This window comes from Hyaena hyaena, unplaced genomic scaffold (genome assembly GCF_003009895.1).
Source record: "Hyaena hyaena isolate Hyena2069 unplaced genomic scaffold, ASM300989v1 scaffold_72, whole genome shotgun sequence".
Taxonomy (NCBI): Eukaryota; Metazoa; Chordata; class Mammalia; order Carnivora; family Hyaenidae; genus Hyaena; species Hyaena hyaena.
Window position 1 is genome coordinate 570,641 of NW_024080703.1, and position 288,358 is coordinate 858,998.

The 288,358-nt window shown below is 41.5% G+C and overlaps 2 protein-coding genes and 1 non-coding gene across 18 annotated transcripts in view; 1 reads left to right on the top strand and 2 right to left on the bottom strand.

Annotated features, from left to right (window-relative positions):
- Positions 1 to 63,570: 63,570 nt before the first annotated feature.
- TRNAP-UGG lies at positions 63,571 to 63,655 on the bottom strand. Its single transcript has one exon. It is a non-coding gene; the product is annotated as a tRNA-Pro (tRNA).
- Positions 63,656 to 84,405: 20,750 nt separating this feature from the next.
- Positions 84,406 to 221,223, top strand: ARHGAP21 (Rho GTPase activating protein 21). Of its 2 annotated transcripts, XM_039233045.1 has the most exons (26): positions 84,406 to 84,480; positions 85,865 to 86,358; positions 144,228 to 144,407; positions 144,668 to 144,692; positions 170,294 to 170,386; positions 171,472 to 171,550; positions 174,056 to 174,110; positions 181,727 to 181,756; positions 183,111 to 185,007; positions 197,675 to 197,851; positions 197,993 to 198,095; positions 201,143 to 201,179; positions 203,499 to 203,624; positions 204,930 to 205,214; positions 207,579 to 207,643; positions 207,724 to 207,860; positions 208,720 to 208,862; positions 209,651 to 209,806; positions 209,914 to 209,992; positions 210,685 to 210,758; positions 210,833 to 210,922; positions 213,894 to 214,019; positions 214,216 to 214,257; positions 214,575 to 214,680; positions 216,608 to 216,639; positions 219,469 to 221,223. In XM_039233045.1, the coding sequence occupies exons 2-26, from the start codon at positions 86,281 to 86,283 to the stop codon at positions 221,110 to 221,112; spliced, it is 5,859 nt and encodes a 1,952-aa protein (XP_039088976.1). In that variant the 5' UTR covers positions 84,406 to 84,480; positions 85,865 to 86,280; the 3' UTR covers positions 221,113 to 221,223. The 2 variants fall into 2 exon arrangements, with proteins under 2 accessions (XP_039088976.1, XP_039088977.1); XM_039233046.1 differs by lacking the exon at positions 181,727 to 181,756.
- Positions 221,224 to 250,432: 29,209 nt separating this feature from the next.
- Positions 250,433 to 288,358, bottom strand: part of KIAA1217 (KIAA1217 ortholog) — a 300,278-nt gene continuing 262,352 nt past the window's right edge. For 7 of the 15 annotated variants that reach the window (XM_039233023.1, XM_039233019.1, XM_039233026.1 and 4 more), the window contains 12 exons: positions 279,455 to 279,630; positions 274,227 to 274,357; positions 273,544 to 273,694; positions 271,100 to 271,547; positions 267,957 to 268,140; positions 263,854 to 264,017; positions 262,983 to 263,144; positions 259,257 to 259,376; positions 255,515 to 255,592; positions 253,805 to 255,403; positions 253,160 to 253,282; positions 250,433 to 252,453 (listed from right to left, as the gene is read on the bottom strand). In XM_039233023.1, the coding sequence (XP_039088954.1) occupies positions 251,953 to 252,453; positions 253,160 to 253,282; positions 253,805 to 255,403; positions 255,515 to 255,592; positions 259,257 to 259,376; positions 262,983 to 263,144; positions 263,854 to 264,017; positions 267,957 to 268,140; positions 271,100 to 271,547; positions 273,544 to 273,694; positions 274,227 to 274,357; positions 279,455 to 279,630 (3,837 nt within the window). In that variant the 3' untranslated portion in view covers positions 250,433 to 251,952. Of the gene's footprint in view, positions 252,454 to 252,948; positions 253,283 to 253,804; positions 255,404 to 255,514; positions 255,593 to 259,256; positions 259,377 to 262,982; positions 263,145 to 263,853; positions 264,018 to 267,956; positions 268,141 to 271,099; positions 271,548 to 273,543; positions 273,695 to 274,226; positions 274,358 to 279,454; positions 279,631 to 288,358 lie in introns of those variants that run through there. The other 8 variants (XM_039233024.1, XM_039233020.1, XM_039233021.1 and 5 more) reach the window with 7 other exon arrangements.

The window sequence follows — 288,358 nt, forward strand, 5'->3', positions numbered from 1 at the left end:
TCCACTAAAGAGCTTAGTGAAGAAGCTGATTATTTAGTGGTGATTATGCATAACTGAAAACATGCCCGCTTGCAAAGATTTTTAAGAATGACAGAATACTACTACCTAGCCATATGAGGAAAATAGAAGATGATTAAAAGAACACCGGAGAGTAGCCCACCTTGATTACAAGTAGAAATACATGTTTTCCCACTGATCATGTTTGGAACAGATTAAGAAGCCTTTGAAAGAACAGTTTTATTTCTATTAGGGTGCCTATAGTTGAAATATAAAAACCATAGCAAAATAGTTCTTGTTTGCAAAGGTAAATGCAAGTCCATGCTGAAACTTTAGAAGTAGTTCCATTTTTATATGAAGAAATTGCTATATAATTTGGCCAAGAAACTAATATACATATAACATCATGCTGGAAATAGTACTCATGAAATCAATTAAAAAACAGTTTTAAAATAGCAAATTACTGGGTGCTAACCAACAGGGCTCTACAATGAAGAATGCTCTGTCTGATTTATCTAATCTCCTAATATTGAAAGACAGGGCTGGTTGACTGGAAAAGGGAAGCGATGTAATTTGTCTTATCTTTATTTTAACAAGGCTTTTGGTTGCACCATGTGAAGAATATTCATCAGTAGCCTGAGACAATGACTTACACTATGGAGCTGCTGAATCTTTAGAGCTGTATTTAAAAGAGATCTATCATGAGCATAACAAGAGGCATCATGAAAGCCTGGAGTCCAGGCGGTGTGTTGACATTTCACGAAAGATCTGGCTGCAACTACTCATGGACCAGGTGCTGTACAAAAACTTGACAATAATTCCATTTAATATTTAGCACGAAACTCAGAGGTGTGAATTTGGCATCTCCATTTTAGAGTAAGGAAATGAATATTAAAGAGATTAAATCACTTGTCCAAGGTCACAGAGCTTTGATCAAAACACGAAGTTGAACCAGTGCTATTAGACTGCCGAGTCAGTACCCAGTACAAAAGTGTGTCTATAGACTTTGAGGTGACAGTCAGATGAGGAAAAGAAAGAATGGTGTGCTAGAATAAGAAATATGCATGAGTTTCGTCCCTGGTTTCTGGTACAGAGCTCCTAAAACCCTTGGAATTTCCAAAGTGGGGACAGAACATTTTGTTCCTCTTAACAAACCTCTTTTACCATACCTGACTGTATGCTAAAGAGGTAACTTAAAGTAGGAACCTCCAGAGAGCCTCAGGATGGGGGCTGGTTACCAGAATGACCAGTAATTGTAGAGATGGAACTTCTAGCTCCACGTACCGACCTCTGGGTAATTATGCAACTGAGTTTCATTAGCCATTATTTTTATGCATCTACATTCAAATATGAAATAGCCCAATAATTTTCTTCTATTACTTTTTTTTTGTGGTTTCAGAATCAGGATTATTTTAGCTTCAAAAAACTTCATTAGCTTTTACTTTTCTTCCATTTTCTTCATCAGCTTTTACTTTTCTTCCATTTTCTCAAACAACTTGCATAAAATAGGGGTTCTCTGTGTATTGAAATTGTTACTGCTTTAAAGTAGTAACTTGTAAATAGTATATATATATATAGTATATATATCTTGTATATAGTCACTTCTTCTTGTTCCATATTTTATTTGCTTCTAATATGTTCCTCCCCCCTGCCCCCCACCAAAGAAACCACTTTAATTTTCTTAGTGTTCTTCTGGTGGATTTTCTTTTCCAGGCTGGTGTACCCATCCTCCAGATTCCATGAGTATTGGCTGCTACTGCCCCCAGGGCCCCCTTCCCTGTCTCCTGGAAGCATGCACCCTCCCTCAGGTAATCCACCCAATGAATGACTTGCAGACGTGTGAGCACCACGAAAGCCCAAGTGCAACTCTGGTGTAAGTCATGCTCTAGAAGTCCTTGTGGGATCAGGCTGAAGTCCTCCACATCCTTGCTTCGCTTCCTCTGGCCTGCCCTGGTTTCTTCTCTCTCTTCCTCCTCAGAGCATCTCCTCAATGCAGCATCCAAGAACAGGTGTGCCTGAATCATTTTCTCCAGCTCTGCTTCTAAGACAGGGTGGGCAAAGTGCAAACCACAGGTCAAATGCAGCCCACGGTCTTTGTCATGTGGCCTGCAAGCTAAGAGTGTTTTTTCATTTGTGTGGGATTGTAGAAAGAAGAAAGAGAAGGAAGGAAGGAAGGAGGGGAGGAAGGAAGGAAGGAAGGAAGGAAGGAAGGAAGGAAGGAAGGAAGGAACTAACGAATGAACGAACGAACAAACAAAGGAAGGAACCAAGGAGCAAAGGAAGGGAAAAAAAGAAAAAAATTCAATAAACATCCTTATGTGACCAGCCAAACCAAAAATATTTACTAGCTAGCCTTTTACAAAAAAAGTTTGCATACTTTTATTCTAGGAAATCTGAGTTAAGATACTCTTCTATTCTGTTATGTTCTACTTTATTTATTTCTTTTTTTTTTTAATGTTTTATTTATTTCTAGGAGAGAGAGAGAGCGTGAGCAGGGGAGGGCCAGAGAGAGAGGGAGTCACAGACTGAAACAGGCTCCAGGCTCTGAGCTGACAGTCAGCACAGAGCCCAACGCGGGGCTCGAACCCACGAACCGCGAGATCATGACCTAAGCAAAAGTCGGACGCTTAACCGTCTCAGCCACCCAGGCGCCCCTACTTTATTTATTTCTGTTCTTAGATTATTGTTAAAAAAAAAAAAAAAAAGAACTGAGCTGAATTATTTGAGCTGAATTATTAGAATTTTCAGTTTGTTGAGTTTTTAAATTTTTTTAATGTTTATTTTTTATTTTTGAGAGAGAGGGCACAAGCAAGGAGGGGCAGAGAGAGGGACACACAGAATCCAAAGCAGGCTTCATGCTCTAGGCTGTGAACACAGCATTCATGCAGGGCTCAAACCCACGAACTGCAGAGATCATGACCTGACCCAAAGTTGGATGCTTAACTGACTGAGCTACCCAGGCACCACACCCCGAGAATTTTCTGTTTTTAACCTTTTTGTTTCCTGATAAATATCTTTAAAAGTATAGATTTCACTCTAAGTAGAGTTATTGTAAATACTGGTATATTCTAACTTACCTTCTGTCATTTTATATCCTATTTTTCATGTGCAGTGCTTTTTGTTTCTTTTTTCTCTTTTTCTTGAATTTCTTGAAATGTCATTGGATAGATTTCTTCCTTATGTTGGTTTGAAAGTTATAGCTCCTATTTTTGTTATCATGGTAATTGACCTTAGGTTACTAAGACTCATGCTCATGTTCATGATTTTTAAAATCTTGTATCTATTCTCCTGCAAGAAAATAAATACGATAGCATACAACCATGCTGCTCAGGGTCAGAGTTTAAGTTCTAAGTCCCTGTCTTTTATTCTTTAGGTCTAGCTATATTTTAAGACAACATAAATTTTGCCAAGGCACTGGACCACCTTTATTGCTTCCTGGTTTTTTTTCTCTTCTTATTAAGATACTACTTTCAGGCATGTTTTCAATGCGTTTCTTTAACTGATAAGCCTTTGTATGTCTGTGAATAATTTTTTTATTGTATTCTCATATTTGAATGAAAATTTGGCTGGATATAAAAGTATAGATTTCAGATGATTTCCTTTCATGACGTAGCACACACTATTTGTTGATCTTACATCCTTTATTGCCCTGGGAGCGGATGTCCATCTGGTTATTATGTCTTTAAAGAGAGTCTGCTTTTGCTCTCTGGAAACTTTAAGAAACTTGTCACTTTCTCTTCTGTTGGGCACTGGGGAACATTTTAATCTGAGGGCTTTCATCTCTTCCTTCAGTTCTAAGAAATTCCTTGTCATTATTTCTTCAACTATTTCCTCTTCTTTTTTACTCTCTCAGAGGTTCTAACCTTGAGACATAAGCACTTTTACCTCAATCTTAGCCACTCCTTGACTTGTATATTTTAACTCTGTTGTTTCCTGCTACATTCTGGGAAAGTGGTTCAGTATGATCTTGCAACTCACTGATGCATGTGACAGTCATATCCATCTGGCTGCCCTTCTGATTTATTGTGGTTTTTATACAACTATTATATTTTTCCTATGTAATATTTTCACTTGGTCTTTACTAATGGCTTCTTGTTATTGAATTCATGTTACTCATTATCTTTCCTCACCTCCTAAGGTAAATTTTTCATGTTTATTTTAGGAGTGCCTGGGTGGAACAGTTTGTTGAGCATCTGACTCCTGATTTTGGCTTAGGTCATGATCTCATGGTTCATGGGTTTGAGGCTTGCCTCAGCTCTGTACTGCTGGTATAGAGCCTGCCTGGGCTCTCTCTCTCTCTCTCTCTCTCTCTCTCTCTCCTCTTCTCTCTGCCCCTCCCTTCTCTCTCTCTAAAAATAAATAAATAAAACTTAAAAAAAATTGGGGTGCCTTGGTGTCTCAGTCAGTTAAGCAACCAGCTTCGGCTCAGGTCATGATCTACGCAGTTCATGGGCTCAAGCCCTGCGTCGGGCTCTGTGTTGACAGCTAGCTCAGAGCCTGGAGCCTGTTTTGGATTCTGTGTCTCCCTCTTTCTCTGACCCTCCCCTGCTCGCGCTCTCTCTCTCTCTCAGAAATAAATTTTAAAAATTAAATTTAATTAAAAAAATTAAAGTTCAGGTGCATGTAGTTCAGTAATTCTCCTTCAGATGGTAACTGTTGTTCGGCATTATTTTCCCTTTACGATCATTGTATTCTTTGGGTATCTAGTTATTTTGGCTTGTGACTTCACATCTCCCTGGATAGATCAACAACTATGGCTGGTAATATGTACTGCAGAAGGTCAAAGCCTAGTCTGTGCTCAACCAAGTGAGCTGAAGGTAAAGGAAAAAGATCATCCCAGATACCACAAAACCACTGTTGGGAACTCCTGTTTACCACCAATCCAGCAGGTGTGCCCTTGGTTTTGCAAGAGTTTTCCATTTCAGCTCTTAGGAAGAGGCAGCACTGACAGAAAGCAGTGTCCTTAGGTTACAACCCACCAGTCTTAGAGGTTTACAGGGAAAAGTTCCCTCACTTCCCAGAGTGAATGCGTGAGGCTGGCTGCACAATTCTTGTTTGTTTTCATCCAGTCCCCAGCGCTATGGCTTTGTGTGAGCTGGCTATTGCCATTGTTCTGTGGTGGAGGGCCAGGACAGTGGTAACAGAACAACCTCTCTTATCCACCAATTGAATTCAGCCCCCTATTCCTCCAGTTACCTCAGTGGCTGTCGTTATTAATTGATAGAACCTGTACTACTTTTCTCACTCTCTCCTTTCTCTAGGGCTTATTTGAGGGGAGGGGTCGAGCAGGCCACGTTTGCTTCTCACCTTTTGGTCCCTGATTAGGACTTTATGTATAAATTTACAATGATAATACATTAATTATAAATATATATACATAGTTAGGGTGCCTGGTCAGTCGGTTAAGCATCCGACTTCGACTCAGGTCATGATCTCACGGTTCGTGCGTTCGAGACCGGGCTCTGTGCTGACAGCTCAGAGCCTGGAGCCTGCTTCAGATTCTGTTTCCCTCTCTCTGCTCCTCCCCTGCTCATGCTCTGTCTCTCCCTCAAAAATAAATAAACATTTAAAAACATTTTAAATACATATATGTATATATGAAAGTAGATATTATGAAATAATGAGTGAGATAATTCAGTGTCTAGAAGTGTAGATACCCTCACTGACAACAATAAAAACAATAAAAATTGCAGGGTAAAAATTTTTAAGTCATTTTGAATGCATTCATGAACTGTCATTAAAAAAATACAAAATACTCAGAAGTCAAAACTTGAGTGAAAGCAGAAACCCAGACAGGTAAGTTTGCTAAAGCCAGCTTTCATCTTAAGACCATATTGGCCATGGGAATGAGCCTCAGACCTCCCACAGCAGGGAGCCTGGGCTTCAAGGACTGGGGGCATCAGCTGCTCTATCTTGCAATCCCTCACTGCACCTGCCCTCCAGCCACTCTTCCCACTCACCGCTCCAGGTCAGTGACTGGGCATAGCAGGCTTACTAAGCCAGGTCTGTTCCTAAAGATCATGGGAGTCCTTTGTCAGGTATCTTTGTCCTCAGGACACCCTGACGGTCTTGTGGGATTTCCTTAGAACCAGACAACAGTCTAAGATGCTTCCACTGTCTCCCAGCTCCCTCCCCACATTTTTCATGGAAATGTGTATTATAAATGTCTTGCACATTTAATCTCATCTTGGCATCTGCTTTTCAGACAACCCAAACCAATACAGAGATATTCACCAAAGTCGCTGAACCTGAGATTTTATTTTTATTGACTTGTGAGGTGTAGGGAAGGAGAGAAAGCCCAGGACCAGGGACAGGTGGGAGTTTGGTCATAGAAATATTCATGACAAAGTGAGGCCAAGCAACAATGACAACAGCAACAACTTGATAGCTTCAAACCTAACTATGTCAATGATCACATTAAATCGAAAGAGCCTAAGGAAGGGGTAAAGTTTTTTTTTCTATTAATGTCCAGATAGTAAATATTTTATTCTTTTTGGCTCTATGGACTTGAGAGTATTGAGTCATCTCTGCCTTTGAATGCGAAATCAACCACTGACAACATCTAAATGAGTAATTGTATCTGCGTTCCGATAAACTTTCGTTTGCAAAAATAGCATGTAGTCCAGGATGTGTAGTTCACCACCCCTTGGCTTACACACCCCAATTTAAAGGAAGAGATTACCAGATTGGATAAAAATCCCAGGCCCAACTGCCTATCAGAAACAAACTTTAAATGTAAGGACACAGGTAAGTTAAAGGTGTAAATACGAACAAAGAGGCAGCACACTGATACTGATCAAGAGACAGCTGGAATGATTACATTGATATCAAACAAAGTAGACTTCAGAACAAAGAATATTACCAGAGATAAAAAAATATATTTGGTGATGATGAGAAAGCCCTCAGTTTATCAAGGGAGCATGACAAGCTAAAATGCTTCTGTCTATAATAACAAAACTTCAAAATATGTACATCAAAAACTGAGAACTTCAGGGAGAACCAGACAAATCCATAGTTTAAGACAACAGTTTCAGCCCCCTCTTTAAATACCTGCTAAGACAAGTAGGGTTAAAATCAGTAAGGATAGGGGCGCCTGGGTGGCTTAGTCGGTTAAGCCTCCGACTTTCGCTTAGGTCATGATCTCGCGGTTTGTGGGTTCGGGCCCCATGTCGGGCTCTGTGCTGACTGCCAGCTCAGAGCCTGGAGCCTGTTTCAGTCTGTGACTCAATCTCTCTCTGACCCTCCCCTGCTCACGCTGTCTCTCTCTCTCTCTCTCTCTCTCTCTCCTAGAAATAAATAAAACATTAAAAAAAATCAGTAAGGATATAGTAGAGTTGAATAACACTATTGATCAATCAACACTATTGACTGACACTTAAATTTATTTTTTTATTTTAGAAAGAGAGCAGACACATGAGCAGGGGAGAGAGGCAGAAGGAGGGAGAGAGAGAATCACAAGCAGGCTCCACATTCAGTGCAAAGCCCATTGCAGGGCTCCATCCCACAACCCTGGGATCATGACCTGAACTGAAACCAAGAGCCGACACTCAACTAACTGAACCACCCAGGTGTCCCAACCTGATAGTATAGAGCACACAATCCAACAACAGAATACACATTTTTTTCAAGGGTAGTTAGACCGTTTCCCAAAATATACCATATTCTATGACATAAAATAAGTCACAAAAATTTCAAAGGATTCAAACTATACAAAATGTGTTCTCTGACTTCAAGGGAGTAAAATTAGAACTCTTTAATAACAGAATGACTTGTCTCTTGAAAATCCCAAAATATTTAGAAACTAACAGAGTTCTAAATAAACTCTGGGTCGAATAAGAGACCAGGAGAAAAATAGTAAAATATTTTCAACAGAATGAAAATGGAACCACAATATATCAAAGTTTGTGGAATGCAGCTACAGCAATGTGTAGGAAAATTTTGTAGCACTGAATACATATTAAAAAAGGAGCGCCTGGGTGGCTCAGTCAGTTAAGCATCCGACTCTTGATTTCAGCTCAGGTCATGATCCCATGGTCGTGAGATCAAGCCCCGTGTCTAGCTCCACACTGGGTGAGATTCTCTCTGCCTCTCTCTCTGCCCTTCCCCTGCTCTCATGAGCAGATGCTCTCTCTCTGTCTCTCAAAAAATCTAATAATTTAAAAAAGAAAGAACGGTTTTAAATCAGCAACTTCAGCTTTTACCTTTAGGAACTGGAAAAGGGGGATCACATTTACTGTCATGGATTTGGAAAAATTATTCTCATGCACTGCAGGTGGGAATCCACAATGATACAACCATTGTGAAGGGTTGGAAGCGAGTGCTACTCAACAACAAAGGAGAATGAACTACTGATAGACATTGAAGCGTGGATGAGTCTCAAAATAATTATGCTGAGTGAAAAATGCCAGACAAGAGAGGAGAGGAGAGGAGAGGAGAGGAGAGGAGAGGAGAGGAGAGGAGAGGAGAGGAAAGGAAAGGAGGTATTGTGTGATACTTTTACTCAAAATTCAAAGAAATGTCAAGCAATGTATAGTGACAGAAAGTATATCAGTAGTTGTGTGGGCAGAAATGACTAGGGAACAAGGTCAAGGAGGGTGAGAGGAGGTCACAAATGTGCAGCAGGAAACTTTTATCAGAGTTGTATTGTCTTGATGGCGATAATGATTTCACAGGTATATACACATGTTAACAACGAGCAAATTGTATGCTTTTAAGTGTGGGCAGTCTATCGCATATCAGTTATACTTGAATAAAGCTGAAAGAGAAAATCAAACTAGGTACTACAATCTCAAATCAATCCCGTCAGAAATATACTATGTGTGGCAGGCACACTGCATTGTCAACCCTTTAACTTTATAAGCTCAGGCTATTTTAAATACTGTACCTGCAATGTGACATCTGACATATAGGCCATGTGAGGGTTCCCATGACAATGCATATGGTTAACACTAGTAGGGTTTAGTTTCTTAGTTTTAGATTGAATATAAGAAATAAATAGAAGTTTTAGTGTTTCTTGCCCACTTAATGAATCATGTGTATCCACCTGGAGGTAGGAACACACAACTCTGGAGACATCTGCATGGAAAGAGCAAGAACTGTGTCATCGAATCTTTGTCACCAGCGCCAAACAGTAGGTGCACAACAGGCAGTTGACAAATATCTGTTGATTGCATGAAGCAGGGCTAATAAAGCTACTTCGTCTTGTTGACCGAAGAACCAACTGGACTTTTTCTAGAGTGCCAGCACCGGTTCTGGGAATGAAGTGAATGTAGAAGATAAGGAGGCAGCAAAAAATTGCAAAGAAGAAAGGTGGGTTGGGTTTCTAAAGACAGAATAAAGAAGCTTGCAAGGGCTCCTGGTTGGCTCAGTCGGTTAAGCGTCTGGCTTTTGGTTTCTGCTCATGATCTCACAGCTTCATGCGTTTGAGATCTGAGTTGGGCGCTGTGCTGGCAGCACAGAATCTGCTTAGAATTCTTTCTCTCTCTCTCTCTGCTCCTCCCACACATGTACTCTCTCTGTCTCTTAACAAATACATAAACTCTAAAAAAAAGAAAAGAAAAAGAAAGAAAAGAAAGAAAGAAAGAAAGAAAGAAAGAAAGAAAGAAAGAAAAAGAAAGAGAGAAAGAGAGAAAGAGAGAAAGAGAGAAAGAGAGAAAGAGAGAAAGAGAGAAAGAGAGAAAGAGAGAAAGAGAGAAAGAGAGAAAGAAAGAAAGAAAGAAAGAAAGAAAGAAAGAAAGAAAGAAAGAAAGAAAGAAAGAAAGGAAGAAATAGGGGAAGCTTGGAGAAAAATCTAGGGCTAGGGTGGGAGCTTGGGACTGTTAGCTTTTAATTCAGATGTTCTGGAGGTAAAGAGCTAACCCCTATAATCTCCACTGGGATGAAAGAAAAGATGTGGTCTAGCATGGCACTTGAATTGATTCTGATATAAAGAGAGTGTTTTTCTCAATTTTTTCTCTCATCAGACACTAAATACTAACCTTTGACATTAAAAAAGAAAGATTCTCTGCAATGCGCTTTTGGGGGTACAGAGGGGAAGTGGAGGGTCATAGAAGCGATTGCTCGGAACTCTCAATATAGTCTTGTGACTACATGAAGCTACTAAGATTTTCTAAATGGACAAGTGTAAAAGATATTTTGAATGCAGTGCCTAAATTTAAATCTCCACTGGGTACAGAACCAACATTTCCTCATTCTGCAGCATTATTACACATACCACAACATGCTTTAATTAAAAGAGCTGTTCAATTTTGCTTAGCTGTGGTTGCACCCTATGACTCATCAGCTTTTTACTCTTTTCTTTTCAAAATTCAATACAACAACATCTGGTAGCTTATATAAGGAGAGAGGATGTTCTTTACAATCAGTGATTTTTCTGGACAACATGTTTCTGCAATTGGCAGACTTCCATTTTCCTCTGAGTTGCACTCTCCATGTAGTCTAACCTTGGCATCTTAATTTTTTCCTGAAGATTAACACATGCAGGAGGTTGATCTGACATTGCACAATACATTTTTGTAGCGATTGGTTTCTAAATCTCTTCCATTAATTTGTTCTGAGTTGGTCCAAAAGACCAAATAAAACTAGGGATCGTCGTGAACAAATTAGAGGAAAATGAAAATTATCAGCCTTTTACATTTCACAGGCAGAACAATATTTCTTGTAGGGGAATATATATTCAGAAATCCTTTTAGTCTCTTTGATAACCACTAAAAGAGAAGATAAGGATCAAAAATTACAAAGCAAATCCCTAGATACACACTATTTTTTCTACCCAGATGTTTTTAACATCCTTTCTGACTCAGTCCTTCAGACAGAGATAAACTATTCGTGATATTCATGCTATTAAATGTTCTTGAAACATGTCCATGGATTTTAAAATGTTCCTGCTTCAGTATAGCCTTTTTATTAACCTTTGAAATGGGAGTGGAGAGCAAGGCTTGCTGTCTGCAACAGGGATTACATTCACTTAATAAGATCCTTTAAAAATGTTCTACTATTGTTTCTTTAGGCAGAAAAAGAATGTTAGCTCAAGCCACCTACTCCTTCTGTTTGCATTTCCATTTTGCCAGGGGTTGCGTGGGGGTTAATACCCCAGGAGTGAAAAACTGCATTGTAATCAAATTGAGTGGGCAGAGAGGTAATTATTGACTCCAGAGACTTAAGAGCATCAAAAAGAATTTTAGTAAAAAAAGTTGACATCCCATATAGGTTAATATTGATTATAGATAAGATGTTAGTCAACAAAAACTATTTTATGTTTATCTTTGCATGGAACTATTTTGTTCCCTAACAATTGAATGGTTCACTTGAATATTTGATTATTTGGATGTTTTTAATAAATGTAGTATTTCTATTTTTTAAGCTGCATTCCTCAATATTCCATTAAAGACTAAATACTGTCATCAAGCCTAAGAAGGAAACAACTTGGTTTAAAATAATTTGTTTTGGGGGCACATGGGTGGTTCAATCTGTTAAATGTCTGACTCTTGATCTCAGTTCAAGTATTTTTATTTAAAAATTTTTAAAATGCTTATTTATTTTTGAGAGAGAGACAGAGTGCGAGTGGGGAAGGGGCAGAGAGAGAGAGAGGGAGACACAGAATCTGAAACAGGCTCCAGGCTCTGAGCTGTCAGCACAGAGCCTGATATGGGGCTCTAACTCATAATGGCAAGATCATGACTTTGGTTGAAGTCAGATGCTTACTTAACCAACTGAGCCACCCAGGTGCCCTGATCTCAGTTCAAGTCTTGATCTCAGGGTCATGAGTTCAAGCCCCACATTGGGCTCCTTAAAAAAATATTATAAAATAAAATAATTTGTGTTGAAGAGAAACTAATACACTTGTTTGAATATACTTACTGCAGAATTGTTTGAAGTCTTGGCATAGTTTCAAGCGTTGCTGACCTTTCAAAGGGTCACCAGTACCTCCCCTTCCCTATCTCCACCTTTAATGAGACCTTAAATCCACTCATTCTTCTCTGAACAACATAGAATCCAGGTCAAGAAATTAATATTTCCCTACCCATTCATGTTAATAGCACCACTATTCACAATAGCCAAGGGGCAGAAGCAATGCATCTGAACACTGACTAAGGAATAGAGTTTAAAATGTGGTATGTACTAAGAGTGGACTATTACTGAGCCTTCAAAAGGAAGGAAATCCCATTATATACTACAGGGCTGAATCGTGAGGACATTGTGCTATGTAAAATGAACCAATCACAAAAAGACAAATACGGTTGACTCTTGGACAACACGGGTTTGAACTCTGCAGGTCCACTTATACATGGACATTTTTCTATAAAAACAGGACAGTACTGAAAATGTATTTTCTCTTTCTTACGATTTTTCTCAGTTAAGTTTTCTCACCTTATTGTAAGAATACAGTATATAATAAATATAGCATACAAAGCAGACGTTAATTGACTGTTTATGTTCTTAGTAAGTCTTCCAGACAACGGTAGGCTATTAGTAGTTAAGTTTTGGAGGAATCAAAAGTTAGTACAGAGTTCTGACTGTGTGAGGGAGGGGTTCCTATACCTCCCACCCCGTGTTGTCAAGGGTCAGCAGCACTGTCTGATTCTGTTTACGAGAGTTGCCTAGAGTAGTCAAAGTCATAGAGATAAAAAGTGGAATGGTGGTTACTAGGGGCTGGGAGGGAGTGGATGTTGCAGGATTTTTTCACCACAATGCCCGAGATTCATTGTCTCACCACTTTGAAGAATGAAGAGGCAGACACAGGCTAAAGTTTATTGGAGCATAAGATCAGAAAGGAAGGATAGTAGGAAAGCTCTCTTTATAGAGAGGGGCCACCCAAAAGTGAATGCCCAAGGACTATAGGCAAGGGTCCTTGTTTTATAAAGTTCTGGTCAGCCCTCCCCCTCCCCTTCCTCCTTGTTCCTTCTCAGGTCCGACCCTTATTGGCTGGATAACTCTAGGTGCTGGGTTGTCCATTCCTGATCAGCTCCATTCCATTATATGACAGGTGGTCTATGGCCACACTGTTCCTTGCGGGTCATAGGTTTTATGGTCCACTTATTTTTAGTCAGGTCTTTTGTCAAATTCCTGAGGGGAACCTGAGGAGGAGGAGGAGGTGCCTGTTACATTCTTAAAAGGAACCCAAAGCCCGAAGTGGTTTTCTGTGGTGAAACGCTCCCAGCATTGTTCCAAAATATGTCTTTCCCCACCCAGGAACCTCAGCTCCTAATCCTTTCCTTCTCTGCCTATTTTATCCTATTTTTTTCCCTATCATATAATAGGGAGTAGTTATTTGATGGGTATAGAGTTTCCATTTTCAAACATGGAGAAAGTTCTGGATATGACAGGTGGGGACAGTTGTACAACAGTGTGAATATATTTGATGCCACTGAACCATACACGTAAAATGGTTAAGATAATAAATTTTAAGTTATATATTTCTTACTGCAAGAACAAATGAGTGAATGAGAAATTGCTCTTTCTTCAGAAAGCTTTTTCATTCCCGAAGTTTATTTTACCTTAAAGTTTCCCATTGTGGTGGGAGAGGAATGGAAACCTTCTATCTCCAAGGGTCCTAAAAATAACAGGTGCGCTTCTTCCTTCTGCACTTGCTCCAAAGATGTTAAATAATTCATCCCACCAAAATCTGATGGGGCTGTAGAAGTGCCCAGATTTCAGGCAGGAAGATGTCTAGGATTGTAATTTGATAGGAATTGTGCACGGTGTTGTTTTCAGAGGCACCGGAACCTGCAATCAGTTCATACCTTCACTTCCCTGGAGAAGTCTTAATTCTCACCAAGTGGCATGGGACGTTTGTTTTTAGGTGAAAAGGGAACAGGACTTGGAACAGAGAGAATGTGTAACAAACACTGGAGTGTCTGCTAGTATCTCCGCTTATCTCCTTTGCTCAAGCCAATGCACAAGTCCATTTCTGTTGTGTGGGCATGGAAGGCAGAGTCAAAGTGACTAAAATCCTGGCTGCAGATGTTCCTGCATGCAACACTTAATAACGTGGCATTTCATTCATTGCCTACCCTGCTGCTGGTGTGCATAGGCTCCAGGTAGCTGAATAAACCCCTTTCTGCACTGAAGTCTGTAAGAGCCTAAGAGGCAGGAAGGCTGATCATGAACTTCATGGAAGGTCTTCTACCCTCACTCCATTTGCTACTCTCATCCAAGATCTCTTTCCTAAGTCTTAAATTTCACTTTTGTGGGGAGCGGGATGGTTTCTCCACTTTCCAAATGCACGAAGTATTTCACCTGTGCATTTGGTTCCTAGTTTCTCTGGGTTTATGCACACCTCCCTTTAGTGTCCCCCAAATGTAGGCCTTCTTTTTGTGTCAGTGCAGGTTCATTCCTTTATTTAACAAGTACTTTTTACTTAACACATCCTAGGCATTTGTTCTTTTTTTTTTTTAATGTACCATCTCCAAGTAAATATGTTTTTTAATTTTTAAAAATTCTTTTAGGGGCACCTGGGTTGCTCAGTCGGTTGAGCGTCCGACTTTGGCTCAGGTCATGATCTTGCCGTCCATGGGTTCGAGCCCCGTGTCGGGCTCTGATGGCTCAGAGCCTGGAGCCTGCTTCAGATTCTGTGTCTCCTTCTCTCTACCCCTCCCCTGCTCATGCTCTGTCTCTCTTTGTCTCTCAAGAATAAATAAACATTAACATTTTTTAAATTTTTTAAAAAAATTTATTTATTATTGAGAGAGAGAGCAGAGGAAGGGCAGAGAGAGAGGGACAGAGAGAGACTCCCAAGCAGGATCTGCACTGCCAGTGCAGAGCCCCATGCAGGGCTTGAGCTCACAAACCGTGAGATCGTGACCTGAACAAAAACCAAGAGCCAGACACTTAACCGACTGAGCCACCCAGATGCCTCTATGCATTTGTTCTTAACAATGCATGTCCATTTAATATGTCCCTTTAATATTTTATATTTGGGCCCTTTAAAAATCACTGGAGTATCTTGAGAATAACTCTCATGTTTAAACAATGATTTTGACAACCAACACAATGCTAGATATATACGAGGCATATTTTTTAAAAATTACACAGAATCTTGCTTCATTTCTAGAAATAAACCAGTCATATTTCAATGGTAATACTTTCTGAAATGCATATGGAGGGGCTGACACAGCTCACTCACGAGGATCTACCCTGGCCTTAAACATGGACACCTGTGGGGAGCCTGGGTGGCTCAGTCGGTTGAGCATCTGACTTCAGCTCAGGTCATGATCTCACGGTTCATGGGTTCGAGCTCCTCATCAGGCTCTGTGCTGACAACTCAGAGCCTGGAGCCTGCTTCGGATTTTGTGTGTGTGTGTGTCTCTCTCTCCCTCTCTCTGCTCCTCCCCCATTCAGGCTCTGCCTCTCTCTGCCTCTCAAAAATAAACAAACATTGAAAAAAATTAATAAATAAATAAACATTAAAAATTTTAAAAAGAAAAAAACCACAGATACCGGTGACCTAGCTCTAGGCTGGGGCCAGGTTCTGAATCAGGAGCTGGGTGCTGATTTCTGGCCCCTGTTCCTTGGCCTGCAGAGACCCCGTCTTCTTACATGCCTTCTGTGAGCTCACCCCATGGCCGCAGGCCCCCCGGCTTCTTGGCATTCCCAGCCTGCTCCTGGCTCCTGGCTCCATTATCCCCTGGCGCTCAAGCCTGAGCTTGACAGTTGTGACTAATAGGGGGCAGGTCATCCTTTCAGCTACCAAATGATAGTCCATCTCTCTCTTCTGAGCCTGTCTCACTCGAACAAAGGCATTCTCTTCCCAGCTTAGCAGCCTCAAAGCTACACTAGATTGTGCATGTGCTTCCTAAAGTATGAAAGCTAAAGAGAGAGAAGTTTCCTCCAGAATCCTTAGAAATAAATGGTAGCAAGAATTTACTAAAAATCACTATGCAGTTTGACCTGCCTGTTACCCTCTCTGGGAGCAACACATCATTTTACTTTTCTAGAACTCACACTTAAAATGCGGGAGCTGGATTAGCCCTCTCCTCTGCCTCTGAATATAACACTAGAACAGAGGGTGAAGTCCCAGGCATTGGAGATAGGCAGGCCTGTGTTTGATTTCCCCTGTACTGATGCTGAGCCACGGACAAGTGGCATAACCCTTCTGAGTGTCAGTTAAATGGAGGTAATACATGTTTTGTAGTGTTGTTGTGAGGATTCAGTGAGATAATATATGTAAAATGCTCAGCACTTTGCATTAACCCCACTCTATACAGCATACAAAAACATGGTCATATGTAAATACTTAATGCTGATATTTTTCTTGTTGTTCATCTCTGAGCATATCTTTCATCTCAATGTATTTTAAATAATGACTGAATATTTCCCGGGCAAGTAGTATTTGCTTGAACCTTGATTTCATTACCAAGGTACAAAATTTTAGGTTTTAAACTTACCCTAATCAAAGCTATGGTTAAAATAATTGCAGTGCTGATATAACTTGAACAGATGGCTTTTTTTCCTTAAGTACAAATTATTTTAGCGACCATCTTTGAATTGAGTATAGTTAAAACTTTTTAAGGAAGCTCCAATTTTTAATTAGGAAGCCAGAATGATTGGGCAGACCACCGGAGAGGTCCCATGGCCCTGTTAATTTAGTGTCACAAGTTCATAAATGCAAGAGTACAGAGACATTTAAATCAGGCACCAAAACGAGGAAGTGTGCCAAGGGACCGTGGAGCAAAGAGAGATTTGATCTCACCGTCAATCTCAGGTCACTTCACCAGTTAAGACCAAACGGGTTTCACTCTCAGTTAAAGGCAGAGAAGTGGAATCTTGAAGCCAAAACTCAGAATCCGAGTAACTCTTACCTTTACAACATGGAGCTATAATTCTGGGCCCCACCAGGTCCTCTCTAAGACTCATGTTATCATCTATAAAGCCAGGAGAGATAAACAGCCCTCCTCATTATGTAGCTATGAGGAATAATGAGTTAATAAAAGAAAGGTAAACTTATCGGTGATAGCAAACATCAAGATGCTTGCAATTAACTTGGGAAAAAGAGATAGGCTGAGATGCTTGCCTTCATTGTGAACTACCCTTCTCTCTGACACAAGGCGGCTGAAGTGTTAGCATTTGGAAAGGCTCACTGTGAAGTCAAATGCCCTTGAATTTATATAAAATCCAGGGCAGAGTTGTTTCAGCATAAGACAAGTTGAGCAAGGCTACATGGTGAGCAGAGGCTCTAGAAGAAACTGCTAATGTGCAACACACTGTTCATTCATTCCTACTGAGGTCAGCAGGATAATGACCCCCCAGGGACATCCATGCCATCATCTCTAAAGCAGGTGACTATGTTGCCATACATGGCAAAGAGACTTCATGGGTGTGATTAAATTAAGGGTCTTGACTTGGAAAGGTCATCCTGGGTTGTCTGGGTGGCCCCATGATTTCACGAGGGTCCTTATTAAGAGAGTGGCAGGAGGGTCAGACCCACGGAAGGAGAGGCAATGACACAAATAGGGAGTCAGAATGAGAGAGATTTGAGATGCTTCACTTCCGGCTCTGAAGACAAGAGAGCAAGGGTAAGAGACGAGACGTGCCAGCGGTCTCTAGAAATAGAAGGCAAGGAAACAGATTCTGCCCTGGAGCCTCTGAAAGGAACACAAGCGTGCCAGCACCTTGATTTTAGCCTCAGGAAAGCTGTTTTGGACTTCTGCCTTCCAGAACTATATGGTAATTAAATTGTATTATTTTATGTCACTAAATGGGTGACAATTTGTTACAGCAGCAATAGGAAACCAATCCACCTACCACATACCACTGCTAGCTGACAGAGATTCGGCACCCAAGCTCTGAACCCACCGCTGTGCCAGACTGAGCAGAGAGGAAGAAAGAGGGAGATGGGAAAGCTCAGTGCTCCACTGCCTTCAACACCCTCTGTTTGACAATATCCTGAATGTTCCCTGGATTGTATTCTTGTGGGTGGCCCCACAATAGGTCAAAGAGCCTGTCCCCCCACCCAAACTCTTTGGCTTTCCATGGTTTAGCCAAGCTGACATTGGGAGGAAACAGCGTTAATGAAAACCTAAAGCGTGACAGGAAGGAAGGAAGGAAGGAAGGAAGGAAGGAAGGAAGGAAGGAAGGAAGGAAGGAAAGAAAGAAAGAAAGAAAGAAAGAAAGAAAGAAAGAAAGAAAGAAAGAAAGAAAGAAAGAAAGAAAGAAAAGAAAGAAAGAAGGAAAGAGAGAGAGAGAACAAATTAAAAACATATACTGTTTCTAAATATATCATATCTGAACTTCAAGTGTCTGGTGGTAAGAAATGCATTTTTAGAAAACATTAAGGTGCTCCAGACTCACTGGTTCAGACACATACCAGTACCCTAGACATATTCTTGAACTGGTTTACTTGACATAAACTGATTTGATGGTCTGGCCTATTTGAATCTAGACACACTCCTTCCCCCTCACCCCCAAAACAAGACGAGGTCCTGTCCATTCTGTCTCTCAGCAAAGACAAGAATAGCTTCCTTATGGGGCACCTGGGTGGCTCAGTCCATTAAGCATCTGACTTCGGCTCAGGTCATGATCTCACGGTTCGGGGGTTCGAGCCCCGCATCAGGCTCTGCGCTGACAGCGAGCTCAGAGCCTGGAGCCTGTTTCAGATTCTGTGTCTCCCTCTCTCTCTGACCCTCCCCTGCTCACGCTGTCTCTCTCTCTCAGAAATAAATAAAACATTAAAAAAATTTTTTGAAAAAGAATGGCTTCCTTATGAAAATCCAATCCCTCTCCTTATTCAGCCTGCCCCCACCTTCCAGCTACCTCAGCTCCTTCCAGTCTGTTCTAGTTTAGAGCTGGAGGGAAATGCCTAGTCCCTGGTGGATCAAAAGGAGAGCGAGCAAATGGAGAATGGAGAACTAAGGCTTTCTTCCCAGGGCTTATCAAGTCCTTCTGCTTCAGGAGCCCTTGGCTGGGGCTACTCCCGATGAGTCCGGGTGGAGTTCACCCCCGATGTGGTCTTACAGAGCGCTACCCAGTGGCCTCCACAGTAGGAACAGCCCCATCGTCAGAGAATAACCTCGCATCTCTCCCTGGGGAGAGAGCGTGCCCAGAGAACGGCTCATGCTGCACTCACTCCGGGGCAGAAGAGCCAAATTTCTCTCCTCGAGTACATGGCAGGGTACCAGGAACCCCATGACTTCGTTCGTTTAAACCTCTATGAAATGGATCGATTATTTAGTACTACTCAGAGAATTGCCAGGCTTCCTTTGTTTTGAAAGGCGTAAGGAGAGCTGATTTCCTGCTGGAAATGTTATCGCAAAAACCCGCCTATGAAGACCTCCCAGGGCAGGTCTGAGTCTGTCTCCGTCGTTGTATCCCTGGAGCCCAGCGTCATACCTAGAATACAGGAAGAAGCCCCATCGCCGCTCCCAAGTCATTTATGGAGCTCGGTCATAACCGCCTTCTGATCACTTAACGGCCGTGAACGTGGAGCGCTGGGAAACAACGCGTGTAATTTCATTGTTTCGCCTACAACTCATTTTGTTCCTTAGCCATCAGATCAAGGGCAGAGTCTTTGGGGTCTCAAATGTCAGAGACCTCGCTGCCTCAAGGTATGACAGGAATGTTTTTAAAGTTGGTTTCTCTTCATGACCTCATTTCTCATTGCTCGTGGATACACACTCTCTCTGGGCCAAACAAACTGGTTGGCTGCCTATTCTTGGAGCTCTCACTCCCCGCTCCCTTGTCTTTTGGTGCAAGTGGGATTTATTTCTAGATTGAATGCTTTTTACTTTCCCCCTGCCGATTCACACTCTTCCAGAACCCCTTCCTGAGTTATCAGCACCTTGTTTATCCCTTGAAGCCCTGTCTCCTCTGTTCTCACATGTGAGCTGAGTTCACGTGGGAAGTGGCAAGACTTGTCCTCTGGTGCCTCCGTTTATGCATCGTGCGAATCCCCAGGGGGACTGTATGCCTCAGGAGGGGAGGAATCCTACCTCCTATTTCTTCTTGTCACATCCCTGCCAAGACCATTCATTCGTAGAGACCTCAGTTTTCAGTACATGTTTGACAAATGGCCGTAACGGAGTTTGTTCTTTAATATAGGTGGACAGAGCAGACCTCGGTTTTACTCCTGGCTGTGTCTTGAGCCATGTGAGCGGCAGTAGCTGGGACTCCTCACCTCCCTGCTTCGGGGCTTCTCAGTGATGAAGCGAGAATGCAGCTGAATGATCGATCTCTAAAGGGTCTTTCAGTTCCAAAGTTCTATGTACTCATTTCTGTCTTGGCGATATTTCCTCCAGCCTGCCCTGTCCTTTTCCACTAACACCATCTGACACCCCAGCCCCCACCCCCACTGAGACTCTCCCAACATCTTAAACAATCTGGAGGCCCATTCGATGCCGAGCGACAGCCCAGCAAGCCTGAAACTCAGAAGCGTTCTGTGTGTGACACACGGCTATGTGAGCAGATCCGTGGAGAAGCTCCCAGTGCTTGATTGGTTGCTGGTCATGGAAGTAAGCAGGCTGTTAAAGTGGATTCTAATCTCCTCAAAACATTTTCTACCCCAGAAGCCCTCTCCCTGTCCCCCCAAGGGATGCCTACCTCGTGACGGACCTGTAGATCCATTTCATCACAAACGTGGGGTGAAGCCATCACCTGCACAAGTGGAACCTCCCCCAGCAAAGTGGGCCCATAGGAGTCCCTGGTATGTATTTGAAAAGACAGACTATGAGCGTAGACAAGTGGCTTACTGTCTCTATGCCCCAGTTTCCTCATCTGTAAAACGGGACTAATAATGGTACCTGCCTCATAGGGTTTTCATAAGGATTTAAGCGTAGTGAGTGCCCAGTAGATGTTGGCTGCTATATTATCATTATCATTGTTAAGAAACCTATCTTAAACCAGCTCCCGATAGGGTTTTATAGAAGCTCAGGCAGGGCCGAGAGGTGAGCTCACGTTAGAGCAGCTTAGTTTGCTGGAGCGCAGAGAATCCGGGGTGCCTCACGCCAGTATTTTTAGCAGTGATAGTGAATCACTCGCATTTAATGTCAAAAAGACTTAAAATTGAAATAGCTTCTAACACCTCGCCAGTATTTTTACCACACTGTTTTATCTGGGCATTAAAAAAATAGTTTTAATTATATCTTCCTCTGCGGGGGAAAAGAAACAAAGGCTCGCCATCTCTTTTCTTTTTCTGTGTTCTTCATTCTGGAGGAACAGCGGGCCTCTAAGATGATGGCCTCCAGTGGGATGTCTCTCGGTCAGGTGGAACAGCCTACTGGGCCTTGCTTGCTTAGCCTGATGTCATTACAGGAAATGAATGCATTGTACTGAAGGCTGTTTGTGGGCCCATTGTTTCTCAGGCCCAGGCCTGTGTGGGACTGTTTGTACTCTAGCACACACAGCAGCCATTATGTCCACCGCAACATCCTTCATGCAGCTGTGAACATTTGTGCCCAAGCCAGTTTGCTGGCGGCGCTGTTCACTCAGAAACGCATTGCGAACAACATCCCAAGTCAGGGCTTTACTTCTCTTGGGAATGTTCTGGACACTCCGGTTCTTCCTCCCACTTGGCCAAGAAAATCAAGCAAACAGAGGCCCACTTGGACGTAATGTACATACCTCCCCTATGCAGAGCTGGGGCTTTGGGGATCAGAAGTTCCAATCTCCACATGGACTTTCCATTCACAGCTTGTCACCCAGAGCAGGGAACAGTGATGCCTGGGTCTGCAAGGGATGGCGTTGCCCAAAGGCAACAAAGGCTCATGACTACGAAGCACTGTGTCCCCACTGTCAACAAAGTGGAGGGCTGTCCAGCCTGGTCTTGGACACCGCCATCGCCATGACCCTAACTTGAGATGGGACTCTGTGAGCACTGTGTGGTTCCCCCAGGTTTCTTTTGGCTCATCTCCCAGAGACTACATATCCCAATCATCAGAACCTGAAATCTTAGCTCACAGGCTAGAAATGGGTGTCCAGGAAGATGGAGGCAGGGAGTTCACGGACAACCACTTCCTCCTGGGCTCAGTCACCTCTGCACATTTGGATGTGACAGCACATTTGCTTTCACCTTGAGACTCACTCGGTTGCAAGGGCAGCCCTAGAAACTGTTCATTTCCTCTTCGGCATTATTCCTGCAATTTTGGTTGATAAGCGACGGTGTTTGAAGACTTGGTTGTATAAAGTGAACCAACCATCTGGGCTTTTCCTAGGATCGCAGTGCTGATCTGATGGAACGTTCCGCAAGAAGAACCAGAAGTTAAACATTTCCCATAAAACATATATGTGTATGGATATGTCTGTGTACATATAGATACAAAACTGTGTGCATATACTTATCAGTGCAAATCTCTAACACACACAACTTATCGATGTTTGCCTACAGATTTCAGAGTGGATATAATTTCGAATATGACTTGAATACATACAAAAGAATTGATGTAATTTAAGCTCCTTACTGGCTACGTTTCCAGTTTCCACCGCTAAATGCGACTCTGATGTTCATTACCAGGACAAAGGATGAACTGAACTCCCTCTAGACGTTTTCTTCAGAGTCTGGAGCCTTCTGGGGCTTATGCTCAGCTTCTGCACAACAGCTTTGGCATGAAAACGCATCCACTCTCCCTGCTGCTGGCATCAGTTGACCTCCCGCTGACTCTCACTGCCCCAGCAAAAGAATGTTGTCTTTGACGGCCAATCCCAAGGACCCCAGTGCCCTGCAATTCCCTTGCTCAAGGAAATCCCTGTCTCTCTGCCCACAATGAAAGCAGTTGGCAGAGGTCTCTCCCCGTTTCCAGCCCCTGAATGCTGTCTCTCTTGTAAGCAACGGAGTAGAAAGATATTCATGGAAAGGGCTCTCTATGAGCCAGTTTTTCCTGGGACAGTTACTCTTTTTCCAATCAGGAAAGAGTTCTCTTGATAATCAAGTTACTGATTTATTCTCAACTCTTCCATCCCCGCTGATATTTGAGGCTTGGAGTGGCAATAAAAATAACTTCACATAGAAAACTAAGGATTACTCACTAATTATGTTCCCTTCCCACTCATCTTCCTTGCCAGGCAATCTCGAGTTCCGCCACTTGTTTTTTTTTTTCTTGAGCATTAAAAAGCAGAAAGAGGCAGCAGAAAATGAGAACAGATGAGGCTTGTATCGTGATTCCCTGCAAGGTGCGTTCCTTGTCAAGTGATCATTGATCTGAGGTCTTTTGCTTCTGGCAAGTGTCTGAATGGTAGTAGATTGAAAAGCGTGTTAAAAATGGAGGGTAAGCCAATCAAGTAACTGTCTAACATGATTATTGTTCTTCAGGGTCTCCAATGAAAAACGAAGTTAAACAAACATATTTCAATCAAAAAGCAATCTGTGGAATAAAATTCGTAGGAATCAACCAGTTGATCAGAGCATATTTGCAAAGCACTTTAAATTGCAGGTTCTCAATCATGTCTGCTCACAGCACCCCCTCCAAAAAAATAATTTTGAAGCACTATGCGCTTTCTCACCTGTTTTAAAGATAACAGCTAAAATTGTTCAATGTAAGTTTAAACCATTGCCAAGGACATAATTTCCAGCAGGCTGTAATGTTAATCTTTTAAACTAAAAGTACACATCCCTTTTAAATGTGTCTGATGGAGTCGAAATATCTGGACAATTTAATTCCTCATTTTCTTCCACTAAAAAATACATGAAGATTCTTATTTAATATTTGGAAATGGCATAGCCTTCATTTTTCTCCTTGAACTTATAACGTTCCACATCTCCACATATTTTTAGGCTAATAATATTGATTTTTATCCTTGAAAGCCTTTTATTAATCATGCCATCGTGCTTCTCTGCGACAAAATAGATTTGCAAACTGTGTTCCTGGCTGGAATGCGGACGGAGGGTCGGAGACAGATTTATGTTCTGAGGGACTGGAGTACCCGTAGAAAGCACTCAGTAGCTTGATTCAACATAATGCTGGTGGGGGGAGCCAACAGCCTGTGCCTGGGACCTGGATGTTTCCACAGGTCCACCCTCATGAGCAAGCAACAGAGTCTTAATGGATGAATGGAGGGAGGCAAGTAAAAATTGCAAGTGGGTTATCATGCAAAACTCTCTGTAAGACTCCGGGAGCACAAAGGGGCTCTACTTTGGCCTGGAGCGTGAGAGTGTGTCCTGAAGGTGGGCGGAAAGTGTTAGCCCTCTTCTATAACATCATTTCTGCACAGGATACTGCTGGCACAGCATGGCTGCCCCCCGAGGAAGTGGCACATGGCGCCAGCATTTGCGGCCCGGGCCAGCACCCACTTTGCTGGCAGCTGCCCCACAAAGGGTGGGAAAGCCCACTCAGGAACCAGCACTCGGGCAATATCAGTGGGCAGCAGCCTATTGGCAGTCCCATGACAATGACATTGGCTGTCTCATCATGGTGCAACCAACACATCCCAGATCAGGCACAGCACCCCCAGAGCGGCAGTGACTTTGGCGGTTGTGGTGACTCCGCCAGCATCCCTGACCAGGTGTCGGTACTTTTGTTCAGAGGAAGGGTTTGCTGTGACTTCCTGAGCAGTGTCCCCTGAGGGAGCCACAAGGGAAGTCAAACCCATGTGAGATAGCAATTGGTCACCCCTCAAAACACAACTGGGGTGAACTTTCAAGATTCCCAGAGGCACTAAAGGGAAGCCTGAAGCAGGAAAGGATTGCTTCTCACTCAAGGCCACCCTGTTTTTTGTCTCAGCCCCTTCTTTGTGTGACCTGAGCAAAGTTGAGGTTGGAACAGAATCTCTCTGAAGCTTCCACCAGTCCAGTCCACCAGGAAGAGGTAAACAGCAGCTGGAACCCAGAAGATTCTGAGATTGAAGGCGCCAAGACGGCTTGTGAACATAACCCAAAGCACACTCTGGGCTATGGGGGTCCTCCCTTACTTATTCGAAAACCAGGAATTTTCCAATGCGGGAGAGCTCCCAATCAAATTAAGGGGGAAACAGCATTACTTTAAGTCAAATCAGGGTGAAGGGTACAAATAATAAAGAAAAGCAGCAGTTAGCATGGGGAGGCTTACCTTCCAATTCTTATACAAGAGCGGGGGGGGGGGGCGGGAAGGGGGAAAGAGGCTTTTGCTGATAATCAATCTCTAGTTCCTACCTAGAAAATGTTGACCACCTAAACCATGACCCTAACTGAAGGGCACCGAGTAGCTGATTTTAGGTGTTTTCAGAGCCTCTGGAGTTTTATGAATGAGAAATAATATAGATGTGCCAAGTATTTTACTGACACCTAAGACAAGAGTGTCTCCATCCTCGTTGAGCAAAATGGAGAGGGGAGGACAGGCAGGGAGAGACCTGTCCTCTAGAAAAGACTATGTATAAAACTGAGACCTTGCTCCTAGCAAATCAACAAAAATTAAAAATCAGTAGGCAGCCAAAGTCTGGCTAGAACATGTTCTGAAAATAATTTTCTGTATCCATTTACTCTCTCCCTTTGGTTGTTTTCCCAAGAAGCTGAGAAAACAGCCCTGAACTGAAACAGCTCGAAGCTAGGAAAGCGTTTTGGCGCCTGAAAAAAATCAGCAGATGCACGTGTTCCCAGAACCTCCCAGACCCCAACCCATATTGGCATGTAACTCCCTAAAACCCCCTTTGCTTGGATGAGGTGAGGACATCTCTACCCAACACCTGACTCTATTGCATAAGCATCAGTGAATAAGGTGTCAAAGCCAAGTGTGTTCCACTGTGAACTTCAGTGAGTCACAGACTTTGTCCACAGTCCATTACTTGGGTTAGTTCTATATTACGTATCTAGTTGTTTGGCTGGATCCATGAAACTGTAAGCTCCTTTCTTCTTCCTTTCTGCCCTCTGTAGTACCTAGAGCACAGGACAGGGCTTATACTGTTAAATTGATTGGCTCCACATGATTCAATTGCTGAGAGGAAACAAGCCATTATCAGAGATAATTTAGGATAGCCTTGAAAATCAGACCTCCACAGACCCTTTAAGCTAATGTCCTAGAGGATAATCACCAGGGCCCTGAGCATCCTGGTGTTGCCTGGACAGATCCTGTCTTGCAGTGGAAATGTGGGAGACACATTTTGGAGTGCTAATCCGTGTCGAGGAGTAGAGGCAGTTCTACATAGGTGAACTGACTCATTTCCTCCATGTTACAAGTATTCCTCTTACAGATGAGGAGATCATCGTTCATAAAGCCGTAAGAAATTGCATCAGGGGTAAAACTGGAAGTTGGATCTGACAGATTCTGGACCCTGGGCTTTTTCCAGCACACAAGTCCTCCTTAGGTAGAGAAGGCTCCCTGGGTCACTCAGGCCGCTCACCTCTGGCCCCTGTGTGCAGACTCTCACCTCCCTCTGCACTGAGCAAGGGCTCAATGCTGCAGATAAGCCGGAGCAAAGTATCTCACTGCTCACAAACCTTCCTCTCCAAATCCCAAGCTAGTCATGGCCTTCCAAACATATTGCATCTATTTATAGAAAAAGAATCAGATAAGAAAGGGGATTTCCTGAAGCGAAGGAAAGAGGAAATCTAGGGATGTCACGTGGGCACATGGGCCCTTGACCCATTCTATTCACATCCGGAGTACTTGCTTTATGAGGCAGACTCGAACTTTCTCACCTTGGAAAACAACTAATATAGAAAAGGAACACGATGGGTCTTCAAAAACGAGTCTCCTGAATGTCATTTGAGGGTTGGTTGCTAAGGAATTAGCTCCATATCTTGTATTTGATCAACAGCTGCTACTCCAGACCCTTTGGTTTTGTTCTTCCTCTAATGAGTTTCTTTAAAAGCCAAAGTAACAACCTCAACATCCTGTCTTTTGAAATAACAACAGCAATCATCATAGCAAACACTTCCATAATACTTAAGATGCCTGAGACGTTATCTGAATTTGATTCTCACAGCCATCCAATGAGTTTGCTATTATTGCGTTTTCATTTCACAGATGAGGAAACTGAGGCATGAGAGACTATATGTATTTTGCCCAAGAGGCCATTAATATCCTCTCCCCAGCCAAAAGAAGGAGAAGCAGCATCAGGCTCCTATGTGTTTTCGGCCAGGGGCTTGACCTGGGAGGAGGGGCATATTGCACCCCCCTACCCCACCCCCCACCCCCACAGTGCTTCCTTCCATGGCTGACCTGGCTGGGTCGGAGAGGGCCTGACAGGGATGGTGACAAGGAGCCGGGGGTCAGAGATGGCAGGCCGGCGGGCCCAGAAGACAGCACAAACAGAGGGAACAAATACCAACAGGCCAGGCACCAGGCTCCAGGCCTGCAGGTCCAGGTGGGGTGGGTAAGGCTCCGCCTCTGGCAGGGTCTCCTGGGGCCCCGGGCTCTGGAGCTGCCTGCTGGGACAGAGAAAGCAGAGGCGTGAGGACACCCGGCAGCCCAGATGGGAGTGGAGGCGACTTGGCAGTTGGGCTTTCCCAAGTCCCTGCAGTCAGCCCCACATCCCTAGTCGGGGGAGGGAGAGGAGGGCTGGTCAGGCCCAGGCAGGGGGGCAGCAGCACCTCCCACACACCTCCTGGCCACGGGAACTGTGGACGGGGCAGGGACCTCGGGGTTGTGGACAGGGCAGGGACCTCAGACCACATGCTCATGCAGAGAGGGGGTAGAGGGAAGCGATGGCCCCACAGACACGTTCCACGTGTTAAGGCACCCTGGTCAGACGGCTACTGAACTGAACTGGAACAGGTGAAAGCTGGAGGGTGGCCCGCCCCCGTGAGGCCTCTCATCCTGCACCCCACCCCACCCCCACCCCCACCCCAGAGCCGGCAGGTGGAGGGAGGGCGGTGATGAGAGCCAGAGCAACCGCAAAGGACCAGGGGACCCCGGGCACCTAACTCCCTTGAAAAAGTCAGGGCCTCAGGTCGGCTTAGGACAGGTGGGAGTACTTGGGGGAATGTAGAGGGAGGCGGAGGCCTGGGCTGGGCCTCCACTCACCACGGCATGGGCAGGAGCAGCTATAGGACACCACCCATGAGGCTGGAGTCCCTGGCTGGGGCCGGGCAGTGTTCAGGAGGCAGACTAGTCAGTGCTTTGCTGTGGGGTCTGGAGTGGTAGGAGGGAGCACATCTGTCTGTCTGACCATCAGCCCTGCCCAGCTCTCAAGCCAGGGCTCAGTATAACTCCAGGAACATTGTTTCAATTCGAGTAAGAAAAGATGGGAGCACCTAGAGGGAATGTCATACTGCTATTCTACTTAGCTCGGCCAAAAAAAAAAAAAAAAATTACGTAGTCATAATACTGTAAACTCTGAATACTGATTGACTCAAAAATTATGATATACATTAGGAAGAATGGGAATTACTATTAGATTTCTAAAACTATGTTCATGAGTTACAGTAATTAAAATCAATTAACCTTAGAAGACAGTGTGGACGTGCCATTCCAGGCATGCAGGATGGCGGATGCCATAGTTTCGAATTTGCTAAATGTTTCAGAGGTGGCTACTCATAGTAAAGGAAACAAAAATGTCTAAGAAACAAGCCTCTTGTGGTTAGCCAGTGAAAGGGTAACATTTAATTACAAGGCAAAATGCAGAGAAAAAAGGGAAAAACCAAAATGAGTTCAAAGAGAAAAGGTAATCAGATGTTTATATGTGGCTTTATTACTGAAATAATCACATAACAGTTTATGATGGAATTCAAGAGACAGGTAAGGTGATTGGGAGAGGCAGCTCTCGTTTTATACATCCATGTAATAAAAGCATATTATACACATATTTATTGTAAGTCATATGTATATGTATATTCTACATATATTCTGAAGTATTAGCAGTGACTGGTATTATGATAGTTAAATTTGGTATTGTAAATGATCTTGGATTTCATCCCTATGCTGTTACTGTTATAATTAGAAAAAAACACTTTAAAATGAGCTCTTTTTATAATTACTGTGTGTTTTCTGTTTACCTTCCCTTTTGAATTTATAAAATTATAACATTTAGAATTGGAAGGGACAGGAGATTGAATTAAGATGCTTAACTGAGCACAGATGCCTAAAACTGACAGAAAGCAGTTACATGTTTAAAATAATAAACCCACAATGTAACTGGAAAACAAGAAGAGATATTCTCGGTGGACCAGAAATAAAAAGGAATTCCTAAATAAGAGACGACAGATAGGATTGGCATTATAGAGGAAGGTGTTTAAAAAAAAAAAAAAAAAACCAAAGGCCTGTTTCAGAAGGAAGAAATTGTTCTGGAATGTTCCAAGACACCAACCCCAAGCTTGGAGGTAGCAGTGACAAAGAGTAACAGAAGAGCTGGGGGAAACCGAGGGCCGACTGCTAGAAGCAGTCAGATGGGACAACGTCTGACTCCTCCTCGCCAAATAAAGGTGCTGCCTTCAGGCAGGAGCAATGAACTTGAGCTTTGGAAGAATGCTGGCACATCTTGCTGAAGTAGGTATCCCACTTCTCCTTGAGAATGCTAGGAAACAGAGAAAACTTCTGCACCCAGGCTACAAAGAGATTTCACCTACAACAATGAGCTCACAGCTAAGAATGGTCAATCATTTGAGAAAAGCTAATATTCCAAAAAAGAGCACCAAACTCAGTAACTGTAAGATTTTTTTTCCTGAGGACACAGGGGTAATATCCTCAGAGAGATAAGAGATGATAATTGCATTTCTGAAACTGAATAAGACTTTTTTTTTTTTAAGGAAATTATTGGAGGCTTGGAAATAAAAGCTATGGTGGTCAAAAGAATCTTCAGGATCTAGTCTGTATTTCCCTTTCTATTGCATTTCTGACTATCTCTGTGTTAACAGGAAACTCACTATCTTATCCATCATCCCATTCCATCATTGGAGAACTCAAATATAAAAGTTTAACATTTCTCTCCTAGATTGAATCTTATCTTCTTGCTCTCAAATCCATTGGTTCTGGATCTTTCTCTGGAACAAAACTTAGCTTTCTCTTCTGCAAGAAAACCTTTCAAATATTTACAAATACTTATTATGTCTCTCTCTTTAGTTGTCCTATCTCCAAATGAAACAGTCAATTCAACTATTTCTTACCTGACAGCTTCTAGAGTCTTTATGCTTCTGCTTGCCCTTCCCTCTGAGCTCTGTCTAGAGTATCCCCAGTACCTAAGAGAGAGACTCCTTAAGGCAGGCTTGAACTTGTACCTGGTATTTCAGATGTCGCCTAATTTTCCCACAGTGACATTATTACTTCCTCTGGTTTCTCAACTGCTATTAATAACATCGAAGCTGATATGAGTGTGGTGCTTTCCTTGAAGAATTCCAGGAAATGAGTAAGGAGGTCTGTTTCTGTAAAGTTGAATATTAGGTTCAGCTATCTAGTAAATATTTATTAACCAAATCTATGCCCCCAGAGACTGTACTAGGTGCTATTGGGGCTTCTAAGATGTGCAAAGCCTAGTTGCTGCCTTCAGGAAGCTTATATTTAGTAGGGAATTTAGGGTACACGTATAAATAAAAATGTAGCGGTGGGCGACTAGATGCATAATTTAAAAGCATAAATCCTTCCTAATGAACAATATTTCTGGGAGCTGAGGCTAGAGTCCCACTGCCCAGGTTCTTTGACGGGACTTGCCAAGTTGTCTCTTCCCAATATGTCCTGAGTTTTGATGCTTGGTGTGTGTCCCTGTTTGTTCTTATTGTACCCTCCTGGATTTAAGAGGCCTGGCTTTTACAAACCAAACCTTCCAGTCGAGGAAATGGTCAGAAATATTGAAAGCAGAAATTTGGATACATGTATGTATACCCATGTTCATAGCAGCATTAGTCACAATAGCCAAGAGGCAGAAGCAATGCATATGTCCATTGATGATTAAGGGGTAATAAACAACGTGTGGTATATACATACAATGGAATGTTTTTCAGCTTTAAAAAAAAAAGGAAATTCTGACACATGCTTTACAACAGGAGGAAAACTTGAAGGCACTATGCTAAGTGAAATAAACAGCAACAAAAAGACAAGTGTTGTATGATTCCATTTATATGAGGTACCTAGAGTAGTCAAATTCATTGAAATGGAAAGTAGAACGGTGCTTGCCAGCTGATGGAGGATGGAGGGAAGCGAGAGTTAGTGTTTCATGGGTACAGAGCTTCAGTGTCACAAGATAAAAAGAGCTCTGGAGATGGAGGGCAGAGATGATTATACAAAGTGTGAATATACTTGTTGCTACTGAACTGCACACTTAAAATGGTTAAAATGAGGGGCCCCCCGGGTGGCTCAGTCCGTTAAGTGTCTGATTCTGTGTTTCAGCAGCTCAGGTCATGATCTCTTGCCTCATGAGATCAAGCCCTGCATCAGGCTCTGCACTGTCATCACAGAGCCTGCTTGGGATTCTCTCTTTCCATCTCTCTCTGTCCCTCCCCTGCTCACACTCAAACTCTCTCTCAAAATAAATAAATAAATATATTAAAATGGTTAAAATGATTATATATATATATATATTACTACAGTAAAAAAGAATCAGCCTATCCTTGGCCCTTAAATATTAAAGAATTCAATTCTTAACCCTTTTCCTGGATCTGACCCACAATTTTAGCCTTTCTTCTAAGTATTGTGTTGACTTAGAGACACTGCTAACTAACATAGTGCTGTCTCCTGGCTGCTGTTGGCCAAAGGAAATGTCAGCCAAGGGAAAACTATGTTCCCAGAGCTTCCAGAGCAGGGACTTGTCTTCAGGGACCACAGCCAATAAACGGAAGCTAGAATCTTCTAGGACAAGACTCGAATGCCACTCAGAGGCTCATCTGCTTATATAAACCTGTATGGAGGCGGCCCATTAATTAACCAAGAGCTTGTTTGGCTCTAGTCTGGCCTGAGCTCTATCTGCCTTCCAGCCAATCTGGCATTTTCCGCAGAATCTCACTTTGAAGGGGGCTTTGCCCAACATTTCTCCTCCATTCCCAGGAGAGGACCCCATTTTCATGATGGGAAGCCTCAGCACCTGGTGATGGAGTTTTTGAGTTAGTGAACAAGCCAACAGATTTGAAAAAACTGAAGTGACTGTGTCATAAAAAGCACTCTATTAATTTTTTTTGTTGAAGGTTGTTTAATTTGAATTATTTATGACGCTCTATAGTCCACTGGAGACTGCCCGTGACTCATTCAATAGGAGGCAACGGACAGTGTAACCTGGGACCTTGACCTATTTCTCAACTGTCACATCCTTCTTACAAGGGAAGATGGCTCTTTTCAAGAGAGAAGGGTTATTCACTTATTCAGTAAATATTTACTGATATTGATATGACAGTTATACAGGGCGTGATAATAAGCAGGTTATGATAACAAATGGGTCCGTAACTGATTAAATGGAAGTCCACTGGTTATAGGTCCATAAGCCTTCTATTTCATCAGAATCTTACAAACCTCAAAGTAATTGTGTCTCCTGGGCATTCAGGGAGAACACTAGTGGCATGTTATGGGCCAAACTATGCCCCCAACCATCACCACCCAGATTCATATGTTGAAGTCTTAACCCCAGTACCTAAGATTGTATTTGGAGATAATGTTTTAAAGAAGTAATTAAGGTCAAATGAGGTCCTTAAGATGGGCCCCGATCCAGTATTTCTGATGTCTTTATAAGAAGAGGAAAGGCCAGGGGCGCCTGGGTGGCTGTCGGTTGAGCGTCTGACTTCAGCTCAGGTCACGGTCTCACAGTTCATGAGTTCGAGCCCTGCCTTGGGCTGTGCACTGACAGCTCAGAGCCTGGAACCTACTTTGGATTCTGTGTCTCCCTCTCTCTCTGACCCTCTCTTGCTCTCTCTCTCTTTCTCTCTCTCAAAAATAAATAAACATTAAAAATTATAAAAAGAAAAAAAGAAGATGAAAGGCCATGTGAAAAACACAAGAAGACGGCCCCCTACAAGCCAAAGGAAGACCCTATCAACACCTTGATCTTAGACCTCTAGCTTCTAGAATTGCGAAAAACTACATTTCTGTCACTTATGCTACCCAGTCCATGGTATGTTGTTTATGGCAGCCCTAGCCAATTAATATATTCTACCCTTGCCAGTCCACGTCTCTGCCCACTTAATAATCCCATTCCCTCCATGACATCATTTCCAAGACATCAGGACTGAACTGTTTGGATTCACGAAGGAGCCGAAGGAACACACAGCTAATAAATCTTCCTAGCAACACAGTGTGCTTTAGGAAGAGAAAAACATGGTGGGAGGGAGCGGGGAATGTACCATGTTACAGCTCAGCAAGCTGTTGATCTACTGAAACAACATATTTGTTATTACTCCCGTTTCCTCCTAGAGTAGGACTCTTCCAGCTCAGGAAGCCTCCCCGGGGGTGCTGGGCATGGCTGCATTAATAGCTCAGCACCCAGGCATCTATTCACCACAGTTCACTCAAACTGTGCCGCCCCTAAATGAGGACCGCGCTTTGATCACGATTTACGTGAATATGAAAATTCCCAACTTCAATCCCCAAAGGATGCCATTTCCAGCAGTCAGAGGATGTAGGTGGTTAGCTCCTTACACTTGTGCTCCCGAAGTGTCTGCCTTTCGCTCCTCCCTCCCCACCACCGCCAACACACAGAAGCCATATGGCCACACGGCCAACTCAGCCTGGCCATGCCAGCAGCCACTTTTGCTTCTTGCAGGGAATATTCCAGACTCCAGGCAGGGACACCTCTGGCTCAAGCATCTTTCTGCTGCTGTGGATTCTACCTGTTACTCAAATTTCTTGCCAGGATGTGAACTGTTTTCCCAGCTTTTCCCCTAATTTCCTGAGCCCTGTGCCCAGTGTGCCTCTGAATCTGTTACCACCCCTCTAGTTTCACGTTTGTCCCCGGCTGGCTTGTGAACTCAGCAGCAACGCTGACCTCACCTGCTCACCCGGCCGGGGCCCATGGGTCTCCCGACTTGAGGTTATAAGCCCATCCCCGACATCTGTCTAATATGAACATTACCTTTCCACACCTTGTGAGAACTCCCAGGCCAAACGATCTCTGCGTTTGTCACCTCTTTGCTCTTTTTTTGCCTTTTATTACCTGCAGTCTGGGCAACACTTGCCTACTTCTCCTTTCTTCTCTTATGGAAGGAATCTTTGCACCTAGCTCAATGACAACACAAACCTGGTATTTATTAAAAGTCAGGCAAAGGGCTATTCCCTAATGCTCTCTTCTCCCGCCATTACTGACAGCATATCTCTGCAGCAAACCCAATGAGCAGCCTACGTTCACGCTGGAATGTCTGGGAGATGTATCAAAACGATCATTCACAAAATAGAAACTAAGACAAATAGTGTCGCTCCTGACACTATGATGAGAACTCTCATCACAATCACCCTTTTCTGTTTGGGGGGTGGGGGGGAGTTCATCAGCTGAGCCAGCTTTCTTTGAAATCAACACTCATGTAAACCATCCCCAGCTCTTAGGCTAGATGGCAGGTTTGTTTCTGTCATTTTGTCACATTGCACCCCATTTCCTCCTTCCTCTTCTAGTTAGCCACATACAAGCGCTGTGTCACCTAGAAGCCTGGAATGTCTTTCTTTGCTCTTCCATTTTTCCTTACACTGTTACTGCACTGTTTCTGCTTGTTCAAAACCAGAAAGAAGATCATGTATGTGGAACCTTGTATGCCCAAGGCTGTGCATTGTACTCTGTGAACGGGGTGGGCTCCACACAGCATATCATTGGCGTAAGGAACACTACTTGCCATTCTGATAAATTGAGGAAGAAAAATGCCTCGAAAACCACGCCAGACCCACTTTAGAATAGAAAGCCTTAAAGCACATCTCCAGAAACACCAGTCATTTAGAGAAAGCAATCCTTTTCTCTCCCCCAAATTGTTACTTCTTTTGGCTTCATCCTCCTCTCCTAGGCCATTCTAGGATTGTTCTCTGCGGGGCCTGAACAAGGCCTGTGAAGCCGAAAAACACAAGGTCTTTGCTGTTGTCAAGTTCAGGAGGAGCTGGAAAAACCCTGCCTTTCTGGTCTCGTCCCCCTATCATGAAACGCCATTTTCCCAACACATTCTTGTAATCTATAGTCATTCGCCAATCAGAGAGCCCAGTGGGGTGATATTTAATTCATGTATGTCAATCACAACACAAAGAAAGGCCTTCAGCTGGCCACCGAGAATCCTCTGCCGACTGAACAAAGAGTCGGCGGGGATCTGTGGTCCCAGCGGCGCGCTGCGCTCGGGGGCCGGCTCCTCGCCGCTGCGGCCCTTGCGTGGCTTCAGATTAATTGTGGCTTTGGAAGCAGCAAGACAGATTAAAGAGATTAAATCAACAGTGCATCCCTGCGACATAGCCGGGAGAGAATAAGGCTGGCACTTTCATGCTTTAGCTCTTCAATCGCAGATGAGCTGGTCCGAGCCATCAGACCTCTGCGTCAAATCCAAATATTTGAATTTTAGAGTAACTGCTATCCTTAACCCTCTCGACTAGCGATTGTCTTTTCCCCCGTAATTTTGAAATGGATGTACCAGCAAAACAAAGTGGTTGCGGTATAAACTAGAGTATGAAAATGTAAAAGCTTCCCTTCCATGTCTTGCGTTTATCTTTGGAAGTTGGAGGGATATGAATAATAAATAAATGAAGTGAAACACTTCCGTGGCGATTGTCCCTAACACAAACACAGGATTCTAAGGCAGCCGCTGGACAATAAAGGACCAGTTCCTCAAGTTTACTCTTAGGGCACCAAGGATTTTATTTTTCCCTAAAAATCAGTCCTTGGGAAATACAGTGCATCTGCCCGCCCCTCTCTGCTGACCTACACAATTTTAGTTCTGGAATTAAAAGGGTTTTGTATGTTGACTGTAAGCATGGGGATTTCCACCAACACAACTTAATGCAAAACTTAATCCACTTGTCCTTTTACTACAAGATATATACATATCTTTGCATGCATATATTCATATGTATATAAATGCATGTATTTACATATGGTTTGCATCTCTTTCAAAATACTTTCACATCTGTTCACTTAATTCTCATCCAGGTGAGGAACATTTTACTGGCCCTTTTCTAACCTTATCCTTGTACAAATGGAGAAACAGTAAGGGAGGGTGGTATGGAGACGAATGAGGGCTGGGTGGGGGAGCAAAAACAAAAGCAAATGGGATTTGGGGGTTGGAAGACTGGCTTTGCATCTCGGCCCTTCTGAGATTAAATCAGATAACACAGGTAAAGAACCTAGCACACGGTAGGCTCTTAAAATCAGTAGTGTCTTCCTTAAGCCAGGCACAGGCAGACAGCGGAGTTGAAACTTGCGCCTCTAACCAGGATGGGCATTGTTCAATAGGCTGGATGCCCGTGCTCGTGTGTTCCCTCCCTGCCCCAGCTGCAGCGGCCGCAGCATCTCTTCCAGAAGTTTCTCTCTCCTCTTTCCTCATATTTGCTGCCTCTGTCTTAGAAACTGGTAACAGAAGTTTCAGGAAGAAGTTATCGCTGTTAGACCCAAGGGCTTTTTTTTTAAGTTTATTTATTTATTTTGAGAGAGAGGTTGAGCGAGAGAGAAAGAGAGAGAAAGTACACGAGCATGAGAGGGGAAGAGAGGGACAGAGAGAGAGGGGGAGAGAGAGAGAATCCCAAGCAGGCTCCACGCTATCAGTGAGGACCCAACCCAGGACTCAAACCCACAACCCAACCCGTGAACTCATGCCCTGAGGCAAAACCAAGAGTCGGTGCTTAACAGACTGAGCCACCCAGGCGACCCAGACCCCTAGGGCTTTTATGCTCTACAACGTATACCTATCATCCTAGGCTATAATTAACATTTCCAAAAGTAGAACTTCTCCATGAAATTTGACTTTCAGATGTACCTGCCTGATCAAGGGGAAACAATAGCAGTAGTGTTAAGGGTTAAAAAAAAAAAAAAGCAAATTGGTATAACTCATCTTTTCTCCAGGCTTGGTTTGTAAACTTCAAGACCCACTTTGCTTTTCCAAAACCTCCATTACCTCAGTTGCAAAATGAAGTGTCTAAATGAGAGTATGTCTTTTTATTTTCTCACTCTTTTTATGTAACCTCCATTTTAATTACTGGAAAATGGGCATAAGAATACCTCACACATAAGGGTATTGTGAGGCTTAAACGACATGGTATTTGTAGGAGGTATAAATCCCAAACTGCAAATTCTGATGTATGTGTGTTTGTGTGTGTGAGAGGGATTTTTTTAAATCACATATTCTCTGAGCCCTAACCCCTTAGGTTACTGCAAATTTAACTTTAGAAGCTTTCATATGAGCACTCCCCAGGCTGTTCCCAAGCCTCACACTGTACCAGGATGTAGTCAGAGGGGAGGGGTAAGGGATTCTAGTCAATCTTCCTGATGCCTATTGCCTTCCAGTCAACTTTCCTGCTGTGCCTGGGATGAGGGAATGTGTGATGAGGCCCAGCGCCTGTGGTCTCTTTCCCTGTGTGAAGTCTTGTCCCCTCCCCGGGGGACAAGCTCTTCTCCCCCACAGCCCAGGAACCCATTTCTTCTGGCCACTGCAGCAAATTCCCTACGGCTATGAATGGAGAGAATGTTTCTCCCCATTTGGCCTCTGGATTTCTCCTACATGTCTGCCATCATCTTTCCATATATATCCTCTATGCCAGCGACGCCCAGGAACGTGCATCTAACCATGTCTACCATGTCCTCTCACCTCATTGCCCTGTATTTTCTGTCCCCTGTACCTGAAATGTCTTTCCCTGGTCTCCTCCCAACCTAAATCAGCCATTATTCATTCTTAAGCTATAGCTCCCTTGTCACCTCATTCAAGGAATCTTCTCTCAGACTGTCTCCAGGCACTCCTCCTCATTGCACAGTACAGACATAGCATGGCGCCCATTGCACGGGATTATAATGGCCAGGGTGCAGGTCAGTTTTCATTACTTGTCGAAAAGAGATCTGAGTTTCATCTCTGTGTCTCCAGCCCCTGTCTGAAACAGAGAAAGTGCCCAGGATAGATTTGTTAAGTCGGTTTTCTCCTTAACAGCAGCCCCAACTCTTAGCTGCTTCTTCCTTCTGTTTCCTTCTTATAACCCTTGCCCTCTGCACATGAATCCATGGCAGCACCATCCATACCTGAGCCATTTAGGTGCTAGCGTGACCACCACGTGACCATGGATTTGAATGAATCACGTGTTTCCTCTCCCAGCCTCCTAATTCCAGAGCCAGGAAAGGATCTCAGTGACTAGCCAGTCCAACCTCCCATCTAGGGCAGGACTCCCTTTATGGATGGTCACTCCATCTCCGCTGAAATAATTCCTAAGGCTTTTAGAGTAAGTGGACATGATGGAAGCATCATGGAGGACACCGGCGTGTGAGGTAAATGTTACCAAGACGACCTCCTGGCACACAGGAGCTGATTTGCTCTGCCGGTGAGGATGGGGCAGCCCAGAACAGACAGCTGCTGAGGAAAACGGGGTAGTCTGTTTTCGGCAGAGTTTATTTTTCTTTCGGATTACAGTCCAGGTGAAAAGGATGCTTGATTACCCCAATCTTGTGGGCTGTGTCCTGTGGGCTGGTTTTGGCTGGGATTCTACAGGTGAATGACTGCAGCCTTCTCCTCAGTCTGCGAGGAGCCTTTGTTATCTCCACAGCATGTTTTGGACTCTTAATAGTTTTTGAAGAAGAAAAAAAGAGGCAAGGACAGTGGCTCTTTGTGCCTCTCAAAGGCGGCCCTGTTTCCTTGGGCTGGCATGGCCCACAGACAACGTGCTGCCCCTCATGTGAGATTGTTTTACTGCCCTGACACACGGACTGCCTGGTGCCAGCCCTCATGCGGGAGAGCAGGGGGGGGAAATGCTGGTGGCCCCCGCGATATGAGGCACTTTCCAAAGCAGCCAATGGAGAGCACCTTGGAATGTTGACTTTCTTCTTTGGGTGTCTCAGGGAAGCAGGTTTGAGGAAGGGCTTCCTGGCATCTGACTGATTTGTGACTCCTGTTGCTTAGCCGTCATTAGCGGTCTTGGAATTAGAAGTCAGTCTCTAGGGATCTCTGTTCCTTTACTGAGAGTCATTTTCAAAAGTTGGAAGCCAATAAACAGCTTACTCTCTGTACTTCTCTGTTGCGGCAGCCTGAGCTACAGAGCGATCCTGCACCCGCCATTCACTGATATGTTTAACAGGTATTCGTCAAGGACCAGCTCTGTGCCCCTTGCTGTGTCTGGTGCTGAGGTACTGGCAGGAAGCATTCCTGTCTTCATAGAGGTTATCGGTAAGTGATAGTTCACTAGAACAAGTAACAAAGGGGGACCATGCGTGTGCCACGGGAGCCCCGAGGAAGGGTCAGTAAGAGTCATGGAGGATTCCCAAGAAAGATAGTGACTGAGTTGTCATGGTGGACAAAGAGAAGTCAGTCAGGGGCTGAGGATGATGAAGGGCACACAGTGTTGCGAAGGTAGTGAGAAAGCACAGTACATTCAGAACGCTGGAATTAATTCAGAAAGGCGGGAGTGTGGGATATAGGTATACCGTGGGAGTGGCAGGCCATAGTGGTGAAAACATATAGAGATTTTGAAAAAAAGCCTTGGGTGCCATTTGGTTGTTGGATTTTATTCTAAAGGTAACCAAGAGGTTTTGAAAGACTTTTGCTGGATGGTGACATGGTCAGGTTCAATGAGCCTGACAATAAAACAGGCCCACATAGAAGGTAGCACACGGCCAGGGGCCACACCAGCCCACGGAAGCAGATACAAAATTTCAGAAACCTGGAACATGTCCTTCTTCCCCGCTAGCCTGTGTCTGCCTTGAGGGCAGGCAGAATTACTTTTCCTCCTGTACTTCTAAATTCTTCCTTAGTAAATATTGGTAAATGTTCAAGAGGTGTTTGTTGAATAAATGAATGAATGGATGAAGGAACACATGAATTGTTCTGCTCTCTTGGAGAAGGGGGAACAAGCACAAGGTTTCTTTCATGGGATTTGGTATCAGACTTTCAGATACTTGAAGACCACTATTCCATTAGTCTTGTATTTTTACACTGCATGTCCTTAGATCCTTGAACTACCCCTCATGTGATGTGATTCTCCTACCACTCTACGTATTGAATTTGTTCTCATTTGCCATTGGCCATCTGATGAGAACGTGGTCCCGAAAACTACACACAAAGCTCCAGGTAGCCTATGGCCTCAGAAAAGGCTCTCGGCGGGTCTTCATTTGACTGCTATTCAACTTGGCTTCACCTGATTATTTTGGCCATCACCTAACACTGATGACTCATATTGTGCTTATAGTAAATTAAAATCTTGAAATATTTTCCATATGTTCTACTTTTAAGCCACATCTCCTACAAGACTAAAATAAAGTTTAATACACTTCTCCTGCTTGGTATATAGGGTTTACATCTTTTAGACTCAAGTGTAGGACACTACAGTAACTCTTTGAAACCTCACCTTATTTTCTTGGACCTGTTGTTACAACCTGCTAAAGCCATATTACCTATGTCTTCCAGTCTAATATCATCTGCAAACATGAGCAGTGCTCAATCAATGTCCTAATTCAAACCACCAGGAGAAGTGTTTAGCAGACGAGATTCTTGTGGCACTCCAATGAGAAACCTCCTTCAGGCCAGTGTTTTCAAAAGATGGTGATGACCCTTTAGTGGATCGTGAAACAGTTTAGGGCATTGATATTGACATTAAAAAAAAAAAAAGCATAGAATAAAATATACCAGAGTTTATTGCATGTAGTAAAGGCAAGTTGTATTTTGTGAAACCTTTGTCTCAGTCACACACACACACACACACACACACACACTCCCGGGCAGACACATGGTAGAATTGCAATTCACACTATTGAAGTTAGTCATGGCCATGTGACTTGCTTTAAAGAGAAATTGGAAGTGTGTGTCACTTCTAGGTGGAAGAATTTAATTTCCAGTGCTAAGATTTTTTTTCTTTTAATGTTTATTTATTTTTGAAAGACAGAGAGACAGAGCATGGGGGGCGGGGGAAGGGGAGAGAGTGAGGGAGACACAGAATCTGAACCCGGCTCCAGGTTCTGAGTGGTCATCACAAAGCCCGACGTGGAGCTTGAACTCATGAGCTTCAAGATCATGACCTGAGCTAAAGTCTGATGCTTAACCACGTGAGCCACCCAGGTGCCCCGCCAGTGCTAAGTTCTTGAGTGCTGCAATCTCCTTCTCGTGTTGAGCGGGGAAATACTAGTGACAAGGATGGCCAAGGCCTCCTCGCGGAGTCATGCCACACGTGAAGCTTGGAGACAAATAAACCTTTAGTGTCTTCAGCACCTGAGATTTGGGGTCTATTTGTAACTAAAACATAAAATGGCCTATCCTAATATGCATTTTATCGTACACATTTTTTTCCTATACTTCAAGTCATTTTATTCTTTGTTTTAACTCATGTCTTTGTTTCTATAGTGATAAATCTTAATTCTTTTTATGTCTCTGTACGGTTTATTGAGTTGTCATAATTCTCTCTTCTGAATTTCCAGTGTTTTGGGTTGTGTGTGTGTGTGCATGCGTGTGTGTGTGTGTGTGTGAGAGAGAGAGAGAGAGAGAGAGAGAGAGTCACATTGCAAGAATCCTTCTTGAATGAATATCAATAGTGGGGCAGTTGGAAATCATACTTTCTTCATTATATTTGGCAAAGAAAAATATACTTCTTTTTAAAGGATCTCCACCCTTCAGCTGCAACTCATTACTGTCTACCTAAATGCACTAAACTAGCCAGAAAGCAAATGTTTCCCATTACAAATGACATTTATCAGCTCATCTCAGGACTAGGTCTCCTTCAAAATTGATCTAGTTTGGAAGTAACAGTTATGACTCACTACTGGATCTCTCAATGCTTTCAAAGTGCAAAAATGCAATGGATGATATGATTAACATTGACTTATTGCATCTTTTGTATGTACATATCAACCGTAACACTTATTTTTCAAGTAAGGCATTTTTCTGAATTAGAATGAATTTTTTGAATGCCATCCTGAATATGGTAGTCTTCCATTTGCATTAGTGCTTTACATTTTGAAGCTTTTTGTAGAACATATTCACCATTATGTTTTCACAATCTGTTATTTTATTTTGTACTGTTACCCATAAATTGAACTATATTGTTAAAATGTTTGAGTTAATATCACTCAGACTTTATACCTGATAGAAATAGTCCCCAATGTCCACATGGGTTATCTTCTAAAAATTTACAGTCTGCTTTTTTGGAACTTGGGGTGACATTTCCCAGAAATAATTCTGAAATCCATAATTAGTTCCTAGGGTAGGCACTTAGAGCCAACTTAATCCCTAAAGTAGCAGAAAGATATTTTTGAGGGTTTATGTGTGGATCATCTTAGAAGTCTAAACGTAACGTATAACAATGTTTGGGAGAGCCAAGTCTTTGGCATCGAAAACGGCACACATTTGGAGAAAATATTTGTTTCCTTAAACTTTCTTATGAGATGGGAAGAAATGTGGCAGCTCTGGTAACACATTTTTCTCCTCCCTACAGCCATGGAAACAATAATCAGCTGACTTTTTTTTTTTAAGAGTATGGAAGTATAGGAATCTTTCTTCCTCTTCAGGTAGTTTAGGTGAGCCTCTTAGAACATTTGGTATAGCCTGAAATGGATGGTAAGACAAAAAAAGTATTTGTAAATCAGATATTTCTTTCAAGTTCTTCATACTTAATTTCATACAGTATCTTAACATAGATCCACGTAGAAGCAATATAATGCAAAATTAACTCAAACAGCATCTTATTTTCTCATTCTGATTTCCCTATCATAAATTATATATCACAACCTAATAGAAATATTAATCTAATAGTAATATTTAAAGAAGTAATACAGCTACAAAACTCACACACCGACCAGTGTGCCACAGAGATCATTGGAATGACTTTGAGACCCCTAAATTTGGAGATGTGGAACAAATATTATCTGTTTATTTAATGATAGATTAGGTGGCCTGTGTCCTACCACCTTGACCCAAAGATGAGCTTACTCAATATTGAATCAACAGAGATTTTGTTTTGAGGCATTGTTTGCTCAGTTTTGAAGACAATAATATGGCAGTGCATGAGCAAGAAAGTGAAATGAAGAGGAAACTCTCTGACTCAATAAGGAATGATTCCGCTTTAAAAAAAATTTTTTAACCTTTTATTTTTTTTTGAGAGGGAGAGAGAGACAGCATAAGCAGGGGAGGGTCAGAGAGAGACAGAGACACAGAATCCAAAGACAGTCTCCAGGCTCTGAGCGAGCTGTCAGCACAGAGCCCAATGTGGGGCTCGAACCCACGAACCGTGAGATCATGACCTGAGCCGAAGCCAGACACTTAACCAAGTGAGCCGCCCAGGTGCCCCGGGAATGATTCTGCCTTTGACCCTATCAATACAGTGCTATAAACTCAAGAAAAAGATTTTTTTCCCCTAAGGGAAAAAAAAAAAGGAAATGGAGAAAGAGATCAAAACAGGTGTTTGCATGTTTGAAATCTTTTAAACAGCTATGTTTCAAGCATTCAATAACACCAACAACAAGAGCCTTCCCATTACTTCTTGAAGAGGGAAACTAGAGTCAACCATGAAGCTAAGTGGTCTTGAGAAGATTGCCCCATTGTAAAATTGCCTAAGAGACAACTGGAATTTTCCAAAAGTCGCCAGGATTAACCTGTTTGCTAAATGGAATAGAGAATGGCGGGCAGTTTGAAAAATCTGGTAAAAGGGAAAACGAGATGAGACGCAGTGTAGGAGAATATTCAAGACCCTGAATTTTGAGCCCAGAGACCCTGGTTTTAATTTCTCTCTTATACTAACGTGCTGGCCATTTGGATGATTGAGACTTAGCTTAACCTTCTGCAACTGTATCTTACTAGATTACTTGCTCCCCAAGTGTTGTCCAACTTCAGTCTGTCCATATGTCAGTGACCTATTGTGGGTCTACTCAGTCAGACACTGGTCTTTCTAGACACTAGGGAGTGGCAGCATTCAGTCATTTAGGTCAATCTTAAGTAGCAGTGGCAGCCAGAGGCGCAGCTGCTGTTCACTGAAAATTTACTGTGGGCAAGATTCTATGCTGGGTCCTTTCCATGCATTTTCTTGCTTACCCCTCAAGATATCATTAGAGATTTTATGTAATTTGCCTGAGTCCTCCCAGCTATAAAATGCTTAATGTGGAAAGAAATAGTGAATATTGATTTTTTTATCATCTGCTATTAAATTAACTGCCATAGCAACTTTGAATGAAAACATAAATCTAATATATTCATTCTTACTGGAAATCAGTTGTCTTGTGTGTATTGGCAACACACAAAGGCTTTAGTTTAGGTCACATTTGGGTCCATTCGTGGGTGTTAGGTATACAAAATTATGCATGAAATCGTACAACATTCAAACAATTAGGGGTCTTAAAGACCATCTAATGATAGGTTGTCCAATATAGTAGCCACCAGCCATATGTGACTCTTTAAATTTTAATCAATTAGATTAAAAACTTACTTCCTCAGACACATGTGGCTATCATAGTGGTCATAACAATTATAGAACACTTCTGTCATCACAGAAATTTCTATTGGACAGTGTGGCTCTACTGACTACATTCTAATTCGACCCCTTTGTAGCAATTAGGATGTCTCTGGTCACAAGTAGGAGGAAACCCAACCCAAAGTGACTTAACCAAAGAATAAAAGAGTAGAGAATTTATTGTCTCACATAATTGGATAGCCCAGGTTCTTGGGCCATAAAGGCTCCTCGTCCTGTTAATCTGCTTATCTATCATGTCTACTCTTTCCTCACTTCCTCCCCATCCCCTAATGCTTCAGCTTTGTCGTAAGGCCAGTGTCATTCATGGTGACAATAGTTCTAGTAGTTCCAGACTTTCCCACCCCATCCAGAGGAGGAACTTTCCTTCAGGGTAGTAAGAAGAGTGAGGGAAATAACTTCGCAGAAACCTCAGCATGTATATATAGTATTGTCTTATTGACCCAAACTTGAGAACTCAGGCTATCTCTGAGTAACCCTTATGGCAAGAAAGATAGGACGTTTAAGATAGGCTTAAATCAATCAAGCCCAAGCCTGCGTCAATCCCGCTGCAATTACTGACATTTCATGACTAACATACAACAGATTGGCAAAGATATTCCTCTCAGAAAAACTCCTAGTACTTTAAGCAAAAGAAGAGAATAGATTATGGTGAGTCATCCCCAAAATATCCACTACACCCTTCATTTTTACAATTTCTCCAAAATAATGTCTAAGGATGCCATACAGAGGTCACAGAACTCAGGCAATAGTGTAGCCTGCATTAGGTTTCTCTATTCCCAGGCAGCTTTCTTTCCACTATACTATGGTAGCACACCATCATGATAGATATATAAAAGATACATATCTTTTAGTAAGTATCATGGAAGGTATAAAATTATTAGATGCACCACAATAGTAGAATTCAATTTCAGGAGCTTTGCCTAGACCTAAGGAGAGACTTCAGTGAACGGGTAACCCACCAACTATGCTACTGTATAAACTTGGATAATTCAGTTAAACTACTAGCTAAGCTTTAACCACATTTCTCTTGCATTCCCTATCATATAAGTCAGTACAATAGCCACCACACACAGTCAAAGTCTCTAAGTCTAAATTAATGTTTTCTAAAGCTTTTTGACAGACTAGACTGAAGGATATTATTTAGGTGAAGGATATTGTCATCCAGTTTCACTTAGAAGGGAAGAAAACTGTACCAATAGTCATTAAAACATTTGTTTCAAGACTTCACTCTAAGTTTTTAATAAATATAATAAATATGGGGGCACCTGGGTGGCTCAGTAGGTTAAGCGTCTGACTTCGTCCTGACAGCTCAGAGCCTGGAGCCTGCTTCAGATTCTGTATCTCCCTCTCTCTCCAACCCACCCCTGCTCACGCTGTCTCTCTCTCTCTCTCTCTCTCTCTCAGAAATAAATAAAAACATTTTTAAAATTAAAAAATAAATATAATAAATATGAAATCCGGGTCTTATTATTTTAAATTTCTAAAGGTTATGTAAATGTAGGAAAAAAGCATAGCCCAACCTCCTCCCTCTACAAATATAAATATACAAAAGAAGTATCCACACAAGTCTGTTTACAATTTAAAACAACAACAACAAAAAAGATTGAGAGTCATGGTGATGAGTCCAGAATGTCCAAGCCAGTTTTAAGCAGCTGGGCTTTGAATTGCTAAGTATGTTTATTTCTTCCATTCTCTTCTGAAACCATAGTTGCTACAAAATCCCAGAAACAGAACTGCACTGAATCTACAGGACTCCCTTATTCCACCAAGCCCCAGTCACCAAACTGTGATTAAATGGGTGTGAAGAGTAAAACAGCCCAAGATTTCTAAAATGTCACATATTTGCAATTTGACCAAAATGGAACCAAGCCTGTAGGCTTGTCTCATTACTTTCTGGCAAGGGAAAAGTGAATATCCATGGAAATGTTCTTAAAATTGTCTTTTTTTCTTCTGAAAAATGGTACCAATTTATACTATAGATTTTCATCCTCATCAAAGGGGTCTACATACCCACTGAATAGTGACTCTCAAAGAACAATCAACCTACCCCAAACTTTGGTGTTGGCATTATGCTCTGAGGCAGTAGTTAAGACAACTAAGCCTACACTTGAGAACATGCTCTCACCTTTATTAGCTGCATAATAAAGAGATCTCTTTCCTTCAGAGCGACTCCTCTGTTTTTGTGAAGCCCAGACATCAGGCTTTCCAGGACAATAGTTGCAATTCTTCTCTGAACAAATGAACCAGCCTCTTTGGTCTAGAAGAAAGTATTTTAATGACCACTGGTATAAACGCCCATCCTAGAAATCCGCAAACCCAATAATCTAGTCACAGATTCCAACATTAGCTTCTACAGGTAGGGCAGTGATTTTCTTGTTTGTTTGTCTGTTTTTTTTTGTCTTCAGTGTTCCTGAAGACAGCCTCAACACATATTATTGTCTCACATTAACTCATTTCAGATAGCAATTGAGCCCATAGCTCCAATATCTTGCTATTTTCTTGAGGTAAGAAAAAGCAAAGTAGTAAGTTGAAATCTTCTGAGCCTTTTCTGTACCCTTCACCACACGTCTGTGTGTAGCAAGGGAAATATTTTGGGGTGAATATTTGACAACATTGGGACAGGAGGCTGTTCTGGGCTTTATAGTACTATAGTATACTCAAAGTACTATAAATATTAAATATTTTTATGTGGCTTTCAGATAATAACAGTAAGGCACTCATTAGATGAAGTAAGTGAATACACATATGAGTCTTTAATTAAGTTTAAACCTAAATAAATATGGAGCATATTTAATTTACTTATAGAATTGATGAGGAAAACTTGACATTCTCCTGAGTTGATCTCACTGCTCTGATAGATAGATAACCCCTTTAATAATATTTACCTATTTCACTTCAACAAGCAACATCTTATGATAGCAAACAACCATTCAGAGTCTTTACTCTTTCTACATTATTGACAAGAGCTACTAGTATCAGTCTTTACACTACCAGCATCCAAGCCAAGTATTTTTACAGGTTTCTTAGGGAAATAGACAGTCAGGAGATGCGTAAAAACAGAGTATAGTTCTGAGAACAGATACATTGTTCTGAAGAATGTTAGAAAGAATAGGGGCAGGGTGGTATTAGGGGACAATGTCAAAGATGACATTGGGGTGAAGAGCTACTTCTCACATTTCATGTTTGTGTGGCCTTGAGACTTGTGTGGTCCAGAGACAGTGAACTCTCTGAGACTTGGTTTTTTCATCTACAGAGTGAGGATAATAATGTCCCTCTTCTCTTTAATGGTTATTCCAAGAATCAAATGAAGTAATTCAAGTTATGTTGAAGTTTGTTCGTTGTCAAAAAATCAAAGTCAAAAAATCAAAGTCAATGGGCTTTTCTGTCATTGTGCCACTCATACAGTCTAAATATTCAGTTAAGTAACCTCAAACTCTTTCCTTTTATGACATAGCATGGTTTAACTTCCAACTTCCAGTGCAGAAGATTTTTTTTATCCATATCCTTGTTGACTTCTTCCTGCCTCCTACAATTAATGCCCTCTGAAATTGTCTCTTCAGGCTTCTTCTCTGTTGGGTGTACATCTCTCTCTCTCTCTCTCTGTCTCTCTGTCTCTCTCTCTCTCTCTTTAGGTGGATGATTTTCACTTTCATGCCCCTAATACACAACTCTGTTCTGAGATCCACACTGTTTCCAACAGCCTGATCAATCAATAGATCCACCTAGAGAGCTCACAGGTAATTGACACTCAAGGCAGACAGCTACCTCCACAATGCAGGTCTTGCTCTTAGATTCCTACTTCTATGAATAGCACCATTTTCCTCCTCGTTTCCCACTATCAAAATTGTCATGAAATTAAATTCAGACTTCTTATCCTGGTTCAGTTTACTAATTCAGTGAATGTTTATTGCTAAATACCGGAAATATAGCAGTGAGCAAAAACAGGCATGGTTCCTACCCTCACTGAATTTGCAGTCTAGTGTGGAAGACAAGCATTACATGAGTAGGTAAAATAAATAGTTAACTAGAATTGTAAGCACTTTATGAAAGGGAAGTAATGTTCATTTCAAATAACTTTACCTGGTCTGGAGGATGAAGAAAACACTCTCCTATAAAAGGTTTATGTTTATGTATCATATGGAAAGAGATTTTAGTTTTCTCAAGTTCTCTACTCATAATCAATCTTTCATTCAAATCAAACTACTTGCAATCCCTGCCTATGCCTTCTTCCGAGCTTTGTTCATGCTTTAGTTTTTATTTATAACATATTCTATCTATCTTTCAAATTCCACCTCCTCTATGCAGCCTTTCTAGTAATTTCCCCAGCCAGCTGCAAGTTCTTGCTCCCTTAATCCACCGTACCCCTTTATCTTTAGAGGTGTGTGAGAATGACCCAATGATCTTGTTAAAACCATACTTGCTTGGAGGATACCAAAGTCAGTTGTATCTCTAGATACTAGCAAAAAGCGATTAGAAAATAAACATTTAAAAATCCATTTAAAATACCATCCAAAAATATAGAGACGTCTGCTTCCAGCCCAGATTTCCGCTTCCACCTAAACCTACCAAGAGAGAACAATAACAACAAAAACAAACAAACCAAAATCCCAGACAGAATATGAACGAATACTCTGAAGAGAGGGGGCATCAAGCAGTGAAAGACAGTGATCCCTGAGAAACAGGAAATGAACAAGGTAAGTACTACAGTTGCCAAAGTGTTTGACCTTGAGAAACTTTGAGAGCTTCTGGGTTTCTGTAAATAGAGAGAAAACCACTCAAAACCCGGTAGGCTCCTTGAATTGAGGAGATGGAAGTGATGGCCCAGAGAGATTGTGAGAGCCATAGTACTCTGCACAGAGTAGTAGAGAGGAGAATTTTGCACAGAGAGAGATATCCAGATATCTAAAGAAGGTGCCCCTCAAATACGCTGCAGAATTCGTAGCAATGGATGTATGTAAGGAAACTACTTGATGCTAGGGAAAGATTCATCCAAAAAGGTTAACAGAACAGACCTCCTTGCATGCACATGACCAGGAGTAGTGACTGTTTCCACTAGACATACTGGAAAACGCCATAATGCAGCAGGCATTGGGTAGAATAGAGAGAGAGAGAAGGCTCTGGCCTCCATAGTGAGGAATAACAGACCACGCACAACACTGGTTCTGTCTAACAAACTTAAAAGTAAGACCCAAATGAATCACACTGTTTCCAAGGACATTAACTGTGCCTCACCCAGAACAAGGTTCAAGAAGTACTTATAATAATATAAAATATCCAGCACCCAACAACTTATTATGTCTAGCATCCAGTCAAATATTTCCAGGTCAAAGAAGCAGAAGAAATAGAACCATTTTAATGAGAAGAAATATCCCTCAAATCAAACTGACCCCAAACAAACATAGATGTGAGGATTGGCAGTCATGAACATTAAAACCGTCATTATTACTGCGCTTCATATATTCAAAAAGTTACACAGGGACATGGAAGGTTTTTTGATTTTTGACATGGAAGATATTTTTAAAGGACCCAGCTGAACTTGTAGAGATAAACATACAATGTATGAAATGAAAACATTCGGGATGGGATTAATAGCAGATTAGACATTGCAGAAGAAAAAATTAAGGAACTTGAAGATATAGCAATAGAAATTATCCAAAATGAAAGACAAAGAAGAAAAAAAGGAAACAAAGAAAAAATCCTGAAAGATGCCAGTGGGGAAAAGTGCTTTAATTATAGAAAAGCAAAGATGAGAATAACATTTGACTTATCCTCAGAAGCCACACAAACAAGAAGAGAGTGGAGGGAAATCTTTGAAATACTGAGAGAAAAACAAAGCATTAACTTAAAATTCTGTACTCTGCAAAATTATCTTTCAAAAGTGAAGGAGAAAAAAAATTGAGAGAACTTAGGACCTGTAGACCTGCCTTGCAAGAAAAGTTAAAGGAAGTTCTTCAAAGAGAAGGAAATGCTACAGGTCAGAAACTTGGATCTACATAAAGAAAGGAAGCGCATCAAAGAATAAATAAGTGAAGGTAAGATAAAAATATTTTCCTTATTCTTGATTGATCTGACTGTTAATAGTTTACTGAAAATAATAATAGCAACAATGTATTCATTTATGTATACTTATATATACACACAGATACACACACACACACATGCACGCATACACACACACACACACACACACACATATATACACCCTGTGTGCTTATATACAAGTGAAATGAATGATAGCAATGATACAGAGGACAGGAGAAAGAAGAATTGGAATAATTGTTTTATTATAAGGCACTCGCATTACTCACAACATAGTATAACATTGTTTGAAAGTCAACTTGGATTAGTTATAAATGTGTATTATTAATAATTGAAAACAGGACATAACCCAAATATCCATCAATAGTTGAATGGACAAATTGTGGTAGATTCATATAATAGAATATATTTATACTCAGAAAGAAATGAAAGTCCAAATATACACAACAATGTTGATGAATCTCAAAAACAGTATGTTGAGTGAAAGAAGATAGTCACAAATGTGTAAAAACTATGTCTTTTATACATGAAGTTAAAGCACAGGCAAAAATAATCCATGGTGGTAAGAACCAGAACAATGGTTGACCTGGATATTGAAGATTAATTGGGAAAAGATCTGAAAGAAATTTCTTGGGTGATGGAAATGTTTGCTGTCTTGATTGGGATGGCAGTTTCATGGATGTATACGTTTATCAAAATGTATCGAAATGCATGTCAGATTTCTGTATTTTATTCTACATGAATCTTGTTTTAAATAAATAAATATTAACTTTATCACATAACATATGAATGATGAGTGACAGTTTATAAAACTTATTTGTGTTTCTGAATGTTTATTTAATTTTCTAAAGTAACCTTCCAATTTCTAGTCTCATGAAACCCATGTCATCTACTCAGACTTGAAATGCATGTGTTTATAAAGATTGTATGTATTTCTGAGCCATTCTTTTACCAAAGAGTTAAAAGTTTGAAGAAATGCAAAACTGCTGAACCATGTGTAAAAACCCCAAGAACCTATAAAACAAATGCTCTGGGAACATTAGAGATGAGCTCAGATGGGCTTCAAGACAGAAGCGAAACTCCACAATAACAAAGACAGAGAACGATGAAGAAAGGGAAGAACAATAAAAAATTAGACGAATAATTAAACACTCTGGGAGGAATCTGGCAGAAGGAATGGATGTGAATAGCCAACAAGCAATGATCCGTGTGGAGGAGCGTAACTCAGGAAATATGTGTTACAACTGTGAGCTCTGCAATGACCTTGGGTCCTGTTCTCATACCACGCATACCTCTCATTCCACGGGACACAAATATGCCTTTCATATTAGAAAGAAGACTATTTCCTATATGCTGTGCCTTTCCAGTGACCATCAACAACACAGGGACAGACATTTGGACAGAAGCTACTCACATTTTCTAAAACCTTTCATTTCTTCCCAGACAACTATATAGTATTCTCTGAAGCTTTATTCATTGGATTCATTACGGGCTATATATGAAAATACAAATCTTACATGACTTGATAATAAAATGTGTTAATATAATGGATAATTATTAAGATCGTCTAGAATGGGTGAAATTATGTTGGCTGTAACCATTTGATTATGGTTTGCTTTTAGGTTAGAATTGTTTGCTAGCTCTCTTTTTTCTGCTCAGCTATAAGCAATGGGAGGAGAGGGATTGTGTTTTACTCACCTATGTAACTGTTTCAGAACCTTGACCTCAGTGACCACAGATTAACATTCACTCTATTAAAAGTAATGGAATTAATTGCCTTTCATTCTTCCTCTGCATTTTCAGGAGCTCCATATCTCTCTGGCACAGGATCCTCTAATCTGGATCCTTCATGACTCTTTTCAGTGTGTTTTGAAGGTGAATATATTTTAATTATTCGTGCATCTCTTACATCTTTGCTCCGCTTTCCCGAAGAGTTCAACAGCTAACTAGATCAAGTGTTTCTGTTTGTGGTATGAGTCCTAGTTTCTCTGATTTCCTCCAAAAGAAAGAGCAATAAATAAAACAGGGCAAACATGAGCTGTGTCAACATAGCAAACACCTGGAGGACAGCGACTCCGATGCTGACAAAGACTTACACAACTTTGTAACGGTTTGTCCTGGATCCAACAGTAAGATTTTCCTGACAGTAACTCTCTCCCTGCCAAAGAGATCAGAACCCTTGAATCTGGTAGAGAAATTGAGTATGATACTGTACTGTTGCTGGAAATGACAGAATAAAATATGTGGTTGGAATCTGTACATAGACTAGCATGCGACTAAAATATATAGAGGATTCACGGTTTGCAAAGTAGTTTTACATATATTATAGTCCTCCCTCCCCCAGACACCCCCCCACACACCCCCACACACACACATACACAAACACACCCCCCAAACCGAAGGGGTGACTGCAATTTTCTTCATGTTCCAAGTTCCAAAGGTAGAAGGCCACAATTGGAGAACCCCAGTAGAAGTATTATATTAGTCAGGTTCCCCAGAGAAACCGAACCAGTAGGCTGTATACAGAAAGAGATGTGTGACAAGAAATTGACTCACCCAGGTCTGGAGGCTGAGAAGTCCCAAGATCTGCAGTTGGCAAGCTGGAGACTCACGGGAACTGATGGTGCAGTTGCAGCTCTCAGGCTGGTAGGCTTGAGGACTCAGCACTTCAGATTGAGTCCAAAGGCAGGGAAAAAACAAAAAAACAAAAAAGCAACCAGGGCCCTAGGTCAAAGGCGTTCATGCAGAAGTAGTTCCCTCTTCCTCAGCTGTTTTGTTCTATTCAGCCCTTCAACTGATTGGATGAGGCCCACCCACATAAGGAAGAGTAATCTGCTTCATTTAGTCTACCCATTCAAATATTAATTTTATCCAGAAGTACCCTCATAGACACATCTATAATAATGTTTGACCAAATGCCTGGGCATCCCATGGGTCCAGTCAAATTGATACATAAAATTAACCACTATTGGTACTTAGTGGGGATATTAATTTTTCAAATGTTCCATAGTTTCATAGGTGCAAGCGATGAGATAAAATGAATAGGATCACAAAAAGTGAAAATACTCTAAAAACTGGCAACTGAACAAGCTGCACTTTACTCTCTAGCAGTAGTTCTAAGAAGGGGACACGATCTCCCCATAAATGTGCAGAGAGAGAGGACAGTGCAGTCCCCACTTCTAATATGTTAACATAAACATATGACCAGATCTTAACTTATTCAAGAGTAAACAACCGAAGAAAAATGAGGGTCTATGAAGATACAGTATAAAACTAGGGGGAAAAGGTAATCTCCACAATGTTTTGAAGAATTTTAGGAATCTCTTTGACTTCCTCAATAAAGTGCAGAAGGAGGTGGGCGGTCTCAATGAATGGGAGCCGAGAAGACAGAAGAGGAACGAGAGGGGCATAACAGTGACAGAATGGGATAAAAAGCCCAAGGCAAACAAATGTATAAAATAAAAAGAACTTCAAAGAAGTAAAAATAAATAGCACGGGTCAAATAAAATTGTGTTTCATTTATGAGGATAACATAATGACCTCCCTAGAAATGCAAGGGTTAAGAAGATATCTAAGGTTTCTCCCCTTTGTCATTGCTATGATTTAGGATTGCCTGGGCAGAGTCTAGTCATGACATAAGACAAGAAAAATAAACACATGTAGATATAAGAAAGGAGGGAAAACAGAAGCTATTAAAGCTAATGAGAGAGTTGAATAAGTTGTCCAGCTGTAAAATCAACTTGCACTGATTGATCATTTTCCCATATACCATACGGTGTTTCAAAGCATAGCACACAGACATCCTGATCACAAATCACTATAAATTATAAAATACCTAAGAATAAACTGAATAAGAAGTAGGCAAGGGACACCTGGGTGGCTCAGTCAGTTAAGCATCCAACTCTTGACTTGGGCTCAGGTCATGATCTTGTGTTCATGAGTTCAAGCCCCATATTGGACTCTGTGCTGATAGGGTACAGCCTGCTTAGGATTCTCTGTCTCCTTTCTCTCTGTCTCTCTCTGTCTCTCTCTCTCTCTGTCCTTCCCCTGTTCTCTCTCTAGATCTCATAAAAAAGAAATAAACTTTAATAAAAGGAAAAAGGCAGGAGTAACATAAAAAATTAGAATAAATACAGTCGAAACTGTTTAGACTATATTAGCAGAAGTCCTGTACTTTTTAGCCCCTAACTGTCTTCTCGGTCTTTTTTTTTAAGTTTTGATTTACTTGTTTTGAGAGACAGAGAGAGAGAGAGAGAGAGAGCACATGAGCTGGGGAGAGGCAGAGAAAGAGGGAGAGAGAGATAATGCCAAGCAGGCTCTACCCTGTCAGCTCAGCGCCCAATGTGCAGCTCAAACTCATGAACACAAGATCATGACCGTGAGATCATGACCTGAGCTGAAATCAAGAGTCGGAGTCCTTACCCACTGAATCACTCAGGCACCACTGTCATCTTGGCTTTATCTTTCATTAAACTCCTATGTCAACCTGTGGCCCAGTCTGAGCTACTCATTGAGCACTGATGATGCATTCCACTTTGCTACATTTGTGATTTTACTAATTCTAGAATGCTCTTTCCTCCCATGTCTGCATGTCCAAATCTATCCCACCTTTTAATCTCATCTCACTCTGCCTGATTCGCTAGACCCACAGGTTTTCTTTCTGTCAGTCCTTTGGTACCTCACATCCTGCCTCAAAGCATGATCATTTAAGAGACAAATTTTAGTCTATTTTACCAGCATATAAATTCCCTGTAGGGCATTGCTTCTTCACTTTTGTGTGTCCCAGAGTTTTTATCAAAGTACCTGACCAAAAGTAGATAACTGTTTTATATGTTGAACAAATTAATTAATAGACATTCATACAATTAATTCATCTGAAAGCTTAACAAATATTTTAGTTTGAGCAAAGTGAGTGACATATTACTGAGCTATAAAGTCAAAAAGACTAGAAATAGGATTTGCAAGCACTAGTAGCATTTCATTAGAAAACTTTATTTTGTGGCTTTTCAAAAATGTTTTAATTTGTACAGTGTATTAACCTTTCTTTACATATTTTCAACCTTAACTCTCCAATTTTTTCATTTACAGATATTCTTTAGTTTTCAGAATTAACAGAAGGAAACTTATTTTTTCTCATTTAGACATGTCAATTAGTACAGACAAGAGGAGATAATTCAAGAAATATTTCATCTAAGACTTTTCACTGTCCCTTACTCTCCATATCTGGTACATTTTGCCTTTTAAGTATTTCTCAACATCCCTTCCTTGATTTTTGACCAAGATGAAGTATTTCTCATCTATCCATTGGACTACTGCAATGTCCTCATAGCTGCTTCCAGCCTCTCCTCAGATATGTCTTCCCCAATATCACCAAAGTGGTCCATCTAAAATATGGATCTATGTTAGTTGAATATGAAATTCCACTTCTTAGAAATGAATCTAGATTTGATAACAGAAGCTGTGAACTTAGATGAAGTCAACCAAGGGGAGTAGGTAGACGGAGAAAAGAAAAGGGCTGAAGCAGATCAGTGAGGAACATGTGCATTCATGGGGATACAGAAGAAGATGGACCTATGTTAAGGAATTAAGAACAATAGTCATGGAAGGAGGAAGAAAACCATATGATAGTAGTGCTATAAAAACCAGCAGAGCAGACTCAAGAAAGGAGTCATCAACCGTACCATATGGTGTACAAACTTAAGTAAGACAAAAATCAAAATACCCACTGAAGGTGGTCAAAAGATACAAGTTTTCAGCTATAAAATACATAAGTCCTGGAATGTAATGTATAGCACAACAACTATAGTTAATAATACTGTATTGTATACTTGAAAGTTGTTAAGACAGAAAATATTAAAGGTTCTTATCACACACAAAAAATCCTAACTATGTGTGGGGATGAATGTTAACTGGACTTATTGGGGTGATCATTTCCCAATATACACAAATAAATCATTACATTGTTTGCCTGAAACTGGGGTAACATTGCATCTCAGTTATATCTCAGTTACAGAAAATAATCACCCATCTGGATCCAAAAAATTATAAGAAAGTAAATTACTTAAGTATTAAAATAGGATTTTAATGGATATATGATAGCAAATCCAATTACAGTTTTCAATGAGACCAGATACCGTGACCTGAAAAGCTACATATTCAAAAAAGAAAAAAAAGAAATTGTCCACTGGGCTTAACAGTTAAGACATCTGGACTCCTTCACAAGAGCAGTTTTAAAATCGTCAAGGAATGACTGAAAAGAAAGGAAATGGAGACATAGATAGACTATTCTTTTAAGAAGCTAAGGGAGGGGCGCCTGGGTGGCTCAGCCAGTTAAGCATCTGACTTCGGCTCTGGTCGTGTTCTTGCGGTTTGTGGGTTCAAGCCCCGCTTTGGGCTCTGTGCTGACAGCTAGCTCAGAGCCTGGAGCCTGTTTCAGATTCTGTATCTCCCTCTTGCTCTGACCCTCCCCTTTGCATGCTGTGTGTGTGTGTGTATCTCTCTCTCTCTCAGAAATAAATAAAACATTAAAATTTTTTTAAAAAGTAGCTAAAGGAGAACATTAAGAGTAAAGAAACAGTTGAAGGAGATAGAAAACTTGAAGGTATTTACTTTGCACATCAGTTAGCTATTGCTATGTAACAAACTATCCCAGAACTTAGTAATAATACAAAAAGTTCACAAGGCTGCAGGTTTTCTGGGTGGTTTTTCTGATCTAAATCATGCTCAGGAGATCTTGGCTGCACTAGCCCATGCATCAACTGTCAGCTTGTAGGGAGGCTGAGGATTGGCTGGTCTAGGATGAGACAACTCATCTCTGCTCCATGTGCCTGGTCATCCTGCTGCCGTAGAGGAGCTGGTCTCGTTCATATGGTGATGGCAGGGTTCCTGGGAAGACAGTACACAAAATTCTTGAGGCCTAGACTCAGAACTGGCACACTCTCACTTTACCTACATTCTATTGACAGAACAAGTCACAAAGTCAGTTCGGATTCACTGGATGGAGAAACCAACACGGCCTCTTGCCAGTGAGAATCGCGAAGTCATACTGCAAAGGACATGAACAGAGGGGAGGGTAGAAAATTGGCACCATTGTTCGAAGTTAGTTGGCAATATATACCCTGTATCATGTTCCCCAGGGAAGGCAGGAACTTGCCCTGCAGTAAGGGTGGGTGTTTTGGTCAGCCACTCTGCTGCTATTCTGCGATTTGAAAGGATCTCCCTTGTCTACTAATATCAACAGTCACATTTGAGAGGGGGTGTTGTGGAGGCTTTACCTTCTAAGGAGAAGTGTAAAGATTCAAGCCTGACACGAATCTTCACATTTTGAGAAATGGTTCAATGTTCTATCATAACAATTCTATAACTCCATAATTTTCAAAAATAACTTTGCTCAAAAACATGAGTTTCTTCCTATTGTCCATGATCTTGTAGAAACTATGAAAATCATACTCTATGAAATATATCCCTCTAGTTATTCTCAAGGTGCTCTATTGATCCTTTTTATAGAGACTGAGGAACCACATCTCAAACATTTTTATGTTAATATCTTCAAACATAATTGTTCATCTAGGAGAGAAGCAATTTTCAAATGGTTTTATTCCTTAGAATCAGCTGCCATTGATCTGCCATTGCTTCTAGTTTATTCGTATGCATTGTGATAGTATTTGTATTAATGCATGTACTCTTTAAAATATTATTTGTTTTGGGATGCCTGCATGGCTCAGTTGGTTGGATGGCCACTTTCAGCTCAGGTCATGATCTCACAGTCTGTAGGTTCGAGTCCTGCGACGGGCTCCATGCTGACAGTTCAGAGCCTGAAGCCTCTTTGGATTCTCTCTCCCTGTCTCTCTGCCCCTCTCCTACTCACATTCTTTCTCTCTCTCTCAAAAATGAATAAACATTAAAAAAAATTTTTTAATAAAGTATTATTTGTTTTTAAAGGCTGGAACACTTTCATTGTAAAATGTCAGACTTAAGAATTGTAACTTGAAAAAGGTTTTATAGACATAAATATAATGTTATACTTTCATGTAGTATTTCAGTTTATGCTTAAAAGTTATTATGATAAGTGTATATCCGTAAGGACTGATTTATTATATTCGATACCATCTGAATGTCACCCACTACTCTAAATAGCTTACAAAAGCAAAGACTTGCCAAAATTTAAGATCACGTAAGTTCTTCCCCTAAAGACTATAACTTATTAAATTGTGTTTTCGGTTCATTTGATACGTAATTGGAGTTGTGCCCCAGAGCTATGATATTACATGACATTTCATACTGAATATTAAATGAAAGCTAACGTCCGTACATTTTTGATTGACAGGTTAGTACTTGTGAATATAAATTCAAAAAGCCTCAAGGACATGTTAGCTCAAAGATAAAATACAAAATGTATGACCACTTCAGAAAAGGCCTCATCTGCTGCCCTGATAGGTTTCGTCATGGTTTATATGGTGGCTTTCCAATAGTGAAAAATCACCAGGAGTCCTCGCTGGAGTCTAGTGGTACTAAAGGTAGCACCATTATCTCTTTCCCGTTCATTAATTGATTCTCAAGCACTTCCTCTTTCTCATCAAAGAAGCCTACGATTCTTTTAAACTCGGTCAGCAAATAAGAATTTCAAGCCTACCGATGTAAATATGTTAAAGATCCTGTGGGCTCAGGGTACAGTTACAATAACAACCAACATTGCTCATTGTTTTCCTCCTTATTCACCTGCACTGACCTTCCTGTTAAGAGATACAAAGAAAAATGGCATCTTAAGTAAATACAAAATTTGGCACTATGGCTTATTTAGATAGTCAGGTAGATCCTGACATCCGTATCTCTATTTTTTTCTCCTTATTTAACAGGAATGGTGTCCTTTGTCCATGAACATCCAAACATCCAGTATTCTTTGTGGTGATGCATCAATTTCTGAAAAAAAATAATTGTTTCTGTAATGGGCAATGTTAAAAAATTTCAAATAATAAGGAAGGATGTAAAATAAATCTTCTTGCTACCTAGTCCCACTGTGCAGTTTGTTTATAGCCTTCTTCCAATAAATGTTTTCCATAAATGTTTTGATATGTAAATTATACACACACACACACACACACACACACACACAATCTATTTTCCTCCTATGAGATAATTCTGGATCTACTATCTTACACAGCTGTGCACATATATTTGTCTAACTCATCTTAACCACCACATAATATTCTATTTTAGAGATGTACTGTAATTTACTTAATCAATCTCATAGTTAGAGCCATTTAGCCAAATGTCCCTAAATAGAAGATAGCTCTGTACATTTAATCAAACTTACTTTAGAATCCTGTATTCTATTATAAATCTGAAAAAATATGAAGATGCCTCTTACATTATTTGTAGATATCCTTTGAGGGTTAGTCAACGATTGGGAAGTGCTATGAAAATATTATTATATTGGCAATGATTTGATGGCCCCTTCTTTGTGACTCACAAGACAACATTTTGCATCTTTACACTTTAAAGGTACATTTTTAACTTTTAAAAGTACTGTATACAAATTTTCAGAATAGTATAGTATTACCAAAAATCTGGAAAGAAGAGTAAATACTAGTAAATATGATTTATATCTTGGGTTTTGAATAGAATAATCAGTCTGGTTTCAAAATGTTCTCCCTTCCTATATAGCCCTCTTTTCTTAATTTTGAAAATGATTGTAGAAATTTAATATTAAGTAAAGAAAAGTGTATCTTACACATGCTTAGAAGTTCAGAGACTCTGGACCAGATTTCCCAATAACCGTGAGTTGCTGAGACCCTTATAGTTTCAGACTGGAAGAGCTTATCAAGTATTTATCAAGCACTAAGAGAAGCTCTCCTACACACAGACTAAGGACAGCTGGGAATTTCAAGGGAAAATAAAATCCCCCAAGCAGTACTGAAATGCCCAGGAAAGGTTACTTTAAAAAGGAAAAATGGGGGAGGGAGGGCATCTGGGTGGCTCAGTCAGCTGAGAGTCTGACTTCCACTCAGGTCACAATCTCACCTCTGTGGATTCCAGCCCCACATTGGGCTCTGTGCTGACAGCTCAGAGTCCGGAGCCTGCTTCGGATTCTGTGTCTCCCTCTCTCTCTGCCCCTGCCCTGCTTGTGCTCTGTCTGTCTGTCTCTCTCTCTCACACAAATGAACCTTAGAAAAAGTTAAAAAAAAAAAAAAAGAAAGAAAGAAAAATGAGTTGGCATCAAAATAGTTTTCAGTAATATTAAATACCAGAAGAGAGTTGAGCAAATATTACAATTTTTGAAATTATGTTTTTTAATATCATTAATTTTATGAAATGCATTATGAATTCCACATAACTAAAAATAACCAAACATGTCATTTGAAGTGCTTTGCATTAACTCACTAAACCATCAAAACAAGGTAGGTATTATCCCTATTTAACAGATTGGAAAATGGAGGAAAGAGGCATTGGCCAAGGTTGTAAAGCCACGATGTGGTTAAGGCAGGTTGTGAACCTTGGCCATGTGAGAACAGAACCTTATCTCTTAACCACTACTCTATCTTGACCCATCATAAAAGATAATGTTGAACTTCCCTCTTGCTGGTGCTATATAAAACGCTATACATTATATATACAGCAAACAGAAGAAGAACGCATAAAAAGATTTCTGTATAAATAGCTGTTAGGAAAACGCAAATTAAAACCACAATGAGCTCTTACTACACCCATACCAGAGTGGCTACAATTTTGAAAAATGATGGTGCCAAGTGCTGGCAGGGATGGTTGATTTCATACTTTGCTAAAGGGAATGTAAAGTGGCAGAGCCACTCTGGAAAATACAGTGGTAATTTCTTTAAAAACATGCGACTATCATACGACCCAACAATAGCATTCTTGGGTATTTACCCCAAGGAAATAAAAACTTGCATTCATGCAAAACCCTATACGCAAATGTTTTTATGGCAGTTTTATTGGCAACAGCTAAAAACTGGAGACAACTCAGGTGTCTTTCATCAGGTAAACAGTAAAACAAAGTGTGAAATATCTACACCATGGAATACTGCTCAGCAATAAAAAGGAACAAATTATTGACACATGCAATAATTTGGCTGAATCTCCAGAGAATTATGCTGAGTGAAAAAAAAAAAATGATCCCCAAAGGTTATAGACCATGTGATTCCATTTGTACAACAGTCTTTTTTTTCTCTCTCTCTTTTTTTTATTTTTTAGAGAGAGAGAGCACTGGGGAGGGGCAGAGGGAGAGAGAGAATCCCAAGCAGACTCCATGTCCAGTGTGGAACCCAATTCGAGGCATGAACTCATGAACTACCAGATCATGACCTGAGCTGAAATCAAGAATTAGATGCTCAACTGAATGAGTCAGCTAGACGCCCCTATATAACATTTTTGAAATGACAGAATTGCCAGGAATTACAGAAGGATTGGGAGTAGGAGAGAAATGGAGTTTCGCTAAACGAGGGCAGCCTAAGAGGCTCTTCCAGTAATAGAATTGTCCTTGATCTTGGCTGAAACAATGTTAATATATTGGCTGTATTTCTGTACTGAAGGATGTTTCCTTTTTGGGGATCTGGGTCAAGATGGAATCTCTCTGCATCATTTCTTACAATCGTATGTGAATCTACTATTTTCCCCAAATAAAAAATTTAAATAAGAAAGAGGTAACGTGTTCTGCTTATAGGATGAGTAAGTCACAGGGATGAAAGGCACAATGTAAGGAATATAGTCAATGGTACTGTGATAGTGTTGTGTGGTGAGCACCGCATAACCTACAGACTTGATGAATCATTGTGCTGTACACCTGGAATTAATGTGACGTTGTTGACTATCCTTCAATAATTAAAAAAAAGGAATTTTGATAACATGCCAACATCTAGAAAACCATGTTCATATTCAAAGGCAATAAAAAGAAGGGCCCAGATTTACCACTCTAATATCCTTTATGACTGAGGGGATAGGATGGGGTGGGATGATGGCAAGGCTTGAAGAAATTCTTCAAATTGGAGTTGAAAAAACTAGAACTCATAAAAACAAATAAAAAACCTATTAAAATGAAAAACAACATAATAAAATAAAGCAGTGTTAAGATGAAACAGTGGATATTATGATGATTACCTCGAAAGACCACATGTAAGCGATGGTAAAAGCATCTTATAGATAACATTCTCCCCCTCACCTCACTACCTGGATTGATGTTTCATGCTCCCAATGGAGTCCTGTTCCAGTCAAGTCCTTCTTCCATTTTAAAGTTATTTTTGTTTTAATAGTGCTCCCATATACACTTAAAATTCCCATTAATTGGATTTATGCATTCTTCTCCATGAGAAGATGTTGAGTTGAGCTTTATGTTTTTAGCAAAGGCTTTGAAGCCCCAGAGTTTATTTTATTTTTTAATATAATCAGCACAGTTAAATTAAGTCGAATCTTAACTTTAGAAATATTAAAAATCCCTTTGGAAAGGTTGCATACCCTTCTGTACCACTCAGAAAATCAAAGCTATTTTGATAAGGTCTAACTGCTCCTCACCCCTCCTGTTCACTTTATTCAAAATGAGAATAACTTCCTGTTGCATTGCCAGATGGCCTAAGTGATTTCATCGCGACATCGCCCACATGTGCTTTAATGAAGTCTAAACAGAACAGTTCACATTTCTGGACTGAATACGCACTCCTAAAATGCCTTCTGCTCTGGAATAAAAGCCTTCCACAACATTTCCCAGTGTCAGGTTCCTGAAGGCTTCTGTGAGATAGCCATTCCCTTTTCCTTTTCCCTTTCCTTGCATCTGGCTCCCTGATTCCCAGCAGTGACTGCAGGATGGGACCACTCAAGGAGCTTTCCAAAATGCTGAGACCTGGGCCCACTCCCCACGGAGCTGAATGATCAGCTCCAGTGTAGTCTGAGCCTCAGGAGTTTTTAAAGCTCTCAGAAGTTTCGAATGCAGCCTGGGTGGAGAAGCACAAAGTTTCGTGCATATGATCAAATCTAAGGGCAACTTAATTTGCCATTTTTTATCAGTTCAATTCCTTGCTTAATGAGACTGCGTATTTCTTTTCTTTTTTAAAAATTTTTTAAATGTTTTATTTATTTCTGAGAGAGAGAGAGAGAGAGACAGCATGAGCAGGGGAGGGTCAGAGAGAGAGGGAGATACAGAAACTGAAACAGGCTCCAGGCTCTGAGCTGGCTGTCAGCACAGAGCCCGACGTGGGGCTTGAACCCACAAACTGTGAGATCACGACCTGAGTCCAAGTCAGACACTTAACCAACTGAGCCACCCAGGCACCCCAGAGACTGTGTGTTTCAAAAATGTCATTGGAGGGGCGCCTGGGTGGCTCAGTCAGTTAAGCGTCCGACTTTAGCTTAGGTCATGATCTCGCGGTTCGTGGGTTCGAGCCCCGCATCAGGCTCTGTGCTGACTGCCAGTTCAGAGCCTGGAGCCTGTTTCAGAGTCTGTGACTCCCTCTCTCTCTGACCCTTCCCTGCTCATGCTGTCTCTCTCTCTCTCTCCTAGAAATAAATAAAATATTAAAAAAAAAAAAAAGAAAGAAACAGTCACTTGGATACTGAAGAATACTTTACTTCCCTTGTTTTAAAAAAAAATGTCATTGGAATTCTAAATCACACTTTGCATTCAGATTCTGTGTTCTCTCTTCAGTGATCAGACAGCTCAGATTTTAAATGCGTAAAATAGTTGTCTTGGTCTTGGTAATCATTCCCTGATGTATACGTATATTAAATCATCACATTGTGTGCTTTAGATATACACAGTTTATACTTGTCAATTATTCCTCAGTAAAGTTAAAAAATGCTCCTAAATTTTTCTAGTTAAAAAAAATTGGGAAATTGGATTTTGTAGCTTGGGCATTCATGCACAAACTGGAAATCTCTGACATGTAGCAAGTTATAATTAGGCTGAAGCAAATTGGGAATGAGATGGGCTTCTAGGCTAGAGAGCAGGAATATCAATGTCTCAATTCAGTAGGGTGATACTCTGCTTGTTGGGGGTGGGCTCAGGGCGTGACTCCTTTGTCTTCCAGATAAAAATGGCCTCCAAGGGGTGCCTGAGTGTTTCAGTTGGTTGGGTGTCTGACTCTTGACTTCGGCCCAGGTCATGGTCCCAGGGTTGTGGGATGGAGCTCTGTGTCAGGCTCCATGCTCAGTGTGGAGCCTGCTTGGGATTCTCTCTCTCTCTCTCTCTCTCTCTCCCTCCTGGACTCACACTTGTGTGCACCTGCTCTCTCTCTCTCTCTCTCAAAATGAATAAACTTTAAAAACAAGTTTTTAAAAAATGACGTCCATGTGAGAAAGAAAATGTTGGTGACAGTGAAAAGAGCAGTTCACTTTTGGTATGAAGACATACATCAAAACGTTGGATTATAAAACATTCCCATGTTTATGTAACTCAGGCATTTATCTCCCTCCAACACACACACACACACACACACACACACACGCATACACACACACACGCTTTCACCTTCATATTCTCCACCATTCTCAAGAGCCAGTCATGTTTCTGCATATATTTGGAGGAAAAGAAACAGCTAGTTTATCTCATGTTTGTCCTCAAATCCTGCAAGAAGGGAGCTACAGCTCCTATACCCCCTCTTCCCTTCCAAGGCTCCCAGCTTTTGTACTAAGCCTCTGTTCAGTTTGTGGTGAATCGCTGCTGAAAACCTTGGTACCACCGACATTTCTCAATAAAACGTTCTATGATCATGCTGGGCTGAGGGGTGACTGCGGGAGAGAACAAATGTCCAGTTACTGTCCCAACCTTCGCTTCCCCACACCACCCCAGCTTGAGTGCATGAGAAGTTTTACGGCAGGTTTGCAACTAACTGGACAGAATTACAACGCTGGCAAAGGAACGTCAAAGAGGAGGCACATATGGCTGTCCTCAGTCGAAGGCAAGAGAAAACAAAATGAAACGATGTTCCTAAAGTCCTCTTCTTGCAAATTCTAGTTCTTGGCCTAGTAGTCATGTCTCAAGATCTACCTTCCCATCTCTTTCCAGAAAGGCCTTTCTCCCATTCTTCACCGTACTGGAAAAATCTTTTCCTCCGTCTGAAATAACTGTCTCCCCCAACCAGGGCAATCCATAGCACCCCAAATCCTCAGAGTACATTTCCCGAAGTGGAGTTGTATCATGCGTCCATTTAATTTACTCCTTTTAAACACTGCAAGCAGTGACAGTTTGTATCATAGAGGTGACACTACCTATTTTCTGCTTTTTAAATTTTTTATAATGTTCGTTTTATTTTCGAGAGAGAGAGACAGAGAGACAGAGCATGAGGCCGGGAAAGGCAGAGAGGAGATAGGATATGAAGCAGGCTCCAGGCTCCGTGATGACAGCGGACAGCCTGATGTGGGGCTTGAACTCAGGAACCATGAGATCATGACTTGAGTCAAGGTCGGCGCTTAACCGACTGAGCCACCCAGGTGCCCCTGCCTACTTCTTAAAAAGCTTTTGACCAAATGTGAAAATGAGATGGGAAACATGAATCTGTACACCCTTGGTGGGTAGCACTTCTCCAAGCTTCTCATTTCGCTGCGCTAAGGGTAATTCTGCTCTTAGATACATGCGTTTTTTGCACATCGTGGTTTCTACACATATTCCAATCGTTTATTTGGTATTCGGTTGAAGAAACGCTATTCCTCTATTGTAGGAGGAAACACTTGATAGGGGCTTATTGGGTGACAAAATATCTGTCTTCACTTCCTAACAGATTTTCAAGGGTAATGTTGTTTATACGCAACCTTCTCTTCGGAAGTGCTGATTTTAGACCAGGGATCAACAGGCTTTTTATGCAAAATGCAAAAAACCAGATAGTAAATATTTTAGGTGTAGGGGGCAATATGGTCTCGGTCACAATTACTCATCTGCTGTTATAATGCGAAAGCAGCCATAGACAAAATGTAACTAAATGAGTATGGCTATGTTCCAATAAAACTTTATTTGCAAAACCAGACAGTGGGCCAGATTTTGTCCTTGGGCGCCGGTTTGCCAACTCCTATTTAGACAATAACCTCACTTAAAAGGCCCATTGACAGGCATCTGCAGAATCATCCAGGTGAGCTTTGACAGGGGTTGGTTTTAGCACTCTAAGGCTCCCTGTCTCTGAGATCTCTGTATCAAGTGAAGTGAAAGCCCTCATTCTCCCTGAGGCTAGCAGTCTTTGTGAGTAACTGCAGAAACATGCTCAAACATACTCCTACACAGATACTCCACGTACATCCCCTCACACACATTCACACCTTCTCCCAACGACAAATAATTCTCAGAGACAGACAATCGTGGACATCTACATTAAGGAAAGAAACAGTTTCTTAGAGGCAACAAAATGTGCGCAACTGTCCCCACTACAATGGAGAGCACATTCCAAATTACACCCCAGAGTGATTTTCATCCGTTTCTTCTCATTTTCTTCCTCTGGGTCATGCAAGGGGCTAGGTGGGCACAGGAAATATAGTCCCTTATGATGCCTTTCCAATGATACAAGCCCTCAACCCCTTGGCTAACTGAACAACTACCTGGGTTTTGAAATTATGGTGTTTTTTTTTTTCTTTACTGTGTACAAAGCTGTGCTCCCTGCTAATTGTGCCTGGAGAAGAGAAACCATAGACAAATTTATTTTGCTACCCTCATCTCCTTCCATGATGAGTCCCTAGAGGTCACAGCAGCAAGTGCATGTGGTTTTTCCAGGTACACCTAAGAATTTGGGGGTTGGTGAAGCTATTAATAGATCGTTTAGAGGAATGCCAAGGGCTTGCTGTGTTGATGTTACAGAAGAATAAGGAGGATCCCAGTCTCTGGGACCGGTGTCTATAATTCCTTCCGGAAGGTTTTCTGCATGAGGTTTACATTGTATATCACCCAGGAAGAACACTCTATCCTCTGTACAGTCGTCCATCACTTTGACGGAAATCTGCTAAAAATCCCTCTTTTCCCTCAGCCACAGACAACCTCATCACCACTCCGTCTTTCTATTAATTTCTCTCTCATCCCCCATCCGCCCCCTCCGCGACCCCAGCCACCATGTCACCCAGCCTCCCTACTGAAAATGGTCACTGGGACTTCCACTCTCGCCTAATGGCAAAACCAAGCCACTCATTGGCCAGAACACCTGACAGCTCTGTGTCACCGCCAGATTTGTGTTTTCTTTCTCCACATGAGGGAAAGTCCACAAAACCCCTCAGGAAATACTATCGTTCTTTCTTTGCTTTTGGCTCTGGTGGATGGCATTCTGCAATGTATTGCTTGCACAGTTATGCTGTGCGGCTGTTTAACGTACGGCGTGTGATATTTTCTGTTCTGACCATATTTGAATGTTCTTGGAGCCTGATGCAGCACACACAACCTCTGAATCAATTGTGTGTTTGCTTGAAACAAGAATAGTTTTTTTAAACTACCAATTTATTTACTAAATGCTTCTAAGCATGAGCCTGTGGATGACCACGTGTGTTTTCCATGTCCACTACTGACAACGGGGAAAGGCCTGAGGTTCAAATAAAGTGGAAGAGACTAAGATCAGATTTTCTGTTTTCACTTTTTCAATCAAATACTATTACTTTATTCTACAATTAATACGTATCTCTCACAAAATCCTATAACATTACAAAAATATAAAAAGCAGAAAGTAGAAGCCCGGTTGCCCCTGAATCCTACCCACCCTACCAGAAAAAGTCAATACTGATGGTGAATATTCTTTCCAACTGTAACTTGTCTTATTTGGTTTTTACTTGATAACATTTCATGGGTTCTATGGTAGATGATATTAAGTTCAAGCACATGTGATGCTCCTTTCTAAGGTGGTGTTCCCTATGCAAAGATAATACTTTTTTTTAATGTTTTCACTTATTTTTTAGAGAGAGAGAGACAGCATGAGAAGGGGAGGGACAACAGAGTAGGAGACACAAAATCAGAAGCAGCTCCAGGCTCTGAGCTGTCAGCACAGAACCCAACGCGGGGCTCGAACTCACGAACCATGAGATCATGACCTTAGCTGAAGTCAGATGCTTAACTGACTGAGCCACCCAGGTGCCCCAGAGATAATAAATTTTGTTTTCGTTCTTCTCAGGCAGAGCCATTGACTAACTTTGGCCAATGAAATGAGAGCATATAGGATATGTATCATTTTCAAGCAAAGCTTTAAAAGGTGGCATGTATTTTTGTCGAGTTTCTCTTTACTCTCTTCTCTGAGATCAGAACGTTGTATATAGAGGCCGTTCCATCATGCTGAGTTCTAGAGTTAAGATGATATGGAGGAAATGACGTAGAGCTGATTCACAGTGGATATAGGATGTGAGCAAGAAAAACTCCTTTGAGATTTGGGAGTCATTTGCTACCGTAGCTTAAACCTGGCTTCCCCTGACTGACAGAAACATATTTACACTTAAACACATATACATTTTTTGTAAGCAGGTGCATGCCTGGTTTTGCATTCTTTGACCCAACCATATTGTATTTAATCTCTCTCTGCTTATATACATGCAACCTATTTCCATTTTGACAATCGCAAATGAGAACTTTTAAAAAATGTTTTATTTATTTTTGAGAGAGAGAGAGAGACAGCGCGAGCAGGAGAGGGACAGAAAGAGAGGGAGGCATAGAAACCGAAGGCAGGCTCCAGGCTCTGAGCTAGCTATCAGCACAGAGCCCAATGCAGGGCTTGAACCCACAAACCATGAGATCATGACCTGAACTGAAGCCAGATGCTTAACTGACTGAGCCACCCAGGTGCCCCAGACTAAGAGAATTTTTTTTAAGTTTATTCATTTATTTTGAGAGAGACTGAGAATGCACGGAATGGGGAGGGGTAGAGAGACAGGGAGGGAGAGAGAGAATCCCAAGCAGGCTCTGCACTGCCAGTTCTGAGCCTGACCTGGGGCTCAAAATCACAAACCATGAGATCATGACCTGAGCCAAAATCAAGAGTCAGACACTTAACCTGTTGAGCTACCCAGGTGGCTAAGAGATTTTTTGAGAGTTCATTCAATTGAATTGTTATTTTGAGAGAACTAGGAATCCTACATGCAGTTATAAGAAATTATACAGATATGGGGCGCCTGGGTGGCTTAGTCGGTTAAGCGTCCAACTTTCGCTTAGGTCATGATCTCGCGGTTAGTGGGTTCGAGCCCCACGTCGGGCTCCGTGCTGACTGCCAGCTTAGAGCCTGGAGCCTGTTTCAGTCTGTGACTCCCTCTCTCTCTGGCCCTCCCCTGCTCACGCTCTCTCTCTCTCTCTCCTAGAAAGAAATAAAACATTTTAAAAAATATTTATAATAAAAAAAAGAGAAATTATACAGATATACCTTTACCCTGTAAACTGTACCCTTTTCCCAGTCTCCCCATTAAATAATAACATTTTGCAACACTAGCACAAGGTCACGACCAGGCTCTGTGCATTGATGCAGTTAAGAGCATGTGGCACTTACTCTTGTAGCCACATCCACTTTTCTTTTGATGTCTATAGGATCTATAGTGATACCGTCTGTTTCATTCCTGATATATGTGATTTGTATCTTCTCACTTCTTTTTCTTTGTCAGCTTTGCTGGAGGTTTGCTAATTACACTGATCTTTCAAAGAAACCACTAATTTGTTTCATTGATTTTTCTCTTTGGTTTTTCTGTTTCAATTTCATCGATTTCTCCTGCCTTTATTAGTTCCTTCCTTCTGCTTGGTTGTGTTTATTTTGATCTCCTGTTTCTAGATTTTTGAGGTAGGAGCTTAGATTATTGATTTGAGAATTTTTCTCTGCTGTAATATGTACATTTTTAGTGCTATACTTCTTCCTTTTCAGCATGGCTTTAGCTGTGTCCTGCAAATTTTGGTATATTGTATAGCTGATTCCTGAACCACACTGGGATGGGACGCCCCCCCACTACATGGTCAAAAATCCTTGTATAACTTTTGACTCCTCTGAAGCTTAACTAATAGCCCATTGTTGACTGGAATAACATAAAACATTGATTAACACACATTCAGTATGTTAGATGTATCATATACTGTATTTTTATAATAAAGTAAGCTAGAGAAAGGAAAATGTTATTAAGGAAATCATAAAAAAGAACATATATTTACAATATTATTCTGTATTTATTAAAAAATCTGCATATAAGTGGACCCATCCATGTTGTTTGGGGATCGAGTGTATTTCCATTTTTCTCCATTTAAATGTATTTTTAAATTTCCTTCAAGACTTTTTCCTGGATTCATGCATTATGTATAAATGTGCTGTTTGCTTTCCAAGTGTTTGGGTTTTCTTGTGATGTTTCTATTATTGGTTTCTAGTTTGATTCCATTATGATCAACATGCTCTGTGTAATTTTAATTTTTTATAATTTGTTGAGGTTTGTTTTGTGGCCCAGGATGCGTTCTGTTTTGATGTATATTCTGTGAGCACTTGCACAGAATGTTTGTTTGCTGTGTTTTCATGAAGTTTTTTCCACACATTGATTCAAACCTGTTGGTTGATGGTGTGGTTCTCTATATCCTTGCTGATTAGTGTAGTTGTTGTTAACAAGTGTTGAGTGTGTGTTGATGTCTCCAACAAAAATTGTGTGTTTATTTCTCCCTTCATTTCTATCCATTTTTCCTTCACATATGTTGCAGCTCTGTTCTTTGGTCCACATGTTTTAGGCCTATGCTGATACCTCCGGGCTGGAACTGGTAGAAGAATTCCTTATTACTCTTCCCTACATGCTCACCATTGGCACCATGTCGTAATGGCTTCCTTACCAGAGGGAAAAGCTTCGTCCTTACTGCAGAGAGAGGATGGAATTCCAGTCTCCCCAAGTTTTCCCCACGGACATTGTGGGCAGTGGTGGGGAGGGTACTCATATAGCCTGGTGAGGGTGGAGTTCCAGGCTCTCTACACAACCTTCGCTGTTTTGGGTGGAGATGTCATGGGGCCACAGTGCTTTCTGTGGTGTTTCTCTGGAGCATTGATTGTTTAGAAACTTTCTTTGTTGCTAGGCTACCCATTTCCTGGTCCTCTGGATAGAGGGAGAGGCTCCTCATGGAATCTTTCTTTCTTTCTTTCTTTCTTTCTTTCTTTCTTTCTTTCTTTCTTTCTTTCTTTCTTTCTTTCTCTTCCTTCCTTCCTTCCTTCCTTTCTTCTTTTCTTTTTTTTTGTCTACATCTGTTGGCTGTTCTGGGTTGCCAGCTTCTTCTGCTCCACTTGGGGGAAATATGAAGCAAAAAGAAATCCAGATGATTCATCATTGTGTAATTCCTAGCTAGGCTTCGTCCTTCTCCCCATCTTTCTGATACTCCTCACAGTTTATATCTTTTTTTAAAATTTTTTAATGTTTATTTATTTTTGAAAGAGAGAGAAACAGAGACAGAGTGCATGCAAAGGAGGGGCAGAGAGAGGGAGACACAGAATCCTAGCGGGTTCCAAGCTCTGAGCTGTCAGCACAGAGCTGAACGTGGGGCTTAATCTCAAGAACTCAGGAACCATGAGATCATGACCTGAGCCACACAGGCGCCCCTAATATATTTGTTTTCTGGCTTTTTTTTTTTTTTATTATTGTACTTAGTGACAGGAATAGGGAAAAGTACACTTACTCCATCTTCCCAGAAACAAAACTCCAAGGAATTTTATTAGGAGTAACTACTGAATGGTTCAGCAACTGTCTTCATGTACTAAAATGAAGAAATCTCTTAATTTTGAATGATAGTTCCATTTATGTGATAAACTCTTCCATATTCATGAAATAATATGTAATATTTTGCTTATGGTCAATAGTCATATTTTATTTAGGATTTTATTTAGGATTTAAATATTTAGGAGTCACAGGAAATTGGCTCATAGTTTTCTTCTTCTATCGTATTTATCATTCAGGCTTTAGAAGATTGTTTGTGGAAATATTTCTCCTTCATTTTTGCCCTAGAATCATCTAAATGCCTTAAGAATTATCTATTCCTTAAAGAGCTATAGAAACAATTTCTATCTCCATGAATCCTCTTTCTTGGTTAGGGCACTTTCTTAAAAGAAAATTCTTCAAGAACTTTTGTAATTTCTTCCATTATTGTTGGCCTCTTTTAGCACGATCTGTCTTAAGTCAACATTTGAAATTTTTATTCTCTGGGTTTTCAGATATATTATCAAGTTCTTACTTTTTCCTCCATATCTTTGGTTATTTTCTTTATTATTCCTATTTCCATGTTTTCATCTTTCCTCCCTTTTTTCTTATTAAACAATCAAATAATTTATGTGATTGCTTGTATTACAAAAAGGTTACTTGAAATTTCCACTGATTTTTGCTTTCCATTAATTTGATTCCATATTTTAGTTTTGTTAATTCCCTTCTTCTGCCTTCTTTAGGTTTAACTTTTTCTTCTAACTTCTTAACTTTAGAAAATAATTATTTTCAGTTTTTCTTTCTCAATAACAAAACGAGATGAGGCTACAGATTTTCTTATAACTATAGTTCTGAGAATATTCCTCCAGCTTTGATGAACTACTGTTCTCATTATCTTTCTTTTGTTGATATTCTGACAATATGGCTTCTATCACCTGCATGGTACAAGAGCTGTTTAGGGGAGCATATGAACATTTCCAAAGGGTTGGAGGCTTTGCTTGAGTTTAAAAAAAACAAAAACGAAAACTAACTGCAGTTGTACCTGCTAAAAATATCTTACGCTCTTTATACCTTATAGAATGTGTTGAAATCTTCTCTGTGGTTTAATGTATGGCCAATTTTTACTACTATTTCATGGGAACCCGAGCAGAAGGTAGTCTTTTATTTTCAGAAGGAGAATTTACCAGATGTTTTTTATTTCAAGCTTGTTAACTCTATTATTCAGGTCCTCAGTGTTTCTATTTTTCTGTCTGCTTGATTTGACAGGGACTGAAGAGAGACATTTTAAACTTGTCATTTAAAAAATAAAAGTAAAAAAAATAAATAAAAGTACTGCTTTCTCATAAATAATTTTTAAACTTCAAATGGTAACCAAGATACTTCTTTCCTTCTCTCCCCCATTCTCAGTTCCACACCCCAACACAAAAGCTGTTAACAGTTTCTGGTTTTAGTAGGTGTTGTAGAAATAGATAAATAAATTGTATGCTGCTTTATGTATAAAATATATATGTTATAAAATATGCATATTATATGTCTTCAGATCTGTCTTTTCATTTTATTTTTTTATTTTTAAATTATTTTTATTTTACGTTTATTTATTTTTAAGAGACACAGACACAGAGTGTGAGCAGGGGAAGGGGAGAGAGAGAGGGAGACACAGAATCCAAAGCAGGCTCCAGGGTATCACCACAGAGCCCGACCTGGGTGTCGAACTCACAAACCGCAAGATCATGACCTGAGGCGAAGTCGGACGCTCAACCAGCTGAGCCACCCAGGTTCCCCTATCTTTTCATTTTAAAGAGCTGAAATTTTACAGTCAAGGTCTCATTCTATCTCTCTTTTCTTTCCTCCCTCCTCCTGAAAGTGATGTATATCACTCCATGCTTTTTATGCTTTTTCAAAAGTTTATTTATTTTAAGAGTGCGCGCGCGAGAGAGAGAGATGGGGAGGAGCAGAGAGAGAGAGGAAGACTGCTAAGCAGCTGATACCATGGAGCCTGATGCGGGGCTGGAACCCACAAACCATGAGATCATGACCTGAGCTGAAACCAAAACCAAGAGCCAGCTGCTTAACTAACTGAGCCACCCAAGTGCCCCTGATTTTTGTACTTTTAATTCATATCTATATATTTATAAGCAATATATGTTACATGTATGGGTACATATATACACTATATCCCCATGAAATTGCTCACCATTTGACAATTTGCTTTTTCACCCAACATCATTCTTTTCATATAAATTCACATACGTTGATGTAGTCATTCATTTGAGCTGCTAAACAAATTTGTATTGCCTACATAAAACTGACTTTACCCATTCACCTACTAAAGAACAGGTTATTTCTGCTTTCCTAGAAAGGTGTACCTCATACATGCCTGCTTATTTACAAGAAAGACTGCTTTCTTAGAATATGGGCATCCTCAATTTTCTAAGCTAGAGTCCTAAAAAATGTGCTTTCCAAAGTGGTTTTTCAAAGTTACTCTTCAGGACACATTTTTCAAGATTAAAAAAATTTTTTTTAATTTATTTATTTTGAGAGAAACAAAGACAACATGAGTAGAAGAGGAGCAGGCAGAGAAAGACAGAGAGAGAGAGAGAGAGAGAGAGAGAGAATCTTAAGCAGGCTCTGCACTGTCAGCACACAGCCTGACGCAGGGCTCGAACCCACAGAACCGTGAGATCATGACCTGAGCCGAAACCAAGAGTCAGATGCTTAACCAGCCATCCAGGCGCCCTTCTTCAGGGCCCATTTTATTGGGTGTTTAGTATATTCTAAGCACTAGGGATATAGCAATAAAACAGAAGACTTACTTCCTATTCTTCTGAGGTTTACATTCTAAACTGAAAAGATAGATAATAAATAAAAATATAAAACACCAGACGGCAATTAGGGCTTTGGAAAATTAAATAAAGTATAAAGGGTGGACAGAGAGCAGTTGGTCTGGGGTAGGGTAGGTAAATATGGCTCTATTTTAGGCAGGGTAGTCAGGGAAGACCTGTCCCATAAAGTGAAGTTTAAGCAAGAACCTGAATGAAATGAGGGAGAGCCCGAGTGGGTGTTTGGAGCACGCATAGTCTAGGCTGGGAGAATAGCAGGTATAGACACTGGAGGAGCAGCAAGAACAGTGAGAACCAGCCTGGTGTGTTTGAGGAACAGCAGGGAAATTGGTGTGGAAGCACAGGAGCAAAGAGCCCACAGGTGGATCCAGTAAGGCCAGTGTCACCTATGGTAAGGACTTGGATTTTTTTTTTTTTAATTAGGGGAATGAGAAGCTAGTAGAAGGTTGTAGGCAAAAAAGTGGTATGTTCTGACTTAGGTCCTCAAAAGGCGACCTTGGCTCTTGTGTTGAGCAGCAGCCAGAACTGGTTAAAGACTGTCCTCATAATCCAGGTGACAGATGAATGTGAATGACAGTTGCGGAAGTGGTCAGATCCTGGGTATAATTTGATGTGAGAGCTGCCAGGGTTTATTGATGACCGGATGTCGGGGGGAAAGAGAAAGAGGCCTCGGGGCTGCCTTGGATGTTTTAGTCTGGATCTGTAGAAGGAACAGAATTACCACTTAATGTGGGAAGAGCGGATTAGGGTCTTAAATCTGAGAAGTCTACTGGATATTGAGAGGAAGATAACAGTCCTTTTTGATCTTACAGGCAATCCGGGGTTTGGGGCCTGAGCAAGCAGTGTTGCCATTGATTGGTTTTATGAATTTATGTTTCCCACCTGCAGGGTGTAAGAGCTTCTGTGTTTATCAACACTTCAACCCTTGATGTTATCAGACTTGTTTTTGCCAGTCCGATGGGTTTGAAATGGTCTCATTATCATTTTAATTTGCATTATCCAGATTCCAGTGATAGAGCATCTTTCATTAGGGTTAGTCGCCACCTGTGTTTCCTCTTTTGTGAATTGTCTGCTTATCTTTTCTATTTTATTCATTGGTTTATAGGCACTCTTTATAAACTCTCAATATAAATCAAATGCATATATCTTCTGTGAGTCTGTGGCTTGTCTTTTCATTTTATTTCTTTTTTTTTTTTTAATTTTTAACGTTTATTCGAGAGACAGAGAGAACAGAGCATGAGCCGGGGGTGGGGGGAGGCAGAAAGAGAGGGAGACACAGAATCTGAAGCAGGCTCCAGGCTCTGAGCTGTCAGCACAGAGCCTAACTAGGGGCTCGAACTCACTGACCGTGAGATCATGACCTGAGCCGAAGTCAGACACTCAACCAACTGAGCCACCCAGGCACCCCATGTTTTCATTTTATTTCTAATTAGTCACTCAAGCCTTCTGTCTTAAAGAACCTAAGAATCTTATTTCTATAACCCCCATAACCAATGAAGGAACTAAATAAAGTAATGAATACTTTCGTCCATTTCTCCCTTTCCATCTCTCAAATGTTTCCATAGGTTCATTTTTGCCCTGGTATATTATAGTTGTTGTATTATTACTTTTCACTGTAAAATTTTTTTTCAAGGTTTATGACATGTAAATTTTGTACCATACCAATAATTCCTTCAGTTGACTCTTGGCCCTTCCATATTTATTTGGTTATCATCCTTTAGTTGGTTATGCTATTATATCATAAAATTGCTTTGGTGACAGGCAATATATTTCCCAGATCTCTACAGATTTGAGAGTGTCTTTCTGCTGCTTTTGAATGTGGATGACTACATGGTTGTGATCCTTAAGTCACATTCTTTTTTTTTTTTTTCTTCCAAACTCTTCTCAAGTCAATTAACGCTGACAAGAGTTCTGAGGTCAGTAGTGTTTTTCCTTTGGGTCAGAGGTCAGCAAACTCTTTCTGCAAAGGGCCAGATAGAAATTATTGTAGGCTTTGCAGGGCCACATGGTCTCTATTGTGATTACTCAACTCTGCTAGTACAGTGTTGGAGCGGCAATAGACATGTAAACAAAAGAGTGTGAATGTATTCGCATAAAACTTTATTTACAAAAACAGGCAGCAGACTGGATTCTGTCTTTGTGCCTTGGTTTGCCGAACCCCTGCTTTTAGATGATTCACTTCGACTTGTTCATAGGTTCTTCTTATACTCAAAGTTTCATGACTTTCCCCAAGTAACTACTCTCTTTTAACAGTTCTGGAAACATGGTAAGTCCTTTTAATTGTTGGAATTGCAAAAAAGGTTTTCACACATCATTTAGAACAAAGACTAAGTTCCAAAGATCTTAAGAACACCACGGTCCTTATGTAAAGAAGTGGTGACATAGAGAATTATGTCTTTTTCAGGTAACAAACCGGAAGTAGGCAATTCAGGCCTGCTGCAATATCTCTGTCATCATCCACAGGTGACTTCCCTCTCTAGGTCAAAGGCACATGCACCACTTTTCACAGTCTCCAGGAGTGTTCTCAGATAAAATATAGGACACTCAGTTCAATTGGAATTTCAGATCAACAATGAATACATTTTTAGTATAAGTATATCTCAATGGCTACATGAGGCTTTTTTATACTAAAAAAGTATTCATTGTTGGTCTGAAATTCCAGTTGAACTCAGTGCTCTATTTTTATTTGCTACATCTAGCAATCGTTACCTCCAACCACCAGGAAAGGGAAGAAGGACTAAGAAGGCACAGGTTCAAACCTTCAAAGAGAAGACCTCCAGAGTAGCTGACACTCATTCCTGCCCACATTTCATTGCCTAGAGTTTAGAAATATGGCCACACATACTTAGAAGGAAGGCTGGGAAATACAGTCTAGTTTGTTGATCATGTGCTCAGCTACAATGGTATTCTTTTTTTAAAATGTTTTTATTATTTATTTTTGAGAGAGAGAGAGAGAGAGAGAGAGAGAGGCAGAACCTGAGGGGGAGAGGAGCAGAGAGAGGGAGACACAGAATCCGAAGTAGGCTCCAGGCTCTGAGCTGTCAGCACAGAGCCCTACGTGGGACTTGAGCCACAGACTGTGAGATCATGACCTGAGCTGAAGTCTGACACTTAACTGACTGAGCCACCCAGGCACCCCTAAAATGCTATTCTTACAGAAGAACGTGAGAATAGGTATTAGGGGACATTTAGTAGTCTGCCACATTATATCTCTGAATACTTATTGTTTCATTAGTTGTAAACTCTTTGTTAGAGACATCAATTTCTCTGAATTTGATATTTGTTATTTGCCCTCCATATTTTTTATTGTCTGTTGAATCATTTTAACCCTGTTGTCCTTTTCCTTTGTATTTATTGTGCTTTTAAATAGTCTGCCATCAGTCTTACTATTTTCTACCAGGTATCCCTTCTTTTTCTCTCTTATTTCTAATTCATTGCTTCTGTAGTGGTGTGATTTTTTTTCCTCCTCGATGTCTTTCCTTAGTTCTTCCAACTCTTTTTACATCTCATTTATTCTCTTGTCATTTCACTTTTAAAATATTTTGTTTCCTTCAGAGTATAAACATTTGTCTCCATTTTTTCTCTTTATTGGGGTAAGTTGTCTTCTGTGATATATCTTTTTTTTCATTTGATTAATATGCTCCTTTATTTCATCTTCTTGACACCCCTCTCCCATTTAAAAATGTTTACATCAGTCTTTTGATTTGTTTCTAATCCATCTTTAATCAGGATTTGCTATTTAGATTTCTGTTTATAAAAAAGAAAGGCAAGCAATTATTTTTTAGTACCTTGGTCTTCCTGTTAGATCCAACCAATGAGGAGCTTGGAAGAAAGCAAAAAGATGGGTTTGCAAAATGGGATACAAGCCCTGGTGCTCTCGTGGTTGCAAAGTCTATTTTTCTCCTTTTATGTTGCAATTTTTAAAAATTTAAATTTAATTGAAAAAATCTTTCAGAAGAAAAGTTATGCAAGCCTGCATCTTTCCTCCTTAAGCCCAGATGTGAATTGCCACATAGTACCCTGTAATCCTTTCCTATCTGAAGGAAGAACCCTTGGTTAGTTGACTTTTGGATTAGTAGGGAATGCAGGCAATTACAGGCATAGAGGAATGGAATCTACAGTGCTAGGGAATATTAAAAGACACCTAGAGTTTTAGTGAATCAAGTGACACCTAGAGTTTTAGTGAATCAAGTAGTGGGGAGGTTTTAAGATGTCTCTCCCACTTCTGCTCCAGGAAGATGAAATGGAAAGCTAGCCAAATTTTTGCATTCTGTTGAAAAAGATTTAGTTACTCTGGATTAGGTCTGTAATCTCAAAGTCAATTGCTAGCATGGTTTCTTAGTTACAGTGGTTAGGACTTAGTATTCCATTCCAAGATTAAAAAACACATAAAACACATATTTCAATTTTCCAGTAATATGGGTTTCTATCCAGATTGCACGGTATTTTCACACCATGTTCTAGCTCATGTGTATTTGGGTGGGTGGAAACATTTAAAAAACTTGTCTCATATTTTAAGGAAAATTGGAATGCTTATAAATGGAAATCACGATTCTCAGGGTAACCTAAAAACTTTTAGATTTTCATGCTTATTTTTTTAAAATACAGAAGTACAATCTTAATAATGCTGATGAATATGACTACCACGCCACTCAATTTTAAGTGAGGAGATGCTGGTACTGAAAAAATAATTTGAATCTAGAAGAAAATGTCTGATATATGATTATGGATAAACTCTGGGCTAATAGTTAATAACTGACAAAACGCAAGTGGTATTCATTTTTGGCATGGTCTTGTGGCCAAAAAACATCTCAGTCACCAGAGGTGAAGTAAAGAGAGAAGATGTGGCATTTCTGAAAGCCGAGGGCCACACCTAGAGCTCTCTTAGTAGACCCTGCTTGTGATTTATACTATTTTAAGCATATGCACACAGACATATATACACATATCTTTCCCCACTCTGGAGAGCTGTTGTCAGCCAGGAATTTCGTGAGGTATAAATATTTATGAATAACAGTGAAACAATCATCATTCCATTCTTGAATAATTTTGAAGTGATTTCTATGTGCAAAAGCTGTAGTAGGTATTATGGGGGTCTGAACAGAAGTAAAAGCCCTAGGACTCTTCCCTACAGAAGTTCATAATGCAGGTAGAAAAGGAGACAATATTCAGTTACAGTTAAATAATAATATAAGATCGTTTAACAGCAACAAGCAAACCAAAAAGAAAAACCCAAGGAGAGTACCAGTTTAGAGGAAAGAGAGACCACAGTAAGCTGAGCGCAGAGAAATTATTCAAAAATGTCTATTGTGTGTGACACTTGGCTGGGCACTGTACACATTGAATTAGAGTCACTACCCTTAAGATTTGAAATAATTCATGATGGTAGTCATGGGGCCAGAAGTAATGTCTTATATCTAAGCCAATGAAGAACATTAAATTAGTAAATCATTTACATTATTAACGTAAAAGAGGTGGTAAAGGAAGAAGAAGCTTAGAAATTATTTATTGTGGAAAATCATTCCCTCCTTTTGATTACAGTAGTGAATGCTTTGCTAGAGAGGTGGGTTTTCTGGAGCTGTTCAACACAAAAGTCTTTTTCAACGAAATATTAGCAGGTCATGTATCTTTTTAGTATTGTATGAAAAAGAAATCTACAGCATTGACCTAAAACCAAAAAAATACTTACTCTTCTGAGAGCCATTGGTCTTAACTGCTTCAGACACATAGTTTTGCAAATGCTTCATCCCAAATTACACATTTCGTCTGTGGAATCCACTGGCAAACACTTGTGCCTCTTAGAATTGCCAACTTCTATATTCAGAGTAGAACTCGTCCATAGTTTATAGCAGAATGCCATTAGACCAGAGGTTAAAACACTTGGCTCTATTTCTGACTTCGACATTCTTCCTTGATTGCGGATCACCAAAACAATATTATTATGTCATTTACAAAGTCAATGGTTACATTTTAAGGATATAGTTCCCATCTCCAAAAATGCCTACCTTGTCTTGCCTACATTGTCAAAATGATGGCATACAAGACTGTCTGGGAGTTATTATTAATATAGCTGTAGCAATTTCTAAGAAGCTAGATTATTAATTAGCTTTGCTCAAAAGAGGAAAACATTAGCCTTCAAGAGTAAAACAAAGGTGGAATTACTGTTAGCTCTTGCTTATCTATGATATTTAGGATAACGAAAACTATCAAGATATCAACTGTGAAATCCACAGTTAATCCAAATCTCTTTTCAGTTACAGTGATCCTCAAACTCATTGTTTCACCAAATCTCTCACTGGAGCAGTTAACAAGTAGCCACACGATTGAAGTTTGGCTCGTTTTCCTTTCTCTTGCCCTCCCTCTGGTGGAGGTGTTAATGAGTGAAATGCCCAAGATGGGCAGCTGAAGAACTCCAAGGGTTTGCATTCTCCACCAATTACACCATCAGCCTTTGGAATGGTGAGTGACTGACTGGCTGACGGCTGCCACTTTATAGATGCCCAGTGTCTGCTTTAGAATGCATCTAAATGAGAGCGCAAAAATTAATAAAATATTATTGCTCATGCTTTCAGAAAAGAAATGACCTAATTTTTAACTGGGTTAAAATGTTGCTAATATATAACAACAAAAGGTTATGAAGAGTAGGGTTCCTGGTTGGGGAAACAGGATAAACACTTGCTTTATAATAAGACACACAATGCAATCAGAATAATATTTTTACATTTTGAAAGTCCCTTCACACGTATAATGTCATCTGACGCTCTCAACAGCCCAGCTAGCTAGGGAAGGTGCTGTCCTTCCTACTCGAAGATCCCAGGAAAGGACCAGGACCCAGGTTTCCCAAATCTTTGTTCTACACTACTGTCCCTGTCCATCCAGATAGGCTAACACACATAGATACATATGATAGCAATCTATCATAATGGCTGTTAAAAACATTCCCCAAAATGAAACATCATAATCATGCCAAACCCAGAGGGAAGATTAAATTAGTTACCCGCAAAGCACAATAATCAGCACATAATAAGCTAAGTTAAATGTTAATTAATATTGTTGTTATTATTATTAAAAACCATGTTGGGTAGTATAGTGTTGTGAAGAAAAGCACGAATTCTGGAGCTGATCTCCTGGGCTTAATCCTGGCTCTGTCACACAGCTTCTCATTACGTGTGTGTAAAGCTCTTGAAGGAATGCCTAGCACAGAGGGAGTGCTTTATAGATGGCAGCCACTCTTATTACTGATAGCTCTAGTACTTGGACACATAAGTAATAATTTGCCTTAAGTCACAAGGTAAATGATGGAGTAAGACTGTAATCTTGATTGCTTCCATTCACATCTTACAGAAATGTCTTTCTAGGTTATGTTATTTTCCCACACTTCCTAAAATGTGTTAACCTCTTTTTCATGCTCCTTCCATGGCCAATATTTACTCTCCTGTACCAAACTGAAAATCTTTTTAAAAATCAACATTTATAAAAATTTCCATTGCAAAAATCTTAACCCTAGATGTCCTCAGTGGTGAAGTGCTCCATGCATGCTCATTTGCATTTGAAAAGAGCTATTTTGTGCTTGAAATTGTTTTCCCTTTCTGGACATATTCTATAAGCCCACTAGAGGTACGCTACTTGAACCCTGCATTTCTATTCACTTCTTGTTAATTTACTCAACAGTATCTAGAACTGGATACTGCTATAGCCCAGTAGGCTATTCAGTAAATTACCAAGTGACTGGCAGGCATTCCCTCTATTTTATTCTTTTTTTTTCCCCTTTGTTATTGGCTGACTAGTTTTGTCAGGGGGCTGTCACGAACATGCAAATTTCACGGCCATATAAAGATGATCCAGTCAAAGCCTTTCCTCTAATTGAGGCTGAGGATTTGGTTGTATATTCTAAATGTTTGGCACCTTCCACCCTGAGGAATATTAAACACTGAGACACAGGTATTCGGGCTCCAGGGAATGGTGTCCCCGGCCCCGCCTCAATCGAGAAACAGGACCAAAGGCGGTCGGCAGGGAGCAGGGAATGGGGGAGAGGTCTTAAAAATCTCAGGGGATAGAGCGGTTAAGAAAGAGAAGGAAAAGGGAAGCAGATCCCATAGCTTCTTGGTTTTGTTCCTTTTTTTCCCTCAGGATGATGGTGGCAGCTGATCAGACACAATAGCTGGTGGTCCCCCGCCGGAGTGAGGATCCAAATGACCCTCAACAGCACCTACAGGAGGACTGGGAAAGGGAGCAGGGTGTGTCTGGGAGGGGGTGAGGATGAGGGTGACAAGGTGACAAACGCCGCCACCTCAGCGGGCTGCCCCACTCCAGCCCGACGAGGACCGGAGCGGGTGAGCCACCTCCCCGGGGGCTCGGGGGGGGGGGGGGGGGAAGCGGAGACAGAGGGGCGGTGGCTTTTCCTACCGGGGGAGGGGCCAAGGGTGGAGGGAAGCCTGAGTCAGCAGCGCCTGATTGGCTCTTCTTCTCTCGCCGCGTCTCCCGATTGGGCCATTTGCAGCGGGAGATGTTGTGAGGCGCGGTGGGGCGGAGCCAGCCGCCCGCGGTCTGAGGCAGGCCCCGGAACTGGGTGGGGAGGGGCGGCGGCGGGGCTCTGTCCCCCGAGCGGCTCTGACCTGTAGAGTGGAGCGGCGCAGCCACCTCTCCCTCAGTTCCGCTAGCCGCGCCGGCTCCGTTCAGCAGTCTGCAGATTTAAGAAGGGAAAAATAATTGAATGAATCACGCCTCGCTGCGACCCCCTTCCCCCAACAGGAGAAGCTATTCCGCTGTTGGGCGTGAAAAGGACACTCCCGTATTATCTTCAAGTCACACGTCGCATCTCTGCTTCTTTCCCCTCCCGTAGCAAAAGGAAAAAAGGGGGGGGGGAGCAAAAATTCGCCAAGATATGGTCTCCGCAGTCTGGGTGGGACCTGTAACCCCTCACATTCGCGAATCCAGCCATAGAATTGTCCCCCTCTCCGCCCCTGACGCCAAGCACCGAGTCTTCCCCAGTAGAAACCTCGGCTCCTGGCCTCTCCCGCTCTGCGCTCGGGAGACCGGAGAAGGCCGGGGAGGGTTTGTAGTGAGCCCGGCTTCTGGGAGGGGTGCTGGGGCGGGGGGCGGGGGGCGGACAGTGAGGGCTTGCAGGTCGGAGACGCCTTGGGAGGGGGTTGGCGTAAGTACCCCCTGCCCCGGCTAATCCCCCTTCTCCAGCGTCGGTTCCCGGGACCGTATTATTCAAGACAGAAAATATTCAGCCTCAGAGCCTCCCCTGGGGAGGGGAGGGGAAGGAGGTGGAGTGGGAGGAGGTGGATCCAGGGAGGAAGAAGCGAGAAATCCGCCCCCGGGAAACAGCTCGGCGCGGCTGCGGAGCGAGGCACTTCTGTCACTTGGCGATCGCGGGCGCCCGAGCGCGGCCCCGGCCCGGCCCGGCGAGGCGAGGGGAGAGTCCGGCGGCCGCCGCCCCGCCCCACGCCCTCCCGCGGCGGCCGAGAGCCCGGGGCCGGCCGGGGCAGGTCGCGGCGGTGCCTGGGAGCGGCCGGCCGGGGGCGGCGGCCTCGGAGCGCGGCGGCGGCGGCGGCGGCGGCGGGCGGGCAGCGGCCGGATCGTCTTCCCGCGCCGTCCGGCTCGCGCCGGGCGTGCGGGGCGCGCTGCCTGGGGCCGGCCAGCCCCGAGCGGATCCTCTCGGCCGGCTTTCTCCGGTGCGTGTCCGTTTTACTTTCGGCCGTAGCCGACAGGGCGCAGCGCCCGCGGGCGGGTGTGGAGAGCCCGGCCCGCCGCGGGCTCCCTCCCTTCCCGCCACCTCAGGCCACCCCGCCCGGCGCTGGCGCGGGGCCGGAGGGAGTCCGCGGCGGGCGCCCGGCGGGGGCGGAGGGGCCGCGCCCGCGTGTGCGGAGCGAGGGAGGGCCGGAGGAAGGAGGGAAGGGCACAAAGGCCGGCGGCGGGCGCCGGGGTCCGGCCGGCCGGCCGTGGAGGAGGGGCGCCTCGCGTCCGCTCATGAATATTAACCGAGCCTGCGGCCTAGCGCGTCCCGGCCGGGCCCGGCGCCCGGCCCGCGTCCCCGCTCCTGCTCGCGGCCGCGCCGCGCCAGCTGGGCCGGGCGGGCTGGGAAGGGTAAGCGCTCCGTGTTTGGTTGTGTGTGTGTGGTTTTTTTTTTTTTTTTTTTGGTCTTTCCCCGGGGTCTCCCGACACCTTTTGAAAAGTACATATTTGGGCCGCCCTTCCCGGGAGAACGAGATCACCGACCCGCCTCTGGAAGGGGCGGAAGAAATAGTGGTAGGTGGGTGGTGGTGGTTTTCTTTTTCCTCTTTTTTTTTTTTTTTTTTCTTCCCTAGGTGGCCCCAGGGAAAGGGAAAGGTGGCGACGAATGGTAGTTTGGGGAGCAGCAAGTAAATAAAAGTTGCTCGGGGTGCGGCTTCATTTCTGTCGCTCCGGAATAATGTCCCCGAGTCCCACCCGTGGCCGCGCACACCTCCCCACCCAGCCCCGCCGCGGGCCAAGCAAAACAGCCGCCTCCTCTGGGGCAGCCTCGGGGCGCGGGGGCGGGCGCCCGACTCCCCCTGCTCGCCTGCGAACGCTGCCGGCCTCCGAGGCTGGCTTTTTGTTTTTATTTTGGGGGGTGGGTGGTGGTGGTGGTGGGGAGCGAGCAGCGTTTTTGGAAAGCAGAATTCCATTTTCATCTCGCGGGGAGAAAACTTCCGCTGAGCCCAAGTGTCTGGGTGATGCCAAAGAGCGTAGACACTCTCTCTTCTGCCCAGAAAAGACACTGATGAAAATGCACTTGGAGAAAAGGGAAATTCTTTCTTGAAGGCTGCACACCAAGCAGGCGTGTTTGACGCTAGCACCGTGCAGTTCTGATGCGTCCGTCTCTCTCCCTCTCCCCCCCCCTCTTTTTTTCCCCTGGTTTATAGGAAATCAGGAAAATTCTCTCTTGGGAGGATTCTTTCCTCTTTCGTGCGTGAGGTTCATCAGCGTGGCCCGAATAATCTTGCCAAGTGTCGGAAAGGCGAACTTGGTGTAGACATGTGGCAAGGCTAAGGTCAGCGTCTGCAGAAAGTTCATGCCCTTGTAACCATTCCGTTCTAGGAGAGATCTCTCTGGAAGCTGACGCTCCAGCCTTCGCGACCCACTCGGATTCTTCTTGGTCTCGGAGTCGCGCCGAGGAGGAGGAGGAGGAGGAGGAGGAGGAGGGGGACCGCCTGCTGCACTTGGCCTCATTAGCTGCCGAGAAGACCCATCTTCTTTGTTTTTTTTTTTTTTTTTTTTTTAAGTCTCGAGAAATGGACGAAGACGGTGAAGTCAGTTGAAGTCCGCAGAAATCATCAGGGCGTTTGGAAGGCGCTTCGTAAAAACATTTCATTCCCTGGCACATTACTTGTTTCACGAGTCCCGCACCTCCTGGGAGCCCGGCGTGGAATTCTTCCCTTTCTGGTGTGTGGTAGCATTCCTCCCCCCAATGTGGACTCCAAAGGGTTGGTCCCTTCTTTGTCGTTTGAAATGAAATGATGGCCACACGTCGGACTGGTCTACCGGAGGGAGATGGTGACAAGCTCAAGGCCTGTGGGTCCCCCACCTGTGAGGTAAGCGCAGAGACGGCGTGTTGGGCCCCTGGCTGCAGGGTGTCCTGCCGGTGGGGGCAGGAGAGGCTCTGGGTCCTTCTGGACCGGTTTGTGGGAATGCCCGGGCTTGACCTTTGGGCGGTGCAGCCTTCCCCATTTTTGTTTCCAGGAACTTCAGTGATTCTTCTGCGAGAAGGGTTTCCTCACTTTGCAATGCCCCATCATGCGCTGTCACCTCAGAGCTGGGGCTTCTCCCACTGCAGGTGGCCGGGAATATTTCCAAGCGGCTCTTTTTCCTTCAGTCCCCGTCGGCCAGGAGTTTTGGAGTTGGGCTGCTGACGGGGTGCCTTGGTGCATTTTTGTGTGTCTGTATCCAAGATTGGCTCTCGGAGGTGGAGAGAGGGCAGCTGGTATTGCACCGGGGACTTAGTCCCACTCTGGCTTTGATGGGTGTTCTGGCTTGCGGTTGGTGTGGGTCTCTGCCTCCGGTAGGAAAGCAAGTCTTTTCCCATGGACAGTTTAAGCATGGCCTTGGAAAAAAACGAAAAAGATTTATAGAGTTGTAATTCCAACTGCCTGAAAAATCTGCCTTTGCTGTTCTTTTATTTATGCCCTGCCTTTCACTGCTCAGAAGTTCAGAAGTTCCGGGAGCGCCACCCCCCCCACCCGGGGGGGGGGGTCAGGTGGCTTGCATTGGCCTTAGCCCATCATCTTTGGGAGGGCTCAGAAGATTCTATGCCAGGCTTCCTGAAATTTTTTTGAGTAGGCAGGAAATCAGAAAATCCATTGATTTATTACACCCGTGTGCCTCGTTGCCTCTCCTATTCTTTTTTTTTCCTCTTCATATTTGGAATTCTGTAGTGACTATATTGCGTTTACTTCATCGTTGGGGATTTCTGTAATTTGCTTGCTAAATGTACTGAATATTGTTATCCTTTAAACTTTTGAGCCAGTTCTAGCGGCTGTTATTTTTATTGACAGATTGGATAGATAACAGTAACATCCCCCAAAGAGCCTATACTCTCATGTCTTTTGTGCCCAGAAGTGTTACATTTTAACTCTACGGGCCACCAGGTCTAGTTCTGAGGGTGTGAGTTTCGGTATTTTAGTAAAAATGAATCAGGTTAAATTTTTGTTTTTAAAGCATGTAGAAAAACTTGCTTCGTGTGTCTTACTTCATATTGGATTAGAGAGTCTATGTAGAAAATACAGGGAGGTAGATACAGTATACCATTACTGTACATGCTATTAGAACCATAGGTTTACAGTTAGAACAAGTGTTTTACTTTTTGACACCTGTAAACACCTGCTTGCAGGTAAAATGTGATTAAGTATAACACCACAATCCTCTGATCATGGTAAACCATAATAACTCCTTTTGGGAGGCCTACCTACAACTTGGCGATTGCTTAATGTGTATTGTAGTTACATAATAATATGTACTGTGGTCCCAGAGCCTTATTTGTCATTGTCTTGTGAATACTTTAATTAGCATGCTATTTGCATTATATTTGCAAAAACTAATGTTATTTGGGTTTTTTGGGGGGTTGTTTTGGGGGGTCATTTAAGGGATGTCCTGAAACTAAGAATTTATAATAGACACATCTTGTCCTTGGCTACAAAGCAATGTTTCCAGTTGCAAACTGGGCTTATATTAACACTGACAGTTAAGTTTTTTTTTTTTTTAAGGGCTGTGAAATTTGTTTTCATTTGGATGTTACTGCTGGCATGGCCACATTATTTCTAGTTTGGGGAACAAGAAACCATTATATTGCCCGTATTTTGCTCATTTAAGGATTATACATACAACTTGAGTTTGGTGTGAAGCTATAACATTGCTTGGGTTTTTAAAGAATAGGTAGATAGCTTACGTTCTATGCAGAAATAGAAAGAAAGAGGCTATGTGCCGTCAGACAACATTTTAAAATCTCAGGGTAAGGAGTAATTATTGCCTGTTTCATTGTCGTGTATTTAGCTCTCATTGATACTTCTGAAGCCTGTGAAACCTTGTGAATATTTATTAGTAATAAAAAGAGGCTTGCCCCTGGAATGGTTTGGGTTGATAGATATTTAAGTCTTTGAACACTGCAATTAATTTTTGTGTTTAATTTTATTAGAAGTATTACATTCTAAAGTAGTATTGTCATTCTTTAAAAGATTCTAGAAACCGATAGCTATGTTCCTAAATGTGCGTTTGAATAGTAGATTGATACGTATTTTTATCTAACAAAGAGATGATCATATGTGTCTTAATATTAATGCTGTTAATCAGCCAAGAAACTTAACTGTGCAGGACAGAAGAAATTGATGCAGTGAATTAATAGAAATCTCTGATTCAGGATTTATCTAATTAGCTAACTCCGCTTTTTATGGATCAGGTCTGTTGCTTTGTTGGAAAACATTCAGAAACTTCTCGTTCATCTGTATTAGAATCTAATTGTGTTGATACAGGAATAAATGTAAACACCCCCTCCCCCAAGAATATATTGGAAGGTTAAAAACCAGACATAATAGACAGTCCTCTTCAAATAATGAATTGTGACAATTCAGTAGAATGTATTTGGGGATTGGAACGTAAGGATGGCACAGTTCAGTTCATACAGAATTATACACTTTACATGTCTGAAAACATGGTTTTCTACACTCTGGCTGGCTAAGAGTGTGTGTGTGTGTGTGTGTGTGTGTGTGTGTGTGTGTGTGTACAGCCTGATCTGTGAAGTGTTCCGACAACCAGCCTTGAGGAGCTTTGCTTATAGAATCACTTAGTTTAGGCCCTGTGATCTGATCACCTCTTTGATATCCTCTAGAGCTCATCCTTGAAGGTTCAACTTGATTTTTGTTGTTTTTTTTTAACCAAAGATGAAAACTTTTCCCTCAGCTTTTTAGACCAGGTTATTTCTCCTATTTCTGATATTTATTTCGCTTTTTGTCGCTTTTTGTAGGCCCTCGTATTGCCCAGTAATAGAATTTTTAGCACTTTCACTGTCTGTTGTCAAGACAGACTTATTTACGAATGCTAATTAATTTCTTTGATCTTATGGCGGACCTCTTCATCCAGGCTAAGATTATCCTATGACTACAATGTACCATAGCGGATGAAAGTCCATTGTGGGTTGATTTTGGGAGTGTAAATAATACAGGAAGGCATTTTCCTGTGTGTGAACTCCTTTTGCTCTTCTCTCTGGAATATCTGGGCCCTTTGCTCTGATCCCAGACCCCCTTGTTGCTTCGCACGCGCTATCCTGTTCTCTCTCTCTCCCCCTTCCGCCCTCCCTCGGGTTCTTCTTCCTCCACTGCCCCTTTCATGTTGGCTCTACCTCGAGCCAGACTCTTGCCATTCCTCTACTCTTCTCTTTTCTCCCTGGGTTTCGTTTTACACTCTCCCATGGCTTTAATCTGCATGCTGCTGATTCTAAATTTATAGCTCAATCCCAGGTTTTATAGTTGCTCTTCAGACCAGTGGAGCCTTTTGCCTATTTACCAAACAGTTTTTTTTTCCCCTACAAAAATGCCCAAAGGCATTTCAAACTTAACAAATTGGACTCCTCTTGCTGAGTTCCTTTTTTCCGTGAGTAGCACCGCCACCTCTTTATCTGTCCCCATCAAAACCCAGGTTATCACCCTTGACCCCTCTCTCTCCACGTTCCTCCCATCCCAAGTCCTGTCTGCATTCCAAATCCCACCGCCGCTACCTGAGCTCGGGTCAGCGGCATCTCCCGTCCCAACTCCTCCCCCAGTTGCCCAGCCCTGTCACCAGCCAACGCTCTGCCCGTGCAGGGGTCAGAGTGCCCGGCCTCCACGTTCCCCTGTGGAAAACAGTTCTCTGGCCTCCCATTGCCTTCGGAAGAAAGGCACCTGGCCTGCCCTTCTCCTGTTATGTGTCACCGCTTCCCACGCTTCCAGTCCTGAACTGCTGTCAGGGCCACCGGGGCGTCACATGTTTCCGCCTCGGGCCCTCACAAATGCTGTTTTCTTTCACCCTTCCCTCCAGCCACCCCTCCGTGCCTGATTTTGACTCATCATTCTGGTCTTTCCTTCAACATCACTTCCTCAGGAAAGCTTTTCTTGACCCTCCGAGACTAGATTAGTGGCCCCCGGTGGGTTATCCCCCAAATACCCTGTACTTTCTCAGTAATAGCGTTCACACGTTTCTTTTTCTATATTCCCCCTTCACTGCAACCCCCATAGGATCAGGTGCCATGTTTGTTTCTACTTTGTCATAGTAGGTGTTTAATAAATATTGGCGAATGAACGAGTGCCTACATAGGAAAGGCTTTAATTTTTATTCAGAGTTCACTTAGATTCCGATACACTGTACTGTCTTGATCGATCCCTCCTTCTCAGTCCCTGAAGTTTCCTCAACATTCTGGCCTGCTAAATCTTCATATATAGCAGGGCTCAGTTGGACCTTCTTTTCTTCTTTCTGTGCTCAATTTTATTTATTTATTTATTTAAAAAGGGTTTTTTTTTTTTAAGTTTATATATTTATTTTGAGAGAGACAGAGATAGCGCAAGTGGGGGAGGGGCACAGAGAGAGGGAGAGAGAATCCTAAGCCAGGCTCTGTGCTATCAGTATCTGGGACTCGAACCCACCAAACTGTGAGATCATGACCTGAGCCAAAACCAAGAGTCAGACGCTTAACTGACTGAGTCACTCAGGCACCTCCGTTTTATGATTTTAAATATCAAGTGGAGTTCCACAGTGTAGTGGTTAGCACTCTGGTTTCAAATATCAAGTATATACACCTATGAGTGTGTGTGTGTGTGTGTGTGTGTGTGTGTGTGTGTCCACCCCTGTTTGAGTTCAGATTCCTGCATCCACCCGCCCGCTCAGCCTCCATGTGGATAGTAAAGAGGCATACGCGGGCACCTGGGTGGCTCAGTTGGTTAAGCTTCCAACTTCGGCTCAGGTCATGATCTCACGGTTCGTAGGTTTGAGCCCCGCTTGGGCTCTGTGCTGACAGCTAGCTCAGAGCCTGGAGCCTGCTTCGGATTCTGTGTCTCCCTCTCGCTCTGACCCTCACCTGCTCATGCTGTCTCTCTCTCACTCAGAAATAAAAAAAAAAAAAAAAAAAAAGAGGCCTACAGAAAACCACCTGTGCCCACCTTCCAAGTTTTCTTCTCCCCTCAAGCACCAGTACCCCTGCCTTCCAGCTCCAGTTCGGGCTTCTGGAGTGATCTTTGATCTCCCTCATGCATACCATGCAAATTGGGTTGACTGTCTCTCAGCCTCGGTACTTGCCAGCTTGGAGTTTGTTCTCCACACAGTAACCAGAGCGGACCTCCTGTAAATCAGAGCCTGTCACTCCTCTGCTCACATTCCTCTGATGGCCTCTCATTTCCCTCAGGGGTAAAAGCTGAAGTTCTTACATGCACAGTCCGCCCTCCCACCTCCTTGACCTGACCTCCTGCTGCTCTCAGTCTCCTCCCTCTGTACTCGCCATTCTGGACTCTTGGGTGTGCTCCCTGGGCATGGCGTTCCCCAGAGCCTTCCCACTAGCAGTGCCCGCCACGGGGACACTCTCCCTGCCCGGCCTCTGCACGGCTCGTTTCCTTGTCCTCTTCAGGTTGTGCTTTGAAGTCACCTGAGGGAAGCCTTTGCTGCCCATTAGGTTTTGTTGAAGGCCTCTCCCCTGTTCCCGCGACACGACCTGCCCCCCTTCCTTGCTGTATTTTTCTCCCCTGTCACTTCATCTCCATCTGACACAGCTTATCCATCTGATTTTGCGTTTTTATTTGGACAGATCATATATCTAGAATGTGTTCAGTGCACTTTGTTTTGTTGACGTTGTATTTTCTGTGCCTAGAAGAATTAACGCCTTGCGCATCATAGGCCCGCAAGTATTCTTTTTTTCCAATGAGTGAATGAATAAGTGAATCAAGACTAAAAAATTCCAGGGTATTATTGAGTTTCTCTATGGGTACATAACATATGAATGCTGACTTTAGATGATACAGAAGCGTGTGGTTGATTTTGTCTTTGAGACCTCCATATCGTTAGGACTAACCGCTGTTCGCATGTTTGGTGCCTTTTTTCTTTGCGTCTTTCTTCCCTTTGGGAAGCTGGTAACCAGGTAACAGTAACCCGGACAGTGTGTAGCACAAATGAATGAAATAATTTGCACTACGAGGTGAGATAATGGTAATTAATAGACCAGTGGATGGGGAATCAGGCTGGCGGGGAAACTATAAAAAGATAGTATGTCTGTATTAGTGATCTTTTTGTTCTTAAAATGAATGGCCGATATATTAGTGCCCTTTACTAAATATTGTTAATATCATAAACTTTTCATTGTAAGTTAAAATTGATCACAACATTGACTGTGACAGAATGTTAGCAGTTGTTAGTTCTAGATGATAATAATTTGGAATGATACTATTTTTGTATTTTCTCTTTTTTGCTTAATTCCAAAACTATCATAAAAAGACACCATTTACAGATTTTAAAAAATAGGCAATATGTTACTAGTCTTGTGAAGATCTGGTTTCTAGGAAACCTAGACTGCTTAAGATGATACCTAAATACCTTTTGAAAAGGATCCACACTACTCAAAACAATACTTAAGTATATTTTTTTTAAAGCATGTCTTTTTTGTCAGTAGAGGCCTAGGATTCATTCTAGGCTAGCCGTAGGACCTTGTAATCTAACACTGGTATTTAAATACGTGTTCCTTTGTATACTTGAGTCTAGCTGTCAGAATACCATTGCATGTCAAAAGCTTTATGCTGCAGGTTGGGATTAAAGGCAAAGCCTGTCAGAATTAAGGGTGGCAGCAGTAGCAAGAACGGGTATGGACGGACATCTCAGCAGAAGTCTGGATTTGACCCCATTGAGTGGGACGCATCACTAGCTAGCTACAGGCCATCAACAAATGAGTACCCGGTCAAAAGAAGATTTCTCCACACATTGTTAGTGTTCCTTAGCATTCATTTCTTCCAAGCGAAACATTTTATGAAGTCCTTATTTCTTGATTACACAATCTCTGATCCTTTCTTCATTTCTGTACTTTTTACTGGCTCAAATAATCTAGTATGAAAGTGATACTCACTTTCTTTTGTTCTTTGCTTTGTGAAGGGACCTGTCGTCTTCTGACATGGTGATTTAAGTATGAGCAATGCTCACGTTGCAAAAGACGCACAGATGCTGTTATTGAATGTAGCTATCTTCTATCACAGAAAGACCATATGGTAGGCACTTGTTTTTCTTTCTGGTTGATGTGATTAGATTAGGAAAATGAAAGGTTATTGGGCTTAAAGATTGTCCTATTATTTATCTAATTTCAATTGGTCATAAAGAGTTAAATATGTTAAATCTTAGGAGCCTTCTGTATGTTCGTTGGTGTGGGATAGGAGCACATCTCCATTTAAAAGCTTGATTCTGGATCGCTTCCACCAAAATAGTTTTTTTAGTTGAAATTGTCTTATTAAAAATACGAGTATTGTGCAAGTAGCTTATTACATAATAGGATACAGAAGGTGGCCTCTTGAACTTCTAACATAATCTGAAAGACAACTGGATACATCGTGCTTAGGTTAAAGAAACTAAATGTGATGGAAATTGTTTTTTGTCTGGTTATCTATGAATATGCAAGGAATCCTGCTGTGTAGATTTGTGAATAAGAGACTAGATCTAGAACCCAAATTGGATATTTCTGAATATTCATCTATTTTTGGGAAAGTTTTTAGGCAGCCCAGAGCTAATGATTACCATCAAGAGATGGCAAGTGAAAGACTGCGTTTCCTTTTCCTTAGTCACACTAGCTGCTGTGAAGTCTTTTATTTGATATTGGGCATGTTTCGGATTCAGAATTGGTTTTTTTATGGCCTTTCCCTCCTGTTGCGTATCTCTGTTCTGGATCCACATCTGGCATGGTTATGGGTAGTGCTACCTGCTTCCCATCCCGCAACTTCTTTTACCTTCTTACAACGTAGGGAGGACATAGTCTCTTGATCTACGCTCTCATTCACTGCATTCATCTTTAATACAGTTTGACAGAACTTACATCACTAGGAACATGTTTTCTCTTTCCTTGCAGTGTGGAGAGTATCCTTAAATGCCAATAGATGGAAAGCAGGACCAATGATTACATTTCTTTTGGATATGTCTTAGCTATTATGATCTTGAGGATTAAGAGGCGTCATTTTTCTTTTACCTCAAGATATCTAGACATCGGCAATACCCAGCATTTTGCTAATAAATAAAGATTCTGTATTTAAAAAAATTTGTGTTAGCTTGGTCAAAGAGACCTACTTTCTTCTCTGGGTTCTGCATATTGGCTTCTGGAAACATAGTACCTACCTAGTGAATGTGAAGAGAAGGAAATGCTCTGGGCACCCGGTATAAATCAGATCTCTGTTTTAAATCTTTTAGAAAATATTTTCAATTTACTTTATTCCATTTAATAATATATTACTGACACCCTTCCCTGCCCATAGGGAAGATATATACAGTTGACCCTTGAGCAATGCACGTTTGAACTGTGTGGGTCTGTGTAAATGTGGATATTTTTTGACAAAGACAAAATTTTGACTCTAAGTCTATTTTTTCTTTCTTGTGATTTTGTTAATAGCATTTTTTCCCTCTAGCGTATTTTATTATAAGAATACAGTACATAATACATATAATATACAAAATATGTGTTAGTTGACTATTTCTGTCATCCGTAAGGCTTCCAGTCAATAGGAGGCTATTAGTAGCTAAGTTCTGGGGAGTTGAAAGTTACACAGTTTTTGACATGTGTGTGGGTCAGCACCCTTTCTGTGTATGTGTGTCTCTTTAGATGGATGTGTGTGTGTCTCTAAATAGATAGACAGACATATACCTAGACACACACATACATATATCTTACCAATTTTGTAAGTGGAGGAAAGGAAATGTACAAAGCACTGTACCAAGTTATTTCCAATGATTGTAAGATGGAAAAGAGAGATTTCTTTTGTATGCCTATGAAGGGCAGAACGAGGATCAGTGGATAGAGAGATGAGGCAGTTTATTCAGCTCAGTATTCAGAAGACATTTTTTTTTTTTAATAGAAGATAATGGAAATTGAATGTGTTCTTTGCAAACAGGATGACCTTCACTTGGGGAGTAACAGAATTCCTGCTTTGGTAGGAATTTAAGTGAGGCAAATCTGGGTGATCATTAGAATCACTTGGACAACTTATAAAACTGTAGATTCTTCTTCCCACCATTAAGCTAATGAATTAGAATCCCTGGAAGTGAGACTGAAAAGCCTTAACTTTACAAAAGGACCCTGGTGACCTTCCAAGTTTGAGAACAACGCGCCTAAATGACATTCATAGCCCCTTCTGAAGTCTGACATCTTACGGTACCCTGATTTTGGATTTTTTCTGACCAAATTGAAATTAGTATAAAGAGAACAGGCAAAAATACAGAGACAGAATTTAAGTGATTAAACCAGTGAACATTTCAAGATTAAAAATCACAAATATTTTCTTTTATTTGTAATCATATATATTTCTACATGTCATTAGTATACCAAAGTAATATTCTTTTCAGATAAAATAAACTTTAAGTCAAAAGAGTACTTTAAAATTCGGAGCACCTGTGTGGCTCAGTCGGTTAAAGTGTCCGACTTCGGCTCAGGTGCATGATCTCACGGTTGGTGGGTTCGAGCCCCGCGTCAGGCTCTGTGCTGACAGCTAGCTCAAAGCCTGGAACCTGTCTTCAGATTCTGTGTCTCCCTCTTTCTCTGACCCTCCCCTGCTCATGCTGTCTCTATCTCCCAAAAATAAACAAAAACATTAAAAAATTAAAAAAAAAATTCAGCAGTGAGACATGTCCTACTCTTTTGTGGGTATGTTATACGTTAATCAGAAGTTACCGTTTTAAAACTGATAGAACTCAGACTCTGGTCATATTGAAGCTATTGCTACCATTAACTGTATTATAAAAGTAATTTGTGGGACCCCTGGGTGGCTCAGTCAGTTAGGCGTCCGACTTCCGCTCAGGTCATGATCTCACGGTTCCTGGGTTCGAGCCCTGGGTCAGGCTCTGTGCTGACAGGTAGCTCAGAGCCTGGAGGCTGCTTCAGATTCTGTGTCTCCCTCTCTCTGACCCTCCCTTGCTCATGCTGTCTCTCTCTCTCAGAAATAAATAAAAAACATTAAAAAATTAAAAAAATAAATAAATAAAAGTAATTTGTTTCATGTCATTGACAGAAGGGTATATTTTCTTTGAGCAAGTAGCTGTTAAAATAATTTCTTCTGTGCATCTTATAATCATTTGTTCATATTAAGTCTGTATCAAGACTAGGAAAAATTATAACGAAAAAAGAATATTCTCATTCTCTTTATATATGTGCTCTTTCATATATATCATTCATGTACATATATGGTATTCTTTATCTAAGTATACACCCTGAAGTGTTTCTGAAAGTATTCTAACAAAAATAATAATAATTATTAACAGAATAATTCCGCCTACCTACCCTTCCTCTTTTAACACCAGCCCCTATGCTGTCTGTCCATTGAATCAGTTTTATGTTTTAATCTCACGGACTGTGAGGTGCCCTGGTTATCCACATTGTGTTATCACAGTGCAAATACAATGTAAGAGAGTGATAGAGTCCAATTGCTAGTTCTGCAGAAGAAGCAGGATTTCTTGAAGTCATTGAAAGTGATGTTGGAGAAGGAGCAAAGCCACAGACGAGGAGGATCTGGCCAAGTGGGACCAGTAGACAAAGGAAGAAGGTATAAGGGAGGTTGATAGGCATCTCAAAAGAGAATGATTTGAATTCAAAGGATTAAGAGAAGCCTTTGAGAAAACTGATGTCCTTGAATGTGATGGCAAAAATGTGATGTATTTCTTGTCTCCTAGGAAGTGATGTTTATTTTAGACCCCATGCTTGCATCTCTGTTTGCCAAAAGATACCAACAAGCAGGTATGAATATAACAATAGAAGAAGGAAGAGCAGTGGTGAATGGACTTCCTTTGCTTTCTTTCCCTAGGTAACGACTGTCTCTGAGAGTTAATAGGAAATCCAGACTTCTCTAGTTGACTTTGATGCAAAGCTGTTTAAACAGAGGTCCAGGGCTCGCTTCTTCTAAGGTCCTGCTGTTACAGTAGTTGTTAGATACCCAAATATTTTAGGGTTCTGAATATTTGATGATACCTTGGTCTTAAAAAAATTTTTTAAAGTGTATTTATTTTTTGAGAGCAAGAGAGACAGAGAGCACGAGCACAAGCAGGGAAGGGGCAGAGAGAGCGGAAGAGAGAGAATCCCAAGCTGGCTCTGCACTGCCAGCATTGAGCCTGATGCTGGGCTCGGACTCACAAACCATGAAATCCTGATCTGAGCCGAAATCAAGTGGGACACTTAATCAGCTGAGTCACCCAGGTACCCCAGTGCCTTGGTTTTTTAAAACCCTTTATTGAGGTATGATTGCTATGTAAAAAGCTGTACATATTTAATGTGTACAGCTCAGTGAGTTCGGGGATAAGTATATACCATGAAACCATTACCTCCATTAAGGCTGTAAACATAATCATCACCTCCCAAAGTTTCCTCCTGCCCTCTGTATTATTGTTACTGCTATTAGTACTGTTACGGTTATTTTTTTGTGGTAAAAACCGTTAAATTAAGATCTACCTGGGACACCTGGGTGGCTCAGTTGGTTAAGTCTCTTACTTCGGTTTAGGTCATTGATCTCACAGTTTGTGAGTTTGAGCCTTGCGTTGGGCTCTGTGCTGACAGCTCAGATACTGACAGTATTGTTAGTTATAGACACTATGCTGTATAGTAGGTCTCCAGAAACTTGCCTAACTGAAACTTTGTACCCTTTGACAAACAGCTCTCCGTTTCCCCCTACTCCCTAGCCCCTCACCATGTGAATCTATTTTAGATTCCACACATAAGGGAGATCATACAGTATTTATGTTTCTCTCTGTGACTGGCTTATTTCAGGTTCATTCATGTTGTCACAAATGGCAGGATTTCTTTTTTTTTTTTTTAAGGCTGAATATTATTCTCTTCAAGATCCTGATTCTTTTGGATATGTATGAGAAGTAGGATTGATGGATCATATGATTGTTCTAGTTTTAATTTTTTGAGGAACCTCCATATAATGGCTGTACCAATTTACATTCCCGTCAACAGTGTGCCACAGTTCTCTTTTCTCCACATTTTCACCCACACTTTTTTTTTTGCTTTTTTTTTAAGCAATAGCCATTCTAAGAGGATGAGGTGGTTTTAGTTTGCATTTCTTTGATGATTAGTGAGGTTGAGCACCCTTTTATTGGCCATATGTATGTCTTTGTTGTAGAAATGTGTGTTCAGGTGCTTTGCCCATTTTAAAATTTATATTTGTGGGGGGTTTTGTGTGTGTGTGTATGTTTTAGCTACCTTCATTTCTGACTCTCACTACTCTTGATTGCCTAAAGCACCAATGATGCCTTTGCAAAATTTGCAGTTAATTAAAAATCATACTGGTAGATACAGTTACACTATAGAGTTAGTGGGAGAGATTAGGTATCATTGGAATCTTCCTAGGGGTGGTATGAATCAATCTAGAATCCCTAGTTGAAGATATTGACAGAACTTCATATCATAATCATAGTTTATGGTTACTAGAATTCCATCTGCTCTAGATAAGAGATAATGCAGATTCTCTTCAATTTAGAGGAACTTGGAGGCAGAATCGTTTTCCCCTGTTTAATCCTTAGCTTCTGTCACCACTCTTGGCTGCCTTTAATTTGATCATCATAATCTTTTATCTAACTATTACCTTGAACTAGTTACTGAAACATTGTGTTTGGATCAACCGGGATCTCTAGGAAAAAGGCCGATGCTTAAGGCTCTGAAATTTTTATATGTATTCAGGATGCATAAGGATACCAAAAACATATGGCCTATAAAGCGAATACTACTGGATTTTGGCAAACTATGGTGAAATGTTTAGCAGATTTTTGACTGTATGTCTTTTCTAGTTGGCTTTGAATTGACAGCAGACCAGATAGCAACTTTATGTCAGTCTCTGGAAAGGATTTCAGACTTTAGAAATCAGTTTGTGTGATTAAGAGGGAAAACAGAAGCTACTGATATCAGAAATAAAAGAGGGGACATCATTCAGAGCCTGCAGACATTAAAAAGACAAAAAGGGAATATTTTGAATAACTCTATGTCTGTGAATTTGGCAGTTTAGATGAAATGGACAAATTCTGTGTAAGGATTCTGGTACCCTTTCAGATTTGTTTGTGTATATGGGGGGCACGGGTTCCCCCCCAAGCAATTCTCCAGCACCAACTGGGTGTCCTACACTTCTACTCCGTTCTGACACTGTGTACCTGGAGATAACATCATAGCCTCAGATCATCAGATCCCACAGTTTAAGGGCTCATTCCTGTAAGACAGGACCCCTCACCCTTCAGCTGCCAGGTTGTTGCCTTGACCCACTCACTAGCTGTAGATCAGAGGTTCCAACAATCCCCTCCTTGGGTTCGATGAATTGGGTAGAGTGACTCACAGAGCTCAGAGGAACATATTGCTGACTAGCTCACTGGTTTATTATAAAAGAATATAACTCAGGAACAGCCAGATGGGGGAGATGCGGAGGGCGAGGTCTGGGGAAAGGGTGTGGGTCCAGAGTTTCCATGCCCTCTCTGGGCCCACCACTCTTCCCGGATCCTCACATGTTCACCAACCTGGAAGCTTTCAAACCCCATCCTGTTGGGTTTTTATGAAAGCTCCGTTACATATGCACAATTGATTAAATTATTCACCATTGGGGAATGATTCGAACTCCAGCCTCTCTCCTCCCCTGAGGTCAGAGGGGTGGGACTGAAAGTTACAACTCTAATCACAGGCTTGGTTCTCTTGGCAACCAGCCCCTATTCTTAGGTGCAGTCCAAAAGTCACCTCATTAACACAACAAAAGACAGCATTGTTGCTGTCTCCACTTAGGAAATTCCAAGGGTTTTAGGAGCTCTGTGCCAGGAATGGGGATGAAGACCAAATATGTATTTCTTATTATAAATCACGGTAGCACACCTTGAGAGATACAAGTTACAAAACTGGCACAGGAGAAATTTAAAAAATCTGACTAGTGCCATAACTGTTAAAGAAATTGAATTTATAATTAAAAACTTCCCCACAAAGAAGACTCCAGATCCTGATGGCTGCATGGATAGAGTCTATCACGTTTAAGGAGAAATCATACCAATTCTCTACAAAAAACGAGGTGGAGGAACATTCCCATCTCCTTTTTTATGAGGCTCAGCATACGCCTGGTAGTAACTGGACAAGAACATTATAAGGAAAGGATTTCAGACCAATAACCATTATGGCTGTAGATACAATTCTTAACAAAGTTAACAACTTGTTTGACTACCAATATATGAAAAGGATAATCGTGTCATGATTAGAGTTATCCCAGGAATGAAAGCTTGTCATTTTAACATGTTAATAATTAACGTATTTGACAACAACATAATACATTTAAGGAGAAAATTTGTATGATCATCATCTCAGTAGATGTGGAAAAAGCATCTGACAAAATTTAATAGTCATTCATCATAAAATCTCTCAGAAAACAGGAATATAAGGAAATTTATCCAATTTGATAAGAGAGTTTTATAAAACAACTTTCAGCTATCGTACTTGGAGAAATATTGAATACTATGCTAGCAAGATTAGGAACAGGGTGAGGACGTCTGCCCTCAGTACATCTGAATAGATGTTGAATAACATTGTTGAATAACAATGTACTGCAGTCCCTACTTAGTGTAATAAGTCATGAAAAGGAAAAGAAAAGAAGGAAGGAAAAAGGGAAGGAAGAAGTAAAAGTCTTTATTTGCAGACAACATGATTGTGCACATAGAACATTGTAAGGAATCTACCAAAAACACTTCCTAGAACCAGTAAGTAGATTTTGCAAGGTCACAAGGTACAAGGATTCAAGATTACTATACAAAAATCAGTGTATTTCTATACACTAAACAGTTGGAAAATGAAATAAAAATATAGCCTTATTATTTTAATATCTTAAAGACAACCTAAGTAAGTGGAGAGATATACTATGTTTATGGATCTCAGTATTAAGATATGACTTAGCCACAGATTGCTATATAAATCCAGTTCAATCCCAATTTAAGTTCTAGCAAGGCTTAACAATTTATTTTATTATAAATAAACAAGTTAATTCTAAAATTTATTTGGAAATACAAAGGACACAGAGTATCCAAAACTGTTTTAAAAAATAGTGATTTTATATTCCTTGTTTAGAGTACTATTTTATAATGTTCAAAGCCACAAAAATCGAGACAGTATAGAATTGGTGTAATACATCTATATAACAGTGAAAGGCAGTGGAGAGTTGGGAGACCCGTGTGTGTGTGTGTGTGTGTGTGTGTGTGTGTGTTTGATCATTTAAATTCGGTGAGGTTATTCAGGTGGTGCTGGAACAAGTAGATAACCATATGGACGAACATGAACCTTTACCTTACATCACACACAAAAAATTAACCCTAAGGAGATCACTGACATACATGTAAAAGCTAAGACAATAAAACTTTTAATCAAGAACAAAATATGTATGACTTTGGGGGTTAGACAAAGAGTTCTGATATAGGACACAAGAAGCACCAACCAGGAAATAAAGCAAACGATACATTGAATTTCATCAAAATTAAAAACTTTTGCTCTTTGTAAAGTACCGTGCAGAAAATGAACAGCAAAGCCACAGATGGGGAGAAAGTATATTTGTAAAACGTATATCTGATCGAGGACCTGCTTCCAGACAACCTTTTAAAATGGGGAAAAGTTGAACTATATAAAAGAAGATATAGGAACTGTATATCCGCACATGGAAAACTGTTCAGGAGTATCAGCCTTAAGGGGAAAAATTGCAAATTAAAACTACAGTGAGCTACCACTGTACTCCCATTAGAAAGCTAAAATTAAGAAGAAAGAAAGTACCAAGGGTTATTGGGTATGTGGGGCAATTGAACTCTTAAACATTGCTGAGAGGGATGTAAAATGATATAGCCATTTAGGAAAAATATTTTGGCGGTTTTCAGAAGTTAAGTATACATTTATCATGTGGCCCACTCCTAGGTACTTACCCAAGGGAAATGAAAACCAGTGTCCTCACAAAGGCTTGTACATGAATTTCATAACAGTTTTATTCATAGTATTTCCAAATTTCCAAAACACCCCCAAAGCCATCAACAAATAATGGTATATCCACATAATGGCATGCTACTCAGAAATTTAAAAAGAAGTATCGATCTACTCAGCACCACAAATGAATCTCAAAATGTTGAGAAAAAAAGAAGCCAGACTTGGAAGAGTACATAATGTCTGATTCTACTTATATAAAATTCTAGAACTGAGTAAACTAATCGTATCACGGGTTGCCTGGAACTGAGAGGGCTTTGATTGCAAAGGAGCATGAAGGGAGTTGGAGTGATGAGAATGTTCTTGACTGTAGGCTGGTTGTGGTTATATGGGTATGTATTGTGGTCAGAATTCATTGAACTGTACATTTTAAAGGCGTACACTTCCTTGTGTATAAATTAAACTTCACCAAAATGTATTTAAGAGAAAAACAGTTTGACAACACCAGACTTTAGTGAGGATATAGAGTGCCTTGACCTCTGCTACACTGCTGATCGGAGTGTAAAATGCCACAATATTTTTGAAAACCTTTGGCAGTTTCTTATAAAGTTCACCATATACCTACTTTATGATCTAGCATTTTCATTCCTACATAATTACGCCCATGGGAAATAAAACACATGTTCACACAAATGACTTGTTCAGGAATGTTCATAACAGCTTTATTCATGATAGCTTCAAACTATTCAAACATCTCAATGTCTATTAATAGGAAAATAGATGGATTTTCATATATTCCTACTGTGGAATACTTTTTGGCAATAAAAAGCAGCAGACTGTGTATGCATGCAGCAATATGGATGGATATCAATATAATGAATAGCAACATGGATGCATATTGCCTCTGTGGGTAAAGGGGATGATTTCCAGAATGACTAGAACACACGGGAAACTTCCTAGGGGTAATGGAAATGCTCTGTCTCTTGAGGTTGGGAGGAATTACTTAGATGCATATGTTTGTAACATGTCATATACCCTTAAGAGCTATGTTTTATAAGAGTTAAACATGGGAAATGTTTAAATGTGTAAGTATTTATGCCTCAATTAAAATATATGAAAAATACAAGTAAGAATACAAAACACTGCTTACGTGAGCTGTACATATACTAACACTGGAACGATATGGAGGGTAAGATGGTACTTGCACAAAGATGACACGTACATTGGTGAAGTTGTCCATATTTTAAAAAAATGCAAAACAAGGAAAAGAATTAAGAATAATGAGAAATTAATGGACAAAACTAAAAATATTGGGTAAGAAATTAAATACTTTGTCCACTAATGGAATGTTAGTTTTGTCTTCCCTTACTCTCAAATCCTCCAACTATATTCTTTAAAGAGAAAGAAATCAAAATACTTTTATTTTAGCTTCTATGATCTCTTTTTTCCCATCATTTTTTAAAATAGAATTTATTGTCAAGTTGGTTTCCATATAACACCCAGTTTAGCTTCTGTGATTTCTAAGATCTAATTCCAAAGTAAAGTATTTCAGCAAAATTCTTAAGTTTTGTTTTTTGATAAAGAAATTTTTTTAAATTTTATTTTTTTCCTTAATTGTAGCTAACATTGAAAACTTAAAGATAGTTGTATTTGAAAAACTACACGTTCCATAAATTTGAAGTTGCAAAATGTTGATATGTCGTGGGTTTAATGAGACTGGCATACAGCTATTAGGCGATTTAATTTTCCCCAAGTGTTTGATTTGTTTTGGAAACCAACATAAATAAGTGAAGTTCTCTGAATACAGTTTGCAAAAAAAAAAAAAGTAGTTGATTTGTTTGCTTCTGACAGTATTGTACTTAATTACTATAGTACTAGATTTTTATGAAGGTAAGAACCTATGTTGTAATGTTTCCCTTAGCTATGATCAGTAGTTATATTTTTTCCTGGTTCAGAAGTTTTTGATTAACTTTTTTTTATTGTGGTAAAATACACAATATATAAAATGTGCCACAATAACCATTTTTACATGTACAGTTAAGTGTGTTAAGTTCATTCACTGTGTTTTGTAATGATCACTGTTTTTAGAACATTTTCATAATTTCAAACAGGAACTTTGTACCCATTGAGCTATAACTCCCCATTCCCCCAACCCCTAGTAGCCTCTATTCTACTTTTTTAAAAGTTTATTTCTTTTTTTTGAGACAGAGAGAGAGCACAAGCAGGGGAGGGGCAGAGAGAGTGGGAGAGAGGATCACCAGCTGGCTCCATGCTTTCAGCACAGAGTCTGACACAGGGCTCAAACTCACGAACTGTGAGATCATGACCTCAGCTGAAATCAAGAGTCAGACAGTTAACCGACCAAGTCACCCAGGCACCCCCTATTCTACTTTTAATATGAATTTGCCTCTCCTAGATATCTCATTAAGTGGAATCATACATTATTTGTCCTGTTGTGCCTGGCCTATTTCACTTAGCATAAAGTTTTCAAAGTTCACCTGTGTTATGGAACGTATCAGAACTCCATTCCTTGTTATAGCTGATATTCTTCTGTATGTACATGGTGTGTTTTCCTATCTATTCCTGTTGATGTATACACTTGGACTGTTTTTGCCTTGACTATGGTGAATAATGCTGCTCTAAATATTGGCGTACAAGTTTCTGTTTGAGCCCCTGTTTTTCATTCTTTTGATTGTATACTCAGACATGGAATTGCTGGGTCATATAGTAATCCTGTGTTAACCATTTTAGGGAACTGCCGAACTGTTTTCCACAGTGGCTGGCCATTTTACATTCCTACCAACAGTGTATGAGCCTTGCAGTCTCTCCACATCCTCACCAGTACTTGTTATCTTACATTTATAATATTACTTTTTTAAAAACTGTAGCCAACCACGATATGTATGAAGTGGTATCTCACTGTGGTTTTGATTTGCATTTCCATAATGACTCATGATGAACATCTTTTCATGTGCTTGTTGGCCATTTGTTTATCTTCTTTGAAAAATGTCTATTCTGGGTCTTCGCCCATTTTTAAGTTGGGTATGTTTTTTGTTGTTACCTTATAGGAATTCTTGATATTCTAGATATTAATTCTTTATCAGATGTATGACATAGAAATATTTCCTCCCATTTTGTGTGTTTTCTTTTTATTTTCCATACAGTATCATTTACTGTATCAGATTTTTATTTTTATGAAGCCCAATTTACCTTTCTCTTTTGTTGCCTATGCTTTTGGCATCATGATTAAGAAACTGTTGTCAAATCCAAGGTCATGGAGAATTTCCACATTATCTTGTAGGAGCTTTATAGTTTTAGCTCTTAAATTTAGATTTTTGATCCACTTTGGGCCAGTTTTCTATATGGTATAAGGTAAAGGCATGACTTCATTCTTGTGGATATTCAGTTTTCCCAGCGCCATTTGTTTGAAACACTGTCCTTTCCCCGTTGAATGGTCGTGGCACCTATATTGAAAATGAATTGCTTATATATGTGAGGATTTATTTCTGGGCTCTCTATTCCATTGATGTATATGTCTATCCTATGCTACAATGTGCCAGTATTAGTATTGTAGTTTTGTAATAAGTTTTGAAATTGGGGAGTGTGGGTCTTCCAGCTTTGTTGTTGTTGTTATTGTTGGGGAGTGAGTCTTCCAGCTTTGTTGTTGTTGTTGTTGTTGTTGTTGTTCTTCTTCTTCTTTTGACATGACTCAGTGTTCCTCATGATAAGTATACTTACTCTTTAATCCCCATCACCTATTTCACCCTTCCCCCCACCCACCCCCCTCTGGTAACTGTCAGTTTATTCTCTATAGTAAGAGTCTGTTTATTGGTTTTTCTCTTTTTCTCCCCACAATGTGTGTTTGTTTTGTTTCTTAAGTTCCACATCTGAATGAAATCATAGGGTATGTCTTTCTCTGACTGACTTTTTTTGCTTAGCATTATACTCTCCAGCTCTATTCATGTTGCTGCAAATGACAAGTTTTATTCTTTTTTATGGCTGAATAATAGTCCACTGTGTGTGTGTGTGTGTGTGTGTGTGTACCACATTTTCCTTATCCATTCATCTATTGATGTATATTTGAGCAACTTCCAGAATTTAGCTATTGTAAATGATGCTGCTATAAACATAAAAGTGCATGTATCCCTTTGGATTAGTGTTTTTGTATTTTTTGGGTAGATACCCCGTAGTGCGATTACTGGATTGTGGGGTAGTTCTGTTTTTCACCTTTTGAGGAACTTCCATACAGTGTTGCAGAGTGGCTGTACCAGTTTGCATTCCCAGCAACAATGCACAAGGGTTCCTTTTGCTTCACATCCTCACCCACACCTGTTGTTTCTTGTGTTGTTGATATCAGCCATTCTGACAGGTGTGAGGTGATAGCTTATTGTAGTTTTGAATTACATTTCCCTGATGATGAGTGATATTGAGCATTTTTTCATGTGTCTGTTGGCCATCTGTAGGTCTTCTTTGGAGAAATGTCTGTGTCTTCTCATTTTTTTTAATTGGGTTATTTGATTTTTGGATGTTGAGTCATGTAAATTCTTTATATATTTTGTATATGAGCTGCTGAAGCGAGCACTTCTTTATATATTTTGGATATATTTATAAATTCTTTATACATATATGGTTGGATATTAACTCTTTATTGGATATGTGATTTGCAAATATCTTCTCCCATTCAGTAGGTTGCCTTTTAGTTTTGTTCACTGTTTCCTTCACTGTGTAGAAGCTTTTCATTTTGATGTAGACCCAGTAGTTTATTTTTGCTTTTAGTTCCCTTGAGACATATCTGAAAAATGTTGCTATGGCTGAAGCCAGAGAAATTACTGCCTGCTCTCTTCTAGAATTTTTGTGGTTTCAGGTCTCATATTTAGGTCTTTGACCATTTTGAATTTATTTTTGTGCATGATCTAAGAAAGTGGTCCAGTTTCATTCTTTTGCATGTAGTTGTCCAGTTTTCTCAACGCCATTTGTTGAAGAGACTGTTTTTTCTCCTTTGGATATTCTTGTCTCCTTTGTTGAAAGTTAATTGATCTTACAATTGTGGGTTTATTTCTGAGTTTTCCATTTTGTTCCATGTTCTTCTTTTTACAGGTTATTTTGGCTATTCCAGACCCTTTGAAATCCCATGCATTGATTATATTTTAAAATATATCACAGTACTTGAGAGCATCTTGGGCAAGTATAGTTAAATGTACATACCCTCATGAAAACTGAAAAATTGCCGAGAGAGAGTTGACTAACATTTATTGAGAACTCATTGTCTGTCTGATACTGTCCTTTGTTTTTGTTATTCTTTTTTTTTAAATGTTTTATTTATTTCTGAGAGAGAGAGAGAGACAGCGTGAGCAGGGGAGGGTCAGAGAGAGAGGGAGACATAGAATCTGAAGGAGGCTCCAGGCTCTGAGCTGTCTGTCAGCGCAGAGCCCGACGCGGGGCTCGAACTCACGAACCGTGAGATCATGACCTGGGCCGAAGTCAGACACTTAATCAACTGAGCCACCCAGGCACCCCTGTATTTGTTATTCTTAAAAAAACTTTTTGAAGAAGATACCATTAATCTCATTGTGTGGTTGTCTCTGTTGTGTTTCAGAGAAGTCAATCACGTCCTTTGCTCTGCAAAGTTAGTAAATGTCAGAGGTGGAATTCAGACTTAGGTTCGTTCATGTGACTGCAGAATCCATGTTCATTCTCTTACATGATATATCTCTTATACATCTCTATATAATATATCTCTTAACTGCCTCATTGTTATCCGTTCATCCACTTATTCAACAGAAAGTTATTGTAGACCTTTTTGGTTTAGGACTCTGCCAGGAAATTCCTAGGGGAACAGATAGAAAAACTAGTAGTCGTGTAGGCCCTTTTGGAACTCACAGTTAAGAGGGAAGAGACAGGTTAGAACATTTCATTTAGGGTATTGTGTGATAACTACAGTCGTGGGTGGCCTTGGGGGCACTGGACAGGAGGGTCTCCTAGCCTGCGAGGAAAGAGAAGGTGGTGGCACCCTGAGCAGCATCTTAAAGGACATGTAGCAGTCTCTTAGCAGATGGTGTGGGTGTTTCAGACAAAGGCCAAGCGTGAGAGAATGAATAAGGAGGAATACCACTGAAGAATTAAGGAAGAAAAGTCAAAATAAACACTTGATAATCTGTAAATAAATTTCCACATGAAATACTCTCTGTCATCGTCTCTGAGCAAAGATGTGTAGAATGAATAAAATGCACAAGGGTAATGCTGGGAGTCTAGGATTTATTTTTTTGCTGCTTTTCTTTCTAACTCAACTATTTTTGGTAGATAAGGATGCTATGCAGGGGACCTCTAGGATATTTTGCGACAAGAATCTAATTTTTTTTAAAAACTAGGGTCTAGGTAGCTGTGAATAGTTGTTTGCGAAGTCCACCTGTATAATCTGTTAATGTTCACAAGCAAATTGGCTGGAGGATTCCCCAGAAATAGTAATGTATACAGTATTTTTAAGCTTTCCTTTTTGAAGAATTAAATCAGATAACTCTTCTTCTTTGAAATTTTTTAATGTGTTCTGGTTCTATAGATACCTTTATTTAATCTTCGTTTCTGCTAATCTCCTTCCTCTACTATTTTATAACCTGTAAACTCCTGGGGGTCATATGCTTTTCTGCAGATAATGTAAACAGGCAAGCTCAGGAAAAAGTGAGTTTGTTTCTGTTAGATTAACCGTGTATATTTCTAGAAGACTTTGTTTACCAGGATGGTCTCAAACCTCTAGTAGGAAGAAAGCAAAAATACAGACCATCGGAATAGATCCCCAATAGCTGGAAATAGAAGAGTAATTAAGCCTTTGCCAAAAGTGATATGGTTGTTAAAGAGCTGTTATAGTTTAGTTTTTAAAGTTTATTTACTTATTTTAAGAGAGAGCGAGCGTGGAAGCATGAGCAGGGGAAGAGAGAGAGAGAGGGAGAGAGAGAGGAAGAGAGAGAGAATCCCAAGCAGGCTCTGTGCTGTCAGTGTGGAGCCCCATGAAGGGCTTGAACTCCTGGAACCGTGAGATGATGAGCTGAGCCTAAACCAAGAGTCCTGAGCTGAAACCAAGAGTCAGACACTTAACTGACTGAGCCACCCAGGAGCCCCAAGAGCTGTATAGCTTATACTTGTCTTTGCCTAAAAATACATAAATCAGAAAAAAGTTCATTAATAGCCCTTTGATTTCTAGCATGCAGTATTTACTTATTTGTCTCCAGTTTTGAGTGTCACTGTGGTCTTTTAATATTTTTTATTCCTATTGCCCTTTAGGTATTTATACTATGGACATTGACTAGCCTTTTATTTAATCTTAATGTGCTTTTCTTAAGTGTTAGGCTGTAATGTCTGTTTCCTGGAAACATAGGGAGATAAAGTAGATTTAGGATAATTTTTTAGGGTTTTAAGAGTGAACAGTGAACCCTTATTAAGGACCTTAACATTTATTATATACCTCACTTAATCCTGACAGCCACATTTTATGACATATAAAAAATGTTTTTTTGAGGAAAGCTTGAAGTTCATGTAACGCTGAATCACTGTGGCAGGATGTAAAGCACATATGTTCCTTCCACATGTCTTCTTACTGTCCAGCATGGAGCATTTACTCAAAGCAAATGGCAGATCGTTGTCCCTTGAATGTATGTGAAGTCTGAAGTGTTTTCATGTCTGATCACGTTCATTTTGCCTGAAATGCCTTTCTCGTGTCTTGTCGTTGACGTAATTCCCACACTTCCTTCAAAATTTGGCTCATATTTAAACTGCTTGTAAAGCTTTCTCTGACCTTAGTGACCCTAGATGAAAAAGATGTTCCCCGTTCAAGGTGGATGGTCTTGCCTTCGGTGGCCTTTTTTCCTCCTCCTTTTTTTTTTTTTTCTTTTGGACTCCTAGTTACCCTTTGCTGCCTAGTTACCCTTATTTCCAGTGTTATTGTACAGATCTTTCATCTGTAATCCAGAATTCTTGTGTTTTTCAGAAGTCAGAAGTCTTCAGATTTTAGAAATGTAAGATGAGGCAGGTTTCTGGGACAGCACCCAGCTATCAGTAATTTCTGCTGACAATGCACGCATATTCATCTGATAGGGTATAAATAAAAGCTTAGAGAGCTTTGTGTCAGATCATGGAAGGGCCGATTTTGCCATTCAATGAGTTACCAAAAATGCTCTGACTTTCAGGGCTGTTTGAATTTCAGAAGTGTCAATATGAGATTATAGGTGAACTAAATTTTTAGAAATATAAACCATATGTTGTAAAAAATGTAGTAGTTATATGACTTTATGATTTTTTTTTGCTTAGTTCTTTCCCTTTACTTACAGAAATGATCAGTTCCCTGATCAACTTTCAAAGATGATCTATGTATGTATCTATGTGTGTATGTATTTCTGTATTTATCTGCTTGTCAGTCTTATATTATTAGCTGATAGATGAAAACATAGGTCATAGGTTTCAATTTTTATAATAGCTCGAGTTATCCCATTTTTGACCAAGGGTAGCCTCTTCAAGTTTTCAACTGAGTCCTTGAGACATGAGCCTGTGTGTTTTTCTATCTCATCTTTTATGTACATTTCCTGCCCAGGGCCTTACAACCAGCCATTTCTCTAAGAAGTCCTGCTTTCCTTTAGTGGTGAATGGTATTTCGAGATCACATCTGGATATTAAGGATGTTCCTTGCTCCTGGGTTTCAGTTGTTTATGATCCTTTTCATATTAATTTTTTTATTTTGAAATAACTTTAGACTCACAGAGAAGTTGCACTACACTATAGAGTTGTCTTACAGGGTTCACCCAAATTTCTTTCATGTGCCTCTGAAGTAACCATAGGACAGTTGTCAAAACCAGGAAATTAGTATTGCTACAATATTATACTTAATTACACTCTGTGTTTAGGAATGATTTATAAAAGCTTGATTGTAGCTGGACCTTTAGTCTCTGAGTCTTTATTATTATTTATTTTTGGTATGTGCTTCTGTGTGGTGGTTCTTAACTAATAAGATGTATCACTCACCTGGGAACTTTTGGAGTTTAGATGCCTGGAACTTTTCCTTCCCCCTCCCCTAGAATTTTTCAGATTCTCAATATGGGGATAGACTAGATGGAATGAATGTCAGTGTCAGTATTTGGGGATTTTGCTAGAATCCTGTTTCAGCAGCTTAATGAGACCATTAAGAAGCATTTTATGTTTTGTTCACAATTGGTGATAATGACCCTTTGGTTCCCAGAATAAAAGTTAATCTTTTTTTTTTAAGTTTATTTATCTTTTTTAAGAGAATGAGAGTGAGGAGGGGAGGGGCAGAGATAAAGGGAGAGAGAATCCCAAGCAGGCTGTGCACTGTCAGTGTGGAACCTGATGTGGGGCTTGAACCCACGGAACAGTGAGATCATGACCTGAGCTGAAACCAAGAGTCAGATGCTTAACCGACTGAGCCATCCAGATCCCCCTAAAAATTAATCTATCTTAAAATGATTCGCATTTGATGCTTCTAGTGCCAGAGATTCCTATTATACTTAGAATTGTCTTTCGGCATCTATTAACTCATTCAAAAAATATTCACTGAGTACCTTCTAAGTGCCAGACATGAGGATACACCAGTGAAAAAAATACAAACACGGTCTGGTCTCTGCCTTCATAGATATACATGGATAATGAGAAGTACAAACAACTGAACACATAATTTTAATAGAATGCAGTGAATATTATCTTAGGAGAAGAGTGGGTAGCTCTGAAAACATAGAACAGACAGACCTCACCTAGTGTAAGGATCAGGGAATGTCTTCCTGGGAAGATTGTTTTTAGTCAGGTGGGAGTTAGCTAGGTAGAAAGAAGAATCTTCTGGTAGAGATAACAACCTTAGTCTCTGAATATGCCTGGTGGCTACAGGTAGGGAGAATTTCTAGTATCATACTGGAGGAAAAAAGTATAAGACCAAGGAAGGAAAAACATCTAGAAGCGAGTAGCAGCCTTTATTGAGTCTTTGCAAAGCATTTGGGTTTTCATAGAAATAGCAACTCTTATTTTTACTTCTGTATCATCAGTTTGTGTATCATCACAATAACAGCAGTAATACAAATAAAACCGACACAAAGAGGTGTGCAAAAATAAACTGGTTGTGTTGAGCGTGCATCTCATTTGGTGGGAGCAGAAGTGAAGTGGCTAGAGACAGACCATCTTCCCAAACATAAGAGTTGAGCTTGCCCTGGGCTCAGCCAGTGTTCACACAACAGGAATTGAGCCTTTTGATTTGTTTGGCAAGTCATTTAGGCAGAGGTCAGTTAAACCAATGTGTACTCTAATCATAGTTTGGGGAATAGATGAGCTCATTGAGAGAGATGAGAGAATAGATCCAAAGTCAGAACCTTAGGGAACACCACCAATCAAGGGAAAGATAGAGGAAGAAAAATCAGCTAAAGATTTCAAGAAGAACTAACTAGTTAAAAACAAGCTTTCCAGGGGCTTTTGAAGCTCATCCTACTTAGACTCTTAGCAGTCTTGCAACTTGGTTTATCTTTGCTTAACCTGGCTTTCGCAAGCTTATTTTGCCCCTGAAAACCTTTTTTCACTTAACTAATTTGTATTCTGTATCCTATAGAACAAGTAGGAACAGTTTTGAGGAAACCACTGCCTCAGGCAGAGGAGCCAGGAAGGGATTTAGGTGGGGCAGTCATACGATTAGTGTGCAGTTTCACACATTCTTTTTGGTAGTCCTCTGGAGGCGGAATTCCAGTAAGGTGTGGGTCAGGGTGTTTGGGAGACCAGCCAGAGGCCCTCGAGGTAGTCTAGGAGAAAGCCGATCGGGCCTGAATGTAGGCAGTGACAGTAGGAATAGCAAAGGGACAGATTGTACATTTCAGTCAAAAAGACAGGATTTGGTGACAGATGTGACAAGTAAAGAGAAGGGAGTCTAGGATGGCTGGTTTCTGCTTCAGTGACCAAGGGGATGAATTGTGCCACCATATTGCAGATGAGGGATAGAGAGCTGGCATGGTTTGTGAAGGGGGACATAACGGGTCTAGTTTGGGACATGTATACAAGGTATTGAGGTATATGCGCTTGGCAAGAGTTTAGACATGCAGGCTGGGAGCTCGGATGAAAGGGTGGGGCCCAAGAGAGGTTTGCATATAATTCATAATTATAAAATCATGAGTCTGGAGGATGACATCATGTAGGGACAGCATAAGAGATGTGAGGCAGAATTCTAATGTGGACAGGAAGCAAGTCCTTAAGAATATTAATAACCATTACTTAAGAATACAATAACCATTACTAGGTGTCTGTTAGACACTGTTTTAGGCATGTTACAGATGTCATTTTATTTCATTCTAGAACTCCCATGAGGGCAGGTGTTAGTCTCCCCGTTTTGTAAATGGATGAGCTGAAGCTCAAAGATTACGTGTGCCATTAGCTCCTGATCATACATCTGGTAGGTAGCAATTGAGGAGGTGAAGTCTGTCTTACTGCAGTCTAGGCTCCCATTCAAGAAGGAACGGTCAGAGAAGGAGGAAGAGAACCAAGTGAGCCATGATAGGGGACCCAGGATGAGACACCTTTAAGGCATTGTTAGCAGGGTGTGACGTACTGAGAGACGAAGACAAGGTTCAGAGATATCCTTTGTATTGGACACAGCGTGATGGTCACTGCTGCTGCCCCAGCTTTGCATGGGGAGCTAGTCTGTTGTGGGGTGTTGTCAGCACGATGGATTTATTGTACCAGCTTCCCAAGATGTGTTTTCATTGACTCCATAAATGCCAGCCTGCGATTTCCGGAGAGAAGGAAAAAGCAATCATCCTTTTAAACCTCCGATGATAATAAATACAGAATAAGGCGTTTGTGAGAAGTCTTTCCTTCGTGCTGTCGTAATCTCACTGTCCCAGTGTTTGGGAAGATGATGTAGTTCTGCCAGTTGGTTATGCCGCCTAGACAGGAAAGGGAGGGGGAGCGCATGTTTGCGGCTCGCATCACTGCAGAGCTCTGGTAACAGCGCCCGGTGCTGACGGAGCTGAGTCAGAGAAGACGCGCACACTGTGCTGTTAGCTGTCATGGCCCAGTTCAGGATTTTCGACTGTATGATCAACCACAATTGGAGCTTATTCTGCAATCTGTACTGTGCGTGGAGTGGTCAGGTTTGTTTGATAAATAGATGTGTATATCTTTGCTTTTTAATTCAAAACTGCTATCATGGATACAGCAAAAAAAAAAAAAAAATCAATGAAAATGCCGGTTATAAAATCAGTGCCTTCCCAGAATAGTGAAAAAGTAATCTTTTAGACTGTTATTTTGTGTCACATTCCTTGTTTAACATGGCACATCTCAACTCTAATCATGTGAATTTCTTTAAAAGAATGAAATGAGCTCTTCAGTTGCACAGATGAGACTTTGTCAAGCTTTCTGTGGTGGGGGAAGGGGAAGTTAGAATTAATTCCTTAAAAAATAAAACTAGGAAAAATTAAAGCAATAGGAATGTAACACAAAGTAAATGTTATATGTTTTTGGAGAGGTTTCTTATTGTGTTTATAGTTAGGTAGGCAAGGTTTTGGAATGAGTTGCTTTTTGGCTAGTTTTTCATTTTTAATGCAATGTGGTTGATTTCTTTCACTGTGGGATTAAATCGAAGTTCCTTTTTGGACTTATTCTGTTCCTGAATAGGTTTTTAGGAAATAGTTATTTTGTAATAAAGAAACTTTGCTGAGTATGTTTTTTTATGAGAGTTGCCATATGCTTTTGAGTTTTCTCCCCTAATAAGCAAAAACTCTATATTTCTCCCTTCAACCTTCAATCACCATTGTTATTATCAGGTGCAGACGGCTTTTGTAAGTCATTAATAGCCCTGCACGTATTCAGCATAATAGCATCTCTCATGAAATGGAAAGATACTGGATGGTAGCTTTGTTCTAGTTACTGGTGAATCTTTAAAAACTATGAATTACTTACCTTATAGGGTTATGAATCCCTTTGTGCATGTTCGTCTTCCTTGCTTAAAAGTGTTCTTTAGTATTGTTTGAAATTTAGAGGAAAAGCTAAATTTAAAATATTGAAAGCAGTGAATGATAAATGAAATGCCCACCCTGCCCCCTCCAAACACAGCACCGTTTCTCGGTTCTCCCATAAACAGAGCATGAACAGAAGTTTATGAGACGTGAATTTAGTTCTAAGTGGGACTTTTGGGTCTCCAGTACTTTTCTTTATGTCCTATTCTCTCTATTCTGGAATGGTGAAAAGATTTTTTCATAGTTCATTGTTGGGCACAGTAAACCAACGTATCAGAAATTAGAGGTGGGAAAGGTCATGTAGTCTGTGTTTCTTCCAGCGTAAGATTGATCTCTCAGTGCACTCTCTAGCTCTCTCCTAATGGATTTACATTACCGTAAAAATATGGATTTTGAATGGCTACTTAGAGAATAAAAGAAGATAGATACTGCAATTATCTTAGCATGTAAAATTCATAATAGCAGGAACCTACCAAAGCTGAAACTTAAAAAGCCAAAACAAAAGTGAGTGTTTCATAACTAGTTCACAGCTCTTACTGGACTTATTAGTGAGTCTCACCATCAGGATACTTCCTAGTTTGAGGTCTAGGACCTTGCCAAGACTTTGCTCTGACTAATCCCAGAGGACTATTTGACTAGCAACAGAATCCAAGGATGAGTCGATCCAGTAAGTGGTAACAGAAAGCGCTTTTGGACCTGCCATGGCCTGGGGTTTTGTAGGATTGCTGTTGCTGTTTTCCCTGTGGTTTAGATCCAACAATAGGCCATGTAGTTGTTGGTATCACTCAGAAGAGTTTGCAGAATTTAGTGTAAAGTGAAAATGGCATGTGATCATGGCTTCTGGACCCTTACGCCACCACTTAAAGTACTCGATGGAGGTTACAAACCCCGTGATTTTGGGGCTAGGCAGCAGGTTCCATAAGAGTGAAGAGAGTTGAGGGGCACCTGGGAGGCTCAGTCCGTTAAAGCGTCTGACTCTTGATTTCGGCCCAGGTCATGGTATCCTGGTTCGTGAATTCGAGCCCCACATCAGGCTCCATGCTGATGGTATGGAGTCAGCTTGGGATTCTCTCCCTTCCTCTCTCTCTGCCCCTCCCAAGCATGTGTGCACTCTCTCTCTCTCTTTCTCAAAATAAATGAATAAACTTAAAACAATATTTTAAAAGAGTGAAGAGAGTTGAAGAGAGCCAGGTATAAGACAACAGGGGCTGGTGGAGACTGTGGCAAACTGGAGAATTTGTTTCAGGAGATTGATATCATTTTGGAACTCCTGTTGTCAGTCATTTAGTTTTTAAGAGAAACTTTAAAATTAGCATTTTTATGTGAATTCGTCCTCACTTTTAAATGTCAGTGACTAATTCAAGGTTTTTAAAATACTGAGATCTAAGCAAAACACATCTGCAGCCAAACGTGGCTGAAGGCTTCCCATGTGTAGTTTCTGGCTTCTAGGAAACTTCAGGGCAGCAGTTGATTTTTCTACTGTAGCAAAGTGGTGGAAGATTGATGCTGGAAAGTTTGTGATCCAGGTAGGGACATGTAGGAGATAACTAAGACGAGTAAAGGAAAAGGTGGGGTGAGGAGCGAGATCAGGCTGACTGATGGAGCAGCAGACAAGATAAATGATTCCATGGGGACAGGAGGGTGCCTCAGTGGGCACGGGTGTCAGCTGACACTTCTTCAGCTTCCTGCTGGGGAGTTCTGATTCGGAGTCTGTTATTTATTAAATACTTGTACTGCTGGAGGGAGGCAGTGCAGGGCTGTGGATGAGAGCTGGGTTCAAGGCCCAGTGCATCCCTGGCAGATGGCCCCGCATCACTCACCTCTGCTTCCTCATCTCCAGCAGTACCTTCATCACAGACTGTTGTGAAGGTTAAGTCAGATGACCCAGGTCCAGCATTTAACCCAGTGCCTCACGCAGGAAGTGCTTAATAATGCTTACTGTAGTTATAATATATTCTGTGCTGGTGTAGCATATATACGGGTGATCTCATAGAAGATCTATGTTGGAAATAAAAAGATGGGAGCAAAGAAGTCCCTTTATTTTAGTTTTTTTAAATTGTAAGCGAAGGGCAGAGTCACTTGTAAAAATTGGAAAATATGAATTAAAATTGATTTACCTAGTTCAGTTACTCAAATACAACTCATTAATATTTTGATATGTATACTGCAGGGTTTTTGACTGCCTAGTGTTTTTTTCCCTCTATGCATGTGTATTTTGCAAGTTATAATCATAGTATTCATGCACATTGTTGACATATGCCATGTTGTGACATTGTTTTCAATGGCTGCGTAATATTCTAGAGAATACCTATACACATCTAATGTAATCTTGGTATATTTAATGTTTATTATGTATATATAATATTATAGTGTACTTAATATTTTATATATTATACTGTTCAATATATTTAATCATTTAACTGTTGCTAAACATTTAAATTGCTTCTAGTTTTTTGCGATTAGAAATAAAATATGAGTATCTTTGTGATTAAAATTGTTTTCACTGTTTAGGATAACTTGCATATACAATACCATATACCTGCATATATAATACTTGCATATGCAATACCAAGTACTGGGTTAGAGCAATAATACTTTTATTTATTTGTTACTTTTTAGAGTGATAATACTTTTTTATTATTATTATTTTTTTTACTTTTAGAGAGAAAGTATGCAGCAGGGGAGAGGGGCAGAGGGAGAGAGAGAATCTTTAACAGGCTCCATGCTCAGCACAGAACCCAGTGCAGGCCTCCATCCCACGACCCTGGGATCATGACCTGAGCCAAAATCAAGAGTCGGTTGCTCAAGTGACTAAGCCACCTAGGCGCCCCTAGAGTAGTAATACTTTTAGAGCATGACTTTAAGATGTTCTGAATATAGAAATGTGTTTTATAAAAGTTAAGTGTTCTTAGACTTTGTGAGAGAGAAGTGAATTTTAAAATTTTGTAGATTATAATACTGTCCTTTCACACAGCACCATTCCTCTCAAAGGAAGAGAGGACGCTATGTTTCTGTCTATTCTCCACCTTGGTGTTTGAAATTCCAAATGTTCTAATCAGTATTTAGAACTAGGGGCTGAGTGTTTGGTGGTAGTGGAGCTCAGTCATACAAAGAAGTTTGCCATTAAGGTTTCATGTATATGACATAAGCAAAAACCCACTTCTTGGTTTCTCTGCAAACCCAGCAACAATTGATAGTCCCTGACCACATATCTAGGGAACTCAGAAGGAGTACTCAGAAGTGCCAAGAATGGAAGATCCTGGCATTACCACTCTTTGTATATATACATTTGCATAGAGCCCACAGTATACCCTCCTGTATATGCTGCAATGTGTGCCCCCCTCAGAGCTTCCAAAGACTGCCAGGGTCAGTCTGCGTAAAAGCCAAGGGCCCTGTGTGATTCGTTCCCCTTCCTGCATCGTCGCCATGACCTTGTTTCCACTGACATTTCTCTACCCTGTCTTCTCTAACCTCACAGGACTCCTTGCTGTTTCAATCCCAAGGCCTCTGCTTCCATTTCCTTTTTCCTGAAATGCTCTACTCCCAGACCCTTGCATGGCATGCCTTTTCACCTCCGTCAGGTTTTTACTCACACGTCTCCTTCTCAGTGAAGTGTTCCGTTTACATTTGTGGTAAAATTATTTCCAAAGGGAAAAATAATCATACCATTAACGAAGATACTTTTCTTTCTTTGAAAGAAGACTGTAAAAACGATTGGAAACTTTACTACTTACTAGAAATAGTCGTTCTGTGTAAGTCCATTTCAGGGAAGAAGATCCAGATTGGATTCCTTGAGTTGGAAACCGGGAGATAACCACACTGAGAACCCAGGCATACATTTTTCATCTTCTCCTTGGGGAAACCAAATGGAAGACAGAAAGAGAGTCTGCAGAGAACCTTTTTTTTTTTTTTAATTGCTTCCTCCTTGAAGCTCCTTCCTCTTCTTCAGCTCCTCTCTTTGCTCCTTTATGGTTAAGAAGCAGTTGGTAGCCTATCTATGGCTCACTCTGTCCCTTCCTTCCAGCTGTTTGAACTGCTGCTAGGGCACCTGGGTGGCTCAGTCGGTTGAGCATCCGACTTCAGCTCAGGTCATGATCTCATGGTTCGTGGATTTGAGCCCCGCATTGGGCTCTGTGCTGACAGCTTAGCTCAGCCTGGAGGGTGTTTTGGATTCTGTTTATCCCTCTCTCTCTCTGACCTTCCCCTGCTCATGTGCTCTCTCTCTCTCTCTCTCTCTCAGAAATAAATAAAACATTAAAAAAAAAAAAGAACAAGCTGCTGCTTCTAACACCAGTTGAAGGAGGCTTTAAAGTGATAAGCTAGGAACTTAAGAATAGGCCTTTTGACACTCAAGATACCTTAAATTCTTGCTAGTCCTAAGTGTTATCCACAGACCAGCAGCATCTGTGTGGCTAGGAAGTTTGTAGGAAATGCAGACTTTCAGGACCCACGCCAGCATTTGCATTTTAACAAGATTCTCTGGCGATTCTCCTGTACAGTAAAGCTCTGCCTTAAATGATGGAAAGAGTTGAATGCTTAATTTGACTGTTTTCCTTTAAGTATTACTTTCCGTTTTATCTTTCTTTAAAAATTAAGGATAGGGCTATCACTTACTACATGATTTAAATTGTATTTATAAAAAATTCTAAGTGGCTAATTTCTCCATTTTTTTTTTTATTTTAGAGAGAGAGAAATTGAAACGGGGAGAGGGACAGAGGGATAAGGAAAGAGAATCTTAAGCAGGCTCTGCACTCAGTACAGAGCCTGACATGGGGCTTGAACCCGGGTCATGATCTGAGCCAAAATCAAAAGTTAGATGCTCAACTGACTGAAGTTATCCAGGTGCCTCCTTTCTTTTCTTTTGTTTTGTTTTTGTTTTGTTTTGTTTTGTTTTTGCTTTGTTTTATTTTGTGTTAATCAGGAAACCTGAAAATGAAGACTTCTCTTTAAGGACTGATGGCTTGGCTTTACTAGGCAGAATGGTGTAAATTGACTTTTTTCTTGGCTTGACCTGCAGGACAAGCCTCTGTGCAGCTGTGTGGCGTGCTTTCTGAGTCATCTCTTTCCTCATGCTCTCGGCTCACTTCCCCACACAGGGCCTTGTATGGGAGATGCGTAGTGTGGTCTGCGGGAGGAGCCCAGGAGAAACCTGCCGGGAATGCAGGCTGGCTATGGGATTAGCAGAAACACGTACATGCGTAGGGATATGACCAGTGTAGCCACAGTGCGCCGAGGGCTGGTGCTCCATGGGTAGAGTTGGGAGGTGAGATGGGGGAGAGGGCAGAAATTGAAGGAGCAGGGCCTCATCACCACTGTGAGCTGAAGTTTTCGTTTAAGTCACAGGAGGGAAAAAAATGCCTCTTTGCCCTGTGACTAGTTCCATAACACCAAGCTTCTAAATGCTGAAAAATGTCACAAGGAGCTTTAGTTCAGTGTTTTGTTCTGTTTTGTTTTAAAGAAAGAGAGAGAGAGAGAGTACAAATGGTAGAGGGAGGAGGAGAGATTTTTAAGCAGGCTCCATGCCCAAAGCAGAGCCTGACATCGGGCTCCATGCAGGGCTTGAACGCATGATGCTGAGATCATGACCTGAGCTGAAAGGAAGAGTCAGAGGCTTAAGCGACTGAGCCACTCAGATCGCCCCTTTAGTTCAGTGTTTTGTGAGAGATAAAAATAGCTAACATGTAGCGGGTACTTACGATGTGTCAGACATTTTACATATTTAACACTCTTTAAATCTCATAACAAGCCTGTCAAGATGATATTGTTTTTACACCCCCACTTTACAGGAAACAGATTAAACAAGGGGATAAGTCCCTTGCCCAGGGCCACACAGCTCAGAAGCTGCGGACCAGGAGGCAACCCAGGGAGTCATACTCCTAAGCCTCCGCGATACTGCCTCTGTCCTACAGGACAGAGTGTGGTATTCAGTGCGTCAGCTTTTGAAACTGGTAACTCTGAAGCTGCGTTAAGAATGTAAATGACGAAAGTGAAATACGTATATATGATCAGCTGACCACCAACTTAGGGAGTGGTGGATGAAAGCGGACTAAAAAAGTAGTAGGAGCGCAGAGAGGGGAGAGAAGGGTTAGGAATGTCTGGAATGAGAGATACACGGTAGGAAGGGAGAGATAAAAGGCTGAAGACTAAGGGTAAGACAGGTAAGAAAACAGAAGAAGGGGGAACTAGGAGTTGCAGTTAACTATTGGTGGTTGTGAGTTTTAGGTGTCTTTTGTACTGTGGGTGAGTTGATGTCACTTTCTTAGCTCTTCCTTGGTTCTGATACGGAACCTTCAGCATTGCTAATATGCATATCCGTGTGTGAATACACTTTGACGTGGCAACCATGCTGTATAAGCAGTGTAATTATAAACGGAGCCTACAGTGAGCAGAGCTTAATGTTGAAACAAAGTTTTAAGAAGTAGCATCATTAATTTCATGTAACAGTACGCATAATTGCTTCTGAGCTCAAAAAGTGGTTGGGTTTGAAGGGTAAGCAATTAGTTTAAGTATGTAGTTCCTATGGATGGTTAGTTTAAATATGTGGTTCCTATGGATGAGCCAGCTGCCTCTGCATCTGTAACCCGAACGCCCAGAGGCAAACTCTGTCCTGCCCTGTTTGGCCTAGATGTTCTGCCTGGGAGCTCTGGTTGTTGGGTGAACCCAGGCTTAAATGAATAAGAAAGACAAAGCGGAATTCTCTGAAGGAAGAGACATGTAAATGACCAGACCAAATGATCTGTGGGTGAATGGAACGGCAGACTCATCTGATTTGACTTTTGGATGATAGTTGGGCTTGATTACAAGGAAAGAAGCACTAAAAACATGAGCTTTTGAATGTTGCCTTTCCCCACCTTTGGGGAAAACCATTTGCTTGAGGAGTTGGATGGTCTGGTGGAAAGGAGGAGCTTTGGCCTGAGAGTAGAGGCTTCTACCTGTGCCGTGTGCTCTACCATTATTTGATGGTGTGATTCTGAACAACTCTGTTAACTCTCTGGATTTTAGTGTTCTTATCTGTAAACTGGTTAGATGGTTCCAGGGTTTCTCTCTTCTAGTTCTATCAAAAAATGATTTTTAGAAAAGCAGGATGTGTTTTACATGCTGTTATATATTTGAGGAATGAAATTTCAACTCCTGTGTTGTGCCATGTTTACTCATGACTGAGGGGGACCCTTGCCGATGCCGGGTACCATTCATAGTGACTTTTGGTTTACGTGATGAACGGGAAAGTCTGTCATTTATTAAAATTTTTAGAATGTTTTATTTACTTTTGAGACAGAGATGGAGCATGAGCGGGGGAGGGGCAGAGAAAGAGGGAGACACAGAACCTGAAGACAGGCTCCAGGCTCTGACTAGCTGTCAGCACAGAGCCTGTTGCGGGGCTCAAACCCAGGAACCGTGAGATCATGACCTGAGCCGAAGTCGGACACTTAACTGACTGAGCCACCCAGGCAGCCCAGCCCCTGTCATTTATTTAATACAAGCTTCATAGTAGGTGCATTCAAGTATGCAGTACCTAGTTTTACCAAGGGTGTCCCAACAGAAATGTAGGAGCTGCAGAATTTACTAGTTTTATCAACATAGTGCCTTGGAATTCCCCCCCCCCCAATGCAATACATACTACTCTCAAGCTCTTATTTGAAGAGTATAGTGTTCAACATTTCAGCTTATAAAATGGAAATATAGGGGTGTCTTGGTGGCTCAGTTGGTTGAGCATCTGACTCTTGAGTTCAGTTTGGGTCATGATCCCAGGGTCTTGGGATCAAGCCCCGTGTCGGGCTCCGTGCTGACTGGGCATGGAGTCTGCTTAAGGTTCTCTCTCTCCCTCCCTCTGCCCCTCTCCCCCACTTGCATGTGTGCTCTCTCTCTAAAAATCAGTGAATGAAATGGGAATTATAAAGCTACATTCATAATGTGAAAAAAGTGTGCTCCTAACTGATGGCCAGTTTAGGGAGTGTTGGAGAAGATGTTGCCTGAACAGGGAATCAGAGGAGTGGGAGAAGAGAAGGTGGGATAGGGAAGTGAGGGGAGAGAGAGAGAGAAAAAGTTAAGAAAACCAAACACTCCAGTAGGGTCTCTCTCTTTTCTTCTCCTCTTGCGGGGAAGCACCCTGCCCTTTATTTGTTGTCCCCACACCCCCTCTTGCCCCTTGACCCAGCTCCCCTTTGCAAGACCATCTCATCCATCTTCCAGCAGCCCAGAGCCTTAGCTGTCCCCTTCTCTGCCTTAATGAGATTTGTTGCTTCTGGGACATTACTCCCATCTTCTGCAGGGGCAGGGGAGAGCCGGTGCCGATCGCCCCTAGGAGAGACATGTTTTATCCCCTGTCACTGCGGATTCTGGGTGAAGGCCCCCTGGATGCCACTCTCATTCTGATTCTCATCTCTGAATTTCTCCACCATGACTCTAAATGTTAAATGCTGCCTCCTGGGCTCTGCTGTTCCGTGGTCCTAACATCCCCATTGCTCCTTGATCTCAGCCCAGATGGGTAGCAGGATGTTCCGCTGTCAGTGCTGGCCTGCGGGGCACGACAGCACCCAGCTGCTCCGAGGAGCTGACCCGCCTACACCAGGCCATTCCAAATTGCCCTGCTACGTGCAGTGTCCTCAGGCCTTCCCGAGGAACACGGTCCGCTGGTTGACGCTCTGGTCTGACCCATTAGGCCCACCTAGCATGTCCCCTCGTCTGGCTGAGAGCTGTCCCTTCCACCACAGTCAGCAGTTGCGGCATGTGTCTTTCATTTAATATGGGCTAGCACGTCTGCCAAGCTTGTTGGAGCCGTCCCCGTGGTGTACCTGAGCCTCTGCTGTCTGCTTCCCTGGCTCGGTCTTAAACCCTGTGCCAAGTAGGAGTGCCTCCTCTTTTTATTTTTTAGCATTAATTTCTTTATTTTGACAGAGGTAGGGAGGGAGAGCCAGAGGAAGGGAGACAGAATGAGTGGGGGAGGGGCAGAGATGGAGGGAGAGAGAGAATCCCAGGCAGGCTCTGCGCCACCAGCTGTGGAGCCTGACTTGGGGCCCAAACTCAGGAACCCTGAGATCATGACCTGAATGGAAATCAAGAGTCAGACTCTTAGCCAACTGAGCCACCCAGGCGCCCCTAAAAGTGCTTCATCTTAACTGTTACCCAGCTTTATGTTCTATGCCTGATCCAACACCCTCAGAACCATTCCTGCTGTCCTCGCCCATGCACCAGTATAGGTTGGCCTGTGGCTCTGTTGGCATATAATCATTTTTCTTTTCTTTTCCTTCCTTTTTTTTTTTTAAGGCTTATTACTGGAACCAGAGCAGCCTTGTCTAGTGCTAATATTGGCCCCCCGGTGAAGCAATATACTTGGGAGTATTTTACCTGGTGCCCACGGCTTCTGGGGTTTTCCCCACGCTGCCTGGCGGGAACTGGCCCTCTTCCTCTCCCAGCGTGAGCTGCAGAGACCTGTCTCTCCAGGTCTTCTCGTGGTGGCCAGTTTCCTCTTAAAAGCTCATTAGTACTCAGCTGAAGCCTGGGTGGGGAGGACCCAGGGCTCCCTCCCCGCTCCACTTTCTTTCTCATACCCCTCCCTGAGAGCTTGGCCACTGCGGCCTCATCGAACTTAGGAAGGCCAACAGGTGTGCCGTGGCCTTGACACTCTCTTGTGTGGTACGTTAGGGCAGTAGTGCTCACTTGATCTCCTTTTTTTTACAGCAATCGCTGTCCTTTGTCGTCTGATGTCCAATGTCTGGAAATCACTGTTTTATGTATGTTTCGATTTTTCATTGTTTTAGGTGGTAGAGTAGTTATCTACAATGGAAAAACAGGTTACCTACAAAATTCAGTGACTTAGAACAATAACATTTATTGTCTGACTTTCTGCGGGTCCAAATTCCAGGCGCAGCCTCATCGGGTCCTCTGGCCCAGAGCGTCTCATGAGGCCACACTCAGGGTCAGCCAGAGCTGACATCATCTGAGCGCTTTTCTGGGGACGGATCTGCTTCCAGACTCACTCACGTGGTTGCTGGTGGGATTCAGTTTCTCACAGGCTGCTGGGCTGAGGGCCTCAGTTCTTTGCTGGCTGTTGGCTGGAGACTGTCCTTGGTTTCTTGTCACATGGACCTCTCCAGAGGGTGGCTCGCAAGATGGCAGCTTGTTTCATAAGAAGGAGCAAGGGAGAAGAGCCAGAGAGAGAGTGCAGGCAAGACAGAGGTCACAGTCTTCTGTAATCTAATCTTAGAAGTGACATCCCATCACATTTGCTGAATTCCATTCATTAGAAGCAAATCATACTCACGGGGAGGGGACAGTATATAGGCATAAACACCAGAAGGTGGAGATCACTGTTCTCTTTCCTCTTTTGTCTTTCTATAGTTGGGACTGATTATAATCCATTTCAGAATTGGGAAGTGTGTTGGGGATTCCTCCAAACAACCCTCTAGTTCGATGATGTGCTCAGAGGACTTCTAAGATTCTGCGTATTGTAGTACTGAACTGTGGATCATAACAGCGAAAGACACAAAGCAAAATCAACAAACGAAGAGGCCTACGGGACAAAGCCCAGGGAAAACCACACAAATTTCCAAGAGTCTCTCCCAGTGGAATCATGCACAGTGCACTGAATTCCTCTAACAGCAAAACGTGACTGTAGGTGAGGTGGTGTCTCCCAGGGAAGCTCATTGGAGACCATCACCTTCTGCCCAGCATGCACCAAAATTCCAGACTCCCAGGAGGAAAGCAAATGTACAGCATAAACCACGTCGTCTGCATACACAGTTGAGGCACAGTGAGCCGCTCTCATCAGTTAGGGAACCGTGGGAGACCTCTTGGAATATAAATGCCCAGATGACAGCGTAGGACCAGCCTTGGAAGCTGGCCTCTCTGAAGGATGGCAGCCTCAGGCCTCCTGTGTTAACTCTTTTCTGCACAGGAGGGAATGGGACTTTATATTAAGCTCACCATAAATAGTGGCGACCAGTCAAAATAACTTTGTTAAGTCAATGATTCTGGGCGAACACCTAGTGGTGAGAGAGAAATGGTGCTTTTTAGGGCCTTGAAATGAAAGGATCGTCATTCAGGCAGTAGTGCTGATGTTTAGATGCTGACTCAAGTGTTACAATGCATATTTTGCAGTAAGCTTAGGAAGAATGAAGTTTCAGTGGTGCACTGATGTACATCTGTTGCTCCCACAAATATTTATCGAATGCTTGGTTTTTACCTGGCTTCTGTGTTAAGTATCAGCTATAAGATGCTGAGCATGTATGTCTGTGTTCTTGGAGATTATAATCAAGTAGGGAAGACAGACTTAAACAAATAAACACAGAAACAAATAATTATAAATAAAACATTTCCTTTGTAGGAAAAGAAATATTCACGCTCCATTCAGTACACATTTTTCTATGTATCTGTTTTGTGCTACTGTCTGGTGTGAGCAAAACAGTTTCTGCTCTCATGGACCTAATATTTTAATGGTGCGGGAGTGGAACAGAAAGTCAGTCAATCAATCAAACAGATGTGTTTCAGATTGTGCTAAGTGCTATGAAGAAAAATAAAGCAGGATGGAGTGACAGAGAGATAGATAAGGTGGTCAGGAAAAGCGCCTCTGAGCAGAGTAACTTCTTTGAATAGATGATGTCTTGGCGGAATCCTGATTGAATTAAGGAAGCAGGCCATATAAATGTCAGCACTCAGGTAGAGCACACTGCAAAAGTAAAACTCCAAAGATGGGAAAGAGCTTGATGTGTTTGAGATTTGTGTGGCAGGAGCCCATGAACAGGGGGAGAGGACTTAGGGAATTAGGTCAGAGTCCTCTCTAGGACCAAGGTCATGGAGGGTCTGTAAGGGAAGAGTTTGATTTCCTTCCCAGTGTGATGGGAAGCCTGCTGTAGGGCTTTTAGCATGACAGTAACATAGATTCACTTTTTCACAAACACATAAACATCTTAAATAGAAATGCAGCAATACACAACATGCATAAATCATAAATAGGTAGCTTGGTGCATTTCACGCAGTGAACACACCTGTGGATCATTGTTGAGATCAAGCCATAGGAAATGAACAGCTCCTTAGTAGTCTGTTCCAGCCCTTGTAGTCATTATTCCCTCCTCTGAAGATAACCACCGTGTATTAGTTTGCCTGTTTTGAGTTTAATGGATGCTATCACATTTTATGTACCCTTTTGTGTTCCACTTTTTTTTTGTTTGTTTGTTTACTTATTTTTTAGAGAGAGAGAGAGAGAGAAAGTGCATGAGTGGGGGAGGGGCAGAAAGCGAGGGAGACACAGAATCCGAAGCAGGCTCCAGGCTCTGAGCTGTCAGCACAGAGCCCAATGCAGGGCTTGAACCCACAAACTTCAGGATCATGACCTGAGCCGAAGTTAAATCTTAACCTAGTAAGCTACCCAGGCACCCCTGACTTTTTTTTTTTTTAACTTGGTATTATCTTTGAAGTTCACCCATGTTATATTAGCTGTAAATTATAAAAATTGTGTTTATAGTAGTTCATTGAATGAATACACCACAATTTATTTTTCTGTTCATTTGGTGGACGTTTGGCTTGTTTCCAACTTTTAGCCCTTATAAGTAATGGTGCTCTGAATATTTCAAACACAGTTTTATATGTGTGGATTTCTGTTGAATCTGTATCTACGAGTTGAGATACTGGGACTCAGGATATTTTCATTTTATGGCCAAACTTTAACAGATATTATAGTTTTTGCAGCTTTTCAAAGTGGTTATACCAATTTATACTCCAATCAGCAGTATTTGAAAATTTATGTTTCTCTAAGTCCTTGCCAGTAATTGATTGTCAGTTAAAAAAAATTTTTTTTTAGCCATTTTGGTGTATGTTTAGTAGTATCTTATGGCTTAAATTTGCATTTGTCTGATAATTAACGAGGTTGAGCATCTTTTCTTACACTTACTGACCATTTCGATTCCCTCTTTTGTGACGTGTCTGTTCAGATCTTTTGCCCTTCATTCACTACCTCTAAGAACTAGGTGAGTTACCTTATTTCTTTGAGTATACTGTTAAAAACGCATAAAATAGGACCAATGTCATCTCATTTTCAGTTTCTTTGAATAGTCTTTATTTGAGTAACAAAGCAAGTTAGTATCAATCCCAGGCCTTCATTTTTCAGAAATCCTTAAGAACTGCTTATTAGATATTTCACTCATTGATATTATCTTCTCGAATATAAAGGTTTTTAAAGATGGGAGATCCAGATAGTGGAAAATAGGACTCGTTTCTAAGAAGACAGACTCTTGCTTTGTCCTGTGGAAATTATGATTATGTAGTCAAAATTTGAATTACTTCTACAACAACAGTTTCAGTATCATCAACAAAAATCTGGAAATTGATTTGGGAGATGGTCTAGCCACTAGTATTTAAAGAAATGCCCTGTGGCATTCAATGCAACCATAAATACCTGTACTATAACCAAAGCAAAGGAGTGTAAAGGAATGTAAAAAGCCCTTCTTTTGATATAGAAAGGGCTGTTCAGGATGTTCATAAATTTTTTAGTAAAATTTATGTAGGTTGGATTTGTATTTTTTATGAGTATTGTCTGGACTTACTTTATAATATTTTAAGATGCTCCATATGCAGCTGGTGTATTTATGCCTGTTTAAAATGGTAAATGGTCTTAGAGACATTAAATTGTTGTATCTTTGCTTTTCTGATATACTGTTGAATCACTTCTGTGTTTTAGCTAATTAAAGGACTTCTATGTGAAAATATTATCTATTAAAAATGATCCATTTTATAATGTAGATGCCAGCAATATGCTATGTCGAAAGGCAGTTATATTTATAGGACATAAATTATGGAGTGATTAAAATAATTTATTGCTTTTCCAAAAGGCTTTATCCTGGAGTTCCTTTAAATAGTAAGCTCCCCCAGTGCCTCTAAAATGTGTATAAAATACTTGTTAATATTGAATCATAACTTTTTGTGAACAAATTACAAAACAAGGACCTCCTGCATCTGGAATTTTTTACGTAGCTGGGTTTTTGAAGTAAGTAAAAGAAAATTGGGTTCAACCAAGAAACAGTGACGCATTTGAAAGGGCATAAGCAGACCCCACATTACTACGTTGGAAACTGGATGGCAGCCTGCTCCCTCGGTCTCGAAGCCCTGTCTTCCCCAGGGGACCAGGGATGCTTCGCTCACGTCATCTCATTCGCCTTTGCTGCACCAGGCAACTCAAAGGTGGACCCACCTGCCTGATGTTAGGGTGCGTCCCAGTGCTCAGTCTACTTTGAATGTGAGACAGTGGACCCTTTGAGCACCTTGTTGCCCACTGTCTGAGATCTGGGGTCTTTTTCCCCACGTAGTCTGTCGGAGTTCCTGTGTATTTTAAGCTCTTTCTAGTTCCCAGAGATTTTGCTTTGATTCCTACAATCATGTTCTAAGCTATTACTGTCAACCCTCATTTATAATTTTGTATGGGAACCATGTCCTGAACTCCAATGACGACATGTGCTTTTGTAATTCAATCTTAAACAAACTGGAGACTCTGTATACTTTTTGTCCATGTTATTTATATTATAAGTCTTTAAGAATAGGATGTTGCATGCAAAGATGTTTAGTCTCACTACCAATGAAAGAAACAAAATTAAAACAATAAGAACCACTTTTCCTTTGAGCATATTTGCAGAGATTAACAAATGACTACCAGTTATACACAGGAATATGGATACAGTGGTCTCCTATGTTGTCACTGACTTGTTTTATAGATAGTGCTTCGGAATTTTGTATGTGAAACTAAAAACAAACAAACAAAACTGCCTGAGCCAGCAAATTCATTCTTGGGAATTTATCCCAACAACTTCTTATGGTTTTTCACAAAGATTGTCTTTAAAGTGGTTGTAATAGTAGTAATATTAATAGTAATAGTAGCGTAAGAAAAGTTTGATATACAGTGTACATATCTAAATGACAGAGAAGAGTGAATAAATAAAATGTTTATTCATATGATAAAGATAAATATATTAATATGGAAAGACATTCATAACATATTAAATAAAAATAAGTAGATTAGAAGAACATTTTTCTAAAGTGTATATTTGTATCTGTTTACATATGAAAAATTGTGGAAGGATATATATACCAAAATATTGACGTCCATTTTCTCAGTGGTACATACGTTATTTTCTTTTTGCTTAGTTCTATTTTCTAATATGTCTTTAACAAACATAACATGTACTATGTGTTTAAAAAACATAAATTATGAAAAGAAAAAGAAAGGTAGGTCACCCATTAACTGTTTTCCCCCGATTGCTGAAACATCCTATCAGTTGTTGCTGTGTAGTGGGAAAGTTCCAGGGTTAGGAGACTTGGAAACATAGGTTCTAGTCCAAACTATGTCACTAACTAATTAGCTACGAGACCATCAGCAAGTCTCTCTGGGCGTCAGTTTCTGTATTTGTGAAACAAATTGGTTGAACTAGATCTCTGATTTTTTTTTTTTTTAAATTTCTGAGAGACAGAGCGCATGAGCAATCAGTTATTTGTTTTTTTAATGTTTTATTTATTTCTAGGAGAGAGAGAGAGACAGCGTGAACAGGGGAGGGTCAGAGAGAGAGGGAGACACAGAATCTGAAACAGGCTCCAGGCTCTGAGCTGGCTGTCAGNAACAGGCTCCAGGCTCTGAGCTGGCTGTCAGCACAGAGCCCGACGCGGGGCTCGAACCCACAAACTGTGAGATCATGACCTGAGCCGAAGTCGGATGCTTATCCGACTGAGCCACCCAGGCGCCCCCTAGATCTCTGATTTTTAAGTCCCTAACGGACTGTTGGAGTTTCTGAAGAACCAGCAGATGGAAGCCTGTTTCGTATAGACTCTGCCTGCCTGTCTCCTCCGGACAGAGCAGCTCGATATATTTGATGTCTCGTATACTGAGCTTCTGTTTTAGGCTTTACCTTTTAACCAAAGGTAAGGGAAAGAGGAAAAAAAAATACCCTTTTTCTAAGATTCAGTAATTCTCATACTTTTTATGCTACTTTTTCTAAGCATCACACCTTCCTATTCATTGGGGTACAGGCTCTTACAGGGCAGGCCTTACCCTGTGTAACAGTCGGATGCCCTTGTTCTCCTGGAAATTGAAGTGTCACTGAGAGCTAGTGAGGAAATTAATACTCCACGTCTGATGTAATACTCTCTTCCTGACCTACCCTACCTCACTTTGGACCCCAGTGAATAGTTTGGGTCACCAGCAATTGTGTAACTTTTGGCAAGTGACTTAACCCCTTTGAGAGTCAGTGTTCTATTTTGTGAAATGGTGAGTGAGCAAGTTGGATTATATGATCTCTAGGCTTCCTTCTAGCTCCGTCAAACTCTGTGAAATTGTCTAGCGTCCATAGTTCAGTCTAATGAAATTGAGTCAGCTGTAACATTGGTAGCCAATAGAGTGTCATTGATAATCCTAAATTAAATTGGATTTGGAAAATTTATTTGTATGTTCATTTAGCCAGCCCCTGACGTTGTAGATCATTACAGTGCTTCAAACAAAACAGTGAAACCACATGATACGGGCCTGACGCTCTATACATATGTCTTCTCTGTCCTGTGTGTACGCTCAGAGTTAACTTGTGTCTGCTCAGAAGGGGACTGCATTATTCGTTGGTAGCTAAAATGAACTGAAATTTAAACTTAAACTGGAGATTCCTGTCTGCCCAAAGGGTAGGGGTACAATTGTTTTTAACCTAAAAAGAAAATCTGTTCCCTGATCCAGAGTAAACAAGATTTTATTCATATCAGAAAATAAGTAGCTTCTGAAAATAACTCATGTAATAAAGCTTCTTTATAAGAACATATGTGTAAAAATAGACATCTGTATTTGGGTTTATGGCTATTTCTCTGTCTTTGTCTACTTGATTGGAAATAGAGCTATATACATTTACTGTCTCAGTTGAGACAGGCATAGTTCCACAACAATATTTTAAATTAATCATTTTATATTATCCTTTTTAAAATATATTTTTAATATTTTTATATAAAAATAAATTTATTTTTTTATTTTTAAAATTAATTTATTTTTATTTTAGAGAGACAGAGCGTGAACAGGGAGAGGGGCCAAGCAAGAGAGAGATAATCTTAAGCAGTCTCCATGCTCAGCATGGAGCCCAACATAGGGCTCCAGCCCACGAACTTGGGATCATGACCTGAGATGAAGTCAAGAGTTGGACGCTCAACCGACTGAGTCACTCAGGCCCCTCTGTATTATCCTTTTTTCCCTCTGTAAACTCTACTCATTTAATTCACTTAAATTAATTCACTTAAATTAACTCACTTTTTATGTCCTATTTTCTGTCAGGTTTTTATTGGGCACTGGAATATGACATAGACCCACTCACTCCTCAGGAAGCTGCTCTGTGATTAAAAAGACAGATGTATAAACAAGTAACTATAGGGGCGCCTAGGTGGCTCAGTCGGTTAAGCGTCCGACTTCGGCTCAGGTCATGACCTCACGGTTCGTGGGTTTGAGCCCCGCATTGGGCTCTGTGCTGACAGCTAGCTCAGAGCCTGGAGCCTGCTTCAGATTCTGTGTCTCCCCCTCTCTGACCCTCCCCTACTCACGCTGTCTCTCTCTCTCTCTCTCTCTTTCTCAGAAATTAAAAAAAAAAAACAAAAAAACCAAGTAATTATACTATATTAAGATATGTTCTACGGTAAGGACACACGCTCTGTAGGGTAAAGGGTCTGGGAAACTGCTTCGAAGTACTGGAGTACACTGGTTGGGGAGTTTTGCTGTAAGGGACTTTGGCACCGAAAAGGGAGTGGGCCAGTTAGCACAGATGGAATTTTCAGAATACAACCTGTCAGCAAGGAATATGCTACACAACATTGAAGGCAGATGGGCACAGTTATTAGTGCTTGTAAGCATGTTCATTGTAGAAAATCTATGACTTATTTAGAAACAAGAGAAATCTGGCCCTTGATTCCATAGCTCTGTGTGTGTGTGTGTGTGTGTGTGTGTGTGTGTGTGTGTGTGTGTGTTTAAAATAACTTTTATAAGGGTGCCTGGGTGGCTTAGTTGGTTTAGCATCTGACTTTGGCTCAGGTCATGTTCTCACAGCTCAAGAGTTCGAGCCCCATGTTGGGCAGTGTCCTGACAGCTCAGCTCAGAACCTGGAGGCTGCTTCAGATTCTGTGTTTCCAGGTTTCTCTGCCTCTCCCCTGCTCACAATCTGTCTCTCTCTCAAAAATAAATAAACATTAAAAATATAATTTTTATCATACTCTGACTTTTATATTTTACTTTTTTCCTTAGCATTGTGTTTGGGCATGCCATTTACCATGCCATTAACAATTGTTTCACAATCATAGCTATATCATAATTGTATTTAACTATTCCTTTCTGTTGCTCTTATTGGAACTTTAGTTTACAATTTGAGTTTATAATACCTTGATAATGAACATCTTAGAATATGAATCTTTGCCCTCATCTCTTATTTTTCTAGTTATTAGGTTAAAAGGTATAAAATTTAAATCTCTTGATAAATATTGCCAAGTAGGTTTACAGAAAGATTTTCCTCCCAGGTAGAAGTGTATGAGAATTTTCACTTGATTCCACTTTCTGTAATACCATGGGGCCACGTTTTTTCCTTCCTCCTTCCCTCCCTCCACTTCCTTCCTTCCTTTGTATCTTTTTTTCTTTTTCTTTTTCTTTTTTTCTTTTTCTCTTTCTTTTCTTTTCTTTTCCTTTCCTTTCCTTTCCTTTTCTTTTCTTTCTTTTCTTTTCTTTTCTTTTCTTTTCTTTTCTTTTCTTTTCTTTTCTCTTTTCTTTCTCCTTCCTTCCTTCTTCCTTCCTTCCTTCCTTCCTTCCTTCCTTCCTTCCTTTCTTTCTTTCTTTCTTTCTTTCTTTCTTTCTTTCTTTCTTTCTCTGATTTATTTTAGTGTACTATTTTTTATTCCATGTCCTCTTTCTGGAAAGAATATTGTTAATAAGAATCTATTTTAAATCAGCTAAGTAATTCCACCCAGAAATCCTTAGGAGAAAAGCATTTTAGAAGTTCAGTATCTTTTGCTTATGATTTGAAAATCTCGTGAAAGCTGAGTTTAGGAACTGCTTAATTTCATTTTTAAGATGACAGTTCTTGTGGTATAGTGCTCCAAAGAAACTATGGTATAAAGGATGTCCTTCCAATGGGAAGATGTTCTTAGAGGCTTTTTAAAAAAAATTGTAACTGCAAAATAACTAGAAAAAGCCCTGTTTCCTTTTATAGGATAAAAGATAAATAAGATATGGTATATTCACAGTGGAATTTTATATACCAGTGAAAATCAGTGAGCCACATCAGAGATGGGACAGCTATTCATTGACCCTTTTCCTCCTCTTTCTGGCAAATAATTTAGTCACACTCCCCCGCCTCCCTTACTGAAATAAATTTTTTAAATAACAGAATTAGAAGGTAATGTTAAAGAAGAAAAGAAATGCAGAAAATATGCCAGTTAGATTCAGTCATACCTGCTTTTGGAATCAGAGTAGTAAGGAGGAATTCCTTAAAATTGTAAGGAAAGTTTTACACATGCCAGAGGATAGACTAGCATTCTCATTCCAGGTTACTATTTTGAAAGTGATTTCTGTATTTTAGCAAACAGATGCAGACTTTCCCCTGTTATCATGAACACATTTATTATTAGTCACAAGGAGGACCTAGGGAGAGAATTAAGTAGGTGTTGTCTAAGCCTGTCGCCACCACCGAGAAAACAACTAGAGAATATGCCCAGGAGATGGGGCTGAATGGCTGTGAAGAGAAGTACATTCTGACTTTTACCATCTTGTCATTTGATGAGAATGATAATATTACCAGCTTATATGTGTCATAAGTAAGTTCAAAAAAACTTTTCAAGGTACTGGGCAGCTCTGTCAGTTAAGCCTCCGACTCTTGATTTCGGCCCCATGACCTCACAGTATGTGAGATCAAGCCCCGCATCAGGCTCTGTGCTGATGGCATGGAGCCTGCTTAGATTCTCTCCCTAACACACACCACTGCCCCCACCACCACTCCCCTACTCTCTTTCTCTCTTAAAAAAAAAGATAAAACTTTTCAAAGTTATAGTATTTGTTTATTAAAAATTTCTAAAAGTTTCACAACATTCTTCCCAATTTTTAAATTTACTTCAGATTTTAAAATACCTATCTTTTATGAGGGTGAAGTTGTAAAATTGAGGAATTAAGAACTTATGTCTTTGAAATATTGGGATCTGAAAATGAGAGACAGAAGGGAGAAAAGTGCATCTATGTAAAAATTACATTAAAAACCAGAGCTCTCGGGGGGAGGGGGGGATGGGCATGGAGGAGGGCACTTGTGGGGATGAGCACTGGGTGTTATGTGGAAACTAATTTGACAATAAACTATTTGTAAAAAAAATAAATAAATAAAAATCTCATACATCCTGTAAAAAAAAAAATAATAATCAGTAGTCTCTCAGAACAATATTTGATGGATTGATTGATCGATTCAGCCAATAGTTAATATGTACCTGATATGTACTAAGCACTGTACTAGCCATTAAAGATGTAGAAATGAACAAAGCAAAAAAAAAAAAAAAACCAGAACTCTGAATAGGAAAGGCAATCACATAAAAAAAAAAATACTAGCTGATTCAAAATAATTGTAAAGCACACCATATAGGAATAGCAGCAGAAAGGACCCATGTCAAGTCAACCTAGAAAAAAGATGTTATAGGAATTTACAAGTAAATAATTAATGTAAAAATTAAGAGTTACATTTTAAAAATTAAGTCCAAGTTTTAATTTGAAATATTTTAGACTGAAGTCATCTAAATTTTTCAGTTTCTTTGGTCATCATCTTTCATCTCTTAAATATTAAAATATCTACTGAAAACTAGAATCCTTGGAAAAACACATCTAGATACACATTTAGGAGACTTTAGAAACAGAAGCTGCAAGTCAAGAGTTACCAAGCATACTTAGCATATAAAAAAAAATGTTATTCAAGCATGTTTTAGCACACTTGGAATTTATTTTTTTATTTTTATTTTTCATTTTTATTAAAAAAATTTTAAATATTTAATCTTGAGAGAGAGTGAGAGAGACAAACCAGGAGTGGAGGAGGGGCAGAGGGAGAGAGAGGGAGACAGAATCCGAAGCAGGCTCCTGGCTCTGAGCTGTCAGCACAGAATCCAACGTGGGGCTTGAACCCACGGACCATGAGATCATGACCTGAGCCAAAGTTGGCCGCTTAACCAGCTGAGCCACCCAGGTGCCCCACACAATTGGAATTTAAACAGAAAAGCCCTTAAAAACATCATATTTCCACATATGTTAAAAAATTTTGCAGAGAAATGCCATACCAGGAAACCTAACGTGAGAAATAATTCGCTATAAGATTAACCTCTCTGTGGCATTGCAGCTATGGAGGAAGTACTTTAAAGATAAGCAATATCTAAATGATCGTTGTAATTTCCTTTTTACTCATGACACAGAGGAGAAAGAGTAAGTCAGCTCTATCAGTTACTAGCCGATTGTTTTTGACTGATTACTCAATCACCGTGAACCCATGTTTCCATCGGACTTGCTATGAAGTCTGTAAAAATCTAGTAGAGAGTTTAATGGATAACCCAGATTTTTCTTTTCCCTTCAGACAACACTGTGCTTTATAGTTCGTCTGAGTATGTGAAAAGTGTTTTCATGATACGTTTTTGAAATAAGCCATTATTTATTGATGACCTCTGGGATTTTAAAAAAACAGTTAACTAATGCTTAGTATGTGTGATTTACTGTTTTTTTAACGTTGTTTTCCAGTTCTTTTTTTTTGTTTGTTTATTTATTTATTTTGAGAGACAGCACAGCAGAGACAGAGAGAGAGGGAGTGAACCAGCAACCAGCAGGGACTTGGAGGAGGGGCAGAGGGGGAGAGAGAGGATCCCCAGAAGGTTCTGTGCTCGATGTGGGGCTCCATCTCACAAATGGTGAGATCATGACCCGTGTGGAGATCAAGAGTTGGATGCCTAATTGACTGAGCCACCCAGGCACCCCATGACTTACTGTTTTAAACAGTTTACAAACTTTAATTCTTTTAATCCCATAAGCATGTGAAGTATGCACTGTTATTATCAACCTCATAGTAAAGATGAGGCACTGAGGCACAGATATGTTAAGGAACTTGTCCAAGGTCCACAGCTGGAGAATCAAGGAGCCAGGCCCAGGTGGACTGGCTTGAGTCCATGCTCATTCCCCTCTGTCAATACCATCTCCCTAAGTCATCAGAGAAAAACATCTAGCCAGATGACAGCCTTAACTATGATTACACTTCAAAACCGTAACAGAAAAATATCTTAAAAAGCTGTTGTATCGGGGCACCTGAGTGGCTCAGTTGGTTAAGCGTCCGACTTTGGCTCAGGCCATGATCTCACGGTTCATGAGTTCCAGCCCCGCATTAGGCTCTGTGCTGACAGCTCAGAGTCTAGAGCCTGCTTCGGATTCTGTGTCTCCCTCTCTCTCTGCCCCTCCCCTGCTCATGTTCTGTCTCTGTGTCTCTCTTTTTCTCAAAAATAAATAAAAACATTAAAAGAAAAAAGGTGTTGTATCACTTTAAAGTCTGGCCTGTGGGGCGCCTGGGTGACTGAATCAGTTAAGCCTCTGACTCTTGTTTTCAGCTCAGGTCATGATGTTAGGGTCCTGAGATCTAGCCTTGTGTCAGGCTCAGTGCTGAGTGTGGAGCCTCCTTGAGTGAGATTCTCTCTCTTTCCCTCTGCCCCTCCCCTGCTTGTGCACACACCAGAGCATGCTCTCTCTCTCAAAAAAAAAAAAAAAAAAAAAGTCAGCCCTAAAATAAGGAAGGAAAATCTTACTTTAGGCAACTGATAACATTGTCAATGGTAAGATAAACTAAAATATTTTCAAAGTAGGAGTAGGACACACAATCTTAGGTATATGATAGAGTTAATATTAGAGGTTTTTAGGCTGAACACAGTATAAATGCTTTTTTATGCTCTATCATGACTGATTCCTGGAAACTGCTAGGAAGCTATCCAGATTCTACTTAAAGTCCAAGTAGTTACGAAAGATAGCTGATGGGTCATATATTTATTGTATGTGTAGGCATTCTTTTGTACCTCTTGTGTTTACTTTCATGACAGCTCAGGATAACATTTAGACTTTGTCCTTTTTACCTATGTGAGTGTTTTTTAAAATATCTTTATTGAACTCTAATTTATACGCTATAAAATTCACTTGCTGTCAGTGTAAATTTCAGTGGTTTGTATTAAATTTATACAGTTGTGAAACTTTGATCGCAACTCACTTTCAGAACATTTCCATTATCCTGCAAAGTTCCTTCATGCCAATTTGTATTCTCATCTGTGAGGGTTCAATTTCCTTTATTGTTACGTGATTGTTTTCCTCTTATACCTTCTTTCTCTCCTTTGGGTTGCCTTGTCTAATTGTTATGTCTGGGCTCTATAGAGTTAGTTTTTGTCCTCTATTTTGGTTTCTTTTAACCTTGAGCTATTATTTATGCAATCGAGTGACCTTGTTATGAAGTCTTTTAAGGGGATCAAATGCCAGTCCTTAATCCACAGAAATGTAACTGCCATTGTTCTAGTCACTTTGTCACTCTTTGCACTCTGATGCTGCTGGGACATGACTTGGTGCTCACAGTGGGGAGGTGACACGTGTGGAGAGGGACTTGCAGGAGGGGTCTTCTTAAGTGGAGGTTCTGTAACTGCTGTGCCCTTCGGCGTGTGCCTGTGGTTTGCCCTTCTGAGAAAGTCATCACATCAAATGACTCCGGGGGTAAAAAGAAGAAGGAGTGAAGAAGGCACATATGTGTGTTTCTTTTCATCTTCTTTTTCTATGTGGAAAGAAGTATAACCCTCCCTTCTGTCCTGTGGGGAAAAGGTAGGAGGCTGGAGAGGACTTAGTGTGATGTTCTGGGAAGGTGGAATAATAGACATAACTGAGCTATGTTGCATTCAAAAATCTTCAAAAGTTTGCAGGGATCAGAAAAGAAATTGCTTATTCTTCCTCATCCCTTCCTCTCCATTTCTGTGAAGAACTGAGTAGAATAAGACAAGGCAGGCTTAGTTCAGCAACTTGAAACACGAAGTCATAATACAAGAGGGTTATCTCTGTATTCAAAGGCAAAGAGAAGAAAACTTGAATATATCTGGGAGCCGAGGGGCCAAATCATAATAATACACTCAAGATAAACTTAATACGTGGGCAGTTTTTAAAGTGCTAAAATTGGAGTCCTACAGGAAAGTGAAATTTAAAAATATAATAAATTAGATCAAAGAGCTCTTAGGGAGAAGAATCTGTTCAGACTATAGAAACATAATATGACAAAGGGGAGATATTCTAGCTTCCGATTCAGGAAACCATGATTTTAATTCTTGCCCTGACACTAGCTAGCAGTAATCTCAGATAAATCACTTTACTAACTTGGGCCTCAGTTTCCTCATGTATAACACGAAAGGATTTATTAATCTTGATTAAGTCTTGAAGAATCTTTTGTGCTTTACAATTATATAATAAGGTGGCAACACATGAATAGATTCTGTTATTAGCCATTAGAGAAATGCAAATTATAATCACAGTACCTGTCACTACACACCTGTAACAATGGGTAAAATAAAAAATAATGACAGTACCAAATGCTGTCGAGGAAGCAAAGAAATTGGATCACTTATACATCATACATCCTGGGAATATAAAATTGTATATTCACTGTGGAAAATAGTTTGGCAGTTTCTTACAACACTAAAGATGCAGTTACCAGATGACCTAGCAGTTACACTCTTGGGCATTTATGCCAGAGAAGTGGAAATGATGTTCACACAAAACCTGTATACAGATGTTTGTAATATATTTATTCCTAATAGTTCCAAACTAGAAACAACCGAGATGTCCTTCAGACAAACTGTGGTATCTCCAGACCATGGAATACTACTCAGCAATGAAGGAGATGAGCTATTGACCCCTGCAACAACTTGGCGAATTATGCTGAGTGACAAAAGGCAATCCCAAAAGTTACTGACTATATGATTCCATTTATATAACATTGTTGGATGATAGAAATAGAGAACAGAGGAATGGTTGCCTAGAGTTAGGGGCTGGGGAGGGGTGAAGGGAGAGGATGGATCAGGACCACGGGAGAGATCCTGTGGTGACAGGACTGTTCTGTATCTTGACTGGTGGTGAACATACAAACCTACACATGTGATAAAACGGCGTAGAGCTAAACGTGAACAGGATACAAGTAAAACTGCTCTGAATATAATGAATGGATGGTATCCATGTCATTATCCTGGTTGTGATATGTACTATAGTTTTCCAGGATGTTGCTGTTGAGAGCAGTTGCATAATGTGATTTCTTAGAAATGCATGTGACTCTATAATTGTCTCAAAATAAGAAGCTTAATTGAGAAAACAAAATAAATTATGTATATTGTATTTACCCTTGTATCCTCACCAGGTAGAAAAGCGTGGGGTACACAGTAGGTTCTCAATATTTATTTACTGAATAAATGGGGGGATTGCTTGTGTGCATGTATAAAATGATTCTCTCACCTGGATCACAAAAGGAGGATCTAGTCACCCCTTACATCTTGACTAAACTGTTAATTTAGGTAATTAAGCCCGGAATAATAACCTTTATCCTGCAAACTTTACCTAATCATAATGATCACTTTTGTGGTTACTTGAGACTCAGCTTGATTCTCCCATGGTGATGTTTGCTCTTACTCCCTCTTTCTAGTAAAATCCTAGAAAGGAGGATAAACTAAAATGCATTTATGATAAATTAGCTTCAAATACACAATCTCTCCATAGTTGATTTTGTTCTTGATTGTGGTAGCTTTATGATAAATCTTGAAGTCTTGTACTGTAGGTACACCAATTTTGTTCTTTTTTAAATTTGTTTTGGCTGTTTGGATTCTTTTCATTTTAAAGTGAATTTTAGAAATAGTATGTTAACTTCTAAACAGAAATTTCCTGGGATTTTTATTGTGATTTCATTCAATTTCTAGATCAATTTGGGAACAGTTGACATTTTAAGAATACATAGTCTTCTGAACCATGAACATGGTACATCTCTCCATTTATTTAGATATTCTTTAAATCTCTCAGCAGTGTTTTGGAGTTTCAGTTAATAGGCCTTGCAAATCTTTTGTCAGATTTGACCTTAAGTATTTCATATTTTGAACAGTATTTTAAAAGTTTTTTCAGTTACCAATTGCTTATTCTAAATATGTAGAAATACAACTGATTTTGGTATATTGCATATTACTTTCATTTACATTCCATTGACTAGAATTCCATTGACTAGAATTTGGTCACAGCTGCCCTCACAGCAAGTCTGGCTGGAGAATGTCACTATCTAGTTACCTTTCCAGAAAGTAGAGAAAATGGAAATTGATGAATAGCTAACTACTAACAGCTCAAATATTGACTGTGTGATGAAAATATTCAGGATTTAGAAGTCTCTTGGATTTATTTTCTTTGTAGTATAATAAATTTATTATCATGCACAAATTGCTTTCAGGAGCATTTTTTTCTAAGTTTCAACACCTTCATATGAAGTGAGTCACTCCGAAGGAACAGGTAGATTCACTAGTGAAACATAATAAATATAAAATTAAGCATGTTCAAGTATTTGCCATCTGATAAAGGTGGTATTGTTTTTTTTCAAGTTAATTTATTTTGAGAGAGAGAGAACAAATGGGGAGGGGCAGAGAGAGAGCGAGAGAGAAAATGGCAAGCGGGACCTATGCTATAAGTAAGTGCAGAACTCAGTGCAGGGCTTGAACTCACAAACCATGAGATCATGACCTGAGCTGAAATCAAGAGTTGGATGTTTAACCAACTGAGCCACCCAAGTGCCCCAATAAAGATGACATTTTGAACTGCTGAGATGTACTTGGGATTGTAATTTAATACAAAATCTTAGCAACAATGCAGACATAATTTTGAGATACCTATTAGATTGGGGAGATAGCTGGGTTAGAGATCAATATTAGGGACCATCTGTATATAAATGGAATTTAAAGCATTAGGCTGAATGAAATCACCAAAAGACAGAGTAGAACTAGAAAAGTCTGTCAACTGAGCCCAGGATATTCCTGATTTCAGAAGTTTAGCAGATGATGTAGTAACAAAAAGAGATAAGAAATAGCCTAAGAGTGGAGACCCTGGGTGGCTCAGTTGGTTGAGCTCCCAAATTCGGTTCAGGTCGTGATCTCACGGTTCATGGGTTTGAGCCCTGAGTTGGGCTCTGTGCTGACAGCTAGCTCAGGCCTGGAGCCTGGAGTCTGTCTTCAAATTCTGTGTTTCCCTCTCTCTCTGACCCTCCCTGCTCATGCTGTCTCTCTCTCTCTCTCTCTCTTCTTTCTCTCTCTCTCTCAGAAATAAGTAAAACATTTTTAAAAATAAAAAAAAAAATAGCCTATGAGTTAGGAATAAAATCAGTATGGGAAGTTAAGTGGAGAAAAATTTTCAAAAAGGAAGAAGTGATTCTTGAGCCAACTGGTAAGTCACATTAAGACAAGAACTGAGAATTGATTGCTGTTTAGCAATGTGGAAGCCATTGGTAACCTTGAACAGTATAAGGGAATTATGGAGTCAAAAGCCTGATCTAAGGGAATTCAAAAGAAAATGGGAGGAAAAGAACTCAAGAGAGCAACTAGTGTCAACTTTCAAGGAGCTTTGCTTTAAAGGATAGGCAGACAAGGTGGTAGCTGGAGAGGGCTATGTTGTTCGAAGATTTTGTTGGTGTTATTTTAAAGTTAAAGAATTTACAAAATGTGTGTATACTATTGGGAACATAGTAAAGAAAATAGGTGATATGAAAGAGAGAGGAGAATTGCGGGAACATACTTGTGAACGGTAAGAGAGAGCTGGTACATGGGTAGGGGCCCTAGAAGAATGGCCATTGGAGGAGGATTGCAAATGGGTAGGAGGGCAGGAGAACCTGGGCGCAGCTGTACGTGGCTAGATGTGCAGGCAGTTAAGCTCACATCTCGTGGCCCTTTTCAGTGTAATAGAAATTATGAACTTAGAATGAAAACAGCTTAGTTTTTATTTCATTATTATTTTCTATTTATTTATTTATTTAATCTCCACTCATGTTTGGCCACATAGGTGCAGGCTCACCGCAGGCAGTGTTAGCAATTTATCCAGGGTCAGGTTATATCAAGGGACTTTGAAGGAAGTAAGAGAAAGGCAACAGGGTGAATTGAAGCTGGCTTACAATGGAAGTGAGAACATGAGGTGGTGAGGGACAGGAAAGAGGTAGGAGGCAGCAGGCCCAGGCTGCACATTTAGAAGAGCCGAGGGGTGGGAGGGAATGGAGAGTAGGGTGTTTGGTTTGAGATCGCACAGGTTTTCAGGCATGACCAGATGAAAGCCAAGAGTGGAAGAGAAGAGAGCAAAATGCTGGCTAGCCAGGGAAGGACTGGCTGTGTGGATACTGAATTTGTGCTCAGGATTTGAACACCTTGTCTGTTATTTTCGAATTAGCTTTCATTTCTGTTGGACCCTCCAATCACGGTTGTAGTGTTCTTAGTAAGAGAATCGTGTCTCTTTTTTCATAGTTTGTGTTTCTTAGTGCTTTACGAGGTGGTCATGGTGTTAGCTTCATACCTTCTATCGTGTTTTCAATTTTAGCCATTATATTTCTAATTCCCGAGGGTTCTTGCATCTGATTACCTTTCATAGCATCCCGGGGCGGGGGAGGGGGGGTAGGGATTAGTGTTTGGTGATCTACATGATTTATAATATAAAGAATATGGTTCCTATTTCTCCATTAAGTTTGTATCTCTGCTCATATGTATAGTTTTTGTCTAAGTGAGGAAGTACATTGAGTTATCTAGTTAACTTTTAAATATCTTTTTATTTTAGGTATCAAAGAGTAAAGATGGAAAAGAACAAAGTGAAACTGTATCACCATCCGAAGATGAAGCATTCTCCTGGCCAGGTCCCAAAACAGTTATGTTGAAAAGAACATCTCAAGGCTTTGGTTTTACGTTAAGGCATTTTATTGTTTATCCCCCAGAATCTGCAATTCAGTTTTCATATAAGGTAAGAACATTAATTAAAGTAACTTAAAAACAATGATGGCAACAACAATGCAAGTCAGTTCCTGTCTCCTTGTCTTCCACTCATCTTCCCCTTGTACCTTCCTTATGAAGGCTCCATCCTTCGGGCCAAGGGCACTGTTAATGAGGTTGTTCTTGTCACATTTTGGGGAGGGCACTTTGAATTGAATTGAGGCCTGCTTTGATTTTACTAGAGTTTGTTAAACAACTATTCACATGGATATATCTTTTTTTATATTGTAGGATGAAGAAAATGGCAACAAAGGAGGTATGTTATAAAAGTTTTAATTTTTCTCTGTTTTTCTACATGTCTTTCTATTCTTTAAGTAACACTGAATGAGATGCTACCATTTTTGAACTCCAGATATATAACTCTTAGATGGGAGAGCCCTAGAAATTAAATAATTTCTCTGTAGAGTTTTATGGATTCCATTGTCTCATCACGATTTGAACATGCAGTGATTTTATTATTAATTACATATTAGTACTTATGTGGGAGAACATATATGATTCTGAGGAAAGTAATTCTGATATTTTTATTTAATTAGTAATCTTTTAAATTCAGTAATGTTTTAGGTAGGAAATGCTGTGTGGTTTATCTAGTAGATTTATTGACTCAAATATTGAAAAGTAGAGTATTTGGGGTCTTATACTTAGTCTTACTCTTGACTTAAACATTATTTTTAATAAGGTTTTTAAAAGGAGAATCAGGCTGGGAATGGGGATATTTCTTAATAATGTTCCCTTGTTTTTGTTTTAATTTTACATGAACTCTAATGAGTTAAAACTCACAGACAGTAAAATACATCCGTTAAAAAACTTTTGTTTCTAGATAATTATAAGACTTAGAAAAAAAGTTGCTAAAATAGTGCAGAAGTTTCCGTATATCCTTCATTTAGCTTCCCCTAATGTTCAACAGCTTACACATTCATGAAGAAGCCTAGGAATTTAGCACTGGTCTGATACTGTTAATTAATATTTGGATTTTACTAGTTTTTCTATCGGCGTCTTTTCTCTGATGCGGGATTCCACATGGCATTCGATTGTTGTGTCCTTTTAGTCTTCTCTAGTCTGTGACAGTGCCTCAGTCTTTCCTTGTATTTCATGGCCTCAACACTTTTGAAGAGTAGCAGTCAGTTATTTTGTACAATGCCCATCGGTTTGGCTTTGTCTGATGTTTTCTCATCATGAGTTTCAAGTTATGCCTTTTTAGCAAGAATATCATATCTGCCCTTTTCTTAAGTGTTCAGTTATATGTAAGGTGCATTTCGATAAATATGTAGCTAGTGAAACCACCATCCCAATCAAGCTCTAATACCAAAAGGAACTTTTCTATAGAATCACCATGTTTTACACCTGAAACTAATATAACATTGTATATTACTATATACTTCAATAATTAAAAAAAAGGAACTTTTCCATCATTCCATAAAGTTCCCTTATGCAGTCAGCACTCTGCTCTTTCTAGATAATCACTAATCCGCTTTCCATCACTGTAGATTAAAATTGAGTGTAAATGGAATAATACAACATGTACTTGTTTGTGTCTTTTGCTTGTTGTAATGTTTCTGAGGTTCCACTACATTGTATGTATAGGTATTAACACTGCTCTTTCATTTGTTGCTGATTAGTTTGTTTGAATACACTGCAGACTGCTTATCCACCCATTTGTTTATCCACTCACCGGTTGGATGGAATTTGTAACACCCATATCTGATTTGAGGTCTTAGAATGGTTATGCTAAAGGTTAAAGGGGAGGAAAACAATTTCTTTCAGCATTATCAAAAGTATTCTGTGAGTGTCAGGTCAGGTAGGACCCTTCATAAGTTGTCACCTTTGTGCAAGGAGGGCCACTCTTGTGTCACCATCTGTCATGCACTGGGGTTCAGGAAGAATTCCAAATGTTACTTGGCATGGGCTACACATAGGTGTTAGTGAGGAAAGGGAAGGCTTACAAAACCAGCATCAGCAAGAGGAAAGAGGGTGTGGGTCCTCTGTCTTCCCATTGTCCCGTGGATTGATGTGCTGTTCCCGGGGGCCCTATGTCACATAGCATCTAGAATAATGCTGTCTTTAAAAAAGATAGTTTGGCTTCTGTAAAGTCAAGAATGGATGGATAAAACAGGGTATATATAGTATGTTCTGAAATTACTCTGTCCTATTTCTCTGCCTTGAGAAAGTTAAAAACGAAGAAGTTTGTTCCGTATTTGTGAATACTTAAGGACAAATAATTCACATAAAAGTCAGGGATATCCTAAGTTTAGAAGCCCTGAACATCGTATAGGAACAAACGTCACTTAGTACTCAGTTCTGATGACCTGGCCAGCAGTGAATTCAGAAAGTGCATTGAGTGTAAGGAGTGACGATTGACTGAGTAGTCCGCTGCTTCCTTTGCCCCTCAGGGCTTAAGTTTGCTCTGTTCATCCCAGTTGGTGGTGGGGTCACAAGTCAGTCTGCAGAGGCCTAGTTAGTTAACGTATAGCACTCATACCATTTCAACTCAACCGATCAACCAACCATAAGACTATATTTTATAGGACTGAATGTTCTTTACTTTAATTCAACTGAATGTGACAGTTTTTATTGTACAGTTTCATTTTCTTATAAAACTTATTTGCAAGCATATTGAAATTACAAAATCTTTTTTATGTGAATTTTTTTTTTAAATGAAATAGAATCCAAGCCTCCAGGGTAATGATTCGAGTCAAAGCCTAGAATCACTGGAGAGGAAGTAATTGCCAGGATTTTATTCAGACTCCTAAGAGATCCTGTTATAATGCCAAAATTCTGTGAAACGGTTGAAAGGTTTTGTTTTAGTGTTCTTTCCTTTTGGCAATTGAGTGGAATCTCTTTTGCCACTTAATTTTCTGATTATTCTCTTTACCCAACTTTCCATTCTGGTATGTTTCTTAGAGACTACGTATGTGTATTGTCTTGTGTTTTAAAATCAGTTTTTCTTGTTGATTAGTTTTCTGTATTATGATGCAAATGATATTTACAAGAAAAGGGCCATTAACGTGGAAAAATATTTTTTGGTGATGATAGTTGTTGATAATCACTGTCTTGCTATTGTCGGGTTGTCCCTTAAATCTCTGGAGAAGAAGATCTTTATAAATCATCAAAATAAAAATAATTGGAAGTTTGTAATTACTGATATTTCTTTTCTACTTATTCCATGAGTAAAAATTCTGTCTCAGTGTGATTACAGGGCATATTTCCAGAAATGCGTTTGTCTTTTTGTTAGGGACGTAAGTAACTGTTGGATTTCTCCTTCGGCATCAAGTTGTCTGTTTAAACATGAATAGTACACAAAAAGTAACTGGAGATTTATAAATTCTCTCAGTATTTTGTGATTGCCGTTGTTTCTGACTAAACAGCTCCCTGTAGCTGATGTTGGACTTTTCTAACCAAGGCACGTTTAGTGGCAGGAAATAGAAACTTCTTCAAACCACCCCAGGAAAGATGTGTGAATTCTAAAAACCAATAGGGCATCTCCAAGTTCAGTGCCAAGAATGGTAGGGTACCCGGAGAGGCATAGACACCAGAGTTGGGACTGGGAAGCTACTAAATGGAAGGAGTAACAACCAGAAAATCTTGGCTTTGATCTTCCAAAGACCCAAACTTTGGTATTTACTGGAGGATCTAAATGACTTTCATCGTTCATTTTGATTATACCTGATTTTCTCATGAGCTGACATCTGTGTATAAGGTATAGTCCTCACTATATCTTCTTTCTTCCTCCCTCTCTCATCATAATACTTCCTAATTCCTGAGAGTGACACCTAACTGGCCCATTTCATCATTATATGCCCACTGAACAGTACCCATTATGCTTAGAGATCAAACATTTTCCCACTTAATGAAGAGGTAAATTCTGGAAAGCTGAGAAAAGTGGGTGTATTTTATGCCACTAATTTCCACTCATAGGGTGAAACCTATTCCCTCAGAGTAATATAACACTAAAAGATGGATCTGAAAATTTGTTGGAAGAGGAAATTCTTATTATGGTTAGGTCCACGGTTGGTAGTGTGGTGGTAGGTTGTAGAAACATGTTTCATTATTTCTAAAATGTAGCAGCAACACTAAGTGAGTTCCGTGGATCTCTGCTGATATCTTTGTGCATTGACTAAACCCCTTGGGATCCATTTTTTTTTTTTTTAATTTTTTTTTACAAATAGTTTATTGTCAAATTAGTTTCTACATAACACTCAGTGCTCATCCCCAAAGTGCCCTCCTCCATGCCCATCCCCCCCTCCCCCCCACATCCATCAGTCCTCAGTTTTTGTCAGCATTCAAGAGTCTCTCATGGTTTGCCTCTCTCCCTTTCCCCCACCATTTCCGCCCTTCTTCTCCCCCTTGTTCCTCCGTCAAGTTCCTCCTAATCCTCCTATACGTGCAAACATATGATATTTGTCCTTCTCTGCCTGACTTATTTCGCTCAGCATAACACCCTCAAGGTCCATCCATGTTGCTACACATGGCCAGATTTCATTGTTTCTCATTGCCATGTAGTATTCCATGGTATAGATAAACCACATCTTCTTGATCCATTCATCTGTTGATGGACACTTAGGCTCTTTCCATGTTTTAGCTATTGTGGAGAGTGCTGCTATGAACATTGGGGTACATGTGCTCCTATGCCTCAGCATTTCTGTATCCCTTGGGTAAATTCCTAGCAGTGCTATTGCTGGGTCATAAGGGAGTTCTATTGTTAGTTTCCTGAGGAACCTCCACACTGTTTTCCAGAGGGGCTGTACCAGTTTACATTCCCACCAGCAGTGTAGGAGGGTGCCCGTTTCTCCACATCCTCGCCAGCATCTAGAGTTCTCTGATGTGCTCATTTTAGCCACTCTGACTGGCGTGAGGTGGTATCTCAGTGTGGTTTTGATTTGTATTTCCCTGATGAGGAGGGATGCTGAGGATCGTTTCATGTGTCTGTTGGCCATCTGGATGTCCTCTTTGGAGAAGTGTCTGTTCATGTCTTCTGCCCATTTCTTCATTGGGTTGTTTGTTTTTCGGGCGTGTAGTTTGGTGAGTTCCTTATAGATTCTGGATATTAACCCTTTATCTGATATGTCATTTGCAACTATCTTTTCCCATTCCGTTGGTTGCCTATTAATTTTCTGGGTTGTTTCCTTGGCTGTGCAGAAGCTTTTAATCTTGATGAGGTCCCAACAGTTTATTTTTGCTCTTGATTCCCTTGGGATCCATTTTTAATTGTACTGATAGTTTAAACAATTTGAGTTTCTCTGGCAGGTAGGCAAATATACTAGTTACATATTTTTGTTAATTTTTAATACTGTTCAGTAGAACATCCACAGATGTCTGACATTGTCTTAAAGATACTTTAGAAAGTAGAGATGATGATGTTGATATTGATGATGATGATGATGATGTGGAGGAGGAGGAGGAAATTGTATGGCAGCAACTGATTTACAATGTGCCAGGCAATGTTTTAAGTTTTTGTGTGGATTAATTCAACAACTTTCTGGGGTAGATATTATCACCTCCATGTTTTAGATGAGGAAACTGAGGCATGAAGTGTTTAAGTAACTAGCAGGGGACAGCACTGAACTATAGACTCACGCTGTCTGGTTCTAGGGTTTCCTGTCAGTTTCTACCATGGTTTGGCAGAAAATTCTTTACTGTCATAATTCCATCCTTGGAAATGTGTAAGAAAGAGCATTCTGTTCCCTTGAAAGGTAAAGAGTATTAAAAGATCCTAATACAACTTTCAGATGCAATTTTTACTAACATAGTATGAGCATTTTGTACTTGTTTTTTAATTTTCTTCTTCTTCATAACTGAACATGTCCTATTGGCTTAAGTCTGTTCAGCAGAAGGATAAAGCATTGTTGCTTTAATATTTGCAATTGATTTCCATCTTTGATTTGGTTACATTTTTGATACCTATGCATCTCATGACTGATAGAATTTTATTTGGTATATTCCACATATTTTAAAGAAATGTTATGGGTATTCATATTTACCAAAGATAAATGAAATATTTGCCTGCAAAAATATTTGTACAGGAGTATTCATAGGTGCTTTATTCATAATAAATAAACACTGGATTCAACCTAAGTATTCATCAACTATGAACAGATAGCCACGTTGTGGTATATCTATGTAATAGAATACACATGGCCTTGTGGATCAATCTCACAAACATTTCTTATATTGAGATAAAATTCACATAATGCGAAATTCACTATTTTAAAATGAACAATTCAATGACATTTAGTATAGAATTAAAGGTCATGAATGAAATGTTGTATTTCTACCACCTGTCTAGTCCCAAAACATTTTCATTGCTCCAAAAGGAAGCCCATATCCATTAAGCTGTCATTCACTCTTCTCCCCTCCCCAAAGTCTCTGATAATCACCAGTCTGTTGTCTGTCCCTTTGGACTCACCTATTCTGGATTGTTTATAAAAATAGAGTTCGACAATATGTAACATTTCTTCATACGGCTTCTTGTATTTTGTGTAAGGATTTTGAGTTTTGTCCATGGGTAACAGGAATCAATACTCCATTCTTGGTCGAATAATATTCCCTTGCATGTATATACCACAATTTGTTTATCTATTCATCCATCAATAGGCATTTGGATTGTTTCTACCTTTTGGCTATTATAATTAGTGTTGCTATGAACTTGTGTATGCAAGTATTTATTTGAGTCCCTATTTTCAGATCTCTAGGAATATTATATATCTAGGAGGGGGATTGCTCCATTGTTATATGGTAGTTCTGTGCTTAATGTTTGGGGAGCTACCAAACTGTTTTCCACAGTAACTACACCATTTTTACATTTGCACCCGAAGTGTATGAAGGTAACACTTCCACATCCTTAGCCTGTTATTTTCTGTTTTTAAGTTATAGCCAATCTAGTGAGTATGAAGTGGTATCTCATTATGGTTTGGCTTTGCATTTACTTGCTTAATAACTAATGATGTTGAGCATCTTTCCATGTGCTTGTTAGCCATTTGTATATCTGCTCTGGAGAGATGTCTATGCAAGTCTGTTAGTCCATTGCTTTTTGGGGGGAGGGGTTATTTGTCTTTTTGTTTTTGAGTTGTAAGTGTTCTTTATATACTCTAGATAGTAGATTGTTATCAGATATATGATTTGCATGTATTTTCTCTCATTCTGTGGATTGTTTTTTCCCTTTCTTGATAATGTCCTTTGTACAAAAGTTCCTAATTTTGATGAAATCTAATTTATGTACTTTTTCTTTTGTTGCTCATGCTTTTCCTGTCCAAAACATTTTGATGAGTGAAAGAAACCAATCACAAAAGAGTACAGACTGTCTGATTCTATTTGTATGAGAGGAAAGATAAATCCAACCCAATCTCTGGTTGCCTGAATTGATTGCGAAGGGGCAAAGGGAAGTTTCTGGCATGGTGGAAATGTTCTTTATCTTGATTCTGGTAATGGTTACATGGGTTTATACATTTGTCAAAACTTAGGAAGCTCATACTTAAAATGGGTACATTTTATTATAGGTAAGTTATACTTTATTAAAGTTGATTTGAAACAAAGAGAACATATGTAATAGTTTAGTTAGATTTTTTTTCTCAGTGCTTAGCAATTTCAGCCAATGCAGCTGTGAGCATTCTTATACATGTACTTTTGGGCATACGTGTACTTATTTCTCGTGGGTCTGTCTATCTAGGACTGATGGGTATGCATACAGTCACATTTAGTAGATACTGCTAAATCGTTTTTCAAAGTGATTATACCAACATATACTGAACCACAAGGTGTGAGAGTCCCAGTTGTGTCATATCCTCACTAAATTTAGTATTTGTCAGTCTTTGTAATTTTAGTCATGCTAGTGGATATACAGTGGTATGGAATGTGGGTTAATTTTTATTTTCCTGAAAACTCATGGGGTCGATTACTATTTTTTGGTTGTTAGGTATCAGTATTAAAAGAATTAATTTGTAGGAATTCTTTAAAGACTCTTGATGTGGGGGGCGGGAGCGCCCGGGTGGCTCAGTCATTTAACTATCTGGCTTAGGTTCAGGTCATGACCTCGTGGTTCGTGGGTTTGAACACCATGTCAGGCTCTGTGCTGACAGCTCAGAGCCTGGAGTCTGCTTCAGACTGCGTCTCCTTCTTTCTCTATCCCTCCCCTGCTTATACTCTGTCTCTGGTTCTCTCTCAAAAATAAATTTAAAAAACATTAAAAAATATTTTAAGATATTCTTGATGGGGATTTTATTAGTTGGATCTATAGCAAATATCCAACTATTAGTTGCCTTTCAATTTCGTGTTAATAATTTTGATAATGGAAGTTCCTATTTGTGATGTAGTCCAAATAGTCCATCTTTCCTTTTATGGCTAATACGTTGAGTCCTATTTAAGAATTTTTTCCTACTGCATGGTCACAAAGATATTCTCCTGTGTTATCTACATGCAGTTCACCTGTTAGTATTATTTTTACATGTAGTATGAAGTCAAGATTTTTTTTCCCCCCATATGGATATACATTTAATCCTGCACTGTTTAGTGAAAAGCCTGTACTTTACTAGTACATAATACCACCTTGATTATAAAGTATCAGTATATGTGTAGGTCTGTTTCTGGATTTTCTTCTTTCCAGGGTTTGGCCTGTGCTTCACATTTGTATAGCTTCCAAACTAAGAACGGTTCTATATTTTTAAAAGGCTGTTTAAAAAAAGAAGAATATGTGGCAGAAACTGTATGTGTTCTGCAAAGCCTTCTGCGAATGCTGACTGCTGGGCTCTTTACCCACAAAATTTGCCAACCTTTGTTCTTTTCCATTGGTCACTTTCTTTGCAGCAAGACTGCGATCTTACTGTCGTTACTATATAATAAATGTTGCTAAAAGCTAGAGTAAGTCTTCTAATTCTGTTGTTTGCAATTGGATTGGCTGTTTTTGTCCATTTGCAATATTATAAAAGTTTTAGAATCAGTTTTTCAGTTTCTACACCCACAAAAACATTCCTGTTGGAATTTTAATTCCTTTTGTATTAATCACAATATTTGATTCTTTGAAAACATTCGAAACAATTGAATCTTCAATCTACGAATGTGACGTACCTCTCCCATGAAGGAGTGTTGAATTTTTCTGCATCTTTTGGCATAAACCTTTTGGTTTTCATTCCTTTAATCTCTTGATATAGTGAATTATATTGACTTATTTTTCCAGCTGTTAAACCTTGCGTTACTGGACTAGCCCAAGCTTGATCATCATAAATGATACTTTTTACATACTACCACATTTGGTTTTCTGTTGTATTTAGGGTTTTTGCATCTCTGTTCAGAGATTGTCTTTACCTAAAGGTGGGCCTTAGTCTTTTCGACATTTGGTTTAACAGTTCGGGTTCTCTGAGAAACAGATGCCCAAACAGGAACAGATGGCAAGGCAGCATTAGACGTGCCAGAGATTGAGTGGGAGAAATGTCTGTGCGGGGTAGAGAAGAAGGGGGCAGTAGAGGCAGGGGAAGACTTCAGAGCGCACTGCATGCAGGTCTGCCATCTGGGAAAGAAGAGAGGGAAGCGGGGCCCTAGTAGGAAAGGTGCCAGACCGCAGCACAACGTAAGGAGGTCTCTGTGAGGCACCTGGGGAGCAAACACTGCCCTTGAGAATCCGTGGGCAGGCATGGGGAAACGTGGCCTCCGGGCAAATGTGGCAGTGGATGTTAAAGGGTAGCAGCTGAGGCTGTCACCCAGCTTGTTCCCACAGCAGCTTCTCTCGAAGGAAATCTGCACAGCACACCTGCAGGCTTGACATGGTTGGGCTTTTTCTTTTTCACCCCTGGCACTCCATGTATTCCTTTGGAGGCCCCAACTGAAAGCATGTGGTGTATTCCAGGCTCTCTTCCTTGGCTGGCCTCGAATGCCCAGTTTTGTTCCAGTGGCCCTTTGAGAACTGCCGTGGCTTTGGAGGCAGAAAGTAGCTCAAGGTGAAAAGTGGTGTAAAACATTGAGCCCGCCTTGCTGGACTTCCTTCTCTCTGGAATCTTCTCCCTCTGAGCACTCTTGCCTTGGAGCCTGTCTCTGCCTTCATACAAATGTTACTTGTTGGGTTTGTAACCTTTCTGGTTGTGGCTCACAGGTGGAAGAAGAGTTGATTCTGAAATAAAGCAGTTCACCATCGTCAGATTTGGAAATTTTTGTCTGTTTACATTTAATATAACTCATAATACACTTATTGTTTAATCACATGCTTTAGTAAAAGTTTTTTAAATGTTTAATTTATTTTTGAGAGCAGGAGAGACAGTGCACGAGCAGGGAGGGGCAGAGAGAGGGAGACGCAGAATCCGAAGCAGACTCCAGGCTCTGAACTGTCAGCACAGCCCAATATGGGGTTCGAACCCATGAACCATGAGATCGTGACCTGAACCGAAGTCAGATGCTTAACTTACTGAGCCACTCAGGTGCTCCTTGCCTACTTTATTTTAAAGTTTCTGTTTTAATTTTGAATTTCTTATATTTCTTTTCTCTCTTTAAGATTAAATAATATATTGTGATTCTTTTAGTGGTTATCCTAAAAATTTTAATATTCAAGTTTATCACAGTCTAATGCTAATTAATATTTTATTCTCTTCTGAAACAATGTAAGGACTTTAGGGCATGTTATCTCTACTCATTTATTTCCCTCCTATCTGCAGGGTACTTTTATGTAGTGTCACAGTTCACTTGGGATTTTGGTTGGTTTGTTTGGGTTTTTTCCCTGAAAGGTCTTTGCTTGGCTCTCATTTTTTAAAGGGATTGTTGCTACAGAATTTTAAGTTGTTGTTTTCTTCCAACATATTGAAGATCATATCCTACTCTCTTTTGGCTTATATTCTTGCTAGTAAGAATTCATATTTTGGTTTATTGGTTTTTTTGAAGGCATCCTTTTTGTTTTAATATCTACTGTTAAGATTTTTTTGCATATCTTTGGTGTTTGGTTATTTTGCAGTCATGTGTCTCAGTGAAAATTTATTTTTATTTTCCTTGTTTCCAGTTCATCAAGCTTCTTGTGTCTGTCATTGGGTGTCTGTCATCAGTTCTAGAACATTTTCAGTCAGCGTTTCCTCACATATTATCTGTATTTCAAGTCTCTCTTGAATTCTTCTCTTCAATTTCCTCACATATTATCTGTATTTCAATGCTTTCTTCAGTTATTCAATGCTTTCTTAAATCTACGATTAAACCTATGTTAGATCTTTTTATTCTGTCCCCCATGGCTCCTAAATTCTCTATTTTTTCCTCTTTGTTTTTGGTCTTCCTCAGCTGCATTTTAGATAATTTCTTCCAGTATATACCTAATAATTTTGAGTTTTAAATTTTGGTTGTTAGAAGTTCTTTAGGGTAACGTAACCAAACTGTACATAATTGATTCTTATTGTTTTCTCTTTATCATTTTTAGGTCCTTTTTTTTTTTTTTTTTAAATATAGTTTCTTCAAACATGGTAGGCAAAATTTTATGATGTGGTTCTGGAAATTCCACTATCAGGAGTCTTTGTGAGTCTGTTTCTCTTTTCTTTTTTTTTTTTTTTAAATGTTTATTCATTTTTTTTGAGAGAGAAAAGTGGCAGAGCATGAGGAGGGGGAGGCGCAGAAAGAGAGGGAGACAGAGAATCTGAAGTGAGCTCCAGGCTCTGAGCTGTCAGCACAGTGCCCGGGGCTCGAACCCACGAGCAGTGAGATCATGACCTTAGCCAGTTGGACGCTTAACTGACTGAGCCACCCAGGCGCCCCTCTGTTTCTCTTTTCTTTTCTTTTTTTTTTTTTTTCAGGTTCTAGCTCAGAGTAGGTTGGGTTTTTTGTTTTGTATATTGGGCTGTTTTGTGTTTGTTGATCTTCAAAAGTCATTACTGGAGATTTTTTGAGCCCTAGGAGGAAAAAGTTGTTTTCAAGTAGGTTGGTGTTTGCATTTATACATAACCAGGCTATTATATTTTTAGCCTACAAATCTATGTGAAATTTGGTCTATAACTACTTCTTAGAGATTGAATGTTTCCTTCTCTTTCCCCTCTTCCTTGGCTAAGCACCCAGGTAGCTTTTGGGTTGGTGGGAGCATAATTTCCAGTTAACATTATTCTTAAATGTGGGCCAATCTCCTAATACATTCGTTAACTGTCTAGGACTTGGGCTTTTCTTCTGCTTGCTGGGTGAGGAAACCTTTAAAATGGAAGGGACTCATGTTCAGTAGCCTGGACATATATTGTTGGTATTAATAGTATTTGGAGATAGAATTGTCTAGCAGCTAGACTTACATGTATATGCACTATCGTTCAAATATAAATTATACATTCCCTTGTAGTAGTAGCTCAATTTGCTAGTATTAATACTTCATTGGAAGATTTGCTGCCTATGTATTTGTCATATTAAAATATCTTTATATCCTATCCTACACAAGTAGACAAGTAGACAAAATCAAATTATCATGTTATTTGTAGTTTGCTGTTATGGGCAGTGTTTCCTACTATAAAAATATATAAGCATTTGCATATACATACACACATACACACATAAAGATAAGCGATTCTACATGTTGCTGTTAACAAGTTACCTTCAGTATATTCATTTTATTCCTCTTCGTTTGATAAGTGGGAAAAGTTGGGAAACAAGGGCTCCTAGGTCTTCTTCCGGTTAAATAGGACACGGTCAAAACACTGGAGAGCCCCAGAAATCAAGGACTGTGATGGCAAGGAAATATATACATTTGAAAATTATGATATGTATTTTTTGAAAAGATTGAAAGAACTTGAAACTCTGGCTTGCAAAAGAGACACTGAGGGCGAGAAAGTGATAGCTATTTTCAAATGTTCTGGAAGCCCATTTTATACAAGATGGAATAAACAGATCGTTTGATGCTTCACAGTTAGTTTCCCTAATTCTCTTCTGGAAAATCCCTAGTCCTGTTTTGGAGACAGCTAAGCTGAGTGATTGTTCCTGCTCTGTGGTAAACAGACCTCCTGTCTCCTCCTGTACCTGATTCTGGGGGGTGATGGCTGCAGCATGGATCCAGTATGGGAAAATGCAGAAATAAGAGATGGTATCTCTTATCAAAAATGAGTCAGCGGCATTTGCAAAGTGAAATTTTCCTACATACCCACACTTTTCATTGTATTTATGAAGATAGTGTTTTTATGCATTACTTTAAGCACAAAGATTATTTAAAGAAGGAAACTGTCTTTTATTGTTGGATTTTCATTGCCTAGTAAGTACCTGGTAGGAGCTCAGATGTTCGTCGAGTAAAGACTTTGAATAAAGAGATATGCCACCCCCTTGACCTGGCACTGTTCCAAAATGACTCTCCCCAAAGCTGCAAAACTCAGCATGTTCATGTCTGTACCTCCAACTGTCGAGAAAGAAAATTATTGTCTCCTGCCTTCCTTCCTATCTTTCACCTTTCTCCCTTTTAACACAAAATGTCAGACTTTTTTTTTTTTTAATTTAAAGATCTTATTTCACATAGCTGTTAAGCATGTAAGCTGGGACAGTAGTAACAAAAACATGGTGATCCTGGAGTTCGGTAGGAATCTGGGCAACCTCTTTGTAAAATACACTGCTAAAGTGGTCAAGTTAGATGTGAGTTAAAAAAAAAATATCTCTAACTTCGTTTTCAAAGTTCCAGGAAACCGTTTTCACAATAATCTAAAGTGAAAGGAATTTGATTGGATTAAAGTAGGCACTGTCAGAAATCCAATTTTTTTGGAGTAAGTTTTAAGCCTTTGAAAGGCATGAAGTTACTTTGGCGGTCAAGAAAATAAATGCAATTTAAAAAGTCTCTGGAAGCGTTCTAAAACCTTTAAGAAATATGAAATCCAGGGTCTCAGAAAGCTAACTGGGGATAGGGCTCTAAAGGTGAAAAAGTCAAGGAAAGTATGTGATTGGAGTATTAATGTTCTAGGCTGTCCCCTGGAATAATTTCTCCTAGAAAATGTTTCAGAGGTGACCCTGTAATTAGGTGATTTTGAGCTGTCTTTTCCCAGCTGCTGCCTGACTTAAGACCTTGATCATAGGCACCATCTGGCTGGATAGTTCCCCCCCTCCTTTTTTTTTCCCCGATTGCTCTCCAGCTAGTCAGCATTCAAAGTATGTGATTCATAGATACAGCTAATAAGTTAATGGTAATAGTTATGGTCCTTGCTTTCAAAGTTTAACAGATAATTTTCAGAATAGAACTATTTGCATACGAATGCTAAATGCATGGTATATAGAAATATGTTTCCTGTTGCCTCTTCATTCACTTAGCAAACATCTGTTGAGTCACTGCCGTGAACAAGTCACTAATCTAATTGCTGGGAAGGGAGCAGCGTGGCCTCTCACCTGGCTTTCTTCAGATAGTTGTTCAAATGTCACCTGCTAGAGAGGACGTGCCTGACCATTTCATGAAAATAGTATTATAGCCCTGCCTTTCATTTCCTCCTCCTTCCCACTCTTCTTATTCTCCCCAGCACTGTCACCGCCTCTCATACTACCTATTTCTTGTGGAATATTTTCTGCCTCAATTGGAATGTAGAGCAGGGACCCTCTTTTATTATCGTGGCTTAAAACCTAGAACAGTTCCTGGCATGTATAGATGCAACAAGTGTGTATTTAAGATGTGGGCCCTGGCTTCCAGAAGCTCCTGCTCTGGTGGACGTTGAAGGTGTCAAAAATTATATATCAGTGCAACCACGGAGGTGTGTACAGTTGTGACAGCACCATGCCACAGGAGGAATCAGGGGAAGTGGGTCTCAGGTGGGATGTCCTTTGCGATGTGACAGATGAATAAGACTTGACAGGAGGAGGGAAAAACAGTGTTCTGGAACAGATATCAGAGCTATCTGGAAGTTATATTTGCCCAGATTTGGTGGTAGGACTTGGGGATGGATTTTATGTCACCAACTAAGAATGATTTGTGGAGGATTATGCTTAGCTTTGCTGGCATGAGTGAGTAGATAGATGGGGAGGGGGCATTAACTGTGGGTTTCTAGAGGGGAAACGTATCCACTTGCTTCCTCTGGGGAGATGGGTTTAGTTTGGGATAAGTTGCATTTCTGATGCCTGTAGAACGTTCAGTCCCTAGTTGGAAATTTGGGTGTGGGGCCTGTAGAGGTGGGGATTGAAAATAGATTTGAAAGTCATTATTATGTATGCTATAATTAAGTCCTAGGGATAAATGAAACCATGCACAGAGAGCTTGAAAAGAGAATAAAAGACAGGACCCTAGGGAACGCAACATCCAGGTGAGAGAAGGAAGAATCTGAAAATGAACTCTGAGAATAAGTTTTAGAAGCTATGAGGACAACCAGTAGTCGATGAGCTGCTAATTAAGAGGTGATTATTTTAAGGGGGGAGTGGTTAATTTGCCCTTTGTCATAGAGAATTCATTAGGATGGTAATGAAAAAGATACTGTTGGACCCAGTCTGACAAGTAACAAATTGCTAAGTTATGAGACTAGTTTCAGTACAGTGAGCAGTCCAGATATGGAAGTATCAGTGGGTTGGAACTGAATTACGGCAGTGAACCTCAGTGAGCAGAGGAGTCAGGTAGGTGGGTGTGAGATTTTGCCCCCAGGGGCATACTTGTCAGTGTCTGAGAAACCCTGAATTGGAAGTAAAGAAATGAGGATAGTATAGACTATTCTTTAAGAAGTATGAAAAGGAAGGGAAGTAGAGTAAGAGACAATAGTTATGTGGAAAGATAGGGAGATTTGTTGTTGTTTTATTTTTGGGAAGCGTTTATAGGTCTCTGAGAACATGTATTTCTGTCCAGTGGAGAGAAGAACAGAGATTGAAGTTTTACACATGAGAGGAGACCAAGAGGGGAACAGGGTCCTAAAGAAGGCCGGTAACTAAGTCCTTACTTGAGCTAGAACAGAAGGAAGTAAGGATGTGGGCAAAGATTAAAAAATGAGAATACAGCCATTGGGGTCTGGTGCTCTAAGAGAAAAAGTTATCCATATAGTGTGAGGAAATCAAGATGGAATAGCGAGTTTAAGAAGGTTTTTGGAGGTTTGAAATGCAACCTTGAAAGAATGGGAATCAAAACAGAAGAGACTTTAGTGAGCAGTATCAAGAACTTAGCTGAACTTGGAAACTAGAAGTCAGTGGGTTATAAGTTATACTAAAAGCAGGCCAAGAATAGGAGCAGAGTGGGCATCTGGACGGAATTCTCCATAGTTGGAGATTGGCAAGTTGAATGCTTTGAAAGGTCAAGGGGAAAAGGAAGTTGAGGTTGCTGGTGGGTTTTGATATTGATCCATGAGTATTCTTAGCAAGAAAGAGAGTGATTTCTGGAGGGTGCCTGATAGTCTTCCTTTAAAATGGAAGGTCATGATAAAAATGTAAGGAGCAAGTTTCCAGCGATGGTAAAAACGGAAAGAAACACAGATGGAAAGATAGTTGCTTGTGGTTAGAACACTGTAACACGTTTTTCTGAGTTTGCAGAGAAGTTAAAATCCAGCACAACAGGAATGACAGGGCTGTGAATCTACACGCGAGACCTACTTTGTGAAATTCCTGAAACTTCAGAGAGGGGAGAAATGATGATGCTTCATAAACTTCAGACACTCCAGCAGGCAGATCCCAGGACTGTTTTGTTCATTGCAGGATAATCAGCACCTGGCACATTTATGAGCTCAGTAAATATTTGTTGAATGAATAACACTCTTCCAGAGTCTTGTCTACTTTAAGATGATCATGCCAGAAAATTTTGATTCATGTCTGACACCTAGTGGTATTTTACTCAAACTGCTACTAAGTGGCAGCATTTTCCTTCTATTTGTGGGAGATTCTGCAGGTCTCTTGCAGTATGATAGCTTTATTTCTGAAACAAATCTCTGACTTGGTTTTGGGCAGTTTTACTATTGACATCTTCTAGAGCTGTAATTTGAATAAGTCAGCAGTGAATATTTATTGATCATCTGTTGTATGCCAGGCACTGTTCTACGTGCTGGAGTTTTTCTCATAGTGTATGTTTTCTCGCTGAATTGGAATACATAGGCAGAGCATCCATTGGGAACTGTTAACTTGACTGGGAACTTAGAGTTCTGTGGTGATTTTACATGTGAAATCTTTCTAAATTTATTTCATAGCTTTTGGTGCTGTCATTTCTGTCATGACATATGGCTTTTCATTAATGTTCAGTAAGCATTCAGGACGATGAAAGTAGAAGGCAAGGTTGTGTTGTCTGTTTATATTATCTGCACTGTGGAGAGTATTACATACTTTGTGGGGACTTTTGTTATCTTTCCATAAGAAAAAGTGAAGTTTCTATTTGTTAGTGACGTATGTAAAGTATTTTTGGATGAATTCGCATGATATCTGGGATTTGCTTTAAAATACTTTAGGGGGAAAAAAGTAAGCAGGAATGAAACAAGATTGGCAGGGTTTTTGCAGTTATTGAAGTCATGTTCATGGAGGTTTATTCTACTGTTTCGTCTACTTTTGTGTACGCTGGACATTTTCCACAATAAAAAGTAAAGAAAAATAATCAGATGGGTTGAAAGAAAGTTTATCATGATTAAGTTAGAAGATGATCTGCTTTTTAATATTTAACAGATTTTCTTAATTCATTTTGTTTCACCTGATATTACTTGAAGATCGGGTTGAGGAGAGAATACATATTTGCTTATAATAGATATAATTTGACCGAGCCCCAGAAGGCAATATTCTACAGTGTCCAGAGGCTATTGGAATTTTGGATTTGAAACTCATAATTGTTGGAGCTGCAGATTGGAGGCTTGGGAGATATAGTTTTAAAGTACTAGCCATCACTCTGGAAATGAGAGCATCTCTAGTAGAAATTTGGGAATACCTAGATTTAATAAAATAGCACATATTTATTTTTTAATTAGTGCTTCTGCCATAACCAAAGGAAATGAAGTACCCAATAACCCGCCATATGTCTTCTTAAATTGGATGCTGCTTCATAATGATATATATGGATTTTTGCTTGCTAGACAACGTGTCTCTCTGTTAGGCTCTTAGGGTAATCTTGTATGCCATCAGCAAACCAAACCCCCAAAATAACAATTAGAAGCCTGTTATCAGCAACTGAAAAATGGTTATGAAATATTTCAGGCAAATGGAAAATATAGGGTGGAAATGTGGCTTCCAAATGCTTGCCACCTGTATTTGTTGTGTTAATATCTTGCGTCTTCTGCCCCCCGCAGTCCCAACTCCCCTCTTCCCTAATCCCTCCACCAAGACATAAATGATTACAAATATGGTTAAAGTGTTTCATATTACTTCTTCCCTATTCTCTTTCCTCAGTGGTAATCACTAGCCTGAATTTGGTGTTTATTTCTCCCCGTTTGTTTTCTGCCTTAAAATAGATTCATAATTCCTAACTATTGCTCAATAAATTCGTCCCCCTACCTTTTTTTTTTCCAGTCGCAATCTACTCCCCCTACAAAAGAAGCTGAGTGCATTTTTCATTATTTAGATTTAACTGTGGTATCTATTTCAGTATACATTGTGGTTTTACTTATTTTTGGTCCAAAAACTAAATATCAATTTCAATAAGCTATTTAATTGATTTTCTTTAAATAATTAATGCCTGGAGCTTTAATGTTCCATTATGTGATGTATCTCTCCACGTTTGAGGGAACATATACTTTTGCCAAGACTTGTATAACTTCAGTATGAAGCACAGTTTAATTTCAATGGCTTTTTCTTGTATATATATTTTTTACAACAAAAAAATTAATTAAAAGAATGCCTTAAAAAGTAACTCTCATTATAAATGAGAAGATTGGTTCCATTTTTAAAAAATTGTTCAGTAGCAACTTTGAGAACTCAGAGAAACAGAAAAATGTTTAAAGCTTAATCTCAGTGGTAGTCATTATTTTCTGTTGCTTTGCTTTTGTTTAAAACATGGATGGTATTTCTTTGTATAAAGCATATGTTTCTTTCACTCTGTTAATAAATACTTTTCTCTTGTTCCCAGAACTATAGGATTCCCTGACTTCTACCTATTTCTCTGTAGATATTCATTACAGGGTCCTTTTTTAAGTGGCATACTTCAAAACTGTCACTTCTTCAAATCTATTTGCTTTAATCTGTTTGCTTTTATTCTAAGTTTAGATTTTGAAATAATTTAAACGTTGCAAGTGATTTTGGCTCTAGCATTCTTTAAAAAAGAAAGTTATTACAGACTTAAACGAGCTTTCTTTTTTAATGTTTATTTATTTTTGAGAGAGAGAGAACACAAGTGGGGATGGGACAGAGAGGGAGGGAGGGAGAGAATCCCAAGCAGGCTATGCACTGTCAGCACAGAGCCCGATGTAGGGCTCAATCCCATGAACCATGAGATCATGACCCGAGCCAAAATCCAGAGTCAGACACTAACTGACTGAGCTACCCAGGTGCCCCTAACTTAGATCGTTCTTAACTGACAAAGTCCACTGGCCTAGAGATTTAGCAACACTGGTTTTCGACACCAGTTTTTTTTGAAAACAGGTGTGTAGTTCATGTCAGAGTTACTGGAGACTTTTTAGTACAATTTCTTATTTTTTCTACCTTCTTTTCTTTAGCGTTCTGTAGTCTTTGGTTTATATTCAACTTCCCCATAATCTGACAGTTACATTTGTAGAGATACTCTTTCAACTGGGATTTAATTAAGCACTTTCAGAGTGACAGGCACTCTGGCCTCTTTTATCCCTGATCTGTATGTAAACCTTCTAGAGGTTTATTATCAGACTAGCAGAGTAATAACATTCATTAAGTATCTACTTGTATTAGACATTATATAAGCATTTTAATGGATTATCTCTTTTAATCCTCACAACAGCCTTGCCAGGTGGGAATATGTTACCATCATCCTCGTTGTTCAGATGAGTTAACTGGATCACAAATAAATCATTTGTCTCAAATCACATGGAGGTAAAATTGCCAGATAAAATACAGGATGCCCAATTAAATTGAATTTCTGAGAGACAACTAACTTCTGCAAAATTTGATCCACCCTCCCACTCCTGGAAAATAAATGGCAGAGCTAGGATTTAATATAATAAAAAATATATAATATATAATATAATATACCTAAAAGGCCCAAGCTGTTAATTTCTACATTATACAGGCTATGGAGAATAAAAATCACATCTACCTGGATATTCATCCAGTGTTTGGGTGGCAACCACCACCTACACATTACTTATTTGTTTATTTTTACTCATTATTTTTCTCCCAACTGATTGTATTTACTATGATGTAAAAATATGTGCTTTTTTTTATTTCAAAGTCTAATATTCAAGTAAATCCATATACGTGTTTACGTTTTTTTGGTGTAAGTCTTTACTGTGTACTAAATTTCATTTAACTGTTTAGATTATTCAGATTCTTGTCTTTTTACTTCCTTTTCCCAAATACAGAAAGAAATAATTGTGTGTGTGTGTGCTAAAAAAGACATATTTTCTTTTTCTTTTGAAAAGGTCAAGGAAATGACACTTGAATAACGTATTTAACATGGGGCACCTGGTGGCTCAGTTGGTTGAGCTCCAACTTTGGCCCAGGTCATGAACTTGCAGTTCATGAGTTCGAGCCCCACATCGGGCTCTGTGCTGACATCTTAGAGCCTGGAGTCTGTTTCAGATTCTGTGTCTCCCTCTTCCTCTGCCCCTCCACTGCTCGCAATCTGTCTCTCAAAAATAAAGATTAAAAAAATTTTTTAAGGTATTTAACAGTTCTTTGAAGCATGTTGTAGGTGTTCTCAAAAACAAAAGCAAAAACAAAAACAGAGGAAGTATAAAACACAGATGTAGAATTAAAAGAGGCTTTTCGCTAAGAATTGCCAGGGAAGCTCTCTGGCCCTGCTAGATGATAATACAGAGAAGTAAGAAATCATTTTTCCTCACAAATTACCAGAATTCAGGATCAGACTTTTAGATTTGCATATCTGGAAATTGACTTAAAAAACTAAAGGCACAAATGGCCTGGCTGGCTCAGTCAATAGAGCACGTGACTCTTGATCTAGGGTTGTAAGTACAAGCTTCACGTTGGCCAGGGAGCATACTTAAAAAACAAAACAAAAAAACGAAAAACAAAAAACAGGGACACAAAAGACTGAATAAACAAGCATTTTAAATTTGATATTTTTTATTTCCAGTAGAATATATTAAAGAGAAGATGCTTTTTAAAATTATTTTTTCTTTTCTTTTTCTTTTTAAAAAATATTAAAATGTTTTTTTAATTTTTTTAATGTTTTATTTATTTCTGAGAGAGAGAGAGAGAGAGACAGCGTGAGCAGGGGAGGGTCAGAGAGAGAGGGAGGCACAGAATCTGAAACAGGATCCAGGCTCTGAGCTGTCAGCACAGAGCCCGAAGTGGGGCTCGAACCCACAAACTGTGAGATCATGACCTGAGCCGAAGTCGGGCACTTAACCAACTGAGCCACTTAGGTGCCCCTCATTTATTTTTTGAGAGACAGAGAGAGACAGAGTGAGCAGGGCAGGGTCAGAGAGAGAGAGGGAGATACAGAATCCGAAGACAGCCTCCAAGCTCTGAGCTAGCTGTCAGCACAGAGTCCAACGCAGGACTCGAACCCACGAACTGTGAGATCATGACCTGAGCCGAAGTCGGACACTTAACCGACTGAGCCACCCAGGCGCCTCAAATTATTTTTTCTTTTAAAAAATTTTTTAAAATTTTTAATTGAAGTAGAGCTGACCAGAATATCATATTAGTTTCAGGTGTACAATATAGTGATTTGACATTTATATACATTATGAAATGCTTGCCACAATGTTGGTTCCATCTATTACCACGCAACGTTATTACAATATTATTGACCATATTATCTATGCTGTACTTTTCATCCCCATGACTTACTGTGTATTTTATAACTGGAAGTTTCTACCTCTTAATCCTCTTCACCCATTTCACCTATGCCCCGATCTCTCTCCCTTTTGGCAACCACCAGTTTGTTCTCTGAATTTGAGTCTGTTTTGGTTTTTTGTTTGTTTTGTTTTTCAGATTCCCCATAGAAATGGGACCGTATGGTATTTGTCTTTTTCTCTCTGACTGATAAAAAGAAGACACTCTTAAAATTAATGAGCCAAATGTTTAATTGAAGACTTAGAGTCAAGGAACATGGAGTTTGAAAAGAAGTATATTTTTTAGTGAAATCTGCCTGTAGTTAAGGGATATCAATTTTGTGTTGTCCAGAAGGAACTGGATAATATCTAGGTAGTAAGAGCAAGTCAGATTTTAGAGAAAATTCAGAAAGGAAAGCGACAACAAGAATCAAAAGTGTAATTCTCAGCAGATGTAATTGTTTTTGCTGTAATGTTGGCCCCTATTTTAATCTTCTCCACTTTCACGTTTTCAGGCACAGTGTATTGAAAGATTTGTCGATGGCAGAGTGTCTCTAATTCTATAATGACAATCACTACAAAATTAGTATTTGTTTTATAAAAATTAAAAAAATATTTTGGACTACATTTATTCTAGATAGGTGACATTTTCTATCAGAATTTTCAGGATTTACCTCATTGCTACCCATCTCACTTTTAATTTTTGTATAGACTTTATTAATGTCATTTACATTTTGTATTTTTAAACATAAATAAGTATGTTATAGTCACCTTTTGGACAGAGTGGACCAGAAGACATTAATAAGAAAATTGTTTCTTCTCTTTTATTATATAAATCTTTCCATGAAAGCAATGATTTGACTCAATAAAACTTATTAAAACCCTCTAATCTCTACCTAAGAAAAAATAGATAGTTTCTTTTCGATGCCAACTCTTGTTAATGTTGAGTCAGCTACAGAGAGACCTAGACTAATCACCAACTTGATTGAAATTAAGTAATTGCATTTTAAGTGACTGATATTGAAAAGAAACTTTTTTTTTCTATTCGAAGTCATTATAAGTTGACTATCTACTTGTATTCACTAAGGCTTGACAAATAAATAAATAATTCAATTACTTTTTTTTTTTAATGTTTTATTTATTTTTGAGAGAGACAGTGTGAGCATGGGAGGGTCGGAGACAGAGGGAGACACAGAATCCAAAGCAGGCTCCAGGCTCTGAGCTAGCTGTCAGAACATAGCCCGACGCAGGGCTTGAACTCACAGACCGTGAGATCATGAGCTGAGCTGAAGTCGGATGCTTAGCCAATTGAGCCACCCAGGCGCCCCATAATTCAGTTACTTTTGAAACAACAGGGAACACCATGTTTGGATTCAGACCTGGGTTTAAACCCCTACTTGGCTTCTTTGTAAGTTATTTAGTCTGTTTCCTCCTAGGTAGAATGGCAATATTAAGATCATAATGCCCATCTCACAAGCTTGTTATGACAATCAAACTAAATAATACATTTATTCATTCATTGAAAACTATTTATTGAATGCCTGTTCTGTGCTAGGCATTGTTTTAGGTACTGTGGGGATCAGAGAACATGACAAAAATCCCTACTCTTCATTTTAGTGGGAAGGACAAATAACCAAAAGGCAAGCAAATAAAAAAATGTAATATTAAGTAGTGAGTGATAAGTTCTGTGAAGAAAAATAAAGCCTGGCACATACAGGAAGTTTCTCCTGGCTTTTTATTAAAACTTTGAACATACAGCCTAAACCTTGTCCATCTTGTTTCAACAATTAACATGTTGCTATATTTGCTTTATCTGCCTGTCCACTTGTGTGTCTGAGGGTGTGGGTATCTTGGATTATTTTTTTCTCCCAGCCCATTTGAAAACTAAGTTGCCGATATAATTATAGAAATATAACCATATAATCGTAACAGTTAGTCCCTAACTACTTTAGGAAACATCTCTTAAGAATTAGGACATTCTTCTTTATTGTAGGGATTGAACTAATATTGGTTCTTTTTTTCCTCCAAAGCCTCATGAAGAAAGCAGTCATCAGAAATGACAAAAGGATTCATAATATTTTCATGTCATCTGAACATAGAAGGCTGTATAAAGTTTCTTGGGGAAGATATATGATATACTGTATATTTATAATTTTTTAAATTGGATAATAGATACTCTGCAAATGTGATTTTATTACCTTTGAAGTTTTTAATTCTTTCTTAAAAATTTTTTTAACGTTTTATTTATTTCTGAGAGAGAGAGAGACAGTGTGAGCAGGGGCGGGTCAGAGAGAGAGGGAGACACAGAATCTGAAACAGGCTCCAGGCTCTGAGCTGGCTGTCAGCACAGAGCCCAGTGTGGGTCCTGAACCCATGAATCATGAGATCATGACCTGAGCCCCAGTTGGACGCTTAACTGACTGAGCCACCCAGGTGCCAATCAAGTTTTTAATTCTTAAAGGCGTAAAAATACAGCACTAGTTTTCATTTAAGTGCTATGAAGAGTGGAAATGTACAATCACCGAGGAGTTACTCCAGTTATGTGCTATACTGAATATTTTCACACATTATCTCATTTAGTCTTTGTGGAAACTCTTCAAGAATGTAAAAATATAAAATAATTATCTCTATTATAGAAGAAAAAGTAATAATCTGTTTAAGTAGAAATGTTTACTCAATTGCAACTAGACTATCACGTGGCAAAGCAAGGATTTAGATCCATATCTACTGGCTTCTAAAAACAAGCAATTTCCACCCTACTGTGTTGCATTATAAGTGATTGAGTTAGCCATTCACTACTTCAGAGGACTTCTTTTAAAGCAAATAATTAAATAAGGGATCTGCTGATATATATTCCTTTATTAAGAATTTTTTGAGTCACCTTTATGATACACCATTATGGGAATTTAGTTTTATATGGCAAGAAATGTAAACTCTTAATATTTGACACTCATCTTCTGCCTAGCATTGCAATTTAGTATGTACTACTATAGTACTCCATTACTGCTATATTACTCCATTACTACCCTATATATATGTATGGATATACAGATAGTATATATATGCTTAATTTTCTTTAAGAGTCAGCGCGGTATCTTTCACTTCAGTGGTTCCCAAGCATTAGTGTGCAGCACAATCATCTGAAGAGTTTCTGATTCAGTAGGTCCAGATTTGCATTTGTAACACATTCCCAGGTTATATCAATGCTGCTGGTCTGGGGACCACACTTTGACAACCACTGGCTACCTCTTCGCCTTACCTCCCACCACAGTCCTTGTCTTGGTGCTTATCACTTAGCTTAAATGCCCTCTCATCTGGGAATCTTTCCTTGACTTCTGGTTTATTTAAACTGTAAGTTATTCTCAAATGTTAATGTGTACAAGAATCACCTGGAAAACTTGTTGACAAAGCAGATTTCTGATTGGACCCCGAAACATTGAGTTTTAGCAGGCACCTTCAGTGTTGATGCACGTGATCCGTCCATCGATAGCAGTTTGTGAAATATTGACTTACAGAGTTGATCATGCGTTTGTCATTGTCCTGATTGTATGTTTTATTTGTTTAATATTGTTTTTTATACTACAGTGTGATTTTTGCTTGTATGTCTCTTTCCCACCAGAGTCCCTGAAGGGAAAAGACTGAGTCTTAGTCGTCATTATAACTTAATGCTTAGCACAATGCAGTGTTAAAGAGCAGTAGAGTGAGTACTGCCTGTGTAACCTAGCTGTGTGACCTGGGAGGATTTAATCTATCCCCGCCTCAGTTTCCTCTTTTATGCAGTAGTGGTAGCAACACTTAACGTGCTATGGAAATTAGCTCTCAGGGTATGTATAGTCCTTAGCATAGTAGTTTACATACAGAATTACTCACTAAGTGGAAACCATTACTATTGTGGTGGTGGAGGTTGTGTTCTAGAAGAAGCAAAATAAATGTTTGAATGAATGAAAACTCCTAAATTATGATTTTAGCATCCACATTCAGGATATGTGTTTCACACTTCACTAAAAATCTTTGCTTCATTGCTTAAAATTCATTTTCTATATTAGTATTTTAATAAAATATTGTGAGACAAACCATGCCTTGGGCTTTTTCTTTCCCACAGGAAAACCAAGAAACCGCCTGGAACCTATGGACACCATATTTGTTAAACAGGTTAAAGAAGGGGGACCTGCTTTTGAAGCTGGATTATGCACAGGTGCTAATATTCTTCTTTAAATAATACCTTGTAATTTCTTTTTTACTTTGTCTTCCTTCCATATTTCATTTTCCACATTTTTCTTTGCCTCCTGTATGTTCTTCCTATGTCTTCACATCGGTTATTACTATTTTTTTTTTAAATGTTTTATTTATTTCTGAGAGAGAGAGAGAGACAGTGTGAGCAGGGAAGGGTCAGAGAGGGAGGGAGACACAGAATCTGAAACAGGCTCCAGGCTCTGAACTAGCTGTCAGCACAGAGCCTGATGTGGGGCTCGAACCCATGAACCATTAGATCATGAACTGAGCCACCCATGCTCCCCTGTCCTTTTCTTTATTAAAACAAAGAACAAGTTAATATACAGAAAGCCAAAACATGTGAATACCCATATTCAAGTTCCGTAATATAGCACTCATCAAAAAACTAAATGTGTTGGTAGGATACTATGAGAAAATCAGTCAGACTGAAAGTAGATGACACCAAGGTAATAAAAACAACTGTCTAAGCCCACTGAACAATGCTTCTCTCTCAGAGGTGACTGGGTTAACACAGGAATAACTGTAGTTCTCAACTTGGAAAACAAGTGATAGGGGTTAGAAACAGTATAGCTGGAGCCACTTGGTGCCTATACCTTTTGGGGTTTCTAAACTAATCATTGACTGGGGCTCTTAAGACCTAGCTCTATTTCATCAGAAGCTATATGTTTTAAAATTTAGATTCATTTTTGTGAAAGATACTTTAAAAGATAATGAGCAAGAATATAGTAAAACTAAGTACATTACTTAAATATTTCAAAAGCTGGGGCACCTGGGTGGCTCTCAGTTAAGCATCCAACTTCGGCTCAGGTCATGATCTCACAGTCAGTGAGTTCGAGCCCTGAGTCGTGCTCTGTGCTGACAGCTCAGAACCTGGAACCTGCTTCAGATTCTGTGTCTCCTTCTCTCTCTGCCCCTCTCTTGCTCACTCTCTGTCTCCTAAAAGTGAATAAACATTAAAAAAAAATTTTTTTTAAACAAATATTTCAGAAGTGTTCAGAAATGACTTTTTAAGTAATTCTTCATGTATTTTTTCATTCCCCTTGGCAGGTGATCGAATTATAAAAGTCAATGGAGAAAGTGTTATTGGAAAGACCTATTCCCAAGTAATTGCTTTAATTCAAAACAGGTAAGATTCTTGAAATATATATGATTAGTTTTGGCCAAAGATGGGTGTTTATAAATCAGTGGAGCAAGTAGATTTAATACATTATTGTCTATATCCTACAATGGGATGTGCAGATGCAGGACTTTCCCTCAAAGTGGATGACGCATTTGAGAATTGCCAAGGATGAACTGCCTAATGGTAGCTTAACTTGGGGGCTTTGCTTTAGCGAGTCTATCAGATTTATGATTAAAGTCCTTTAGAATCTAAAAGGAACACATGCTGGATTTAATGTAAGTTCCCCACTTTTACTTGCAACGACAATTGCATTTATAATTTGTTTATAATAAAAATGTAGATAAAAGCCAATATAATTTATTTTAAAACCTCTTAGATATCTTTATATACTTATTGAATAACATTCTTAGTGACAATTTATTCATTTGTTTTAATAAAGACAGCAAGAAATTCTCTTTGAATCTATCTGCTGTCTACGTTCTACCAGAATGATAGAATTTGGAATTCTAAAGGCAAATAAATATGTATAGAGAGACGGTGAGATCTCAAAGATAACTTAGCCCTATCCTCTTCCTGTCTACCACACACAAAGAAGAATTTTCTTAATTATAAATAAATACATTGAAAGCCAAAGTGGTTACCATATTGAATTCCTGTCAAATACTACTGACCATGACTGGGTCCCATTGTCCAGATCATCCCTACTGTAATTAAATTGAAGTTCACTATTTTCTGAAGACTTTTATCAAAATCTTCTAACCATGTCTAAAGCAGGTCATGATATAATCTAAGTTATTTACACTAATGCCCTAATACATTGTCATTTTTACGCTTAAAAAATGTGATTGCGATTTATTGCTCTCTGAGTATTCTTTTTACTGTTTTAATATTTAATGAACTTCTTAGAGGAAGCAAGTCTTAAATCTTGCCTCTAGTGTTGGATTCTAGGTGTTCTTGACAGTGACCCCTATTTGATCTTAAGTATTGGAGAGAACAGGGGGCTGGCGAAAAATTTAAACCCAGTCTAGAGGCAGTGGGGAGATCACCCAAATTTTTATTCCCTTAAAATAATTTAGATCATCATAAGTACACCACTATGTTTTATCAATTTGTAGTTTAAGAATTTTTTGTGTATTTGTTAACATCTCTTCTTTAAAAATAGTATTTTTCTAAGTAACCATAACTTAATCTTTGTCCCTCAAAATCCACATGAAGTTTTTTTTTTGTTTTTGTTTTTGTTACTGGTGCAATTCATCTCTCAGAATAATAACACTTTGGAATGACAGTCTTGAGTTTTCAGCCAATAAAGCAATTTGAAAAATAGAGAAAAACTGTTTTTTCATTATCTTATTTTCTTTTAAAAAATTGTGTTCCTTTTGTCTGCAGTTGGTAGCAAATGGATAATGCAGCACAAAGCCATTGAGATTCTGCAGTGTATTAATGTAAAAATGTATCCTTGCAGAAGAATTTATCTAAACATCAGTATGTATTTTCTACCAGCTCTAAATCTTAAAATACAAGTACCTACATATTTTATCAATAAAATTTATTTGAACCTGTGGTTCTTACAGTTTATACTGTGCTCAGCATTTATGAACCTGATAATAAGGGTTCAAATCGAACAAAATGTGACACCAGTAAAGTATTAGGTTTTGTTTTCTTTTTTTTGTTGTTTGATTGTTTCTTAATCTCTTGATTGTATTCAGAGAAGAAAAAATCTGTCTGATATTGTTAGGTTAGATACTAAATCACTTGATGGGGCTAGCCCACCATCCGTGCCTTTCCTAAATGTAATTCTAGACCATAGGACTCAGTATACACCCCTTTGTACTTTTTTGAACCTAGAGAAATTTCTCTGTCATTATTAGCAGGATAGTTATAGTACCAAAATAAAGTGAGACTTTGAGTTGTTTCTGTAAAGGCTCTAAAGTTAAGTCAAAGAAGAAAGCAAATAGTTGAGACACTATGTGAGTTTTTAAAAATGAGTCGTTTTGATAGTTATGATGGTGAACTCTGATTTCCTTCACTCCTGAGGCCAAGAGGGAATATTTCACAATTAAGATGTTTAATATTACTTAAAATGTTAAGTTTGAGGTTTCTTTGGTTATTTTCATGTGAATGTATTTTTAACTTGATAGTGAAAATATGTGGTAAAAAATTAGAATTCTTTTTGTGACTTGAATTAAAATAATAAATAAATATATGCTGAAGAGTTCTGTTCCAGGAATATTTAACATAAGTAATATACTTCATGTTCCTAAATTAGAAACTCGTTATAAAGAAGATTTACCTGGTTATGAATAGCTCTAACATATGCCCTCTTTTGTTCATAATTAGCTTATATGTATAAAAGTGACTTCTTTTTCTAATGATTTGGGTTTGAAAAGTAAAGATAAAAATCAAAATCAAACTCATAAGCAAATTTAGCAAATAGTTTTGAGCTATTTTTTTATGTCTTTTTTATATACTTGCTCCTCCCCTAAAATAATTTTTATATATATTCAATTTCAGCGATACAACATTAGAACTTAGTGTTATGCCAAAAGATGAAGACATTCTCCAAGTGGTAAGTTTTATTTATTTAAATCTGAATTGTTCAACAGTCTTGAGCACTAATAAAAATCCTTTAAGGATGGACTTTAAAGGTAGACTGAATAAAAAATTCTGGGGAAATTCAGCAGAGTCTGAGATTCTGTTCGTTTTACCAAAAAATAAATAAACAAACAAAAAATTGTCAATATTTACAGTTAAGTGACATAAGAATGTTTTATTCATTTCGATAGTGAATTTTTGTCATTGCCATCTGGAAGGAGATTCCAATCCCTGATGTTGCAGCCTAGGTAGTCCTTTGACCAGAAGTCAAACTTTGGGGCACAGTATATATCCCCAGGAATTAGAATTTTTTTTCTTGTTAGAAAAGAGATTTTGTGAAAGCGGTTTCTTAATTTTTCAAGATGTATGACTGTAAATTAACCTACCAAGCAGTGTTGGAACAGTTCAATTCATTCTATTAGAAGGAAAGTTTGCAATGGAGCCTACCCCTTGAGGGAAAAATGTTAGGGTCTTCAAGAGGAAATTATACTATATTGAAGTCTTCAGCATTTAGCCTAAATTTTCCCTCATTTTCAGAAAGAAAATAAATTGAATAAAATCCCTAACTATTTTATAGAGTTTAAATTTTGCTGAAAGTAAAGAGCTTAGATTTTGCTGAAAGTAAAAAGAAGTAAAAGATATATAAATTTATAAAGATATAGAAATTTCATTCAAGAAAATACATCCTCCAATGACTTTGTAGCTCAGTAGAATAAAACAGCATCAGGAAAAGCTTTGAAGTAACACTCTGAAAGCTGACTGCTCCCTCTAAGGAATGGCAGTGGCCACTGAAGTTTGTATTTTTTTAATTCCTTTTAGCAAATAATTAGTTTTTTTTTATTATTATTAAAGTACAACATGGAATCTTTGTGATGGGAATGGAAAGGGTAAAGTCGTGTTTTTCATTTATGCGGCATTGGTTTGAATTTAGTTTACCATAAGTCTTAAAATCTTCTGTAAACATTTTTTTTCTTTAAAAGAGAGAGAGGGAGAGAGCAAGGGCGGGGCAGAGGGAGAGGGAGAGAAAACCTGAAGCAGGCTCCGCACTCAGCACAGAGCCTGACACGAGACTCAACCTCACCACCATAAGGTCATGACCTAAGGCAAAATCAAGAGTTGGACCCTTAATCCACCGAGCCACCCAGGTGCCCTTAAATGTTTTTTTTTTTTTACAGAAATGTGATTAAAGCTGATCCTAATGATTCCATTTATCCACTGACATGTAAAGTATAACCAACTAAAATCCATGGAGACCCACCTTGTGTTTAGGAATGGCTTTTTAGGGATAACAGATTACCCTTCTTAAGTAAGTAATTCTTCTGGTGTTGAGATGCCTCAACGAGGAAGGTACAGCCGTCCAGGGTGGTTGTCCTAGGCATACAGAGCTAGCTGTGGAGCACCCACCCTGAGAATTCAGCAGAGTAAGAGAGCAGCAGACACAACCCGTGAAGGCAGCCGGGGGGGCACCAGATTAGAAATAAGTGAGGGACTCGAGGCTGATGTTCATCTTACACAAAGGACTGGGAGCTGAGGCACGATGTAGAGGGGGCCTCCCCTCGAATCCTCAGTGGCAACGTGATGGCTCAAAGACAGAATGCATTTCCAAATCAGAGCTGTGTTCTCATCTTCAGTGGACTCTTTCCTTGCCAAGGGGAAGGCACTGGGTGGATGCTGCTTAGAACGGCCGGCATCATGCTGAATTCCTAGGACAGGAATCGAGCACAGAATTACCATCACATCCTGCTGTGTGCTTGCTGAAGAGAGCAATGTGGAAGTGGCAGCCGTGGAGGGAATCATTTTCTAATTTCAGGATCAGTGAAAAATTAGGTTACTTCGTCTGTTATGTTGTATTTTCTTTAAGATATATCTATTTAAAACAAATCATTGCATGCACGGGGAAAAGTTGGTTCACTTGAGTGGCAAGAACACACAGATCTTCAGAGTTCATTTGTAAAGCATTCTGGTAAAGTTGTAACAAAATTCACTTTTAAAGATGGTATTTGAATTATTTTAATCTTACGAAATTAAAAGCACATGCCCTGAATGATAAAAGGAAACCTCACTTTTAAACTCAGCCTTCACTCACATTTGAATGTACTATAATTCATGAGAAAATCAAAGGCATGTATATGATTAATGCCTACTATGCGTTGTTCTCTAAAGGACTGTAGAACGCGGTACCTTCTTCTCTGCATAAATGTTTTTAGCTGTGATAGCTATGAGTGCCATTTTTTAAAGCTATTATAAAACACAAAGAGAATCCGGGATTTAAAAAAAAGCTATGTAGAAATTCTTCTTACAGATTCTAGAGTTAAAATGGTTTGTAAGGGTCTTAAGTATTTATCTTGGTCTTAAGTCTGTTACCCAAAGTATATGCTTTTAAAGACATATTTGTCCCTGGGGGGTTGAATATTCATTGTAAAAAAAAAAAAAAGCCGGGGGGGGTGCCTGGGTGGCTCAGTCGGTTAAACATCCGACTTCGGCTCAGGTCATGATCTCACGGTTCATGGGTTCAAGCCCTGCATCGGGCTCTGTGCTGACAGCCAGCTCAGAGCCTGGAGCCTGCTTTAGATTTTGTGTCTCCCTCTCTCTCTGACCCTCTCCTGCTCACACTGTGTCTCTCTCTCTCTCTCTTTCAGAAATAAATAAAAACATTAAAAAAATTTTTTTAAAAAAGTAAACATGAACATTTTTACAACTGTTGTAGAAATTGCTTGCCCAAGTGAAAGCTTCTCATAGTTTGTATGTGTTTGCCTGGGCGACAGCAGGGTTGTGCATTCGTGGAATTTTCTTTTCTTAAAGTGATCGATGGACCAAATTGTTCTAGAGGGGCTCAGCTCATCTTGGCATAGAAAATTTAATTTAGTTTAAAATTCTACTCATGGAAGGATAGGTATATAGTAATAAATTTCATAATTACAGATGACTAGTCCTGTCATATTGGAAAACATGAAATAAAATTAAGAAGAATTCATTGTGTTCACTACCAGTGCCCATAATAGTGCTCCTGTACTCAGCACGCTTATTTTCTAAACCAACGCCTATTTTCTAGATTAGCAATATGAATAGTATTACATTCATTTTAGTCATTTTTGACATATTAAAAATTTTTTTTACCGTTTATTCATTTTTGAGAGAGAGATAAAGTGTGATTTAGGGAGGGGCAGAGAGAGAGAGGGAGACCCAGAATCGGAAGCAGGCTTCAGGCTCTGAGCTGTCAGCACAGAGCCTGACATGGGGCTCGAACCCACAAGTGGTGAGATCGTGACCTGAGCCAAAGTCAGATGTTTAACCGGCTGATGTATTTAATAACGGTATTTTAGGCTGTGATATTTTAGACAGCTTTATGTTTTTAAGGTATTATTACAACATAAAAAACTCTCTTCCATTTTCAAAAAAACAAAAAAACAAAACAAAACAAAAAAACAGAAACAAAGCCTAATTGGTTGTTTCATTACCCTCCCAAATGTTGGCTATGCATGAACGAAGTAGCATCAAGTCACCAAAAAGGGGTGCTGACTGAAGAGAACACTTTCTCGAATGGGCTCATGACCAGAGATCTAGACCCGACCCTTCTTGTCAGTGGATGCATCATGAGATTTTGTTAAGCATCTGGCTTACTGGACTCAAAATTAAATTTCACGGTGATCAGTCCTGATAGCTGTGGAGATTTGTGGGTGTGTCTAGTGTTTGACCAGGGCGCTGTGAGCCTGCTTTGTGCCGTCGTGTGTTAATAAACACAGCAAGGTTAAACAGCTTTTGTAGCCGCCAGGGAAGAAAGCAGCGGTGCTAGGACTTGAGCCCAGGCAGGTCTGAGACCAAAACCTGTTCTTTAACCTAAACCACAGCCCTTTACTGCTAGCAGATGCAGATGAGGAGTTAAGTGGCTCCGGAGGGTCACACGGTTAGTGTCGGAGCTGTTGTTCTCACTCATGTCTGGACTTTGAGTTCAGTGCTCTATCCGCTACTCTGTGAAAGCGCCATATAAATTAGAGAGTGTAGTTTAACCAAAGTTTGTCTTCAGATTTATCAGAATTACTTCCAAATTAATTATTTAGTATGTTCCGTAATCAGTATAATATTGTATTTAAAATGAGGTAACCATTTGTCAAGTGTGCATCAAGGTGGTCCTGCCTGGAGTAGGGAAGCAAGAGTAGGAATTCTGGAAGGTTCTTTGCTCTTTTGCAAGTTTGCATTTACTTTATTCTGTTTTAAAATCCACTTTTAAATATTTATAATCTGAACATGCTTGTTATAAAAGTCACTAATAATTTAGAAAGATCTAAAGTTTCCACACCACCCTTCTCCCACACCCCACCTTGCTGTGTTTGGCATGTATTTCATTATACAGACAGACATATAATTATTTTTTATTTTATCATAGGTAATAGTATTAAATTCATAGGCCAGCCTGTTAAGGTGAAATGGTAGGCAGGAATTTCAATCTTACCAACTTAGTTATTCTGCAAGGTTTTCTTGTTTGTTTGTTTTTTAACCACTTATTAAACAATAAATATGGAATAGTAATAGTATTATAATAGTAATAGGTATGCTAATAGTGATTTTGATGCAACTCTATTAAAACTGAACTGGAAGATTATTTTAGGATTAGTTACTATTAGATTCTATACATATAATCAAGATTCAGACTGTTAAATTTTATTTAATATGCTGTTTACAATTCTGATTCCAGATGAGGAATTCTGTGGGTCATTTTTCTTTCCTTACATTCCTCACCCCCAACCCCTCTTTTTAAGGAACCTTTTGGATCTGTAGGCAGATCTGTTTTCTGCTGCTACTCTGTTTTCATTTGGTATGATTTTTATTTTTAAAAGATAAGCTTTTAAACTGCTAAACTACTATAAGATATAAAAATTAACTACTAGGTAAAGGAAATTCAAGGAAGAATATTGAATGGTATATAAAATGGCCTAATGCAAAAAATGGGCTAGAATTTTTTTTGTCATAGCCTGTTGAGTTCAATTGAGGAAAATTTAAGTGTTTTCTAATTCCATCCAAATATCTGCATATGTTGTAAGGTATCCATTTGGGCTTACAGCAGATGTAAAAATAAAAATTAATAAGAGCCAAATATGCAGTTCTTATGACATTGATTTCAAAAATATCTGGGCCATCCCATTTCAGACAAACTTCTTAATACACATGATGGTGACATTATTATAAAAGAACATAAATTGGCATCGTCGCATATGAATTACTTTGTTTACATGATATCTGGACTATTTAATTGGCTCCCGCTGACAATTCAAAGATTCCCAATATGTAGGAATTTATGTAGTTACAACACCGATATGTCAGATCATGATGTCTCAGTGGAAGAGTTGGTGCTTTTCCACTCAACACTCGAGAAAAAGTATCCCGCAGTCTCACAGCCGTGAGCAGGTTATAGAGTTTTCGGTTCTGTTCCCAGAAGGTAAAACCTCATCAGTGGGTAAAACCTCAAAAAGCTGCATATTGTAACCTATCCCAGATGATTCGCCCACCGTTTGCTCAGCCCCTGATTAATACTTTCCTCCTTGAAGGAGTATAAAGTGGTCCTTAGTAGGCAGCTTGTTTTCCAGAGGAATACTTAAAAGCAATCATGGGAGAAGAGGATTCTTTACAATGCATATTGTCTATTCCTAATTTACTTCCCTAAACTTATTCTGGTGCTAATTTATGTCTGTAGCATACCCCTGAGAATAGCCACAGACATGTTTTCCCATAGAATAATTCCCAAGTATGTCCCTGACCTATCTAGACACATACAAAGCCGCAATGGTCTTAGGGCACTGCTGATTTCCCCATGGATCTTAATCGAATGGCAGTGGCACCCAAACTTTATGAGAATGAGGAACTTTGGAAGAGACAGATAAACAAGCTGTTTTAGTGTACACAAACTGTAAGAATATGTAAGGAAATTCAGTAATGCTCTTGAATGAGTTCATATTTTATTCATCTCAATTATATCTGCTTATATATCTGTGTAGGATGTGCTATTTAGTTAGTCCACTGTTAACCCATGGTCCTTATATACGTATGTGAGGGCACACTTTGCCATACCTTTACCCAGAAGTGGGAACCCATGAATATAGCCTATTTAGTATTTAGAGTTGTGATTTGGGCTCTTAGAGATGGTTGAAGTATATCAAATATTTTTTCAAGTTTTTAATAGTTCCTGTCTTATACTTTTATTATTAAGATAATATTCCTCTCCAAAATTTGAATAAAGGAGGTATCTCTAAATCATTAGTTCCAGCAGAAATTCTAGTTGTATTAAAACCCCTTCAGGGGTGTCTGGGTGGCTCAGTCAGTTAAGCGTTCAACTTCAACTCAGGTCATGGTCTCGCAGCTCTCGTGGGTTCGAGCCCCACGTCGGGCTCTGTGCTGACAGCTCGGAGCCTGGAGCTGCTTCAGATTCTTTGTCTCCCTCTCTCTCTGTTCCTCTCCGGTTTGCGTACTCTCTCTCTCTCTCAAAAATAAACATTAAAAAAAATTTTTTTTAAAGACCTTCAAAAAATATGGGTATGATGGCCAAATAAGCTTGTCATTTCCCCTTGAGTTTAATAATGCACATTCATGTAGGAGAGGTTTTTAGCAGGCAGGAAGTCTACCAGTGAAGCCTTCATTACATCACTAAGCATGGAGTATACTCTCCGCCCCCCTCTTTTAGGTGATGCTTAATAAAATTGTACAAACACACTGTGGGAATTACTGTACCAGACTGTTCACTCATCCAGACGCAATTTTCCTGCCATGGAAAAAATATTGGTGTGAATATAATCAGCATCAAAAAGATAGTCTTGTTATGGGCATGTGACCATCTATATTTTGATTGACTGTATTCATGCCTTAAAAACATTATGGCATGCGTGTTCCCTTTGATCTGCTCGCTTAGCTTTTTCACCACATTCTGGTTTACATTCTATAATATCCATTATAAGTTTTAAAGAATTACTCTGGAAGTAATATTTTTATGTCTATCCAGGAATTATTTTCTTACGCTAGTAAAACAGGACACAAGGTACAGTGTGGAAAGATCTTAATTTCTGAGCAAACCATATTTAATAAAACAGTCATTCTTTCTCACCAAGTCACCATGTAAAGACAGCCACTATCAGCTGACAGCTTGTGGTCGTGCTCTGATTTACAGGGGAAGGAGGAGGTTGTACTATTTTAAATGCATAATAGAGCATTCGCTTCGTCATCTGGAAGCAGAGCTGGAAGCGGCTCGGGGGAAATGAGAGGCATCACTGTCGCTGTCGCGGAAGGGAAGCTTTGTGGCACGTTAGCAGACAGCAGTGCAGATCGAAGAAAATACCTGTTAGGGATGCTTGTCACCAGACGCATTTTGCCCTCAGAAATAGTAGACGAATCAAATAAGAACCAGATAAAAGCCTGAGAAAAAGACGCTCAGAAGGATACTGAAGTTATTCTTTACGCTTCACTGCCCTTTACTTCTCTTGGTACCTTCCAGAGAAATCAGTATAGATGTATTTTTAGCTTGCTGTTACCAGCATCAGTATGACAACATGATTCTGTCTTGATATCAGTAAGCAGCTTCTACTATGTTTTCCTATTTTCTGCTAGCTACAGTTTACAAAGGATGTCACAGCTCTGGTAAGAAACGCACAGAAGCCATTGCCTTGCTTTTTAAGTTCTGTTTTATAGAGATTTGTAATAAGCCAACCTATTAAAACTGTAAGTTTGCTTAGAGAAACCCCTCCATAATTTTAATCTTACTAATTTGCAGAACATGTTTGTGATGTATGGTTTTCTTTCTTTTCTTTTTTTGTTTTTATGTTTGGTTTTCTTTTGAATCTTATGCATAACTGGTATTAAAACATAACATTTACCTGTATGTGTATTTTTTTTTTTTTTAAGTATCTCCCCTTCTCTGTTTCCTTGGTACTTTGCTGTTGTGTTTGTGGCCGCACTTGGGCTTGGCAAGCTGTCTGATGCAAGGGCAGGATGTGATGATCGACATGAATTAAGCTTGTTTTGATTCGGGGAGGATGTGTAACATGATACCACATCTCATGGTCTCAGATACCGGCACAGTATTCAGTTGCATCAATTAGTCCTGTTTTATTGCATCTCTGTCCTTAATTTCAGTTATTTTGAAGTTTTAAAATATACTGCTAGATAATTTCACCATTAATGGATAAAAAATAACTTGAGCTGCATGCCTGCCTGTTAGTGATAGAGAAATGTCTCCTTATAGTAAGTAAAAGAGACCAAATAAATTCGTGCCATATAATTTTGCATTTGCTTAAAGTAAAAAATAAAAAATATATACAGAACGATGAATTACTTTTTCCTACTTGGGGTCTTTAATATACATGCTTAATTTAAGCCTGCCTATTTTCTCTGATTTTAAATAGTAAAATATTTAGCATAGCTTAGGACTTAATTTATCCAAATAGATTCTTTTTAAGGACTCAGTAATCATTAATGGACAAGACACTGCCCAATATGTTACATTTAATTTATGCTAGCAGTGGTGCTTAAAATAAAAAAGGCACTTGGCTAAGATTTTTAATATTTTCACCTCACTCTGGCAAAAGATCAAAATGTTCTCTGGCAAAATGATCAGAATGTTGCTGAGATGTGTCAGGCAGCCATTTAACCTGTCCGATGCTGAAAGACCATCAAACTGGACTGGGGAAAATTTTAGAAGCAACAAGGCTCTATCTAATTGGTGAGGGAGAAAATTGGTGTGTTTCAGTCTTTCAAGAAAACAGGCAGTTGTCATTTATATTTGTTGCAGATGCTACAGACCATATGATTTCTGAAAGACTAGCCCTTTTCTAAATCTGTGGAGCATCCTTACGTTGTGCTTGCATGCTTGCTTCAGTGACTGTCACTTCAGAAGAAGGCAGGGCACAGTAAAATCAAATAGTGCACTGCAAAAGCGGAAGCTGTTGTGCCTTCTGTGAATTTTAAATGACGCTTTTTTCTCGTTTCCATGTAGGCGTACTCTCAAGATGCCTACCTGAAAGGCAACGAAGCCTACAGCGGAAATGCCCGCAATATACCTGAACCCCCACCAATTTGCTATCCCTGGCTGCCATCTGCCCCTTCAGCCATGGCACAGCCAGTTGAAATCTCTCCTCTAGATTCATCGTCGAGCAAACCGCAAACCACCACACCAGTCCTGACACAGCCTGGCAGGGCCTATAGAATGGAAATACAAGTGCCTCCGTCGCCAACAGATGTTGCAAAGTCCAACACGGCAGTGTGTGTTTGCAATGAAAGCGTAAGGACTGTCATTGTACCTTCTGAGAAGGTTGTAGATTTGTTAACTAATAGAAACAACCATACAGTTCCTTCACATAGAACTGAAGAGGTGAGGTATGGCATAAATGAGCAGACCGCTTTGAAAACAGTGTCAAGAACCACGTCGCCACCGTCATCCATTCCCACTGCCCATCTGATTCATCAGACAACAGGCTCCAGATCGTTGGAACCTTCTGGAATCTTACTTAAATCCGGCAATTACAGTGGACATTCGGAAGGAATCTCGAGCAGTAGACCTCAAGCTGTGGATTCTCCTTCTGTCCCTGTTAATCACTATTCTCCAAATTCCCATCAGCACATAGACTGGAAAAACTATAAAACGTACAAAGAGTATATTGATAACAGACGATCGCACATAGGCTGTCGGACGATTCAAGAAAGACTGGATAGTTTAAGAGCAGCATCTCAGAGCACAATGGATTATAACCAGGTGGTACCAAACCGCACTACTTTGCAGGTACGACGTCGAAGCACCTCTCACGATCGAGTGCCGCAGTCTGTTCAGATCCGACAGCGCAGCGTGTCCCAGGAGAGGCTGGAGGATTCTGTGTTGATGAAGTATTGCCCACGAAGTGCGTCCCAAGGAGCACTGACATCTCCGTCTGTTAGTTTCAGTAATCATAGAACTCGTTCATGGGATTACATCGAGGGACAGGGTGAAACCTTAGAAAACGTCAATTCTGAAGGCCAAATACCCGATTCAAATGGAGAACGAAAACAAACTTACAAGTGGAGTGGATTTACCGAGCAGGATGATAGACGAGGTATTTATGAAAGACCTCGACAGCAGGAAATTCATAAGCCTTTTCGAGGTTCAAATTTTACCGTGGCCCCGAGCACTGTTAATTCTGATAACCGGCGAATGACTGGCAGAGGAGTGGGGTCTGGGTCTCAGTTTAAAAAAGGGCCAACAGATCTAAAAACACTGCAGTCCAACAGAAATTTTCAGACTACCTGTGGAATGTCATTGCCTCGAGGTATTTCACAAGACAGGTCACCTCTTGTGAAAGTCCGAAGTAATTCTCTGAAAGCGCCTTCCACACACGTCACAAAACCATCATTTAGCCAGAACTCACTTGTTTCTGCCAAAGACCAAAGACCAGTAAATCACTTGCATCAAAACAGTCTATTGAATCAGCAGACATGGCTAAGAACGGAAAATGCCCCTGATCACCAGGTGGAGACGGGGAAACCCCCATCTTTACCTGGAGCTTCTGTTAAGCCTGTCCCTCAGATGATCGAGAACTCCGGCACTTCAGATTTAGAATTATCTGTCCCTCAAAGAAATCAAGATTTAAATTTACGAGAGGCCGAAATGCAGGAATCGAATACTTTAGATAATAAAGAAACCGTCATTCTAAGAGAAAAACCTCCGTCTGGTCGCCAAACACCACAGCCTTTAAGGCATCAGTCTTACATCTTGGCAGTAAATGACCAGGAGACAGGGTCAGACACTACCTGTTGGCTACCTAATGACGCGCGCCGAGAGGTCCATATAAAAAGAATGGAGGAAAGGAAGGCTTCAAGTACCAGCCCACCTGGGGACTCCTTGGCATCGATCCCATTTATAGGTGAGCTTATTCATAGTCCGTGGCCGCTGTGTCAAATATTTTGCAGATCTTTTCAGTAAAGTATTAATTCTAGTTCAACAGTCATAAAAACTTTACACTGGGATTTTAAACCATTTGTTCTGAATCTCCCGTGCTGTGCTAAGACCAGAGCCATAAGCTTTTACCCTCAAAAGTTATTTCAAGTGACAATTTTTCTTTTTTATTTTAACATTATGTACTCAATAGCTTTTTTTTTCTTTTTTTTTTTTTGGATAAAAAAATTCCCCATCTGGGGCCAAGGGACTCAGCAAACCAAATTGTACCTCGTTGATGATAATATATGAATATCAAAAGCCAAGTAGAACAGTGTTAATAATTAGTAATCAACCTTTCATTTATACAGTGCTTTTTACTTTATTATGTCTTATTTCTTTGGCTTAAATGAATAGACCTCCTCGTTGTCAAGTTACTTTGACTTGGAGTAAATCTTGGGATAGGTTTGGAAAAGTTACTTAAATTATAAGGATGTACCCCAGTTTAGAACAACTGTTATGTTTACTTACAGTTTGTCTGCTCCCACACACTCTAGGCTTATTCTCCACAGTGCAGCTAGTGTGGTGTTTAAAAACGTAAATCAGGGGCATCTCGGTGGTTCAGTCGGTTAAGCATCTGACTCGGTTTCTGCTCAGGTCATGATCTCACCATTTGTGAGTTTGAGCCCTGCATCAGGCTCTGCACAGTGCAGAGCCTACCTGGGATTCTCTCTCCCTCTCTCTGCCCCTCCCAACTCGCGCTGTCTCTGTGTCTCTCAAAATAAATAAACTTAAAAAAAATTTTTTTAAATAAAGTAAAAATGTAAATCAGATCATTCCACTCCTCCGACCAGAACCCCTTGTTTACTTTCCTCCTTATCCAGGAGAGAATTTCAAATCCTACTGTGGCCTTCAGGGCCCTCCATGATGTGCCCCCATCCTGGTGTAGTAGGGGCAGAGACAGGGTCCCAAGTGGGCTCCTCTGTGCATGCATATTGATCTCCAGCCACCCTGGCCTCCTTGCACTTCTGGAACATGCCAGGCATGCTTTGGGGCCCTGGTACTGCCAGTTCCCAGCCCCGGAACACATTCCACAGATAGTCACAAGACTCCCTCACCACATTCAGGTCTGTGCTCCAGTTATTACTTTATCAAAGCAGACTTTCCTCACCAGCCCATCTAAAATAGGTACCCCCTCCCTACGTACACAGAACCTGACATTCTCTATCCCCTTAAGCTACTTCATTTATCTTCATATAACTTCTTTCTGCTTGACACATCTTAGATTTTTTATTACATGTTTCCCTGTACAGCTAAACCATAAGCTTCATGAGAGCCAGAATTTTAGATCTCTTGTCTACATCTGTAATCTTAATACCTAGTATACTGCCTGGCATAGAGAAGGCATTCAGTAGATGTTTGTGAAATAATAGGCAAGGGAGATAATTTTTGAGATGATGGTTAAATGTATAGCAAAATAAAAAAAAAGTTCTCGGGGCACCTGGGTGGCTCAGTCGGTTATGCATCTGACTTCGGCTCGGGTCATGATCTCACAGTTCGTGAGTTTGGGCCCTGCATCAGGCTCCGTGCTGACAGCTCAGAGCCTGGAGCCCGTTTCAGATTCTGTGTCTCCCTCTCTCTCTGCCCCTCCTGCACTAGCGCTCTGTCTCCCTCTCCCCCAAAAATAAAAACATTAAAAAAAAAGAGTTCTCGTCATAGTTACTTGCAGCCCTAACACATAATCTACTCACAGGATTATCTTGTATGTCCTTAGAATTACCTTTACTTAACAGTGAGAAGTTTAAGCTATAGAGAGATTAAATAACTTCCCTGAAGTCACACAAGTAACAGACAGTAGAAACTGACACTTGGCCCCCTGATTCAGCCTCATCACAGAGCACAGCTCCAGAGCGAGCATTTATATAGATGCTTTGTGAGGAACGCCCCCTGGAGCTGTGTGATGCAGGGGCCTTCTTTTGATGTCATGGCAGGTACTTATACTCACCCTGATACCCCATAAGTTCATGGAGGCTTCTCCATAATTTTATAGTATAATGTGCTTCTCTTTGAGCGACATTTCAAGGTTTTTCTTTTCTAGAGAAACTTTTTAGATCTCCTGGGCTATTGGATAATCGGGCAACACTATCAGAATCAGCTTTTTTTTCCATGTTTATTTGTTTCTGAGACAGGGAGAGTGCACGTGCGCGTGTGCAGGAGGTAGGGGAGAGAGGAACTGAGGATTCAGAGTGGGCTCCTCACTGACAGCAGAGAGCCTGTGGTGGGGCTTGAACTCACAAACCATAAGATCATGACCTGAGCTGAAGTTGGACGCTCAGCCAACGAATCCTTTTAAGAAAGTTCTGTGTAACTTATATTTTTTAAAATAAATATTATATATTCAAGTTATAAACAGTGTGGGGAATCTCAACCTAAATTGTACTCATATTTATATTCATACCCTTATGTCCAAGCTCAGAAGATAGAACTTTGTCATAAATGGAATCTTATACATCATCTATTCATTTTATAGAAAGTAACTGAGGACTAACGATTCTTTTATGATTATTTCTAAACATAAAAGTCCCTACAACCTGTGGTTGTGTTTGATAAGCCTATGAGATTATACCAGAATGAAGACATCATATTTTCTTCCTGCTTCATAAGAACAATATAATCAGATTATATTGGAATAATAAAAAATGTGCTAGGTATATCTTTTAATAGTTCTTCCTAGTTATCTGTGCTTTGAATAGATTAAAAAAAATCAGTTGTTAGGGGCCCCTGGGTGGCTCAGTTGGTTAAGTGTCTGACTCTTGCTTTCCGCTCAGGTCATGATCTCACGATTTGTGAGTTTCAGCCCCGTGTCGGGCTCCATGCTGACCTAGCAGAGCCTGCTGTGGATTCTCTGCCTCCCTCTCTTTCTGTCCTTCCCCTCTTACTCTCTCTCAAAAATAAATAAGCATTAAAAAAAATCCATTGTTACTGAAGAACTTTGGATAATATATAAAATAAAAACCTTTATAATTCCATATGCATGTAGCCTTAGAGAAATTATTAAACTATTTTGTTTATTCACTAAAAATAAAAATGCTCAACTTACTAGTTCTGATTACATTCTATATTAAGTACTTCTTAGTACAATTTCATATTTAACCTCCTAAAACCTTAATATATAGCATATGATTACTGTGGTGTGTCAGTTATACCATAAACACTGGAACAGGGCGGGATAACAAACTGAAATACAAACAGAGAATTTATTTCACTATGTTTCTAAATGTAAGGTTGTCCATCAACACAAGCATTCTTAAATGTTTCTATGCCCTTGTGGATAATGCCATGCCTCTTGAGTTTTTAATTGTATGCTGTTTGAAGTAAAGGCATTGAAAACAATTTTGATATTTATCTAATTTTTAGAGCACAATATCAAAAGTATAATTTCTTTTGCTAAATACTTGCCTTTTTCTTTTTAATGTTTATTTATTTTGAGAGAGAGAGAAATGAAAAAAACAGTGATCAAATAAATTGAGAAATTCTGGGTTTAAATAGCTATACAAGTTTTGTTTCTTTGTCTTTACCATAGTACTCTTAGAATCATTGATGTGCTGCTATATATTTTCTAGGTAGGTAGGATATGATACAATGTTTCTCAGAAGTATTTGACCATGAATCCTTTTATTTAGAGTATCCGTGTTTAATATATCATAAAACACACTTTGAAGAATATACTTGATGGCATTTCATGGGACATTTAAAGGGAAGAAATCTAGGTTTGCTTTTGTATTATCACAATCCAGAATGTTAATTTCTGTGATTTTAATAATTATTTTTTGGGGACACCTGGGTAGCTCTGTTGGTTGAAAATCTGACTTCGGCTCAGGTCATGATCTTGCAATTTGTAAATAGAGCCCCGTGTCAGGCTCTGTACCGACAGGTGAGATCCTGGAGCCTGCTTCAGCTTCTGTGTCTCCCTCTCTCTCTCTCTCTCTCTCTCTGCCTCTTTTCTGCTCATGCTCTGTCTCTCTCTCAAGAATAAAATTTTAAAAAATTATTTTTTGTTATTTGAAAATATTACAGAAAAATATAATAAGTGCCTTGGCTTTATTCCCAAAATACCAGAGAATGGAGCCCATTCATTTATTTAGTTATTTATAATACAGAGCAAATGATATGTCTTACATAGAGAAAATTTTCCAACATTTTGTTACAGATTTAATGTTTAATATTTCTTTTGGCTCACAAAGATTTAGAGAAATGAAGGAAATAAACCATTTTATTTGTTCTTAAATTAGGAATATCAGTCATTGACAGTATTTTGCTTACCCCCCACCTGCAGTTTATAAAGCTTTACAGTAAGCACTGAAAGTAAATTTTGACTTCTTTGATGAGTAAACACAAAACACAAAATGAGTAATGAGTTCATAAGTAATTTGACATTATAACGGTGGGACTGAAGATGTATTCTACCATGTGGACTTTCTACATTTTTTATAGTACTCATAATTATTGATATAAAGAAACTATAGCTGTATTTCTCACATTCAGATTTCTTTTCAAATTTATTTCCCTCACTTTTTAAATTTTTTGCCATATTTCTAATACTCCTCATTCTCATGCCAAAGTTGGCCAATAGGCACGTACTAGTGTTAGTCTACATAAAATTGAAGTAGACTGGTACAGCCTTACTGGTCCTGCCATTTTAAATCAATTTAGTTTTAAAGCTTGTGAGATACATACCTAGATTACAGTGTCCGAAATTTACCCCAAAGGAATGGGAAGGGGTGACTGTCACCTTATACACAACTTCTCCCTCTGGGAGCTCTGGTCTCCTGCTATCGGCAGTGCACCGAGCATCCAACCTCTCTTTTATACTAGTACATTCTGAATCTTTCTACAAAGCAGCTAATCTATATAGAGAAAAGTTATATTCCCCATCTTACAGTCTTTTCATATACCAGTATTCCCACAAGATGTGACTCCATTGGTACTTAAAACTTAGATCGAGATTTTTTGCTTCTATTAATTGAGTAGTGATATGGAGGTCATTTTTAATAAAATAATCTTAATATAAACTCCCCAAACTTCCGTAGCACTTACAGCCTGCCAAGAATTTCAAGTACAGACTGGTGGGGAATTTAGATCAGGAGTAAATAACCCACCTCATGGATAAGGAAAGTTAAACACACCTAAAAATGTGCTAAGAAATGCTGGCCTTTTTACTCTTTTAAATCTTAGCCCCCAAAAAATCATTCTACATTTAATATTCACCATTCTTAACTCAGATTTCCCAAGATTGAATTGGCACGTTTTCGGTAAATAAATGTATGGGTTCCAAGTTTGTTAACAAATCCGTTCACTGTGGAATAATTTTAGATGCTCATCTGCTTTCCCTTTGGTCTCAGCATTAGCTTTTATCCTAAAATATTTTGCGTTTATCTACTGCACACAATGTAGAATGCCAGGTTGATTTATTTAGGAAAAACTTTTTTTTAACTTAGCACTTATAAAAACTGTGGAATTGTTTTCCTAAAGTAGACTTTCTGGATTTTCTGCCAGTTCTTTAATGTTGATAATAGATCTAGTAGTAGCTACACTCTCAGCTACGTATGCTGGTTTTTAAAACAGATCCAGGGACACCTGGGTGGCTCAGTCGGTTAAGTGTGGGACTTCGTCTCAGGTCACAATCTCACAATTCATGAGTTCGAGACCCGCATCGGGCTCTGTGCTGACAGCTCAGAGCCTGGAGTCTGCTTCGGATTCTGTATCTCCCTCTCTCTCTGCCCCTCCCCCACTCGTGTTCTGTCTCTCTCTCAAAAATAAATAAACATTAAAAAAAATTAAAATAGACCCAAACCTTGAAAGCCCCCTAACAAATCCCTGGTTTAGAAAAACCTAAAGGTATTCTAAATTATTACATAAAAAGTAATTTTCTCCCTGTAGTGAATTTAGTATTGCAGTCCTCTTGGCTAAAATTGACCCTTCTAATAGTGGTCGTCCAGTCTCTGTAAGTGGCTTTCACACAGTCAAACGAGACAGGATCCCCTGCTCAGTCTTCCCCATTCCTAATAGCTTGTTTATCTTACGGGGGAACATTATCATTTGAAAGAAAAATTAGTGAAATTGGTGCCTGATGTTTATTAAATGTTTTTAAAGCAAATGTTAGATTTCTTGAAATTAATACGTACAGTATCTGTCAGCTGGGAGGCTGGGTCATTTTTCGTACACATGGGCCCCTCCCATTCACACGAACCCACAAAATCTTAACACCTTACATTAACTTATCTCATCTGTGCACCTGCAGAAATTCAGCAGAGTAATTGGAGCCATTATCTGCGGTAAATCTAAAAGTAGTGCTTCCACTTTATGCGAATATGGTCCACACTGTCTTGCCAGCAGGCTGACTGGCCCTGGTATTGACCATGATACCACCCACATTCCTGCCTCTGTTCTCATTTGGTCTCCTGCCTTTCTGGTACCCACTGTAGCAACAGTGCCTCTTAGATTCACCACTCCGCACCCTTTACTTGAGCACTAACTGCCATATACTCATGGCAAGCATGAATGAAGTCTTCAAGATTCTTCTCACTTCTTAATCTTTTAAAACATCATCTATATCAGGAACACTTGGGTGGCTCAGTCGGTTAAGCACCCACCTCTTGATTTCAGCTCAGGTCATGATCTCAGTGTTTGTGAGATCCATGTCAGGCTCTGCACTGATGGTGTGGAGCATGTTTGAGATTCTCTCTCTCTCTCTCTCTCTCTCTCTCTCTCTCTCTCTCTGTCTCTCTCCCTCCCCACCCAATAAATAAATAAATAAATAAATAAATATAACANGGCTCAGTTGGTTGAACGTCCGACTTTGGCTTAGGTCATGATTTCACAGTTCATGTTCAAGCCCCGCGTCGGGCTCTGTGCTGACAGCTCAGAGCCTGGAGCCTGTTTCAGATTCTGTGTCTCCTTCTCTCTCTGACCCTCCCCTGCTCATGCTGTCTCTCTCTCTCAGAAATAAATAAATAAATAAATAAATAAATAAATATAAATAAACATTTAAAGAAAATCATCTGTCTCATAGGAAGATACAGTATAGGATTTTTGGTAACCAAATCTCAAAATGGCTTTCACAAAGCTAAATGCTTATTTAAATGCATGTCATTGAGCTGATTATTAAAGAGACTTGGTCATAATAATTCCTGTTATGATAATGAATTGAATTATTATTAAAAAATGGGAAAATTTAATTAGGTGATGGCACCCCTTATCAGTGTATATAAAAGTTAATAGGACTTAGTTTCAAGAACTCTAGTTATAACTAATGAAGAGTTTTAGTAAGTAGCGATCTGTTGCTTAATGATCCGGGATGAGAAATCTATGTTAATATATTAGTGGCTTATTTTTTTTAAGTTTATTTCTTTATTTTTAAGAGAGAAAGAGAGGGAGAGAGAGAGACAGTGAGCACATGAGCCGGGGGAGGGACAGAGAGAGAGAGAGAGAATCCCAAGCAGACTCCGTGTCGTCAACACAGAACCTGATACGGAGCCTGAACTCATGAAACCTTGAGATCATGACCTGAGCTGAAATCAAGAGGCGAAGGCTTAACTGACTGAGCACCCACTAGCCCCTTAGTGGCTTATTTTTTAAGCATTCTTTCTAACCATACCTTTTTAATTTAATGTATGTGGCATTTCTTGAGCATGCCATTTTTATCAACCCCATCATTTTCCCACCACTGTTCAGGAACCAGTATTGCTGTTATTGTAGTTAAGTAAAACTTGCCTAGGGAGTTCCGTGTTTTTAGAATTCCTTTATTTCATTATGGTTACATTAGATTAGAAACAAACCTGTGGTATTACTCAAGATTAATCGGTTGTTACTTGTTAATACACAAGAAAGAGCTTATGCTTGCCTACTGAGAAGAGAATTCAACCCGCTATTACCTGTTCATCTCCTTTGATTTAAACTGAGTAGAAGTATCCCAGAAGGCCAATCAAAAGGAAGGATAATTTTCCCATTTGAATTTCTTTTTAAGACAAAGAATATATTAGCATTATTTATTCTCCTTTTCCTTACGGAGAAGGAAAAATCTCAAAAGTTTTTAAACATGCGTTTTGCTTGAGGTGTGGATTGACTTTCTAGGTCATTTGTAGTGAATGTCCCTTCTTATGGTGCACTTTGTTCAATCCATATTTTTAGTAAAAATTATATATATATATGTATATATATGATATATACACTCACACGCACACATATACACATGCACACAGCCATGCTGTTCTGGAAATATATACTTTTACATTAGTTACTGTGTCTTCCAACTTACACTGATTGGCTCCTCCCCTTGCAACATACAGTTTATTCCATCTTTGAATATTAGGCTAACCTCCCTTAAACTATTCTGTAATTTGGGGAGAGGGTTGGATTACCTCTTGGTAGCAGGAGTGAAATAAAAAGCCAAGTTTACTTCAAGGAGCTATTTAGCCATAGTCTATGCCAAAAAACTCCACTAATTTCACTAAGTTGCATAAAATTATTCTCAACTATATTTTTAAAAGATAAACTACATTGATGCCATGCTTTCTTTGAGTAATTATGTGCCCTGTGGGAAAAATTCCTCAGAGCCCAGCTCTTAGAGGAGCCCAAGCCCTCTGGTCTAACCTGCAGCGTTGGATGAGAGGTGTTATGAAAAGGGAGGCTGGTTTGTGAGAGGGAACTAGAAACATGCTGGGCTCTACCTTTGTGTTGGCTGGAATTCTCTTGATTACAAACGATGGAAAGTTGTTTCATATTAGCTCATGCCAAAAAGAAATGTCGGCTCATGGCGAAGAAGTTTTGTGGGTGACCTGGTTCCGTGCATGGCTGGAGCCAAATACTCAAGTGATTTGTCATCAAGGTTGCGTATCTTTTTCTCGGTTTTGCTTTCTTCATTCTCAGATACTTTTTCTCCACATGGTAGGAAGGATGGCTGCAGGCAACTCAGTTTACTAGTATTTATACTTTTTGCTGCTGGAGGAAGGGAAGAAAAAGACTGCTTTTCTCGGTATCCATATATCAAATCCAATGGAGAGACTGAGTGACGGGTCCTAACTGGATCATATTCTTCACCCTTGGCCTGTCACTGTGGACTCAGTGAGTTAGGGGCCGTGCGCGTATGCCCATCGATAGGAGGGGGTGCTCTGGTGAGCCCCACCGAACCCCAAAGATAGAGTTGGGCAGCTGGCAACATACATTCCCTGCTGTCATCTTGCAGATGAACAGGAACGAATAGGATAACATCATGAGGTGAAAATATTTGCCAGGTTGTGAGATGAAAAACAGCTGTCCTATTTCATTTAGTTTCATTCTGTTATTTCATCAGTAGTCAGGTTTTTCCAGGGTTGTTTTTTTTTTTTTTTTCATTTTTATTAGGCTTTTGTATTTCTCCCATGATTTGTCGTTTCATGTGCTTTGACCTTCTGTTACAATTTTAGTTGTTTCTATTTATAAGAGTTCTCAATATCTATTAGGGCTTCTATTTTTTTGTTGTTGTTGTTTGAGAAATAATTCTGCTATTCATCATTTCACAATATGCTGCCTTAATTTTGTCCCTGTCTATATATATTTTTTTAATGTTTTATTTATTTCTGACAGAGAGAGAGACAGCGTGAACAGGGGAGGGTCAGAGAGAGAGGGAGATACAGAATCTGAAACAGGCTCCAGGCTCTGAGCTGGCTGTCAGCACAGAGCCCGACATGGGGCTCGAACCCACGAACCGTGAGATCATGACCTGAGCTGAAGTCGGACACTTAACCGACTGAGCCACCCAGGTGCCCCTATATTTTTCTTGACTTGTGAAATTTTATAGATGTTCTTCCAGAATTTTAACTGATAAGAAATAACATTGAAGATTTTTTATTCAGATATGGGTAAGTAGTTTGAACATAATAACTTATAGCTATTCTCTCTTTGGGAAAAAATCCAAATTAAATTATGGAGTATACATTTTCGGTGAGAGTTATTTATCTATTTTTGGAAAACAGTATTTTCCAAAACTAAAATAAAATTTTTGGACACTTAGGTCTGTCTTTTTTACAGGATAAGAAACAGTACCACTTTGACTTTTAATATATAACAATTTCAGTTCCCTCCTCCACCTTTTTTTATTGTGAAGAGCTATGGGGCTTTTAGTGAATAAATTCAATTAAGTCCTCATATGGTAAGTGGGTTCTTCGATTATGTAGTTCAGTTTACCCTGAGGGATTATGCCATGTGGTAATAGCAAGTCTATAGCCTTGATAGTTCATAAACATGTTTCACATGCACACTTAACGTCTTGATGTCATATGTGATATGCTTAGGACAGATATGATCAATTATTTTCATCTGACAGAATAAGTTTGATGTTAAAAATATAGAAATTAGTTGAAAATCTGACAGCACACTGGTTTTCTCTTTGGATAGCTAAATAGTGCCCATATTCTTACATTAGAAAATGAGATGAGCCTGAATTATTTTTGTTTTTATGTAATCTATATGTTGGTAATAATGAAAGCAGATGTTAACATTAGGGTCTTGCAATTCCAATTAGTCAAGGCGCCGGGGTGGCTCAGTCCAGTGTCCCGCTCTTGGTTTTGGCTCAGGTTATGATCTCACAGTTCGTGGGATCGAGCTCAGTGTCAGGCATGGAGCCTCCTTGGGATTCTCTCTCTCCCTCTCTCTGCCCTATCCCTGCTCACACTCTCTCCCTGTCTCTCAAAATAAATAAATAAACTTTAAAAATAAAATAAAACAAAATCCTGTTAATCATTGCAGTAGAAAAGTTCTCACAGTTTTACAGAGAATAGATAATTGGATTTATTATTAGTATAATTCATAAAATGTGAGGTCATGTAATTTTGTGTATTTTAAAAGTATATCTAGCTTTTGTTTGTCTGTCTTAACATAGTAGATCTATTCTAAAGAATGCAAAGACTGAAATGTGTGAGCACAGCGTTCTAACCTCCCTGCTGCCCATCCCCCCACCCACCCACCCACCCACCCAGCACTCTTGTTCCCTGGGGCGACCGGGGTCTATCCAGGACCTTTTTGTATAACATACTTAAAGCAGTGGTTATTTCAGCCTGGTATAATACAGAAACTTCCTCCAAAATGCAGTGAGTCCAAATAGATTGAATGCATACCTCTAGGGGGTCCAGAGTCATTAAAAAAAAAAAAAAAAATCATCTTTGAAATTTTTTTAATGCTTATCTACGAACATTTTGAATTTCATTGCATGTAATTTAATTTTAAATAAATAAAAATGTAAATGTTTAAAACTGCTTTGCAAGGCATAAAGTGGTCTTTGAAAGATTTATCCTCCGGCATCTCCTAGACACTCTCTGGCACCTCTATTTCACACCCCTCTTGTCAATGTTTGTGGTACAGAAATCTCTTCAGACTATTAATACTATCAGTCCTACATATGCCAGATAATTTCTAAAGAATACAGTATTTCCTCATTCATAGCCATGCTTCTGAATCCATAACAGACTGGTGGCTCAGGCAGACGCCAGAATACCAACTTACTTTATACATATGTATAATTTGAAAAGGTTGGCTAATTTTTGGTAATTTAAATCATAATGACAATTTTAAAGGATACTGTAATCTGTAGTAAAATTAAATTTTTATCTTTATTCAATTGATGTAAAAACCTCAGTTATCTCCTTTCTTTTGAGAAAAGAATAATTGTATGCTCACCAACATATATTAAATTATCAAGTACTTAGTAACCTTGATTCCTAGAGAAATTTTTAAAATGTTCTCTATTGCTAAGATACAAAGAGCTGCTTTTAAAGACATCGTAAAAACAGAAAATAAGCTCAAGGTAGTCAGAATTTATAGATTTTAGCTACACATGTTATAATTTTGTATCATTATTAGTCATCTTGATTAAAATGCCAATCATTAAAATGATAGCATTCTTAGAATTTGGTCAAAATTAAAATAGTTTGATCTTTTAAATCAGAAAATCAAAACCCTTTTCATCATTATAATATATACTTTATAGAAGGTTTTGTTATGACTTTCTATGACAGTCACTGTCCTTTCTCATTTTCTATACCTATGAAGGTATACTTGTGTGTTTGTGCATAGGGAAGTTTTAAGCCTCGGCCAAGTCACCTGGCTTAGCTTCCTGAAATGATATGTAATACATTTAAAATGGGAAAGTAATTCTTGTAGGGAGGTGTATGATTATGGGTCTGCTTTTATAGGTTCAGGTTCTGAATACCTATAAACTTTGTTATCTTGATTATTAGTTAGTGAAGGTATTAATTGGTTGGTAGAAGAAGCAACCTATTTAATTTCTTGGACCACATTCTCAGAATTATTTGGAATTCCTAGAGTAATACCTCTGTAAGAGTTTTAACAGGCCAAGTATGTCATTTATTGGTGACTTAGTGGTTAAGTATTAAAATCTGTATCTGGTTTTTCTTTAATAGTAAATATTGATTGTTAATAATTAAGTCACTTGACATTCCAGTATTTCTTTTCTTTTCATTTGCTTTTTTTTTTTTTTTTTAAATTAAGCTCTAAGCCCAGCGTGGGGCTCAAACTCGCAACCCTGAGTTCAGTAGTCACATGCTCCACCGACTGAGACAACCAGACTCCCGTCCAATATTTATTTTCATTTTATTTTCTAGATGAACCAACGAGCCCCAGCATTGATCATGACCTTGCGCACATCCCCGCTTCTGCTGTCATCTCAGCCTCCACCCCCCAGGCACCCCAGGCACCCCAGGCACCCTCCATAGCAACGGTCCCGCCCAGCCTCACCACGTCGGCTCCTTTAATTCGCCGCCAGCTCTCCCATGATCAGGGTACGTTTTAGTGAGTGGCCGTGCAAAGCGTGTCCACTTTCTCAGTGTTCCACTTAATGCCATGGCAAACTATGACCTCTTCTCTAATGAAAGGGTCTGGAAACCACTTGCAGATGTCTAAATGCTGGATTTTAATTACAGAATCTGTCGGCCCTCCCAGCCTAGATGCCCAGCCCAGCTCAAAGACGGAAAGATCCAAATCCTATGACGAGGGCCTGGATGATTACAGAGAAGATGCAAAATTGTAAGTCTCCAGCATATCATTTTAAATATCTGTTTGTGAGTGTTCAGCATGACTTTGACGTATAAACACTGAATTTTAACGATTTCCTTTACACTTCCTAACTTTATACCATTAGAAATACAAATAAAAAGTAAAGCAAAGTTGTTATCCAGTAATATATTCAGTTGAGTTTTTAAAATTATATTTAAAAATCAGTAATACACCAGCATAATATAAGAGATATGTATTAAACAATCACTGCTGCTCTAGGCCTCTAACTAACAGTTCTATTCTCAGCCGTGACTTTGTTACTGTTTTCTTTTGTGTTATTTCAGAGCTTTCTATGCATCAAATCCCGTACACACGTACCCTAATTACTTATATAAACAAGTGATAGGTGCTGTACACACTGATCATGGAGATCACCCCGTGCGTGCATTCCCGGCTCACTTCTGTATGATTGGTTCATATTCCATTCAATAACTGCACCAAAATGTATCTAACTGGTATTCTGCATTCTATTAATAGGCATTTAGATTGATTGAGTCTTCTGCTACTGCAAACAATACTTTGGTGACTATATTTGTACATAGTTCATTTAGTGTCTAAGTGAATATGGTTGGAAAAAAGACTGTTACGTCAAGGGGTGTGTATTTTTTTATTTTAATATGCATCATGCATTGTCCGCCGCCATCCATAAAGCTCATACCAAATCACGTTCCGACCAACAGAGGATAAAGTCTCTGCTGTTCCTCACCAGCACAACATGTTAGTTAACTTCTGGTTTTTTGTAAATCTAATGGCATCATATTGTATTTTTTATTTCAAAAGTAAATTAATTGGACATCACTTCATATATATTTAAGAGACACTTATATTGGGGAACCTGGGTGGCTCAGTTAGTTAAGCATCTGACTCATGGTTTCTGCTCAGGTCATGATCTCATGGTTGGTGAGTTCGGTCGGGCCCCACATCGGGCACTGATTCTCTCTCCACCTCTCTCTCTGTCCCTACCCCATTCTCACATTCTCTCTCTCAAAAATAAATGAACTGTAAAAAAAAAAATTTTTTTTAAAGATTTGTATTTTCCTTTGAATTGCTTGTTCATATCCTCTGCCCATCTTCCTACTGGTTTCCTGATTGACTTCTGGGAGCTCTTTATATAAAGGAAATGAGCTCTTTTCAGAGATAAGTGGTGTAAGTCTTTTCCCAATTCAGTGTTTTTTATTTGATTTTCTTAAGTTTTCTTTTTTATTTAAACTGTGCAAAAATGTTAAACTTTTTCTTTGCAGTCAAATTTAAGATGTTTTTATGGCCTTCAGATTTTAGGTCATACTGAAAAAGCCTTTCTCTCCTCTAGAATTACAACAAAATTCTTCCTTGTTTGCCTCTCAAATTTTTTTTTTCTTGTGTGTATTTACAACTTTGACTTACTTGGAATTTATTTTATTCCAATTAATGAGATAAAGAGCCAACTTTATATTTTCCAGTATCTCTCAGTTGCCCCCAGAACAATATTTTTCCCATTGATATTTCATCTTTATTATATGCCAGATTATTACATATATTTAGTTTTATTTTTAGCCTCCATCTGCTCAGTCAATTTATCTGCCTACTCATGTACACCAGATTCTGTTAATTGTGGTGGTTTTATAATGTTTTTATTATCTCGTAAGGCCATTCTCTCATTGCTCTGTGTTTTTCCAAATTCTCCTGGCTATTTTTGTTTATTTTACTATTTGGACTTTCAAGTCCATCTTCTAGTTCTTAAGTTTTTATGGACATTTTTAATGGCACAATGTTTAATTTCTAAGATTAACTTAAGGAACATTGACATTTTTATAATATTGAGCCTTCGGTCAAAGAACACTCTGTCTTTTTTTTATCATAGTATTTCTGGAAAGATTCTCTAAGGCTTCCATTTGAGTATTACTTATATTCCAATAAAGTCAGTTCTTCCTGGAACCAGATACATGGGGGAAGTTTGTGTGAGGTGTGGCCACGGCAAGGTCCAGGCGAGCTGGAAGTTTTCTGATGATGCAGAGTTGAATTTGGGACCTATTTTTGCCTTCACTTTTTCCTCCCCGAAAGAGGCCAGTAACTGCCACATTTCAGAGTCTACTTCGCCCTGCACCAACTACACACTGCTCCCTGCAGAGATGGCCAGGCTGTGTGTTTCCTCCTTTGTTTCATAAACCCTGGTATCTGGAGTGATGAGCGGGGCTCCGGGCACTAGCTCTGGAACCCTGTTTCCCACTGTTCCAAGCAAGGGAAGGTTTTGATCTCTCAGCGAGCAGCGCACTGCAGTTTTGTCCGAGATACGCCACTAGGAGTGTCTTCTCCTCTGGTATCCATTCTCTTCTTCACCGTGTTTAGCCGCCTGTCCTCATGGGCATACGTATTGTGGTCCGGAGTTGCGCATCTATTGCTAGCGCTCTTGTCCAGGGCAGTTTGAAAGGGAAGGACAGTGCCATCTTCAGTCGCATCTTACAATCCTAAAATTAACTTTGAATTTAAAAAACCCAGCAAAACAACCCTACCCCCCTAAAGTTGAATTATTTTGAATAGTTAAAGTGCACCTGTCTTCGAAGGCCCTAAGCCTTTTCCCTGGCAGCCACAGGTCTCCCTTTCAAAGCATCCCGAATTTGGTTGGGAGGAAGAATGGTCTCCCGGTCACATTATCAATCATTGTTAACATTGTGGGAACCCTTAATCGAACATTGCAACAGCAACTATGGTTAACTGATGATTTATTCTAAAGCCCACTGTTTAGCCCAAGCCATTCTTTTTTTTCTTTCATCTAAAAAGAAGGATAAACTCTCACACTTTATGTAGAAACCGTTTCAGCTGACCAGATCCACTATGAAAGCTTTTGTCATGGAATCAGAAGTTTAAGTACTTAGAAAATTAGCTTTTTTTCGCATTTGCATTGAACAGTGAGCATTTAACATAGTAATGATGAAACATCAGCTTAGTATTGAAAGCTAACTTGTGATGTTCAATTTGTTTTATATCTCTAAAGTGTTTTCTGCATTTATGGCAAATATTTCTACATTTCTTTCCAACAGGTCCTTTAAGCACATTTCTAGCCTGAAGGGAATCAAGGTTGGTATTCAATAGTTTTTAAATTATCAGCAAATGATAAATGTTTCATTTCCCTTAGCTTGCTTTGGCTCTTCACAGGGAATTAGTGCTATTATTATTCTGTCAGTTTCCGCTGCATTTGGAAAATATGATGTATAAGGTGTTCTTTTCTAATTTCTAAACATGTTCATCAAGTATATGATACTTCACACACATTATGCTGATTTTTCTCACTTTATCAGTTTATGGCCAAAAATCTTAGCTCCCCAGCAATCCTGTATCTTGTTGTATGCATATTTTTCTTTCCTCAAAATTATTGTTTCACTCCTACCCTCCACGTTTCTCCGTACAGTCCACCCCATGGTCTCTCGTCTACTCTTCCCTCGTACTTTATTGACAGCACACACAAAAGGCTGTTAGACAGGAATTTCTTTGTTTTACATTCTCTAAAAACATCTCCGTTTGCACCCACAGTTTCTCTCTTCCTTACACTTATCTTAGGTATCTGCTTACTGGGAACATGATGCTGTTAAAATCCTACATCCACATTTCTTTGGATTCCATCACTTTTCCCTTTTTCAAGATTGCTCTCTCCTCTGCACGATCGCTCCTGCCAGTGGCTCATCACCGTCATATAAGCACATTCTACTATTTACTATATTTAAAACAAACAAACAAACTTTCCTTGAATCTGCATCCCTCTCTATTTTCTGCTCCTATTTTCTCTTCCACTTTTCACAGCCAAACTCCTTGAACAAAATTTCCCATAGGGTCCACATCCCCATGTCACGTCTTTCTCACCCCACACATACCAGAATGACATTGTTCATGCCAAGGTTACCAGTGATGTTGAAGCTCCCCAAACTAATGGCTATCTTCGACTTTTAACTTCTTTGACCTTTCAGAAGTATCCACCACCATTTCCCACTGCCTTTCTAAAACACTCTTTTGCTGGCTTCCATTTCTGCCTCTGCGGTTCTAATATTTAAAATGTCAGAATGTCTAGGATTGTTCTGACCTCTCTTTCTTCTCCATCTGCCCTCATTGCTGAGATGATCTTTTCCAGATCTTTCCCACTGTTTATACTGCTCACCTTGGCCTCTTCCCCAAGCTGCAGTTCATGTTGGCTGCTACCCTTTTGACATCTTTGTTTGGGTGTTTAATAAGCAATCAAGGTTTAATGGCCAAAAAGATCTGGGCTCTACCCCAGACATGTTTACCACCAGTTTTCCCTGTCTCACTAGGTCGGTCCACTTCACCCAGTTTTTCAAGCCCCAGAACCGAGTATTAGCCTTGTTGCTTCTTTTTCACCCTCCCTCTTATTAAGAATTACCCACTCTACCTCCAAACCACATCCTGAAGTTTGACATTCCTCCCTGTCTTTACTTAGGCTGCTTTCGCCCAAGCCGCCATTGTTCCTCACCTGGATTCCTACAGTAACCCCTCTCTCATGGTTGGAGAATCCATTCTCCAGGTGGCAAACAGTGACCTTTGAACTGGGACCAGATAATGTTCCTCCTTGGACTCATCACTTACTGGCTTCCCTTCACACTTCCTACCATGTCCTAGAAGACCCTAAACAATCTCTTAATCAGCTGTTTCTCTTACATTAACAGTGTACATTTAAAATGATAATAGTCAATGTACATTCACTGGCTCTACGTTCTCCCTGAACTTTTCTTTTTCCTGACCTATCATGGATGGCCCCTTTCCTCCATATTTCATCTTAAATATTCTTCCTTTAGTAGGCCTTGAACTTACAGCTGCTACTCAGTCATTTGTCACATCTCAGTTGGCCTTTTCCAAACGGCACTAATCACAATGTGATCATTTTCTTGTTTTTATTTTTTAGATTTGTCTTTGCTCACTAAAATGTGAGCTCTTGAGGGCAGGAAAATTATACTATTTCTGTTATTTGTTTAATGATTAAAAATTCCTACAGACCTTTAAAAATTGATGGTAGTCAATTTACATGTTTTTTTTTAACAAGACCAGAAAATTTTCTAATGTAATTGATAAAGTTGGCATTCTTCAAAAATAACTGTTCATTTTGGGACATTAAAGATTTTTTTCAGGGCCTCCTGGGTGGCTCAGTCAGTTAAGTGTCTGACTTAGCCTTAGGTCATGATCTCAGGGTTCATGAGTTCAAGCCCTGAACTGAAGAGACCTTTGATCTCTTTCTCTCTCTGCCCCCCCCATCACACAGCTCTCTCTTCCCCTCCCTCTTTCTCTCAAAAATAAACAATAAAAAAATTATTGTTTTCAGTCAAGCAATTTCTATGTGCAAGTATTTATAAAAGAAAAAAATATTTTACTCTATTTTCCTGACTTTTTCTGTAGATCATAGACAGCCAGAAGTCATCAGAAGACTCTGGGTCCAGGAAAGACTCTTCCTCAGAGGTTTTCAGTGATGCTGCCAGGGAAGGATGGCTCCACTTCCGGCCGCTCGTCACCGATAAGGGCAAGGTAGTATGTTTTTGCAGCTACCGCGAGTGTATGCAATGTGGCCCCCGCAGAATAGCACATAAAGTCTGTATAGATAAGATGGCAAATTATCCAGAATAAAGAGTAGAAAACATCAGTTATAAATCTCTTTTTCCTGGTGCCTGGGAGGCTCCATCAGTTAAGTGTCCGACTCTCGATTTCAGCTCAGGGCATGATCTCAAAGTTCACGTGATTCTCTGTCTTTGTCCCTTTCTGTCTGCTCTGCCCCCACTCATGCACCCTCGCTCAAGAATGAATAAATAAACATTTAAAATAAATAAAAGTCTGTCACTTCCTTATAAAAAATATCTTTTCCTATAGAAAAGAAAAAGTCATTTAAAAGAACTCTAATCATTGATTTAATTTTGTATATTTTCGTCCTGTGTATCAACTGCAAAGGAGTCTACTGTCTTATATTTTGCCAGCAGAAGAGAGACATGAAGTTATTCAAGAAGGAATTTGGTTTTTCTTATTAAATAGTTTATTAGGCATAGATTTTCACAAATCCTCCTTTAGGAAGTGACAATTCTCCATATTAATAATTTTAAATATTTTATTTAAATTTTCCCATTTTATTCTTTTATAATTTCCTTGTTTCACTTTATTCTATAAATATTGAGCTGTATAAATGAATATCACGCTATCTATGTGCTTCATTAAGTAGATTTCAATACAATAAAACCTTTGCCATAAAATTTCCTACAGTATCTGGGCAGATTATTTATAGCAAAATTTCAACACTGTCAGTTGAGTTTAACTTTTAAGAAAAACCCACCTTGGAGATGGATGTTGTTGCCACATAAAGGTGATCAGTCTCGTTAACTTCATTCACTCCCCGCACCTGCTATGTTCATGCAGATTCGCATGATCTGGGACTTGTCCTCAGCCTTCCTTTCATTCAAAAGACTTTCCTGACTGATCTTTTTCTTATTTTTTTATTCTCCATTAAGATATATTTTTATATATTTTACATATTTTGCTACTCTTGTCTTACCTTACTTTGTTCTACTTAATTACTTTGTTCATGAACAGTAAAATAGATTTTCCCCCAACCCAAATTAAAGTTGGCACTTCTTTATCCTTGATGTTGATGCAGATGCCTTGAGTTGCTTGGCGTACCCTCCGCAGTTTGCCATCCTCTCCTGACAAATGTATACGACTGTGACTCGGACACCTACCAGGCTTGGTGTCCATTTGTGTGTGTTAACAGTGTTGCTTGGTGTGTTCATCCCACTACTAAGACTGAGCCATGTAGGAAGTGTTCCTGAACTGTTCCGTGTTTTCCAGCGGGTTGGTGGAAGTATCCGGCCGTGGAAACAGATGTATGTTGTGCTTCGGGGCCACTCACTGTACTTGTACAAAGACAAAAGAGAGCAGACAGGTGCGCCTGAAGAAGAGCAGCCCATCAGTGTCAACGCTTGCCTAATAGACATCTCGTATAGTGAGACCAAGAGGAAGAACGTGTTCCGACTCACCACGTCGGACTGCGAATGCCTTTTTCAGGCTGAGGACAGAGACGACATGCTAGCGTGGATCAGGACCATCCAGGAGAGCAGCAACCTCAATGAGGAGGTATGTGTTCAAAGCTATGCTCGTTCCAGATTCCTTCGTTAACAGTTTTCTTAGGAAGACTGAAAGGATCTGATACATCATTTAAAAATAAGTTATAAGGGGACACCTGGGTGACTCCGTTGAGCACTGACTTCAGCTCAGGTCATGATCTCTTTGGGCATTGAGTTCAAGCCCCACGTCGGGCTCTGTGTCTCTCCGTCTCTCTCTCTCTGCCCCTCCCCCACTCGTGCTCTGTCTCTCAAAATTAAAAAAACATTAAAAAGAAGTTATAATATGCTATTTTCACTTGAAAAATTGATCAGAAGGAAAACTCACCTGTACCTACTCTATATTATTTTGAAAATCTCCATTACAGAACTAGAAACAGAGGATTCGTATATGTTGCCTACTTTCTTAGAAGCAGGATCAGGAAATCCTAGGTCCTAGTCCTGGTCATTACCTTTATGACTAAATAATTCCAGCTCTGGCTCCTTATCTCAAAAGCAGGATCACTGTGGGGCTTAAGTTATTGTGAAAATTCTCATCAAAACAAATTACTGTGTAAATGCAAAGAGATACTGATAGGAGGATTTTTGTTAATGGAAATACAAATGCAGTCCAGAGTATAATAGAGCCTGCTAGAACACAGTCATTGGTTTCCAAGAAAACTTGCATTGTCAGAAATCATGTGATAAGCCACTTTTTCTCTTCAATAAGGAATATTTAGGGACTTGAGCGTTTCTGGCTCACAACCATCAAGATATTTTTTACAACAGGAATTTCATTCATAAAGGTAGTGTTTTCAGGATATATAATTATAAACCCGACAGAACAAATTCGGTGGTGATTAAGTCTATAACATTTGCTCAAGAGTATCTTCTCATATCATTAACAGTTTTTCTTACACGTTCTCACCTTTCATGCCCATTGTTAGGACGCACACACAAAAAGCACAACATTCTTTTCCCTTAACTCACGGTACATGGGGTCACCCACGTTAACCATAAGATTAGGCGGAGTATGTTCTGCAGTGTAGCCATTTCCATTACATCCAATTCGGATTATGAAAACTTAGGTCTTAGGAAAAAAGCCTGTGCTTTTTTCACTGATAGTGTACACCCTACCTTCTTTGTAGTTAAAAATTAACACCAGATCTGTACCAATACAACCTTTGTTCTGCAAACACCACTGTAAAGAAAGCATCAGACCTGAATTTTTCAGAGTGAACAGGCAGCGTAAGAACATTTTACATGAATAAATTTCAGCAACCATATGAATGTGTCCTATCACTGTCATCATCATTTTATAAACAAAGACACTGGCGAAGAGAGGTTAGGTAGTTTCTGCAAGGTTACACAGCGGGTAGGTGTCAGGGCCAGGATTTAAACCCAGGAGATCTTACTGTGGATTTTAACTGTGTGATCTCTCAGCTGCTAAGTAGGAAGAGTATTTGAACTCAGGACTGTTTGACTTCAGGGTCTGTATTTTTAAATTAAATTGTTAATTCTACTCAAAATGAGACTAATAAAAAAATTGAGGGTACATGCCAATGTATAATTGGAACCAGTAGAAAAGAATTATCACTTCTGGTCAAATCTGAGTTTACCGTATAGCGTATTATAAAAGTTAATCTGTTGAGCTCGAAAAGCCCAGTTTTGCACTTTTCTTCTCTGATAATCTAAGTGCCACTTCTGACACTAAGTAACCCTCAATCTCACTGCTTCTATGAGTTCATCATTAACAGATTTGACAGTACTTTTCTTTTATCCAACTATATTATTTTTTTATTTTTTTAATGTTTATTTTTGAGAGAGACAGATGGGGGTGGAGGGACGGAGGAGGGGCAGAGAGAGAGAGGAAGAAAACAGAATCCAAAACAGGCTCCAGGCTCCAAGCTAGCTGTTAGCACAGAGCCCGATGTAGGGCTCAAACCCACAAACTGTGAGATCATGACCTGAGCCGCAGTGGGACGCTCAACCAACTGAGCTACCCAGGTGCCCTGCAACTGTATTACTTTGAAATGCTGATCATTCTTTCTGGTGTTAGAGAAAAAAAGACTGGCCCTCTGCTTCCCAGTCGTTTATAAAAAATGTCAGATCGATAAGTTTGAACACGTGGTGCTTGCTGGCTGTAGTCTGCGTATCGTAGGAGCACAGAAAAGAAACAGAAAACCCTTTTGGCAGTAGGTGGGAGGAGGCGCTTGGATCATTCATTGCAGAGTGATGATGGGTGATGTTGAACAGAGTTTTAAAACAAGTCCCCTGGGAACCGAGGGTCTGTATTGACTAAACAATGTAGTACAATAGAGGGCTTCAAAAAAAAAGTAGGGATCCCTACTTGTGTTTAGAATTGATTTTCTGATCTCCCCTCCTGCTCTTTCTGTAGGACACCGGAGTGACTAACAGGGATCTAATTAGTCGAAGAATAAAAGAATATAACAGTCTGATGAGGTGAGAATCCCGCCACCCCTACAAGTTACTTTGGATGTAAAATACGTAATTGTTAAGAAATGTTCCGTTTCTTTCAGCAGCAAAGCGGAACAGTTGCCAAAAACACCTCGCCAGAGTCTCAGCATCCGGCAGACTCTGCTTGGTGCTAAATCGGAGCCAAAGACTCAAAGTCCGCACTCTCCCAAGGAGGAGTCAGAAAGGAAACTTCTCAGTAAAGGTACTGATGTTAGCATTTCTGGATAAATTTAACAAATGTGGTGGTTTAAAGTTGGGACTGTAAGGGTATTTTATGTTTGTCTGTACCATTTCCGCTGACCTTGGCCCACTATGAGCTAGCTCAAAGGTCACCGTGGACCTGGTCTAGGCTAATGGTCCCTTTCCCTTAAGAGGAGTCTTTGTCTTGGAGTAAATGAAGTGAAGGAAGATAGAACACACACATCTACGTAAAAGACACTGCAAATGTGATTAATGCAGAGGACCCGGGCACTGTCATTACCTTCATGTTTCCTTTTGCTAGAATCTCACTATTAAGATGTCACATTGATCCTCTTTTCTTGACTGTTTTAAAGAAAACTGCAGGGGCGCCTGGGTGGCTTAGTCGGTTAAGCGTCCGACTTTCGCTTAGGTCATGATCTCGAGGTTCGTGGGTTCGAGCCCCGCGTCGGGCTCTGTGCTGACGGCCAGCTCAGAGCCTGGAGCCTGTTTCAGTCTGTGACTCCCTCTCTCTCTGACCCTCCCCTGCTCATGCTGTCTCTCTCTCTGTCCTAGAAATAAATAAAAAAAAAAATAAAAAAAAAAAAATAAAGAAAACTGCAGATTGTAAAAAGGCGGAGAAGCGGAACAGATTCTGATTAAATTATATAGAAGGCAAAAAGGAGTGCTATGTTAGGAAGAGAATATAATATTTTTAATAAATATAAGATCTATCATTTAGAGCACAGGACTCTGATTTATGTAAATATTGATAAAGGATGTGATTTAAACATGCTTGTTTCCATTTTTTCTTGTGTCTTTTATTTATTCATTCATTCATTCATTCATTCATTTATTTATTTATTTTGCATATCAATCAAAAGATGATACCAGTCCCCCAAAAGACAAAGGCACATGGAGAAAGGGCATTCCAAGTATTATGAGAAAGACGTTTGAAAAAAAGCCTACCGCTACAGGAACGTTCGGTGTCAGACTGGATGACTGCCCGCCAGCACATACCAATCGGGTAGGAGACCCCAGCCCCCCGAATTTCCTCCCGCCATCAGTTCAGTGGTAGTCGTAGTAGGAGCCGAGTCCACAGCCGTTCAGATAACAGAGGGTGTCTGTTAGTCTGGCCAGCATTTGCCTCTGCCTAGCAGACCCAGCTTCCCTGAGTGGTGCTGACCTGTCACGGTGCGTTGAGTAATTTTATCTATCACACGTTTTTTCTAACATACTGACTCTGCAATGGACTCATGATTCATCCATTAGGAATGTATCTGAAATGTATCTGAAATGGTAAGAGTTCATATCCAAATCATGTGTTTCTGCTTTTAGCATCTTAAAAGAAGGATGAGAACAAAGAACCTGATTAAGAAAGTAATAATACATGTAAATGTGCATGTGTGTGTGTGTGTGTGTGTGTCTGTGTAAGGGTTTATGTCATGAGTTGACTGATGTTATTCTTTCCCCCTCTTCTCTTTTTGGCTTTGTTCCCCTTTATCCACCTGAGTTGTGCCCACATTCTCGTTATTACAGACTTTTCCTCATTTTCTCTTCAGACCTTCGTCTCCCTGGGGACCCTTCTCTCTCTGCTTTGACCTAGGTGGTCTCCTCCCACTGTCCCAAATCTCTTTTGCTGCTTTGATCTGTTCCTGGCTCTGCAATGTCTGCATTCTTCATTTTCTTCAAATAACCGTGACTTATGCATTTTTCCTCTTGGATGGAAGGGGGCTTTTAGCTACAATATACATCTACTGACAAATATAAACATTTGTGCTGTATTAAATAAAATATTTATCTCTTGTTTTGCAGTATATTCCATTAATAGTTGACATATGTTGCAAATTAGTTGAAGAAAGAGGTCTTGAGTATACAGGTATTTATAGAGTTCCTGGAAATAATGCAGCCATCTCAAGCATGCAGGAGGAGCTCAATAAGGGAATGGCGGATATTGACATACAAGATGATGTAAGTGTGTTTATTTCTGTTTGAATACCTGATCTGTGGTGGGGTTTTTTTTTCCCTTTGGTAGTACTGGCTACAAAAATGCCATATTTCTATTTTTGCACCCCCAGAAATGGCGAGATTTGAATGTGATAAGCAGTCTACTAAAATCCTTCTTCAGAAAACTCCCTGAACCTCTCTTCACAAATGGTGAGTGAACTGCCACACAAAAGGTACCAGTTGAAATAGTTTAAAATGACATTGTTGGAAAGCCATAGAATATTACATTGAACCTGGAGAAAATACTTTGTTAACAGAAGCAGGAGATTTTATTTACTTGTTACCTCTACATAAAACATAATTATGGCTATTGTTTTTAAATTATGGCTGTTTTTTGTCATTCAGATTGGTTTTCCCTCAGGATAAATTCCAGTGAAAAATAGAGCTTATAAAATTATTTAAGTTCCATAAAATATATCTTATCCTGTTCGTGCATGTTTGCTTGTCAAATTAAAAATGTCTTACTGTTCTCTGTCAGAATTTTCAGACATAATAATGGATAATTAGGAGAAAAACGTTTTTTCAGCTAAGCCAAATATGACTTATTAAGACACTGTTCTCAGTGTTGTGGTTGGGGGAGAAAAAAGAATGAGCAGACTATAAATCCAGGACAGTACCCTCAGAGAACTCACATTTTAGGGAATTTTATTTGATGATAGAGCTTGGAGGATCATTAAAAACAGTAGCAAGTATGGAGACCTAAATTGCAAAGTCTACTTGGGGTCATCCCTACATTTAAATTTGTGTGTGGTGTTTTGAGGTTGAACCTCAAAGGAAATCTAGATTATAACTCACCTAAGCAATTTAAGATAAATTTGTCTTATTGTTCTTATTGTTGTCAGATAAATACGCCGACTTCATTGAGGCCAATCGTAAAGAAGATCCTCTAGACCGTCTGAGAACATTAAAAAGACTAGTAGGTATTATTTTATACTTTGGGAGCTACAACTGAAATTCAGCCTTTAAATCCATCCTGAAAATATGTTGCAGATTCACGACCTGCCCGAACATCATTATGAAACTCTTAAGTTCCTTTCTGCTCATCTGAAGACCGTGGCAGAGAATTCGGAAAAGAATAAGGTAAAGTACATATCGAAAACGTGTACTTTCAGTGGCTGTAGTTGAAAAGATAGGCTTCATTGCTTCGTGTCCATCAAAAACAGGGCTATAATTCAGCAAAAGCTCTAAAATACATCCTGTTGGCCAATGAGGCCCTCTAAAGATCACCCTTTTTAAAAGCAAATGATCCCAAAATATCAGTTGTCAACCATTTGAAAAAGACATGTCTTTTCACATTTTTCCAGCCAGAAAAATGAAAGGTCAAAAAATTTACTTCTTTTATTGTTCAAGTGTGTATCAGTATGCTGAATAGGCAACATTTGTGATACTTTTGCAGGATACAACCATCAAAATGTCCCAAAATGGTATAGAGTGAAAACTGACATGTTCTTGTTTTGTTTTAAGTGTATAAGACTTTCCTGTTTAAACAAACAACACCATCACATTCCCTTTAGCAAACACAACAAAATAGGGGTGCCTGGGTGGCTCAGTCGGTTAAGCATCCGACTTCGGCTCAGGTCATGATCTCACGGTTCGTGGATTCAAGCCCCACATCGGGCTCTGTGCTGACAGCTAGCTCAGAGCCTGCAGCCTGTTTCAGATTCTGTGTCTCCCTCTCTCTCTGACCCTCCCCTGCTCACGCTGTCTCTCTCTCTCTCTCTCAGAAATAAATAAAAAAATTAAAAAAAATTTTTTTAATTAAAAAAAAAAAACACACCAAAATTAGTTACCCTTTAAAATGATCTGATACTCAGTTCATGTTCAGTTTTTCCTTATTGGTTTCAAGAAATATCTTTTTACACCTGTTTGTTTAAATCAATATCTAAAGTTCCACACATTGTGTTTGGTTGTTACTGTTGTAGTTTTAACTTTTCATCATTTTTTATCCATCACTGGTGATTGTTGCCTAAACCCATTATTATTGTTAGAGGTTGCAAAAATGGTGATTTTCTAAAGCTCAGCCTTACTTACAAATATTTAAAGGAAGTCATTTTGGCTCCTGGAGAAGACAAAAAAGAATACCACAAGCTCAGGAAGCTCAGGAACCCTTTTCTAAAGGTTATGGCTGCTTAAGGTAGACAAAAATGCATTCATTGAGGTCAATTTAGCATCTGTGGTGTTCTGGAAAACAGTTGCTCAGAGCTGTAGTAAGGCTGGAGTATGAGAATAGCGTCAACTCCTTTACCTGCAGATCGAGTTTACAAGCAGTGTATAACATCCTTCAGACTCTCCATTTCCTTAGTAATGATAGGGCTATGAAAGGGAAAAGGAAAAACGAGAGAGATTAATGTACTGTTCCCAGAAGTTCATCCAGTAGAATCCAAAAAAGTTCTCGATACAATTATCGCTGAAGTATTTTCTAACTATTTCAGCATTCCCCAAAATGCAGTACATCACTGATCGATTCATCACTTTTGCTGGTTCTTAGTAGCACTGGAAAAGTAGCAGTTGATGGACTAATCAGTGTAGAAAGCACTGAATTAAACAACACATAACAGGGTTCTTTACTGTTGAATTTTTTTAGTGGTTTTAATTGTTAACTAACATTGGACTCTTGAACAGGTGGCTAAGGCATTTCATTTACGTGACTTATTTGATGACACTTCCGGAACATCTTTCAAAAATACAGAATTTGCCTTCAATAATGAAGGACTAAATAAACTGTGAACTACTTATGTTACTAGTTTTATGGAGGAGCCAGCTGGAAGTAAATACCCACATGATAAATATTACTGTATACATAAATAATAATGTGCGTTATCATTAGTCTACAAACTTAAATGAATCTAGAGAAAATTTTGCATAAGACCTTGAGATGGCCTTTATTTTGTGAGCCACTTTCACTAGTACCAATGCAGGAATAAGATGACATTTTCCAGAGGGAAAATACAAGCTTGTGAGCGCAGTTCAAGTCAGCCTTTCCTGTAGTCAGACTTTCTTTCCATTAAGTCAGCTTTCTATGAAAATACTGACTTTGATCCCAGTTTCCACTTAACATCTCTGCAGTAAGCACAGTGTAATAATGCATGTAGTACGGTAGTTAACGTATTTGATGCATAAAAATGGCTTCAGGACAGGAAGTCTGTGCGTTTTCCATTTTGCACCACACCTAAAATGTGTGTGTGCATGCGTGTGTGCATGTGCCTGGCTCTGCCAAAATAGTATAGCAGTGTGACCCCTAGACTAGTTTGACTTTTTGAGTTGTGCAGTGATTTTTTTTTAACTCCCAGTACATTTTCAGGGTGGGCTAAAGCTATTTGTCATTTTAATCAACTCCTAAATTGAAAATATGACACCAGATACTGTAAGATATAACCAAGGGAAACAAAGGATCTATACATTTGATAATTGTGTAGTTAAACAGGAATACAAAAATATCGTGGAAAGGAATGTTCCAGCGTATAAGCATGTCCTACCAAGGTGTTCAGATTGGCGCAAGGATAAATAAAGAGCTTTGTTTTTGTTGAAGTAAAAATTGGTCAAAGAAGAGTATTTCTGTACTTTAGGTTTTTAAATATTAGCACTTTGTTACACTACGGGGACAAATCTGGAAAATGTGATGTATTTCTGAGCACCTTTTCCAGTTCTTCGTTTTCGTGGGGAGATGGTTGCCCTATTCTTTTGTGAATGTTTTTTTTCCCTTTGATTTTCATATTTTTGTCAGTTAACGTAGCTCTCGTAATACTAGTTCTGAACCAGATCATCGCTTGCAATCAAAGACTTCATGGAAAAAAGAAATGCCCATTATGCATAGTACATAGTCCAGTACAGCTGGAAAGCTGGAAGAAGAACTTAAGTGTTAGATTAGCTTATGGAAAGCCGAACTAGGAAGCATTATTATTTTTTACACACAATCAATCAAGCATTCTTCTTTGAATTCTTTTTCATCAGAAGAACCTTTCAGAAATAAAATGCCAAACACGCCATGGCAATTTAAGCCTACTTTCTAAAGAGAAGTTCTGATATCTTTCAACAACATCCTTTGTTCCAGATGGAGCCCAGAAACCTAGCAATAGTGTTTGGCCCAACTCTTGTGAGAACATCTGAAGATAACATGACCCACATGGTCACTCACATGCCCGACCAGTACAAGATCGTAGAGACGCTTATCCAGCACGTAAGTTCTGGCTTCATCTCCTCAAGAAAATCCTTTTTTTGTGTGAGCGGCTGATGTTTGGTAGGACAGAATTTGATTATAATTTTTTTTTTCTGAGAAAACTTCCTTTTTCTTTTCCTATATTATCCTCCAAAATATAGATTGACTTAGGGGACCATTTCATTTCTCTTTTCACCTTTTCTATTTTAACTTTTAGCATGACTGGTTTTTCACAGAAGAAGGTGCCGAAGAGCCTCTTGTAAGTATTGTCCGTCAGCATTTGCTCTGACTTGTTTTCGTTCGGGACACCAGACCCTGATGCCACACAACAGTGTCACCTTCCTGCTTTGTATGCTATTGTCTGCTTTGCACCCCGGAAGCAGGTCTATAGCTCCTCAGTTTCTGGTCTAATGAAAATACAAGTACGATGCTCACTTCGTAGTTAATTAATTGGGCGTAAACAGTTAAGCACGTGTGCTCCTCTCAGTAATGTGTCTTTTGCTAAATGTTGTTTGAATTTTAAAGAAAGTATATCTTTGAAGAGATGATGAAGAGATGTTTGTTTATTAACCATAGACAACAGTGCAGGAGGAAAACACAGTAGACTCCCAGCCAGTGCCAAACATAGATCATTTACTCACCAACATTGGAAGGACAGGAGTCCCCCCTGGCGATGTATCAGGTAACTCTTGCCTGGGCAGTATTGATCTCTAGGTTAAAAGCTAAATTCTTATAAAATGAAAGAACAAATCAATCACAAGTAACAATTCACTGTGATTTTTTTTTCCTTTTCTTCTTCTTTTTTTTTTTCCTTTCTACTAATAAAAAAAATTGTAATCTTCCTTTTCTGATTGATCTTAATTATCTTCCAGTGACTATAATGCCATTGGCAGTGCATGGGATTGTAATGCTTGTCAGAATGGAAATAAGAGGGAAATGAGCATGCAAACCACTGTTCTGTTCTTTTTTTTTTTAATTCACAGTTTCCATGTAATAGTCATCACAAGGTAAAACAGATAAATGCTACTGAATATGTGGTTGCTGTGACGGCAGAAAGTATGATCTGGACTGTGTAAAAGTAGTTCTTGAGCTAGACGTTCCATTTGAACGCAGCCAGTGAAATATGTTGAACTGCTAAGCGGGCACCGTTGCCATAAACGCAGTATATTATTTGTCACTCGAGATGTCACAGTGAAAAAAGTCAACCTATTTGACATTTTCTTCTGTTTTTCTCTTGCTGCCCCAACGTCCGGTGAAGTAGCGGTTTTCCTAGGCTCTTTCGCTGACAATTTTCGCCTGCCGAACTGTTGCAACTAAAATCGAGCATGTCGTTTTCACGCGCTGTTCTCCCTTTGTCTCTAGTTCTTGTCTGAGTCCTAAAGGGTTTTCTCAGCACTTACTGACACAGGCAAATCTATACTGGTGTTGAACAGGCGAAGTGGGAGGAGTCTATCACACGGTAATGTCGCTAGTGGATTCTGTGGTGGCCCTGATGGACAGCTGGAGCTGTAGGAAGAAGGAGGGCTGCTGTCCGCACTGTAGCTGCCTCGTCTGCAGAAACCCCCGGTTCTTGTAAATGCAAACCCGGTTGATCTGTGGTGTAAATTTTCGCTTCAAGATTATTGTAAACAGATCAATACTACTCTCTTAAAAGTTTTTCTGCTGTTTCTTGTTATTTCTGAAGCAGACCGTGAGGAGAAATAGCATGGTATGGTCCACCGGTTCTTAAAGTCATAAAGCATTTAGCCATGTGTTCAAAGGGGCGTGGCACGGGGCTGAGCTCGTTAATTCTGAAAATCGATTTCCCTCAAGTTGAAAGACAAAAATTGTGCAATTGGTACTCTCCTGAACAGCGCTAGCCCCTTCCTACCCTCTTTCTAATTGTATAATCTGAGTTTTTGCCAGACAGTGAAAACTATGGTCTCCATTTTCTCCATTTCCATAATAGCATTTGTGATAGAGAATTCCAAAACTGGTAGCAATTTAACCAAACGAGTCGAAAGGACCCCTGACTGCCCAGATGTGAACCTGGGGTCTAAAGCACAGAGATCAGCATTATTTGAAAACCAAAGTGACCTGGCAGCAGGGTTATCTAATGCATCCATATGCATGCAGTACATGCTTATGAAATTGAAGTCTGACGGTCTGACAAAAATCAACATAAGCACACCGAGTATGAGTGTCTCAGTCTGCAGCGAGGCCAGCTGACAGTCTTAAAAGTTCTGCATTGTGTATCAGTTTCAGATACAGGATGTGGTCCATCGTACAATTCTCACAAAGGTCTTCTAGCTTCTTTACTGCTAGACTTACTCTTTAGACATTTGATTCAACACTAGTGCTTCTGTTCTTGTCTAGTACAGGGCTCCTTTGCCATTCCTATCATCCAGCTGACTCTGCCTATAATTCACAGCATCCTTTCATGGCGGTGGCTTTCTGTGGTGCAGCTTGCATCTTTGTGAGCTCTGACTATCCACTGTGTTCTATTGTTCCGTTTGAGTTTTGCTTTCACATTTTGTTCTGTGCCTGTCTTTTCCATGAGTTTTGCATTGTCCGTTGAAAGCCGTAAACATTGACTGATACTGACCGTTGTTTTCTTTAACTTCTCACAGATTCAGCTACTAGTGACTCCACAAAATCTAAGGTAAATTGTTTTGTACAGTTTGGGGGAGGCGTTACCTGTGGCTGATCTTTGGTGGGGGTGAGGGGGTTGCCTTTCTGCTGATTGTTGTGATTAGTATACAGATGCGTCCCTATCTGCGTCTTGTGACAGGGACCAACAGATTCTTTTAAATGGAAAAATTAATTCTTAGAATATGGTAGAATACTGGATTTTGAGATGGAACATTGGTTTTCTCTCAGTATAGGTTAGCCTAATACAGCGAAGTAGACACTTCTTTCATTTGTAAACGTGACGATTTTCTAACATACACCAAAGCAGAGAGGATACTATGAGTCCCCTTGTGACCATTATCCATTCTCAACAATTGACACGTGGCTGGCCATCTTGTGTCATGTGCATTTCACCCACTTCTCTCCTCTCGGACTATTCTAGAAGCAAATCCAAGCATCATATTTCATCTGTATATATTTAAGTAGTTATATAGATTTTGTTACTATTACACATTCTTATGAATGATATATAGTTCATAAGAAAATATATATTCTTGCCATCCTTTCAGTGAAATCAGTATTTTTACATAATGTGTATGCCATTGACACCACCACCAGATTATAGAACATTTTGAGTAGTTTTGGGAAGCTTATTCTTAGAAAGTTTTTTATTAACTCAATTTGTGCAAACTTTGCTCTGCTGAAACAGTAACAACTAGAATTGCCAATAAATCTCCTAAAACGTTGGTTCTGTTCGGAACTCATGAGACATGAGCTTTGATATATCATATTTAAATATCATAATGGCGCTGAATGTGATTAAATTATAACTCGTGACAGAATTTTATAAAATATTCCAGTCATGCCACATCATTCACTATAACTTACATTGTGATTTTTACTGGCTTTTTGCCCCAGCATTTTATTTTGAAAAATTTTAAACCTAGAGAAAAGTTACTAGAAAAATAGGACCCAAACCTTTTGCCTTAGATTCATCATTTGGTACATCTTGATATACATGTGCGGGTTGATCACTGGAGTTACATATAGACATGATAGCACTTTATCCCTAAATACTTAAGCCTGCATCTCCCAATAACAGGACAGTCTCCTGTAAAATTACAGGGTAATCGTAATACCCAGGTATGTAACATGAGAACACAACATAATTATTTCTAATGTATAGTTTTTATACAAATTTCCCATGTTGTCCCAATGATATAAATTGTTTTTTATTTCCCTGTACAGGATGCAGTTAAAGCTCACTCCTTACATTTTGTTGTCATGTTTCTTTAGGCTTCATTAATCTAGGACAGTTCCTCCCCTTTTTTTTTTTCTGCCAGAGGATTTCAGATTGAGATCTGGATTTCAGATTTGAGATTTCAGACTTATTAGGAATCTCTCCTTCCCTCTTACTAGATGCATATTTCTTAATCTTTTGTTCTAACAGTTTCTCCATCTTGCCAATGGCAGTAGTTGTATTCTGCCTGTAATACAGTGGATATACAAAGGGTATAATTCTTTGTAACAGTTTTTCAATTGTAAAGTAAGTACAGCCGATTTATTTGCTCCAACACGTATATAGTCACAGAGTCATAGAATTTTAAAGGGAGCCCTAGGAAATCTTAATGTAATCTGATTTTGTCTTGGTTAAATAAACAACGGAACTGAGATGTTGAAAAGTAAATCACTTGCTTGGTAGGAAGGAAGGTCGGGTCTGAGTCAGAATCCAGCCACAACCCTTCTCCACTATAGTCTTCAGTAGAAGGTGTTAAAGTGTAGATAACAATTAGAAGTGTACTGGATAACCGAGAGACCCTTTCCAATTTATAAAAACAAAGTTCTGTTAATCTGCGACTTTATTGTGGTGATCCTTTTTAATACAACAGCCTAAATGGTTACTTCTCCCCCCCACCCCATGACTTTGATGCAGTAGTTTTAGTTTGTCTAAGATCTTTATGACAATAGAGAAATATACTTTCTGCTTCTATTACTCAGCATACTTCCTGCCCTCCTGCTGGTCTTAGGTGGTCTGTGGTTAAGAAGCAAGTGTTTCTTGACCTCCTCCCCCCCCCCCCGCCCCCACCACCACTGACTTAGCAGATACCCATTATGAACAAACTAAATAGTTATCATCAAGAGCCCATTCCACATAGCTAAGGGAACCAGTAGCCTGCACTACAACTTTAGCAGTGATGGTGCTTCTGTGGTAAGGATTTAAGATCTTTAACTGACCTTATGTCATTTGAATCGTCTGATTTTGTTGTTACCTTGAGATAAATGAGACATTACCAACCTGATCCGCCTCGGGCAAGTCTGAAGACCCAGCCTGGCTGAACTAATGGAACACCAAAGGGTTCCCTTAATGAGCTTATCTGCTACAAGATGTGTATCATATGGTGTCTGTAATTAGAAAAGTGAAGTCAGTCATACAATTTTAGTAACCATGTCAGAATATTATATTCAACTATGTCAGAATATTAACCCTTAAACCTGTGTTCCAGATTAAGGAACATGAATGTTGCGGAAGCAGGGGCAGTCGGTGGACGCGGGGGAAGTTAACAATAGGAGCGCTAGGTAGCTCTGAGCACAAAGTCTTTCCCATCCGTGAAAGACGGATGTATGTGAGCTGTAACTTGCCAGATAAATACCACCAATTGCCAAGACATGGAACTAGTAAAATAGAAATAAAACTTTCCCTCACGAGCAGGTCACGAGGAGGTACAAAACACTGCACTCTTAGTGCGTCTAGAGCTTTCATAGAATTAACTCAGAAATATTTGGGGGGTGAAACCTTTTCAGAAGAGGAGCTCCCTGAAGCCCCTGTGCTCAAAGTCTTATTTCTCCGATTGGCCCTCAGGGTTCTTGGGGATCCGGAAAAGACCAGTACAGCAGGGAACTCCTCGTGTCCTCCATCTTTGCGGCCGCGAGTCGCAAGAGGAAAAAGCCCAAAGAAAAGGCGCAACCCAGCAGCTCCGAAGACGAACTGGACAATGTGTTTTTTAAGAAAGAAAGCACAGAACAGTGTCACAGTGACCTTAAAGAAGAGTCCAAGAAAGAGAGCGAGGCATTGTGCAGGAAACAAAGGAGCGCCATTTCCAAAGAGAACCACGCCAAGAAGGACGGCGGGGCCCCGAAAGATGAAAAGACGCCCCCGCGGAGGGAGGGCGCGCCGCCGGCGGAAGAACCGTCGCCGCCGCACGGCACGAGGCACAGCAAGTCCCCAACGCCCAGCTGCCGCTCGCCCTTGCCTCGCGACAGCCCCAGGTCCCCGGCGCCGCACAAGCCCGCCTCCCACTTGGAAGAGGCGGGGTCCGACCCCGGCGCTTTGCTCAGCACGTCCTCGCAGGCTTCTCTGCCAAGGCCTCCCGCCACCAAGTCCCCCAGCCCCGAGACCAGACGCGGCGGCTTTCTGACCACCGTGGGCACCGCCACCTCCGACTGCGCCACCACGTCGTCCACCGCGTACCCTGGCGGCCCGGACTGCAGCCGGCTGAGCCCCGACGCGCGCTCCGTGGCCGAGAGCAGGGGGGACGAGGCGGACGACGAGCGCAGCGAGCTCATCAGCGAGGGGCGGCCGGTGGAGACGGACAGCGAGAGCGACTTCCCCGTGTTCCCCGCGGCCCTGGCCTCCGACCGGCCCCCCCGGGGGAAGGCCCCGGAGGCCGGCAAGGCGAGCCGGAGGAGCTCCGAGGGCAGCGAGGCCAGCTGTACGGAGGGCAGCCTGACGCCCAGCCTGGACGGCCGGCGGCAGCCCTTCAGCTCACACAAGCTCATCGAGTGCGACACGCTGTCCAGGCGGAAGTCGGCGCGCTTCAAGTCCGACGGCGGCAGCGCCGTGGACGCCAAGAGCGAGCGAGAGGCGCCTGCAATCGCGCGGGTGTTTGACGTCATGAAGAAAGGAAAGTCGACGGGGAGTTTACTGACACCGACCCGAAGTGAATCCGAAAAACAGGAGCCCACTTGGAAGACCAGGATCGCGGATCGGTTGAAACTGCGACCCCGGGCGCCGGCCGACGACATGTTCGGGGTGGGAAACCAAAAGGCGAGCGCCGAGGCCGCGAAGAGGAAAAACATCAAGCGGCGGCACACGCTCGGCGGCCACAGGGACGCGGCCGAGATCAGCGTGCTGAGTTTCTGGAAGGCGCACGAGCTTGGCGCCGAGAGGGAGGCCGAACTGTCCGCCGTGACTCGGCTAAAGCCCAAGTGCTCGGCGCAGGACCTCTGCATCTCAGACTGGCTGGCCCGCGAGCGCTTGCGCACCAGCGCCTCCGACCTCAGCAGAGGGGAGCCGGGGGCCCCCCAGCCCGACGGCGGCGCGCGCGCCTCGGAAAGGGCCCCGGCCCCCGCGCCCCCGTCGTCCCGGCCCGACGCGGGCGGCTCTCCCGGCACCACGGCTCCAACCAGCAGACCCCTTCTTTCCTGCCCACCCCAGTCACCTGACCAAATAAATGGGGAGAGCTTCCAGAACATGAGCCGACACGCCAGCTCTGCAGCATTATGATGCCCGGCCTCCTCGACTATCGGAAACCCCCGGGCGATAAAGCACAGTTTCAGCCCTGTCTTGAAACTGGGGTACGTCCACCAGAGCAAGTTAAAAAAAAAAAAAAAAAAACAGCTACTGTTACACGTTCCAGTAACTCTGTAAATATTTTCTTGTACCAGAATTGTTATTATGCAGCCTTCATTTGGGCTGGTTTCATCATTTTGCACTGTGGAATAGCTTTACAGTGCATTACTACAGCCAGAAGAACATATATATATACACACATATATATGTTCAAAAATATATTGGATAGTTGTATACAAATGAGCAAGGTATTTGTTGCAACTTACTACATAGTGTATACCCAAGATTACTGAAGAAAATAGCTGGCATTAGTATGCAGCGAATTTGTTCTTTTGGTTTCATCACTAACAAAAGTGCCTCATCATAAAAATCCATTTGGTTATTAGGGTGCCATATTGTTAAAATTAGATAACTTACATTGAATAAATGAACGCGTTTTCTTGGTAACAAATTTCATTACATTGACCAGTTTTAACACAGGTGGATACAGAACTTCCATTCTTTAGTCATTCCAGGTGGATCTCTGAGTTTTATATTCAAACTTTTAATACAGTTTTTGAGTTTTGTGTGACTTGAATTTTTAATCTTTCTGTAAAATAACGTAACTTAAATGAACATATTATATGTGTATCTTTTCTTCAGATACCAGATTTGATATAAATGTTGTAACATAGGTGTGTAGATAGTGACCTGGACAGAACTGGCTTCTTTATCGAGAAGAATATAATTCTGCATGAGGACTTAATGACTCCAAACCTGTGTCATGCCTGTGTGCATACCCATTTAAACACTGGAAATAAAAATTGTTTTGGTGAACTTTGGCGTGGCTTGAAACTCATTCTAATATACTTTTAAATGGCATCCATGTATAACGGCCTTATTGGTCCCGACTTGAGGAAAACGACCTATTCTCTTTATATATTCCCTCTCTCCTCTCTTTTGCTGTGCTGGGCAGAGATTTCTTATAAATGTTTACATTGGCCTAACCTTGCTTCTGTACACAGATAATATTTAGCTTTTCTAGCTAAAGTAGTATGCTTTGTTTGCTTTTTGTTGGAGATAATGAGTGAAAAGGACATGCATTTGGGAATCAGACCAACTCTACACTCTTTAAATATCTAAACTTGGACAAATAACTCCTCTGAATTTATTACCTCAGATAAATAATGGTAATAGTAGCCATTATAAGGGTTATTAGATTTAAATACCCTACTGTGCCAGATACAGTGCCTGCCACTCACAACTTGCAAAATATGTCAAACCTATTCTAAGAAATAACGAGTACTTAAAATCTCAGAATGGTAAGACTGGAAGGGCCTTAAAAATCATCAAATCTAGTTGTTTTCCACCCTGCCAGACCCAGTGTTCTCATTCTGTAAAGAATATTTTTTAAATTTCTCCTTTACTACTCGGAAGAGAAATTCACAGATAATATAACCTACCTGTATAACAAGTCTATATATATATATATATAATATATGTATATTATTCCATATTTTATGGAATGTCTCTAATTTTCTTATAGAAAAGAAAATGACTTATAATAAAGTAATAAATATTTCAATATGGGAAGTAGATGTTTGCACCAATATACAGAGTCACTAACAGTGCAATAACTTTATGTACCATGAATAGTTTTGCTATTGGTGATGTGACATTCTTAAATGATGGTAAAATTCTGAACAAGATATAAGGGCACTCTTTCCTGGTGTACCCACACACTAGCTGTATTCCTGAAAAAGCCAACATATTCTTAAAATCATCAAAAATTCTTTTTATATGTAAAATAGAAGGTTTGAGGCTCAAATACTGATATTCTATTCATTTCTGTTCTTATCTTCAGTTTTCTTTGGATCTTGAGACGTTCGCTAGATCATTACAGCCTTTTTTGTTTTGTGATATTTGCTTTTTTAAAGGCTGTTTTATTTTCATTTGTTTCAAAACGTTTTCTAATTTCTGTTGTGATTTTCTTATTGTGATTTCTACTGTGAGCTGTTTAGATGTATGTTGACGAATTTCTAAACATTTGGAAGCTTTCTAGTTTATCTTCTAAAAAATTATTTCTAGTATAATTTACATGATCATTAAACATATTGTGATAGTTTTCCACTGTTTGAAATTAATAGAGATGTCCATTACATAAACCAGCATGTGGCAAATTTCTATAAATGTTTCATGTCCACTTGAAAAGAATATAACTGGGAGCGCCTGCGTGGCTCAGTCAGTTAAGGGTCTGACTTCAGCTCAGGTCATGACCTCGTGGTTCATGAGTTCAAGCCCCACGTTCGCCTCTGTGCTGACAGCTCAGAGCCTGAAGCCTGCTTCAGATTCTTTGTCTCCCTCTCTCTCTGCCCCTGCCCTGCTCACATTCTCTGTCTTTGTCTCTGTCTCTCTCTGTCTCTCTCTCTTTAAAAAATGAATAAACATAAAAAAAAAAAAGAATATTCTTAGTTCTTCATTAAGTTGACTGGGTCAGATTTCTTAATTTTAGTTTTTCAGATTTTTTATATCTTACTGATATCTTACCTGGCTCTTATCAATTCCAGAGAGGTGATAAAGTCTTATGATTACAGATTTATATGTCTCTTATTTCTGTCAATTTTTTCCTTATACATTTTGAAGCTAGTTTACTAGGTGGACATAAATTTAGAATTATTTTCTCTTCATGGCAAATTGACCCTTTTATTGTTACAGAATGCCCTTCGTTATCTCTACCAAAGCTCCTGTGTTAAAGTTTAATTTTATATGATATTGGGGTGGCTGTATCAGTTACTTTTGGTTAGTGTTTGCGTAGTACCTCTTTCTCATCCTTTTACTTTTAATCCTTTTGTGTTTATATTCATTTTTTATCTCTTGTAGCAGCATATTCTTTTTTAAATGTAGTCTGATAATCTTTGTCTTTTAACTGGAATATGTAATTCAGTTACATTTAATGAAATTACTGATGTATCTGGATTCATATCGGCTGTCTTATTTGTTTTCTACTTGTCTCACAATTTTATGGACCTTTTTCTCTTGCTACTTGCCTCTTCTGAATTACTCAAATTAAAAAAAAAATTTAATGTTTTTTCTTTATTTCTGAGAGAGAGAGACAGCGTGAGCAGGGGAGGGTCAGAGAGAGAGGGAGATACAGAATCTGAAACAGGTTCCAGGCTCTCAGTTGGCTGTCAGCACAGAGTCTGATGCAGGGCTCGAACCCATGAACTGTGAGATCATGACCTGAGCCGAAGTCGGAAGCTTAACTGACTGAGCCACCCAGGCGCCCCACAAATATTTTTATTATACCCTTTCCCCCTTCTATTAGCATGTTATTTATTCTTCTACTATTCTTTTAGAGACATCCTTCATCTAAGAGAAGCTAATTTAAATTAAACATTTATTACTTTCCACATGCTGCTTATTATAGTGATTATATGTATCTCCATACCTTGTAAGACATTATTTCTGTTTTATATACTTGAATATTCTTCTGCATTTACCACCAGTTACCATTTCTACTGCTTTCCTTATTTCCATGCTTTAGCTTCAGTCTTTTTTTTTCCTAAAGAACTCCAATTATAGGAGCACCTGGGTGGCTCAGTTGGTTAAGCATCTAACTTTGGCTCAGGTCCTGATCTCATGGTTTGTGGGTTCAAGCACCACGTCAGGCTCTGTGCTGTCTGTGTCTCCACTCTCTTTGCCCCTCTCCTGCTCACACTTTGTCTCTCTGTCTCTCTCTCTCTCAAAAATAAACATGAAAAAATCTTAGAAACAGTGAATTCTCTAATATCACCCAGATAGCCAGGGAGCACCTCTTAAGAAATATGATTGATTCTGTGTGCACAGGTCAGCAATCTACAGTCATTCAAACTACCCCCAGCCTAACTTGTTCTGGTCTCACTTTGATAAAAATGTAATGGTTAGACTAGCTTATCTACAGGTCTTGTGTCAAAGTTTTGTTTTGTGTCTACCTTTTAATGAAAATGTTTTAAGGAGGGGCGCCTGGGTGGCTTAGTCGGTTAAGCGTCCGACTTTCGCTTAGGTCATGATCTCATAGTTCGTAGGTTCGAGCCCCGCATCGGGCTCTGTGCTGACTGCCAGCCCAGAGCCCGGAGCCTGTTTCAGTCTGTGACTCCCTCTCTCTCTGACCCTCCCCCGCTCACGCTGTCTCTCTCTCTCTCCTAGAAATAAATAAAAACATTAAAAAAAGAAAAAGAAAATGTTTTAAGGAATTTTTTGGTCTCATTTTAAAAGTAGTTTATACTGCTTCTTTAGTGAAAGAAAGGACCCAGCATTTGTTTTGGATTCCTTTATTAGGGTTTATAAAGTGCTTGCTGAAATGCAGTTTCTGCCCTCTGAAGGAGCTGACAGGTGGAAATATGTAATTACGTGGAGATGAAGATTCCTATTTGTTTTTAAACTGAAATCCTTTTTTCCCCCAGAAGTTTATTTATTTTGAGAGAGAGGGTGCATGAGTGAAAGAGGGGCAGAGAGAGAGGTAGAAAGAATCCCAAGCAGGCTTCACACTGTCAGCACAGCACAGAGCCCGACACAGGGCTTGAACTCTCAAACTCTAAGTTAAATCTGAGCCGAAATCGAGAGTCAGACACTTAACCGACTGAGCCACTCAGGAGCCCCAGGAGACCATATTCTGTGAGCCTTATTCCAATCTACCTGCAATGCTGTGTTGGATGCTCAAAGAACCGGATTGTAGTCATGACCGCTACTGACCAGCTGTGTGACTTTAGACAAAAAGTTACTTTACTTCTCTGGGCCTCAGTTTCCCCATCTGTAAGAGCAAGTTGGAACAGATGATCCTAACGTAATTTCAGGTCCACCATTTGATTCTTTTGTAGAGGATAGTGCTAGAACCTTCTACGTATGGCAACATTGCTTTCTTTCTTTATTTTTTTTTTAAAGAAAAAGTAGAGGAAAATACTGAAAACACAGAGAAGAATAATAGGATACTCTGTTTATATTGTCCAGGATGAACAAATGTTAACATGTTGTAATATTTGCATCAGCTCTTTTTTAACAGGATAAATATTTCTGTGAAGTTTTTACTCCACTTTGTGACCCTTTTCACTTCTAGCCCCTTCTCTCCCCCCACAGACAGACATCAGGGGTATATTTCTCCAGTCACGTTTTACTTTTATTATGTATATCACCATAATTATAACATAGTGTTATACTTTTAATTTACATAAATTGTAGCATAGTATCTATCTAACTTGCTTTTGTTGCTTCGTATGTTCTTGAGATCTGTCTTTATTGAACCGTGTAGCTCTATTCTATTTTCCTACTTGGGGTGGGCATGGTGTTCGAAGGGGGTTTTTTGTACTCACCTCCTTGCCCACACATACAGAGTGTCTTTCAGCTTCTGGGTCGATAATATGCGCCTTTTCGACTTGACTAGGTTTTGTCAAAATAATCTCCAAAATGGTGTCAACTTAGACACCATCAGCCGTGTATGAGTTTTCTCATTTCTTCATATCCTCTTGGTCACTAGATATTTTGGGGTTTTTAATGTTTTGTTTGGAAAATTGTCATGTGTGAGGTAATGTCTGACTGTTGTACATTGCCTACATTACTAGTCAAAACAATGTTTTCTGTTGTTGGCTTTTTCTCAGAGATCTTTATATAAGCTGGATACTAATCCTTTACCTGTTGTGTAGATTTCAAATATCTTCTTTCAGTTTGTAATTTTGAAGGTATTTAACTGTGTAGTTTAAATTTGTCTTTTTAAATCAGAGTTACTAGCTTTTACATGTACGTGTTAAGTCCCATTTAAGAAATACTTCCAGGAGCGCCTGGGTACCTCAGTAGGTAAAGCCTCCAACTCTTGATCTCAACTCGGGTCTTGATCTCAGGGTCATGAATTCAAGCCCCACGTTGGGCTCCACACTGGGCATGAAGCCTAAAGGAAAGGAAAGGAAGGGAAAGAAGTACTTCCATATCCACAGGTATCAGCTGTGTTTGTTTTCTGCTAGGCTTAATGTGTTTTTCCCTTTTAGGTGTTTAGGTATCTAAGACTTATTTTACGAATGATGTGAGGTAGGATGACAACATATTTTTTCTCCTATGGTAGCTATTGCTGTGGTTTTTGCTACACAACTCCAGGTCCAAGAATTCTTCTTCCTCCTCCCCTTCCCCTTTCTCCTCCTCCTCCTCCTCCTCCTCTTCTTCTTTTTTTTCTTCTTCATTATAGTCAACACGTAAAGTTGCATTAGTTTCAGGCACGAAATGTTACATTAGATCCAAGAATTCTTGAACAGGACAAGAAAGTGTCTCTCCTTGCCACGTCGCTGTTGGAAGGTGGAGATATTGTACTCCGGCAGCAGGGATGCCTTAGCGGACTGTTTTGTGCCCACAGAGAACAGCGGGAGCTGGTTGTAACACCGGCAGGCCGGCTGGCTGCTCAGAGGGGAAGCAGGGTTGTACCGCGGAAGCGAGGGACGCCTAGCTGGGCCCCCCCACACCCCTGCAGTGCAGCCTACAGTGAAAGCGAGAGCAGCAATGAGGTACACGGACAGGAGAACACGTCATTCCCTATGTCCCAACCTTCCAGTCATAAAGCAGCTACAAAAGGAAAATATCGGGAAATGCAGATAGAGATGTATCAATTGTCCACTCGACTGTGGGGTTTCTTTCTTTAAAAAAAAACAAACAAAAAACTTTTAAGTTTACTTCTAAGAGAGAGAGAGAGAGAGAGCAAGCAGGGGAGGGGCAGAGAGAGGGGGAGAGAGAGAATCCCAAGCAGTCTCACTGTCAGCACGGAGCTGGATGTGGGGCTTGAACCGTGAGATCATGACCTGAGCCAAAACCAAGAGTCGGACACGTAACAGACTGAGCCACCCAGGCGCCCTAACTATGGGGTTTCTAAAGCTGCTTTCTTCCAGACATAGGAAGAAAAAAAATGCCATGAAACCTTTACTTTTGATAATAGGATAAAGATGATGGTTATGAAAACCTACCAGCAGAACTGAGCAAAACACCAGGGTACTCACACGCCGTGTGCCGAATGTCACATAGATCAGGCACGTTAGATTTCAAGACACGGATACCCGTTTCCAGTAGGTGGAATTCCTGGTGCCCCAGTTCTTGACTGCACTGCATAAATACAGATGTGTGGGTAAGTTTGCAATGATGTTCATAGTTTCCTGCTGGGTTTTAATTTTTTTTTTAATGTTTTATTTATTTCTAGGTGAGAGAGAGAGACAGCGTGAGCAGGGAAGGGTCAGAGAGAGAGGGAGACACAGACTCTGAAACAAGCTCCAGGCCCTGAGCAGGCAGTCAGCACAGAGCCCGACGTGGGGCTCGAACCCACCAAGTGTGAGATCATGACCTAAGCGAAAGTTGGACACTTAACCAACTAAGCCACCCAGGCGCCCCGTTTTAAATAAATATATTGAAGTCAGTCTATATTTTCTACAGAATTACCTGACAAGTATTTGAAGATCTTTTTCATGTTTCCCAAATCTTATCTTTTTTCCATTTTAAGCCTCCTAACTGATTCACATAGAAGAGTGGTTGAAAGTTAAAAGGAGGTGGATATTATCTCCATGTGAGGAAGAGAATTCTAACCAGGTCCCACTGTTTAAAGGTGAATTGAATTGACCTTTAGAAGTAGAAAGCTTACCCCATTGCTGACATCAGTGTGCATTTGCTGCTAGATTGCTCTCGATGGGGGCTCATTCAGTTCTGGTTGTTGGACTGAGAGAAAGTGGATTTTGAAAATAAGGTTTTTAAAAACTATTACATATATATTTTTATTAAATATATATGTTATATAATATATATTTATATATTTTATTTATTTTAGTTTTTGAAAGAGAGAAGGTGTGAGTAGCAAGGGGGGGAGAGAGAGGGAGAGAATCCCACACAGGCTCTGAACTTTTAGCACAGAGCCCGTAGCTTGGGCTTGAGCTCACCTGATGAGAAGCTTCTGCTCGCCCAACATGGGGCTCGAACTCACGAACCCTGAGACCATGACTTGAAATGAAGTGGGATGCGTAACCCACTGAGTCACCCAGGTGCCCTGGAAATAATGTTTTGTGTAGCCTCTCACAAAAGCTGTTGAATGTTATTTAGGGAGGGTCCAGGACCTACACTCCCCGTTCTGTTTAGGTATTACCTAAGCAACTCGGGAAGCATACCTTAGTGGCCACTACCAACAATGTTTGTTCATTTGAAGAAATAAGCAAATTCTAATGTCCCTTAAAAAAATCATATCTACGACCGCCTTTAGTCTACTAGGGTTTTCTTCCATCCACAGGAAACAATTTAACCTGACACAAAGACACCTAATTCCAATTTGAAAATTTTTTAAGTGTATTTATTTATTTTGAGAGAGAGGGAGAACTTAAGAGAGCAGAGGAGGGACAGAGAAGAGAGAGAGAATCTCAAGCAGGCTCCATGCCGTCATTGCAGACCCCAACATGGGCCTCGAACTCATGAACCATGAGATTATGATCTGAGTCGAAATCAAGAGTCAGACGCTTAACCGACTGAGCCTCCCAGGAGCCCCCAGTTTGAATTCTTATATGCTACCCACTGTGTTAGGCAATGGACCGTCTGCTACTCCATGCTTCTTGTAGGATTTGTAAGTTTCCCCTGATTTCGCTATGGGCTTCCTGGTGTTGGGGCAACTCTTCAGATTTAAGCCTCTGAAGTCATAGGCTCCCTCTACCAATAGAGCACAAGGACCACATATGTATTCCAGTAATCTCTTGCTGAACAATTTTGTCTTCTCCACTCTGGGCTGAGTCCACAGAAAAGAGACGTGGCAAACTGTGCCCCACTGGACACAGCCAGAAGTGCTCCGGGGTTCTGCAGGGCAGCGGGGTCCCGTCTCCTCCGAGGAGGGCACTGAACAAGAGCGCAGGGCAACACACTCTCCGCGCTTGCCTTATTCAGCTCATTACCTCCCAGTCTGTGGTGCTAATGCTCCCCCCGCCGCGCCCTGTGTGAGCCAGAGCTTTCAAACAGGGGATGGGGGTGCAGTCTTGAGCTTAACATCATTTCAGTAGAAATAACTGCAGTATTCATTTCTTACCTTTGCTGTAACAAAGTAACACAAAGTCAGCAGCTTAGGACTCTCAGCGTTTATTCTCTTCTATTTCCGGAAGTCAGAAGTTCAAAGCCAGGTTCACTGGGTTGGAAATCAACGTGGCGCACGAGGCTGTGCCCCCTGAAGGCTCTAGGGGAGAATCTTTGTCCTTTTCCAGCTTCTGGAGCTGTTGTCCGTGCACCTGGGGGCTCGCGGCCCGTCCCTCCATCTTCCAAGCGCGTGGCATGCGCCTTGCCCAGTTCCACACTGTCTTCTGTAGTCCCTTTGTCCTGCTCTCCTATAAAGACCCTAGTGATTACATTTAAGAACTATGCAAAATATCCAGGGTGCTCTCCTGCAGATCAGTAATTTAATGACATTGGCGGGGCGCCTGGGGAGCCCAGTCAGTAAGGCTTCCAACTTTGGCTCAGGTCAAGGTCTTGCAGTTCTGAGTTCAAGCCCTGCATCAGACTCTGTGCTGACAGTTCAGAGCCTGGAGCCTGCTTCAGAATCTGTGTCCCTCGCTCACTCTTCCCCTCCCCCCCACATGCTCTGTCTCTCTCTCTCTCTCTCTCTCAAGAATAAATAAAACATTAAAAATTTTTAAATAACATGGGCAAAAATCTCTTTTTGCCCTATGAGGTGACGTTCACAGGTTCTAGGGCTTGTGTATCTTTGGAGGCCATTATTCAGCCTACCACAAGGGCTGTCCACCAGAGGGTTTTAAATGACTGTATTCTCAGTCGGTTAAGCATCCGACTTCAGTTCAGGTCTGCAGTCTGTGAGTTCGAGCCCCACATCAGGCTCTGTGCTGTCAGCTCAGAGCCTAGAGCCTACTTCAGATTCTGTGTTTCTTTTTCTCTCTGCCCCTTCCCCACACATGCTCTGTCTCTCTCGGTCTCAAAAATGAATAAACGTTAAGAAATTTTTAAAAAAATTAAATGACTATATTCTAATGACATACTTTTTTTTTTTAAAGTATAGACTAACTTTAAAAGTACTCAACATGAAGAGGCAGAGGCCAAGAACTAGACTCATGTTTATTTTCTCCATGATTCTTAAGAAGCTAAATCTCTGTCAGTTACTACAACATGGCAGCAAAGATTGCAATCCTTGAGGGAAGAACCTAAGGGGAAGCATCGGAATGCTGCTCATCAGCGCCTTCAGCTCGGTAGCGCTTTTCCTCAGCACCCTCTTGGTCCATAAGATCATCTTTGCGGCCTTTGTCAACCAGAAGTTCTCATCTGAACCACACCCCATAGAAAATGTTTTGAGTGGCAGTTCTCTCAAGATTGGATGGTACATGCCTAGTACGATTCTAGATTCCTAGGAAAGAAGTCAGTTCATCACACACAACAGATGTCTTAGGTTCATTGCATGTATATATTTAAGTAAAAATATTGCACAGCACCCTCTTCACCAAGGCCACAGGGACAAAGGGGCAGAATAATGTGGAAGTTAGTACCTGGGATTCTGAGAGCCGCTGACCTATTTAAAATCCTACTTCTGCCACTTACAAACGATAGCACCTACCAAGGATGACATGAGCCAATGTCAAGGCTTAGAAAGTGCCTGATAGGGGCGCCTGGGTGGCTTAGTCGGTTAAGCGTCCGACTTTTGCTTAGGTCATGATCTCGCGGTTCGTGGGTTCGAGCCCCACGTTGGGCTCTGTGCTAACGGCCAGCTCAGAGCCTGGAGCCTGTTTCAGAGTCTGTGACTCCCTCTCTCTCTGACCCTCCCCTGCTCACACTGTCTCTCTCTCTGTCTCCTAGAAATAAATAAAAACATTAAAAAATATTTTTTTAAATAAAAAAAAAAGAAAGAAAGTGCCTGATAAGTCCAAAGTGCCATATTGTTAGTTATCTACAAGACTAATCCCCAGAGTGTGGAAGATTAGTCTCCCGTTAACCGTTGTATTCAGATGCCTACAGAACAGTGGCTGGAACACAGTGGGTACATGAGACATTTGTTGAATGAATGGAGGATCTTATTGAAAGCCTAGATGGAGGGGGAAAATATGGTTAGAAGTAGGGACATCATATAATTTATTATCCAATGCCAGGCACTTATCTGAGTAAAGGATGTTGACCCATGTGGCGTTGATTTTGTGCATGTTGTGAAGTGAGGATCTGTATTTTTTATCCTATGGTCTCCATACCATGTAGTGAATAAAGCCCCATTTCTGCACCAATGGGCAACACCGATTCCACCATATGTCACATTCTGATGTATGTGTGGCTCTGTTGAGAGCTCACTATCTCCACACAGTGATCTACTCCAGTCCATAGGTCCTGACTACTACATGCTTTATAAATCCTGATAGGAATATTTTGCTTCCTGATTCTTCTTCTTCAGGCTATTTAAGGTACTATGAGATTCTGCACGAATTTCATAATTCAATGTGATGTTGTCTTTCATTTCTTCTTTCTTTTATCGGGGGGGGGGATATCTTATTCTACACTTAATTTCTCAAGCTGGATACTTAGGCTAAGGAGTTTAGCTCTTTTATTTCCATCTTTCCTCTTTTGTAATGTAATCATTTGAAGTCGTCCATTCCTCTCTAAGTGGTATCAGCTATAGCAAACAAGTTTTAATGCTAAGTATTTTAATATTTTATTATGATTTCTTCTTAACGCATAGGTTGTTTAGAAGTATGTTTTAAATTTTCCCAAAATTTTCTAGCTTATCTTTCTGTAACTTTTTTTATGAACCTAATTACACTTGGAGGAGTGTGTAGTTTATATGATCCTAGATCTTTGCAATTTGTTGAGGCTCGTACGCAGCCAGTTTTGATTAATGTTGTGTGTGTGCTTGGAAATGATGTGTACTTTCCAGTAGTGAGGCTCACGCCATTCTATGTATGTGCATTGAGATTTTAAAATCTATATGCTTTCTGGTTTAGGGAGGTCAGTTACCAAAGATGGCTGCCCACTGTGGTGATAACACTGGTCACATTCTCCTTCTGGGGTTTTTGTTCGTTCGTTGGTTGGTTTTGCTCTTGGAGTCTTTTTCTACGTCAACTTACAAGTTTAGAATTGCCAGAACTCTCTACCTCTCTCTTAAAAGGACACTTCTGATTCTACAGTGATTTAACTTTTATCATTTCCTCGTGATGCTTTACATCTCTATTTTAACTAAAAGCCTGTTTTGTATTTTGTTTTATATAAATATTGCTACCCTACTTGTGTTCTTTTTGCTATTTGCTTGGTTTATTTTCCCATCCTTTTATCTATAACCTTCCTATGCCTCTCTCTCCATTATATAAATTCATAGCGAATCCCTTATAATGAATACATGGTACGCTTCCTTCCCTTTCTCTTGTTTTTAAATTAGTCTGATGAGCTCTATCATTTCACTTCCATGATTAATCTTTTTACACTGATGGTGCTTATTGATTTGTTTCTATCATCTGTTGGTTTTGATTGCTTACATCAGCTGTTGAATTCCTTGGGTTTTTTGTTTTGGCTTGTTTTTAGTGTTTTAGTTTGTTTGTTTGTTTGTTCTTACCTTTATATCCTCACCTTAACTTGGATTGAATGATATTTTCTTCTCTTTCCATTTTCCCTCTACCTAATTGCAGTCCTCTTAGTGAAAACCTCAGAAACTTTAATAAGCATACTAAATAAATCTCATCAACAGCTGTACCTTTCTCCCAAGCTATTCAAAGATCTAGGTAGACTTGATTTCCGTCGTCCTATCCTGACTTCTCACAGGAAAGATCGTTTTGCTGGATACACACCTATAGGCTGTCAGCACAGTATTTTCCCTCAGTATCATATTAATGCATTCTTTTTGGGCCTTGGTACTGCTGTTGTGAATCAGCAGGTGAGTAATCTGTTATTTTTACTCTCTGACTAACTGCAGATTGTCTCTCTGTGTGTGGTGTTCTGACACTTTGCTACAGTGTGTGTAGGTATGGATTTCGTTTTCTTTTCTTACTTAGAATTTGGTTTTGTGAAACAGAATTGATCTCTTTGATCCCTTCTAGAAAATTTCTCTGTCATTTCTTAATATTTGTTCTCCCAGTTTGCTCTGTTATCTCCTCCGGGAGCTTCTATTAAATGTCTGTTGAGGGGCGCCTGGGTGGCTTAGTCGGTTGAGCGTCCGACTTTCGCTTAGGTCATGATCTCGCGGTTCGTGGGTTCGAGCCCCGCGTCGGGCTCTGTGCTGACGGCCAGCTCAGAGCCTGGAGCCTGTTTTGGAATCTGTGACTCCCTCTCTCTCTGACCCTCCCCTGCTCACGCTGTCTGTCTCTCTCTCCTAGAAATAAAACATTAACAAACAAACAAACAAACGTCTGTTGAATGAACCCCCTCGGTCCTCCTGGTCCCTTCCCTTCTTGCTCCTATTTTATGTCTCACTTTCTTTCTCTGCTACAACCAGGCTGGTTCTCCAGAGCTGCTTTCCAGCTCACTATTTTACGTTTGGCAATGTCTAACCTCTGCATTAGTCTGTCCACAGAGTTTTTAATGTCACTTTTCTCTCATTTTTAGAAGTTCTGCTGTTTTTGTTTTTTTGTTTTTGTTTTTTCCAAAGCAGCCTGGGCAATTTTGAGATCTCTTTTTGTTTGCACCACATTCCCTGCTTTCTTTTATTTCTATAAAATATTAAGCACATTTATTTTAGCATGAATTTTGGACCAGACTCCCTGGCTTCAAATCTGGATGAATTTGAACAAGCCACGTAACTGACTTCTCTGCCCCTCAGTTTCCTCACTTGCGGAAGGAAGGAGACAATGACCCCCGTCTCACAGATCCTGTTCTCTGTGTTTGCTGTTGTTATAAAATTGTGGATCCCGTAACTGCCGTAGCTTCAGTTTTCTCAGTCTGATCGTCTTCTTTCTCTTCCTCCCTCTGCTCCCCCCTTTTTTTCTCCTCCTCATTCTTCTTCCTTTCCCTCCCCTCCTCCCCCTTCTCCCCCTTCTTCCCTTCTCCCTCTCCCCCTCCCCTCTTCCCATCCCCCGCCTCTTCCCCTCCTCCTCTCCCTCCTTCCCTTTCCCTCTTCTTCCTCCTTCCCTTCCCCCTTCTCTTCCTCCCCTTCCCCCCCTCCCTCCTCCTCTCCCTCCCCCTCCTCTCCCTCCTTCCCTTTCCCCTCCTCCTCCCCCTCCCTCCTCCCCTCCCTCCCTCTCCTTCTCCTCCTTCTTCTTGAAATATAATTGACATATAAAGTTAGCTTCAGATGTACAAGATGATGATTTGGTGTTTGTTTATATTGTGAAATAATCACAAAAGTTCAGTTAACCTCTATCACCACACAGTTATCATTTGTTTTCTTGTGATGAGAATTTTTGAGATCTGTTTTCAGTGACTTGAGGTCTGAATCTTTAATCCAATATTTCTACCGACTCTTGCCCATGGTGATTTTTTTTTTCATACGATAAAGCACGTTTATGGTTTCTATTCATCCAGATCAGGATAATAGATTTATGCTTTTGTCATTATCATCTTCATGACAGAAAGTTAAGAGTTTGTCCATTTGTTGAAGTGTGTACAGTTCAATATACCTAAGTGATATTTTTCTATTTTTGAAAATACTCGAAGCCCACTTTCTAAGATTACTGGGGAAGAGGACTCAGGCATTTTGATGCCCACTTACTCTGTGGCTTTGAAGGTCAATGTAAGATTACTAGGAGCTCATGGAGTGACACAGGAGCCTCTGGAGAGTTTTCTTAGAGGGGCCGTTGCCTTAAGAATCAAAGAATAAAAGTCTATCAATAACTAAAACCAACCAGAGCCCTTGTGAAGCCACGTGACCTAATATTTCACTTTTCTGCGGTTAATCTGGGACTCCGAGAGATCAAAACCTGTTAACCTGGGCAATGAACTTGACAGTTTTAGAGGTATTGTTGACAAAAATAACCAGTCTCCCTCATTTCATTTTTTTTAATGTTTTTTTTTAAAATTTATTTCTAAGAGAGAGAGAGAGAAACAGCATGAGCAGGGGAGGGTCAGAGAGAGAGGGAGTCACAGACTGAAACAGGCTCCAGGCTCTGAGCTGGCAGTCAGCACAGAGCCCGACGCGGGGCTCGAACCCACGAACCGCGAGATCATGACCTAAGCGAAAGTCGGACGCTTAACCGACTTAGCCACCCAGGCATCCCCCTCATTTCATTTTTTAAGCAGCCAGAGAGAGCTTTAAATTTGTAAGCTGTTCATTATCCCTATTCCTTTTGGCCAAAGTGATAGATTTGAAGAAACCTATTAAAGTTTCCCTTAGGCCTTGTTGACATTTTTATGTTTTAACATTCCAAATTTTCCCGTCTCATGAATTCTTAGGAGAGATATCCAATTATTTTCTTTCCTTTTACCATGATGACACGTTTTGGAAACTGAAATCGAGCCCCCCAGGACCCGCTCGCTGTGGAATAATGAGAGAAGCCAGGGCTTCTATTCAAGATGCTAGTGGTGCCCGGTGGTTGATTATTACTGATTAGCAGCATTTCCCGTCCCCGCCCTAGGAAAACATCGTTCAAACAGAGAAGGATTCATCCCTAGTCAAAGAAGGAATCTGCAAAGTAATCTTGTGTGTGTAGATTTCTCACCCGGGGGCAACAGAATAAATACTCAAACCAGGTAGGTTCACAAAGACCCAAAACACAAAAACAGAAATGTGATTGTTCTTCTTCTTCTTCTTCTTCTTCTTTTAAATGAATGCTCTACTGTGTTTCTAGCATAAATAACAGCGTTAATATTGGAAAACAGTAATCTTCTCCCTCCGGCCCACCAGAGCAGACATCACGAAAACAAAACTGAAACCCTGAGATTGGCGATTACCCCTTCGGACTTCCTTGGGCTCCTTCCCCCCTGGGAGGGGTCTGCAGGCCAACCTTGAGCTCTACCTACCCCTGAGCCCTCCTCCCATGCAGCCTTCTTCCCCAAGGTGCCCTCCAGCCGCTCCCGATTGCTTTCTGCAGCCCGCCCCTCACCTCATCATCTTCATCTCCTGTGTCCTAAGGGACTGATTGCTCCCTGTGGCCATAATAATGGCCAAGGTGAACAAAAAGAGATGTCGCCTAAAAATCCTGATTGTTTTGAAAGCTGGAAGGCCCCACTGGTCTCTCCCCCGCCCACAGACAGCCTCCCCCGGCCCCGCTGCCTGCCCCCCCTCCTGCCCGGGGCCACAATCGTAATGCAGTATCTGCTTCCAGCCCAGAAGAGTCACCACCGGACTCCGGGGGAATGAAATGTCCCGAATCAAGAAGCTACAACTCTTTGGCCTCGCTCTCTCCAGTCCCAATCCCAGGCTTATCCGGGGTAAGAAAATCTAGAAAAGGACAACTGAAGAGGGGGCTCTTTGAAGGGACGTCGATGCCACACTGCCAAGCTCCCCACCCCGCGTATGAGGCTGGCCGCTCACAGGGAGCGACAGAGCAGGGGCGCCAGGCATCCGCTGTTCTACGTGGTTTCTGTCCATCAGCACGCAGATTCTCACAGCTGCCCAGTGGAGCGGACCGTGGCACAGTCTACACTTCCCAGCCTCTCTCCCAGGCAGGCCTGGCCACGCCGCTGAGTTCTCACCCGCTGTCCAGAAACTCCGGGTTTTTCAACTTCCAGCCAGTGTCTTTCAAGGGAGGGACAGGCGCTTCGACAAGCTGTTCTCTTTTCAGAGTGGGAGCTCCAGAAGGCCTCCTACCCCGAGCGGTAACCCAGGAAAGCGAGCCCGAGTGCCTCCGTGGATGGCCACACCGGCCACGGACTTGACCCCTGGGCAGTGTGGACTCAGGAGGGATAGACTTCTCTCTAGTTGAAGCCATATTACTTGGGGCTGGTTATGTGCAGCTGAACCCACTCCTAGACGATATAGAAGTATCACATCCCTCTCGTACAGATGAGGAAACTGAGGCAGAGACATCTGTCAGTTGTCTAAGATTGTGCAGCCAGGAATAGCAAATGGTGTTCCACCCTGGGCAGATTCCCCTTCAGGGTGCTCGAATACCTAGCAACGGTATTTGAATCTATCAAATTGACCCCAGTGGTTCTGGGTTTTTGTTGTTGTTTAGTAACAGAATTTTAGAACTTATAAAACTTAGACATTTCTATCCCTGTATAATTTTCCAAGAACACAAAAGTAAATGAAAACATCAGGTTAGTATTATGTGTCTCAATAAAGTCTACTAGTCACTTGAAAATTTTAGAATATGATGTATTAGGATTTTTTTTTTTTTTTTGAGAGAGAGGTTGGGGGAGAAGGATGGGGGGGGAGAGAGAGAGGGAGAGAGAGAGAGAGAGAATCTTAATCAGGCTCCACACTTAGTGTAGAGCCCAACACAGGGCTCGATCCCCATGATCCAAGGATCATGGCCTGAGCCAAAATCAAGAGTCAGACACTTGACCAACTGAGCCACCCAGGTGCCCCTAGGATTTTCTAAAGTGAGAAAATTTACTAGGTGAAGCATGTCAAAAAATATAGAGGACATACAGAATGCAACTTTCAATTGTTTAAACCCTTTTAAACATACATAATTGAAACATTATTTTAGTTACTTGCAAGTTTAGTTATGACTTTAGTTAGTTGCAAGTTTTCAAACTAAACGGTACCAACACCCCCAAGCTCCATCCCTATTTAAAATCCGAGCAACTGCTTGGAGCACAGTTTCTTAGAAACAAGGCGGACAGACAGAATACGCCAGATCTGTAGAGATTAGAAGTGAGCCCAGGGCTGTTGTTCCATTGCCACGTTCTAGGACCTTCTCTCAAGTCTGTTTCCTCAACTCATTTTCGTTGACAATCCTCTGGCTTTGAGGACGTTGCCTGGATTCTTTGACTCAGCCTCTCTTTCCTCTTTGGTGCTTCTCAGCTTCTGGAAGCCTCCACTGACCTTTCCGCCGCTCTTCCTGACTTCAGGGCCACGCTGGCCACCATCACATCTGTTCCCCTCAGCCTCCCTCCCTGCTTCCTCTCCCACTTGATCCCTGGAATAATGGCCCCTTCCCCCCAGGCGCCAATTTCCAGCCCTTTTCCCTCTGGGAAAGATACAAGGAAAGGTCCCGGGGAGGTGACTGATCCGGTCCCTCAGTCAAAGCAATGCCTGGTCTTTCCCAGTTCTGTGGCAGGACGATGGCGTAGCAGAAAGCCACTGCTGTTCCCGTGCTTCCGCTGCTGTCGCTGTCACCGAGGGGCCGGAGGGCGGCCTGGGCTCCAGGTGGGTCTGCAGCCCCCCTCCCGCGCGCAGGCCTCCTGGCCAGCGGGGCTGCGGCCACACGGGTCGCTCCCTGAGGCTCTGTGCTTATCTTCTCAAAACCAGCTGGCAGGTTTTCCCACACGTGGGGTAACATTCTCTCTAGAAACAGGAAAGGCAGGACAGCTGTGGCTGTGACCAGAGGAGGCAGCAAGATGTCAGCGGTGGTGGACGGTGTGGTTACCCCCAGAATGGCAGTTCCTCGAGACAGCTGGGGAGGTGTGAAGGCGTCTGCTGGCTGGCTGGCTGTCCTCCTCTAGGCATTGGGGTGACAGAACTTGAGACAGTAATTGAGTTCATTTTTCAAAACCTTGATCTACAGTTAAAAAAAAAATAAACGTTTTGTTTGTTGTTGTTATTGTTTTAATACCGTCAGTTTTTCTCAGGGCCACCATCGTGCCAGAAGCGTCTGGTGTTGCTATGGCAACAGAAGGAGGGACTGGCACTTGGTGTATAATGTCAATGGAACTTGTAGTTTCCCCTTCTGAATATCATCCACGGGCAAGCAGGTATGTTAATGCTGCAGAAGGCAGAGGTGGGAGGAAGGTGGAGAAGTGAGGCTCTGGGCCACGTGGAGACGCATGGGCCGCACACATCTGATTAGGCACTGATGGAATCGAATCCTTCTTCCTATTAATCTCTGCCATCTGTCCCCATAGCTGCCGTCCAGTCTCAGGGCACACCTGTGAGCCCTCTCAATGCTGAGCCCCCCCCACCTCCCGTCCATCCCCCCTGTCCTTCCAGAATGTTCTCCAAGATGCAAACTACATCACTTTCGTGTTTAAAATCCACTCACACTTTCCTTTTGCCTACAAGGAAAATGACTCATTTTGTCGCTTAGTATGCAAGACCTTTCGGGTTTGGGTTCCACTACTTTTATGACATCGCCTCTGTTTCCTCTGAGGCACCTGCCCAGCCAAATAGTTTTTCCTTCAGTTACTTCCCTGTGTGGAATGTCTTTTCTTTCCCCGCCCACCAAGGGAGTGAGGGCCACGTGCTCTGTGCTCCCACCCCAGCGTCCCCAGCCCTGTACCCAGGCCGCAGGGGCTTGTGTCTATTGGTTGTCCTGCCTTTCCTGTCCGATGTTGAGGTGTCTGAGGGTTGACTTTTCCCCCAGGGGACCTCACACAATTGTCCAATAATGAGGCACACAATAGAATGGGAGACAAGGCAGGTTTTGTCCCCGGGGGGCCAGTCAGCAATGAGGGAGGCCACACCCTTCAAGCCGCAGGGTGATGTAAGGTGGCTAAGGCCAGGGCCTCCTCATGGGCAAAGAGCCAGAGCAATTAGAGGCTGGTTGAAAGGGATTAATCTCGAGACAAACCTTCCCCCCGCCCCACCCCAGCACAGAGTCCAGGAGCCAGTCTCCCCCTGCGCCCCACAGGCTACTCCGTACTCCCACATACCAGTCCTCCCCAGATGGCAGACCTGTGGCCACACATGTAGCACGTGATGCGTTATCCACCTCTTTGCCTCATTTTTCCTGCTCAGCCATCAAGACCTGGCTCAAACCATAGCTTCCCTGTGAGGTGTTCCTTACTGCCCCTCTCCATGGAGCACAGCTTCTGGATCTTGGGGTTCCAACAGCCTCTCAGGAGCCCTGGTCACCCTGAGAAGAGGTGATTCTCTTCTAGATGACCCCTCACTTTCAGGGAACACCGTCTCTGGAAGTCATGCATGTAGCTCACACGTGTGTAGCTCGCACCTGGGGCAGGACTTCCTAGGGGCCCTCAGAGCATGCTGGGATATAGCCTGTTGTATTCAGAACTGAAAACCCCCTGGGTATTCAAGAAGAAAGTTTACGATGCCTCAGAACTGGCACCGGGCCTCACAGCTGCCAGGAATGGCGACAGTGTCTGGGACACATCTCCATTTCTCTATTCCTGGGGCTCCAATGACCCCTGGCTTCCCTGGGCACTTCTGCTTCCCTCCTCTCTCTCCTTCCCTCCCCCTGCCCCCCCTCAACTGGGAGGCTACCTGTCCCTCACTGCTCAGTGGGGCCTTGAGCCTCTGCCCTGCTGCTAAAGGAGTATTCTCAGGCCAACTGCCCCTCAAATCGCAGTCACACATGCCTCGGAAGAGCAGGTCACAGAACACCCCAGGTTGGTGAGGGAGGCCAGAGGTTGCAGACTCTCCCTCTTTGGGAACTTGTTATGATGAGCAGTGGCTGTTGTATGTAGGTGATGAATCACTAGATTCACTCCTGAAACCATTATTGCACTATGTGTTAACTGAAGTTTAAATAAAAATTAAATTATAAAAATTCTGCGGGGGAAAAAAAAAAACCCAACAGCTCTCCCGTCCCCGCAGAGGGACGCAGCGCCACCTGGTGGACCTTCGAGGTAGAGCCTCTTCTTGTTTGCCTCGCAAGTGCTGGCCCTCCCAGGCCTGTGAGGTTTTCAAGCCCCAAGGTTAACCTCGCCTGGGTAGTGGGGCCAGACTCGCCCCTGCGGCATCGGAAGAACTTTCTCACCTTCTCTGCTCCCTTCAAACGCCTTCAGAACAGGGGAACTCACGTTAAAACAAACAGGAAAGGGGGTGTGTGTGAGAGTGAGAGGTAGGAGGGCAGGTGCACATCGAGAGGGGCAGGCACCTCTTTCTTCCGCCATCGGAGGCCACCCCTAGGCCCAGTCAAGCTGCCCGCGTAGGGGGTTCCCTCAGAGGGAACGGCATTGGCTATAAAATGGGATACGACCTACTCTCTCACCGGCATCTTGCGTGGGCCCAGACCCCTTCCTCGTGAGGCTCTCAGCTGTGAGACAGACATAAACACCCGACCAAGGCGAGTGCAGGGGAGAAGCTGGGCTTCTCAGCCTCTGCACTGCTGACATGGGGCCGGGCCGGGGGGCTACCCTGTGCGTTGTGGGGTGTTTAGCAGCGCCCCTGACCTCCACCAGATGCTAGCAGCACCCCCCACCCACTACCCCCAGTGGTGAGAACCCAAAATTGTCTCCAGACATCTCCGCGTGTCTCTGGCGGCAAAATGGCCTCCCGTTTGAGAACCCCTGAGGTAGACATACTGGTCGCCGGCAGAGGGAGCCCTGGGCTCTGGCCCGGAAGTCGATTCAGAACACACGAGAACGCCCCGGGCTCTGAGTGGTCCTGGCTTCCACACAGTGCTGACGTCTGAGGGCCTGGATGTGCCAAGTACCGACGGCAGCACCTCGACGTGACGTCAAGGCAGAGCGAGCGTCTCCACCGTTTCTGGGAGCGCGTGAGCCCTTGTTACAGATGGAGATTCCACGCCCCTCCCCCCCGTCCCCATGTGGCTTTGGGACACAATAAATGTTGCCAAGCCGAGAGTGACCGTCTTTGCCTTCACACGCCAGGCAAAATGGGTCTGGGGGAGCCGGAGGGGGAGTTGGAGACGTTGCGGGGAGCCGCACAGCAGGGCCCGGCAGGCCCTCCTACGGAGGCTGGATTTTACGTCAATGTACCTGAAATGATCTGCCAACTAGGAGAGGTGGACATGTACTAGGGATACGTCTGGGTGGACACTTGGGGCCCTCACCCTCATGACCTCATCTGACCTTCGTTCTCTCTCACAGGCCTTGCCTCCAAACAAACCATCGCGTGGGGCGGGGGTTCGGGCTTCAGCATCCGAATTGTGGGGGACACCAACTTACAGTCCACGAGTTCTGCCCTCTGAGGCTTGGGAGTCCGCTCCCGGATGCTGGTCTCGTGGCTTACATGTGGCCCTTTGCCTCCGGCCCCACACTGCGTGGAAGGGGATGTCCATTCTCTCGTTCCTTAGTTTATCATCGCTTTCCCCAACACGAGGAGTAACGAGAGGTAGTGAGTGGTTCAGAGAGACCCTGAGGTGGAGACCCTCGCACTTTCATCCAAGGCCACAGCTGCACACTGCAGGTGGGTTGTGCATTTGCACAACTGTGGCCGAAACAGATGAAGACGGTGAGAGATTCGGGGGCGAGAGTACTTGGGTCTCTCAGACGAAGTTCCAGAAGTGACCACCAGGTGGCAGCAGGTGAACAGTAATTTCCCAAGACAAGCGAGCCTCCCATCCTCTCTCCACCAGCCTGTGTCTCCACCAAGAACATGGCCCTTAGTGGGTTTCAGCAGGTCCTGGCCGTGGCCCCTCTGTGTGGACGTGTAGACACTCATTCCTGTACTTACTGGCTTTCACTGACGGGCTCACACCACCATATACTCCTGATCCCCGTAAATGCTATGAAGGAGAGGGTGCTCATGGCAGGGGCCCTGATCCAGGCTTCCCGGAGAGAATGTTCCAGGCAGAGGAGAGCCAGTGGCTCAGGCTGGTCTGAGCCGTAGAGCGGACAGCAGGGCAGCAGAAGCAGGGGAGTGGTGGGGCGGGGGGCCGGGGAGACTTGGAACACGGGTAGCCGCCAGATCCTGTAGGGCAGGAAGGTTTCGCTTCACCTTGGAGTGTCTCCTTTAAGGAATTTTAGTCAGAAGGGGCCGAAGGGCAAAGGAGGGCATGGCCTCTGTCTCTGGAGTCGCTCAGTGAGAGAACATTCTTTCTCCAGGATGTGGAAGGGGTGTGACCTGACAAAGGCCTCCCCCTGTGTGATTCTGCTCCTCTGTGGAAATGAAGAGCAGAGTCGGATTGCAGTCTCTGCACAATGGTCCATTTACCCCTGAACGTTTCTTTCCCTGGCTCCATCTCCGGGCGAGCAAACTCTTCCTTGTGACTAAAATGTGCTTCAGAAAGAGCAGAGACCATCCCCGGGAGGCCTTTTCTGACATAGAGGAGACCAGACATGTGGAAGCCAGAGGCCCTGAGGCCCCAGACTCCCGCAGTGGCGTGTGGGGGCCAATGGGCACAAAACCATGAGGGGAAAGACAGCTGAGAAAGGAGACTGAGTGGGTGGAAGACGAGCCTTGCCTTCCTCATAGATCTAAGGAATCTTCTATCTCTAATGTGTCTAGAATCTTAGGTCTAATTAGCCTGAGGGGCTGGACTCAAACCAGTCCCGGTGCTCAGCTCAGAGTAAGAGAAAGAAGTCCGCTACAGAGAAGAACTTCATGCTTTCCCCAGACCAACCGCACGCAGGCCACTCACCAGAGTTTGTGGTCCCCTGGGTCCCTCCTGCCCAGCGGAGGGATGCTGATGGGTCAGGGTGTGGGACTGGTCCCCACTGTCCTTTATCAGTGGAAAAGGAGGCTTAATCTCATTTGTTTCATGTGGAATATTTGTAGGTAAATCCTCTGAATCTTCTGAATCAAGCCAGAGATGGGACTGAAAAAATGTGCCGGGGGCGGGGTGTGTGTGTGTGTGTGTGTGTGTGTGTGTGTGTGTGTGTGTGTGAGAGACAATATGGAGGCATTGGTGCCACTAGAGGGAGCCATTTCAGGGCATGGTGGGAGAAGAAGCCGGAAGCCGGTGATCTTGGTGGAGGCATCCTTGTGGGGGGTGACGCCCAAGACAGGGCCCTCCGGAGGGTCTCCTGGGAGCTGAGGAAGGGCACTGGGTCACCTGTCAGGCATGGACTAAGGCTCTTGGTGGGGAGAAAGCCCTCATGGTTTGGCCTCTGCCTACATGTCTAACCCGAGTCTGGGGGCGTAAATACCACCCTCTGACCTTCTCACTGGACACGGGTGAAGGCAGAGACGGGCTTCCCCCGCCTGGGCCCCCTCTGCTCACCGTGGGCTACTAGATTCTCTGCCCCATCCTCAGATTCCATATCACCTGAATAGTTTTCATATCTACACGGGCTGCCCTCCTCCCCGCAGCGCAACCCCCGCCCCCCCCCACCAACAAAAGAAAAAATAAAAAATTAATTAAATTTTTTTTTTTTGCTCTATACGTTCATAATATTTCACACAGAGCCCTAGATGTACCATTTGAAACACACCACCAGCTTGTTATTCACCAGCCACTGGGACTTGTGTAACAAGAGTAAAAGGCACCTGAAACGTCTCATGTAACTGACCACTGGGAGCCATTGTGAGGACTCCCGGCATCTCCAGAGACTGCGGGAGGAGTTACACCTCGACTTTCTTGGCGTCAGATCCTTAAATTACTCCAACCTCAAAAGCACTTGAATATTATAATTGTTAGCTACCTGCAAACAAAACAAGCCCTGAGTGTGGCCAGTGTTGGGCGACCCCAGCAGCACCGGACGGATCAAACACAAGGAAACCTTCAGATGCACCAGGCGACACTATCATCTGGGAGGGAGAAGCAATGTCGCTCTGTTCCAACTGTTTTTAAATATATATATATATATTTATCATGGGGTAACAGTCGACTTTTGTTTTTAAGATACACCATCCTCGGGGCTCCTGGGTGACTCAGTCAGTTAAGCATCTGACTCTTGATCTCGGCTCAAGTCATGAGCTCAAGCTTAGTGACAGACAGTGTAGGGACTGCTTGGGACTCCCTATCCCTCTCTCTACTCCGCCTGTGTGCTCTCTCCCCCTCTCTCTCAAAATAAATAAACTTAAGACAAAACAAAAAAAGACACACCATCTTCTCATTACTTCCCAGGCCCTTGCTTTCCTAGTACGAGACCGTGGTTCCTAGCCCTTGGCTTCCCATTAGAGTCACCCGGAAAGGCCTGACAATCCCGCGCACCGGCGGAGCCTCCGCCCCCCTCATTTAGAATGTCTGAGCGTGCCACCCGGGCGTCTGCATTTTTAAAGTTTCCCATGTGATCGCAGGTGCAGCCAAATTTGAGAACTTGGGCCACGAATCCCTGTTTATCCCAAATGCAAGATTTGGCTTTCTTGGGTTCTTCCACTACTGGGGTGTGTCCCACTGGCCATCCCTGTGTTCCCATTAGTCAGAGAAGAGACTGTGTCTGTGGCAGGGTGGAGCCCTCTTTCTAAAGGATTCAGCACCTTGCTAATCCCGGAGCTTCAACAGTTGGAAAAGAGAAATCCGTTCCCACCCATCTGTTCAAGATTTCCCATCCCTTTCCCGCCTACCCCCCCCTTCTTAAAGTTTATTTATTATGAGAGATAGAGAGTGCACAACTGGAGGAGGAGCAGAGAGAGGGAGGGAGAGAGAGAATATCCCAAGCAGGCTCTGCACTCTCAGTGCACAACCTGACTCTGGGCTCAAACTCGAAAACCAGGAGATCATGACCGGAGCAGAAATCCAGTCAGATGCTTAACGAACTGAGCCACTGAGGTGCCCCTCTTTCCTCCTTAAACCGAATACTTCAGAAGTTGGGTTTCTTTTGTCCTTAATCACCTGCTCTTCCAGGCATGAGCGCAGAGCGCATACATGCTATATGGATAGAGGTGTCATGAAAAAGTTCCAGAAACGGCAGGCCCTTCTTGCGCAGGGAGCTCTGGGCTTGTCGCCTGATTGCTGCTGTCTGGGGACCGGCTCACGAGGCTGGATCCTTCGCCATCCGGGTTGGCCCGGACATTTTCAACAATGAAGTGTGCGTTCGGTGTTCTGTGCCAGGATTCTCAGCCAAGGCGGGTCTGCTCTCAAGTGCAGGGATCTGTGGAGAGCTCTGTAGCGTCACAGGGATGAGGCAAAACTGGCGTGGTGCGGGTGCAGGCCAGGGAGGCCAGGCGTCCGGCCTTCTGTCAGGGACCGTCCCCTGCAGCAGGACCTGGTAATGTTCTACCCAACACGCACGCAAGTGAAAAAACCTGTCCACAACGATCTGCCTACAGGCCAATTCCACTTTAAAAATAAGCTTTTAGGCGTTCTTGGAAATAGGCAAAAAAAAAAAAAAAAATTTCCAAGAAGGTGTAAAATGAGAGAGAATCGTACTTGGTTTTGTTTGAAGCTTCAGACAGAGCCCTTCACTGTTTGAGAAAAGTGACATCAGCAAACCACGTTCATGGGGTTGCAGTCTCCAAACCGAGCGTGTGCACCTGTCGCCGTGCTCTGCTCAGAGGTGCGGGCATGTGACAGCTTCCTTATATTATCGTTAGGGCGTGTGTTCTGCTTGCCTTTTGAAACTATGTGAGTAGTGTCTCAACAAGAATTTTACTTCCTACAAAACAGTGTAATTAAAAAGCAAGCATGGGATCTGTTAAGACTGAGCCCTCGTCCTCGCATTTCAAACTCTGAGAGGCTGAGCGGCCCACTCACAAGTCCCGTGCCTGGGAAGTGTCGGGAAGCAAGACCCTCAGAAATACCTTTGAGAGCTGCTTGGAAACCTTTCACCCCCAGGACTGAAGAAGGTGCTCAGGACAGAGACTTGCAGGAGAGGGGAGGCGTGGTCTAGTGGAGCGTAGGCGGCACGGAGGGCGTGGCTTGGGTGGGCGTGGGCGGGGCGGGGCCTTTCTGGGTGGTGTGTTTATTTCCCTCCCCTCTCACTAGGCGGTTTTAGTCTACCTGCTTAGGGAAAAAGGGGTCGGTGATTCCAGGTAACGACCCAGCTTCACCTGCCTTCCAGCCGATGCTGGATGAGCATATTACCCCCATGAACGGAGTGCTCCCCTGCCTATGCATTTCTGAAGATGAGGCAGCCAAAATTAATACTCCCTCAATGAACGAGTTATTTTGAAAGATGCACTTTCATTTGGTCCAGGAATGAGAAACTGCCCGTCCACTCCTTTCAGAGACAGCTGGAGCCCCCACTCCCATGCCAAGCAGAACGATCGAGGGCCTATACCTCTGCCTCCTCCCAGACGTGTGTCCTGTACTTTTTATGTTACGCATCCTGTGTTTTCTACAGCACGATGGGGAAGGGGTAATGGCAGTAATTTTTTTCACAAGGTTTTTGTGAGGATTAAAAGGTGATACATGCAAACACTTAGTATAGTACCTGGCCCATAATAGGCAACAGAGGGCAGTTATTGTTCATACGTTCACAGACACAAGGATTAAGGACTTCCCCATCAATGCTAGGCACTGAAACAAATGCAGCATTTTGCGGAAGTCTGTGGTATGTACTCCTCTGCCTTCTGGGTGGAGTGTGTTGAACATAACTTGACCTTCTTGCCTCCAGGTCATCAGGATGAGCTTTTGTTTCCAGCTAGATGGCCATGAGCCTGGCAGATCTGGGGTTCTCTCCTTAAAAGTGCTCGTGTGATCACTTTGGTGTTTCCCCAACGTCACCTGGTCGCTTCTGCGATATCACCGTTTGGATTTTTGGTTGAAGCACTCTTCCGTCCTCCACTCCCTCCAAAAACATTTCTTGGATGCTCTCAAATGCTTTTGCATTTTCGGAGCCATGGAGAGGGGAAAGAAGCTAGTTTGAACTGCAGAAGGGAGGCACTTGGACACACTCTGGGGGATGGGTATGGCCGAAGCTGCTCTGGGAGCCCAGTGGATGTGTCTTTTCTTCACGGGTCTCGTCCCGGGTGCTCAGCTCAGGGGTGGACAGCAACTGCTCCCGCCATTTGAGGAGTCCCAGTGGGGGTGATTTGGGATGCACCTTCTCCCGACCCTGAAAATGCAACCTCACGGAAGGACCACTCTTTAGTAGCCATGATTCTAGGACCTGGGCTTTGTTTCCAATCTTTTTTTTTTTTTTTTTTTTTTTTACTTTGGAAGGAGTTGCAGTCATGCACTGAAAGAAAAGCAGCCTCTTTAGTGCAGCAACACTATTAAAAGTTCTGTGTTATCCCAGAGAGGGCCATATACCATCACCTCTGGGAAAGACCTCTCATCTGGACTCCTTCAGCCAACCTTCAGGCTCGTCTGACTTCACTTTCTCCGCAACCACTTGTAAGCCTTTGAAGAGCAGGACCGGTGTCCAGTTATCAGGGTAGCAATAAGGACAACAGCCCTCACCTTAATTGAGGGTGCAATGTGTGTCTGGTTCTGTCTTAAGAATTTTCTACACACCCCATTTAGTCTTCTCGGCAATCCTCTGCAGTAGGTTCCTTAATTATTCTCCACGCACTGAGAACCCGAGATAGGCCCACACTTGCACATGCAGTGAGCGGCACTGACTGATGGACGGGGTCCGGGAATCTGAGAGAGCCCTTGGGTTTACTTTGAAGAATATTTTTTTTCAGATGCAACAATCTGTTAGTTGAATGATGAGCCTCGAAGCTAATGTAGGGAGAGTGTAACAGTAGTTTCACAAAACCTGAAATCTCGCAGCTCATCCTAACATCTCCTGCTGTAGATGAGAAGGAACCAAGGCGCCCTTCTGTTAGGTGTTGTTAGAGGCGGCCCGCACACACCTGGATCTAGTTCCTCCAGTTCTGGTAGTTTCCCTGCAGTGTCCTGAGGAGGCAGGCAGTACTTTGCTGGGTCTCAGGGTTATGCCTGGGCTATGCAGAGTCTTTCCTTACCTGGGGGACATGCTCTACCCTTTATTACATCAGTTGCAATTGACCATGACCTGTATGTCCTTGCCAGTGCTCTGCGAAGTCTGAAGGTAAATTGAAGACGTGAGTCAGCATCTGTTGTTTGGCTGCTGATGAAGAATTCTCAGCGTGTCCATACAGAGGAGCAAATAAATAGGCACGAGACGGCTGGCTACCCTGGGTATCGTTTTTAACGTTTATTCATTTTTGTGAGACAGAGACAGGGTGTGTGTGGCGGAGGGGCAGAGAGAGAGAGAGAGAGAGAGAGACATAGAATCCGAAGCAGTTCCAGGCTCTGACCTGTCAGCACAGAGCTCAACGCGGGGCTCCAACTCACAAACGGTGAGATCATGACCTGAGCCGCGGTTGGTTGCTTAACAGACCGAGCCACCCCAGACGCCCCTACCCTGTGTATTTTAACATAATGTAGTTGTTGAGTTGTCGTGGGGCATGATTGAAACGTTGGAATGTTTTATGCCTAAAAACTATGAGAGGACGACTTTCTGGAGCCCTCCCGGAAACATCTGACTCACCTAACGTTAACACGCGATTACCACAATGAGTGGAGCTCTAACATACTAGATCTCATGAAGGCATCCCAGCTCTGTAAACCTGAAGCTTACGGACACTAACAACTTGCCCTTTACTTCTAACCAAGTTAACTATTTTGGAGGCAAAAACAATATTAAGCAGCTTCCTGAGACTGTTGTTCTTGTCGATTCCGAATCCTGGTGTTATTTTCACTGATCTAGTTAAACCCAGTGTAATGTTCGCTAGCATATGTCTTTCTACACCGACAGTATTTTTTGACATTGAGAACTCAAAAAAAAAAAAAAATCAGAGCCATAAAGATGTTTTATTTGTACTTGACTTCTACTGGAAATTTAAAAAGAAAAAGTAGTAAGAGCCCCTCTCGTAAACGAGGGTGGACACTCTGGACCCAGGTTTGCTTTCCGTTAGCCAAACCCTAGTAAAGTCACAGAGGAGAGAGTCAGCAGGTTACATCAGAAGGCACCACACTTGCCGTGAATTTACCAGGTACTCCTTATGAATCAGAGAAGCAGAGCTTTCCAGAAACCAGTTTGTGTCTGGTTACACGTTACTTATAACGTCCTCATAACCCAAACCATTTTGCTTGGCAACAATTATGTTTGTTCTTTGACTAGGAAGCAGTTCGAGTGACAAGGTACAAAAAATAATAAGCATGCAGCCCTTTATTTAGTTTTGCAAAGTCTCTGCTTATAGTTCTGTATATTACATGACTGTGTTATACAAATACATTTATTTACAAAAACACTCTAGCTGTGCAAACTGGTTGCTTTTTAAAAATGTACGGGTATCCCCCATTTCTGCCCATCCCAAGATATATTTTTAAAGCATGCATAAAAATTAACTTTGGTGTGGGAAAACTACTCTGTGCTGCCACATACAGTATTTTTTATGTCTATTTATATATGTACAAAAGTTGATTGGTTTACAGAACGTTACAGAAGTGTACATGTTAAAATCCACAATGCAATCGTGTGGGTTACCAGGTCTCAGGAAACAAAGGAGGGTTTAGATACTGGAAAGGAAACAACTCGAGAATCCCAACATGTTAAGAGAAAGAAACAAGAGAAAGGAAAAAGGAAAGCAAAGAAAACTAGCTTGCTTGGGCTGCAAATTATTATACACGATTTTCACGGCAGTGCAACAGGCTTGATAAACTGCTTTCTACACAGGCCTCGTGTTGGCTCGTGTAGAAGTTCACTGGCTTTTTGTCTAGCACGCTACGTTCAAATGTACAATGCTATAGTATCAAAATGTTTTTGGCAAAAAAGATCTTGAAAGGAACCATGACGTTCTGACAAAAATAGAAATCTGTAATAAAGCTAAATAACACCAAAATAAAAGGAAATATTATAGTATCTGTTTTACAATTTGTATAGTCACGCTCGTGTATTTCTCTGTTTCACGTCTAGTCTCCGTAATGAAAAATATTTTTGTACAAAACATACTAAAATTCTGGAATCATACATGGTTTACATGCTGAATACGTTTTTCTCCCCATCTCGCGCGCACCCCTCTCTCCTGCAGGCCGCTCTTTCCGTAACACATGCTTACTTCATTTGACAGGTATTGGAAATAGACAGTAAACACTATGTAATTACAACAGCGACAAAGAAAACTAACAAGCTTTACTGACATCTACTAATCCAGTATTTAGCACACACTTAGCGGTACGCCTCAAACAGTACGGCAATATGTTACATTCGCTTGGGAAAACAGTTGTTGAAGACTGTTGAAAAAAATTTTTTTTGTATGTTTTCTTTTTTTTTTAAAGGTAACTCCGACTTGTACCTAACAGGATTTGGCCTTTAAGAGGTCTCCTTTGCTGTGGATGGGGTGCCTTTGCTTGAACTTCCATTCTGTGCCTTGTAGCTGGTGAGGCCGGGAGTGTGGATGGTCCTGATGCTCTTGGTACCTTGGTTCAGTGAAGTGGGGGAGGCGGGGGAGGGCGGGGAGGAGGAGGAGGAGGAGGGAGAAGGGGCTGCTCGGCCGTTTTGAGTCTGCAGTGGGAATGAGAGATGGTGGCCTTTACCTGTATGAGTGGGGCTCTGAAACTTTAAGGAGCCATTAGAGACAGAGGGGATGAGGGAGGCAGAGGAGGCAGGCCGTCCTGTCTGGGGGCTGAGAGGGTTAGAAGTAACCGGTGGTTTAGTAGCAGGTGGAATAGGCAAGTTAGAGCTGTCACCACTAGAAGAAGGCAGAGAACTGCTTTTCCCAGAGCTGGGAGAAAGGGCTGGAATCTTAGAAGCAGGTAAGGAGGGGAAAGTAGGCTTACAGTCCCCACCAGCTTTCTTAGCACTTCCATTAGCCTGCAAATAAAGATGGCGGGAGACAGTTGGTCAGAAAGCTGGTAACACGATCCAACCACAGGGTCTGGCGACACAGCCCTTCTGAGAACGACTAAATAAAAGAAACCAAACCAAACCAAACCAAACCAGTGTGAGGCCTGAGCTAAGTCTTGTTGTGCTGTACTGGACCCGGCAGAGACCCCCAAAGTACAAGAGCGGAGGATGTACAGAACGGGAGGAAAGGAAGGACAGTGTTGGTGAGAACAGGCACATCATCCCGCTACCGTTCCCGGGCGCTAGGTCGGCCATGCGTCTGGGTGATTGCTGGGGTGGGGCTGGGCATCGTGAGGGACCGTTAATGTGCCTCTAATGCAATGCAGTCAGCATATATGTTAGTACTGGTGACTTTCAGGGCAGCTCAGGGACAGCTCTGTCTTGGTGTCCCGATGAACCACTACATTCACCAAAGAAAAGCCGACGAGCCCGGCACCTTGTGTTAACAGGTAAACTTTGGAGTCACAAAGGAAAAGATGTTTTACTGCAAGCATGCAAAAGCGTGGTGAAAAGTTTAACGAAGGTTTTTAGACTTTCTTCATGCCCCAGATCCAGGATGTCTACGTAAACCACATCTTACATAGAAAACGTGATATTTGGTATCAACTAAGTCAGTGACTTGCTTCTTAACCGCGACAGTGTCCGTCCAAAATTGGGTTTAAGGTAAAACTACCTGACGGTATTGGCGGGGGTCCTGCAGTTTGGACGGCTTGCCAGGCTTGTCCAGGCTTCCGGGTCTGTTCTTGGAGCTCATGGGGACCGGCATCCTGCTCGTCTGCGGGGTCCCAGGGGTGCCCTGCGGGAGGGAGTGGCGGGAGGGAAGAGAAGGGAGAAGAACGTGAGCGGATTATCACCGAGGCCCTCCCGCTCTGTGCAGAGAAGCTCAACGTGAGAAGCCGCAGCCCTACATGCAGGACAGATCGAGGAGACGGACATCAGGAGACACCACTGGGGTTAATTCGAAGAATCAAACAGAATGAACCTGCTCCACTACTGATCAAACAGATTTTAATGTGAGTGTCAGAGCAATCATTTCAACAGCAAATGACTGACCCAGCGTCCTCTGCGTTTACCCAACACCAATCAGCAACAGAGGTAAAAAGAGAATCGATTAGCTGTTAGACACCTAGTTGTTGTTGTTTTGAAGACGAGGGAGAAAGTGTGAGAGAAAGGGATCGTGGCGAACAGACAAAAATAAAACCACAATGAGCCACCTGAAAGGAAGCAAGTAAATCACAAGACACCTGTCGCTAATGGTGATTATGGCAGATGTAAGAAAGCAGCTGGGTCTTTTCATTTTTCCATCAGGCCAAGATACCTTACGTGAAGCCGAAGGTACGGACGAGGGGGGCTCTAGGGCAGTGGGAGCTTCGTCCAGAACTAGCGGGGAGCGGGGAGAGGCCTCTTGGGCTACGCGGGGCGAGCTCGCAACAGAATCTCTGTTGGAAGAGCATGAAGCGTCCACTAGGGCTTTTGGACTCATTTCACTGATTGTGGTTTCAAGCTGTTTGATGGTCTGCTCCAGGCTGTCCAGCGTCTTGTAGGTATTTTTTCTGATTTCATCAGTTCTGGAACACATCAGAGATGTGTTCTCTGGACTGGGCGGCTCTGGCCTCCGAAGCATTGTTTTGGGGGCGTCTTCAGGTTGGGACCTAGTGATCTCAAATCGCTTGGCTTCCTTGTGCTGCTTCAGAGCGCCATCCTCCTCCTCCTCCTCGTACACGACCACCTGCAGCGTCTTCTTCCCCGTTTTGGTGCCTGTGCGAATTGCCTGAGTGAGAGCAGCCAGGTGCTTTTTAGGGAATTTGAATTTAAACTTTTTCTTGGGGCTTTCAAACTGGTCGTCCGTCACGTCACCCTTGCCTTCCGCACTTGGAGAACCTGCCGGGCTCAACGTGCTCAGCTCATTCTTGCCCACTTCCTGTCCTGGTGGTTTGGCCTCTGGTGAGAGGCGGTGTGGCTGTAATTTACTGTCAGCCCGCTGCCCCGATCCGGCGCTGCCGGACGCAACCTTCTCCTGAAACTTGTGGGAAGCGTTATTCCGGAGTACAGGGTCGCCGTTTTCCTCCTCTTCCTCCTCCTCTATCTTTTCTTCTGTCATCATCCTCTCTAATTCCTCATCGCATTCCTCAAATATGGTTGAAAGTCTCTTATACGCAGACCGGATGTCCATGGGCTCATCAAAAATGATGATAACTGGCTTTTTGTCTAGACACACCACTGGCTCTTCGTTTTCAGCTCCTTCTTGTTGCGACGTTGTCTCTTTCTTGGCGTCAATGTTAACGGTCTGTACATCTTCCCCCTTTTTGCTCACTATGTCGTGGACCTCCCCGCTGGAGAGCACCTGGACGGCGGTTTTGGTAATCATGAAGGCGATGTTGTCGGCGGTCACATTTTCTTCTGTGGGAGAACTTGGCGTCGACTCTCCGACCTCGCTGGGGTTCACACTAGCAGGCCGCGCCCCCTTGGGTCTTAGAACAACCTGGCCGAACTCTGTCATGTGAACCTCTTGATCTTGAGTTCTGACATCGCACATGCTCAATTCAGTTGACCTAGTGGGAGAGGGAAGGTCGCACCTACCCGTGTTTTCCTGTCTTTCTACTCTCATCTCCTTTGTCTTTCCATAATTCATCTTCTGATTCTCAGTGTCAGATATAGGGTACTGTGGTCCTGAGTTCCTGGGTCCTTTGTTTATTTCATCTAATGAACAAAGGCCAGAGTAACTGGAATTGACCTTAGACACATTTTTCTGGGTATAGTTTCTACTGTCTCTAAATAAATGTCTGTTGGATATGGAATTTTCCTTCTTTAGGATGTCTGTTTTATACTCTGATGTTCTTGCTGCATCAGTAACACTATTCTCCATTGCTATTTCCCACTTAGGATGGTCAAGAGGTGTGAGAGCCCCTGCGAGAACCTGAGAGGGAAGCGGAGGAGGGAAACCACACACATTAATCAGAACTGGATCCGTGAAAGGAGGTAATGAATCTGCATGGTATCAGTCGGAACAGAGATTTGCTAAACTCACCTTTTGGGATTCCATTTGGGGACCGTTTTCATATTCGACGTCAGATTTCCAAACGTCTTCATGGAAAAATTCTAAATTCTGGTAGAATAGTGTAGGACATGTTACTGCACAAAAGCACATCCCCCCCAAGTGGACTATAACTAAATCGTTTTTTTAATCACACTTCCAAAATCTGCAGGCCAAGCACACATGCCACACACCAGTCCAAAGCCTAGACAGCTCTGCCTTGGCTTGGTTTTTTCTCCAACTTCCAGACATGCCCTGTGTTTGCACACGACGAAAATCTCAATTAGCAAAATATTTTAGGGATTTGCAAAATCTGTGAGGGAGCAGTTAAGAGAATAAAGGGACTGATTCTGTATCAACACGTTCTCTCTCCAGCATCTGACTGTGAGCTTAGCCGAATGGAAAACGGGAAGAGAGGTGTAGTGCGGTAGAAAGCACGGTATCTCTGCCCCTTAACTGTGTTACCTTCACTTTTCTGGGCCTCCGGGAACTAGACCAGGAGAGTTTTCACACCCGTTCCAGCTACATATTTCAGTACTCTCTCTGCTGCTTTTCTGGAAATTATCCTATAAGGACTCTGCCTTACTTGGATGTAGTACTTGGAGATGAAACAAAAACATTATTTTTCGCTGGTCAAATGACAGACTGATAATGTACTTGCAGTTTGCACTTGAACTTGGCCAAGTCAAGGGTCACAGTAACCTTGACACTTCAGGCCCTAGCATATCCTGAGTCAGGGTAATGCTAATAATACCCAAGGCGGTCAAATCCAAATTCAGAATAAGAATGCTGGCAAAATATCCTCTAAGCACCTCCAAGGCAGATACTGGAAACTACGGTGGTGACTTTGATATCGTAAGTCAGCTTCTAGTCTCTATTCTCGGATACGGAGCGAAGGTCCATTTCTGAGGCTGTCGCCAAGATTCAGGATGGAAGGACCCGGCAGCAAGGCTCAGGTATGGACAGTGCTTCGCCGGGAAGCGCGGCCTCTCCTGGTACGTGTGTATCTGCTCCCTCGTGCTTTGCCACGACACTAACACTAGCGGCGCCTTGTCCCTTCCAAGGCACTGCTGCCCTTTCTTCTTGCTGCCAAAGCTCAAAAGGAAGACGCGATTCTAGGGGGATGGGACACACTCCCAAGAAGGCTGTTTGGTTAGAGCAGTGACGACAAAGGACAATAACCAGACCCTGCCAAAGTCATCCCAGAGCAACCCCCTCCCCCAGACCTGTTACGAACAGAAAGGATGTCCATACACACACACACACACACACACACACGCAACAAAGTCAATATTAATCACACGGAAACATCGTACAGGATACCAGCTGCGTTAAACACTGAACACCTCTGTAACTTCCCCTCCTCCGGGTAAGGCCCCCAAACGAGTGCAACAATTCGGACGGTGCGGACGAACAACATGATACCTCTTGTGGGAATTTAAGTTTGGATTGTTAGCTCACACATCCAGTACAAGGTTTTAAGAAGAAAAGTAGGTGAGGTTTCGGACTAAGATTTCAACCCCAAACACAGAGTTAGCAGAGGGTGCCAGGACTTGAGTGAGAATTTACCCCTGACTCGAAGGAGGAATTGACATGTAATCTAGACATGACATGTACTCAGCTGATGTTCTGCTGGCCCAGTGCCTGGGGTCAGCGCTGGCATCTGTTCTGACTGGTCAGCGCCCATGCCATACCCATGGCTAAGTATTTCAAATGACATACACATTTTAAAATGGATGCGGTAGCAGTAATACTCTGATGAAAGTCGCTAAGATACAGGTGTCAAGGGTAGGTTTCACGTGCCCTGTTACTTTTGTCATTGGGCTAGAAAAAGGAGTGAAGGTATCACAGCAAGTGCATTAACTTTATTCAGGGTAGCTTGGTCACAACTGTCACGTAATCTCACAATGATATCCTAGAGGTAATCTTAGAGGGTCAAGACTCTGCGTAAAAGGTAGTTAAGCCTCTTAATGTCTGCTTATAGGTCCTGAGATTTGGATTGTTCAGACCACTGGGGAGCAGGCTCAAAATGCATGTGGCAACCAACTAAAATTAGAGACATCGTTACAGGAAAATTGCACACAAGTGAAGCACTAGGCTAGCGCCTCGTGATGGTAAGGAGAAAATTTTAAAGAAACGCTTGATTTATAGAAGAGTAGATGAACAGCCCAGGGAGCAGTTAATAATGACAAAAGTCTGGGGAGAAGTCTGATACTTATGGTTATTTTGAGATAAGCCAATCTGCTGAGTAGAATTTCTAATGGCAAGGCAAGAAATCTCATGCAACTTTTTAGCCAATTAGCAAAATTCTATGAGACAGTGGTTAGGGATCTAGAGGGATCTTCAAGTTCCCAGTTCCCAGTATTTTAGATGGGACCAGTCACCATACCCAGGTTATGCCATGTGCCTCAAGGTATGCTGGGGCCTTGCGTGAGTTGGTTTTAATAAGGCCACATAGGGGAATCCCATAGACCACCAGAGTAATGTACTTCAAATAGGATGTCATGGGTTCAATTCAAATTAATGGGACATTCTCTTCATGAGAAAGATTTATCAACAGTGATCTCATAACCTCCTCTAGAGCACACAGATTGGCCTCGAACAGGTTTATATGTCAGTTATGAGGCCGACGTGGTTTGCAGGAGGCCTCAGAGAGGGCCGTGAGGCAGGGAGGGGGATGCCGGCCTCCTCGGCAGGGCCTCACAGCTGGGGCTGTAAGCTCCAGGAAGGCATCTCTTGAAGGACTATGTTAGTAACAGCCCTCTGATTCTCTAACTCCCTCACTCAGCCTTCTTTTACTGGAACTGAGCTACCCACCTGGAGTAGCTATCAGGCTGTACTGTGGCCGATTTGTTTACTTTATTTAGGAGAAGCCAGAAACTTCCATCTCTGAAATACAAGTTCCTGGTGAAAATGCTAGGACTTGAGTTGGTCATGATAAGCTTTTAATCCTGAACTTTAGACGGAGGCTTCATTCAGATAAGATGCTTTATATCCAAGACTCATAAAAGCTCTAGATCCAACTTAGAAAGTTGACGTTCACACATTCAGGCTATTGTCCTTTCCTTAAGGACTTAAGTACTTATGTAAAGACACTGAACTTTGTTTTAGGGAGCCTGGACATCCGTCCTGAAGCCATGAGGAGGCCACGATGTGCATCAGCACTGAGCCTGTACTGAACTTACTGGTGCGAGCAAGGTATAGTTTGAGAATTTGCCATATGTAACACAAATTCTGTCTGGAGTCCTTGAACATGTGTGCAAATACGTGTGCGTCATTTCCACAAGGATACACCCGGGGATGGCGGGCAGCAAGCTCTGCTCTGTGTCTTCTTCCTACACTCTAAGGCCTGCGGTTCCTTCTAATAGTCACGTTGGATCTAGAAGACGTGTGAAAAACTAGAAAAAGTGCTTCATACATGATTGCTGTTTTCATTTTTTTTCCCCCCTAGAGTTCTAGAAAATCCCGCAAGGGGTATACTCTTTAGTTTGGGAAGATGATGCCTACGTTCTGCACAGACAATCGGGTGCTGCACCCGGGAGCATGGCGCTCGCTGGAAACCTGCACCGCGTGTCTCTGATTAGACCTAAGGCTGCGTCTCCATTAGTTTGGGAAAAAAACAGGTGAGAGGAAGAAAGAGAGGGCACAGAAGGACGAACGCAGGAGCGGTGTTAGTGTCAGAGCGAGGAAAGAAGGGCCATTCGACTGTGTGGCGAATGTGTGACTGCCACGTTACCTTCTTGTCCTTGGCTGGGACGGTGGCCCCCGGCCTAGTGTCTTTAACGTGACTGTCAGCCCGCGACTGCTCAGCGTGACTGTTTGCATTTACATCCATAAAGGAACACTTCTGGAATGCCTGAGGGATTAAAATACCGAGGTTAACAGGGCTCCCAGTGCAGCAAGGAGGAAGGAGGGAACAGCATGGGGAGTCTGGGGTGGTGGAGAGCCCAGCCCAGCGCTGCCGCAGGTCACACCAGGGACAGGGAGGCGGTGGCGTGAAAACTGGTGTCACATCTGGCCTTAAACCAGCAAAGCTGAGCCCTGAGCCAGAGGCAAGGCCTTCCTTACTGTCAGCCACGGCACGACAGATGGACAAAACCCTGGAAATGAATGACCTTTTGGGGGTACCTGGATGGCTCGGTCGGTTGAGAGGCTGACTCTTGATTTCAGCTCGGGTCGTGATCTCATGGTCTGTGGGACTGAGCCCCACACTGGGGCCTGCTTGGGATCCCCTCTCTCTTTCTCCCTCTCCTGCTTGCACTCTTGCTCTCTCTCTCTCTCAAAATAAATTAACATTTAAACAATATTTTAAAAAAAAGAAAAGAATGCCTTTTCCTCCTATACAGAGAGAACCTGCTTTATACCTAGTAGGGCTTCTTGTTCTGACCTTTTAAAAAAGCTGAATATGTAAATGAATTATAACAAAAAAAGAAGCTATCTTTCTTTTTTATGGGTAATTTTTTTTCACCCTCTTTATTGAGGTCATAGAAAAAAAGGGCATAAGATATTGCAAACTTTTACACCTTAAAATAAAAGTCATCCTTACCAATTCACTGTATAGTAGTCACATAGTAACAGGTACGGCTAATCTCTTAGGTGTTCTGAGGGGCATTTAGAATATAATATTAGTAGCATAGGGGACGTCGGGGTGACTCATTCCATTAAGCATCCAACTCTTGATTTTGCTCAGGTCATGATCTGATGGTCTGTGTGTTTGAGCCCCATGGTGGGCTCTGCGCTCAGTGTGTAGAGCCTGCTTGGGATTCTCTCTCTCTCTCTCTCTCTCTCTCTGCCCCTCCCCTGCTTGTACTGCTCTCTGTCTCAAAATACACATTTAAAAAGAGAATAAAGTAGTAACCCAGTAACAGGTACTCCCACGCTCTGAGGTGTTCCGAGTGCATTTAGAATAAAGTGATGCTCTTAGGTGCCCATGGGGTTCTGAGCGGCCTCCTTTCTGCCTGAGCCTCCAGACCTGTCCTTGAAAACTATCGATTTTAGTTCTGGGAGCCCACGCTGGTTTGGGTGAGCACTGACTGGGTGAGGGAGGCCGGTTCTCAGACAGAAAGCACCAGCTGTGTCCACGGGGCAGAGGAGGAGTGAGAAGACGATGGTGAAAGCAGGAGCGATGAAGAACCCCAGCACCCATGCTTCTCGAAATCAGTGCTCCTCAACTCGACTACGTGTCACCCGGTTAAAACATTTTTTTGTTACCCACGCCTCACACAGAGAGTAATTCATTTAGAATTAATTCACAGGCCTGTTGTTTTTTGTTTTTTTTTTTTAGCTCCCCCTAAATAATTCAAATGTGCAGCCAAGATTAAAGACCAGTTATTTAGATGAAAAATCCCAAATAACTGCCTCAATATTTTCTTAGCGTCAAACATGGTCCAGTGGAAATCTCTCCATGGGCAGAAAGGATAACCCAAGCCCACGCCAAGCTGACAGGCCCTAAAAGACGACTTGAGCCGATGTCTGGGACCTTCCCCAGACTGGTCTTCTTTTACTCTGCTTGTCTCCTCTTCCCGAAGCCAGTCTGCAGGCTCCATCCTTGTGGTATCTCAGACGCCCCAGTCCTAGCTGGCCCTGGAGATGCCCATTGAGGCCACTCGTCATCTCTGTTGGGCTGTCAGACCCTGGATTTTGGAACTTCTGGTTTCTTCTGATGCCTGGCAACACACAGCAGGAAACTTCTTCCACGGTCACGTTCGGGAGGCCGCATCTGCTCCTTGTCCCTCCTCGGTGGCATCTAAGTCCAGAGCCCACGTGCGTGGCTGACCTTCTGATGCAGCAGGTTTGGTCCCTACCCCAGATGGAGGGCTTCTGGCTTTGGTTAAGTTAGGCTCAGAGCACTTGATTCACGAGTGTTACCTAACCACCAATGATCCAAGAAACCAAACACTCCAGGCTTTGAAAACTTTCAAAGAGAGCATCAGAGATATTTAGACCTCAGTAGGGGAAATATCCTCAAGTGAGGGGTTCTAAGCAGCTGGAACAAATTAATGACTTCTCTTTAGGGGCTAGTGCAGGATTATTCACGAGCCTAAAACTTTCTGCTTCTTGGATTAGGAGTGGTTGTTCACCTCACACAGATGTACAATTACCTAGTGCTTTGTCATCATTTGAGCCAAACTGGGCCATGATCAATTTAAACCACACTTTGGGGCAGATGCTACAATGAACGGCCCCAGAATCTGCCTATACATCTCAGGAGGGGCGCTGATCTCCCAACGACAAGCAGCCCTGTCATGCCAGTGTCATCAGAGGGTCCTCACTGGATCACTGAGGGACAGACGCCTCCACCCTCTCAACTGTTTTATGCATCTCTAACCATATAAATCTATGGTTCCTATGAATGACATTCTTTAAACATTTTAAAAATCTGTCAGCGATCTGATTGGTGGAGGGGATGTCCCGGACCAGTACAGGAGAGGCTCAGAAGGGCTCACCCATGTTGACACATCAACCAGCAGCCCTGTAAATCCAAAGAGCCCAATTTGGGCCGTTATTGCCACGGAGAGCAGAGTGGAACAGCCATGGTAGAAATGACATGGCTTGAAAGTTCTCCCTGTTCCACGTGAAGAATGCAGAGCCGTGGTGCGGGCACAAAACCATCAGTGCGCTGGTGGAGATGAAACATATTTTGGAAGCCTCAGTGGTGTGATCTGACCATCTGCTCTGACCGTCCAGAGGTGGGGAGGAAATCCTTCAATAAGTATGGGTCAAAATGAAGTATCCTATGAACAGACTTCGGTCTAGGAGTTGTTCATGGCTCTGATTAAAAAGGTCTTAGAATGTAACCCAGGGTCGATTCACATCCATGATTTGAATGTGGGGTAAACTTTGAGTACAGTTTCTGCACCCCATCCTTAATCCTATGAATGGAGTGTGTCGATTAGTTAAAAAATAAAAATCTAAAACTAATAAATAATCATTTCTCAAACAGGCCAAAGAAAATAGGAAACGGAATCGTTCCGTTTTTTAGAATATTTGAAAAGATGATGTGGACACCGAATGGGACCCTGGTATGGAGGACAGAAGACCGAAGGGCAGCCATTCTAAATATTAAAACCAAAGGAGGGGACCCACGTGAAGGAGGCCTTAATCAGCCCTTATGAAGATAAAACAACGTCTGATATTTCTAACTCTTGTCTTACCTGCTTTTGAAATGAACGGACTATTAAAAACAAGGAAAGTAAATCGTCTTGGCCAGAGCTAGGAAAACAAACTTCCTGAGCTGTTTTGTGAAATAGTCCTTCCTTACCCACGTCATAAAGTACCCTGAGAGCCTAGTTGAGCGCCATCTTGGAAAACTGGAGGACAGGGCCAGAAGATGCTACTTCCGGGGCCTGGGTCCAAAGGCTCCTTGCCAGCCCTCTCTAGCTGATGAATCTGTGAGAGACACAGCCAGAGTGTCCCAGAGAGGAAGGCAAGGAGCCACAATCCAGTTACCTCATCCACATACCTGGAGTTCTGCCATTATTTTGTCTCCTTCTTCTTCTTCCTCCTCATCCTTTGAGGAGGTAGTGACTGGTGGTGAGGATGGGGTCCAGGTGGAAGCCGGCTCCTCTGTCGGACATTTAGTGGCTCTAGCCTGGGGGCTTGGCCCAGCCTCTTCACTGCTGGTCTGTGGAAGAATCAAATCACAGACATTGGCTTAATACCTCCGGGTGCTGGCAAGAAGAGGGACAGGTAACAAGAACGCCCTACTGTCAGGCGCATCGGCTTCTTACCTCTGCAAATTGAGTCGAAAGACTATGAATATCCCCATGCATCGGGTTTGGGTTTTTGTTTGTACAAGCTGTCACTTGGTGAATGGGTTGAAGATTTTTAATAAAATTATAACTGCTCACCATTTGGTGCCTTTAAGAAAGGCCTGCCCGTATTACATCTCCTTGGAAATTGTATTTCACGTTGAACATAAAAGACCAAGCTTGCCAAGTTAAGTGGAAGCTAAAGCCCATTGAACGTCTTTCTGTCCAGATGTTCACAGCTGTGTTAGCTAATCTCACTTAGGTTTGTAAGATGGACTCTCTTTTGTGTCCCCTTCCTCCCCCATTTTCAACCTTATGATGCTCTGCTGGAGAAGTAGCTTGTGATTCGCATTTTACATCGTTGCAGCTATAAGTCAAGTAAGGATAAAGCTGTTGGTGCTGGGTCTACTCCAATAACACTGGCTGACATTTTCCCATCTGTGGGGCTTCTTGTCATTTAGCTTCATCAGTTCTCTTCTCTGCCTTCCTACTTTCTGTGTTCTGCATGAGAACAGAGGGAACCCTGTCTAAGGGGATCATCTGAACTCAGAGACCAGTTCACCAGAGCGGAACCCATCAGACCTTAGCGGTGGTGTTCTCCTTCCTGCTGGTGTAGACCACATCGCCGGACCTCGTGGTGGTGAGCCCTGATCCTGGCAGGTAGCTCCGCCGAGGCGGTGGGGGAGGAGGAGGTGGGGACTTACCCCCCAGCTTGTCCAAGTCTTGTTCTGAGTTTGGAGAGTCTTCTGGAAAACAGTGTGTCATTGAAAAATAACCTCTTTGCAAGATAACTTCCAGAACGGTGTATTTGTATAAACCTGATGCAATCTGACTTAGACATCTCTCTGTTCTCTCCATAGCGCCGGGATTAAAGACATAGACCCTGTAGCCTGACTGACTTGAAATCCCACAAAGACCCTGCCCAAGTTAATTAACTTCTCTCTGCCTCAGTTGTGTCATCTATTAAATGGGTATCATAATAATCCCCTCCACTGGGGTGCTATGAGGATTAAATACCTTAGAATACACAAAGCATTTAGAACAGTGCTTAGTGGCTTATTGTAAATGCAATGCGAGTATGAGCTATCGTTATTAAAAAAATGTGTGTGTATATATATATGTTTATGTAGGCTTCATGCCCAGTGTGGAGCCCAATATAGGGCTTGAACTCAGAGCCCTGAGATCAAGACCTGAGCTAATATTATGAGTCAGATACTCAGGGTGCCTGGGTGGCTCAGTCGGTTAAGCGTCCGACTGCGGCTCATGTCATGATCTCACGGTTCGTGAGATCGAGCCTCAAGTCAGGCTCTCTGCTGTCAGTGCAGAGGTTGCTTCGGATCCTCTGCCTCCCTCTCTCTATCCCCCTCCCTTGCTCACTCTCTCATTCTCTCTCAGAAATAAACTTAAAGAAAAAAGAGTCAGATGCTCAACTGACTGAGCCATCCAGGTGCCCCAAGAGCTATCATCATTAAATAAAACTTCTGGGTATTACTTGGAAAGATGAAATACTAGAGCTTAAAGACAAATCCAGAGCCCTCTGCATGGCCTCTAAAGGAAGCCATGAGACACAGTGTTAGCAGAAAGAGTTCATGCAGGGATGTTAGACGAGAATCTGGCCCATGAAGGGCCAGAAGGGAAATGCGAGGCAGATGGAACAGAAAACAAAGTCAGGGGCAAAGTGGATTTTTGGTCCTCATTATGTGGTTGGAAAGGGTACTTTGCTAAGGAAAGGAGGCAGTAAACACAGAAATGCAGAAGTAGAAGCTAGTATTGACGCTGAAGGTTAGGAAATTGAGACAACCGCTAAGCTTTCTCCAGAAAAATATCCAGAAAAGGCACTTAACAGAACTCAAACAGTCTCATTTCTGCCCTTTATCATCTTTCTTCACCACTGCCTTTTATCAGCCCTGAGCCCAAGTGCTCACTAACAGGGCAGAACCAGAGCCCAAGTGCGTACTAATGGGGCAGAACCAGAAATTCAGGGCTTTGGCCCAGCTCTCTCTAGTCTCTAGGGACAAGGCGTGCCCTCCCAGGAACTTTCTGAGCAACGCAGTCTGAGCTGTTTGAGGGACATGCTTGAGAGGTTTCTACTTACAACCGTAGTAAGGGTGTGGGTGATCACAGGGTGAAGTGCCGGTGATTATGTGTGGTGCACGGTCCTAGCCTCCCACGGGAGTGCTGGGTGACAAGGCCCCGACAGCAATGGCCACCTGGCTGGTTCCTAAGCCAGCGGCCTGGCCGGGAGATGGCCTCAACGGCTTGGCGGGTCCTCCCAGGGACCGGCACAGGCTGATGGGCCCTGGAAGCGGGCCTGGGTCCACTCCCACGTAATGACCAAGACTGTCACTTTGCCCAGCTTTGGTGAGGCTCTGCTGAGCCCTTCTCTCCACTAGCCTTTGCACTTGGTCTGCTCAGCCCAGTGTTAGGAAAGAATTCTACCAAGTCTGTTGAGCAAGAATCCCCCATTCTTGACCTCTGATCTGGTTCTTCATTCCTCCCTCTGGACATTGGCCTGACTTTTAGGAAGACTCTCCTTCCCCTTGATACACTGCACTCAGAGCTGGGTTCAGTTTCTCTCCCCCGCTGGAGTGGTCTTGAATAAAGTCTTCCTTGCTCTTTTTAACAAAGATCTCTGTAAAGAATTCTTTAACATTGAATGTGGCTGCCATTTCTAAAAATTATCACTGATTTTTTAGGAGTTACCATCCATTCCCATTTCCTAAATAGTCAGACAATTCATACAAGAGGAAATACAAATAGCTTTTTAAAACTCTGGGGCGCCTGGGTGGCTCAGTTGGTTGAACATCTGACTTTGGCTCAGGTCATGATCTCACGGTTTGTGAGTTCAAGCCCCACGTTGGGCCCTAGGCTGACAGCTCAGAGCCTGGAGCCTGCTTTGGATTCTGTGTGTGTGTCTCTCTCTCTGCCCCTCCCCAACTCGTGCTCTGTCTGTCTCTGTCTCTCAAAAAGACTTAACCGCTGGGTGGCTCAGTTGGTTAAGTGTCCGACTTCGGCTCAGGTCATGATCTCATGGTCCGTGGGTTTGAGCCCCGCATTGGGCTCTGTGTTGGCAGTTCAGAGCCTGGAGCCTGCTTCAGATTCTGTGTCTCCCTCTCTCTCTGCCTCTCCCCTGCTCGCTCTTTCTCTTTCAAAATAAAATAAAGACATTAAAAAAAATTTTTAAAAATAATAAATAAAAATAAAATAAAATAAAACAAAACAACAGTTTAACTGAGTATAAGTATATACTTATACTCATTAAGTATTTTTATACTTTGGAGAGTAATTTTCAAAAAATACTTTATGCAAATTATTTATTTAGTTTTAAATGTTTATTTTTGAGAGAGAGGGAGACAGAGTGCAAGTGGGGGAGAGGCAGAGAGGGATACACAGAATCCAAAGCAGGCTCCAGGCTCTGAGTCGTCAGGACAGAGCTCAACAGAGGGCTTGAACTCATGAACTGCCAGATCATGACCTGAGCCATAGTCAGATGCTTAACCGATTCAGTCACTCAGGAGCCCCACTTTATGCCAATTTTTTTAATCTGAAGGAATAAAAAGCCCAAATGTGGTAAGAACACAAAATGTAGGGTTATTATTTTTGTTGTACGATCACGAGGAGGAACAGTTATAATTTATAACTTTTTTAATGACTTATTTGTGGTTATAAAACATTAAAGGACTATCTGACAAAAGTAATAATGAGGAGAGCCAAACTGGGCCAGGTAGACACGGAATGGTGTAGATGCTTCCCCATGAGGAACTCCTCAGGGCGACTCTGGGAGAAAAGCCATCTTTGTATGATCAGGGCTGCCCTTCCCGGGCCCCTTCCTTCTCGGGTACTTGCTGCCTGACCCTCCTGGGTCCCTAAATAGGCCTCACACTCTGGCAGGTGGGGAAAGGAGGTGAAAAACTTAGCACAGGCTGATGGGGAGAGTTTCAGCGAGTGGAGCTGTAGAGCAGCTTTGGGGAAGGAGAACGTGAGACAGGCTTACAGAGGTTACAAGCCGTATCTATGTTCCTGTTCCCGGGCATGCAAGTCAGGATGGCGATTCCTTTCCAAAGGAATCTGAGTTACTGGAGGAGGCATCGCTGAATGTGGCTCTGAGACACTGGGCTGCAAGAGAATGTGGCTCTGTGCCCAACTTTAAGATCAGAGTAAGGCAAGACGCTTGTTGGCTGGAGATTTAGGAGACTGAGTTTTCTAACGGTTATTTTATGCTCTTAGGGACACACTGATGCTTAACTTCCACAGTTTAGTTAGTTCAGTATACAATCTAATAATTTTGATTTAAAAAATGCAGTCTCGCCTTATGATCTATGTCCCCTCGGGAGCTCATAAAGGCTGGCATTTTCTTCCCGCAGCATATGAAAAGCTCTTACTTTAAATGCGGCCCTCTTACTCTCCAAGCTGGTGCTGCGAAGTGTCATAAATTCACAGGGAATTTGGAAGCAGGGAATCTGAATGTTACCTTCCTGGGCACTGCTCTAGTATCCTAATGCCGAACATCGTTTCCAGGCTATGGTTACAGTTAAGAGGCGGTAGTGAGAATCTAGTGATACCTGAGGATTTGCTCCGATTTTATAAGATTCTGAAGAAGTGAGAGACTGGTCCTGGCCAGCCCGGGCCCCCGCGGGCAGCACCGCCGAAGACAGCCAGCCCGCACAGCCCCGTGAGCGCCTCACCTGACAGTTCTGGCTTGTCTACTGAACCGTCACCCTTTGGTGGTGGGCCCACGGCTGGTGGAATCTCCAGGTTTGGAATTGACTTCATGATGTTGGCCTGGGCTTCTTCCAGCAGCTTCTCGAACTCCTTCCCGTTATAGTGGTCCAGATTTTGCCTCTTCTCTTCCCATTTCCTCTCTGCTTTCTGAAGGGAAAGAGCAAGTGAAGAAAGTTTAAAAACCAGAGGGAAAGCTAATTAGAGATTTCATGTCGGGGTAGCGGCGAGTGTAACACAGGTTAAATGTGGATGAAGCGAGGCTCCGGTTTCCGCACCGAGGGACGCTTTTGCGCGTCAGACAAAGCTGCCCCCGTGCTCGCTGCCGTGCAATCCCAGGTGGTCTTCACTCATGCAGATGCAAGCTCAGAAACCCAAAGGCATTCATTACGTTATTACTGCGCTCTCACTACTGCTTTCGACTAATACTAATAAAACGACGCAGGAATGTGCTTTCTTAAGTATGTATCCCATCACCAAGCTTTTGTTCTCGAAACGGAGTTTTCATTGCGGAGGAGGTGTGCAAACAGATACTAAACCCCCAGACACTCACTGGACACAAAGAATCCTACATCACAGTCCTGCGTCTGTCTACGAACTGCTATACGGCCCCCGGGTCAAACTTTCTGATGTGTAAAATGGGGGTTATTTAGATACCCTCTAAGTTCCTTGCAGTTCTCCCGAGAGGGAGAAACACAGGAAAGGCATTTTTAAATACCTGTACATTTTTAAGAGGAACATCTTCCTGTGATTTCGAGGCGGCACAGTCACCATTCCAGGAGGGCAGAGGGCAAGTGGCACCAGGATTACTAACAACGCACAACGTGAGAATTGGAAAAGACCGAGGAGATTGCTTCATCAACACATTTCACACGTGAGAACGCTGAGGCCCAGCGAGGTGAAGGATGTGCCCGAGTTTCATGCTACGTACACACGAGCCTCCACCGCCACCATCCTTACCACCCCCCACCTTTTAGTTTTTCTTCCTGGCCTTTATTACCAGCTGGCATACCCTGGCTCTCAGCCTCTCCCTACAAGCAGGTGTGTTTCCTGAAGGTACGGACTTTGTCTCTTCTGTTCCCTGCTGGCCTCAGAGCCCCTGGGGGCTGGTGCACCAGGCTCGAGAATACTGGCTGTGACAGAAGCTCACCTTATCCCGCAGCAGCCGAGCCGGCAGCGGGGCCCAGGCCTCCTGGGCATGACTGGACAGAATCAACGTCAGGCCATCCCATTTCACCCCTCCCGTGAATTGCGTTTTGTAAACGGCTGGCTTGGAGGAGGGGCACAGCCACTGACTCTGGAGGAGATGTAGAAGCTACCTAGGGTCCGCAAGACCGGCTGCCCTGACCGTGGCCTTGGCAATATGAAGGGGTTATTTTTCTCTTGAAACCTGAATTATCCACTGCTAACATGCAAAGAGAGGCTGGCACAGTTAGGATCAGGTTCTGGGATAATGACGCTAGGGAGACCAGTGTGAAACTAACGCGTGGATACTGGCTCTTGACAGAAAGAATCTAAAATGATGGCATGTCTTGGGGCACCTGGGTGGCTCCGTCGGTTGGGCGTCCGACGTCGGCTTAGGTCATGGGTTCGACCCCGCATTGGGTTCTGTGCTGATAGCTTGGAGCCTGGAGCCTGCTTCGGATTCTGTGTCCCACTCTCTCTCTGCCCCTGCCCCTGCCCCACTCACGCTCTGTCTCTCTCTCTTTCAAAAATAAACATTAAGGGGCGCCTGGGTGACTCAGTCGGTTAAGTATCCGACTTCGGCTCAGGTCATGATCTCACGGTTCATGGGTTCAAGTCTTACGTCGGGATCTGTGCTGACAGCTAGCCCAGAGCCTGGAGCCTGTCTTCGGATTCCGTGTCTCTCCCTCTCTCTGACCCTCCCCTACTCATGCTGTCTCTCTCTCTCTCAAAAATAAAGAAAACATTAAAAAAAATTTTAAAAAACATAAAAAAATATTTACAAAATGGCGTGTTTTCTATGTTGTGTGACTTTAAGACCTAGTTTTCTCTTTCCATTTTGACTGCCTCTGCTTTTCATCCTGAGACTAATTACTTCCCATCTAGCACCCTTTTCTTTTTCTTAAATAGTTTATTGTCAAGTTGGTTTCCATATGACACCCAGTGCTCATCCCCACAAGTGCTCTCCTCCATGCCCATCGCCCCCCTTCCCCTCCCTCCCACCCCCCGTCAGCCCTCAGTTTGTTCTCAGCATTCAAGAGTCTCTCATGGTTTGCCTCCCTCCTTCTCCCCCACCATTTCCCCCCTTCTCCTCCCCCCCGCGGTCCTCCATTAAGCTCCTCCTAATCCCCCTATACGTGCAAACATATGATATCTGTCCTTCTCTCCATCCAGCACCTTTAATTCGAGACCCGCCACCTTAATAGATTCTGTACCTTGTTTCAGAGCAATTTTCTGAAGAGGCTAATTTTTTATCACTGCTCTGAGCTGCCGCATTTTTCAGATACCCACCCCATGACCTTGAGACATCCTGGGACTGGTTTGCGAGCTCCCACACATCTGCTTCCAGCCTGTTTCGCGAGCCCCATCTCCTCTATCTTGTTCCCATGAAAGAGCTTTACTCACGGCTCCCTTTGCTCCAGCAGCCCCTCAGTGCTAGCGTGTCCTCACCACCCTGCCCGCTTCCCCAGATCCTACTGATGTTTCCAGGCTGGCAGCAAACCCTCCGCAGGCCCGCATTCGCCCGTGATGTGCGCCAGCGGGGAGAGCTGATTCCCATCTCTGCCCGGCCGCCTGCTCACTGCTCTCCCACTGACACTTGAAATCAGCGACGGCAGGAATCGGGGCTTCCCTCCCCCACCACCAGAGAACTGGTGGGCAAACGCTTCCCAGGACACCGTGGCTTCCCCTCCCCGCAGGGCGGGGATCTCATCTTCTGAAGTCCAATGACCTATCTCCTAATCTGGCCACTGAAACCCATTTAGAGTTCTAAAAATCTACCTCTGAGATAAGTATATGCATGTGACATAAATAGATCTTTGATACACATACGTATTCTCTTTACAACCAGACTAGAAACTCTTTGAGGGAAAGGACCAGGCGTTGTTCCTTTATAGGGTTACGAGAAATGGACACAGGAGCCTACCTCAATGGACACGGCCCTGTTCTTGGAGCTCGTGCTGTGCAGTTCCTCAATGAGCAGGCTCTGCATGGCAGCGCCGTTCGCAGGCATCTGGGGAGACTGCGGAGCCTGTGCCGACTGCAGGGCTGAGGGCACTTCCTGCGTGGCGGCCGAAGGGCTGGCGGGGTGAGGGCCAGAGCTCCCCGGCAAGTGCTGGGCAGGGTTGAGCAGGGCGGCGGAGAGCTGGGAGGGCTGGATGACCACAGGGGAGCTCTGTGCGTGGTGGACGGTCAAGGGCACCACCTCCGACTTGACGTCGCCGGGGACTCCTGAACCGTGGAGGGGCTGGCCTGAGGTGTGGGGTGCCTCCTCCTGGCTCTTCAGGACTTCCGCGGCCGTGGCCTTTTCCATAGCGACGTACTGGGCGGCCTGGGTGGCATCTGTACCCTTCAAGAGCCCATCGGTGACGTGTCTGGGAGAAAACACGCACAGCAGCATTAACGCTTAGAGTAGGGAACCTGTAGTTTACTCTTCTGACACACTTGAATGCTGTGTCATCCCAGAGCCGGGACATCTGAAAACCTGGAGTAGCAGCCTGGGGTTGAGGGTTTCCATAGCAACTGCCTAATGCCCTCCAATTGCCTCCCAGCTGTCTCAGGAGGCTGCTGCTCAGTCCTTCCCTCACGAGAGGGTCTGTCTTTCCTTTCCGCTAGCACCGCTGTGCCCAGCCAGGCCCGCGTCCGTCGCTCTTGGCGTGGGGGCGGCCAGGAGCGAACAGATGATTCTAACGTTAACCCCTCCACCCAGTCCCGGCTGGGCTGCCCTCAGAGATGCTCAGTTCTAACCCCGAAAGCTTCCTGAGGCCTCATGCTCTCCTCTTTTCACTGCCAAACACCTTGGGAGGGCAGTTCAGACAGTGGACCCTTGAACAACATGGGGGTTAGGGGTGCCGACCCCCTCACCCCCACCCAGAGTTGAAAATCCACATGGAACTCTTAATCCCCTCCAAAACCTAACTCCTGTTGACCACAGCATTACCTATATCATAAAGTTGATTAACATGCATTTTGTATGCTCTACGTGGAAATAGAGAAAGGAAAACGTTATTAGGAAGATCACAAGGAAGAGAAAAGGGGGCGCCTGGGTGGCTTAGTTGGTTAAGCTTCCGACTTTAGCTTAGGTCATGATCTCACGGTTCGTGGGTTCGAGCCCCGCGTTGGGCTCTGTGCTGACTGCCAGCTCAGAGCCTGGAGCCTGTTTCAGAGTCTGTGACTCCCTCTCTCTCTGACCCTCCCCTACTCATGCTGTCTCTCTCCTAGAAATAAATAAAACATTTAAAAAAAAAAAAAAAAAAACAAGGAAGAGAAAAGATCCTGTATTTATATATATATGAAAATCCTCATATAAGTGGACCCGTGCAGTTCAAACCCGAGTCGTTCAAGAGTCAACTGTATTTTAATTCGTTGCGTTTGCTCTTCCTGTCGCTTGGATCAGTTCCTTCCCCACCCGGACTCGACCAAGCCTTTCTGTAAGGTCAAGAGTGACTCCAAATCTAACAGCTGGGTCAGTTCTCATCCTCCTCTGTTTTTTGGGATCACGTGAACCTATCCATTTCCACCCCGGGTGCAGTGGAAAGAACGCGGCTCTGGGGTCACCTGTGTCGGAATATCATCAGTTCTGCTACATTCTAGCTCTAGGATGCTGGAAACTTTACTTTTTTGAGCCTCAGATAGTTTTCCATAGGATGTAATGATGATGATAATGCGGAGGGTAGGATGAGACTGCCTTCTAGTGCCTTCCTCGGGGGCTGTTGTTATGATCAACGTAGTATATGTCAGATGATCGGACAGACACATGGTACTTGACCTACAATCTTCAATCAGTCCCTTACTTCCTTCTTATTAAAATGTTCTATTTTTGATTTGAAAAAAAGACACTGCATTCAATGACTCTTCTCCGCTACTCACGTGTTTCTTTTGCTGCTTACCTGCCCTGTCCCTTCAACCCCCAAGTGTTCCCCACTTTCCATCTCATGCCACCGTGCCCTCTCTTCCACTGTCACTAGTCATCTTCGTGAAGGCGACTTCCAGCTCTGAATCTCTCCTCCCCCCTGCCCTCCCTCTCTCCAGGTAGGCAGGGCCGTGCCTCTAGTGAGGTCTCCCGAACGTCGGTGTGTATTTCTTCTTCTAAGGGAAGTCATCTGTGCTCTGGAAGTGAAGGAGGCTAATAAAATATTTTGACCCATTCTTTAATTTTAAAATGCTATTCAAAAGGACCACCTTCAAGTGATTTTTTTTTTAAAAAAAAAACATTGACAATGTTTCCTCACGCTAAGCTCTAGGATGTGCCCACAGGAAGCCTGTGCGGAAGGATCGGGACCTCAAGTCCTACTGCGATGGAACGTCAGAGGTGGGAGGGGGCTGCTGGCTGTTCTCACTCGTTTCCCCGCCCCTGGGGAGGCCACTTACCTCCGCAGCATGGTCAGGGAGTCGGTCATGCTCCGTACTCTCTGCAGGAGGCTGTCTAGCCTGTGGGGCTCCTCCTTCAGAAACCGCACGGCCTCGACTTCGATGCGTAAGATGGCTCGCATCTTGTTTTGCAAGGTGGGAAATTCTCCTGCTGGCCAAGAGCCGAGGGTGAGTTGTAGGAGAAAAGGTGGACAAGATCCCATCCCGCGTGCACACCCGCGAGGGTGGGACCATGGGGTTCACCAGCAACAGCGCTCCGCATGCATCTCTGACACAGCCAGTTCCAAGTGGCCTCGGGCAAGGGCAGAGGTCCTCTGCACCTCATTTCCTGTCTGTTTATTTGGGATAAAGGCAACTGTCCCTTAGGGCCATTTTCAATGCATTTGGCACAGGTGTCCTGGCACACTGGAAGAGCCCAGTGGAGACAAACTGTCGTTGGTATCATTCAGTCCTAAGTCTCATGGCACCCACTAAAATAGAAGCTCCAAGTAGACAGGGACACTTGCCCATTTTGTTCAGCGATGCATCGCAAGTGGCTAGAACAGCGCCCGGCCCACAGGGTGTTCGATGAATGCTTGCGCAAACATGCGCACGAATGAATGAATCCGTCACTATCGGACAGAGTTTTAAACACCTCCCCCAGAGACACGCTTCCGACTTCTCCCTTTAAGGAGGAGGCTCACCTTTCAGGGTGGCTACAGCTTCTCCCACTTGTCGCAGGAGGAAAGCCCCATCTTCCACGTCTTTCAGGGTGACCACTCGGGTAGCCGACGTAGAGTCCTTCTTCAAGTCTTCCACAAAGGCTTCCAGCTCACTGCGGGGGAGGGGGCAGATCAGTAGGTGGCGGTGAACACTGAGGCCCTTGAAAAGGACAGCTGTAGTAGCAGAGGGCTCGTCCAGCCTCCCGTTGCACACCGCATCCCAGCCTCCCTTGGTGAAGGGGAGGCGACAGTATCTTGCGAGAGTAGCTTAAATATTCTGCTGAGGTGTAGGGTGGGTGCAAGGAAGTCTTCCCAGGGCCTGTTCACGGAGATGCCCAGGTTGACCAGAAGGGAGATGGTGGCTGGCTGACAAAGGACCCCTTCTCTATTTTCAGCGGTGCTGATGCAGACTAAGGGAGGGGAGTGTGTACTTTGTAACGTGACAGAGGCGAGAGAGAGTGCACTGCGTGGTGGGGCAAAAGGAGGGGTCCCGATCGGCTTATACTAGCCTTCTAAACCTGGAACTTGATATTTTGGGCTGGATAATTCGTTCTTGCAGGGGCCTGTCCTATGCACTGTAGGGTGTTTAGCACAACCCTGCCTGCTACCCACTAGATCTGGTAGCGCCCTCCCCTCAGCGTGTGACAAACAAGGATGTCTCCAGACACCGGTAAATGTCCCTGGGGGAAGTGAGGGAGGGGGGAGGGGAGTACACTTGCCTCTGATGGAGAATCTCTGGTTTATACTGATGGCATCATCAACAAGGATTGACTTTCCTCTCTAAGCTCCAAAGAGGAAAAATGATCACAGATCTGATTTCTGGCATGTATGTGTGTATAAGAGAGAGAGAGGGAGAGAGAGAACGACACACACAGGTGCATGCAGATGCTTGCGTGCGCACACGCGTGAGCACACACACACACACAAACACACACACAGATACTGCTAGATCCAAGAGAACTAAATTGAGGTCTCATGCTTCAAAATGCAAACCAACCAACCAGCCAAACCAACAACATCCTCTCTCCTGGGCACATTAATAACCCATCGTAAACACATGTTTGTATCATTTCAGTTTGCCTGTAAAGCTGACAACAGAAAACCTCTCTTAAAGAAGTGGAGGAAAGAACGTAGTGAGATGAAGACCACTAGGTGGCGGTAGGCGAACAGCATTCACCTGCTGGAGCAGTGCTAGAGGCATGCGGGGAACAGGCTAAGAAGACACAGGGTGCCTGCAAAAAGATGGCCTGCCGAGACCCTTCCCACTATGTGTGGGGCGCAGATGGGGGCGCAGCCACTGCAGGACGGATTCAGGCAGGATGCCATGTATGTTTAACAAGGATCAATGTGGCAAACGACAAATCCATCCGCCATAGAGAAGTGGGATGGAGTTTCTGGTGACCTTTCATTCTGTTATGGAAAATGGACCCAACTGCCTGTGATCCCTTGAGATGAAACTTCAGAACCCAAAGGGAAAGCCCCATCTGCTCAGGGTCCACATTTGCAGACTATGGAAAGGTACCTGGTGTTATGTGACCCGCCCACAGGAAACTTTCTACAGCGAACTGCACCCCTGAGGAGAGGATGCATGCCATCCCCCTAAGAGCTCTAAATATGGCGCCTATGTGTGCAAAAGTCATTTTCCGCTTCATCACCAAACTGAAATATTTTAGTGTGTAGGCCAGACACACTGTCCAGTCCTTCCAAGTTCTGAGGGAAGAGCTGAGACCCGAATGTTATCACGATTCCATTTACAACCCCACGAGCCGGCCAGGTTGCAATTAATACTCCTAGGAGCTATCATCTGACCCGAAGTCAGTCTGCCTAAAATTCTATTTTAATCTCCTCTACACAGCGTGCCTCTTGGATTTCATAACTCTGCACACAGGAGACCCGTAAATGTCACAGCTTTTCCTGTGTTGACCAAGGAACATACACAAAGGTGTACTGGTATTGTGTATAACAGTGTCGTTTCTGTTCATACGTTTATGCTATCTTTGACGAAGCAGTCAGACAACGTTTGTTCATTCAAAATGTAACAGGGATCATGGAGCTAAAATGAATGCTGAGAACAAACTTTCGATATTATGTAATCAATATGACTTTTGAGACGTGAACTCTGCTCAAAGGGAAGCCAGATGTTCACAGATCCTGTGGTTTTGCTGTAAATCCGTTCTATTTGTGTCAGTTGCTTTTCATAGTACCTTACTTAAAAAGAAGCATTAAATGGCTTAAATATGTTTCATCTGCCTGTTATTAGAAGCCCAATTATTATTTCCAAGTAGAAAGCCACCAAAGAGAAATGACCTTGACTCCACTTCTCTCCAAAATTCTAGGTCCAAATTTCACTTCTCTCCCATCTTAATGGCTCACCAGCAACTTACTCCAACATGATGCCCAAGGGAATTTATTTCTCTCTCTCTCTCCCTGTGTGTGTGTGTGTGTGTGTATAAGGTAAAGGGGAGGGGAGAGAGGGAGAGGAGTTAGAATTGTTTTCCTGATGTTCCTGAGTTGAAATTTCTGGCTGCTTTTGTAACAGTCCATTTTCATTTGATTTCTCTTCCCATTCCTGTTTCTACTCCTTGATTCAGGCCTTACTGATATTTTTTAAAAAGTTTATCTTGAGAGAGAGTGAGAGTGCGTGCACGAAGTGAGGGAGGGTGAGAGAGAGAGAGAGAGAGAGAGACAGAGACAGAGAAGAGAGAATCCCAAGCAGGCTCCATGCTGTCCGCACACTGCCCAGTGTGGGGCTCGATCTCACAAACCTTGAGATCATGACCTTGAAATCAAGACTCAGATGCTTAACTGACAGAGGTACCCTTGTGCCCCAGGCCTTACTGACTTTTGACTGGAGTGTTCTAGCTGCTTCCAGTATGGTTTTCCTGACACTGTTGTTTCCCCTCCATCAGTCCCGCACACGATCCCTGCACCAGAGGGACCTTTCTGAAACACAGCTCTGACTTTGCTGCATCCTTGATCAAAAAACTTGAGTGACCTCCTCATCAGGCCGGCAGGGACTATCAAATGGGAAGACACGTCAGAATCCCCCGTGGCTTTGTACAATGCACATTCTGATGCTCCAGCCGGAGAAGTTCTCCAGCTGGGGTTGGACCCAGGAGCATCCATGAAAAGCCAGGAATCCAGGCTGCTGTCACAGGATCCTCCAATCTTGGTAAACACAGGCCCCGAAGACATGGACAGGCATGCGGGGCGCGAGTGTGGCCTGATATGAGCAGGCATCGTGCAGACGGGAATGGCATCACCCAGACGTGAGACATGATCGCGCATCCCGCATGCTCTCCTGCCGAAGCAGACGGCCCCCAATTCCCGAAGGACACCTTGTACCTTCCTGGTCCTGAGACCTGCTTGTCCACAGGGTTCCTCTGCCTGGGAACCCCCCACCCCCTGGCCAGCTTCCACTGATGGAGCCCGACGTGTCCTCCAGGCCGTCCTGGTTCAGTCTGACAAACCATGTGTGGGACCCCACTAAACACACGGCACTGCCCTGGGTCTGGGGGCACAGGGCAAGTTATTTCAGGTTGTCTTCTTGATCCCTGGGGCCAGAGGCAATCTCTCCTTTGCGTAGGCGCATCTGGCACGTGTCAGCCACCTGTTTTGTGCCACGCACATCCTCATATGGTCCGCTTTGCCAGGCTAGAGTTCTTCAAGTGCCCCGTGCACATCCCCATGTGTGGCCAGCCCACAGATAAAGTACTCTCCTGGTACACTCCCCAGGCCCCTTCCCAGCTCACTCCCGTGCTGGGCTGCTGGTCTCCGGGTATTGAGATTATAGATGCTTTTTCTGGGGCAGAAGCAAGACTTTGCCCACTGATACACACAGATTTTAAAAGAAGAAGGAAGTTTACTTTTTCGTCATTTAATTGGAAAACATAAAATATTCTTAAAAGGCTATCTATTTTTAAAGAGGTTTTCAAAAAGAATCTTTTAACACCTAGATGTGGACAACTGGGCTGTCACAAAAAAATTTCAGACAGATAACAGCCTTATCGCCTCACGGTGGGTGATTAATGGTCTACAAAGGCATGGACTACATAAAATTTTGGAAGCGATTTTGAGATGTAGGTGAACAGTGGTCTAACTCCATTTTTTTTTTTTTTTGGAAAATGATAACTCTAATTGATTTTTCCTCCCTCTGGACTGCTACTGAGAGGGACATTCTAATTTTAATTAGACACGCCGGGTTGGTATCTGAGGTGATACAAGCTCAACTATCAAATAGGTGATTGAAATAACACTTTCCGTGATGGAGACTTTTGGTCCTTCTGCCATGAGAAGAACTTGAAAGTTGCTTCTTTCTAGTCCCAATTTGGGAGATTTAAGAAGAGAATTAGCAATGCTAGGAGAACCCAGAAAAATTGCTATTCATTATACTAGAAGGTGAAATCATTCTATGATAAATCTTCATTGCATAAAAAAACATATATTACCATAAAAGATGTGCCTGCCCCAGTGACTGGGGAGTAATAAAACTACTCATTTCAATAGTGGGACTTGATAGATGCTTTCAATAAGAACCTCGTAGAAGATTGATAACATTCAAGGAGGCATCTTTCATTCCTGGATCAGACATACTTTACATTTAAATTCTTCTTTTGTGCTTTTAACTACAGTTGAATAATAGGAAGATAATTTTAACACTGTTATTTTGGCTATTAGTTTTCATTTATTGAGATTAAAGGCAGACTTCCCATTTATCATTGGGTTTTGCCATTTGCTTCCTCTCATTTTATGTGTTGCTGAGCCCTACAAAGGAGCACGGTGCTCCAGCTTTTAATGAGCGCAGTTGAACTTCTGGGAAGGAGGGGCACTAAGTGTCCAAGGATACCCAGAACCAAGAGAACTCTAACTTGTACACAGTAGGTGCTCAATAAAGAAAGAGGGAGGGGCGCTTGGGTGGCTCAGTAGGTTAAGCATCTGACTCTTAGTTTTGGCTCAGGTCATGATCTCAGTTTGTGAGTTCAAGCTCTGTGTTGGGCTCAGCGCTACTGGCGCAGAGCCTGCTTGGGATTCTCCATCTCTCTGCCCTTCCCTTGCTCTCTCCTTCTCTCTCTCTCAAAATAAATAAATAAACTTTTAAAAAATTAAAAAAAAAAAAGAGATAGGGAGAGGGAGAGAGCACCATCTAGGAAGGGTTTCCTCATTGGCCAGGACAGTGTCTTTTTCGGGTCAAACAGGTGACAGGCACTCACCACAGCTTTTTGACGATCTTCTCCTCTTCGTGCAGGTATTTTTGTCTGTCTTGTTCCACCAGGACACGCTGTCGCTGCACGGGGTCCTCCAGCCTCTTCATGGTTTCAATCACTTTGCCGCTGATTTCCAGCTCAGCCTTCTTCATCATCGCCCTCAGCAGCTCCTGGTTCTGCAGCTGTTGAAGAAAAGAAATCAACTTCAATTGGCGCTGCCTGACTGACATCGCGGCGACTGACTGCCTGACAGTCTTCAGAAGCGGGTTTGGGTAAACAGCCCTGCAGCTGAATATTTATTCCAGTGAGAAAGGGAAGGAAGCAGAGATTGCATATAATGTTGCTACTTCACCCAATATCTGAGGTTTACTGCCAACCGACAACCACATTTTCATGTCTGTGTCTGCAAAAAAATAGGGTGCCTCCTCTGGTCCATGCAGCAGGGACAACAGGCAAAAACTCTCACTGACATATTTTTATAGGGAGCAGCTGAGAGCACTAGCTTTGGAGCCAAGCACTTTTTTTTTTTTTTTTTTTTTTTGCTGGTTTTGTAGATCTGTAGATGTGCCTGGGAATCATTTGCAAGCCCCACATCGCAACACGGAACTGAGCGTGTGATGATGCAGAAGCAGTGGCCCAATCCACCCTCCTTCCTTGAACTCATGTGACCTTGGAAACATCACTTTCTCTTTCTCTGTGCAAGACTTCAGCTGCAAGAGTGGAACGTTTAGGAACATGGCTTATCTGTAAAGTTAGGAGAAGCAGTCTCTGGATCAAGATACTCCTTTCTGCCTAGTGCAGCCTCCTCCCATCATGGTGCCCAAAATACCTTTATTACTTGGCCTTTTATATCTCAAAGCCTTTTTTTAAAACTTTGGCCGCCTTCACCCATTTCTCCCACCCCCTCCTCTGGTAACCACCAATCTGTTCTCTGTATCTACGAGGCTTTTTTTCCCCCCCACATAGAAGAGGGATTATATGATATTTGTCTTTCTCTATCTGACTCATTTCACTTAGCATTATGCCCTCAAGGTCTATCCATATTGTCACAAATGGCAAGATTTCATTCTTTTCTATTGTTAAATAATACATTTATGTATTATTATTTATGTTAAATAATACATTGTACATAGATACCTAATTATTTTAATTCTAATTTTTATTATTGAAGTACCGTTGGCTTTTGATGTTATATTAGTTTTAGGTGTACAACACAGTGATTCAACAATTCTATACATTACTCAATGTTCAATAAGCATAGTCACCGTATAATACTATTATATGATTGACCATCCGTTGATGGACACTTTTGTTTCCATATTTTGGCTCTGGTAAATAGTGTAGCAGTAAACATGGAAGTGCGTATATCTTTTTGAATTACTGTTTTGTTCCCTTTAGGTAAATACCCGGAAGTGGAGTTGCTGGATTATATGGTAGTTCTATTCTTATTTTTTGAGGAACCTCCATATTGTTTTCCAGAGTGGCTGAACCAATTTACATTCCCACCAACAATATACGAGGGCTCCTTTTTCTCCACATCCTTGCCAACACTTGTAATCTCTCATCTTTTTAATGCTAGGCATTCCGATGGGTGTGAGGTAATATCTCACTGTGGTTTTCATTTGCATTTCCCTGATAATGAATGAAGTTGAGTATCTTTTCATGTACCTGTTGGTCATCTGTATATCTTCTCTGGAAAATTATCTATTTGCAAATATTTTGTTCCATTCAGTAGGCTGCCTGCCTTTTCATTTTGTTGATGGTCTCTTTTGCTGTGCAGAAGCTGTTGACTTTGATGTAGTCCTATTTGTTTATTTTTTCTTTTGTTGCTTTCACTTTTGGTGCTAGATTAAAAAATTCATTGCCAAGACCTATGTCAAAGAGCTTACCACCTATGTTTTTTTCTAAGAATTTCATGGCTTCAGGTCTTACATTCCAGTCTTAAATCCATTTTAGGGTTAACTTTTGTGTTTGGTGTAAGACGGTGGTCCAGTGTCACTCTTTTGCATGAGGCATCGTGTTCCCAGCACCATTTATTGAAGAGATTTTTCTTTCCTCATTGTATATTCTTGGCTCCTGAGTCATAAATTGACTATATATGTGTGGGACCATACTTCTGGGCTTTCTATTTTGTTCTATTGATCTATGTGTCTGTTTTCATGCCAGTACCATAGTATGTTGATTATTATACCTTTGCAATATATTTTAAAATCAGAGAGTGTGTTGCCTCTAGATTATTCTATCTCAAGACTGCTTTGAGCTATTCAGGGCCTTTTGTGGTTCCACTTTGGATCAAACCTCAAACCCTGGCTACTGTAGGACTTTGGCATGTTCCTTAGACTCCCTTAGTCTCCACTTTCTTGTCTTTAAGGTTGAGGATTCACTTCCTTTAGCAGGGCTAGTCTGAGGATTACATGAGCCACTGCTTGGTATTGAATAGGTACTCACCAAATATTGATCTGACCATGGACTATTTCAGAGTGTTAGTTAAACGAAAATCTGTGTTTGGGGCACCTGGGTGGCTCAGTTGGATGGGTGTCGACTCTGGATTTCGGCTCAGGTCATGATCTCATGGTTCGTGGGTTCAAGCCCCCCATTGGGATTTATGCTGATGGTGCAGAGCCTGCTTGGGATTCTCCCTCCCCTGCTCTCCCTCTCTTAAAATAAATAAATAAACTTAAAAAAAGAGAGAATCTGTGTCCCTCTTGTTTATACAAGTCCATGTACCAAATACCATGTAATCACAGACCATTAAAACATAGTACTTGATATTGATGGTTGTAATGACAATGATTCCAGATGAGCTCAAGGTTCTTGGCAATTTGTTATTTTCCCTGCATTTTATGTAGGCTGCTTGCATACATCATGACACAGTATCCACATAACTTTCCATAGTTTCCAGAGCACTCTTGTTCCTTACCCTGGAGAGCGTAAGATGTGTGGTTTGCATCTCACGTCAGAAGAATCTAGTCAAACACTTGAGTCCTATTTCCAAGTCTCGTATTAAATGTTTCTCTGGGACAGGAGAGTTTTCTAATAGCACATCCATCAGGCGAATTCATCCAATCAGCCTCAAAGACAGAGGTTACATTACGCCTATTATATTACACCTAAAGTTTCCTTGAAATTTCAATTAGCTGTCATTGGGGGTTTTGCTTTGTTTTCTGGTTTCGTGGACGGTAGTACAACTACTGTGTGTGACCTCATGAGAATGATGTCTTTGTTAATTGTCCACTATTTGTGTAATGCCATCCTACCATGTTTACACTCAACTCAAAACCTCATCATGTCTTCCATTTTTGTTGAATAAACAAAAAACATTTCAACACGAGCAACAAGCAGAACCACTGTCATGTTCTATCTAACATCAGCTCTGTACTGATTACCTGGCCGTCCAGAAAGAGACTGCCTGGGCTCAATTTCTAGTTGTACCATATAGTAGCCATGTGACTGTGAGCAAATTACTCACTGGTGTCTAGCCATAAAAAGGGGCAATCATCATTCCTATCTCATAGGCTGGTAATGGAGATTCAGTGAGGGGATAAAGTGCTTACAACAGCCTCTGGCACAAACTGGGCCCTGGGGGTGGGGTCTGCAGTTTTGTCTGGAAGGGAACCAAATAAAAATGTGCCACTCCTGGGTTACCTCCTCTGTATGACTCATAGTTATGGTCTCATGGCTTTTGCTAGTAGTATCTTTTTATTGCGGTCTTAAAAACAGTCAGTATATTGGTAAAAGTCACCACGTATGGAAACAAGGCATAGAGGGGAACTTCCTCCCATGTTCTCCGCAGCTACATCTTTGCTCACAAGGCACAGGGAAGTCTCACCCTTTCCTACATCGCTAGCTTCCTCATGTGACATGCAGCTGGCAATCCCTGCTCCAGCCACATCCTTCCTTTCGGTTCTTCAACTGGTTGGGCTCCTTTCTGCCACAGGGACTTTGCACCAGCTATTCCTTTCATGTGGTTAAATTCTGCTCTCCACAGAGTCACCAGGATACAGGGCCACTCATGGCAGGTACTCAATAAATACTCACAAATGCCTGGAGTAAGCAGTATGCTGATAAGAACGAACAAAGGAGAATCCAAAATTTCTTCCTAGATGGTAGATACATAGGCTGACCCATGGGCTCAGATATGCCTTGGGCTCAGCTCTCATGCCCTGACCTGCTCTGACTGCAGTGGTTGTTGAATATACATAGCAACACTGCCAGCTATCAAAATGGGATGTCAAATCCCACAGAGCTGTTTCCTTTGAAGGAGTGCGGAGATGAGGGGTCACAGGTATGCATGGGACAAATAAGGACATGACTAAATGTGTTGAAAAGTGACATCTGGGCCCTATCCCCTCAGAGACTCTGATTTCATTGGTCTACTGGGCAGACTGGGCACTAGGACTTCTTTCAACTCCCCAGATGATTCTGATGAGTCACCAACGATAAACTTTATGGTCTCTTGAATGGATGGATGATGTCACATCTCTGTGTACCTAACCCTCCCCTAAAATAGCACAGACAAGCTCCAAAAAAGTTATGGTCCTGTTAGCAGTAGATATGAACAGTGGCTATCAAGCTGGAAATTATTACTGGAATGTTTAAAGTTCTGAAAATAGAAATCTGGATGATGGGACAAGTGGGACCCTGAGAGGTTAAGTGACTTGTTCAGGGTCACTCAGTAATTAAGGGCAGAATCAGGGTGAGAACCAAGTCTTCTGAATTCCAGCTAGCCATTTTCCAACCACCCCAAGTTTCTCCTCTAACAAGGCAGGGACACGTCTGTTTTCTTTCCAGCCACCAAGCACAGCTTCTGGCGCACCGTAGGCACCCAACACATACTGGTGTAGAAATGAATTCCAATAGAACATTACTCAGAAGTGCAGACATATCAGAAGAGTGTATGTAATATTCGAGTTATTCAACCTGTAACATGGTCAGATTGCATTAAAATGATTCCACTTGGAGAGGAGGTTTGACTAGAGTTCCAGGTTATATGATCCTTCTTCCAGAAAGAGGGGCTTGACTGGAGCCAGCTGGAGGGAATAGAGAGGGAATTTTCTATAGCCCAGTGCTGGCACCAGGCAATGATGAGCTAATCATGAAGGAATAAGCATGTACCCATGTTCTCCTTCCCCTTTCCTCTAGTCCCCCTGCCTTCCTGGACGGTGTGCTAGCCAATGTCCCTAGGGCACAAGACTGTCCTGTTCACCCGGGCAGTGTGTGAAGTGACGAGCTGAAGGCAGGAGGTAGATCAGCATCTTTCTCTAAATGCTTCAAATAAATTACAGTTTTTTGAAGGAAACATTTGTTAGGTATAAGACCTTCATCTATTCTGTTTCCATTGGCAGCTAATTGCTGACCTGACTATTACCTTAGAAAGTTCCTTATGGCTCTTGTATAAGAACTAAGTAGAGAACATGTTCTATGTTCTCTAGTGTGCTTTTTTCCAAGTTACACATTCCCATGATCATTTTTTTTGGATGTCAGAAGATAAATGAGACTCTAGCACATTTCTGTGAGGCACTATCTTATTTTAAACGACACCTTAAGATAACACTACTGAATTATATCATATCAAATATAAGGTCTCTGTGTACTGCCATGTTTCTTTTTCATGTTGGTATTTTACCTCCTTCATCTCTTAATATAGTAAATTCTCAGAAGTCTTAAAAATGGAACACTAAGTTCAGAATAATCTCATTTTAAAAAAATTACCAGGAGGCAGAATAAGGAAATAGGAGCCAAGAAAAAAAAAAACTGTGGGAATTAGAGAAGTGAGATGTATCCATTATCTCTTTAGGTAAAGTCTCATCTGACCCTTACAGAACTTGTACCCTATCTTTCAGAATCTTCTCTCTCCCCTCAGCCCACAGAGAAGAACAGAACTGCAGTCACTTCAGTGGATATAGGTTTGCTTTGGGAAAATCCAGTACTGTGGCATTTTTGAAAAAAGATGTAGTTCATCATTTAGGAAAAGAAAGCTTTTTCTAAATCACTCCAGAAACAGTAATGGATAAAGACAGTTTTTTGAAGGAAACATTTGTTAGGTGTAACACCTTCATCTATTCTGTTTCCATTGGCAGCTGATTGATGACCTGACTATTACCTTAGAAAGTTCCTTATGGCTCTTGTATAAGAACTAAGTAGAGAACGTGTTCTATTAGCCACTGGAAATGAGATGCATTGTTTGAAGTCAGGGCTTTGAAGTCATTGGGTGTGTCTTTTACACATATAGGGTGGTGGGTTACCCCATCTGTTTCTGCTTCACTCTTGTGATAGCTGACTGAGATCACAACATTTCCAAGAAGCATCTAAATGTACCAAGGATTCCTAATACCCAAGAGCAATAGTTCTTACCCTGGAGCATTCTAGGATCACCAGTGCCTGGACCCTGGTTCACGTCAATGAAGTCAGACTGTGGCAGTGGTCCTTGGGTATTGATGTTTTTGTTAAAGGCCTCAGGTGATTCTAACAGGTATCCAGGATTAAGAACCATTCTCTTAGACCAATAATTCATGCGAAATTGGAGAGCAGAGAATTATATGAATAAAGCTTTAGTGGTTTTCTCCATCTTCTGCTTAGGCTCCTTTTGCCTCCCTTGACATTTTTTTGCCCTACTCAAACCTACCCATTCCACTGTGTCCTCATCAAATTTCTATTCCTGAGAGTAACCCATTAATTCTGAAAATAAAATGCTCAAATAGAATGTGCTCTACCATCTAGGATTTTCCAGTGATTTAATTATCTAATTACTGGAGCCGGCTGCCAAGCACAAAAGATTTCATTCAGTTTCACTATTTTATAACACAGTTCAAAGAACATTTGAATTTCTAATTTAATTTTTGTTCTTTTGAGACTCTTCTGCGGAGTTTCGTATATCTCTAATGATGGTTCCATTATTGGACTTATAATCACTTTGGGGTTACACTTCTTTTTTAGTGTATAATACATATGCCAAAAGAGAATTGGTGCTGAGATAGCTTAATTATTCTAGGCTGTTTTTGTCTTAAAGAGGCTCCCCCTGGCTGAAAAGACAGAGGCTTTACAGGGAGGAAAGCTGATGGGGACACAGGAAACATGAAGGTGAAGTAGGAACACATTCAGGTTAGGTTGCCGTCAGGTTAGCTAATAAAGTGGTTAGCCTTCCCTATGTGTCTGCTCATTAGAACCGCACAAATATCAAAGCTCAAGGGCACATCGGCTCATTGTTCTTTATCCCCCCAAAGCCAGAAAAGCTGAGCAATTCTGGGGCAATAAAGGAACTTGCCTGGTTAAGATAGCATTCCCAGACCTTGACCCATGAGCTGCACTGTTTGAGGAGCTATGATTCCAAAACTGAGCAGCCACAGTTCAAGGTCTGCAAGGAGTGGCGGGTTGTGGGGAACTCCCCTGACCCCCACAGCCAGCCAGGAAACCAAATAATGTCATCACTGGAGGGGCGCCTGGGTGGCTCAGTCGGTTGAGCGTCCAACTTCAGCTCATGTCATGATCTCGGTTTATGAGTTCAAGACCAGTGTCGGGCTGTGTACTAACAGCTCAGAGCCTGGAGCCTGCTTCGGATTCTGTGTCTCCCTCTCTCTCTGCTCCTCCCACACTCATGCTCTGTCTCTCCCTCTCTCTCTCTCTCTCAAAAATAAATAAACTTAAAAAAATAATGCTGTCACTGGGGTGATGCCAAGGCTACATGCATCAACTTCCATATAAAATGTGCCACATTTCCAAGGTACTTATGCTAAAGCAATTCCACCTCTTCCCCCATACCAACTAATGTTCACCTTGGAAACCAGTAGGTACTCCCATACAAATGATATTTAGGGGGGGCGCCTGGGTGGCTTAGTTGGTTAAGCGTCCGACTTTCGCTTAGGTCATGATGTCGCGGTTCGTGGGTTCAAGCCCCGCGTCGGGCTCTGTGCTGACTGCCAGCTCAGAGCCTGGAGCCTGTTTCGGAGTCTGTGTCTCCCTCTCTCTCTGACCCTCCCCTGCTCACGCTGTCTCTCTCTTTCTCCTAGAAATAAATAAAAATATTAAAAAAAAAAACAAATGATATTTAGGAATTTTTTTCTCCGGAGGGTCTAGGGAAGAGCGATAATTTCCAAATGGCCTGCAGGTGGCGCTCACAGGCAGAAGCATGTGAGAAGGGGCTTTACCCTCCAAAACTCCCAGGTAAGAACCTGGGACACAGCAGACCCTTTCTGGCCAGCACATTTGTCAACTGACCTGCAGGGTACTCAATAACTGGTTTTTAATTACTTCCCAACAGTTCTAGAATGAATACAAATATATCATATAAAACCTGTATTTCCAGAAAAAAACACTGGACTCTAATTCTGTCAGGTTAAGAACTGGCTGGAGCTGAGTGGTGACTCCTTGAGAAGGGCCGACTTGCCAATGTCCCTCCTCCATTTCACTTGTGAAGTTACCGCCTGGATACTGTGGGCACTGGACTTTGTCACCTGGGCACACAACCTCAGCCCAACCCGTATGCTTCACTTCACCACAAAGGGTATTTAAAATTGCAAAGTGAGGAGAAGGAAACACAGAGGATAGAGAATATTGCAGATGACTTGACCCAGAAGAGCACTGAAATGACTTCGCTTGGGGTGTCTAAAGTATGTGGGACATTGCCTGGGAGGCAGAGTAGCCTCTGGAGACCTGAGCACTGAGCAGTGTGGTCTGTTCTGACAGCCCTCACGGTCCAAGGTGGGGCCCCAGGGCCGGGCTCTCAGATCAGCTGGCTTTCTGTTTATTCCTTTGTAGGCAGAGGGCAACAGGAAATCACCACCTTAGCTTTAATTAAGTGGTGAAAAATGTAGGGCTCAGGCCACGAATGAGCTGAAGAGACACAATCTGGGGCATGAATCCCTTTCCACGTAGCAACTCGCTTACCAGCCCGGGGGGTTGCGTCCCACTGGC

Bases quoted from the DNA above. Each gene is read 5' to 3' on its own strand.
- ARHGAP21 (XM_039233045.1), top strand. From the start codon at position 86,281: ATGATGGCCACACGTCGGACTGGTCTACCGGAGGGAGATGGTGACAAG. The intron at 203,625-204,929 runs GTAGTATGTTTT...CGTGTTTTCCAG, and splicing joins TCGTCACCGATAAGGGCAAG to CGGGTTGGTGGAAGTATCCG. The intron at 207,861-208,719 runs GTACTGATGTTA...ATCAATCAAAAG, and splicing joins AAGGAAACTTCTCAGTAAAG to ATGATACCAGTCCCCCAAAA.